Source organism: Phyllostomus discolor, chromosome X (assembly GCF_004126475.2).
Source record: "Phyllostomus discolor isolate MPI-MPIP mPhyDis1 chromosome X, mPhyDis1.pri.v3, whole genome shotgun sequence".
Lineage (NCBI taxonomy): Eukaryota > Metazoa > Chordata > Mammalia > Chiroptera > Phyllostomidae > Phyllostomus > Phyllostomus discolor.
In genome coordinates, this window is record NC_050198.1 from 70,734,625 (window position 1) to 71,021,440 (window position 286,816).

Here is a 286,816-nt window from a genome sequence, read left to right on the forward strand (position 1 = left end):
AAAACAACAACTTCCAATTAGGGTCCCACTTTCCCACCTGCATCCCTTGCACTGGCTCTACCTTGGAAGGGAAAAAGAGAAATAAGTGGCCCTCCCCTCCTTCTGGGATTGCTATGCCTGAGTCCCATGGCTTACACTGTTCCCAAGAGTCCGAGGTCTAACCCTCTATTATCTGAAAGATGACTTGTAGTTATTTAGATATTTGGATATGGGCTTTATACTTTTCTGTATTACAAATATCTTTACCCACTCTGGCTTGCTTTTTCACTCTCTTAATAGTGTTTTTTGATTACCAGAAATTCTTAATTTTAATGTAGTGAAATATATCCATCTTTTCTTTTACATTAGTGCTTTTCTTGTTTTGATGAAAAGGTCTTCAGTGAAAATACTTTGCTATATTATATTTTCTAGAAGTATTATTATTTTACCTTGCACATTTAGATCTATGATTTGCCTGGAATTGAGTTTTGTAGATGATATTAGGTGGTAGTCAAGTTTTCTTTTTGCCATATGGATAGACAATTGTCCTAGAAAAATTCATTTAAAAAAATCCTTTCTCCACTGAAGAGCAGCGGCACCTTTGCTGTATATCTGTTATATCTGTGTGGGTCTGTTTCTGGGCTCTCCATTGTGTTCTATTGGTCTATTGTCAATCGCTGGGCCAATATCACATTGTTTTAATTACTTTCACTGTATAATAAGACAACATCTAACAGGACAAGTCTTCCCACCTAGTTCTTCAAGAGTGCCTTGGCTATTCTTGGACTTTTTCATTTCCGTATAATTTAGTTTGTCAAATCTCCCCCCAATGCACACACACACAACTGTTGGGACTTTGTAATGGGGTCTCATTGAGTCTATAAATCAGTTTGTGGAGAATGGACACCTTAAAGCTACCAAGTCTTCCAATCCATAAACATAGTATATCACTCCATTTATTTAAGTGGTAATTTTTCTCAAGAATCTTTTATAGTTTTCCATGTAAAGGCCTTGAACATGTTTTCTTATATTTATCCTTAGGTATTTTTAGGTTATTGTAGTGACTTAACACTTATTTTGTAAGTTTTCAACTGTTTGTTGCTTATATACAGAAAACAATCAATTTTCAATATTGACCACATGTCCAGGAACCTTTCTAAGTTTCCTTGTTATTTCACATGTTTATCCTTAAATTCTTTTGGGTATTCTACATACACATTTGTGAACATATGTGAACATTTTGTGAACATATTTGCTAATTTTTGTATAACTTCTTTGTGAAGAGTTTGTTGAGATCTTTTTTCTTTATATATATATATTTTATTGGTTATGCTATTACAGTTGTCCCATTTCCCCCCTTCTCTCCCCTCCACCCTGTACCCCCTCTCCCACCCACATTCCCCCCTTTAGTTCATGTCCATGTGTCATACTTATGAGTTCTTTAGCTTCTACATTTCCCATACTATTCTTGCCCTCCCCCTATCTATCTTCAACCTACATTCTATGCTAGTTATTCTCTATACCTTTTCCCCCTCTCTCCTCCTCGCACCCCTCTGCTGCTAACCCTCCATGTGACCTCCATTTCTGTGGTTCTGCTCCTGTTCTAGCTGTTTGCTTAGTTTCTTTTGGTTTTGCTTTAGGTGTGGTTGTTAATAATTGTGAGTTTGCTGTCCTTTTACTATACCTATTTTTTCTTTATCTTCTTTTCTTAGATAAGTCCCTTTAGCATTTCATAAAATAAGAGCTTGGTGATGATGAACTCCTTTAACTTGACCTTATCTGAGAAGCACTTTATCTGCCCTTCCATTCTAAATGAGAGCTTTGCTGGATAGAGCAATCTGGGATGTAGGTCCTTGTCTTTCATGACTTGGAATATTTCTTTCCAGCCCCTTCTTGCCTGTAAGGTCTCTTTGGAGAAATCAGCTGACAGTCTGATGGGAACTCCTTTGTAGGTTACTGTCCCCTTATCTCTTGCTGCTTCTAGGATTCTCTCCTTTGTTTTTACCTTGGCTAATGTAATTATGATGTGCCTTGGTGTGTTTCTTCTTGGGTCCAACTTCTTTGGGGCTCTCTGAGCTTCTTGGATTTCTTGGAAGACTGTTCCCTTTGCCAGAATGGGGAAGTTCTCCTTTATTATTTGTTCAAATATGTGCTCAATTTGTTGCTTTTCCCCTTCCCATTTTAGTACCCCTATAATTCGGATGTTGGAACGTTTAAAGGTGTCCTGGATGCTCTTAAGCTTTTCCTTGATTTTTTGAATTCTTATTTCATCATGCTTTCCTGCTTGGTTGATTCTATCTTCCTTCTGGCCCACTGTATTGTTTTGAGATTCCTTCCTTTCACTATTGGCTCTCCTCCGTATATCTTCCTGCATCTCTTTTATGGTAACCTGCATCCTTTTATCAAAATTGCGCCCCAAATCAACCAATTCCGTGAGCTTTCTGATCACCAGTGTTTTGAACTGCGCATCTGATAGATTGGCTATTTCTTGGTCGCTCAAAAGGATGAGTCCTGGGGGACTGATCTGTTCTGTTGGAAACATATCTTTTCCCGTCTCTCCTTTTTTTTTTTCCCCGTCTGGTCACTCTTGTGATGGTTGGGGGCGGAGCCATAGGTGTTCACCGGGGCTGGGCACCCCAGTCACTAGCTTGTGATGTTATATGTGGGGGCGGGGGCGGGAGCAGGGGTGGGAGGAAACAATGGTGGTAGTTCCGTTCTCCTGGGATCTCAGTCTCTTCTCTGGGATCCTGGGCTGTGAGCTCTGCCCTGGTCTGCAATTGCTGCCTCACTGGGTCCGCCAGCCGCAGCTTGCGTACTCAGGGACCCCCGCTGCGTTCTTGCGCGCCGGATGGCTTTCACGCTGATTTTGCGCCCAGTTTTCCCCGACCTCTGGGCGCCGCCGACCCGAGCCCGCCGACCCGCGCCCGCCCAGCTCGTCGTCCCCTACCAGTCTGGATGTACGGGTCTACTTCAACTTCTTGGCTGTCCGACTTCCATTCAGATAAATCATCTGTCAGTTCTGGATGTTCTTCTGATTGTAAATTGTTGTTGTTCTAATCTTGGTTGTGCGAGGACGTACGCTGCGTCCACCTATTCCTCCATCTTGCTGGGAGTCCAAGTTTGTTGAGAGCTTTTGCCTGTTTTTAACCTTTTCTTTTATTGATGTGTTTTAAGAACTCTTTACTCTGGATATGTCTTTTATCAGATATGTTATATCTGTTATATCTGTGTGTTATATCTGTTATATCTATGTTATATCTTTCTTTAAAAATATTTTATTTAGTTATTTTTAGAGAGTGAGGAAGGGTGGGAGAAGGAGGAGAGAAGCATCATGTGAGAAACATTGATCGGTTTCTTGACCAGGAACTGAATCCGCAGCCCGGGGATGTGTCCTGACTAGGAATCAAACTGGCAATGTTTTGTTTTGCAGGGCAACACCCAACCCACTGAGCCAGGATACAATACTGTTTTGATTGCTATAGCCTTGTAGTATAGTTTGACATCAGATAGCATGATACCTCCAATTTTGTCCTTCTTTCTCAGACCAGAACAATGTAGACATGCCAACTCACCTCACATGCACATCTTTGGGATGAGGGAGGAAACCAGAGTACCCACAGCAAATCCACACCATCCTGGAGAGAATGTGTAAACTCCACAGACAGTAGCCCTGGCTGGGAATCTTTTTTTCTCATCAAAATTATAATCAAATGACATTGAATGAAACAGCATTACTCAAGGACCTGCTGTATCTAGCACATAATAGACACTTAATACATATCAGTTGATTGAATAAAAGGTAGTAGGTTAACTTTGACTGGGAATAGGGTCCACTTCTTCCTCTGAGAGTGGAAAGAGAAAAGGATGGGAGCTGATACAAATAAGCATGCCCCTATGTTCTTGGTGCTTTGGAGAGGAAAGTCGTTCGCTGAGAGAGAGTTTGCAGGCAGAGAGATTTGAAGAAAGTGGTGGGTGGAGGCTCTAAGTTGTTCCTGAGTGAAACAGGAGACGTGCTGACATGTAGTAGAAGGGTTGACTGGCTGTAGGGAGAACCCATCTGATATTGGAACCATAAATTCACAATGTCAAACTCCACTTATTTGCAAGATATGGACACTCATCCATTTGGGTAAAATATCAGAGAAAGGAGATTGTAGGACTGACTCTAAATAGGGAGCTTTATTTTTTCAATTAAGGATGGCTGCTGTAACAGAATCAGGTCGGTGTCAATGAAAATATTTAATAATTAGGAGTCATTGTCCGTGGCTTAAAATATTCAAGCAGAAGATTATTACCCTACATATTTGTATAAATTTTTAAAAAGATTTTTAAAAGATTTAAGATTTGGCCTGTATATACCTCATTCTCATTGCTGTCACTATAACGAAGTGTTGCTGCCTCTCACCCACTTCCCAGACCTGTTGCAATTTCAAACTGGTTTACCTAGAGACCTTTGAATCAAGAAATAACGTATCCCCTTGATACTGCCACAAGTATTTAACATAAAATTTCTTTATGACTTTCTCCCAAAGGTCCTGCAGCCATATCCAGAGTTCTGTCAACTAGAAAGGGGCACTACCCAGATAGTGGCTCTGGAGAGTCAGAATGCTGCTGTGAGACAAGTCAGATGGGGAGCTTAGGGCACGGGGTTGGGAGATCAATGGACTTTCAGCTTGAGTTCATATCAGAATAGGCCCAGTGAGTTTTCAAATACATCATGAGTTTATTTCCTTGTTTAAAAAAGGGGTAAGGTTTACAACAGCAGCAGAAAAAAATGAAGTACTTAGGTATAAATGTAAACAAAATATTTGCAGGATCTGTACACTGAAAACTATAAGATACTGATGAAAGTAATCAAAGGTCTAAATAAATGGGGGTATAGTGTGTTCATGGGTTAGAAGACACAATTTTATTAACATGTTAATTCTCTACAACTTGATCTTTAGATTTTTTTTGTGTGTGTCCACAATCCTGGTTAAAATTCTCTATTTTTCTGATCTTTAGATTTTACACAATTCCAATCAATTCCAGCAAGAATTTTGGAGATACCAATAAGCTGATTCTAAAATTTATATGGCAAATCAAAGGAACTAGAATAAGCAAAATAATTCTTAAAAAGAACAAAATGAACAGACTCATACTACCTCATTTCAAGATTTACTATAGCCCTGACTGGTGTGGCGCACTGGGTTGGGCATTGTCCCTCAAACTGAGAGGTCATTGGTTTGATTCCCACTTGGGACACATGCCTAGGTTCGGGCCAGGTCCCCGGTTGTGGCAGTGTGTTAGATAACTGATCGATGTTTCTCTCTCTTTCTCCCTCCTTTCCCCCTCTCTAAAAGTAAACAAAACCTTTTTTTATAAGACTTACTATAAAGTATAATAATTAAATGAAGATAGTGTGGTATTGGTGCAAAGACAGACAATAGACAGAAGAAAAAGCCCCAAAACACAGTCAACTGATTTTTGACAAAGGTACAAAGGCAACTGAATGGAGAAAAGAAAGTCTTTTTAACAAATACTGCTGGAAAATTGTGGACATCTATATACAAGAAAAGAACCTTTACACATGCCTCACACTTTTTGCAAAAATTAATTTAAAATGAACCATAGACCCAATCATAAAGTATACAACTAATAGAAGAAAATATAGAAGAAAATCTGCATAATCTGGCATTATAAAAGGTATCACACTATTAGGAGAATAAAAAAGACAACCCACAGACTGGGAGATGTTGCAAATCACATATCTGATAAAAGACATATCCAGAGTAAAGAGTTCTTAAAACACATCAATAAAAGAAAAGGTTAAAAACAGGCAAAAGATCTCAACAAACTCTTGACAAAGAAGTTATACAAAAATTAGCAAATATGTTCACAATAAAAAAAATCAAATAACCCAATTAAAAGTGGGTAAAGGATTTGAATAGACATTTCTCCAAAGAAAATATACAAATGGCCAATGAGTATATAAAAAGTTGCCCAGTGTCACTAATTGTTAGAGAAATGTGTGTCAAAACCATAAAATATCAACTCACCCCTATTTGGAAACTATCATAGATCAGAAAAGACTTAAAGAGACATGAAAGCTAAATGTAATTGGGGTCGTGGAACAGAAAGAGGACATAGTGGATAGACTGATGAAATCCAAATGAGGTCTATAGTTTAATGTTATTGTACCAACGTTCATTTCTTACTTTTGACCAGTATAATATGGCTTTTTTCAGGGTGAGGCAAAAGTAGGTTTACAGCTGTGAGTGCACAAAATAGAGTTTATTCTTGTATTATTGTTTATTATTAATTTTCCACATGAACAACTTTAAACCTACTTTTGCCCCACCATATATATATTAGTGTGTGTGTGTGTGTATATATATATATATATATATATATATATATATATATATATATTAGTCTGCTAGAGCTGCTATAACAAAGTACCAAAGATTGGGTGGCTCAAACAATAGACATCTATTTCTCACAGTCTGGATACTGGGGAGTCCAAGATTAAGGTGCTGGCTGATTTGGTGAGAGCTCTCTTCTGAGAGAGAGGGAGAGAGAGAGAAACAGAGGGAGAGGGAGAGAGGGAGAGAGAGAAGCTGACAGAGGCTGAAAGAGACACAGACAGAGAGATACTGACATACAGAGATAGAGACAAACAGAGAAGGAGACAGAGTAAGACACAGACAGTGCTCTCTTATGAAGGCACTTTGAGGGTACCATCCTCATTATCACACCTAAACCTAACAACTCCCAAAGACCCATCTCCAAATATTATTACAGTGGGGGTTATGGCTTCAACATATGCACTATGAAGGGGGTACAATTCAGCCCATAGCACTATATAAGATGTTAATGTTAGGGGAACTGGAGTGAAGAATATACAGGAACTTGCTGTACTATCTTTGGAGCTTTTCTATAAATCTAAAATTATTCAAATATTTTTTAGTGAAAAAAAATCAAGGTAAGAAGACTTAAAGGTGCTGGTGAGGATAATTCAGATCATCAATCACAGGATAAGCCTGGGTTAAAAAGGGGACGGTGATGGAATTGCAATGCTGGGAAAAACAGGGGGATCAAGGTTCTATGAAGTTTAAAAACAGGTTTAGTTCACCATCAGTGATATTTTTTATTTCCCTTGAGGAATACAGAATATTAAAGCTCAAGTGCAATGGAGTGTCCTTCATTAAAACTGAGTAAAGAAGGAGTATTCTGGTGAAGAAGCAGAATAAAATGTCAGAGGAGTAAAAAGGGAAGATTTTTCCTTGAGAAAGGGAGGTGGTCCACAGCTAGTGGTTGACACCAGCTAGTTTTTTTCAAAGCTTCTCAATTTCTCTTAAACAATAAAATTATACTCCCAAATGTCAGTAGAAATATTTTATAACATTTTATTATTTTGTCACAGTCAATCATTTAAAAACCAAAAAAACAGAATAAGACTGAAATTTCAATATGAATCCTTATACTCACATTAAGCACTGTAATTGCTGCCAAAATACAAAATACAAGTAAATAAAGACAACAGAGAAACGACATGATGTTATTTTAATAACGATTTCAATATGAAGGAAGAAAACATAACGAAGAGCACGTTTCCTTGCAATTGTCTTTACATTGCACTTTACTAGGTTTCTCAAAATGAATGGCAATCTGTTCTCAATAATATATTTACATTTTAAATCCCACATGAGAAGTAGTTCGGCATAGTTGCATAGTCAGATTTCTGGCTTTATCACTAACTGGCTATGGGAACTTGGGAAACTCAAACTCTCAGGGCCTCAAAGTACACATTTATAACATTATAATGACGGATAGTACAGTAGCCCTCCCCCTCCCCAGCCTTTATCTGTGGTTTTGCTTTCTGGGGCTTCAGTTACCCACGGTCAACCATGGTCTGAAAATATTAAATGGAAAATTCCAGAAAGAAAGAATTCAAAAGTTTTACATTGCATGCTGTGCTGAGTAGTGCCCAATCTTATGCCTGGGATGTGAAGCAACCCTTTGTCTATCTACACTGTAAATACTCCTCACCTGTCAGTCTCTTAGTAGCTGTCTCTTATCACATCGACTGTCAGGGTATCACAGTGCTTATGTTCAAGTAACCCTTATTTTACTTACTAATGGCCCCAAAACATAAGAGTAGTGATGATGGAAATTTGGATATGGCAATAGAAGCCATAAAGTGTATGTATGCACAGGAAAAAACATTGCGCACGCGCGCGCGCGTGTGTGTGTAGTGCAGGCATACACTGGGGATCTTGGAATGTGTCCCCCACAGATAAGGAGGAGAGCTACTCTACTTAAACCTCTCTCATGAGATTATCTTCATGTTTAAATTAAAGTAATACCTATAAAAGTGCTTTCCATGGCACCTGACACATAGTAAGTACTCAATAAAAAAGTAGCTAGTATTAGTATCATTAGTACTACTATTTTAGGTTATCACTACTAATAAAATAATCAAGATAATTACCCTTCACATCTAAAAACAAAACAACTTTTAGTAGAAGCGGGAGTACCAGAGTAGCAATGATAGGACGTTGTGTGGAAAGAATAGAGCACTGGATTTCAGAGGTGGTTGAGATGACATCCAGCCTCTGGGCATGGCACTTTGTGGCTAAAGTGGTGTGAAGGTCATTATTTGCAGTTGAGGTCAAGGAATTGTGCAGAGGTTACGGTTGGTTATTAGGTACATAATGCCTAATTATCCTTCAGAATGAGGGCAGGAACTGAGGTGAAGACAACAACTCAGTTGCAGAGATCTGACTAGATGCAGGCGATACCTTGTAATACAGGTGAACAGATTAAATCTGGATACAAACACTACATATTGATATCGCTTAAGTGGTGTAATATTAAATATTTATATCTGTAAGACTCTTCCACAAATAGGAAATGTGAAATAAAATACCCAACATATACTGTTTTCAACCTCAGCATCATTTCTTACTCTATAATTTCTCCCTCCCACGTGCCCACACACAGAAGCAGTACTCTTAGCTACTTGACAGGATGGTAGCTCCCTTGGGTTGCTTACTGAGATTCCACTTTCACTCAGATCTCAGCTACCCTAACCCTTCACTGCAATCTGGCTTTTGCTTCTTTAAGTGCAAAGTCTGATAAGGGATGACTCACTTATAGCTTTCATATTTGAAGTAAAGGAAGCTTTATGCAGATTATGGCTTTTCGTGGGTTTTCTGTGACAGAAGAAGAGATTCAAACCATAGCTGATAGCTGCCAAGACCTCAAGGGACCCTCAAGGGATCCTTTAAATCTAATTATGTGCCACTTTTTTCTATGACAACTTATAATATTTTTTTCAAAAATCTTTGAACATTTTATTAAAGACCAGCTACTTTAAAAACTAGAGATAGTTAAGCACTGATCTATTCATAGAGTTCCTGCACAGCTAAAAATGTTTATATCAAATGAACAACAACAAAAAAACAGTACAGAAGAACCATATATAGAAAGATTTTAAAAACCCAACTCTAGAAAGCAGGTCAGATGGACTCAAAGACCTCACTGAACGTAGGAGCAACATAAAGCCTTCTGCTGGGACATAAAGGTAGGGAAGCAGTGCACACAATCAAGAACAAGGTCTTTTGCCGTCTGGTCTAAATGGCCTATAGTCTGGGTTCAGAGAAAGGTCCTGATCATTTGAACTGGTTGTCAATCAAAGTCCCTTTCATTTTTGCCTTCTTGGCTTCCAGTTCAGCCTGGGGAGGAAGAAAAGGTATATGTTGTGATCCATGATAAGAAATTCTTACTTTCCTTCTTTATTCTATCAGTAACTGCCCAAAAACTCTCCCTCCATGCCCATTCAGTATACAAACTAGAATAGTGGTTCTATACTCCTTATGAATCTCTAGCAACTGCTTTCTGACCTTTCTGCTCGTACGGCACACAGAAAATGATGACGCACAAGGCTGTGGTCAACGGTGGTCAGCACAGGCATCCCCCAGCCCCACAACTCCCAAAGGGCCGAGGGAATCAGTTGATATCGTGGTACACCAGTATCTTATTGTCGGCCCAATAAGAAGAAAAACACTGTTCTAGAACAGCGCTTCTTAGAGTTGTGTGGCCCATGATCTGCTTGTTGCTGGTGCGTGCAAGATCCGCACAAACATGGACAGTAAACATTTAGAAACTTTTACAGCCATTTGACAGAGTAATAATAAAATAAAATAATTCAATAAAAACAACTGAGGCAAGTCCATTTCACTGCATTTGATAAATTATAAATCTGCTCTTACAAATTGGAAATTAAAAAAAAATAATGAAGCACTGACCTTCACCTCAGAAAACTTGATAAGCACTGCTCTAAACCACCATAGCAATGTAAAGTGGCTCCCCAGACCTACCACCTCTGTCACTGAAAAATCCTCCACAGTCAATGGGCAGACTGGTAGAGCTTTTAATAAGGCACTAACGAAGCGCTATCTAATTTTAAAGAAGTATCATAAGTAAATTATTATCAAGAAAACAAACGTGTAGACACCATCACCTATGGGTGTGCACACTCTATGAGGAGCCCATGAATAATGCAGGAATGGGTGGTAGAGTTGGGGCCTTAAGGAGCAACAAGCAGCCTCAGTGCTGGGCCTACCCATGGAGCACCATCGTGCGCCATCACACCCTGGGAAAGCATTCATAATCCTTGATCTGTTACTCCTGACCATGGACCACAAGTAGCCAATTAAAATGTCATTCTAGTTAGGGCTGGCTAACAAATACCATAATTAGGGCCTGGATCCTGTGGTAACTATTCCAGAGCAGGGTACACCAAGAGTCACAGCCCAGGGTTAAACACCTGGCAGTCAACTACACTGGTAACCCCTGACAGATGCCCTAAAGATGTCCCTGACTACTGGAGGATCTTTCAGACCAAGAAATCCAAACAGCCTAGCCCAGCACCTTGCCACCACGTGCCACTCACCAGCTCTTGCAGCCGCCTTTTGCTCATGCCTTTGCGCTCCAACTGTTTTTCAATCACTTTGGCATTCTGTGCATACGAGTCAGCAACTTCCCTCTGAGGGGAGAAAAGAAGTCTCCTTAAACCAGCAGTCACACCCACGAGTAGCAACAGAGACCTTAAGTACCAATTTGTACCAATCAAATTATGAAATTATTCCTGAAACGGCAAGGCTGTTCCCTTTCAACTCTGCAGCTTTTCAGTAATCCAAGAGAGGGTAGGTTTCAACTGAAATCATTTAAAAAGTCACAGATAACAGCCCTGGCCAGTGTGCCTCAGTGGATTGAGTGTGCACTGCCACCCAAAGGGTCACCGGTTCTATTCCCAGTTGGTGCACATGCCTGGGTTGCAGGCCAGGTCCCCGGTAGGGGCATGCAAGAGGCAACCACACATTGATGTTTCTCTCTCTCTCTTTTTCCCTCCTTCCCCTTCTCTAAAAATAAATAAATAGAATCTTTAAAAAATGTTTAAAAACTAACAGATAACAGCTCTCTCTGTAAACATTATTATACTGAAGAACCATAAACATAATTGCTGCTACTGCTAAGGGCAGACTCATAAACCATCAGAGCCAGACTGAAAGGGGCCTGAAATCATTGAGCTCAACAGTATTTAAACTGAAGAAGGATAAGGGATTTGCCCCCTAAGGCCTCTCAAAAACACAGTATGACAAAAATAGCACTGATGAAGTGCAACTCCCTGGTTCTCATTTTACAGATGGTCCTGCAATTCAGGGACACAGGAACTAGCCAGTCTCATAGTTTCTTACCGGCAGAGCAAGGTTTACAAGCAGTCCCCAATCATTCTGCTGCCGGGATGCTCTCATTCTAGAGCCTTGTTCCTTTCACACCAACCCCCCATAGTTCAAGTCCCTTGAGAGTAGAAGCACTTACAGCCTCAATCTCCTCTTCCTCTTCATCAATAGTTGACACAGTGACAGAGCTGAACTTGCCCATGTCTTTAGTCCGTTTGGTCATCATCACCTGGAGTTGCAGAAGAGGAATCAGTCTAGACACAGCAAGAGGCTCTGTGAGCCGTGTGTGCATTCGAGCAGGTACTCACATGCCTGAGTGCTGGGAAAGGTAGCTGTTGGGGGTAGACAGTCACCTCTTTGGGATAGGCTGGCCTATCTAAAAGTGCCAATACTTTTATTTGCTTCATGTTGTTCTAACATTTTCCATTAAGGTTTTTAAAGTACATCTAAAAATTAGCCTGATTCATTCCATTTTAAATTGTTTACACTGGAAAAAGAAGAAATTTGAAAGGAAGTAAATGTGAATAAAAACCATACAGTTTTGCCCTGGTGGGTGTGGCTCAGTAGATTGAGTGCTGGCCTGCAAACCAAAGGGTCGCCAGTTCGATTTCCAGTCAGAGCACATGCCCGGGGCTGTGGGCCAGGTCCCCAGTAGTGGGTGCGTGAGAGGCAACCACACATAGATGTTTATTTCCCTTTCTCCCTCCCTTCCCCTCTCTCTAAAAATAAATTAAAAATATAGTTTCTAACTTTACTCATAGGGGAGCTATAGAAAAAAACAACACATTATTACACAAAAATGACATTCTCTTAATAAAGGATGCATTCATTTGTAAAGGACAGTTTCTTGTACACTATAATCTTATTTTAAAATTTAGGGCTACATCTATAGGTATATTAACCAGTCTGTCTCCTTCGATGACAATTACCTTCTTAGGAGGCTCTTGCTTCTGAGTATATATATTCGTTTTTCCAAAACCCTGGCCAAACTTGACTACTGCTCCATCCACAATGAAGGTCACGGGAGCATTCTTCGGCTGGGACTGGTAGAAGAGTGGCAGTCCACACCTGGGAAGCAGCACACTGAGTCACTGGGAAGTCTCAGAAATTAGATCCCCTAAACGGCGATTTATAAAATGTGCTGAGATTCCAGAAATATTTTTGTTTGTGGCATAAACTAATGATGTGTTCTTTCCAGTGTCTCCCCAAACTACTCAGTAAGAATTACTGAGGGTGCTTGTTAAAACTACTGATCAGATGCCTTCCCCCCACCCCCCAGAAGATCCTGATTCAGCAAATCTGGGGAGGAGGCAGGTAGCCTTGGTCTCTGTCATTTTCCTCAGCATCTCAAGTGATTCCTACCATCAGACAGATTCAGTACACGCTGGCTCCTGCTACTGATTGCTTCCTGGTCAAAACTGCTGCCATTCTTCCCAGGGGTCTAGGTGACTAGTTTGTGGGTTTTGTCTCATTTTGTTTTGTTTCCACAGGGCTAAGAGGGAGTGTAAAGGTTCTGCTGCAGTGCTTGGCACACAAATTCCTGTAGTAATCGTCCTACTTTCTTTGGCTGGTCATTCTTATTACACTTTTTCCGCTAAATGAGGGAGACCCATAAGATCAGATAAAACCAATTTAATGAATCCAGTGTGGCTGTGAACTAAAAATATCTTCTTGGCCCTCTCCCTGCTTTACCCCTCCTTCTCTGAGTCTTCTGAGAGCCAAGATGTAACTGTTAATTATTGAAACAAGATTAAACTTACTATTGTTTAATATTCTATTAATCTAAAGCTAGAATATGAATATATATATATATATCACTAAGTAAACTTCCAGGCTTTATAAGTGGGCCTAGATTAAATTACACTATGTTACATTTACCATATGACCCAGTAATCCCACTCCAAGAGAAAACACATGTTCCCATCAAAATTTACACTAGAATGTTCATAGCAGCTCTATTTGTAATAGCCCAAACCATCAACAACTCAACTGCCCTTCAGTGAGTGAATGCTGAATCAACCTGGTGCAGCAGTGTGCTACTCAGCAATAGAGAGGAAGAAATTACTGATACACGTAACACTTGTATGAATCCCAAAAGCATTATGCTAAGTGAAAGAAACCAGATGTAACAGATACAGATTGTACAATATATACTACAGCACATTTTGTAGAATTTACATAAAATTTTAGAAAAGGCAAAACCGCAGTAACAGTAGGCAGATCAGTGATTGCCAGGGGAGGGGGTGAGGCAGGGGAGTAACCGCCGAGGGCACGCGGGGTACTGGGGACGTTCTGTATCACGGTAGTGGTGCTATTACATGACTGCACACTTTTGTCAAGACCCATCAAATGGTACACTAAAGAAGGGCGAATTTAGTTATGTATAAATTACACCTCAACTTTCAAAAATAATACTATATATAAAATGCTATTTTTGTGGCCAGCTGGTCAGAGATGTCATTTTGATATACCTCTTCCAGAAGCATATTGTTATTTGTGTAGAGATTATAAGGATAAAGATACAACAAAGGCCCTGGCTGGTGCGGCTCAGTGGACCGAGCACCACCCTGTGAACCAAAAGGTCGCTGGTTTGATTCCCAGTCAGGGCACATGCCTTTGTTGCAGGCCAGGTCCGCAGTAGGGGGCATGCGAGAGGCAACCGATTGATGTTTCTCTCACACATTGATGTTTCTTTCCCTCTCTTTCTCCCTCTCTTCCCTGCTCTCTAAAAATAAATTAATAAAATCTTTTTAAAAAGATACAACAGAGAATTGTATCCAAATAACTCTGTTCTGTTCCCAACACATTCTTGCCCCTGGTTGCTTACACTCAGAGAAACCCACACTGTTCATACTTACTTTGCACACTTCTTCCTGTACTGTCGTTCAATGCCTTCAGGCCTGCACACAAAACAATGGAAGTTAAAGCAAAAAGATATGAGCAAATCCCATAACCTACTAACATCACTATTTCATTTCTACAAATGCTAAAAGAGTCTTTCGAAATTTGTCATCTCCTAGATCAACTGCTTGTTAATCATGTATTAATTTTAAAGCATCCCTTCCTCTCACAAACACTGACTGAGCCCCTAATAGGGGTCAGGCATCTCCCTGACAGAGGAAGAGGAGGTGCAGTATTATAGTCCTAGCAGCCACCTTAGTTGCAGTAACAATAGTAACAACAACAACAGAGGTAACTGCTTATATAGCTTTTACTACGTGCCAGGAACTGTTCTAAAGTGTACATGTATTAACTCAGTTAACCATTACAACAACACTGTGAGATAGGTCGTATCATTACTCCCATTTTACAGATGAGGGCTCCTAAGCACAGAGCAATTACATGATTTGCCCAAGGTCACACCATCAGGAACTAGGACAGGTTGAATTCAAGCCCAGGCTGTCACATGCAACAGCTCACAGAACACTGCCTTAGATGACCAACTCTTCCACCCATCCAGTTACTTAACAGAAACCTGGGACTTATCCTTGATTCTGCACTTTCCCTTATCTCCCACAGCATGCACAAATCCTGTGGCTTTTATCTCCAAATTAAAAAAAAAAACAATCTTAAACCAATGAGTTCTCCACCTTTCTTCCACCATCTCAGCCCAGACCACCAGTATCTGTGCCCTGGACTATGGTCACAGGTTTCTGACTGGTCTCCTCACTTCCCCCACATGTTTAATTTTTAAAAAATATTTATTTATTTTTAGAGACGGGAGATGGAGAAAGAGAAAGAGAGAAATGATGTGTGACAGAATGGATCAATGTGTGAGACAATGGATCAGTTGCCTCTCGCATGGCCCCCCTAGGGACCTGGCCTGCAGCCCAGGCATAAGCCCTGACTGGGAATTAAACTGATGACCCTTTGGTTTGTAGGCCAGTGCTCAATCTACTGAGTCAGAGAAGCCAGGGCTGTTTAAATTTTTTAATAGGCAATATGTGCACATGGTCTATACAGAGTATAAAATGAGAAGTAGCTCTCCTCCCCACCCATCCTCCACCCATCCAGTTTTATTCCCCAGAAGCAAATACTGTTTCTGGTTTCTTCTGTTGTTCTCAGAGATAGTGGATGATATAAAACAAAGAATCCTCACTGACATACAGAGAAAATAGTACCTTATACTATCCTCTACCTCTTTGTTCAGTTAAAAATGTATCTTGGGCCCTGGCTGGTGTGGCTCAGTGGATTGAGTGCCAGCCTGTGAACCCAAGGGTTGCTGGTTTGATTCCCAGTCACGGCACATGCCTGGGTTGCAAGCTGGGTGCCCAGTAGAGGGTGCGTGAGAGGCAACCACACTGATGTTTCTCTCCCTCTCTTTCTCCCTCCCTTCCCCTCTCTCTAAAAGTAAATAAAATCTTTAAAAATGTATCTTGCCTAAAAAATATGAGATCCTTCCCCATCATCGATAAAGAACTGCTTCATTCTTACAAGGTCTGTACTATATGCCTTTGTATGGATCAACCAAATGTCTTTTAGTTGTTGGATAAATTCCTAGAAGTGTATCCTCTTTAAATTCTGACAGACACTGCCAAATTACTCTCTAGAGAAGCTGAACCATTCACACTCCCATCACCAATGTGAGATTTCCTGTTTCCCCACAGTCAACACAGTATGTTATTAAAGTACACTACTGCCAACCTCGCATATGAAAAATGTGATCTCATAACTTGTAATTCTTTGTTTTAAAAGAATGAAGCTAGGCATCTTTTCATATACTTAATAGGCACTTGTATTTTCTTTTTTGAGGGGCGAACTGTCGGTTCCTACCCTTTGTTTATTGAGTCGTCTTTATTGTATGTTAAGGAGGCCTGCAAATGTTAAGGGGCCTTGCAAACATTTCTTCCCCAGTTTGTATTTGTCTTTGATTTTTTCACCCACATGGACATTTTAGATTTTTGTGTAATCAAAGAAATAGTGTGTGTATGTATGTGTTTGTGTATGTGTGTGTGTGAGAGAGAGTAAGAGAGACAGACAGACAGACAGACAGACTGACAGGCCTTCCCCACTCTAAATACATATCTAAGGTAAAAATTCTGACTGCTTATTCTAGAATCTGCTTCCACTACTGTCTCACTCCAGATCATTCTGTAAATAAAGTCAAGAGTGGCTTCCTTGCCCTGGTCAGGTGGCTCAGTTGGTTGGAGCATGTTCCACACACCAAAAGGTCACAGGTTTGATTCCAGTCAGGGCACGTACCTAGGTTGTGGGCTGGTCGGGGCAGGTGTGGGAGGCAACTGACCAATGTTTCTCTCTCACATTGATGTTTCTGTCTCTCTCCCTTCCCCTCTCTCTAAAATCAAGAAACATATCCTTGGGTGACAATTAAAAAAAACTAAAGAGTGACTTCCCAAGACACCCAGAATAAAATCCAAACTCCTTACCATGGCCTAGCAGACAGCAACTGAGCCCATAATTGGGCCTCTGCCTCATCTCATTCATTCCCCTTCTCTCTCACCATTGCACTAGCCACACGAGTCTTCCTTTTGTTCTTTGAACCAACAAGTGCTTTCCCACATCTGACCTTTCACACACGCCCTTCTCTACATCTGGGGTGTTCTTCTTACCATTCACTCCAGCTGTCCCATTCTTGTTTTTTGGTCTCAGTTCAGATATCACCTACTTATAGAGGCTTTCCCTGATCACCTTTTCTAAGGGATTCTCATGTGATTCTAGGTATGAGCCCTTTGTTTCATTCATATAACCTTTCATAATCATAATTACTTTATCTTTCCACCATCCCATTACGTTGTAAGGTCCGTGAGATAAAGAAATCAGTGGAGACCCTGCCTGTCTGTCTCACTGCTCTATCCCCAGAACAGAACAAAGTACTGGAAACAAAATAGACATGCAGTAAATAATGGTTGAATTAATTATTTTAAGAATTCAGTTTAGTGAGGAAAAATATAATCACGAAATTCTTAAGTAGGGGAATGCATGCAGTTTAATGGGGACACAGAGGTCAGAGCTGCCAATCTGTCCGAGGTAAACATGGAAGGCTTCCCGAGGAGCTGATGTGCAAGCTGCCAGTCCTGATAGAAAATGGTATTTTAGGCAGAGGGAATACTATGTACAAAGGCAAAACAGCACAAAATATTCAGAGAATTACAGTCTGTTACTAGCCCTTAAAAAAGGTGAAATGAGTACTACATACCTCACAGACAAAAAGATTTTAAGATTACAGTATGAACAACTGTACACCAACAAATTAGATAACCCAGGTGAAATGAACAAATCCCAGAAGAACAGGATGACACAAACTACCAAAACTCACTGAGAAAGAAACAGAAAATCTAAATAAAACACAGGCAATCACAGAATAGATAAATGGGACCTGATTAAAATAAAAAAAAACGTTTGTGTTTCCAGGAATACCATGAAGAAAATGAAAAGGCAACCCACAGAATGAGAAAAGATACAGTGGTGCTGCTTGGGGTGTAACTCCAACGCCAGTGATCCCCACCATCTTTAACACTTTGCCCCTCTGCTGACAAGTATTACTTATGTCGAGTGTGCTCCCATTTGCTAACAGCACTGGACTAGGGCACTAGCGATATTTTTCATTTTGTGTACCCCATCTGGTTTCCAATGGCATTCTAAATTCAACCTCAGCCTGAAGGAAAAAGAGTCACCACGCAACTGACTTCTAGAACCCTAAAGGCAGCCAATCTTGTAAGCTGGAGCTTTCAAAGTACAGGAATATCAAAGGGGGCTGTACATTTCCCAGTGAGTTAATCTTCAAATACCTATGACAAATGGAATTTTGTCAAATTCATAAAAATTTATCACCCTGGCTGGTGTAGCTCAGTGGATTGAGTGCAGGCTGTGAACCATGGCATCGCAGGTTTGATTCCCAGTCAGGGCACATGCCTGGGTTGGAGGCCACGGCCCCCAGCAACCGCACATTGATGTTTCTCTCGCTCTCTCTTTCTCCCTCCCTTCCCTCTCTAAAAATAAATAAATAAAATCTTGTAAAAAATTGATCAAGTATAAGGCAGGGTTCTTGCTCTCAAAAAAAATGCACCTTTTTGATATATATTGAGGTTGTAATGTAAATGAGACAAGGCTTTTAAGTGCTCTGATTATTAAAAAGTGATTAATGAGTCAAATATTTGAACTAATTGATCTTGGTTGTCTTTCCTGCCCTTAATCACCAGGAATATATTCGATAGGGAAGACCGAAAACAAAACCAAATGTTCTTCCTGGTTGTGGTAGACAACCTCTAGATTGGCCCCCAGTGACCTTTGCACCCTGGTATTGCTATCCTTGTAGTCTCTTCCCACAATGAACAGGGCTGATGTGTGAACCAATAGGACACTGCAGAAATGATAGTGTCTGAGTTCTGAGTCTTAGACATAAAAGACACTGCAGTTTCTGCCTTGCTCTCACTTAGATTACTCACACTGTGGGAAGCCAGCTGCTGTGTCACAAGGATACTCAAGCTGCCCTCTGGAAGATCCCTGTGGTGAGGAACTGAGGCTTTTCCCCAACAGTTAGTATTTAGCTGCCAATCATGCCAGGGAGCCACCGTGGAAGTGGAAACTCTAGCACCAATGAAAACTTCAAATGACTGCACCCATGGTCAATCTCTCAACCACAGCCTCACGAGAGACCAGTACTACCCACCTAAGCTGCTCTTGAATTCCTGATCCACAGAAGCTATACGAGATGACAAATGTTTTTCAGTTGTTTAAAAAAAAAAATCAAGCGCATACCAGGAAATAAGGACAAAGAGGCAGGCCAAGGCCAAATCATAGAGAGCCTTCAGGCTCAGATTTTATCCTGCTAAACAGGATTTTTTTAAGTTGTGCTCTGCAATGATCCCTAAATGAAATTGGATAGGGGAAGGGAAGGAGTCCGTAATGGGTTGGGCTGAAATCTTCTCCAGTCAGAGTGGCTTCCTACTTATTTACACTTTTGAGTATGAACTTCATTTGAAGAAAGGATTCAATGTCTAAAAATGTTTGAGAGGCACTGCTGCGGGTCATGAAGAGTCATTGGAAGATCTGAAGCAGGAGACTGGCATAATGTGCATTTGAGATCATTCAGGCAGAAAGACAGTAAAACTAAAGACAAAAGACCAGGTAAAAAGGTCCCTTTGATGGCCCAAGCAAGTGATGATGGGAACGGGATGATGGTAATGTAGCGGGACAGGAGGCGGCAGCCACAAGAGATGAGAAGGTAGAACTGACAGTACACGGTGAGTGGGTATGTGCCGGAGATTGCAGCAGTGCAGGGATGGGTGAGAGGAACACGGGACAGACTCCCAGACTTCTGCCTTGGGGTGTCATCACAGGAGGAGGAAACAGAAAGAATTGTGTGGGGCTGATAGTTACAGAGATATGACTACAGTGGCTTCAACACAACAGTTTGTTCTCATGTGAAAGAAGTCTGGTCCTGGCAGCGGTCTAGACCCCAGAATAGCATGGCAAAAGCTCTGCGATTCTTGTGGCCCTTCCTTCCCAGTCCTAAATGGCTGCTGGTGCTCCAATTATCAAGCCCATTTTCCAAAAAGCAGGAAGAAATAAGAAGAGTAAAAAAGGTTTTCCTTGGAAGCCCCATCCAACAACTTCTATTTCCATCCCTTTTATTTGGCAAAAGTTAAATCACATTGAGAATCTTAAGAGTTTTTCTTTGGGGGAGGTGTTGTAGGCTGGAATATGTACCCTAACTTTATAGACACTAGCATATAGGAGGGTATGAGAGAAGATTTGGAGTGGAGCTGAATGAACCAATCTGCAATATTTTCCACTTTAGAGAAGTGATGAGTTTGGTGGATCTTCGTTATGGTGGATCTGAGGTAGAACATCAGGTGAGGAGGTAGAGTAGGCAGTTAGATATACAGTTTTAGGCACAGGAGAAAAACATGGGCAGATCTAGATTTTGTGAGTCATCAGCATGTAAGTGTAACTGATACCATGAAAGGTGGTGAGAATGTCCAAAGACAGTGTAAGGACAGAGAGAAAGACAGAAGAAAAATCAAGGCCAGAGCCCTGGAGAAGACCAACATTTAACAGGCAGGCAGAAAAATCCAGAAGACTGAGAAAGCCAAAGAAGTATAAGGAGAATCACAAGAGCAAGTTCACAGAAATCAAGGAAGGAGAAAGCATCAAGGGAGGGGCATGGGAAACAAAGACACAGACAGAAACTCGCCCACTGATTTGCACCTGGGGGAGTGGTATATGAGGAAAAGAGAGAACTAGGGAACAACAGTGTCAAAGAAGAGGTACTTTTAAAAAAAATTATTTCTTTATTTTAGAGAGAGGGGAAGGGAGGGAGAAAGAGAGGGAGAGAAACATCAGGGTAAGAGAGAAACATTGATTGGCTGCCTCTCGCATGCACCCTGACCCAATCCACAACCCAGATTTGTGCCCTGACCAGGAATCGAACCAGTGACCTTTCCCTGTGCAGAATGATGCCCAACCGAGCCACACTGGCCAAGGCAAAGAAGTGGTACTTTGGAATGGAGAGACATGGCGGTGGAAAGTGATGGGTTCCAGGACCTGTGTCGGGCAGACTGCTATATTTTCAGTAACTGGTGCTCCTACACTCAGCAGGCTACAGAAGAAGGGTAAGGAACAGGCTGAAATTCTACCCTGGCCAGCTGGGGAGCACCCTAGACTGGTCAGGATTAGAGCAGGAACTCTATCAACCAAGGGGGGAATATACCATGCCTTGATGGTAAACTCCAAGAACTCTATGGCTCCACAGAGTCACTTGGCCAGAAGCCTCAGGCCTGGGAAGTACCCAACACTACAGCTGGGTCTGAAGCTGGCTCACTTCCAGGATCAGACTGACTAGATTCCAGGGTTTTTACTTCAGCCTAGGACCACACAATTTTCTGGCCTAGAACTGGGGACATCTGCCTTATAGTGTCATAGGAATCTGTGGCCTAGTTGCATTATAGATTACTTTCTGTACTAACTAAATAATATATATTATTTCAGGATATACAATATATACTACTATTACATAGTAGTATATACCACTATACTATTAGTATATACTACTATAGTAGTATATAGTAGTATATAGTATAGTAGTATAGTAGTATATAGTAGTATATAGTATATACTACTATAGCAGTATATAGTAGTATATAGTATAGTAGTATAGTATAATATACTACTATATTAGTATATAGTAGTATATACTAATAGTACATAGTAGTACATAGTTGTACATACTATTATATTAATAGTATAATGCTGTACTATTACATAGTAGTATATATAATATATAACATATGTAATATGTTATATAAATATATAATAATTTACTGATCCTGAAGATAGTCAGTTAATAATTTTCAAAATTGGAAGCCAAAATAAAGATTAATAGAGGAAGAAAAAGCACAAGAGAAGGAATTAGCTCTAGGTAGGGCATGTCATTTATAAACCTTTATATGTACCACAATGAAGTGTTTCTCTGATATTGCCTGTGAATATCATAAGTTTCATTATAATTTGTGCCCCTGGGTGTATCTGGTATATAACAAAAATCATCTTCAACTGCACAATTCTGGAAGCCCAGTTGTCACACTGGTGTTTGATGCTTGACTTCCTACTGAATGTCACCTAGCAGTGGTTTATAACTTTTTTCATTAGTGTGGGCTGATATCAGTTTGGTTTCTTAAATAAACATCGATAGATCCCAGCCTGTAGTTTTTTCTAATTTGACACTAGAATATAAGCTCCATAAGGGCAGGGTTCTTTGCTTGTTTACTGGTTGTACTGGGTTGGATAGTACCCCTTTAAAAAGGAATGTCCTTCCACAAACCTCAGGATATGGCCCCATTTGAAAAGAGGATTGTTGAAGATGTAATTAGCTAAGATGAGGTCATGCAGATGAGTAGAATGTGCCCTAATCTGATGTGACTGGTGTCCTTAGGAGAAGAGAAGAAACACAGAGGCAGAGACACAGAGGCAAGTCCATATGATGATGCACACAGAGATCAGAGTGATATATCTACACACCAAAAAATGCCAAGGATGGCTAGCAAACACCAGAAGCTAGGAAGGGGCAAAGAAGGATTCTGCCCTAGAACCTTCAGAGAGTGAGCAGGGCTCTGCTGACACCTTAATTTCAGACTTCTAGCCATCAGAACTGTGAAACGATTAATTTCTGTTGTTTTAAGCCACCCAGTTTAGCAAACTAATCTACTAGGATATCCCAGGTTTCTAGGGCAGTACCTGGCACTTGGTAGGTAGGAGATCAATAAATGAAATATTTGATGAATGGATGGATGGATGGATGGACTTTTTAATTCCCTAGAATTGACCTCTCTCTGGCACCTGGCACCTGTTGATGGCCACCCTCTCCCCCACACGCACTTCTTGAAACTCTGTCCTCTCCTGTTTTCCACACCACCAGGTTCTGCTGGTTCTGTTCCAGTTATTTTGTCTGCTTTTTAAATGTGAGCACTTCCCAGGATTATATCTTCTTTTTAAAAATATTTTATTTATTTATTTTTAGAGAGGGAAGGGAGGGAGAAAGAGAGAGAGAGAGAAACATCAATGTGCGGTTGCTGGGGGTCATGGCCTGCAACCCAGGCATGTACCCTGACTGGGAATCGAACCTGCGACGCCTTGGTTCGCAGCCCGAGCTCAATCCACTGAGCTACGCCAGCCAGGGCTCAGGATTATATCTTCAATCCTCTCTTTTGTTTCCCCTCTACAATCTTTCTATGTAATTTTATTCCTTCCCAGGCTTCAATTCTCCACATATACCAAGGACTCCCAAATCTACAAGAGATCTACCCATATCACTCTTCTGCTTTAAAAAAGGAAAAGATATATATATATATATATATATATATATATAAAAGGGAGATGGTTACTGCCTACAGATCCAAACCAGCCCACTTCAGCGTTTTATTGTCCTCACCCTAGGAGCTATGAACCTGTTCCAGTAGGGTGCCCTGGGCTCTAGTAAAAAACAAACAAACAAACAAACAAAACCTACTCAAATTTCCAACGCACATGTATTTGATGCATTTAATGTTTCCATATTCCCTCCATCTGGAATGCTTCTCATTCCCCTCATCTACTTTGTGAAATTCTAGTTCAAGGCCAAACACAAAGCCACCATCTATTTACTTTTCCTGACCCACCATCCAGGCAGGGTGAGCCACTCCTATCTGTTTTCCCATAGCCTTTTGGTCAGCACACCAGTATTTGACCATGTCACTAAAGGTAGCCTGTTCCCTCACTGAGCCACACGCTCTTTAATGGCAAGGATGGTACTTTATTCATCTTCACAGATGCAGTCCCTATATCAGTGCCTGTACACAGCATGCTCCAAGACATTACGGGTTGAATGACCTCATTCTACTTGCAAAAAAAACCCTCCAAATTACAGCTCTAAAATCACAATAGAATCACATCTCAGCACCATTTCAACAATACACAATAAAGATACTACTGCATTAACAGAAGTTAGAGATTTAGCACAAACATCAATGTTTTGGACCCAAATGGATGACCTTTTTGACACTAGAGAGGGTATTTATAGTCTCAGAACTAGGCCCAAACACAATAAGAAAATCCCATACAGAGAACATCGACCTCTTACCTGCGAAGATACGTAGTCTCCTCATCTTCTGTGTTACAGAACTTATGGGCATGTTTGGCAGCATCAATCACCCGGGACCGATCCCGGGGCCTCATGGGCAATTTCTCTAATTGACAGTCTGAAGTAATGGAGAAAGATTTGGTTATTAGAGTCACTGAAAAATACCCTGAGGCAATCAGAAGTTTTGGGGAGTGGGGGGCCTAGCACCATATAAGAATAATAACTATGCTTATTGAAACTTATCATTGAATTTGCCAACTAAAAGTGACTTGGTTTCAGGATACCTGGATTTTAGTCCCAGCTCTGTTACATACACCCTGTAGAATGGTATTTAAAGTTTGGGAATGGTTGAGATCACTTAGGGAGTAAGTACAGATTGAGAACAGGTGAGAGGACTAAATCCTAGGGCCTTGCAAAGCCTAAGTTTGAGACAGAAAAAGGAACCAGACACTGAGAAGGGGCAAAATCGAGGTAGGAGGAAAACCAGGAGAGTGAGGAGTCATGGAAACAAAGGAAAAAAGTGTTTCAAGAAGGTTGGAGTGCTCATCTCTGTCAAATGCTGCTGAGATGGGGACTAAAATGACCACTGACCACTGGAACTTGTAATATGTTCAATTAACCTTGACAAATGTGGTTTAGATGGCGAGGTGGGAAGCAAGGCCTGTATGAAGTGAGGTCAAGTGGGAAGTGAGGATGCAGAAATAACCAATACAGGCAATCCTTTTTAGAAGTTTGCTATTTTTAAAAAAGCAAAGAAATGGGGTTATCGTTGGAGGAGAATGTAGGATCAAGGAAGGATTTTATTTTCATTGACGATAAGAGCTACTACTGTATCTAGAAGCAGAGTGAGAGGAGGGGAAAATAAGGTGTATTGTTTCTGAACGAGAAATTAGTTTAGGGGGGACTGGATATAGAGTTACAAGGTTAACGGATGTGTAGCGAAGATGTTGATGCAGAGGGAAAGCTCACTAATCTTCAAACAGACGTGGCTCCCGGATCACACAGCTTGAGACGAACTGCACTCGAGAACCGGAAGTTGCCCTCCTCGCAGCGCCCCAGGCCGCCCCCAGCTCCCCACTACCTACCCAGCACGAGAACCATCTGGCCGCACAGACAGTAGTAGACGTGGAGGGGCTTCTCGCCGTCGTCATATTCCTCCCGGTCCCGAGTGTCGGAGCAGACAACTGACCGGGACACAACTTTAGGCATGGTTCACAGGTGACACCCAGAAAACGCCAAAACTAGGGGTCGCGCAGAAATGACGTCACAGACACGCGTCGAACCTATCCCCTACCGTAACGGCTAAGCTGCTGTCAGTAGCTGTCACGTGACTTCCGGTCTGTCTTATTAGGCTAATAAGCTTGGGGGCGTCCAGAGCCTCCCAGAACCTCCTTTGCCTTGGCCGTTAACTGTAACAGCTTTACTTGGGACACCTTTAACATTATTTAAATTGCTTATATTTCTTCCCATGTAGGCGTATGTGAATGCCTATATATTTATATATAAAATAAGATAAAATAAAGAACTATATTTACACAATAGGCATAATACAGATTTTAGGTGTGCCTCTGTGATTTTAATGGCTCTATTCAGGATGAGTACCTAATGAAGTTGAGACATCTTTTTAAAGCTGAGATATAATTCATATAACATAAAATATAAAGTGTACAGTTCAGTGGTTTTTTAGTATATTCACAAAGTTGTACAACCATCACTGGTATCTAATTTCAGAATATTTTCATCGTCCCAAAAAGAAATCCCATTTGATTTGCAGTCACTCCCCACCTCTTTCCCAGACCCTGGCAACCCCTCATTTACTTTCGGTCTCTATGGGTTTGCCTCTTGTGGACATTTCATATGAATGAAATAATACAATATGTGGCTGTTGCAGTCTGGTTTCTTTCACTTAATATACTGTAATGTTTTCAGTAAAAAGTAGTAATGAATCAGTAAAATGGAATTTCATTCCTTTTTATAGCTGAATAATATTTTGTTGTATGAATATACCACATTCTGTTTATTCATTTCATCAGTCGATGGACGTTTGCACTGTTGCTAGTTTTTGCATATGATTGACACTACTATGAACATTGGTGTACAAGTTTTGTAAGGACATGTGCTTTTAGTTCTCTTTGGTATATACTGAGGAGTGGAATTGCTGGGTCATATAATAACTTGACGTTTAACCTTTTTGAGGAGCTGCCAAGAGTGTTTTCCAAAGTGGCTTTACTATGCCTGCCAGGAATCTATCTATGGGGGGCTTCTGATTTCTTCACTTCTTCACCAATAATTACTTGTGTCTGTCTTTCTGATCATGGCCATCCTGGTGGGTGTGAAGTGATAGCTCATTGTGGTTTTGATTTCCCTTCCCTTGATGCCTAGGGATGTTAAGTACTTTTTATGTGTATTTATCATTTATATATTTTCTTTGAAGAAATGTCTATTTGAATCCTTTGCCCATTTTAATTGGGTTATTTCTCATTTTATTGTTGAATTGCACAAGTTGTTAGATACTAGAGTATCTAACAAGTATCTTAGATACTAGACCCTAGTCATATAAATGATTTGCAAGCAGACACATCTTAATGATACTGTTTGCCACAAGTATAGGGGAACATCTTCCACCTTTCCTTTCCCCAACCCAGAAACTCTCTCAGAATGCTTTTTATGGAGGACAGAATCCTGGAGCCATCCAGAATAAGGACATTGAGACAGTTTACATTGAATGCCTTCAATAATCCAAGTGATGACACCAAAATAGTGGATTTTTAAGAGAATTTACTGAAGATAGCAGGAGCTTACTACTAGAAAAATTAACTGGTTGGCTGGAAGAAGTTTTGTGTTCAAGATACAGAAGATGTAAATGGATGGGAATTTAAAGTAATCTGCTAGCCCTCAAACAAACATGAATTAAATAAAGTATAAAAGGCATATCAGTGCATGTCTTAAAGAATCACAGTGTTTACTCCTACGTCTTAGTCCAATGTCATCCCTATGATTCTATGTTATTCAGTATTTATTGATCTTCTACTGTAGTCATCAATTACAAATAGTCTCACCCACTCATGTGACTTAGTCTAGTGCATAAGTGGGTAAACTTTTCCTATAAAGGGCTAGAGAATAAATGTTTTAGGCTTTTAGAGCCAAGAGGTAAAATCAAGAACATTAGGTAGGTACTAGTATAACAAGAGAGAAAACAAATTTCCACAAATATTTATTGGTGAAATTCAAAATATAATAATCAAGTATGTATATATGTATATATATATATATATATTTTTTTTTTGTAATACAGGTCTGTTCATGGGAAGAATGTCATTCTTTGATGGAGGGATAACATTTCACTTAACTAAGGTTCAAAGTGAGTGTCCCCTAGCATCAAAATCAGCTACAATCTCAATACACCTTTAAAGGTTTTAAAATTGTTTCATATATTATTAAGTTGACATTTCTAAGAACCTCATTTTTACTTTGTAATAAAATTTTACAACTTGATTTTTTTAAAGTCAAATGCATGTACCTATTAATAAAGGCCTTAAATAATTTTTTTAAAAAGTAAATTGCAGCCCTGGCTGGTATGGCTCAGTGTTTTGAGCACTGGCCTGTGAATGACAGTGTCACTGGTTCGATTCCCAGTCAGGGCACATGCCTGGTTTGCAGGCCAGGTCCCCAGTGGGGGGCGCATGAGAGACAACCACATACTGATGTTTTTTTCCCTCTCTTCCTCCCTCCCTCCTCCTTTGTCTAAATAAATAAATTAAATAAATTGCAAATATTCATCTATTAATGTTTATCTGTAATGAGTTTGTGTATTTCATCTCTAAAAAAAATTAACACAGATAAGTACTGCCAAACACTGATATCAATCCACAAGCAACTGACTTTAATTGAGCATATTCATCTCTTAGAAGGCATTTCGAGAATTCAGTTAGATTCTTCTCTTAATATTTGCCTTTTAGCATTTCATTATGTTGCAGAGTAATCATTTCCAATTAAAATTTAGGTGGAAGTTCCTTAAATGCACAAATTAATGTTGAAATATAGAAATTTCTTTTGCACTTTGCATCAAGGTCCGAAAAATGCCACTCTGACTGTAATTTGAGCTCAGAAAATACACCCACTGCAAATTTGTGTGGGAATGTAAATCCTCATTTTTGTTTTAACTTTTTACAGCACAGGAAGTGATTAAAGTAACTTCATATTACATGTGATTCAAACAATGTTAGTTGTCATTGAAATGAACTTACTGCAGTATAAATTTCACATATAAGTAGAGTTTTGCCCTGTAATTTTAGGTGAAGTGCATTAAGTAACATTATCAAGTCTAGAGTAGAAGCTAATTTCAAAAACCATTCAATGGTCAATAATAGTGGTTGAGGGTGAATCTTCTCATTCAGAAAATTTTCAATCTCAGCCCTGAGCTTTAAAAAAGCTTTTAAAAAGAGCACTGCTAAGCTAATGAACTTCTGTTAGTAGGCCAAGTCAGAATATTCAGCTTCTATGTCTGACAAAAATTCATGAAACTGACAATGGTTTAGTCCATCAGAGTGAGTGAAACACATTGTTGACACTAATGGCTGAATAACACAAGGGAGATTCAAATATTTTCCTGCAAAGTACCTGCTGTTTAATAATGAAATGAACAACCATGGTATTTAAACTTACATTTTCCCAAGCTGTGTATACTTGTCTCTTCTTCTTCATACATATTTGTAATACACGTCAGCAGATTCTACTTCAGGTCGTATTGAACTAGCATTTCTTGACTTCTTTGGAAATATTGCCATCTGCAGTTGTTTCTCACCAACTATTCATACAGGCCAATTCTTCCGTCATTTTAAACTCAGCGTTGACTCTGGGGAAACAACTGAACAGTATTGGTAACATCTGTGAATTCATCAAGACCCAAGGAAAACCACTGGAAATTATTTGCCCTATTTTTAAAAATGACTATTGATGCTGCTTCCAATGTCCTTAACTCTTTGAGTCACTGTTCTTGTTGAAAGGCTAATAGCCTTTGACAAGTTCATTTTCCCTGGACACATTTCTCTGGCTTCTGAAATCAAACACAATTTAACTAACTCACCATCAGTAAATGGCTTGCTTTCCTCCCTTCCTTGGCTAACAAATGAGCCACCCAGAAACTCATTTTGACCACAGTTGCATTTTCTTTCTTTCTTTCTTTCTTTCTTTCTTTCTTTCTTTCTTTCTTTCTTTCTTTCTTTCTTTCTTTCTTTCTTTCTTTCTTTCTTTCTTCCTTCCTTCCTTCCTTCCTTCCTTCCTTCCTTCCTTCCTTCCTTCCTTCCTTTCTTTCTTTCTTCCTTTCTTTTTTTTCTTTTTTGGTGAAGAACTCTGCCATAATAATTATTCCATTCAAAACTTTCTAATTTTTCTAATCATTGCTTTCCTGTGAGCTGGGAACATTGTGATGTGTGGTTAGTTTGGTAATGGCCATGTGCATTGTATTCTTTTAGCAGTGCTAGAGCATCACCGTGTAGTAAACGCAATGCTTTGTTTGACAGCTAATTTGATAACCAAGTAATCTACACTTGAAAGCAGGATATTCAAAATCCACTTTTATTTTCTTGTTTTGACATGACAGGTATGAGCTTTAATTTTTTTAAAATGCCACAATATGGTGACACTGAAAACGCTATTGAATTGTAACTGTATGTCACTGGGATTTGTTGTGAACCAACCAACAGCATGAAGGGATGAGAGCACCACATACAGTCTCTGTCACAGCTACTCAACTCTGCCATCATAGCACAGAAGCAGCCACAGGCAATACACAAATGAAAGAGCATGGCTGTGTCCCAGTGAAACTTTAGGGACACTGAAATTGAAATATCATAGTCTTTATGTGTTGTGAAATATTATTAAATATTATTCTCCTTTGGATTATTTTTCCACCATTTAAAAATATAGAGCTTACAGACCATAGAGGAAAAGACGGCAGGCTTGATTTGGTGAATGTAGCTGGTTTGATTGCATTTTTATACACAACACTATAGCCATGTGTATTACTTTCCTATTACTGCTGTAACAAACTACCTTGTGACTTAAGAAACACACATTTATTATCTTACAGTTTGGAGATTAGAAGTCCAAAATCAATTTCACTTGTCTAAAGTCAAGATGTCAGCAGGGCTGGAGTCCCCAGCAGGGAACCCATTCTTGGCCTCTTCCAGCTTCTAGGGGCTGCCCGCATCCCTTGGCTCCTTGGATGATGGCTCTATCACTCCAATCTCTGATTCTTATGTCACATGCCCTTCTCTCTGAATTCGGACTCCTCCTTCCCTCTTAGGAGGACCCGCATGATTGCATCAGGCCCACCAGTTCAATCCTGGATATAATCTCCCCATCTCAAGATTCTTGAAGTTAACCACATTTGCAAAGTCCCCTTTTTCAATTTAAGGTAATGTATTTACAGGTTCCAGAGATTATTATGAGGTCTTGAGGAGGGGTAGGAGGAGCATTATTCAGCCTGCCGTACCATGCCTTTGTTTCTTGTGATTCAACAATTCAGCTAGTAGGGGAGGGGCGGGGGGAAAAAGGCAGAAAATTGTACTTGAACAACAATTAAAAAATGTCTAAAAAAGAAATCAATGATCTAAAATCAATTAAACATTTTTATAAATAAAAACATAAAATTAAAAAAAACTATTCAGCTAGTCGTAAAATCCTGTTCATGCCCTGATTTCCCTCTTTCACTAAGCTTCAATTTTTCTTTCTCTTCTCCCTCCTCCCCTCCCCTCCCCTTCTCTCTCTCTTCTTTCTCCTCCCTCCCTTTCTCTCCCTATATCCTAGGGGCTTTAGATGAACAGCATAGTACTACTTTTATTGCCAAAGCCACACTGTGACAACTTATTTCATACATGATTCTCTTGACTTGTCTTCTGACATTATTGGGGTCAAGAAAGACCTTTTCACATTATTTGTGGTTTCTTGGTTGCCATTTGTACTGCCACCTGTACATTTTATCAATAGAAGTGAAAACTATGAGAAAATAAAATTCCTTGCCTTCACTGACTAACAGAAATGCAAATGGCCTCATAGGCAGGAAATGATTGTTTATCCAGTGTCTCCTTCCAACTCAAATTAGTTAGGGAAATCACAATTTATTCTGTAATTTGAAAGTTTCATGAATGAAATTCTACAGCCTCCCTAGTCACATACTCTCATATTTCACAGTCCTCCTTTTAGGAAAATTCTCAAATCCTTGCCTACAGATAATTTGGACTTTTAAAAAATCTTCCCTGAAGCTGCATTGCTAACTCACTTTAAACTGAAAAGGACTTGCAGTTTCTTGACCCCTGTTCTTGGATAAGAGGGATGCTTGACTTTGAAGAGGTTATTTCTTTGAGACGCAGTGGTGAGAAGAGGGTGGAAGGATTGCTTGGTCAACTCTGCTATGGTTAGTATATTCTAGCCCGACAATCATCCGTGTGGGAGAACACTCTTCTGTGTTGCTGCTTGCTATGACAGCCCTGCTTCTGCTGAGGAATGTGGTGGTACTATGTTCCTGCAATGCAGTCCCACTGTGCAGTCAGGGTACTTTCCTCATGGCCTGGTGCCATGGGGCTTTCAAACTGCATTGGTTCATGCTCTTGAGTTTTCTTGGTTAGGTACTCCATGGAAGGGAGAGTAAAGGAACTGCAGAAAACAGACAAGCCCACAACAAACTCAAACATATCTCTAGCCTTTGAAAACTTCCAGACATTTACATCCAGTGTCAGGAGATTCCCAGTCTCTCTCCTACTTATCTAGTACATTATATGCCGCTTCTCAGTAGGATGTTTTCAACACATCTCTCTTAGGCTCAAACATATATGAAAGCTCCCTATCACTCCTAAATTCCTCATCCTTGCATTTGGAGGCATTTAATCAACTTCTGTCACCCCTACTTTTCTAAGTGGAGGTCCCCTCATTCTCTGTTCGCCATGTTAATCTGCCCACTAACCCCAGAACATGATTAGCTCCATGTCCTTGTTGGTGCTGTCACCCTCATAGAAACTGATTGAGTTCTCTCCCAAGCCCTGCTTTCATCTCTTTTGAAACAAAGTTGAAACTAGATCCATGCCAGGAAGCTTGTTCCAGCCTCACCAGACAGATGAGTCACCTGCTATACAGTCCCTCATCATCTGTGGATTCACATGCTTCTGCTACGTATCTTGCTGCTGCTGCTCTGGTTGGCAGAATTCTAAAATGCCACCCCCTCCATCAAGATTCCTGACTGTTGATGTACACACACCTTCTTTCAGTTATTCAGTCAGACACTTATGTAGGTTCTGCTGTGAGGGAATTTTGCAGATGTAATTAAAACCCCAAATCAGATGATTTTAAGACAGGACATTATGTGTGGTGAGCCTGACTTAATCAGATAAACCTTTAAAGTAGACTGCGCTCTTCCTGAAGAAAGAGATTCAGAGTATGAGAGAAACTTGATGGGAGAGAAATTCTCTGTTGCTGGCTTTGAAGATGGAATAGGCCACATGGCAGGCAATGTGGGAGACCTCTAGGAGCTCAGAATGGTCCCTGGCTAGCAGCCAGTGAGGAAATGGGGGCCTTAGTCTTACAACCACAAAGAAGTGAACTTGGCCAACAGCTTGTGGTAATTTGTTAAGCAGCAATAGAAAACAAATGGATTAGCTTTTGTAGCTATTGCTTTTGTTGATTTCATATGTGTGTATTAGTCCACATTTCTAAATGAGAGGAAAAGGTTTTTAAAATGGATTTTTGTACCCCTTTCTCACCACAGGTATAATGTGAGACAATTAGGGAGACTTGCCTTAACTGATATTTTGAAATTAATGGGAGTTATAAATCCTTGGCATGAAGGTACCTGTTGTTAAGTAGCAGCTAGAATTACTGCCATTGTTAAGTGTCTCCCACCTCCCATGTTAAAAACAGATTTCTGCACATTTGATATTCTGTGGACATCTTCACATGCATGTCTCACCAGTCCCATGAACTCAGTAAGTCCCCAAATTTCCTTTCACCAAACTGTTCCTCCCCCTCTATTTCCTAGTTCTGTTCACAGCACCTTCAAACCTCCAGTTGCCACCTTAGAACTCCAGCCATTGTTGACCCCTTCCTCTATCTTGTACTCATAATCTCTCTGTTGCCAAATGCTCTGCATTCTTCCCTCCTCTCCATTTTTATCATCCCTGCCTGGTTCAGTGTCTGTCTCATAGAATATGTCAAGAATCTCCTAGCTGCCCTCCTGGGACCAATCTCTGATCAGCACAATTCTAACCACTCTGCTCACCCACCTTCCAAGAAATCCACTGGCTTGGTATTCAAAACTGTCCAAGACCTAACCCAAATCTATTTTTCTCATATTTTCAAAAAAATATTAAATGAATATTTTGCCTGTTTTCTAAGTCATTTGGGATTGACCTTTAAAAAATATTCTTTAAAAATGTTATTGCTTTTGCAGGTCCGAATCCTTCCTGTAATCCACAGCTTTTTCAAGTGCATCTTACCATTATTTTTACTTCAGACCCACTGCTCTTCTCAGACCTTGGATTCTGAACATATAGCAGCGGCTTGGCTCATTGAACTGTCAAGTGGAAAATGTGGTTCCAGAACCAAATTGTGAGTGTGCAGAACTAAAACCTCATTCTTGCCTTAACTGTCATTCCCTCCTCCAGGACACACACCACCATTTTGTGCTTTGGGGTGTCACTGACCTAAATGTTGGGACCTGAATCCCTCACATCCATCCCACAGAAAAGCAACCCACAGTCCCCTTTCATAGTCAAGGCTGATTTACTGTGGATTTTCAGTGATTTTGACTGGTCACACACAGCTTTCTCCAGTCTGCGTGTTCTGGGGTTAGTGTGCATGCACCGCCCCAGTTCCAGCTTTTTGAGAAGCTTCGAGTTTGCCTCTGCTCACTCCCTCCTCTAGTTTAGGCTTTCCACCCTTCACGACCCTCCAACCACAGGGAGCACTTTAAGTGATCTGGGTTTTCAAAAAAAATTTTTTTAACTTATGATTTTAGCCCTGGCTGGTGTGGCTCATTGGATTGAGTGCCAGCCTGAAAACCAAAGGGTGGCTGGTTGGATTCCCAGTCAGGGCACATGCCTGGGTTTTGGGCCAGGTGTTCAGTGGGGAGAGCAGAAGAGGCAACCACACATTGATGTTTCTCTCCCTCTCTGTCTTTCCCTTCCCCCTCTCTAAAAACAAACAAATAAATAAAATATTTAAAAACCACTAAACAGTAAAAAAATCATATTATCTAAAAATGCAAAAATTATATCATCTAGAGCAAGGGTGTCAAACTCATTTTCACCAGGGTTGCCTTCAAAGGGCAGAATGTAGATCTCCTTGCCCCTAGTTAAGGAGTAATTACATTTATACAGTCCTAAAATTACATTCAGCCCTTTGAAAGCAATCGCGAGGCTGACGTGGCCCTCAGTGAAAATGAGTTTGACAGCTTTGATATAGACTAAGCGTAGAAACTATACAAATTATTTAAAAATATTTTTAAATTTTTTAAAACGTATTGGTTTTAGAGAGGGGAAAAGAGAGAGAAAAACACTGATTTGTTGTTCCACCTATTGATGCATCCATTGGTTGCTTTCTGTATGCGCCCTGACTTGGGATCGAACCCCCAACCTTGGGATGAGGGGACAACTCGCTAATCAAAGAAGCTAGTCAGCCAGGGCAAGTGAGCTCGTTTTAAAGCACACACACACATACAACCGAAAGAAAGCTTACCAGGGTCCCTTCTAGATTTTGCAGGTGGGGATGTGGCTCATTCCCCCGCCGAAACTTCGAGAGCTGTAGGTTTTCGTTTGCTCCTCAGACCGCCTCTCAGCCCTCTCGCTGCACTGGCGAGGGTTTTATTACCTAAGCAACTTTGCTTCCCCTCCCCCCGCCCGTCTTGGTACGGCCTGTCCGGCGTTCCATTCTCCCCCCCCTTCCTTCCAGGTTGGTTCAGCCCCTGTCTACTCCGGGGTGGTGCTTAGCCGGCGCCAGACCGACCCTCGACTTCGGAGGGGCAGTGCAGTGCCTCTGGGCGCTTCTTCCCCGTCTTCTTCGGCTTCTTCAGCCTCCTCAGTCCCCTTACCCTCGACTGGGACCCGAGATCTCGGTGTATGCCCCAGCCCTGACCCCGCTCGAGATATGTCTACCCCGGCTCGGCGGCGCCTCATGCGGGACTTCAAGAGGTAACCGACTGGGAACGCGGCGGCCAGGGGCTGGCAACGGGACGCAGGGCGGGTCCCGAGGCGGGCTGGGGGCTGAGGGCGGCCGGGAGCGACGCAGCTGCGGGATCGCAGGGCCCCTGTCTGTTTCCCTAAAGGTTACAGGAGGATCCTCCAGCCGGAGTCAGTGGGGCTCCGTCCGAAAACAACATAATGGTTTGGAACGCGGTCATTTTTGGGTGAGTCTGCGTTCCGGCCATTGGCGAGGGATGGGGGATGTGAGGTGGCTCTGCCAGCTCTCTGGGACCGGCCGCTGTAGAAGGCAGAATGGGAAAGGGACAGTGTTAGTGTTGGGGTCTGGCCGGGCCTAGGCGCCTCCCCGGAGCCTGTGCCTCGATTAGCTCAGTTCCCGCTGCCAGGGGAACCGTTTGGGGTTCTCAGGGGGGCGGGGAGTGGTGGTGGTGGTGGTTAGGCGCGGCGGCCTGCACTCGGTGTCTGAGCCCGAAACATCCATTTGTAGTGTCTTTCCGACCCAGGAACCGGTGTTTTACCGGAGGTGGAGTTGGCAGAGCCTAAAATAGCTATCTCCTAAAATGAACCAGGGAGAAGGGAACCCCTTAAGCGAGAACTGACTTGTTTTTCTCTGTGTTGCAGGCCTGAAGGGACCCCGTTTGAGGATGGTAAGAGAGTTTCTTTAGACACCTTTCAGGAGCCTGATCATCTGGGGAAAGGGTTCCTAGTCAGCCTGGAAGTGCCTCCTACTTAGGAACCTGCTTCTCCCTAGCCTCTGCCTACTAAAGGCTTGAGTGGAATCCAATATGTGGCAGGTTGTTCTGGCTATTGTCTGCTTGATTAGAAGTGTACCTTTTTTCTTGCTTCTTAAAAAAAAATCTGAGTAAGGCAATCACTTTTTTAAAGGAGCATCATAGCACTGATGTTAAGGACTTTCCAGGTCCGGGCTGGGATCTGCAAAATTCAGCCCCCCTTCAAGATACTGAGTTAGAAGTATCCAACCCAAGTACTTGCTGATAGACTGAGAGACCCCAGAGACCATCTGGCTACCATTCTACCACAAGGGCAGGGATTGTGTACAGCAGGTGTTTATATGTTTGTTGGATGTTGAATAGATGCAAGCATCCCTTGCAAACAACTATCTGGTTTCTACAATCTGGCATTAAATGCCTGTCAGCTTTACTGCTCTAAAATGGTTTTTTAGTGGCCAGTTTGAGTATAATATGGTTTCTTTTTTTTAAATGAGTTTTCAGAGAGTTAGACTTGACTTGAAAAACACATTATTTGCTTTTTAAAGATTTTTTAAAACTTTTAATTAGATTCATGTGCAGTTGTAATAAATAATACAGAGAGACTGTATATCCTTCACCCACCTCCTTCTCTGGAAACATCATCAATGACTATATTACACTATCACAACTAGGAAATTGACATTGATATAGCTTTATGTGCACTCAGTTGTGTGTGTGATTTTTGAAAGTTTAATTCATTTAAAAGATGATTAAAAGCATTTGAACTACTGTTTGACATCTTTAATATTTGAGATATTTTTAAAAAGAAAAGGATCTTTCTGTTATTCTTTTCTCAATGACTTCTATTCCTTTGGTCATGTAGCATTTGAGATATATATATATATATATACACACACACATACACATGCACATAACTCAGTTTGAAGATGGAAAAAAATACATTTTTGCAAGCTTCTAAGTACATACTTATGTTATCAAGTTGGATTGTTTTTTTTGTTGCTGCCAGTCCACAAGATGTTGTGAGTTAGGTCAAGAAAAACCAATTCTGTAACTTGTCTCAAATACTCAGATTTCTCTAAAAGCCTGCAGACAGTCACCTGAATACTTTTAGCTTCATGTCTACCTTCACTCCCTGAGTAAATATTATTGCTCTCCAGTGCTGCAATGAAAAGAAATGACAGCAGGAGGAAGGGATCCGAAAGGCACACTACTTTGCTGCAGCGTATCATTTGAACTGATCCATAGCCAGACTTCTGTTCCATGGCAGTGGTGCTGGTTCTTCCTGCCTAAGCTCTATGTGCAGATTAACTGCGTATTTGCTTTAGTTTTAGCAGGCTTTGTTTTCATTGGCTTCCTTTTTTTTCCCCTCCTCATTTTAGACTTCTTTATGCTGGGCACAGCTTTATTAAAAGTACATCACTTTGCTGGGGATTGGCTACTTTAATATTTCAAGGGTGCTTCTCTTGTTCTAAGTGGTATGAATTGAAAAGGTACTCATGGAATCCATTATCTACCTGGACTTTCCCTCTTGACATTACTGCCTCTATTTTTGATAATGTGTATCTCCACCCTGGCATTACTGAAAGGAATTACTCAGGCTAAATGACAGTACTCTTTTTCTGATCCATTCTGTTGAGCAGTCTGCTATCCAAGAATGCTTCCTCAGGTGTCTAGAACACCGACTGCGGATACAGAGAACATTTTCATCATTTGCTAATACCCCTCATTTTTGGTTAGGGGATTTACTGGAAAAGACTGATTCGGGACAAGTGGCCATAATTGATTTTGCTGTTTCCAATGTATTATACAAATTAGCAGTCCCAAAACTATATTTGTTGCTTCCTTGTGAACCGTTTGTTGTGGAAGCTTCTGGAATACCCAGGCCCTAGTTAAAGAGGTGAAATCTTAACAAAAGCAGCTCTGATTTAACTTCACACACTGGAGGTAAGAGGAAAATGTTTCCAAGAGCTCACACTACCAAACAAAGCACAGGGGTGGGAAGGCAATGCTTCCTCATCAAAGTGTTTGGCTGTGTGTGCTGAATGCAAAGGCTATGGAACAAAGCATTCTCTATTACATCATCATCTACAATTATTAATAGACCTAGTAAGATACTAGTATTTGCTTTTCATAATAGATGTATTCTTAAGAATCTGGGTGTAAGATGTTTTTTAAAATTAATCACTTAAAAATCCATTAAGGGTGTTTTTAAGGTAAATAAATCCTGTGATAGAATATTTGAGTGCTATCTTCAAAATCAGAATTTTTAGTTATCAAAAAGAAATGTTTTTAAGTACTGTACTTTGCCTTCATCTCAGGGGTCACAATGTGATGGCCAAATGGCAGAAAATGCCTACAGAGGTCTTTTCTTTGGCCAACCCAGTATTTTAAAAAATTTGAATTTGTGAATGTCTTTAGCAGAATATACACTCTTTAGTTTAACCATATCACTCACTATTGCCATATACCAGCCATTTAACACATTTATATAACTTTCCTGGTTCCTTACAATGTTTTGGCCTCCTCAGGCACTTGAACAAAATCAGTACAGATTGGATACTATGGTAAGGCTTACATTTTAAGTTATTTTACTTATTTATTTATTTTTAGACAGAGGGGAAGGGAGGGAGAGAGGGAGAGAAATATCTATGTGTGGTTGCCTCTCACACGCCCCCTACTGGGGACCTGGCCCACAACCCAAGCGTGTGCCCTGATGGGGAATCAAACCAGCAGTCCTTTAGTTCACAGACTGGTGCTCAATACACTGAGCCACACCAGCCAGGGCAGTTTTCAGTTATTTTAAAACCTAGCTTTCTAAATATTCAGAGGATAAGCTCTAGTCTCAATTGCATAATATTCTAGGATTTTAAATTTAACATTTGTTTGGGATCTCAAAAATTGCATTGAGGGTTATACTAAAGAGGTTCTGATTGTTTAATGTGGCTACAAATAAGAACTACCCCCTTATAAATATGTAATTTGAGTAAGACTTGGGTAAGTTCTAATTTATATTCAAGTAGACATAAGCAGGTTGTTTCACTTCTCAAGATATTAAACAAGCTGGTTTAAAAGATTTGACTCTTCTTTGGTAGCTAGGTAAGCACCTTGCTGAACTTCTGAGCAAGTATTAGGCAGAAAGCTCAACTTAAGGGTTTTGAGAGCCATCAACACAGATACTAAACTTGCATTTAACTGTGTTTGATGTAGGTCAGAAATAAAGTGCTATTTAATATTTGAATACATTAATTGTATATTTCTTATTAAAGTGAAATTTGGTTTGAGGTTTTGCATCCTTCGGCTGAATCTAGAGATGTGAAACTTTAGAATTATGAACATTTATAAAGCATTCATTTTGTGTCACTGTACATATTTCCCTTATTTAAACTTTACAACAATGTTATGTGGTAGGTACTATTATTAACCCCATTTTACAGATGAGGAACTTAAGGTTTAGTCAAGTCAAGTGGCTTCCCCAAGGTTTCACAACTAGTAAATAACAGCAAGGATTTGAGCCCAAGCCTGTGTGCCTTCAAAGTTTCGCTTATGCCTGCCTTATATGTTGTTTTACTGCCTTTAGGTATGATATTTAATGCTGATTGCAATTCAAAGTACCTGAGAGCTCCATGTACTATGAAATCTGCCCAATTTTAGAGCAACTCCTTGATGATGAATCTCTTACCTATAATTTAGTTTAATCAGATTTCAGTGTGGAGCCAAATATGTTTGCACTTGAGATACATAAGGAAGCTCAAAGTTCTGAACTCCAACACTGATTCCCACTTTTTCTTGCATAACATCAATAGTATTAAAAAGGAAGAATATGCTTTCTTCCTCAAAAGGGGAAGATTTATGACCAGGTGGTGGTAAAGGTGAGGTATGTTCTGATGGACTATAGCAGGGGTGTCAGACTCATTTTCACCAGGGGCCACATCATCCTTGCAGTTGCCTTCAAAGGGCCGAATGTAATTTCAACTCCCTAGCAGTTAAGGAGTAGTTACATTTACACAGTCCTAAAATTACATTCGGTTCTTTGAAGGCAACTGCAAGACTGATGTGGCCCCCGGTGAAAATGAGTCTGACACCCCTGGACTACAGCATGTTTTTCTATTCCAAAATATTTTACTCTTTGTCCTAAGGAAATAACAATCATTTGGGTTAGGGTTAGAGACTATGTTTCTGTATGTTGCATTTTAAAGTAGTCTCAAACTTTGTAACATGCTCATACCAATAGCAACTTTGTTACCAAGTTGTTTCCTACCAGCAGGCTGATAGGAAACAAATTTATGGGTATTGTTATGTGTAATGGTAGCAGTAAAGTGATTGTAGTCTTCTCTTTTCTTACTTAAGAGGTAACAAACCTATAAATGGAAGCAAGGAGGAAATAAATTGCCTACTCTGAATGAATCAGTAACAAATTGTACTCTTCTCTGAAGTCTGATCAGTTGTATTAGAATAAGTGATTTATTAAATGTGCCAGAGAAGTACAGAACATGCATCACCTTATACCAGATAGCAACTGATTTCGTAAGTTTACTTGAAGAGCTTTCAGTCAGGAAAAAATAGTTGCCCAACTGTTTTTCTTGAATTTATTAAACCAAATTTAAAATAACATTTTGAAGGAAATCATCTCCCCAACTAACATGATCCTACAATTCCTGAACGAGATCTAGCTTGTCCTTCTAAGTCTATAACCTAGTATGCTGTAGGGCCTCCTGCTACATATTCAAGAAAAATAAATTTATTTTAATAGTAGCATAAACATCATTAGAAAGATCATTTTTTCTGGTGACATGAATGTAATCTAATATGATTTTAAAATTATTTCTGCCATTAATTTCCTCCATTAGTGTGAATAATTGAGTTGGTTTTATAGTGAAGTACCTTGCGAGTCATAGTTAAGGGTTTTGAAAGGGACTATGACGTTTTTTTCTGGCTTACATTCAATTACATTTTCACTACAGAGTTGCCATTACATAAAAAGGAACCAGTGAACACTTTTATACCTATCCCCTTCTATTTGAAAAATAATAATTTGATTATTGATTTGTGTTTCTAGCATCGAGTTTTGGACCTTTGTAATCCCATTCTCTCTAGTCCATTTAAAATCTCTGGAGAGTTTAAAATGTCAGCTGATTCAGACAGGCCTTTAAGGTGTTCTAGTTTTCTAAAGGAAGGCCAAAGTTTGGCTCTGGTTTGTCATTTGAAGGATGTCTTCAACGTGTACAATGGTTAAAAGCCATCCTACAGGTAGTAATTTTGAGTTTAAGATGGCTGTATTTACAATTGGGGGAGAATAATGTCAAAATAAAGATCACCTTTGGGTGGTGGTTCTTACACTATCTGTCCAGATTTAGAGCAATTCTTGGAGCTATATCTCTCACTTGGTCTCCCTATATCTTTGCATTATTTCCCTTAACATTTGAAAAAAGATCACATAGCATTAAGAATACAGTACTACTGAACACACCAATAACTATGTTTTCTTAAACCTGTCTTTTCTAACTACAGGAACATTTAAGCTTATAATAGAATTCACTGAGGAATATCCAAATAAACCACCTACGGTTAGATTTGTCTCTAAGATGTTTCATCCGAATGGCAAGTATAACCCTTTTTTAAAGATTTTATTTACTTTTAGAGAGAGGGGAAGGGAGAGAGGGAGAGAAGCATCAATGTGTGGTTACCTCCCATGTGGCCTCCATTGGGGACCTGGCCCCCAACCCAGGCATGTGCCCTGACTGGGAATCTAACCAGTGACCCTCTGGTTTACAGGCTAGTGTTCAATCCACTGAGCCACACCATCCAGGGTGCAAGTATCACTTTTAATACAGTATTTAAAACTACTACACTGTTTATTAGGGAGGTATTCCACACTTCCTATGGATTTGTCTGTGGTACCTGAGTATTTAGGCATCCTGCTGTTGGCTGAAAACTGAACTTGTTCATGGCACTCTTGCTGTCTAAGCTATAGTACTAGAACTAAAGCCGGGAAGCTACTTTGCTTTTTCTTGGATGCAGATCAGAATTACCAAGGAACATTTTAGAAACACAGGTGCTCTAGACCCAGTCTAGACCTACTGGATGTCAGGCTCAGTGGTTGAGGGCCAGCTATACAATAGTATATTGAAAAAGCACCACTGGTGATTCTAACTTAATATTTTCTTTTTTTTTTCTAGTAGTAAGCCTAGAACAGCTTGTATTTTATTCAGGTTAATAAAGTATTTTCCAGGGTGTCAGATAGTGTCTTCATGCCAACATGACACCTTGTGAAATCTGAGCTATCTTTTGTTAGTTCATACAGCAGATACAGTTAACAAATTTCATGGAATGAATTTCTCACAAGTCTGTGGAGGGCTAGGGACCCTGTTACAAAATGTTGATTTCTGAGACAATGGGGCACTCTTTTCAGAAGAACGAGCACTAAATATCTTACAGTTTTCTCCTGATTACATTTGACATTCTATCATCCTGATTATTTCACTAGTAATGCTTATAACTCTTTTTAGGGAGGTAACTGAGAAGCAGCTCAGGAAATCTTGTTAACCTCAAAGGCAAAGTATTCTTGACTATATTTGCCTTGACTATGCTGTTAAGTTATGCGGTTTCGTTATAGTTAACATACACACTTCTCTGCTCTTAGTCTACGCAGATGGTAGTATATGTCTGGACATACTTCAGAACCGCTGGAGTCCAACTTATGATGTGTCTTCCATTTTAACATCCATACAGGTGAATTTTCCTTCATGTCACTCACTGTGGCCTTTTATATGTTTATATTAGCAGTTGAATTGTTTTTGAAAGTCGTAACTTAAGGGAAAGGGTAGGTCATTAAGACCTAAGCCCCCAGAAAATATATGTATTTGCCTAGCTAGTAGCAGATTAATTCTAGAATAGTATGTTAGCTGTTACTTAGGAAAATTCAATTGAGTGTCTTAAAATATATATATTTTGTGTCAAAGAACTGACCTTTTACAAATTGTCTTTATAGTCTCTATTGGATGAGCCCAATCCCAATAGCCCAGCAAACAGCCAGGCTGCTCAGCTGTACCAGGAGAACAAGCGGGAATATGAAAAACGCGTTTCTGCGATAGTAGAACAGAGCTGGCGTGATTGTTGACTCGAAGTAGAACAGAGCTGGCGTGCTTGCTGACTTGAGTACAACAAAAGAAGAGGCTGGGCATAAGAAAAATACACACTTATGTGTTTGTCACCTTCTTATTCCTCAGTGTCATTACATTTACTTCATTAAAAGCAAAATAGTTATCGTGCTGTTTCCATCTTCCCTTGCCAAACTTTTCCTACCCCATCTTCTCCTTGAACATCAAAAAACACCCTCTATGAGATCAAATGTACTGTACCTGGGTTACGTGCAAAAATGACTAATGCTTAATTCCTTTTCTGTTGTATCTCATCTCCAGCTTTAGGGCAGTGTTTTGTTCCCATACTTTACACTAAGCTTAAATGAATTGCTATACAAGTGGTGCCTCTTCATAGCTGGATGACCAGGATGTTATTTTTAACAAAACGATTGCTGAAGTGTTTCATTCTAGTGGAAACACTTGTGTTGGATTTAGGAGTGAATGGAATATGACCTATAGAAAACAGGGAAATAAATCCATATAAACATCCATTTTGAAAGAGAAAGCTAAAAATGCTGTTTCTGAAATCTAACCAATATGAATTACCAGATGGTTTTTACTGGTAGGAAGGAGAATGTTAAAGGGCTCAGCGAAGGGAGTACAGCAATGGTAGTAACTGACACATCCTCTCCTTGCAGGATATTCATTGGGTGCACCCATGCCGAGTTTCAGACCACAGTCAGCCATCTGTGTTTGCAGGTTCCATATCCACAGATTCAACCAACCACAAATCGAAAATATTCAGGGGCAAACATGCTATATTGTTGCTGATGTGTGCTAGGTAGTTAAGCCTCTGATGGATGTGTCTGTACTGATGGATACCTAAGGACAACTGTACTGGAAGTCTTCTGGGTTTCTGCTTTTTAAAGAGATGTGGGAACAGAGGGATGGAAATAATCATTAGCTTTTAAAGTAGGGAAAGTTGGTGATCCTTCAACCTTTTCAAAGGAGCAGTGCTACCTTAGATGAACAAATTTATAATCTCCCCTCATTTTTCAGAGTTTTAATTAACCCAATAAAAGGAGCATATCTGTGACAAACTTTTCCACTCAAATCCTGATTAATGCTGCATGCTTTAGTTTCTTTTTCCCCTCTCAGTGTTATAAGAACCTTAAGATCAATGTTTGCAACCTCTCTTTGGATATTTATACTTTTCAATAGATAGTATCTTTAAGTAGCAGTGTGGGACAAGGCTTGTAAATGTTTTGTCTAAATGTTCCATTGTCACCTTTTGTGCATTTATCACTCTGCTCAATCTAACTTTGCACAAGTAACCCATGTAAAAAATGTACATTTTCAAAACTTGTAAATAAAAATAATCTTAAAATTTTGTAGTCAAGGTATAATTATATTTTAGCTCAGCATGACCTTTTAGTATTATTGGAATCACATATCCATTCATTCCCCTCCCCTTGAAAGAAACATTACAGTGAAAGCAAAAATACAGATTCTAGGAGAGGGAAAATAATAGATACTGTTGAAGATGGCCTTTTTTCTTTTCAGTCATAAGCCTTTTTAAAAACATTTTAAAAGAATTTAAAATTTAAGTAAAGCAAAGCTACTTCAGCATATATTGTGATCAATCGAAGAAATGAAACTATGGTAAGGAGGGAGAGAATAAACAAACCTGGATATTTTCCAGCACCCTCAGAGACCAACACCTAAATTGTTGATCCCGACATCCACCTCTTAAAAAGCCCTAGCTTAAAAACAAACGGTAATAAATTACTACAAAGTGTTATTTTCAGTCCTGTGTAAAGTCTGGGCATACAAGTGTCATCAAGTTATCTTGCGTAAACAAAACTCTTCTAAGAAGCAACCTATTTCTTTTTAAATAGACAAGGACAGTGACTTTGTGGAAACTTACCTCTTTGGGGGCAAGGACCAATACAATTAAATCCCTACAGTATATGTACCTATTCATCCTTTCAGACTCTGCACTTAACAGAGGCTCAATGTGGGGGAGTTCATTCTACACTGACCACATTAATTGGTTTGTTTCACCTAGGAGCAATATCCTTAAATATGATTACTTTTCCCCCTTAAGTCCATTTCTACTTCCAAGTAGCAACACATTAAACTGGTCTCCACTTGATACATTAGTTTTCCATTATTTTTTTTTAAATCTTTTTGTGGCTAGGTATCTTATTGATACTGTTAATCACACTTTAAAAAATTAAGGTTGAGATCAGGGATGTGTGGATATATTTTTTTTCTTTTGTACACCTCCTGAGAAACACTACTCCCAATCTCTTTCATGGGATCATCCTTTTAAAACCTTACAACAGAGTAGAGCTGACTTCCCAAAGCATCATATCCACAGTAAAAGGTACCAGAAACCATTTGTTTGACATTTCATGCTAATTTGTCCTTTTTTGTTTACAATATATTTTTTAAAAATGCTGCAGGCTGCCTGCATATAATTATGTAAATAATAATTATAAAATAAAAGCAGGTTATGTGAGATCCCTTTTCAAATGACAATCAGATCTGAGCTTGAGTCTTCAATTCTGCACCTGCTGATGTGGGAAAGGGCGTATGATGAAAAACAAAAGTTATAATTAGAGTCCTTTATTTAGGACCCATCTACAGCTTCAGGGGTTACTCATAGCAAAGTGATGCATTGCATACTACTAATAAAGCATCCCAATAGAATGCATGAAATTTACATTTATTTTGCAGTCAAAGGGGAGAGAAAAAAATCTAAGATCTGTGAAACTCAGTGATTGATATATGTTACATATATATATATATATATATATATATACACACACACACACACACACACTGAGAACAGTATCTTAATATAACATATTTAAGTAATTCCAGTAAAATTTGAAACTGCTCATGTACCTGCGCAAGGTTACTGGGTTAAAAAGGACTATTTCAAAGAAAGGGATCCCTGGCTGGTGTAGGTCAGTGGATTGAGCTTGGGCTGTGAACCAAACGGTTGCCGGTTCGATTCCCAGTCAGGGCACATGCCTCAGTTGCGGGCCAGGTCCCCAGTGAGGGATGCATGACAGGCAACCACACACTGATGTTTCTCTTTCTCCCTCCCTTCCCCTCTCTCTAAAAATAAATAAATAAAACCTTTTTAAAAAAGAAAGGAAAGACACAGGAACCAATAGGAGACAAAATAGAATAAGGTTGTCAGTAGCTCATCCATTTCTCAGTATACTTTATTTTCAAATCAGAATCAAGTGACTTCACCCTATTTCTACAATACCACAGCTGATCTAAGAAGTTGGGAAATCTGGACCCTCAAATCCAGAACCAGATATATACTTGATCCAATTACTTGGGAGCCTTAACTATAACTACATTAATATTCTGCTCTGTTGAACTTACCTATATAAACCAGATTTATATGCAACATTTCCCTACCCACTCCACCCCAAAAAATCATGTTGGGAAAAGCATGTAGAAAGAGAAATGAGTTTTTATCCTCTTTAACACCCAAAGCCACTTTTACTCAAGAGATTCGAAGGATGACTTCTCTAATTCACTAACTGAACCACAGCTTCTCAAGGTTGGTATGAGCCTTACAGGTTAAAAAAAAATCCTATAAAATCTATAAACTTTTTAGCTTAGTTACCTTTGCCATTGTTAAAACATCAAGTGCCAAATAAAATGCACATCTTACTTCTCTTCCTACCAACATTAGGAAAGGCCACACACTGTAGGAAGACAGTGGAAAGCAAGTATCACAGTGTGTTAGTCCACTGTAGGTGAATAAAAGAGAGATCCAGGTATAAAAGTTAATTCCTTTACATATTTTTTAAATTGACTGAACTACAATGGACAGTTTCTTCTTCTTTTTTTTTTTTACTTTATTCTATAGATTTTCTTTATTTTTTTAGAGAGGGGAAGGAAGGGAGAAAGGGAGAGAAACATCAATGTGTGATTGCCCCTTGCACGCCCCCTGCTGGACACCTGGCCTGCAAACCAGGCGTGTGCCCTATGCTAGGAATTGAACCAGTGATCCTTTGGCAGGTTGGCACTCAACCACTGAGCCACACCAGCCAGGGCTACAATGGAGAACTTCTTAATGTAAAATATAAAAAAGAGGGGAAATGACATTTCTATTTATTTTGGGCCAATTAAATGACAAATGTGGTGCTAAATGTTTTAAGACACTATATACAATCCAATTGTTCTAAATATTTCATGGGGGGCATTTAACTATCAATATTAATATTCATTTCAGAATATTAATTGTATGAATATTAATACTTGATTGATCAGAGATAGAAAACCAAAATCACATAAAATTAAACAGCCTGCAGTTTGGTTGCAGCGAGCATATTGGTTCACAGGAAAAACATGATGGGTGACGTATTAGCTGTTCCTATGTGCTAAGTCATTATGTTCATTTATGTGTGCTCTGGTGTTGATGGTGTTGAAATACTTTGTGCAAACGCCACTTCCCCTCTTCAAAAACCCAAAGTGTCACTACTAGGCTGTTGCCCAGAAATAAGCACACCACCATTTTGATCAACTTCGGCTCCTTTTTATTCAGGAAGCACACACTAATTCTTTTTATATACTTTCTTTTTACATTCCAGGAATAAGCGAAAATAGCCATTTTAAATATGTTACAAAGTTGGCTTTTGGAGCTTAATAAGCTGTCTGAGAGAAGGACCAGCCAACTGACCTTTTCATCAAAGTACCAATGTATCTTCAGTCTTTTACCGAGCTCTACTGCAGCTCTGGCCACCTTGGATGTGCTGTACATCCAAACCATATGAAAGCTACAACAGGAAGTTGCTGTGAGTCTCTCTGCAAGGCACCAAGAACAAACAGCTCCAGCTTTCTTTCTTCAGATTAAATGAAAGTTTCTGAAACTTTTCAAGTGCTCTCTCAAGTACTGCTCTCTCAGCATGAAGACTTTTTGTTAAAATTGATATATCACAAGGTACAGTAAATCACTTCCAATATTCTGAAAACCACATGGTAGAAGTTATAAATAAGTGAACACTAAAATTACTTTAAGAAAGTTTTACATCATTTAGTCTGTAAGGACATTTACACGTACAGCACAATTTACTGTTAAACAGCTATAACTGGCTTCACAGAAAAATGAAAATAGATAATACAAAATGATCTGACATTGTAAGTCTGGAATTAAGACTGTGATTTTCTTGTAATTAATATCAACCTCACATATTGTTGCAGAGTGCTGTGCTATGCCCTTTAAAATGGGGGTTTCTTTGTCAGGGTGAAATTCCACTTGGATCTGCGTTCTTGCTTTGTACAAATGACTAAAGTCTGGGGGCACAGCAATATCAAAGACACAAACGGTAATTGCACACTATCATCTGCTGGAGTAAGCTAATACAAGTGGACAGAATTTTTCAGGTCCCAATATCTAATAAAGCACTATATGAAATGAACAAGGTGAAACATCTTAAGAATGATTATACTCTGCAACTGGAACACGTAGCATTTCTGTAATTCATAGATATGCCTCATTAGGCATTTACAAAATAAGTTAGTAAGATCTAATTTGCTTGAGGCATCACAAGCTCATAATGCCCCACTTGGCCTTCCTGTTTGAGCTGATCTAGTAGGTCTTCCTTCCGTCTTTTTCTACCTACCACCAGGTACCTATCATGGCCTACCCCATGAGACTTACTCTTAAGACCATACTTCTGGGCAATCTGATGTATTTGCTTCCGCTCATCATTAGTCAGTTCTGTAGAGAAAGTCAAATCTGTGTGGCTCTCAGAGCGGGCATAGTTTCTGATGATCTGTTCAATATCTCTCTTGGCAATTTTATTTACCCTCTCTACATCAAGACCAAGCCCTTCCCGCTTATGCTGCTCTTTGACAGAGATTGGCTCCCGAATGCCCTCGCCAGATTTACCTAAACCACCACCCGTCCAACCCATCTTTCTCAGCAGCTGATTACCTATGTTATCTTCTTTGATTTGTTGTTTGTAAGCCTCCTCTGCTGAGCGGCCCTGAATTTCATTTCTTGAAATCACATCTTCAACAGCTCCTTTCTTTAAGTTGTTAATGACAGTCGGCTGAGTCTTTTTGAGGGTTTTCACAGCTTCTCCAGCAGCTTCATATTTGACAGTTTTCTTCACTCCAATTGCTTCTGCAATTACTTCACTCTCTAGAATCACCTTGCATTTCCATCGGAGGCCTGTCATTCTTTCATAGACATATTCAACTGTCATTCGGTTAAACTGAGCTGTGTCGTTGAGCGTGCACACAGGATTTGAAGAATTCTCATAAACTACAAGATCCTTTATATCTTTCTTCTTGCCAGATCCCCTGGGTGAAGAGCCTGTTTGGCACTGTGAACCTTTGACAGATGGGTAAGTGGGTTGTGTTTTTTGAAGGATTTTCAAGGCCTCATCAGCAGCTGCATGTTTACTTGTTTTTTTGGTTCCATAACCTTCAGCTAAGCAATGATCTTGCAAAAACACTCGACAACGCCATGTGCGATTTGGCATCATCTCGTATTTGTACTCAACTGACATTTTGTTGTATGAGGCAGAATTGTTAAGGATACCAATTGCATCATTTGCATTTTCTGTAAGCACAAAATTGGTCCAATGTTTGGCGGAAGCATTAAAAATCGGCTGCCCAGAGGCATCTTTAGCCAGTACCACCAGCTCTTCTGGTGGTTTCAGAGCTGGAGGAAATTCATATGAAGGCATGCCAATCTGACACACCACAAGGTCCTCTCCAATCGTGTGCTTGAATTTCCGTCGGATAACCCTAACTTCAATACGTTTCTGCAAGAGTTTCACAGCTAGCTCAGTAGCTCGATCCCTGGACCCATTCTTGCTGCCAGCATAACCTGTAGTTAAGTAGATATTTTGGCATCTAACTTCACAAGCGTAACCATCTGTTAGGAGTTTTTTATTTTTGGGGATGTCAGCAGGAGGGATTTCTTTTAAAGGAGCATATATATACTCAGGATTTGTCTTACATGCCTGAATACAACGAGTTAACATGTATGTGTAATTAATTTTATCAGATCCGGAAGTCATCTCTGGATTAGAAAGGTTGTTCCAGATAGTCGCTGTTAATTTTTCAATAAAATATTGCTTCTCGGCTACCACTGACTCAGGAAATGTCTGTGATGGTGAAGGCTCAGGAGGTGACTGAGAGTTTGCCTGCTGTGATGTGCTGCTCGGGGCGGGGTTCCCACTGTCAAAATGCATGTTGGCTGTTACAGGCTGGTCTTTTGTGAAAATAAATCCTGATGAATCACAATACTGAGAATTCCCATCTTGTGTACTGAAAGAGTCTTGAGTATAATCTTGGTAGATGTTTCTCGGCATGCTGGCAAAATGTGTTTGTTCATTTACCTCTTTTGTTTGAGGGCCATAAGGATCTTCCTGTCTTTCATCTTTTGAACTACTAGCTACAAAATGTACAGGCTCAAAACGAGGTCTCACATGGAATTTGGAACCGGCTTGCTTTTTAGGAGGATTTTGACCTATAGAATGAGTGAAATTTACAATTCATTACAAAGGGAATTTTCTTAAAAAAAAAAAAACAAGCAGGAAAATAGTACCAACCATATTATTTGCGAGCTGCATTGTTGGTACAAGATACTTCCCATCACAAAAAACTTAAGGTTATTTAGGTGAAGGGATTCAAATATCAGTGTAAGGTTCCAGCATAAGGAGGGAATGCTTCCTGTCCTTCCATGTGTAAGGGAAGGGACTTGATAGAAAATATGCCATTGAATCAAGTATGCAGGTCACCACCATGCATGAATGGTAGATGCTTTTGCATCTAATGAATGAGTTAAAGCACAGGTGAAGTGTACTAAAAAGTTGTTCCAGTATAATCTCATACCACCTGTGCTGAAAAGCTTTCTTCTTAAGGACTGCAAATGGAACAGATGGCTCTACTGCAACAGAGATGATGGCCAGAGGCATTTACAAAGCTTCTCTCTTTTGTATCAGAGGTGAGTGACTCTGTGATGGTGCTTTACATAGTTGTGACTAAAAATCAAATAAAAATAATTATCACAAGATCCCAAAGGTTTTCAACTTCAAAATCTTAATTCTGACCTATTCTGCACAAAAGAGTGTTTGCTATGTTTTATTTCTAGAACTAGCAATAGCTGGAAACTAATGATTTATGAGGGATATCAAATTTAAAGCTATGGAAGAACTCTGTTGAGGCTATACCAGACACAAGAGCTTCCTCCCTATAACAACTGTTCAGTAGAAAGCTGGTCCATCTCGGACCCATCCAGGAGGATTTAGTTACTTAGATGCTCAAATGATCAGAGTATAAGGTTTTTCTGTTTAGAGGGAGGTTCATGGCATGGGCTTGAGGATAGCATTATAGTGTGACCTCAGTATTCTTAGGCTTCAGTTCTATTTAGCATCCTCAAAAAAAAAAAACTGTACATAACTAAAAGTTAAAATTCTTTTACAGTTGTGTAAGGTCCAAAATTACCAATGTTACTTAAAATCATATACCACACTCATATGTTGTTTTTTTTTTTTTAAAGGCCATGTAGTTTCTTCAAATCCCACCTTCCAGAAACAAGTATACTCACCATCACATGTTGAAAGATGACGTTTTTGACCTTTGGAAGGTTTGGACAGCATCAGATCATATGAAGGCATCTCCCCAATATCAATACCTTCAGCCATTTGAAGAATTTTTTCCATCAAGCGCGGGCTGTACCTATTTAAATTAATATAATCTACCATTAAAACAGATAAGAATATAGTTTCTTTTTTCAAATAACTTCTAATGAGCCAATCTTATCATTGTTCCCACAGGACTTTTTCAACAGACCATCTTGGCTATAAAACTAAAGACTCTTCCCTAAAATACTTACCTATCAAATGAGTAATTATGTTACTGTCATTACAAGACACACGAACATAAAATCAAAAAATTTAAGCTAATGTCATCAATAAATCCACAAACAACAAGTGCTAGTGAGGATGTGGGGGAAAGGGGATCCTAGTGCATTGTTAGTGGGAATGCAGACTGGTGCAGCTACAGCGGAAAGCAGTATGGAGGGTTCTTAAAAAGTTAAAAATGGATCTGGCTTATGACCCAGGAATTCCACCTCTGGGAATATATCTGAAGAAACTCAAAACACTTATACGAAAGAATATGTGTACCTCTATGTTCACTGAAGCATTACGAGGGAGGAAAAAAACAGAATTATACTGCAGAAGATGGGCCCCTTGTAGAACAGGCTTCCCCCCGCTAGGTGAGTATTCTAGGAACCCATCTGTATCAGTGTACCAGCTGGTGTTGTCGTGAGAGGCTATGTTCGGCTTCAGTGAAATTTTTTTGAAGATTCTTTCAACACCTTTGCCCATTTCATGATGGTTGATTTAAGACCGCATCTGCCCACACCATGCTGAGTGTTCAGCAGTTTTTGACCAAAACCAGCATGGCCCCCACACCCCACCCTCCCTGTTCACCCAATCTCATCCCACATGACTTTTTTGTGTTTCCCCAGATGAAAAAAGTACTCAAAGGGAAACATTTTGCCGATGTGGAACAGATGAAACAAAAAAAGGCAGAAGCACTAAAAGGCCTCAAAATCAATGAGTTCAAAGACTGTTTTGAGCAGTGGGAAAAAAGTCTCAATGGGTGCATTGCATCAAATGGAGAGTACTTTGAAGGTGACTGAAGTTTAAACATGTACAAATAAACATACAATTTTTTATAAATAAATTCTGGGTTTTTTGAGGTCCCCCCTCATAATTACAATAGCCAAGATATGTAAACAACCTAACTGTCAAAAAAGTGTGTGTGTGTGTGTGTGTGTGTGTGTAATGGAATATTACTAGGCCATAAAACCTTACCATATGTGACAGCATGGATGGACCTGGAAGGCATTATGCTAAGTGAAATAAGTCAAGGAAAGACAAATACCATATGATTTCACTTATATGTGGAATCTATAGAACAAACAAAATAGAAACGGACTCAGACACAGAGAGGGGGATGTTGATTGCCAAAAGGGAGGGGGATTTAGAGACTGGGTTAAAGAGGCGAAGGGATTAAGCAGTACAAATTGGTAGTTACAAAACAGTCATGGGGCATGGAAAGTACAGTATAGGGAATATAGTCAGTAATATTGTGACAACTGTGTATGGTGCCATTTAGGTACTGGAAATATTGGCAGAACACTTTGTAAAATATTGGGTTGGCCAAAAAGTCCATTTAGTTTTTTCTTTAAAATAAAAGACACATTTTTCATTTTCACCAATAACTTTGTTGATTTGGATATTTTGAGTATGTCGGCTATCTCCCGCTACTGGCTTCCAGTGGATAGAGGCCAGGGGTGCTGCTGAACATCTTCCAGTGTATAAGACAGCCCCACAGCAAAGAATTATTTGGCCAATATGTCAATAGTACTAAGAAACTTAACAAACTACTTTTGACACATTCGATCAGTTACAGCACCTTCACCATACACTGTACAAGTATTTGTATTTCAGTTGCATTTTTATCTTTCTTGAAATAATAAAGTTTAATATGCTAAAAATGTTGTGTATTTTCTTCCATCTTCATATATCAAAATGACTTTATAAAAATTCACCAATTTTGATAAAGTTTTTTAATGCATGATGGTATGACAGCTGTTACAATACGTTCTAACAAAATTGTTTCAAATGAAGTTAAAGACAACTAAGCCCTACTAGAGCCATAATACAGAAAAAAATAAATGAACTTTGTGGCCAACACAATATATGATTATCTATCCACTATGCTGTACACCTGAAACTAAATCAAGATAATACTAAATGTATACTGTAAGTGAAAAATAAAGTGTAAAGTTCTTTAAAAAAAGAAATTTAAGCCCAGTCCTTATCTTTAAGTTTGAATTGAAAGTACCCATATAGCCCTGGCTGGTGTGGTTCAGTGGATTGAGCACAGGCCTGTGAACCAAAGGGTCGCTGGTTTGAGTCCCAGTCGGGGCACATGCCTGGGTTGTAAGCCAGGTCTCCAGTAGGGGGCACGTGAGGGGCAAACACACATTGATGTTTCTCTCCCTCTTTCTCCCTCCCTTCCCCTCTCTAAAGATAAATAAATAAAATCTTTTAAAAAATATATAAAAAAAGAAAGTATCCATATAAACTCCTGGTTTATTTTTTGCTATCATATATGTATATAATATATAAATAATTACATTTATCTATTTTAAAAAGCAGTGAGAATGTTAAGAGCTGCTGGGTTGTTAATGTTCAGATGGAGATCTATATTATTTCCCATGAAAAAGAATCAGGGTCCTTAGAGAAATGGCTGATTCCAAGTGTGGGACATGAAATGTGTAAGATGGACTTAGAAGATATTCTTGTGCCCGAAACAAGGAAGCTGTCAAAGACTTCAGGAATTGTGTCAAATGGACTCAGCTGCCAATTTGAATCACCTCCTACTGGCAAAGTAAGCCAACTTGAGAACCATCTATTAGAACAACGACATCAATGAATTGAAACAAATCAAATATGTTACAAATCCATTAGTTTAAAAAGATACTTACAAACTCATTATTGGTCACTTTTGGAGGATGGTAGAGAAGCAAGTCATTCCAAAAACAGGGAATATTAAGAAGGAAAGCAAGTATTTATCTGGCATTTTTCCATCCCAATTATACCTCAGAGCAACTAAAGAGTTGATGAAGAAAATCTCTTTACAGGAGCAGCCCAGCTAGTAAGTGTAGGAATGATAGACTCCTACCATTTTGCAACCCCAAATGGAATAATAAGTGATCATCAATGGCCACTAAGCCTATTAGGTGAAAAGTTGATGGGGAAAAACCCAGAAACCGACCTGCACAAACATGCTCAACTGATGGCTGACAAAGCTGCAAAAGCAATTGAATGGAGGAAGGGCAGCCTTGTCAACACGTGGTGCTGAAGCGTGGGCATCCATCCACAGGCAGCAACCAAACAAAACCTCAGCCTGCACCTCAACCTTTATACAAAAGTTAATTCAAAATGCACCACAGACCTAAATGTAAAATGTAAACCTATAAAACATGTATTAAAAAAACAGGAGAAAATCTTCAAGATCTAAGGCTTGGCAAACAGTTGTTATACTTGACACCAAAAGTATGATCCATAAAAGGAAAAGCTGATGAAATGCCCTTCAAAATTAAAAACTTTACGGGAGAAAAATCAGGACAACTGTAATAGCATAATCAATAAAACATAATTTCAAAAAATTAAAACCTTTTCCTCTCAAAAGACCCCGTGAAGAGGATGAAAAGACAAGCTACAAACTGGGAGAAATATCTGCAAACCACACACTTGACAAAAACTAGTATCTAATAGAAAGGCCTCTCAAAACTCAACAGTAAAAATATATGTATATATTATATATTTTTTAAAAAGACATGAAAAGCACAACCAGTGTGGCTCAGTTGGTTGGGTGTCATCCTGCAAAGTGAAAGGTCACTGGCTCAATTCCCAGTCAGGGCATATGGCTGGGTTGCAGGTTCAGTTCCCAGTCAGGGCACTTGTGAGAAGCAACCGATGGATGTTTCTCTCCCTCTTTTTCTCCATCCCTTCCCCTCTCTCTAAAAAATAAATAAATAAATAAAATCTTTTAAACAAAGAGTTGTTCTGAAGTTGGCCATTAAGCCAGCTCATCCAACGATATTAAAAAGACATGAACAGAATATTTCACCAAATAGGAGATACAGATTACATATAAGCACATTGAAAAGATGTTCAACATCATTAGCCACCAGAGAAATGCAATTTAAAACCACAATGAGATATCACTACATACCTATCACAAATGGCTAAAATAAAAAATAGTGACAATACCAAATGCTGGCAAGGATGCAGAGGAGCTGGATCACTTACAAATTGCTGGTGGGAATGTAAAATAGTATGGCCGCTCTGGAGAACAACTTGGAAGTTCTTTACAAAATTAAACATGCAATTACCATATAATCTACCAATTACACTCTTGAGCATTCACCTCAGAGAAATGAAAATGTATGTTCATGCAAAAACCTGTATATGAATGTTCACAACAGCTATATTTGTAACAGCCAAAAATTGCCATCAGCACAGATGTCCTTCAACAGGTGAATGGTTAAACTCAGGCATAAACACACCACGGAACCAGCAATAAAAGGGAACTGACACATGCAATATCATGTATGGGTGGGAGGGAAGTGGATAGGGTTATAAAATGTAATGGATCCTTATGGTATTGGAACTGCTCAATACCTTGACTGTGGTAATGAATACACAAACTTACACGTGATAAAAATGTATACAACACACACACACACACACAAGTACTAGTAAGACTGGGGGAATCTGAGTAAAATCAGTGGATTTCAACAATGTCATTATCCTGGTTATGATGTTACACAATAATTTTGCAAAGTATTATCATTGGCAGAGCTGGGTAGAGTAGGGGGTATCTCTTTGTATTATTTTGTACAACTGCTTGTGAGTCTACAATTATTGCAATAAAGATTTCAATTAAAAAGGTGACAGGGAACATTTTAATATCACTAAGAATGGGACAAGTAGATACGTGCCCCCTGATGTCCATATCACAAGACAAAGAACTATCTATAAAGTGTTCTTGCCCACCAAATAATTGACCCTGAACCTACTCAAGCCCCTAACTCCCAGAAACATGTTAAATTCTATGACAAGAACCTAGCCAGCCAAGTCCAGAACGAAGAAAACTCTATATGATAACCCAATTTCTTCATCAAATAAATAACATGAAAAAAAAAAAGGAGCCATGGCTGGTGTGGCTCAGTGGATTGAGTGCTGACCTATGAACTGAAAGGTTGCCAGTTCAATTTCCAGTCAGGGCACATACCTGGGTTGTGGGCCAGATCCAGCTGATTGATGTCTCTCTCACACTTTAATGTTCTCTCCCTCTCTTTCTCCCTCCCTTCCTCGCCCTCTAAAAATAAATAAATAAAATCCTTTTAAAAAAAGAAAAGGAGAGGGGAACTGTTCATACGTTAAAGGAAACAGATCAACCAAGAACCTTGTCTGGATCATGAATCAAGCAAACCAAGTGCAAAAAGACATTTTGGGACAAATGGAAAAAACAGATCATTGGACGATTTTAAGAAATTGTTGTTTAGCTCTGGCCAGTGTGGCTCAATTGGTTAGGTATCATCCGGCAAGACAAAGGTCACTGGTTGGATTTCTGGTTGGGGCACATGCCTGGGTAGTGGGCCTTCCCTGGTTGGGGCATGTGCCAGGGGCAGCCAATTGGTGTTTCTCTTGCACATCAATGTTTCTCTCCCTTACTTTCTCTCTCCCTTCCCCTCTCTCTAAAAATAAATAAATAATTTATATCTGATATAGATACATACTGAAGTTCTCATAGAGGAAATGATGTCAAGATTTTCTATTTAATACACTCCAGACTATCTCCCCTGCCCCCCCCCACACAAAACAACTGGGGGCAAATTAGATGAAAGGAGTAGGAAAGCATAAGAGACTGTCGATAATTGCTCAAGTCAAGTGATGGGAATATGAGTGCTCATTAAACTCTTCTGTATGAGTTTGTATGTGATTTTTCCATAATAAAGAGTTTTAAAACACACAATTTTTAAAAAGGGCTTCTTAAGAAGTAGATTTGCTACTTGGCAGGATATCATTTTACTTCACAGATACAAAAATATGGGCTCAAGTGAAGTTTCTGTTATCATGGGGATCCACTCACCCTTCCTACCTCCAGCCTTTCCCAGCCTAAGACCAAACAAGAGACTCCTGGTGACATTTGGGAAGAAAGTTCTGAAAACAAGTGAACTACCACACTTTTACATGAATAGATTCTGAACTTGAAAGGGGAAACACATTTTCCATTTTCAGCACAGTAGTTTGCACACCCACCAGATGTCTTTCTTTGCAAATCAGAGAAGTCAAAACATGGCGGCCTTCTCTGACAAGATTACCGCAAGCAAGCCCAGTTGTAACCTGTACTTCAAACTGATAATTGCTACAGCTGCTGTTAACACAAGCATTTAAATGCCAAGAGTAACTTTATTTTCATTTACTCTTACCTAAACATCGGAAAGCATAGCCTAAAATGTCATGTTTTATATATCACTTCCATTCAGATTTGGGAGTCCAATTTCCAAGGTACAAGATGAAAACAAGAGATTATGAAAATAAAATAGCAGTCTATAAATCTCAAAGTGGTAATGCCACTTCTGCTACCAAAATTGGTACTACAACCAAGGCACTCACCTTGAATTGCAGTCAAAATTGTCCAGACCTTCAATTATAGCCTGTTTCCAAATAGGGTATAAAACTGTGAATGGCAAGCATGTCATAATCCAGTGTCCATGAATGATGCGTTTGGGGCGCACTCCATTCACATTCACTTTTCTCTCAGGTTTCTTCCGGCATTAGTAATTATTATACCTACTTACTGTTCCCTACTCATTACGCCTGCCACAAAATTCATCATTACCCATAGGCTACAAAAATAAACCTTTGTGTAGGTTGCCAGCACAGTCCACTTCTCAGTCCTTTATTAGGAAGTCCTAATGTTGAAGAAGCCCAAGAAGTTCAAACAATAATGGAAAATACCTTATAGAGCCTAACACTGGACTCTCCTAAGAACAATGCAAATAGCAATCTAGATCAGATTTAGACCTCTAGATAAGGTTTAATAAGACCACTAGGACTGCATCCCCATTTTTTAAATTCTCCAGAGATTAGCTATCCAGATTAGCTAGATAAAGAAGTAGTTCCACCAATTTGAAATAAGTCAAGACAGTAGAGCTTTCATTACTGTTTTCTGTAGCATATTTTTTTGCTAGTGGATTTAAAGTAACACCTTTACTCCAGAAGTTTTAGAGAATCCACCAAGAAAAGCACCTATGAACCCAATTACTGATAACTTCACTAACATTTTGGGGTTTATGTTTTATTCCATTTTCTGGTTTTTTTTATTTTATTTATTTATTTTTAGGGAGGGAAAGGAGGAAGATAGAGAGAGAGAGAGAAACATCAATGTGCAGTTGCTGGGGGCTATGGCCTGCAACCCAGGAATGTACCCTGGCTGGGAATCGAACCTGGGACACTTTGGTTCCCAGCCCGAGCTCAATCCACTGAGCTACGCCAGCCAGGGCTTCCATTTTCTGTTTTCCATGCTACTTCCCCCCTTCTCCTGCCCCCCATCACTATCAGATTATCTATGTTGATTTGCAGTCTGGTAAGGAGTTTTCTTCATTCTTAATTTACTATATTATAAGCTTTTTCTCCATGTCATTACCACATGAGACTTAACAGCTATACAGTATTCTATCTTTGGAGGGATCATGATGAAAAATATCATCAAAGAAAGTCTAATACAGTGATTTGAAGATGCATGCATATTATAAATTTAAGTCTGTTAATATATCCACTTGGTTGTAAATGCTTACAAAAGAAAACAAAAATCTCTAGCAGGTCTTTAGGGTTTTCAAAGGTAGCTTATTATTTACTAAGCTTTTGGAAATCTGGATGCTATTCAATGGTCCCAGCACACCTAGCACATAACAAAAGATGATTTCTAGTGGACAAAGACATCTAAGTTCATGAATCTCACATTCCTTAACAAAAACAGGTACATATACATGCATGCTTATGATATACAATGGCACCTGAAATTTAATAAATATTCAGTAATAGATGCTTTCAAAAATGTTTAAGTGTATTCAATGGGGTCTATTAAGTCCAAGTAAAAAAGCTGAGGTTTGAAAACTCAGCAAAGACAAGGATTACCAAGTATAAAATTATTTATTTAAAGCTATTCATAAGACTCCTAACATAAGTCAATAACATACAACCAGATTATTGATAAATCTTTTGAAAGATTTATCACTCACTCATACTTCATCAGCTGGTGACTGATGCTGTCTACCTACTATGTGCAAAGTTAGTTTCACAGCATGAGCCTACTGGCATAATAAGCCTTCCAAACAGTCTCACATCAATAAGGAAGAGAAGAGACAAGTAATCAAGGTGGCAAAGCTGGTGTCATTTTAAGGTATATTTTCCTGATCAATTAGTATCACATCAAAGACCAATAGGCCAGGATTCTGATTCTAATACTAGTGATGAAGAATGATTGGAAAACTGAATGCTCCAGTTAACCAGTCTGCTTTATTATTTATATATATATATATATATATATATATATTTTTTTTTTTTTTTTTAAGATTTTATTTATTTATTTTTAGGGAGGGAAGGTGGCGGAGGGGACGGGGGGATGGGGAGAGAGAGAGAGAGAGAGAGAGGGAGAGAGAGAGAGAGGGAGAGAGAGAGAGAGGGAGAGAGAGAGAGGGAGAGACAGAGACATCAATGTGCCGTTGCTGGGGGTTCTGGCCTGCAACCCAGGAATGTACCCTGGCTGGGAATCGAACCTGGGACACTTTGGTTCCCAGCCCGCGCTCAATCCACTGAGCTACGCCAGCCAGGCTGCTTTATTATATATATATATTTTAATACATATATACATACATGTATCTATAATGTTTAAGTAAAAATTGCACAGATCCCTAGGCATTCATAGGTGTAGTTGATTAGAAGACTGTACTAACTTTTCATTAGCCACAAGATACATTTTAGATATTGCTTGCAGAAAAAATGCTTGACAGTTTACTTTTATGAAACAGACAAATAAAAAAGTGAAGAGAAATAATTTCAGCTATTTGAGCTTCCTGGTTGCTTGGTTTATGATGGAAAATGATGAAAAAGCATATTGGGAAACACTGCTTTATTTACTGTAACCCTATAAAACAGTGGTTCTCATAGTGTAGTCTCTGGATGGCATCACTTGAGCATCAGCATCACCTGGGAACCTGTTAGAAATGCAAATTCTGAAATTCTGGGATCCCCACCTCAGACCTACTGAATCTGAGACCCCGGGGATGGGGTCCAGCAATCCGTGTTTTAACAAGCCTAACTAATGATTTTGACCCCTGCTTAAGTTTGAGAACCACGGTTACAGAGTTAAGAACATATTCAAACTTGTTCCTCGAAAAGCACTACTATCACCAACAGGAATGAAACATGGTTTGCCCCTCCTGGCTTAATCTTATGATCAAGTTCTCAAAGATATCTTTGACCCAGGAGTTACTTCAGCCCCAGCTGACACAGAACACAGAAAGTCCTGCTAAATAGGGGGGAAAGTGCAATCATTTCCCTTCTTGCTACTATTTACGACCTGTTGCAAAAGTCAAGGGATGGACCTTGAACAAGAAATTAACCATTTAAGTTGAGAACTGGCTGTTTCACCTTGTATTCTACAGTTCCCTTGAGAGAAAAGAGTCTTCTGTCACAAAACAGATCAGAAAACAAGAGCTCTGCCAAATCAACATTAACAAGTACCGGGATATAGATTTCCCCCCTGAAGATGACAGCTAACATAAAGCCCGACTAAAGCGGAAGACTGCAGTTGGTTCCTAGCTTGCAAGATTTTTTATTGCCTCCTCTTTCTCCTATATCCAAGTTACATATAATACAAATATTACTTCTCTGTTATGCTATTTGATAATGTTATAGCAACTTGTATTGACTAAAATGACTTAACTACAATGTCACATGGTGACTATAGTATATATACTATGGACAGATGAGCTTTGGCAAGTGTAAATACACACACAAAATGCCCTGGAAGCTTGACCTTTTAACACTGACTACCACTGGCCTGGTCTGTGCCTTTTAATGCCATACCTATGTATAAGGCTGCTGTTCTTGAAACAAAATCCTGAGGTATAGTAATGATGTGGTTTGTACCAATTACTTGCTTTCACTCCTGGTCCACCCTTTCCAAACACAGCAGCTGTATCTCAGTGGAAAGAGCATCAGAAGACTGTGGGGCCTTGGAAAAGTCACTTAACTTCTTGGCCTCCATTGATTTAGCTGTGAAAAGGAGACACCACCCAATTCCCAAGGTTGTTGTATTAAGTGAGATACATACATTTTTATATATTCTGTACACTATAAAGTTGTAGTCAACCACTCACTACACACAAATTTATTGAGCAGCTGTTATTCAGAAGTCACTTTTCTAGGCGCTGAGGATATAAAGGTGTGAGCAAGAAAGCATAAGCACATTCCCCAAAGGATCTTACATTCTAATGGGTAGGTAAGATTTATTAACACAAAGGATGGTTATTATGCTTCCATGTAAGGATTTTTTGTTAAGAATTCACCTTCCCCATGATTTTCTGTAATATTAAGATCTATGATCAACTGCAAGAACAATATTGTTCAATGAAGGTCAATTAGATTTATGTGACTTAATAGCTGATGCTTCCCCAGTCGTAACCTGTTCCTCCAGTGACATAATCATTATCTCTGGAGGCAGAAATTATACTAACCTAGAGAAAATAGAAAAAACATTAATTTTTGTGATGAGAGCAAAGCAAAGTATCACACTGGAGACCTTGTTCAACAATTAAGGGTAGCAGTGGACGATCCTATTTTTCTGTATCAGTTAGTCATTCCTGGTCTGAATTGGCTGAATTTGATCTGATCACTTTCCAGAATTTTTCATCCTTCCTAATTAAAAATTCATGGTGAAGTAGGAGTGTCAAAAAAATAGAAGCCTCTCAGTCTATCAAAGGAATAATTAGTCTAGTATAAGACTGCCTGGGGGTTCTGAAAGACAGAGGTCCAAGTAGTCTTGTTTTAAAAATTGCGTTGGAACCATACTGCAGTCTCCATCGAATGCAAAGAGCTTTCAAAGAGGCCTATTCAAATGCGCACAAGATTTAAGAAGGGTGGGGGGGTGAGACAAACACACACGTACACCTAAAACCTCACCCGAGGCCAATTGTTAAACCTTTTGATCAAAATTAAGGTAAAGGAAGGCAACCCATTCTTATAGTGACTATATCCATTTCTTTGTTTGCGTCCAGACACCTTATGCGCAAATCTACAAGCAAGGCGGACCCTGTGACTGAGACACCTCATACAAACCACCTCCACAGGAGACAGTAAAACCCAGCGGGGCAATGGGGCGGGGGGGGGGGGGGGGGCGCTGTTGTTTTATTTAATGGGGATAGAAAGACAGTGGTCAGGAGGACACTAGGATTAGAACCGCAGCACCTCCACCCCCTCGAAGCGACTCTAGGATATTCTCTGCGGATACCGCAAGGTCCTACGCAGGTCTGAGGTTCTGCTATTCATCATTTCCCTGGCCCCCCAGAACCATCACCACAATGCCCACCGATAGTCATTATGGTCATGGTTCCTCTTCCAGGCGCAGCTCTATCTCTACCCCTGGTCCTAGAGGGGCCGCTCCAGTGATCCCGGGACCCTTCTGGCTGTTATGTCATCCCCTGTCACCTCACTCCGCCAACCCCCTCCACAGGCCAACAGAGTGTCTTCCAGCATCTTCAAATCTCCAGCCTCTAAGCCCTCACCCATATCCTGTCCCGGTCCCTATCCCAATTTCCATCATCGATCCCCTATCCTGGTCCCTTAACCCAACCCAAAACCCATCACCCATCCCCTACCCCGTCCCTTAATCCGACCCGCACACCTTTCTCACCTGCAGCCCAGGAAAACGTGGTTGGTCCAGGCAGCGGAGAGAGCAAGGAGCTGGTCGAGGGCAGCCCCGGGATAGCTGTGCAGGTGCCGACAGATGAAGCTGCGTCGCAGAGCCCACTGCCAGTCACTTTCGTGGCTATAGCGCCACTGCTCCAGCACTGGCTCGGGCGGGGGTGGCGGGAGGGGCGGCAGCGGCGGCGGCGGGAGGGGGGGCAGCGGTGGAGGCGACAGGAAGTCGCCCCCCAAAAGCAGACGTCCGCCAGCCATCTTCTCCGCCCCCAAGCAGGGCCACCGGGGATGAAGCCAACTACCGACCTGGAGCGAGCGGGCACGGGCCAGTAGGAGGGGCCGGGTAAGGAGGGGCGCGCTGTGGCACGAAGACCAACTCTCAGGGGACTAGGGTGTGTGCATGGAGGGTGACTGTTAAAGAGGAAAAGGCGATCACTTCCCGACGCGGGGGGCACGCTTGCAGCACTCCTCCAACTCGTGGTGGGGCAGGAGGGCACCCGCTGCAGTCACTCCCGTACCAGGAACACTGAGCCAGGCCCTGCGCTCCAAACTTCCAGCCACCCGCAGATCCACGCTCTGCGCGGTCAAAAGTGGGGGGGGGGGGGGGGGCACCAGCACACTCTGCTAGCCCTCCTCTAAGTTCCAGCCTACCTACCCGCGTGCTGTCCGGCGGTTGTAGCCCAGTGCGCATGCGCTGCGGTGGATTTCCCCCTAACTTCCAAATCCCGTCCCCAAATATCGCGCGATGTACATTTTCCCCTTCTATGAAGCCTCTGGGCCTTTGACGCACTGGGGTGACTAGCGGTGGGGGGGGGGACTCCGGGAAGGGAACTTCCAAAGATTCTCAGACGTTCTGGAACATGTTTCTGGTAAGTCCTTAGAAGACGACCTCAAGTGATTATTGGCAGCAATCACTCCTTTGATGCCTTTCCTTGAGTTTCTGAGCAGTACAACAGTGGGACCGTGTTCTTAGGAAGGGACTTAGGTTTGCAATGGATTTTACCTTTTTTTTTTTTTTAAGTGTCAGCTCTCCAAGGCTCCTTTTCTTCACAGAATTGCTTGAAAAGCTATGTACGTTGTACATCATTAGCTTTGTATTCCATTGTGAAAGCATAAGAAAGGTGAAATACTTGCAAAGAAATTCATCCACAGCACTACTTCTCAAGTCAACCACTTCTATCGTACATACTCCATTCCAATTACTGACAAATACAGACACCAGGCTTACAAAGTTGTGATCATGATTACAAGTAATTCTGCACTTTTCATATCAATTTAAAACGTGCAAAATATTACCAAATACAGAAAGCCCCCCCTCCAAAAAAAAGAGGATTAAAAGCTGCACAGCAGCAAAGGGCAAAATTACTCTGTAAGCTTACCATATCACTCCACCACTGCATCCGTCAGTTCATTCAATCCCCGGCTGCCAACCTGTGCCATTAAAGTAGTTCATCAGTGTGTCTGTCAGCTGGAATTTACAGAGCACCTACTGTGTGCTCACTACAGGGTGGGGCAAAAGTAGGTTTACGATTGTTCATATGGAAAAAAATACAATAATTAATAAACAATAGAAGAATTACTCTGGCTGCTGTGGCTCAGTGGTTGAGTGGCCGCCTGCTAATCAAAGGGTTGCTGGTTCGATTCCCATTCAGGGCACCTGCCTGAGTTGTGGTCAAGGTCCCCAGTACGGGGCACACAAGAAGCAACCACACATCGATGTTTCTCCCTCTCTCCCTCCCTTCCCCTCTCTAAAAAATAAATAAAATCTTTTTTAAAAGATTTAAAAAAATAACAATAGCAGAATAAACTCTGTGTTTCATGTACTTACAACTGTAAACTTACTTTTGTGGAAGCAGGTATGATAGAAAAAGGAAAAAGAAACTGGGTTTTCTCTGTTGTCCTAGAACTGATTACAGTCTTGGTGGGGAGAAATAGTCCTGCATAAAACTCAATGTCCTACTGGCAGCAGAACCATTGGATGAGGTGGCTTCTACCCATTTCCCTGTTTAACTTTTTCATGACATATTTTTATTACATGATGCATCTTATGTGTAGGGGTGTATTGGACTGAGAAGAGCAGAAGATAACATCACTTTTGCCCTGGCTCAGTAGGTTGAGCATCGTCCCACAAACTGAAGGATTGCTGGCTTGATGCCAGGTCTCTGGTTGGGAGCGTGCGAGAGGCAACCAATTGATGTTTCTCTCCCTTTCTCCCTCCTTTCTCCTCCTCTCTCTAAAAATAAATAAAATATATTTTTAAAAAACATCACTTTTCACACAGTTTCATAATGATTTATTTCCGTGTCTGTCTTGTCCATTTTGTATTGAGTGTTTTGTCTTTGACTCTATGGTAGGCATTCATGTTGACGGAGGTAATGGCAGTCTTTGAGCTATCATATCAAAACACAATACTAAATAGGAAGCTTGGAGATCGTAAATTCAAGTCCTTGTTGTTATGAATGAGAAAATTCAGGCTGGAGAGGTGAACTGACTTGCTGAAGACTGTAGAGACTGGCAGCAAAGCTGAGATCATAATCTAGGTCACTCGACTCCTCATCCGGTGCTTCTCCAGACATTTGCCATGCATTGCCCTGCTTTTTAACAGGCAATTTTTCTTCACATGTATCACCTTTTGAACTTTTAAAAAATAGTTTGCTCCCCACCCACCCGGGGATCCATAAGAACAAGGAATTCACCTAAGTGTCAGATCCATAAGAACAAGGAATTCACCTATGAATTCCTTGCTTTTAGCACCTATGCCTGGCTACTGTGGGCACTCCAGAGATATTTCATTTTATTTTATGCTTAGAGACAGGGGAAGGGAGGCAGAAAGAGAGGGAGAGAAACATCAATGTGTGAAAGATACATTGATTTGTTGCTTTCACATGCCCTTAACCGGGGAGCTGGCCTGCAACCCAGTCATATGCCTTGACTGAGAATGAAACTGGTGACCTTTTGGTTTGCAAACTGGCACTCAATCCACCGAGCCACACCAGCCAGGACATGTTTCTTGCATTAAGTGAATGACTGACTCAATGAAGGCTCTTCTGATTGTCCCAATCTTGTGAAATTCATTTTCTTGGAGCCTATATCTTAAGCTGATTTGTCATTTTACAGTTGGATTAATTTCAGCCTAAGTGCCAGCCTTCATCAACAACAGCATTGCCATCAATACATATCTTTCCTAGAAAAAGATCTGAGAAAATAAAAGCTACATCCTCTTAGCTTGGATGAAAGCTTGTTCATCAGATAGGAACAAATAATCAAAACCTGACTTTTGAAATTGAATTACAAAATGAAAGGCAATGAAACTGATGTTAGAGACCATTTACTTTGGAACAGCCATAACTGGATTCCATTTGTAATCCCCACTATGGAATACAGTTTCGTCTCTAGAAAGCAAAACAAAAAATTTCCATGACTATCCATGACCTTATTTCCCTAGAAACCCTCCTGATCAAAAAATCTTTCTGCCAACCTATCTCAGCCCAGTCCCTTCTCACAAGTCACAGATGATTTCTCAGTGAGCAGGAATTGCAACCCCTAAACAGAAGTAGATTATCTGAAAAGTGGTTGATGATAGGTATAGGAGGGAACAATGATAAAGGCAATCATCAAGATCCTAAAACAACTCAGAAACTTCCTGTAGTCATTAACCCTCCCCTCCGTCATGTTTCTCTGTTCTGAAACAGGCTCCCACTACTGTCTTTGCACTACACACACACACACACACACACACACACACACTCACAGCTCTGGGCTTCCCTCCCTGCCCTTTCCTATGGGGGACTCAGTGAGTGGCCAAAGGAGGAAAACTTGGAATAAGTAAAACCTTTAAAAAAATAGCGTAACAATGTTAAATTTACTGAAGTTAATATAACTGTCTGTGGTTATATAAGAGTATATCCTTGTTTTTAAGAGATACCCACTGGAATATGAGGGGTAAAGGGCTATGATACATGTAAATTACCTTCAAATGGCTCAGAAAAAAATATAGAGAACAAATGATAAAGCAAATGGGGCGAAATGCTATCAATTGGTGAATCTGGGCCAAGAGTATGTGGGTATACTTTGAACTATTCTTGTAACTTAATTTCAAAATTAAGTGCTAGTGAAGTTCAGTAGTTCCCTATATTTGTGAAGAATCTCAATCTAGCTACATCTTAATTACTTTTTATTGTGTGTCCAGCACTGTACTGGAACCTCAGGAGTGCTATAAATGATGTTCCTACCCTGAGGAAGCTTAACATCTATTGAGGCTCAAACAGGAAGCAGATTATAAAAGTTCAAACAGGAAGTTCAAAAACGAAGATCAGAGTAGGTGGATAGGATCAAGAAAGGCTTCAAGGAGAAAGTAGGGCCTGAGCCTCAAAGGCAGGGTTTAAATCAGTAGAGGATATTTCTGACAAAGTCAACAAATCATTTGGGCAACTCAGGGAGAGGCCTGTGCAGAGACTTAGAGTACTGGAAGGGAGAGTGGGTATTAGGAAATATTGGAAAATAAGGTTGAGTAGTTAAGCTGGGGCCAGTCTCTAAGTTCCTCAAAAACAGTGTCTAATTAGGTCTCATGCAAAATATCCCCAGAGCATAGGGCACTGGACCGAACCCATTCAACATACCCTTACCATTGATGAAGACATCATACTCTGATTAAGCCCAAAACCAAGATGAGGAGTATGTCCCTAATCCTCTACATAACAGATATATACATATGTATTCTTATATAGGTATTGATCCCAGAGCAGGGACTTTCTAAAGCTCAAGCCAAACAAACTAAGTGATAATGGAGGACTTGGTAAGGTAAGTGTAGGTGGCAAAACCCCTGTGAGGTACTACTGTTCAAATGCACAAGTCCTTGAAGGGGTACTCACATTTTAAAAGGATGGCCTTGCAAGAAAGCTGTCCTCTCATTAAGGGATGAACCTCCTGACGTGGGGGCATTTCAGATAGGAGCCATGGTTGTTTGGCCTTTTTGAGGCTATTAGAGGCCCAGTCCTTTCCCTAGTAGTTGGCATTCTCACCTGCTCAGAGCCCCAGGAGCAGGACCTCATCAATACAGTAGGCCCATGCCTCCCATGTATGCTCTATCAAAGCCGTGTGCAAATTTTGGTTAATCAAAGCCACTCCCCACCCACCACAACTTGCATTAAAACTTCAGTCATGTATCTTCATTTCTGATTTCTTTTGACCAGCCAGCAGCTTCTAACGGCTTTAGACTGATGATGCATCAACAAGCACCAAAATGCATTAGAGGTGGGGTAAGCAAACTACGGCCTGCAGACCAACTCTGGCCCCACCACAAGTATTTGCATGACCCTCATGCTGAGAATGGCTTTTACATTGTTTAATGATTGAAAAGAATCAAAATAATAATAATTCAGGACATGTGAAAATGAAATTCGAGTGTGAATGTCAAATTTCAGTGTCTGTAAATGAAGTTTTATTGGTGCCCAACCACGCTCATCCTGTTCCATCCATGTTATGTATTATTGCTTTTGTGCTTTAGTTAACAGTTGAATAGTTGCAGAAACCAGATGGCTTGCAAAGCCTAAAGTATTACCCTGCTGGCCCTTTACAGAAAGTTACCTGACCCCTGACCTAGAGCAACTATTCTCAATATGGAGCTATTTTGCCCTCTAGGAGACATGTGGCATTGTCAAGAGACAGTTTTGGTTGTCGCAAGTGGAGGTGGGATGGAGTGTTACTGACATGTAGTGGGTAGGGATGTTGTTAAACATGCTACAATAGCCAGGTCTCTGCCACAAAGAATCATCTGTCCTCAAATGTCAGTAGTGCTAAGGTTTAGAAATGATGGATTAGAGGAACCTAAGAAACTTCTGGTAGAGGCAACTCCATCCTTAATAAAGAGTACCATTTATGGAACACCCAGGTCTTTTAATTTACATGAGCTTGCATAGCCTTCACAATCACCATGCAAGGGTTATTGATACTCCCCTTTTTCACGGAAGTTTGTAACACAATTTGACCACAACGCACATGGCTAGCAAGGCTGTCAGGCTCCAGAGTCTGTATTTTTCCACACCTCTCCTACCGCTACTCAGTGGTGTCACAGGCTTTCATTCGGCTGCCCCCTAGTGTTCGAGCTATACAGATGCAGGCCAGTGTCCTTTCCTTCAGGCCTGGGTACCATGATAGGACCACTACCCCATCTCCAGCATCTGGCCATTTGGAAAATGAAGCCGGGGGGGAGGGGAACTCTACCTCGACCCCAAGCAAACTTATAAAAACTGACCACTCTCCCTCTTTCATTCAGGATGGGAGGCAAGGACAGGAGCTTCCCTCCTTGGCAGACTTAGGACACAAAATACTTGCTACCTTTAGAATGCCTTTTGACCTCAGTTGGTGTGGCCCAGTAGATTGAGCACCCGCCTGCAAACCAAAAGATCAGCCTGGGTTGCTGGCCAGGTCCCCTCGATGTTTTTTTCCCTCCCTTCCCGTAACAGTAAATAAATAAAACCTTTTTAAAAAGAATGCCTTTTGAGTCATAAAGAACAGTCATAGTCATGAATTCCCAGGATGCTTACATCACAGGATTAAATGGGAGGAGAATCTTGGTTTGTAGGATCTGACACTCCACTTCTTCCACCTATTATCCTAGATGATGAGCTCAACAGATCGGTCAGATCCATGCTAATGAAGGAAAAGTAGAGGACTTCCTGTCCACCTCCATCTCTCGCCCCCATCCATGAGAATTTCAAGCTCAGATGGAGGGAGGGGACAGGACAGTCCACCTAGGAAGGTTGCATACCAGCTAATGGTGCCTCCCCAAGCCCCTCCAATCATCCACTTGGAAGGCAGCCACCCGCTCCTAAAGCAAACCGTGATGGGTCACATCACCTAATGATTTAAGATCAGATCACACAGCCATTGAGCATTTCTTTGAATTTTATTGAAAATTGACATGGACATTAGAAAGGTATCAAGCTAAACAGTGCTGGTTTGGGGATGTTTCTCCTGGCGAATGGAAGCCCCGGAGGGGCAGTGAGTGGTCACACCTTTGAACAAAAAGAAAGAAGAAAGGAAAAACAACACAGATTCTGGAAAACATGCAAAGAGGCTCTCTCAAGAGACACCAGACAGTGGGATGGCGATGGCTGTAGGGATATACGGAAATGAGGACACTCACATGGTATTTTGATGCAAGTTAAACCAATGAATTCAAGGCAGATTTTCAACAGGAAAGCTCTCCAGCCAGATCCCAGGTTGAGCAGAAACCTCTCTCAAAACCCCAACTGGCTTCAAAAGGTTGAATGGATTAATTTTTCTCTCACTAAACTTAACCCCCCCTCCCATCTTTCATTTCCTCACTGAGTGTTAGTGGATCCATTTTTGCCCTTGCTGGGGGTCAGCAGGAGGTCTGTGAATGCTAAAGAAGATACAGATGTTACTTGACTTTCCCTTCCATATTCAGAAATGTTTAGTAGTGGCTGTAGACAGTCAACCCACTGAACCAGAGAACTCGTGTTTAAAAACAAAAACTCAACCGAAAACTTGAGAACAGCACTTCCACACCCACAGCTGAGGTCTCCTGCCCCAGTCACTTACACTTGGGTGAGTTGTCCTGTAGTTGTTTCTGAGGTTACACTTGGTCCATTCTCCAGCTCTGATGGTTCTTTTCCTGCCTTGTTAGGTTAGGACAAGACACTTCCGTTTAAAATACCATGTAAGTCAGGAGAGAGCTTCTTGCCTGGACACAGGGACATATGAACACTTGCTGAGTGTGTAGTGTGTAGTGTGTGTGTGCACACACAGTTTCGGGGAAGAGGGAATTGATTGGTTTCTGGCTTGAAACAATGTGGAACCCTAACTCTTCTATAATGGCAGTCTTCTCCTTTAGATTTAATGCAGCTGCTGAAGACAAGATTAAAAAAAGCTGGAGAGGGAGAGAGAGAAAGAAAACACCGAATTAGCCAAAGAAAAACATTCAAAGTAAGACAGGGCGATGGGAGGGGGCAGTGTGAGGTAGAACAGATTATACTTGCAGAAGACAGGTTAGAAATGGGGTCACTGATGGACCATCACCACTGGGAAATAGGCTGAGAAGGTTTTAAGAACACCACACACCGGGTTTGAAGCTTCTTGTTTTAATTAAAAACAAGCACATATTAACAGCTACATGGGAATGCCAGATGATTAAAAGAAGAAACAAAAACAAAAGTGGTCTGCACTGCAGCTAGGAAAAGCAAACTTCTTGGCTTAAGAGAAACTAGGCACGCGCACATGTGTGTGTGTGTGTGTGTGTGTGTGTGTGTGAGTACACGTGGGGATTTTTCAGGAAAGCTGTTCCATTCCAGTCTGGAAAAATAAAAGCACAGACCATTTCTAATGACTGGTTTTGTTTCACCAGAGGTAAACAGAGTAGTTAGGGTATTTAAAAAAAAATAGCAACAACTGTACTCATTAGAAAGCCTTTTCACCAAAGGGGAGGAATCTTTCTCTCTACAGCGAGAAAACTACCACTAACCAATGTCACCCCAATAATAGATGTAATAAAATAAAAAAGAAAGAAAACTGCTCAATAAAATAACAATTTTAATTATTTTCCATAGTGTGGATCAACTTCCTAAAGGCCTTGTGCTCACTCACAGGTTAGATTTTCGTTTACCAAACTTTCTTGACTATAAGGATCATCTAGGGCATTTGTTAAACAAAAGTGTGCCTGGGCCCCATTCCAGACTTCAGGAAAGCTGACAGCTCACGGTTGCTGGTGACCTCTACCGTCAGCAGAAGCACTCAGTTCAGGAGCTGGTCTGAAGTCTTCTGCTTTGCCGGCCCCTACCCACTCATCCTTGGATATTTTTCTATGGGGAAAAATGTAAGAGGCCTCTAATACTAACTCTTCAGGTTCTCTGAGCATCAGAAGACCTTGTCTCCAGGAACACACAGGAATGAACAGACTGAATCCCTTAATGAGGTGGATGGGGAGTCAGGAGACACTGAGTTTGGCTTGGCTTCTGCCACAAAACAGCCCTGGAACCTCTGGCAAGTCCCTTCACTTCTCCGGGCTTCGATTTTCTTTTACGCCGCACCCAAATTTCTTCCTTAATACAAAATTCCTTTCTTAGTCTCTGAAGGTCTCTCAAAGGCTGCGTGGCTCTAAAAATTTTGAAGTTTTCAGAGCTCGTCAAACCTCAAATACTTAATCCGTAAACATATGTAAATGAGGGGGCCCTGTTTGTGATGCAAATAATTACCCTGGAGGAAGAAGACCAATTGGTTGTTTTTTTGAGTTTGGGTTTCGGTGGAAGCAGCTGTGAAACTGGACCTGGAAACATCAAAACTGCAAACAAGATGCCCTTCCCCAGAAGGCTGGACAGCCCTAATTTAGCATTTCTCTGAGCTACTGGAGGAGTGTCTAAGTTCGTCTTTTAAAACAAACAAACAAAAAAACCCTGCAAGGCATAGGGGTCTGCTAAAATGTTCCACTGAGACTTGCGTTTTTCAAGAAGCTAGCTTAAGCTTTGGCAGCAGGCCCTTCATACTTGCCTGTGGCCACTAACAAGACAGCGACTCACCAAATAACGTATCATAACTGCACTCTTGCTTTACCAACAAGAAAAGATCAAGAGTGTGCATGTGTTTGATGTTCATTTTCTCTACCTTTCACTTCCTATTATTATTATCTATTACTAAAGAGAGAAACTCTTCCCATTTGCAACACTTCAAAAAGCCTGAATATTTGGCATAGCCTTGATAGACAGTGTTTTGAAAGAAATTAACAAAAAAAAAACAAAACCCTTCAAAAATTCAAAAGTTGTTGTTCATGGTCAGTGCCAGTGAGACTGGGAAGCAGAACTCAAAAGAAGGGGGGGTGCGTTGAAGTGGAAGTACATGGCAGGGGCAGGGGGCCCAGCTTCCTGGCACCCTGCAGGAAAGCTGTCAGTTAGAATAAGAACCTTGGTTTAAAAGGCTAAATGGAGTCCAGTCCAGCTGTAGCGGGGGATACTATTCAGTACACAGCCATGGATTACTGCAAAGGAAGGGCAGAGAAAGGGCATGTTAGCCACAGATTATTGCCAGCTCACCTTCAGCTTTCACTTTCACTGGCCAAACACCAAAGGTCACTGTGCCTGACAATGGAGGGCTCTCTACTTCCAAGGATTTCCCAAAGCCATTATCGGATAGCCCCCTTGATCAAAATTAGGACTGGAATATTTATAAACCAAATCCGTAGACTGGAGACAAAGTTAGGGACCAATCAAGGAATAACACTCCTCCTCTCCAGTTGATAATCTCACCTCTTCTTATTGGGAGAAGCCAGTCTGTATGCAAAATACAGATTAAAACTCATCATCGCATTGCCCAAATAAATAGACTGGAAGGTTCATCAAAGCAAAACTGAAAACCCTGATTCTTTGACTGCTCACTGTGGCAGTTTGTGACATGGGGTTATTATACCCGCTACTGACCCTGCCTTTGGGGGATGGTGTGGAGCCCTAAAGGAGATTACAGAGGAGATGCTGAGACACCGCAGAAGAATTCCTTAAACCTATCATTCAAGACACTAGACTGGTAATAACATTCAGGTTTATTTCTCCTTCTGCATCTGTGGGGTACCCAGAATTATAGAGAGAGGGAATTTATGCTATTTTCTTCAGCAGTCATGTTTTCTGGGAGGGGCTTGCTGTAGATAAACTTATTCTGGATTTTATACACAGCTTGAGAACAGTTACTTTGAGTGAATCAAAACCGGAAAGGGCTGGGCGGAGGGCCTAAAGGAAAAGGTGCCAAAGGATCTCCTTCTGGAGCCCTATGAGAAGGAGCTGTGGCTCTGCTGGGAGGCAGCAGGTACTCAGGGAAGCCCAGTGACTAGGCACTAAGGCAGAAAGCCTTGTTGACTGGTGCTTACCCAGCCACAGTGGAGGTAAATACCTCAGGGAAGCGAGCAGCCATCCGAGCGTGAACAAGGAAACTCGTGGTAGAAAGTAGCAGATGGGAGCCCTGAACATGGTACAGTCTGGCAAAGATGGAGATGGGGAGTGGCTGGCGGGAAGCACTGGGAGGGGAAGTGGGATGCATGATGCATCTCTAAGCCACATGGCTGCTCGCTTCCTGACCAGAGGCCAGACACCATCCTCAGACTCTCTGGCTTCTATGAACTTTGGCAGGAAGAGAGTGAGGGGCACTGGTTGTGCACCCCGACTCAGGTTAAGGGGTAATTAAAGAAAGGGAGGCCCAGGTCTGTTGTGCAGGAAAAGGGCGTCTACCGGAAGCGCAAACTGAAAATAAAAAGAGAAGTTGGGTTAATGAATGGATGGATTAATGTACAAAAAAACAAGTTAGAAGAAAACTGTTTCTCATAACGACTAATGGATAAATTAGAATATATAGCTATGTTAGATGATCTTAAGGTCCTATATTGCATTAGCTCCTGGGAACATGCTTTCTCGCTTGTGGCAGCAGTAGTGGTATTAGCTAGCAAAATAATTATCAACAGTCTCAAGAATACATTCTCTCTTCTTAAGTACTAGGTCCTGACTAATGCTCCCCCACCAGGCACGCACCTTGCGCAGGAGTACCTTGAGGAAATCTCCAGGTGGTCTCCGGCCACTGGACAGAGCACCAGACTCTCAGCTACTGACTGCCTTATCCCACAGGGAAAGCACATAAATTTCAGGTTTCACCTCAGGTAGCCTTTGGAACAGTCCCAGTCAGTTAAATAGGTACTCTGGGGCAAGACCAGTCCTAATCAGCTAAGTAGCACCCTGGGGCAATAGCTGTTTGGGAAGTGTCTGTTTCACACTAGTTGCCTGAAAACCTGAACTAGGGAAATCTATTACTGGTTTGTGTTCACCTGGCACTTTGACCTTTCCTTCAGTTAAACTTCCTCCTTGTGACATAAACAGGGCAAGTAGTATCCATCCCCATGTCATATATGAGGAGACTGAGAAACACAGGGAAATTAACTGTCTTGCCCACTCACAAAGAAAAAGACAACCAGAATCAGAACCTGAATCCCTTGGCCATTTAATTATACCATAGTGTCCCTGAGAATGCCTTGGCTGTGGATCTAAGCCCCTATTTTTTACCTGAAGAATACATTTATCTCATTAAATAAAGACTATTAGATATTTGAGGATAGTTAAAAGCATATGCATATGTATGTTTGTATAGTTACTTCCTCAGAGTGAATACATCCATGTACCTACACACACATGAACGGCCATTTATACCAAGAAGACAAGTTCTGCCCTGGCTGGTGTGACTCAGTGGATTCAGCGCTGGCCTGCGAACCAAAGGGTTGCCAGTTCGATTCCCAGTCAGGGCACCGGGCCAAGTCCCCAGCTGAGGGCATGCAAGAGGCAAGCGATCCATCACACATCGATGTTTCTCTCCCTCTCTTTCTCCGTCCCTTCCCCTCTCTCTAAAAATAAATAAAATTGCCCTGGCTGGCGTAGCTCAGTGGATTGAGTGTGGGCTGCGAACCAAAGCATCGCAGGTTTGATTCCCAGTCAGGGCACATGCCTGGGTTGCGGCCCACGTCCCCAGTGGGGGCCACATGAGAGGCAACCACACATTGATGTTTCTCTCTCTTTCTCCCTCCCTTCCCCTCTCTAAAAATAAATAAACAAAATCTAAAAAAAAAATAAGAATAAAAATAAATAAATTATTATTTTTTTTAAGAATAGGAGTTCTACATTCTTGTTCCAGTTCTGCCACTAACTCACTGTGTGATCCTTGGTTGAGTCTCTTAAATTCCTCCTCCAACAATTCACAGGATTGTTGTAAGGCTAAAGCAAGATACCATATGAAAAAAACACTTTGAAAGGTATTAGGATGTTATATGAATGCTCATCTCTCATTTAATTTTTTTGTCTACTTGCCAGAGGAAGGGAAACCTAAACAACACTGCAATAGCCTATGTTCTGGGCTTCACAGGAAGGCTGACATATTTTGACACTTGCACGCTGTTGCATATACCGCACAGCCTCCAAGAATCGAGGGCCAGTAACAACAGAGATATAGTATCTGCAGCTGTGTACAGGTCACAGAAGAATTATTTGTCTCACAGTTTCAGACAACCACAAGTAGTATCTCAAGCAATTTCAAGACCAGTAAGGAACAGTAAGCCTCACTCTCCTTACTGAGAGGTGGCCTTTGTGATCTGCCCCAGGAATGAGGACTTTGGGGAGGAAACAGGCTGCCTTTGCTGCTTTTGGGTCCCACAGAGCCAAGGCCTCTCTCCCCTGTTTGGTTTGGAACTGCTTTTGTGGTCTTCTGGGGAGAAGCCTGCCAGGAAAAAACTCAACCTACTTGGGTTAAGGTTGGCTGTTCCTGCTGTTTGCTAATTGCCTCTCACTTATAAAGTGAGGCTTTAATTATAGTTTTGCCAGAATTCATTTCAGTAATGGCCACTAACAATGATTTTCAGGAAAATGTAAACCAAATTGTGTCAAACAATATTAATTCAGCCTCAGTAAGTGAGATCTAACTTACCAGAATACATCTTTTCTACTCTCCTCATTAAAATGGGGGAACAAAGAGGACACACGTGAACTGAGCTTCTACAGGTGTCAGACACGCTGCAATGCACCGGGCCCACCACAGAGGACAGTCTAGGAAGTGATTGTTTTCCTGAATGGAAATCTGCTGCTCAATTCCAGTCAACTAACAGGGCCTCTAAAGGCTTGCCATTAGGCTAGACAATAAATCGTTCCATTGTTCTTTTAGGGTTGTTTCCTTTGGCCCAATTTCATGGGCCTTATGTTTCAGATGCCTCTGTGGATTTCCTCTCTGGGACTTGCTTGAAAATAGGATGTTTTGCCAGCTGTCTAAAGTCCCCAGTGCAATAGCTGCAGCTCTCAGTTCGGTGATGAACAGCGGGCTCTCCATTTAAATCATAAGCTGCATCGGTGAGTGGGGAGAAGCTCCTAATATTTTATATTCCCCCATCCAAACAAACCACTGTGAAGGCATTTATGAGACAAGTGGAGTATTCTGAACACTGACTAGGAATTTTATGTTAATAAATTGTTAATTTTGTAGGTGGCATTGTGGCTATGTTTTTTTTTAAGATTTTATTTATTTACTTTTAGAGAGGAAGGGAGGGACAAAAAGAGGTAGAGACACATCTATATGAGAGAGAAACATGGATCAGTTGCCTCTTGCAAGCCCTCAACTGGGGACCTGGCCCGAGACCCAGGCATGTGCCCTGACTGGGAATCAAACCAGTGACCTTTAGGTTCACAGCCGGGGCTCAACCTACTGAGCCACACCAGCCAGGGCTGTTTGTTTTAAAGGGTCATTACCTCTTAAAATGTATGCTAATGTATTTACAGATGAAATAATGTGAGTTTTGCTTTATAATAATCCAGCAGGCTTGGGGTAGTAGATGAAACAGGATCAGCCCCACGTTCATAGTTGTTTGGGGCCTGGGTTGAGGGTGACTGGATTGCGCTCTGCTGTCCTCTCTCTCCTTGTGTTCCTGTTTGAAAGTGTCTCTGGTAAAGTTTAAACAATAGTAATAAGCTTAATTGTGTGAAATTAAATGTATTTATGTTCCCTCACTATCTACTACCTGAGTCTCATAGAACAGGTGCTTCGTCATTGCTATAGTCAACCTATAAATGATGTGATGCCAGGAGCTGCTTTATTCCCTTCTGTAGATACAACACATAGCACTAAGGAACCCATCTCACCAAAGGTAGGTGTTCATGAAACTGGTACTTGTAGAATTAAATGTAAGGAATTCTATAATATCTGAGAGCTCTTAGTTTCTTCTACTTTCACAGTTTCATAGTTTTGGGGGGGTACAAAGTCACAAAAATTGGAGAACTTGAACCCTTTGGATAAGAAATTGCCCCCAGAGGGAAACAGAGAAGCAAGTTTCTGTTCGCTCAGAACACTGCCAAACCTGGGGGACAATGCCACTGTGACAACTGCAAAGCAGGGCTGCTAAACCCAACAATTTCCCTCCTCATCGCAGTCTAGTTAATTTTGAAAGTAATGCTTAGGACACTTTAAGAAAGAAATGATGAAACCTGAACCTCAAATATTGATCCACCTTTGCTACCCAGCTGTTCTCTCGGTAGAAGTCTAAAAATATCCCACTTTAATCTGGTAGGGAAACATTCAACATGTACACTTGAGACCACACCAGACTATTTCTTAATATTCTAAGTCACAAGAGGAAACCAGTTAGGATAATGAAGCAGCTTGTTTTATGATTAGATAAGTGTGTTGAGAAGGGGTGGGATTCGGGGAAAGGTGTTCTAGAAGCCACCGCCAGTTCTACTGAGAGTTAATAAAGCTTACCAGGACCCTGGGTCTCATGCAGCATGCAGCAAACAGCAGAGTTAACTGTAAAACAGTAAGAGCTGATGAAGATGGCGTGAACTTGAGGAGAAATCAAATATTATGAGTTCACACAAACAATGAAGAGTTAGAGGTCAAAGGAGGTTAGAAGGAGTAAGAGGGGAGGTGGGGAGGGTGGGCTGGTTAGGATCCCTGAAACACAGGCACTCTTTCTTAACCTCTAAAGGCAGTCAAAGGAAATTTTAAGTATGTGACTCTATTATATCCAACCACCATCTCTCAGTCAGAAATGCCACTATCACCACGTCTACCCTCATACCCCACCACCGCCATCATCATTCTGGGACCACAGTGACACAGGTCTCACAATGGGTATTTCAGAAGTTAGTTAACTGTCTAAGGAATTATATAAGAAGCCCAGGTCTAGGGCCACTTATACAAGTATGAAAGGGGACAGCCTGTTCTGTCAGGTCCTCATTCCTAACATGAGGTGCCACATACTAGCAAGGTTTTCACCTACTCAGAATTGGAAAAGGGTACCATCACCAGCCCCAAACATTCCTGGAGACTGTAGGGAGAGTCTTCTGCCTGGGGTTGGCAGGGGTGGGGGGAATGGGAGGGCATGAAGTAATTTGAGGCAACTGGGGGAAAACCTGGTCTGGGAGAAACTTCAGCTAATAGCAGAATAGAGAATATTTATAGTTTAGTGTCTGTCAGGGGGATCCGAACAAATGAATCTTCTAATTCCTGCAAGCAGTCTGTGAAACTACCCCAGGGATTGACTTAATCAATGCCACAGGGCTATGAAGGCAGCAGGTTACAGCTGGAAGACAAATTTAGACTTTTCTAATCTTTAAAATAGGAATCCATGCCTGCTGGCACAACTAACACGCCATGACAGATCAGTTAATATACAGTGTCCCCAAAGAGGTGTTTTTTCCTGGCTCGTTGAACTTTATCCATCAAATAATACCAAAAAGAGTTAATTAATCAGTGAATTCTACATATATCGTTATGGTTCAGTAACACAAATGTCTAGACTAACTGGTGAAAATGTTCAAATTATACTTTTGAATAAAGAATAATCAGATTGCAAAACTGAGTGCCTTCAAATATAAAATATTTTAATACTGTACAAAAGTCACTATTTTCTTCCTAAGTGATAAGCCAGGCACAGAGGAAAGGAAGATGTTTCTTTCTTTTGCCAAATATCCGATAATTGAGTCAGGAACAAGTGGCTAAAAACAGAGGGCGATGACCATGGACATCTTTCAGATCCCCAAGCCCCTGTACTAAGGACGTTGCCTAACACTCCATCTGAGGGCTTCCCGAGTCACACTGCACAACTACAGAGCGTAAGGGACCAGTGCGTCTTTTCCTGCTGTTGTATAGGTCCCATTAGATATGCTTTTCTCTTCTCTGGTTCTGGGATGTGGAATGAGGTGGGTGAGGATAATTGGCCCCCCTGGTAATCAGGAGCCCATGCTATCTTGCCTCACCCAACACCAGGGGAGAGAGACAGATTGTAAAATCATTCCCCAGGTTGGGGATGGAGCACCCAGAGTATACCAGCATCTGAGGGATCCCCACCAAGTTCTCAGTATTCCAGGCCAGGAACAACTAAACAGTCAAGAGGATGGACAGCAAAGGGGTGAGAAACCGGAACTGGGCTACAGCGATCAACAGCAGCAGTTAAACTGCTGGTTGCAGCTCGTGAGAGCTGAGGCAGAGAGAGGGTGGGCCCACAGGCACAGAGAGGCCAACACCGCAGGCACAGGACGAGAAAGAAGACCTGTAAGCCCAATTGGCTCCGACCTCTCAGGGAGAGCACACCCAAAGGTTTCTGTGAAGACTCTCTCCCACTACCCTCTATCTGCCCATTTTTGTTCATCTCTTTCTTATACCTTTGCGGTGCTCATTTGTTTCCTCCCTTCTTTCTACTCTCTCACTGTCCTTTTGCTTTTCCTCTCCTTTTCCTCCATCTCTTTCTACCTGACTTTGCAGGACTTTCCTAAGCAGGCCAAACAGCGGGCCTGGGCCTCTGTGACTTACTCTTGGTCCCCTTAATTCAGGGAATCTGAAGGTCCTATGGGGACACTGACACCAGTTACAGGTACCCAAACTGGTTGAAGTCCACAGCTCACCTCTGTTCACCATCCTTGAGGCCTCCTCAGCCTCCAGGTCCCACCCTGAGGGGATGAGCAAGAGGAGAAAGAAGCCACCACTCCACAGCAGCCTCCCACTTACTTTTTCTTCTCTTTGTCCCTTTTCAGAGTCTGTGAGCCTCCAGCCTGGGAGCCCTGGGACTGGAGCAGCTCGGCCGCTGTCTTTCTCTGTTTGAAAGCATTCACTTCATCATCCAGGGATTTCTTCTTATCCTCCAGCTTCTTCTTTTCGTCCTGGTGTAGTTTCTTCAGGCGGTCAAACTTCTCATGCAGCTGGCAAGAAAGCACAGGGAGGTTGGGGGAGTCCCCCATGAGCAGCTCCCAGCTGAGCTGAGCCCAGGGTGACTGGGGACTTACAACTCTGTAGGACCTTGGGACCTCAAGAGACACTTCTGCTAGAGACAGCTATGATGGCACCAAAGGTTACTGTGTTCTGGATAGTCTCCTCCTGCCATTTTACCTCCAAGTTTCCACTCCTAAATATAGTCAAAGAACTGTGCATTTTGTTTAATCAAACGTTTTATTTAAAAGATTTACCCCATGGACCCTGGAGGGTATGGCTCAGCTGGTTGGAGCATCACCCTGTAAACTGAAAGATCAAGAAGGGTTCAATTTCCAACCAGGGCACATGCCTGGGTTGTGGGTTCAGTCCCTGGTTGGGGTGCATGGGAAGCAACTGACTGATATTTTGCTCTCACATCAGTGTTTCTCTCCCTCTTTTTCTCCCTCTCTTCCCTCTCTCTAAAAATCAGTAAGAATGTCGTCGAATGAGGATAAAAAAATAAAATGAGTTACCACATGGTTAGTAATATTATTATAATAGTGTAACATTATTGAGTGCTTATTGTAGATCAGGCACTGACTTTTATAAGAACTTTATATGTATTAACTCATTTAATTGTCACAACACTCCTAGGGGGTAGGTTCTTTTGGTATCTGCATTTTGTGAGGAAACAGAAGGTGAAGGAAGTTAAGGAATTTGCCCAACCAAGGTCCATCCATTCTATAGAGTATTGGATAGTGAGATCTCCCAACATGTTAGGGCCCCTGGCGTTTCTCATCCGCTCCAGTCAGAGAGGATCACCATGGATTACAAAGCAAACCTCAGCAATGCCAAAGCCGATCAAAGGAAATACTTGTTCTTAGACATGGAAAGAGATTTTTTTAAAAAAGTTTTACAAAACGGAATGAGTGTGGAAACCTCAGCCTTGACCAAGGGGAGGTTTAATTGGCCCTGAATAGAGCCAGAGACCAGCAAGAATATTCTGTCATGCCATTGTGGTAAGTGGATCATTAGGTACAGGTGATGTCCAGACCGATGTGGCTCAGTTGGTTGGGGGTCATCCCTTAAAGTGAAAGTTCACTCAATTGATTCCCGGTCAGGGCACATGCCTGGGTTGTGTGTTAAGTCCCCTGTTGGGGTACATACAAGAGGCAATTGGTCAATGTTTCTCACTCTCTTTCTCCCTTCCTCCCTGTCTCTCTAACAATGAATAAATAAAATTTCTTTTAACAAGAGGTATAGGCGGTAACAAACTAGAATGAGATAAACTACCTTAAACAGTAAGAGTAGACCAAGCATAATTTCACTTTTTAAAAAAGATTTTATTAGCCCTGGTGGGCATAGCTCAGTGGATTGAGCACAGACTATGAACCAAAGCATCACAGGTTTGATTCCCAGTCAGGGCACATGCCTGGGTTGCAGGCCACGGCCCCCAGCAACTGCACAATGATGTTTTGCTCTCTCTCTTTCTCCCTCCCTTCCCCTCTGTCTAAAAATAAATAAGTAAAACCTTTTTATTTTATTTATTAAATAAATAAATAATTTTATTTGATGGGATAAATTATTATTTATTAATAATAATTAATTAATTAAATAATTCATTAAATAAAATATCTGTTTAATAAATAATTTATTTAATTAAAATAAAGGCTTTATTTTATAATTATTTTTATAAATAAAATTATTTATTTATTTAATAAATACAATCTTTATTAAAAAGATTTTATTTATTTATTTTTAGACAGGGGAAGGGAGGGAGAAACAGAGAGAGCGAAACATCAATGTGTGGTTGGTTTTTGCGTGTCCCCTGCAGGGGACCTGGCCCGAAACCCAGGCATGTGCCCTGACTGGGAATCAAACCAGTGATCCTTTGGCTTGCAGCCTGCGCTCAATCCACTGAGCCTCACCAGCCAGGGCCAATTTTTTTTGAGGATGCAAAAGAGAATTTAGGATTCTGTAGTACTTGCAGTATGCCTTGAAGGAGGTCAGGTCTCCAGATCCTAGAGGTATTTGGGACTATCATTTAGTAAGGGGTGGTGGATGACAGGCTTGCAGCGTAAACAAGCTTTTACTAGTCCCTTGGAGTAGGGTAGTGGAAGCTCTGCTGATCAGTTGCCTTAACGTGGCTTTTGTCCATTGGCTTTTCATTCATCTCTCTTTGAGCTCCCCTTACTTCTTCTCCTTAAAGGCCTAGGTGACATTTGTTTTTGAAAAATGAAACTGAAATAAAATCAATACCCTCATTCTGGGCTTCAGTGATAACCCTAGAGAGTCATAGCAGAATACCAGGAAAGAGACTTGGGAAGTAATTAAGTGCTTCTGTTCATCATGGGTCTCAAAGCCCAGAGAGGGGAAGCAGTTGTTCATGTGACCCAAACTATAGTTGAGGCCACTGCATTGGGCAGCAGTGGGAGGAGTGGTAGGGGGACCTAGGAGGCAAGGCAACAGTTAGAGGACTAACCGTACTCTATTAGGCCTGGCTTGAGTAATGAAAACCCCAGAGGGACCATTAAACTGTAGTTTAAAAATGTGCTAGAGCCACACAGATGTTTCTTTAATGCCACCATGAAATGTAACAGAATATCCAAATGACTAGGGAAGTGCCCCAGCTGTTACTGTTTTAGGTTTTAACAAGGTACCCAGGAATGCCTGGAACCATCTTTCCCCGTGGCCATCAGAGCAGTTGGGATGGGGCAGGGCAGCCAAGAAAGTCATCAATTATCGCTACTGAGCTCCAAAGTCCTGGAAGAGAGAAAAGAAGCAGCTCACACCTGTCCCCAAGAGGCTGCGTGAGGTCTTGACTTTTGAGCAGTGCTGCCCAATAGAACCTTCTGCGACAGTGGAAATGTTCTATATCCGTCCTGTCCAATATGATAGCCACTAGTCACATGAGGATTGAGCATTTGAAATGCAGCTAATGTGACTGAGGAACTGAGTTTTAAATTTTATTTAATTTTACTTAATTTCTATTTCAATAGCCACATGTGGCTAGTGGCTACCAGATGGACTGCACTGCTCTAGAGAATTCAGTAATACAGAATGACTTAACACCCTGGCTTTGGGGAATGAGAAACCAAGGAAACACAGATGTCTTGCAGCTCTCTCTGTGACAGCCAAGGCAGGGCTGCACGTGCTGTGCCCCATTCTTGCGCGGAGGCTGCAAGGCTCTGGCTGGCTGTGCTGTCGGGGCAGAAGCCCCTGCGGTGCCCAAGCTCAGCCTATTTTCCCTTCCCACCTATCACCCAGGCTCACATTTACCTCTTTCTCTGCCTCTTTGAGTTCAGCTTCTTTCTCTTTGACTCTCTGGACAAACATCTGTCTCATCTCTTCTTCCTTTTTCTGGAGCTCTCCTAGGAACTCATTCCTTTTGGCCTCATATGTCTCCTGTAAACTGCAAACATGGTCAGGTTACTTCCCCTGCCTTTGGAATGGCTCCTAGTTGATGAACACTTACCCTAGTGGTCCTCCCTGGGTTCTCCTACCCTCCTTTCCCGATTTCGGGACAGGTGTAAAAACAGTACCACAAAGCTGTGGGCAGCTGGCTTGGCATGTGACAGCAGAATCACAGGGCTGCTTGAACGTAATGGGGTAATCCTGGGGACCTTGAGAGATATTTAGAACTGGCAGTGACTTGGAACATTTGCTTCTATACTCTCATTTTACAGGTGAGCAAACAGGCCCAGAGAGGTAGGTGACTTGCTCTCAAGACCACACAGCTACTCAGAGTCAGAAGTGGGACCAGAAACTGGGCCTTTTGTCTTTTACTGTGGATCTGCCCACTCCACTCCGCTGCCAGGTCCTGGCTCTGAAACTGACCACATTAATGAACTCTTGTAATAAACACTTGGTGAGACTCCACCATGTGCTAGACACAAGACCGAGTGACAGTAATGCTAGTCACTCAACATCTACAGCAACAGCCATTATGCCTGCTATCAAGGAACTCACAGTTTGGTGGGAGATGCCTAGGCTAAATCTCCCTGCCCCAGGCCTGGACTTGGTTTTAAATAGGCATTAACCTGGTGAAAAAGAGTAAGAATTGTGCTCCGAGGAGAGCAGCATGTGGAAAAGCACATGTGGAGAGAGACTGGCATACTGGGGGGGGCACGCACAGTCCAACATGGCTGGAGTAAGCTGTGGAGCAGTGGGATATGAAGTTCCTCAGTCTGGCAAGAGAAAGCAGATGCTGGATGCCATACAAGACTTGGACATTTATCCATGGTAAGGTTTTAAGCAGGAGGACTGACTCGATCCACTTTGAAAATGAGAAAGGCTACTCTGGCTATTGCATAAAGGACAGACTTCCCAACAATCCAAGTAAGAAATGACAGGATCTTAATGTTAAGAACTGGCAAGGAATGGGGGATCTGAAGTACCTAGAGGAATAGTAAGGGGACAGAACTCCCAGGACTTAGGACTCAAAGATTATTCTGGGTTTTTTGTTGTTGTTGTTGTTTGGTTTTTTTTGGCTTGGGCAAGCAGGTGAATGAATGGTGGTGCCATGAGCTGCGACACAGAACACTGGAGAAGTATGGTTAAGAGGGAAGAAGGTGACTTAAATTTTAGACAACCTGAGTTTCAAGAGCGTTACCTATGGAATGTCTGAGTGAAAACATCCAGGGTATAGTTAGATCAATGGGTTTAAGAGGTGAAACATTAGATTTTAGCCTGGGATTCACCTATTTCTAGGCAGTAGTTAGGGCTGTGAGAAGAGAAATACCCAGCTGCAAAGAGAATAGAGAGTAAAAGAACCAAAGACCCTAGGAAAAGAATCCTGGAGCACAACATTTAAAGAAGCAAGCTGAGGAAAATGAGCCTGCCAATGAAGCTGAGAAGGAGTAGCAAGAGACAGAGGACTGAAACCAGCCAAACCAGTGGTAGAAAGCCAAAGGCAGAGAGAACTTCAGGAAGGAGGCAACAAGGAGGAGTATCAAACACTGAGATTTAAAAAAAAAAAAAAAAAAAAAAGACGAGGCTTAGAGGCCACAGTGTAACTGGCCATGAGCGTGTGGTTGCTGACCTTGGAGGGAGGCATTTCAGTGACATGGTGGGGTCAGAAGTAAATAAATACAGAGCAACTCTTTCTCTTTCCTGTAAGAGCAGAATTTCTTGACAGGACAGAGGCTGGTGAGGAGGAGCAGTTAAGGGTGAGTTTCTTTAGGATGATAATATTTGCACGCAACATGAGCCAGCAGAGGAGTGCAGAGGGTGAAGACACAGGTAACAGGTATGCAGGATGGAGCAAAGGAAGAGGGGAGGGGGCTAGAAGAACAGCTAGAGGCACACCTTCCACAGATGCAGATTAAAGCTGATGGAGAGGAAGGATAGAGAAAACTAAGGAAGCACCCAATGGAGAGACAGGCACACCTTCCTCCAACCCTGGAAGCTCCAGTGGCCTCTGTCCATGAAGGGGACTACCTGCCCCTCCAGAATGAGGCAACCCTGAAGGACTGGCTATGCTTTACCCCCAGGCCGGGTTTCCACTGTGAGCAGGTACTGTGGATCTCAAAGGCCATGTGACAGCCTTCTTAGCCCAAAGCCTCCCCATCACTTGCTTATCAAGTCCTGACATTTCGTGAAAGGAGACCAAGCTCTGGTAAATAGCAACACACAGTCATTTAAAATGTGGGACTTATATCAGGTATCAAGATCAGACACTTGTACTTCACACATTGCTCCTATTAACAGAGTAAACTGCTTTCAAAACCATTCTTCTCTGGAAGCATCTTAGATTCTGATTTAAGAAATATGAAAAAAAGCAGTATGTCAATAATTATTAACATCCTCTAGTCAAAACAAAACTTGTACTTGACAGTGACTAAAGAGCCTAAAGCTCATCGATACATGTAACAATGACTACTACTTGATCCCATCTGGATTTGGTAATGGGCTGGAGGGTAAAGAACACACTGGATACTGGACAGAGCAGCAGGAGCTTGATGAAGAAAGTGGGGTGTAGGCCAGGCATGAGCTGCCGTACTGGGGAAGAAGGCCCCAGCTTAGGGTCCCCCCTTCAGTAGACCTGGCTGCAGCTGCTGTGTGTACACATTTGTAGCAGTGAGATCATTGACCTTGCTAGGCCTATGGGTCTCCTCCCTGACCCACTGTTCACCAAGCCCACCTGGCCACAGCTCCGCCGGGAAGGCAGAGAGGGACTGGCAGGTAAAATTGGCAAGTGACTGAGTTATACTGCTCTTGGTCTCAGCACCTGTGTGCTAATCCCCTGTGGATGCTCTAGGGTGAAGCTTCCCCATACCCTGGGCTGGCTGGGCTAAGCTGGGCTGAAGTGGTGTGAGAGATACCTGAAGGGTTTGCTGTCGGGATCAGTGTCTTTGAAGCCCATCTCCTCCAGCTTGCAGCGGCGGTACAGCTCATAGTGCCGGCTGTGGGTCTGCTCCCGGAGGTCCTCCATGTTGACCCGAATTAGCATCTCCCGCAGCTTCACAAAGTCACAGTGGGCCTCGTTTTCAACTGCATAGCAGGGGTTGGGAGATTAATAATATATTGATAGGAAGGCCAGAAGAAGCAGAAATGGTGAGATGAGAGGCAGAATGTCTTACAGCGATATCACCTTTCAATCTGTGTGCAGATCTTGCAAATTTGACTGCCTCCTGATTTACTTTTCTACTGCTAAGGCAAATGAAAACTTACAAACAAGAATGATGGTAATGGAAAACTGCAAAACCATAAAAAAAATCTCCCCAGACATTCAGGAGCACCTCAACCGCAATTCACCAATCAGACACAGGAGTGCTTGCCCTGCACCACTTTTAGGACAATGGCACATGCACATTCAGCCACTTGTCCAATAAATACTTGTGGAATCTTTGTTCCCAGTACTGCATGAGGCATTGGGAATTCAGAAACAAAGTCATGGAGTCTTGTCCTCAGCAGTTTAGTGGAAGAACAGACGCAAACAGACAAATTCAATACAATACAAAAATTATAAAAACAAAGGTAGACAGCCCGGGTGCAATAAAATCCCAGAAGAGGAGTGGACCTAAGAGCTCATGGGAGAGTGAAGGGTTCAAACAGAGAGGCAACCACTATGATGACTCTCGAAGGAAGAATAGAAATTTATCAGGCAGAGAAGGGAACAGGTTTTACAAGGTCTCGATGAGATTAGGCAAGGTTACAAAGTTATTAAATTGCAGGGTTAGGATTCCAGTCCAGGTCATATAAAGCAGGGGGAAAGGCCATAACCAGGTGTCAAAGTCCCCAAAAACTATGGGGAAAGAACTAAGAAATCAATAGTTGACAGTGACAAGGAGGGGTATGGCCCATCTGGATGGGAGAAGCTTCAAAGGAGGTGTTTCTTAGAGGGTGGATAATGGCCTGACAGCAGCAGTAGTGACTAGGATGGATTGGACCCCACTTTGTAGCCTGAATGGACAAAGCCCATCCTCAAAAGGGTGTAGCAAAGGTCTGCATTTGGGGCAGTAGCTAATAAGGACAGAGATGTGGACCAAATCATAGCAATGTGGACTTCTGGTGGGAACATACGGTTGTAAGCAGTGCTCTGGCACGTGTCTCCAAATATGGCTCCACTGTGTCCGAGTGGGAGCGTCTAGCCTGACCATGTGGGGATGGAGAGGTCCGAGATGATGAACAGGCCCACTCACCCCAGATTCTGTTTTTCAGGTTGTGGGAGAAGGTAGTGGGGGCAGGGAGGGGTCCAGGATGACCGAGTGATCACAGTCACAAGTCAGCAATCTTCCAAAGCCCAAATTAGCTTACAGAACCCCTCTGGTTAAGGCCCGTTGCCTTTGGGATAAAACCTCTCATGTCAGAGAACAGAAGCTAATATCAACAATTGCTTCAGTCAGGCAACTTTTCAGGACCATCTCTTCTTCCATCTCTGGACAGTGATCCCTGCTGGTCAGTCAGGAGTGACTCTAACGCCCCCACAGGCTACCCAAATACACAGCTTCTTCCTCACCCAAATACAACAGTGAACCCTGACTTACAAGAAAAAAAGTTCAAAAACTGCTTTCTTCATTAGGTGTGTGGTGGTCTAAGTTGGAGGAAGTCACTGGAAGAACCATGCCTGCTGGCTTCTCCTCATGTCACCTCAGGTTCTTGTCTTTTAGATCACAAATTCATCTCCTGTGTTGGACTGTTGCTTCAGCAACCATTTGCAAATGTTCCCAGTGGAGCATACCCAGCCCCAAATAGCAGAGAAGTCCAAAACCTAGCACAACTCTGACAACCAGTCTGCTTTTACCCATGGAAAATTCCAGTAGTGCTATAGGGTAGCTGGTGTGCCCTAAAGCACGCCAGCCTTTGGATAAGATGTGGATAACTTCCCATCTGCTTTCACTTGTTTGCTCAGTGTCAGGGATGAGTCTGCAGTGAACCAGCCTCCCTGTCATACACGATGCCCCAGCAATCCCAGGTCTAGCTTACAGCTGCAGACTCGGAGGGCCAGGCACCCCTTCCAGCCATGGCAGAGTCTTCAGCTTTGTTTTATCCACTGAATGGACTAATCTGAGTGGAATTTAATACACACCAGGCAGACCACAGAAGGAACATTCTTGGTTATATATACAATTAAGTTTGTTTTATTTATTTTTTAAAATTTTATTTTAATTGTTGTTGCAGTACAATTTTCTATCTTTTACTCCCATCCCAGCCCACCCACCCAGCCCTCCCCTCCTCCTGCCCATTTCCACCCGTCCCCAGTTTTTACCCATGTGTCCTTTATATTTGTTCCTATAAACCCTTCCCCTTTTCCCCTGAAATTCCCTCTCCTCTCCCCCTGAACACTACTGCACTGTTGGTGGGATTGCAGACTGGTACAATTAAGTTTGTTTTAAAATTACAAAATAATCATGCATACAAAAGAGTGAATGAAATGTGTAATTTAAATAATTTTAATAAATGAACAGACAAAGACAGAAAACCAATAGAATAATAAGCAGATACACAGATTAGCTAGCTCCTCAGTATTCACAGTTGCTGAGGGGAAGAGCCTTTGAAAGGTGGCTGAGTGAGATGAGAGGGGCTACGTGTGGTTCAAGAGGCAGCATATCCACAAGTCCAGTGAAACATTACCAGCACCTTAGAAGAGTTTCATATTTATCATTCATTTCTTTGTTCTTCTTTATAGTTTTAACAATTACATATCAATTCCTAAAGATATGTATAAAGATGTTTGTTCCATAAAGATGTCTTATTAAGACACACACACACACATATATATATCTTATTTAGTTCTGTCTACTTTTGAAATTCATGTAAATGGGAATCATACAACATGTACTCCTCTATCACTTATTTGGCTCAGCCCTTCTGAGGTGTATTCATATAGATGTAACTATAACCCATTCATTTTCTTCTTTTAATTTTTTAAGTATATTCTATTGATTATGCTATTACACTTGTCCCATTCCCCTCCACCCTGCACACCCTCTCCCACCCATTCCCCCGCTTTAGTTCATGTCCTTGTGTCATAAGTTCTTTAGCTTCTACATTTCTCATGCTATTCTTGCCCTCCCCTGTCTATTTTCTACCTACCATCTATGCTACTTATTCTCTGTACCTTTTCCCCCTCTCTCCTCCCACTCCCCTGTTGCTAACCCTCCATGTGCCCTCCATTTCTGTGCTTTGGGTCCTGTTCTAGTTGTTTGCTTAGTTTCTTTTTGTTTTTGTTTTAGGTGTGGTTGTTAATAATTGTGAGTTTGCTGTCATTTCACTATACATGTTTTGTATCTTCTTTTTCTTAGATAAGTCCCTTTAACATTTCATAAAATAAGGGCTTGGTGATGGTGAACTCCTTTAACTTGATCTTATCTGAGAAGCACTTTATCTGCCCTTCCATTCTAAACGAAAGCTTTGCTGGATAGAGCAATCTGGGATGCGGGTCCTTGTCTTTCATGACTTGGAACACTTCTTTCCAGCCCCTTCTTGCCTGTAAGGTCTCTTTCGAGAAATCAGCTGACAATCCGATGGGAACTCCTTTGCAGGTAACTGTCTCCTTTTCTCTTGCTGCTTCTACGATTCTCTCCTTCATTTTAATCTTGGCTAATGTAAAGATGATGTGCCTTGGTGTGTTCCTCCTTGGGTCCAACTTCTTTGGGACTCTCTGAGCTTCCTGGACTTCCTGGTAGTCTATTTGCTTTGCCAGATTGGGGAAGTTCTCCTTTATTCTTTGTTCAAATAACTTTTCCACTTGTTGCTTTTCCACTTGTTCCCCTTCCCCTTCTGGTACCCCTATGATTCGGATGTTGGCATATTTATAGATGTCCTGGAGATTCCTAAGCCTCTCCTCATTTTTTTTTTAATTCTTATTTCTCCATTCTTTTCTGTTTGGTTATTTCTTTCTTCCTTCTGGTCCACTCCATTGATTTAAGCCCCAGTTTCCTTCCTGTCACTGTTGGTTCCCTGTGCATTTTCCTTCATTTCTTTTAGTGTAGCCTTCATTTGTTCATCTAATTTGTGACCAAAATCAACCAATTCTGTGAGCATCCTGATCACCAGTGTTTTGAGCTATACATCTGATAGGCTGGCTATCTGTTCATCACTTAGTTTTATTTGCTGTGGAGCTTTCATCTGTTCTTTCATTTGGACCTTTTTTTTTTTTTTTTGGTCTTGTTGTGCCTGTTACATATGAGGGGAAGAGCCTTGGGTGCTCACCAGGACAGGGCAACCCAGTTGCTGGGTTGTGACACACAGTATATGGGGCAGGGGTCCAAAAGAAAAATGGTGCTTGCTCCACTCCCTGTTGGATTTCAGTCCCTTCCACTGCTTCCCCCAAGCACACTGGGCCCTTCTGGTGCTGATTCACCAGTGGTTGGGTTTGTGTACATTCCTAGGACCCTGTGGGTCTCTCCAACAAACTCTCCTGTGAGGCTGGGAGTCTTTCTGGGCACCTCAACTCCCACAGGTATTTTCAGTTGGTGGTTTGAGGCTTTATTTCCCGGCACTCAGACCCTGGGTTGTGCAGTCTGTCTGGCTCCCCAGTTTCTCTTGGTTTATCTCCTGGTCAGCCAGCCGCCTTGCACGCAGTACCTCGCTTCACGATTGCCGCCTCTCTGGGTCTGCCCATTGCCACCCCGCGCCCAGGGTCCACCCGCTATGTCTTGCACGTCCTGGGTTTGTCAGCTGCTGCCTTGTGCACGCCCGGTGCCACTGCTTTTTTTGCCATGACCCCTCTCCGCCCCTCATACCAGTCTGGATAAATGTGTCTATTTTAGCTCCTTGGTTGTCAGACTTCCATACAGTTCAATTTTCTGTCAGTTCTGGTTGTTATTTTTGTTTCTAAATTGTTGTTGTCCTTACCTTGGTTGTGCGAGGAGGCACAGTGTGTCTACCTATGCCTCCATCTAGGCCAGAAGTTCCCATTCATTTTCATTGCAGTGTAGTATCTCATTACATGAACATCTCATAATTCATCCATTTATTTTTAATGGATATCTGAGTTGTTTCTAATTATTCACTATTAGGAGCAACACTGCTTTGAACACTGTTGTCAGCCTCCTGGTGCACTCAAGCAAGTACACATGGTCTCTTGCACTCCTTCCCACCTTGCTCCAGGTACATTTGTTTTGGTTTTAGGAATGCTTTTTCCATGGGAGACAAAGACAGCCTACTCATGGCAGAGAATCTGGGAACCAGTTTGCCTTCTGGTGACTCCTATGGCTGTTTGAGGCTCAAGCCAAAAGAGTAAGAGACGGGAGACAAGTTTGGAACTGGTCCCCCAGTGGCTGGGGTCAAGCAATGCAATAGACAGAAAGGGCTCCCTGTGTCTTGGAAATTCACTCACCCTGCACAGTGCCCCAAGGATACTGCCGAGCCTTCATCATCTTGTTGCCTATCTTCAGTTCTTCTGTGCTGCCAATGACAGCAAAAGGCAGGTGGGCCTGAAATAGAAAGCAAACAAAAGCTCAGAACTCAAGGAGAAAGGCACAGCTCCTACAATGCAACTGCTGCTCACCTCCTGGGCCTCAGGCCCTCAGCACTACAGTGTCCCTCACTGTTGTCAACATCAAGAGGTATTTCTCTCCTGAGCTGTCTGGGGATAAGAGGTCTAGTCCAGGCTTCTGCTGTTCAGAGACTCACAATAAAAGGTAACAATGACATGGTTGAATACATAGGGAACAGACAAAGACAGAAAATCAATAGAATAATAAGCAGATGCACAGATTAGCTAGCTCTTCAGTATTCACAGTTGCTGAGGGAAAGAGCCTTTGAAAGGTGGCTGAGTGGGATGAGAGGGGCTATGTGTGACTCAAGAGGTTAAAGGAGAACAAGAGTACAGGGAGTGCTGGCCCTCCCCCTTCCCCAGAGTGTGAGCCCTGAGAATAGGTATATGCTGAAACCACACTGCTGACTGAACTGTGTGCTCCTTGTTCTCTTCCTTCCCTGGAGCAAGAGCTTACACTGAACTCTTAAGCCTAGAAGTCCATAAGTATTCATCCACATGCCCATGACCGTGCTGGGTTCTGTTTTAGGTGCTGTAAAGGAGACAAAAGAAGTAGGAGATATACTCCCTCACCCTCTGGGAGCTTACAATCCTGCTGGGGATGCTAGATTTACATATCCCAAAATATATAAGACAGAATATGACCAAGGGCTTAAATGCATGCTCTGGTGCCCTGCACACACTAGGCGCTTCATAAAATACTCCTTGAATGGCAGTGGCAAAGCCATGGAAATAGTGGAGAAGAAAGACCAAGTACAAACAGGGGTCTGAGCTTGGTGCTCGCAGGGCCTGATGAGGAGGGAGGCCTGGCTAATGAAGGCTTCATGCATCAGAGCAGAGGCAGCTGTCCCCACTTGGCAATGTGGGGCCTGGGAAAGCAGCCCTTCTGCAAGGAGCAAGCAGCCCAGATTATAAGTGCTGAGTGACCACTGGCCAAATGGAACCACTGAATAACTACTGTTTATAAACCAGGTGATTCTGGGCAGGGCTTTACCTGAAAGGACTTTGCAAGTGGACAAGTAAAAAATCCACTGGAACTTTCTTAGCCTGCTTGGAGAAACAGGCCTCGGTTTGTAGGCTCATTTTTCCATTCTATAAATATTTACTCAGCTCGCGCTATGTACTAGGCATTAAAAAAATACAACATTGAAAAAGTTCAGAGCCTGCCCATGGAGAGTGCACAGTCTGGTAGGGGACAGACATGCCAACAATAATACTAAACTAAGGTCCAGATTATAAACAGAGGCTCAAGGGCTGGAGGAACATGGAGGAGGGAGCAGCTAGCTTAATGGGAAGTCAAAGCAGGCTGCACAGAGTAGGCTGTAGCAATTGTACTAATATTATTGTAGCTAAAGAACTGATATTGGAAGCAGCAATTCACTCAACTCCAGGTACTCCATACCAGGTGCTCTACATTACATTACCACATTGAATCTTTACAACAATGCTTGAAATAGATGTTTTTATTATCCCATTTTATAGAAGAAGAAACTGAGGTCCAGAAGGGCTAAGTGACTTGTCAGCAAGCACACAGTAGTAAGGGGCAGAGTAAGGGGTGGTCTCTCTGACGTGAAGGGCCTGCAGGTCTGCCACACACCCTTTTAGAGGTTGGAACAGCAGAGGAGGTGAGCGCTCCAAACCCTAGGGTGAATTGGTTGTGCAAGGTCAGATTATACGTGGCAATTCAATTCTAGGAAACCTGAAGCAAATATTTTTTGTTTATTTAATCTGTGCACTGATCTCACAGCCAATCCTTCCTCTCTATTCTCTTCTAGCTCCGTATGCCAAGAATGTTTTTAGGAGTGGAAAACACAGGACTTAATCAGGAGCTCAGTTCCAGGACATCCGCTTATCCCTCGAGGTACTTGGCCATGCAGATGAAGTGGCTCTTCCTCATCCTCTCTCAGCTTCTCTCAATGTGTCATAGGTTTGTCCCTTCCTACCCCACTGACCATCCCCGAAATGGGGACATAGGAATAGGGAAAGAGGAGGCCATGGATACGGAAGGTGGGCAAAGGGTGAAGGTGGGAAATGTTTCATCAGCCCTAGTAGGGCAATTAATCATCAAGAGGGTCATTGCGCATGTGACACAAAGGGGTATTAGGGGCGTACTGAAATCTCAAAATCCTACCCAAGGACCAGTGATCTCTGACTTCTGCCAGCCCCAGGGTGTCATTTGGGCACAATTCATTCCCACTCAGGGACCCAAGACATGTCGGGAGCCCCAAAAGCACCCTGAAACCTTATCCAGGAAAATATTGTCTTTCCTACAGAGATCCCAAAGCTTTGGGCACGTGACACAAGGGGCATCGGTGGCAGAGGGCTAGACCGAGGGAAGAGGTGAGAAAGAGAAACCACATTGTATCCTCCTCACACATTGTGGGCTCTCGACTGAAAGTGATGGAGGAGGAGGCTGTGTGGAGTAGAAGGTATTTCTCTGGGCTCAAGAGAAAAGGGGAGGGGGAACAAAAAGAGGATAAGGGAATAAAAATATCAGTATTCTCTTGGGCCTGTTACTGTCTCCAAGAGACATTGTTAGAATGACAGGGTTGCTTGCTTCCCCTCTTCCTTAAACTGCTATCATTTTGCCCCTCCCCATTCTAAAAGGCACAGCTCCCACCCAGGCAGCTTCCGAGGGGTACAGAGACCTCCCACGACACACTCTTTTACAGCTGGCATCGAGTTCTATTCTGATAAGTCTATGCAAGGATATCATTTCCCAGTGCTCCCAGGCAGATATCATTTGATTATCACAACAGCTTTACAGGGTGGTAATGATCAACCCCATTTGTGATTTTGGGGGATTGGCATACAGAAAGATTAAATGAGAGTTAGGTCCCTAACTCTCATGCCCAAATCTTCCCAGGAAGTAGTGAGGACACCGCACTTTATTTTCTTAAAATGTCTTTTTTTAAAATATTTTATTTATTTATTTTTAGACAGAGGAGAAGGGAAGGAGAAAGAGAAATACCAATGTGTAGTTGCCTCTTGTGTGTCCCCTACAGGGGGAGCCCCAATCTGGCCTGCAACCCAGGCATGTACCCTGACTGGGAATCAAACCCACGACCCTTTGGTTTGCAGGCTGGTGCTCAATCCACTGAGCCACATCAGCCAGAGCAGGACACCACACTTTAGATGCCAGCCTCCCCCAGTCATTCAGGGTGGCCTGTGTTCTGCCTTCTAGCTAAAGGCATTTGCTAGAAATCATCTAACTGTGAAGGGTGGGAAATCATGGGACCAGGCTCTGGCCCTCGTTCTGCTGCTCTTGAAAGACTGATGGCTATGACAACCAAAATGGAGTCAAGAAGAGCAGAGAGAAGGTATCCCCCATCATACTCCCAAGGGTGACACTTGATATATGTGGAGCCAGAGCAGAGACTCTGACAGATGCAAGATAGTGCTGCTGCTGAAACAGTGACAGACTCCTATGGGGAGTCTGTGGAACACTCTCACCCAGAAGGCCTCTGATGAGATGCTCCTAGGGGTGAGATGCCTCAGTCTCAGAAAACTTCAACAAGAGCCCTGGCAGGTGTGGCTCACTGAATTGAGCACCTGCCTGAGAACCAAAAGGTTGCCTATTTGATTTCTGGTCAGGGCAAAAGCCTGGGTTGCAGGCAGGTCCCCAGTTGGGGGCATGTGAGAGGCAACTGATCGATGTATCTCTCACACATCAACGTTTCTCTTCATCTCTGTCTCCCTCCCTTCCCTTGTCTTTGAAAATAAATAAAATCTTAAGAAAAAACACAACCTCAACAAGAGATGGCCTCAAGCTTTATCTTATGAGTCTAGTCTCAGATGCACTACCTTTCCTGCCTCATGTCTACCTAAAATTCTTCTTGGCACATTTTAAAATGTCTGATGATCCAATTGACATGAATTATTCTATTCTGTTTCCACTACATCCATTATACTTTGGGAGGGCACATGATCGTTCCCCTCAGCCCAGTAAAATAGACCGCCAAGGCCCTTTCCTCCGCGTCTGACAATATCCCTATTGGGCATGGCTCCCTCCCAGAGTGGACAGGATTTCCCAGTCATGCTGCTGGCTATGCTCACCCCCATTTCAGGCCCCTACTGGTAACTGAGCAAAAGCATGCCTGATTCTCTCTCAAGTCGACCCTTGGTGATTCCCACAAAGGTGTGTACAAACAACAGAAATGGCACTGCTGCCTGAAAAGAAGGGGCAGGCTTGTGTCTGTGGGTCTCCATGTGACCCTACAGGTCACCCATGTGACCAAATACTTTATGGGGGTCAAACCCAAGACCTCACAGATGGCCAATCAAGTGAGCCAAGTAGAATAATTGAGCTAGTTGCCTGGTCCCTGGCCATGGTTTGAGCTACTCAAAGGACAACATTTGATTTGAACAACACAGCAATTTTTAATATTAAAGTCTACAAACTTGAGAGTTATTAGAGCATGGGTTGAAAGTAGAATGCCACAAGATCTCTCACAACCTTGTCTTGCAAATCCGTCAATCTGAAATCAGGATTTCCAGAGCCACCCATAAGTCAAGGGGGAGGCTGAGACTTCATTGCTTTCATTTCCTGCCATAGAAATCCTTAGTAGTGAATGGCAAGATGGCTGTACGGTCTTCTGCACTTAGGCAAGAGGCTGGGGGGCTAGAGTCAAATCCAGAATTGAAAAGCCAGCACCCATTCCTCCTACCACCCAAGCGCAGATCCCTGATGATGCAGCTTTGTATGCCACAGCTGATCCAAAGACCCTGGGGACTTTCGACACCATTTAATGGTGGTAGGCAGGCTGAGCAATCCTCTGTATGTATTTTTGGCAACAACCCCCATCCTGTCGCGCATCACAACACACATAACACATAGCATTCCCATGCATGCCCCCTTCCCACGACCATGCCCAATCCCAGGCACACTAGCTGGAGGCCTGCCCTGTCTTTCCCACTCAGAAAAGCATGGTGAAATGCCAGGGAATGCATGCTGAGCAATGTTTTTATAGGGATAACCCTAAATTCACTAAACTTTCAGTTATAAAATAATGAGTCATAAGGATATAACATACAGCATAAGAAAAATAATCAATATTATTATAATAACTTTGCATAGTGACAGATGGTTACTAGATTTATCGAGGTGATCACATCATGAGGAATATAAATGTTGAATCATTATGTATGTTATACACCTGAAACTAATATAAAATGGCATGTCAACTTTCATTTTAAAAAAGTAAAAATATTTCTTTTTTCAAAGTGAAATACTAGCAAACTTTGGACTACTGACTCCAACATCCTGACTTCTTGAGAGAATAAGCACCAATCTTTTTTTTTTTTTCTCTCATGCTCACGACTGGTCAGAGCATGAGAGGTATAATTCTACCTACCACAGGATGCACAGCCTTCCTCTTGGGCCAGACTTGTCAAAGATGAGGAGGGATTTCTAAGAACAGGTCTCAAGTGTACTGATAAGTGGAAAGTCAGGCAAGACAATGACTTGCTGCCCTGCTATGCACATTTGTTGGCCAATTCATAAGAGGTGGCCGCTGATGCTAGAATGGTAACTTGCTGGGCAGCGGCAGCAGGAAGTTTCTAAAAATGGCTTTTATTACCAGGCTTTCCTGAGTTGGGCTATACCCAGGCATTATGTCATTAGGAAAAACTGATGCCTCTCAGTAGAAAAAAAGAAATCTGTTCCCAAAGCAGAGGCTTTCTGAAAGCTATTAGCTGTCTCCTTGAAATCATAACATTGAAGATTTCACAGCAACAGCATCAACACATTGTAAAGAAGCATGAGGAGATGTTTGACTCTCTGCCTTCTTCATTACTCATTCCTATAGTGGGGGAGGAGTGAGGGAGGACAGGCAAGATGGCAAGTTGCTTTTTCAAAAAGTCATTCACACTTAATAAACCAAAGCACAACCCTGAAACATAAAAAAATAACATTTCCCTAGTCACCAGAAAAATTGTAGGCCATATATCATTTTTCCTCACAGGGGCAGAAAGCTTGATTATCTGAGTACAGATTATCCTTGAGTCTCCAAAGCCAGCCAATTTTTTTTAGCCTTTCCTTCATTCACCGAAATCAATTGTCATAGTCCTTCATTTCAGTTACAAACAAAGAATGTTTGCCCATCCAGTGGTCCCCTGGGGGCTGCCTGGCCTAGACCAGAGCAGCATCAAAGAGGGGCGTGGAGGGAGAGGTTTGAATCCCCCTATTCCAGAGTCTTCCTGGACTTAGCCTTTTCCTCCTTCAACCTCTACTCTGCTTTGAAGCAGCCCCAGGATAGAGCTGTTTCATTCTGCATTCTCTCTCACAAATACCTGAGACTCAGATAACCAAGAATTGACTACAGTAAAATGGATGGTGAACATATCTGACAGCTATTGGGTGAAATAGAATAAAGAACAAACGGTCAGCACATTGAACCCCTGTGCTCCCACTCACGTTCATAGTTCCATTGATCTCTGCCACCGACTCGTCATCTGTAGGAAACTGGTAGATCTGGACACCGTTGCTGACAAGCTCACTGGTTATTTTGATTTTGAACTTTGTTAGCTCACTCTTAGAAATGGCATCCGACTTGGCAATGATGGGGATTATGTTCACCTACGGGAGAAAGGAGCCAAGTGGGAACGTTGTTGATAATCTGCAACCAACAGCAGCACGGCTTAGGATTTCTGACTGGCTGACAGAGGGCGCAGCTCAACCCAGTGGTTTAGGACTGGCCACCGCTGTAACCAAATAATATAATCAATCACAATTGAGTGCTTATGAGGAAGTAAGTGCTTTACAGAAATTAACACAATCCTGATAACAACCCTCCCAGGAGGTATCATTACCACTATTTTACCAATGAGAAACTGAGGCATAGAGTAGTTAAATAACTTGTCCAAGCCCACAGAGCAGGTCAGTAGCAGAACTGGGATCAAAATCCAAGTTTAGCCTTATTCCTCGGTCTGCAGTCTTAACCATGAGCTATCTACCAGCTCAGATCCAAATTGATGAGTTGTGTGATATTTTCATATCAAGGTCACTGCTCCAGTGATTTGAATGAGAAGATGGCAGTTGGAAATCTGTGGTTGACAAGGGGAAAGATAGGCACTCCTTGCTAATAATAAACTGTGCCAACCCATCCAGCGCATGCTCACCCCAGCCAGCGGAACGGGGACCTACATGAGGGAATGGCAGGAAGTGGGAGCAGTGGGGAGCTCAGTGACAATGCACACGTGGCGCTCTTTTTGGCAGTAAACACTGATGAACCAACCCAGTTAAGTGAAGACCTTCTCAGTTACCAATTTGATCTGAGACATATTCAAAGAGTTATATTGCCTGAATCTCGTGGTTCATTTCTGCATAAAGAAAGCAAGCATAAATGCCCAATTTCAAACAGCAGGAAAAAGGATTACTGCTGCCCCCAAATCAAGCCACCTGAACCCCTGACCTGATCCTTGATATTCCTCCAAGAAGGGACAACGCTTTTACTGCCAGAAGGTTAAGAAACTCAAAATGCACATGGCTTAGTGAGACAAAGCGCCCTCAAGCTCAGGTGCACATGGAGAGCGCAGTCACTCCTGCCAGCAGCCTCCAACGGGATGCATGGATGGTGCTGGGGCACTGAAATGAATGTGAAAGGGGATCTGAGAACTTTGGACTTGGAAGACAAACTTTGCCCCCCTTGCACTTTGCCTCAGCAGCACCTCTGAGGTTGGACCTTGGAGGCACCTCCCTTGAAGTCTTTATTTTGGGAGGGCTGGGGGCCAAAGCCCTTGCTGAGGGGGAACAGCAGGAAGAGCCAATTTTCCTCTTTGCTCTTCACCGTGTCTCCATCCACACACTCTAAACATATGGCAAAGGCTGCTTACTTAACCTGCCCACTCACCAGGCCACCAGCCGTGTGGCTCTCTGCTGTCCTAGGCCATGCAGGGTGTGGCGACATTTCCAGTGCAGCTTGTTACTCATGAGTGGTGAGCTCATAGCTGCGAAAAATGAAAAATTGCTTCTATTCTGATTATACCTGAAATTCTGTTTTTATAATGGACATGCTACTAAATAAATGCATATCTGTTAGATTTTTGTAAAAAACAACAACAAAAACCTTGGAGTTGGGGAGAGTTCAGTTTGAATCCCAGACCCGTGACAAGTTGTCTAACACTAAGGAAGATCTTTGATTCTCTGTGCCTCTGTTTCCTCATGTGCAATATGGGAATAATATTATCCACCACACTGAATAACTAGAAAGCTGAAATAAAATAATGCATATAAAATGCTCATCACAGTACCAGACACCTATAAAATATTAGGGGAAAATGTACTAATTATTATTTTTTTTCTAAAGAATTCTGTGGTCAATTCTTTTGTACAGCAAATAATATCTTTTTTTTTTAGATTTTATTTATTTATTTATGTATGTATTTATTTATTTTTAGAAAGAGGAGAAGGGAGGGAGAAAGGGAGGAAGAGAAACATCAATCTGTGGGTGTCTCTCATGCACCACCCCCCACCAGGGACCCAGCCTGCAACCCAGGCATGCACCCTGACTGGGAACCAAACTGGCAACCCCCAGGTACACAGGCACACACTCAATCCACTGAGCCACACCAGTCAGGGCCAGCAAATAATCTTTTAACATGAAGAATCACTGTCTAATTTATATCTGGAGTGGGATTTGCAGGTTTCATTTTCTCTTAAAGCAGGACATGCCTGATTCCCACAGACATCTGTCTCTGGGAGACAACAGAACTTGGTGCTACAGATCTGAATTCGAATCTAGACTCTGCCAATAGTCAGGTACATGACAATGGGCAAGTCACTTAACCTCTCAGAGCCTCGGTTTTCTCCCCTGTAAAACAGGGGATAAGAACTGTTTGCTTCATAGGGTTGTTATGAGGATTCAATGAGATGCTCCATGACGTACTTAGCACAATGGTGGTGGTGCATGAGAGTTTAACAAATGTTAGCTGCAATTATAAAAGTAAGTATTGATAACAATAATAACTTTCAAAGCCCAGTTTGAATGTTTGATTTTAGTACAGGCCAATTAACATGGGAACAAAAAAAAAAAAAAACACCTTGCCAAAGCCTGAGCCCCTAGACTGGGACAGCCATCTTGCTTGCATCTTGCTTCGGCACCCTTATGCCCAAGAGGGATCAGGGCAGAAAGACAACTCAGGGCAAACCTGTGCCCTGTGTGGGGAAAACAAAGTATTTGGCACAAAATTTGGATCAATAGCACCATCTTTATGGAGTAAGAGGGAATAAAAGAGAGGATGAAGAAACCTTAAGACCTCTCCTGGAATGTGGCCTCTACTTTGTACAAGAGACCAGTAAGAATGACCCAGCTTACCCAGCCGCCCCTGCTTCCATACCTTACTATCCAGCTTCTTCATTGTCACTAGGTCCAGAGACTTCAGGGAATGACCTGTAGGGGCGATGAAGTACAAGCAGGCGTGGATGCGAGAGTCGTGGTAGGTGTGCAGTACCCTGCGTATCTTCAGTTCCTCCTGCAGGTAGGCTTCGAACTGGGCATCGATGAATTCCACGATGGGCTTGTAGCTAAAGAGGATAGTAAGAAAATGGCCCAGACACTTCAGAATGGTCACCTCCTTGGTCCCCACACGAGCCAACTTAGGCCCATCTGCGCACCTTCATTCTGGAATGCCCATTTCTCTCTTCTCATCCCAGTCCTGCCCTTTTAGACTTCATGGCACAGCTGAATGTCCACCTCGCCCATACAGCCTTCGCCAGTTATGCCAGAAATCCCTTCTCTGCTGGGTACTCAGTGGAGGCCAGGACCTTGCTGCTAGGGAATCCTGTCAGAACGCACTGGGTTCTGCTCAGCCTTGCAAGATTTGATGGCATTCCCCACTTGGCTCTTCTAAGGTCCAGATATTTTCCCAGTTCTTATTTCCTCTAAGACTGTGACTTTAAAATCTAAGTACTTGAGCAAAATTTCATAAAGATACTACCCTCACCACAGCCTTCACAGATGTACACATACACCCACGCTCACAGTCTCCACACACAGCCACCCTTTGCGGACCTCAGGTCTTTACCAGGACTTCTTTTTCTTTTTTAACTTTTTTAAAAAGACTGTACTTCTTTATTTCTAGAGAGAGGGGAAGGGAGGGAGAATCAGCGGGAATTGAACTGGCAACCCCTGGTTCTGTAGTAAGATGCCCAATCAACTGAGCCATACCAGTCAGAGATTTACTGGAACTTCTTAAACAATAGTCACTCCTCAGCTTCTCCCTGTCCTGGGAAACTTCTCACTCCCACCCCATTTCAGCAGCCCCTGCAGCCTCGCCTCTTTCTGAACTTCCTAGGTCAGCTTCACTACAGCCCTACCTCTGTTCTCATCTCCCCATCATCTGCTGCCTCTCCTTCTGGGGCTCCCTCCCTTCAGGCTAGAAGAGGTCCAGGACAGTGAGTTCGCAGATACCACTGCCAGAAGAGAACATGATCAAAGGAGAAGCGGGGCCCAGACAGTGCCTCCTACCTGCAGTAGCCCCCAACCTGAGGCTTTTTGAAAGATTCCCCTTTTAGGGAAGGTAAAAATAGATTAAAAAAACAATCACAGAACCCTAGATTCTGGGAGCCACATACAGAGGACAGATCCAGGGGGAGGGTACCTCTGCAGCCCTAGACAAAAATCTATAAACACAGTCCTTTCTTTGATCCCTCTGAACCATTGTTCTGAAGGGTATTCACATCTAAGAATCTCTTGGTTGCAGAGATCCTCAGAAAGATCCTGAAGAATTAGGAGTGAGGGTAGGGAATGCACCCCTTAGACATGTCTAATTAATTTCTGGATAATTGGCTGGTTTGAATTATCTAATCATGGCACTGCTTCATTTTTTCTCCATTACATAACTTTTATACTTCAGTATCTTGCTCTACAAAAGGGATCAAAAGAGGAAAGAAAAATGCGTGTTTTTCCTTCCCCCCCACCTGAATATCTAATGATACCCTGGGCCCATCTGTCTGCTGCTCACCCTAGCTCTTAGGGTCTGTGAAGAGGTGTATGAATCAGACCAGCCAAACTAGCCAATACCAACAAAATTTGGTTCTGTTTAATCCTAAATCAGTGATTCATTTTCGTCTCCTCAGTGTCCAGCATGTGATCAGGAATGTAGTAAGGGTTCCACTCCCATTCCCAATGGCTCCTCTTCCCCTGATGGTCCTCTCTCCCTCTCCACTCTGTTGTGCTCACTGGATCCCAGTCCCTGGTAAATTCTGTACTCCCATAGGCAACCTCTTCACAAAATCTTCCTTCCTCTAAACGATACCCATCTCCTCTTCAAAGAAGTTCCTTCTATCATATTCTTCTCAACTGGAAATTACTACTACTTTCACACCCAAGTTCCATGGGTGTGAGGGCTAGAGAGGGGACTTTCTCCTAGCTAGTTATTCCCTGGCTTACTATAATCTCTTCCAATTCCAACATACTCTACCCCTCCTCATGACTACTGTTTATCTTTTACTTTTTAGGGTAGGAGTTCTTTTTCTAAAAGATACTTATTTTTAGAGAGAGAAGAAGGGAGGGAGAAAAAAAGGGAGAGAAACATTGATGTGTGACATACATCCGTCGTTTGCCTCTCGCACACCCCCAACTGGGCACATGGTCCACAACCCAGGCATGTGCCCTGACCCCGGGAGTTGAGGCGGTGACCTTTCAGTGTGTGGGATGATGCCCAACCCACTGAGCTACACCAGTGAGGGCAAGGGTAGGAGCTCTTAAACTGCAGTCCACAGACCTCTAAGGTCTGTCGATAGACTTCATAGCATCCATGAGTTGGGACAAAAATACATATTTTTCACTAAGCTGTAATCAAGTTTAGCATTTTCTTCAGGTATAAACATAGGTAACAATCTAGAGTAATTTTAACAGTACCTGAGACTTCATAACCTACAGAAATCATGGATATTTTTCTTTTATTTTATAGTGTAACAAATACCTCAAAATAGCATTTATACTCATCAAACTTCTAAATTATGGTAGTTATTAGACTTGCCTACAAATATTGTTATGTCAGGAATTCATACAGAAGTACATGAATTATTCAATCACAATTTTAAAATATTTCCGTATTAACTGCATTTAGCATAATGGTGTATTTTAGGCATTTAAAAACCATATGATTTCACTCATATGTGGAATCCAAGACAGATTCATGGATGGAGAGCAGGATGACAGCTGGGGGAGTAAGGAAGTAGAGGGATTGAGCAAACAGGAAAAAGGACTCATGGACATGGACAAAAGTGCAGTGAGTGTGGAGGGGTGTAAGGGGACTAAATGGTGATGGAAGCAATACAATAAAGATTAAATAAAAAAATAAATAAAAACATTATTCTGAATGGGCTCATAGGTCTCACTAGATTGCTACAGAGCCCAAAGGCACAAACAGCATCTGCTCTAGACCCTACTTCTTATTCATTTCAGCTAGTGACACATACTATGAAGACATTAAAATGGGATGATGGGATAAAACATAACTCAGGGTTCAGCTACTTCAAATATAGTGATCAGGGAAGGCTTCTCTGAGGATGTGACATTTGAGCCACAAAGATGAGAATGACAGAACCATGGAGAATCTGGGAGAAGAGTATTTCAGGCAGAGGAATAACAAACGTAATGGTTCTGAGGCAAGTTGGAGCAATAGGAAGAGTGCAAGGCAGCTGGGAGTGAGTGAACAGAGAAAGAACAATAAACTATTCACAATAGCCAAAATGTGAAAACAACCCAAATGTCCATCAGCTGATGACTGGAAAAAAACAAAATGTGGAATATCTATACAATGGACTATTACTCGGTCATTTAAAAGAAGAAAGTTCTGATACATGTTGCCATATGAACGAAGCTTGAAAACACCATGGTAAGTCAAAGAAGCCAGTCACAAAAGGACAAATACTGTATGATTCCACTTATCTGAGGTCCTAGAATATACAAATTCATAGGGACAAAAAAACAGAATAATGGCTACCAGTGGCTGAGGGGAAGGGAAAATAAGGAGTTGTTAATGGATTTCCTTTTAGGGTGATGAGAATATTTTGGAATTAGATAGAGGTTGGTGGTTGCACAACCTAGTGAATGTATCAAATGCTACTTAATTGTTCACTTTAAAATATTTAACTTTATGCTATGTGAATTTCACCTCAATAAAAACAAGAATAAGAAAAGATGAAGCAAGTAAGCAGCATGGGACAGATCACATAAGGTCTTGTGGAAAGGATATAGTAAAGGTTATATTTTTTGTTGTCAGTGGGGTCTTCTGCATAATGTTTCTAATTGGTTACTGTTAGTTGATAAAAAGTCTATGCCTTTCTGCATGTTTATTTTGAAATTGGCTTCCTTACTGAACAAATCGTTCATTAGAATTGTTTTTCAGTTGATTAGCCTGGGTTTGCTAAACAGACACATTATAGAAAAATAGTAATTTTATCTCTCAGTGAACACTTAATTATCCTTTAAAATTTTTTTCTCACTTTAAAAAAATTGTCCATCATCACTTATCACCCCCATACCCTCTTCCACCTCCACCCAACCCCTCCTGGCCTCTGCAATTACCACTTTGTTGTCCATGTCCATGAGTTTCATTTTTAGGGATAATGTTGACCAGTCCCTTCTTGAAATACTGTCCTCTGTCTTCACTGCCACCATTATATCCTACCTCTGTAACTCTCTCAACTCACCCTACCTAAACTCTTGGCCTATTTCTAAGGTTCCATCCTGGACCACCTTCTGTTGTCCTACACATTCCATGCATATTATCCCTGGGTGGTCTCGCTTACTCCCACGGCCTCACTTATCACCGCCTTCCTATCACACTTCCTGGACACCTGGAAGTCATCCTAGTCTCTTTCTTCCTCCGTGTGCCAGTCCATGTGCCAACATAGCCATCAGAGGCTCCCTGCTGGAAACCTGTAAGATCAGATCACAGACGCTGTATTTGAATACCACCGCCTCAGGCACCAAAGCCAAGATGCCACAAGGTCAGGCCTACAGGAATAAAAGTGACAACAGCTAATTCGCTCCATCACCATGCTTCTAGTTACCTCTTCTTCCTTCTACACACATCCCTATTCTGCTCTGTCCACCATGGACTTGTCCTGCTGCAGCTCTCTTCCTTCAAAAATATTCCCACTATGCCCTCTGAAAGCCCTGTACCATGATAAACAAAACTGTCTCCATCTTTGCCACTCAGGAGCTCAAGAGTGTGGTCTTGGACCAGTAGAACTAGTGTTACCAGTATCACCTGAGAGCTTGTTAGAAATGCAAAATCCTCCGTTTCCAACCCAGACCTACAGGATCAGAATCTGCATTTTATTAAGAGCCTCCAAGGCTTGGATGCAACATTAAAGCTTGAGAAGTGCTGGCCTATATCATCCTCCTTTTTACACAACTCGCCTACCTCCTTTTCTTAATGGTAACTTCATTTTTCCTTGGGGACACCACAATCCTGAAGACATCAATACCTGGAATACAGTGCAGGCATCTCATTTTCCTACAGCTGGTGTACCTTGGGGTCAGTGGGGTGGGCACTCACATAGATCCTCAGAGGCACTTTTAGACTGTTACTACCCTACGTCAGTATAAAGCCTTTTACTCATTTGAGACCTCTTCCATCCTCTTCTGGTGGCACCTGACCCACAATCTTTCTCCCCATTCTGGGTGATTGCAATGTGCTTTGGACAACCCATTGACCTTCAGCCTCTTTCTTCCTTGATTGCCTCAACTTCACAACCTTTAGCTCCTTCTGCTTCAGCCACCTCCACACCTTGCCACTAGCCAGACCAGTTTCACCCAAGACATCCTCTCTCTAACACCTCACTACCTAACCATAATCTCACATTTTTCCAGCTCTCTCTTGCCTTCAGTCCTCCTAAACCTGACATTTCATCCCATCGAGTCCTCTGCTACCTTTACCTCTCCTTTACCTCACAGTGTATCAGCCTCTTCCTGGCCTCATCTCCTTCTCAGCCCAGGCTCAACTCCATAATTGATTATCGGAACCACTTTCTTACCAACACCCTCATTCCCATTGCACCCTTGCCTTCTACCCCAATCACTTAGCAAAACTGCTGTGCTGAATAAATTTCAGGATGTGCTCTCTGCTCCTACACCACTACTGCTGAAGTGGGCTAGAAGCAATCACAAAATTATGGGTGTTGGCACCCAGTTTGCTTTTAGAGTTTTCTACCATCACCAGCACCCTAATTAACACATTCATTGGATACTTTAGGTTTTGAGTGATGAAAATTTAGAGGTATGCTCTTTAGTGTTTCATTTTTCCCATCAATGTATATATCATGCATTTGTTTGCTAATTAACAATATATACCGAATACTCACTATATGCCAGTTGACTACCTTACATTCATCCTACAAAACTTCAGGACTTAGTTCAGCCATTCCTGATCACCTCCTCTCAACTCTGAGCAACCTCCACACTACACTGCCACCATCAGGCTTGACCAATTGCTACTCTTCCTATTCCTACAGCCTCCTTATACATGTCTCTGTTATTATACTTACCACATTCTATAGAATTTGTATATGTACTTATCCCCTCTTCTAAACTGCAAACTCCTTAACTAAAGACTGTGCCTCATTTCTTAGTATCCCTGACACTTGACATTGTACCTGGCACACAGTTTGCATTTAGAGTCTTTCTCTCACACTAGGCATGTGCCCTGACTGGGAATCAAACCTGAGACCCCTTGGTTCACAGGGCCACGCTCAATCCACTGAGCCACACCAGCCAGGGCATCTTTTATTTTTAATTATGTGAACAATACATGTACTTATTTGCTGCTCCTCGGAGGTAACTACTATTTTCAGTTTGTTGACTATCCTTGCATACCTTTTTTATGCACACACACACACATATGGAGAGACAGAGAGAGAGAAAGAAATGTTTGTTGTTGTATTGGGAAGGGGCAGATTTACACAAACGGTATCATGATCATATCATCCTGCAACTTCTTTTTTCATTTAACAATATGTTTACATGAATACACATAGATCTACCTGATTATTTTAAACTGCCAGATGTAATTCTATGGTATGGTTTTACCATAGCTCATTTAGTTGTTCTACTGGTAGAAATTTAGACTGTTTAATTTTTTAAAATCCCATAACAAATGTTACAGTAAACATCTTTTCTATATGCTTTTCATGAACACGTGCAATTGTTTCTCTAGGCTGTTCACCTAAAAGTGGAACTGCGGGATCATAAGGTATTCTCATTTTATATTTCAATGGATACTGCCAAATTAGCCCTAAAAAAATCTGCATCAGCCCTGGCTAATGTGGCTCAGTGGGATGAGCGCTGGCCTGCGAACCAAAGGGTCACAGGTTCGATTCCCAGTAGGGCACATGCCTGGGTTGCAGGCCAGGTTCCTGGTAGGGGACACACAGGAGGCAACCACACACTGATGTTTCTCTCCCTATTTCCCTCCCCTTCCCCTCTCTAAAAATAAATAAAATAAAATATTTTTTTAAAAATCTGCATCAATTTACACTCACAGCAAAATGAATGAAAATATCTGGTGTCAATGGCTATATTTTTATCTTTAATTTTTGCAAATCTAATGGATAAAAAAAATTGGTGTTTCATTGTGCATTTCCCTATTCATTGATGAAGTCGAATGAGAGCATTATTTCATGTTGATTGGCCATTTATAGTTCCCTTCTGGCAATGACCAGTTAATTTCTCATTGAATTGTAAAAACATTTTTACATTTTAGAAAAAATCCTTTGTCTGTGATATAGGTTGCAAATGTTTTGTCCCCATCTGTAGTTTGTTTTTAGTTTTATGTCATCTTTCAATATACAAAGGGGTTTTGTTTGTTTTAATGAATTTGAATTTGTCAGTCTTTTCTTCTACGACTTGGATTTTGTGCTACAATTAGAAAAGCCTTCTAAACTCCCAAAGTTAAAAAAAAATCCCCTATATTTTTCCTTATATTTTTAGAAGTTGTTTTTAATCCAACTGGAATCTATTTTTGTGAATGGTATTTGTGTGGGAGGGTCCGTCTTATTTTTTCCTAACGGATGGCCTACTTTCCCAGCACATTTTCTTCAATAGTCAACTCTTTCCCTTTTGATTTATTTATGCTAAATTCTCATAGAATCATGACTTTGATCTTGGGTTCACTTTTCTCTTTGTTATTTGGGTGCCTTCACTTCCTTACCTCCCATTCACTTGAGGCAGTCTAGCTTCTACCAACAATTTCTCTGGAATTATTATTCCTAAATATGTTAATGACCTTCTGTTGCCACACCCAATGGCTATTTTTCAATCTCTAACATCCCAAACACCATTTATCATTTCTTCCCATACACTACATGATCCAACTCTCCATTGATTCTTCTACCAATAAAAGTCATGATCATAACAATATGTTCAGTTCATTAGTTACTCTGTGCCAGGCACTGTTTAAGCTTTTCTTGTTTAAAAAAAATTATTGTTATTCTATTACAGTTGTCCCAATTTTTCCCCCTTTGCCCTCCTCCACCCACCCCAGCCCACGCCCGGGCTCCCACAGTCAATTGCCACACTGTTGTTCATGTAAGCTTTTCTTTTTTTACAAGATCTTATTTATTTATTTTTAGAGGTAGGGGAAGGGAGAAAAAGAGGAAGAGAAACATCCCCTGACAGAACCAGCAACCTTTCATTTTGTGGGATAAGGCCCAACCAACTGAGCCATAGGGGTAAGACCTGTTTAAGCGTTTCATAAATCATGCATATCAACTGTGCCTCACCACAACCTTCTAGGGTAGCTGGTAGTATTATCATCACCTCCAGTTTACAGATGTGAAAACTGAAACAAGAGAATTTGTATTATTGTGATGTAAGCCTGACTGTTCCATTTTATCTTTCTTGTAAATTAAGTGCCTGACTTAAGCTCCTATTGCCAAAGTATCCACTTCAAAGAGGCATCCACTTGAAAGTCGGCTGTCTGAATAAAGCACATCGCCAGCTATTTAAAGAATCAGAATCCCCCTCACCCCCACCCCAAGCTCCTTTGTTTTAAGGGATCTTGGCTGATTTCCATAACTGAACTTTTGGACCACTAGATTTTTCCCTTCCCCCACTTCAAATTCTTGCCTTTGTGTTTTAAATTCACCAATAAAGAGTGAGCCCACAAAACCTTAGCCCTGCAGCTTCAACCTAATCCAAGCAGAACTCCAGGCCCACGTGCTATCTCTCTCTGCTGTACCTGCGAGCTCACTGTGTCATGTGCTTTCCAGGATCTGTGAATAATAAACCTTTCCCCCACCAAAGTTTCCTGGTGGTTAGAGCTCAGGGTGTCTTTCAATCGTAAGAACCACAAGGGACAATCCAGCAGCACTGGTGCTAAAATTGGAACAAAAACACTTTTCCAAATTCCCTGGGCTCATAGAGGCAAAATGGGATTTTAAACAGATCTGTCTGAGACCAAAGCCTAAGTTCGTGAGTATGCCCCTTTCCTGCCAGTCCTTCTGTATCCCTCTTGGAATCCTTTTGCTCTAACATCCTTTCAGTGGTGGCCTTCTCCAGGATATGTCCTTCATCACTGCTCTTCTACCCTCAGTATCTCACTACCCTGAGGAAAGCAGGTATTCTAATGCCCTGTTTCCATGTAGCTGCACTGGCATTGTTTTATGCCCAAATGGCCCTGTCAGTATGGAGGAAAATCTTGTGGGTTTTTTGGTTTGTTTGTTTTTGTTTTTGTTTTGTTTTGTTTTTTTACAAATCCCTGAAGCTTACTCCACCTCTGCTCCCCAGCCCAGTTTCAGGGAGGCACTCCATTTCTACTTCTTTAAGTTTTTATTACAGTAGTTCTCCCTTATCCACAGGGAATACATTCCAAAACCCCAGCGGATGCATAAAACCACAGATAATACCGAACCTTACACAGACTATGTGTTTTCCTATACGTACATACCTGTGATAAAGTTTAATTTATAAATTAAGCACAGTAAAAGATTAAGTTAAGAATAAAATGAAACAATTATATTATAGTACAATAAAAAGTCATGCGAATATGATGTCTCTCTCTCAAAATATGTTCCAGTACTGTATATTATACTGTACTCATGTTTTCACTTATAAACACTTTACAAAGCTTCTCTTTGGCATATCCAAATTGCCAGCATCCCTATTCTTGTGTTTTGGGGTCATTATTAAGTAAAATAAGGATTACTTGAACATAAGCATGGCGATACTGTGATACGCAATTTCATCACCAAGACAGCTACCAAGTGACAAATGGGAGGATAACATGTACAGCATAGATACCCTGGACAAAGGGATGATGTAATCCAGGCAGCATAGAGTGGAGTAATGCAAGATTCTATCATGGTACTGAGAACAGTGTGCAATGTCAAAATGTGAATTGCACCCTGTCTGGTATAGCTAAGTGGATTGAGTACTGGCCTATGAACTAAAAAGTTGTCAGTTCGAGTCCAGTTAGGGCACATGCCTGGGTTGCAGGCCAGGTCCAAGATGTTTTTCTCCCTCTCTTTCTCCCTCCCTTCCTCTCTCTGAAAATAAATAAAATCTTAAAAAAACTTATGAGTTGATTATTTCTGGAATTTTCTATTTAATATTTTCAGACCATGGTTGACTGCAGGCAACTGAAACCATGGAAAGCAAAACAATAGATAAGGGGGACTTATTTTATTTTGTATGAATATATATCATATTTATAATGAGAAAAAACAAGGATGTTACCAATGTAATGGGAGTAAATTAGCCTCTAAGAGGCTGTATAAATTCAGTCCCAAACCACCATCAAGTTTTCCACGGTGGAAAACACCACCGTGTTTTCCAATTTTATATATGCTGAATGTATGTAACTGAGAACTGAGAGAAATTTAACCGAGGAGATCCTGAGCAACATGTAACTCAGACTAGGCACTCATATTGTGTCCCAAATATCCCCTTCCCTAAGGGTCTAACTCATTCTCAACCAAGATTAGAACAAAAAAAAACAAGCACCAGGAGGGGAGGGGTGGGGAGAAAAGGCAGAAAACTGTATTTGAACAACAATAAAATTCAAAAGTATTTTTTTTAAAAAACCAGCACAGATAGAACTGGAAAGCATTATGCTAAGCGAAATAAGCCAGGTGGTGAAAGACAAATACCATATGACCTCACCTTTAACAGGAACCTAATCAACAAAACAAACAAGTGAGCAAAATAGAACCAGAGACATGGAAATGAAGAACAAACTGACAGTGACCAGAGGGGAGGAGGGAGGGGGGAAAGGGTGGAAACGGGGAAGGGACTAGTGAAAGAACATGTATGAATGACCCACGGACACGGACAACATGGTGGGGACTGACTATGGGAGCAGAGAAGGGGTGGGCTGAGAGGACGAGGGCAAAGAGGGCAAAATGGGGACAACGGTAATAGAATAACAATAAGATAGTTTAAAAAACAAGCTCATAAAAAGCAGAGGTGTCCTTTGTTTAGAATTTCAAATGGATAACAGAAATAAGTTCAACTTTTAAGAAGCTAAATATATTCACTATAAGGAAATGAGTACGGCTATTGTAACTTTAAGGGACAAATAAGATAATTTGGGATAGAGTTCATCTAAGAAGCAGGAGAATCCTCCGAGAATTGAGTAGATACTTCGCTCAAAATGATGAATGGCTTTTCCTGGATGAGCACGTGTGGTAACCACGTGACTTCCAGTTTAAATGCAGATGGAGCCTGACCCTCAACCCCATCCCTGGCCCCAGCCCACATCACATCCTAATCCCTGAGCTCTCTTCACCCATCGTTCACACACCATTCTGAAACACTTTGGACCCCCTCCTACCTCTCTGCTTACTCCTGTTCTCTCTTTAGCATGTCTTTTCCTCCTATTGCTGACCTAGCATCACAAGGTTTTTGTCTTTTGCCTGGTGTTCACCTCGCTCAACTCTGATCTCTAGGTGATCTTACATGTGTCCACGGTTGGGACTTATCACCCACACCTTAACACAAATCCCTATTTCCCTCCCAGACCCTTTCCTGACCTGTAACCCTGTATATTCAGTTGCATCTCTCTGAAGGTCATCGTGTCTCTGTATGGTCCATTGACAACTCAAACTCAACATGTTCAAAACAGAGCAGATTCCTGTCAAAGCTGGTTTTCTTATCCTCTCTTCCTGAATGCTACCACCATTTGTCTATTCTCCGAAGCTGAAAATATGGGCCTCATTGCAGATTTTTCTGAGCTTTCATAACCTTACTCCAAAGTCTTGTTGATTCTACCTACTTAATATTTATCAAATCTGTCCCCTCACCCTTACCTCAGCACCGGATTTACCTGTGGCCTAGTCCAACTGGTCCAATAGTCTCCTAGCTGATCTTCATACTCCCCAGTCTATCTCAAAGTACCTTCTTCAAAAGCCAATCAGATATCATTCTATTCTCAAAACCTTTCAGTGGCTCCACACTTGCACATTCTATAAATCCCTCCAGGAGTTGGCTCTTGCTATCTTTTCGGGCTCATCTCCCTCACTTTTCCCTGAGCTAGTACTTGTGTAAGTTTACTCCAAGCACTAGCCCAGGGGCAGACCCAAGTTTTGTGGAGTGTTAGGCTTACACAATTTGAAGGACCCTCCAAGAAAGATAATATAGCATTATGACTAAAAATTAGTTACAGGGCCTAGAAAGAGGCCTGTGAAAGTGAGAGCACTAGGGCTTAAGTTTCGTTAGATTCACAGTAATTCTGCTCCTGGTCTGGCCAAACGGAGCAACCTTCCATTCCCTAGAACATGCCATAGTCTTCCACATCTCCTTGCCTTTGTACAACCAGTTACCTTTGCCTGGAATGCCCTTCCCTCCCTGCCGTTCAAGGGCTAGCTCAGTGGACACCTCCTCTGTGAAGGCTTCCCTGACCTCCCCACATGGAATCAAGTGTCCTCTCCTTTATGGTCTCATTGTAATCTGTCCTTTACCTCTTTGTATCCTGCCCTTTACAGAGCGTATCACTCTCAATGGAACTGCTTTGTTTGAAACCAGTATTTCCTGTGTGCATGTGAAGGGCAGAGACAAAGTCATTCCTTTTCAGATCGTCAGAGCACAGCAGCACCTGACACAAGGCAGGAGCTCAATAAATGTCTGCTGAATGCAACGGAGACATCACGGGTGTATACTAGAAAGATATGCCTGCTTTTGGCAAAACATGTACAGTAGAGCAGTTGCTTTAGATAGGGACCCTGGGCGGAGGTGGCATTTATAAGGGATCTACTGTCTGCCCTCACCCTCTTGAGAGAAGGTCTAGGCAGGACCTTGACATCTACGGTCTCTCCAAGATCGTTGTGGTGAGCTATTGCCCGTGGCCTCCCACCAGCCTCCCCACCCTACCACCTTCCTTACCTGTCCTCCTTGTTGATCTGGTCCCCAAAGCCCACTGTGCTTACGATTGTGAGCTTTAGCCCCACATTGCTCTCTTGGAGGTCATAGGTATTAGACCGAAGCTGGACACCTGGCTGTGTGTGGGTGGCTGGCTCCCCCTCGAACTTGGTGTTGAACAGGGTGTCCATGAGGGTGGACTTGCCCAAACCTGTCTCTCCTGAAAAGCAAAAGGATAAATTATGGTCCATTCACACAGTGACCGTGAAACCATTCACATCATGTTTTAGATGCATATTCATTGATGTGGGAAAATGTACATGATAAGACACTGAGTGCAGAGCATATAGAAGTATGGACTGTGTGATCTCAGTTAAATGAAAAAAAAAAAAAAAAACTGAAAGGAATTGCACCAACATATTAGCAATAATCATCCCAGGATAGTGGAATTGGGGTAATTGTCCTATTATTCCTCTTGTTATTTGAAAATTTAGTATGCACTGGGGTTTTTGCAATTTTTATTTAATCTGTATTGTATTTTTTCCATTACCTTTTAGTCCCCTTATACCCCACTCCCCGCCAGCAATCACCACACTGTTGCCCATGTCCATGAGTCCTTTTTCCTCTTGCATTGCTTTTATAGTTAGAAAAAGAACTGTTACAGACAATGATGGAGAGGTAGAGTTATGCCTAGAAAAGGCCTGGGAGGAAAACAATATAGTCCTACTAACCGTTGTGTCAGAGTGGTGGGGTTATATGTACTTTTCATTTCTTTCTTTGTGCTTTTGTGTATTTTCCAAATTTTCTATGAGGAACATGAATAGCTTTTGTAATGAAAATTAAAGGTTTATTTAAAATTTTAAAGGTGGGGGACAGCAGTCTGTCATCAAATAAATATCCCCTCAGTCCCTATGTCACCTCGATGCCAGGACCAGACAGGGCTCTGCAGACGCCTGAATGCTGTCCCAGCGGGGAGCCGATGTGGCTCTCAGCTTGTCCTCCCAGGGGCCTGAGCAGCCAGTGAGACCATTTGTAGCTAATAAGGAGGGAAAATAGCAGGCCACAAATTATTCTTCCCCTTAAATTTCAAACAAACCAGTCATTTGTTTGTTTAACTGACAGGCTGTAGGGTACCAATAAGTTAAACCATTGGAATTTCAAAAGTCTTAACTTTCACACCACGGAGACAAGTGGAGGAAGGGCTGTGGAGGACTGGTGCCAGTCTGGGGAGGTTATTTCTGAAAGATCTAAGGGATGCCAAGCCACTGCCATAAGCCAAGGAGTGTTCACGGAATGAAGAGGCTGGAGGGAAGCTGGTGGCGCTGGACTCAGCTACCAGATGTGAGGCCACAAGTTGAGCTGGGCACTATAGCCACTTACAATGGCTATAGTGCTTACAATTTCCTTGGATACAGACTATATCTAGGTCCCCATCCCACCCCAAGGGATTCAGGAATACAAGGTTCAGCAGTGAATTACTTTGAATTGCCCTTTGAGTAACTAGACTACCCTGCCATTCTTCTATTATCACCTCTCTTCTCCCCTCCCCCTCCCAACCCTTCAGATGTAAGTGTCAACTGTCTTTACATTCAAGAGTGGGTTTGCACTGGGCAAATCCTGAGCTGGCAGATCCCCCTGTGACTGACAACACACATTCGCAACTTAGGCCTAGGGCTAGAGCTTCACAACCAATAACTGCGATTGATCCGTCTGCTCTCCACCCTCTGGGTGTGTCTAGCTTTGGATGGTCCATGCCTCTTTTCTCTCAAAAAATGAGCTATGAATGCAGGAGGTGCTTTTAAAAATATCTGTTGATGATGAGAGCGCCTGTGTGTGGAGAGACTGCCGAGAGAGAACAAGAACATTCAATTCCGCCAGCTGCCTGGCCCCCCAGCCCAAGTGCACAGCCAGGTTTGACTAATGGGGTTGATTGTCAAGGTGCAGGAATATGGTTCCTCTCACAGATCATGTTTCCAGCCAGGGTCTGTTATACCTATCAGCAGCAAAGATTCTCCCAGAAGAGGCCCCTTAGTTCCTCCCTAAAGAACAGGAAGCATTTGGGTCCCAAGAAAAATTTGGTGAGGTGAGGCCTTTGCAATGGGAGGTGACAGACTTGGCCAAGCAATGGAATGTATCACCCCCTCCTCGCCCAAGGTGGGGGTGCAGCTAACTGCAAAGGAGGCCAACATCTCTAAGGTGGAAACACAAGGGTAACTCCCTCACCCTGACCTGCCTTCCCTCTGGGCACTGAAGTTCAAGCTACATTTCAGCCTGTCTTTGAAGACACCAAATGAATTTTCCTTGTGCATTCCTGAATGCCCTGCAGCAACTAGAGAGTGGCAGGCCCTGCCTCCCCAGCACCCAGACCTGGCTCTCTGATCCTAAGGATTCTCCGACAACAGGGGAGGGGACAGCTTCCCGTACTCCAGAGAGTGCCCAGGACAAGCTCACACAGGCCTCAGGAGCAGGACTGCAGGGCGAAGGGCCCACCCTGTTTGCACAGCTGAAGAACTAGTGGCCCGCCTACAGGGCAGGGCAGTAAGGAAAATGACCATCCAAATGCCTGCCAGCACAAAAGGGCTGTGGAAACTAAATGTCCAATGACAAATATCTGGAAGCAAAGAACCTGCGGGTATCTAGGGAATCATGATAAACAAAATGTGAGAAGAGGGCAGAAAATCAAGTGAGCTCATCCAATGAATGGCTACTGAGTGCTGCCATTCCAGCTTCCCATGTATGTGGAGCCTAAGGGGTGGGCGCTGTAAGGTGGGCACTCTCTCACAATGGCTGGCACAGGCCCAGCCTGAGCCTAGGATGCTGTCCCCCGCCCATGCTGCCCTGAGCTGAGCATTGAGTGGGAGGGTGGGCCTAATTCAGATCAGGTCAGCAGATTCCACATGCCTGCAGGAAGGTGGGGACTTGGTAATTAGATTCCAGCAGGAAACCTGAGGAGTCCCTAGGGGTCAATTTCTCTCCTCCTGCCTCCTCACAATGGAGCAGGGTTCCTTAACCCTTTTTAAGTCATCACCACCATCCAGGAGGATTTCAACTCACTGTGCTTAGTGCAGACAGCATTCTGGAAACATCAGATTACTTAAAATAATAATTTCATTTTAAAACATGTACTATGAAATATGCCTTTCCAAACTATACTCCCTGGGATAGTCCAGTGTTGACCTCTGTCCCTGAGTTAAAAATCACTATAACAGCCCTGGCTGGTGTGGCTCAGTGGATTGAGCTCTGGCCTGCGAACCAAAAGGTCACCAGTTTGATTTGCAATCAGGGCACATGCCTGGGTTGCTGGACAGGTCCCCAGTAGGGGGCAGATGAGAGGCAACCACACTTTGATGCAGTCTGTCCCTTTCTTTCTCCCTTCCCCTCTCTCTAAAAGTAAATAAATAATTTATTTTTTAAATTATTTTATTGTTGTTCAATTACAGTTGTCTGTCTTTTCTCCCCACCACTCCCCCCCACCCCAGCCATCCCCACCTCCTTCCCTTGCTCCCACTCTCCTCCTTGGTTCTGTTCATGTGTTCTTTATAGTTGTTCCTGAAAATCCTTTCCCCAGTTATCCCCTCCCTGCTCCCCTCTGGTTACTGTCAGATTGTTCTTAATTTCAATGTCTCTGGTTATATTTTGCTTGCTTTTTTTCTTCTGTTGAGTAGGATCCTGTTAAAAGTGAGATAAATAAAATCTTTTTAAAAAATCACTATAACAAAGAAAAGCTTAGCCCTCTTCCTCACCTGCTGTTAATATTTGTGTTCTCTGGCTCCTTGTGCAATGAAGTCCTTGCAGTGATGAAATGTAGAGTGCCAGTCAGGTTGTCACTAAATGACTGTGTGACATGAGCAGAGCCCTTTCCCCTCTCTGGGCTCCAGTCTCCTTGGCCATAAAATGAGCAAGTTAGAATAACAATAATAATAGCTATCATTTATGGAGCACTCACTAGGTGCCAGGCACTACTGTAAATACTTCATATTTCCTTATCTAACTCCCCAAATAAGCCTAAGAGGTAGATACCATGATTCGTTCTTAATTTACAGACAGGTTAACCAAGCCACTTCCTAGCTGTGTGCATTTGTTCCCATTCTCAACCTCTCTGTGCCTTACCTTCCTCATCTATATAATGTAAACAAAGTAACTGGTCAAGTAGTAAGTGGCAGAATCAGCATGTGAATCAAAGCAGTTTGACAATGGAGCCCATGTTTATAATCAATATGCTCTAGAGCATCCCACAGACATAATATGTTCGTTCATTTGGTCATTCAGCAAATATTTACAAAGCCTCTAAAAAGAGCCGAGCACAGTTTTAGGGGTTAGGGATACAGCAGTGAACAAGACAGCCCCAATCCCTGTTCACATGGTATAGTTCACAGTCACATGGAGCTAAAGTCTCTTCCAGCTCCAAATGGTGCTTGGGAATAAACCCAAGAGAAACGTTTCTCAATTCAAAAGGGAGGTGTCCAAAAGGAAACTCGCCAGGAACTCCAGTTGGCCAAGGGAACCTATGGACAGGGACAAGGTTGTACCTGGCTCGGTGACCTTGCCTTCTCTTTCCTGATCTTGCAGAGACCTGGCAACTGCTATGCTGAAGCGGGCTCGCCCAGCTTCCTGCAGCTCTTCCCAAGCCCATGTGCAGTGACATCAGGTTGGCAGCAAAAACCCAGCTATGGTGGAAGTAATGACACTACGGATATCAGCAAATTGCAAACCATGGCAATTTTTTTCCCCGAGAGCAGATTGTGAGACACTGACCAGCACACCAGCACTGCTGGCAGCCTGTCTTAGGTGAGCAGATGCCTTTCCCAATCGACCCCTGACCTTGATAGAATGTTTAGCTGCCCTTCCTGTCCTCATTTAGTGAACCTCAATCCTGCTTCTCTTGTATGTTTTTTTCCAAGTTCAACAGAGCCCAGTTGCGCCTGGAATCCTGAGCAGCTTCAAAGTAAATATTATCATTATGACCCTTTGTGTTCCTCACAGGAATCGCTGTTGCTGGCACATTTGGAGAGCTGAGGCTCTTTGGGGCTCTTCTGCAGCAGAGCATTTGTGCTGCTAGCTCTGGTGGCTCCTCTGAGGCCTCCTGCACTGTATCTAGGCTCATGAGATCCTAACCATTTCCAAAGCTAAGTAACTAGTAAATACTTTACTTTTATGGGGGCAGGTGAACCTCACCCTACTCAGTAATTATCATCAACCCTAGAGAATCTAGGGTATTGAAGAGGAGTCATAATATGCTCACACCCATGTGCCTAGCCCTCTAAAAACAATCATTGTGGGTGCCATTTATTGGTACCCTGACGTATCAATGCAGCTCTGTATTGGTAAAAATTCCCTCTCCCAATCCTAACATGCACACGTGCACACATGTACATATACATGCCAGGTACCCGGTGTGCTGGGCTTGAGCCTAATGCTCAGCAGTCCAGCACCAGGATAAATAATACTGTGCCAAAAATAGCCTAGGTCTCTTAATAATGGAAGCTAGTGCTACCATAATTTTACACTTAAAATGCCCTATTAGAAAAGAAAAGAAAATTCCTTCAGGGAACATATTCTATGCCCAAACAGTCATTAAAGGAGTAAACCTGACAGTTATGCACAGGCGGTAGACCGGCATGAAATCACGGTCACTGAAAATCCTGGGAGAGCAAAGATCACCTTCAGCAGCCAAGCTACAAACCCTTCGCCAAGTCAGCAGCAGGACCGAGCCTATGGCTACGCCAAGATTGCAGCCTTAGAGCCACTCTAAACTGCTTGTGACCTTGGCCCAAATTGTGGGCTCTCTGAGCAATGACAGGGTTGCAAGCACAGACATAGAGTAGTAGAATGCATGAGTTGTAGGCTTTTTTGGATCAGGGATGAAGAATGAAATTAAACCAGTTCAGGCTACTGCATTGAATGGTTGTACTTACAGGGCTAAGAGGGGAGCTACCAGGGCAGCCACTTTCTGAAACTTGACATGACAGGAAAGAAAGAGACAGGGTGACAGGGGATGAGTCTCCTTCCTACCACTCCCCTCTCGGGGGGTCTGTCCCAGGCAGCTGAGTAAGACTATCCCAGCAGGTGCACACTGGAGCAGTCGTGGCTGTACAATGCCTGGGCAGGAACTCAAGGACAGGGCTTTACTATTCCTCCCACTTGCTTTGCCATGAGCTTGGCTGCCCCTTTCTCTGGTCCAGACGGGAGCCTGTGACTGGCATGTCCAACTACCCTACATGCCTGCCTTCAGAGAGCTATTCTAATTTCCATGGCCTCCCTCCTAACGCTTTACTGGCCCACGTAATTGGTTGAAAGGTTGCTTGGTGTGAGTGTGTCATTTCACTTCTCATTTTCTTAACTCCAGTATAGGTAGGTCATAGAGAGCTCTGGGAGGAATGCCAACAGAATCCAATATGTTTGTGTGGAAATTTTCAGTAATCAAATGTTATGTAAACTAAGTTGGCCACCAGCCAAAGATTGGAGAGATTTGGCAGTGCTAATATTAGATGTAATAGCATTTAATCTTGATGTCAATCACCAGGACTTCTATGTATTTTGTATCCTTCTCCTAATGGCAACTAACCATAATCATCAGAGGATTTCTAGCATTTGATGAATTAACAACCTAGATCTGGACTCTAAGTCCCATGATATAAAATTCCGTGAAGCACATATTGGGTTGGCCAAAAAGTTCGTTTGTTTGTTTTTTTTTCTGGAGGATGGCTGTACTAGCGCTTAGTAGTCTTTAACTTCATTTGAAACAACTTCATTAGACTGTAGTATTATGACAGTTGTCATATCAGTATGCATGCACTTTTAAAAAACATCAAAATTGGTGAGTTTCTGTGTAGTTATTTTAATACTGAGGATGGAAGAAAATAAGCCCCATTTTTGGCATATTGTGCTTTATTATTTCAAGAAAGGTAGAAACACATAAAAAAAGATTTGTGCAGTGTAAGGAGAAGGAGCTGTGACTGGATCAAACGTACCAGAAATGCTTTGCAAATTTTCCTGCTAGAGATTTCTCGATGGTCAATGCTCCACAGTCAGGCAGATCAGTTGAAGTTGATAGCGATCAAATGGAGACATTAATTGAGGACAATCATGATATACCACGTGGGAAATGGCCAACATACTCAAAATATCCAAATCAATAATGCTATTGGTGAAAATGAAAAATGCTTCTTTCATTTTATGGGGAAAAAAACTGAATGGACTCTTTGGCCAACCCAATATTTTCATTTCATAGGTTCCAAAGCTAGTGTGTGGAAGTGAGTCACTCAACTAGTGAGTGAGCCTAGCTGACTGCCTGCCATCCATGTTTGGAAGCGACTTTGTTGTGCTCTACCTGCCCTTAAGTGCGCAGTTATTCTCCTACAGAAAATGATGTGGAAGTGCTAGAGATGGAGAAGAGAAAATAGAGTCCAAGAAAAGGAATGACATCAGTTAGAAAACAGAACTTTAGACTACATTAAAGAGTAAAATATCCCATTCAGGAGTGGCTCAGATCCTCAACATGAATGATTTTCCCATATGTGTTATACAAAAATAAGATGAAAAAATTAGCAGAAGTGGTCCAATCAGCGTGAAAATTGGCTTTATTATGGTATTATACAATTATTAAGGTTTGGAAGTAGATCAATGAAAATATGCAGGTATGCTTTACAGTGCTGTGTAGTGAAAATTATATGTTATGATTGTGTTTGTAAATTTGGGATTTTTTAAGGTCTAAGGAGAGATTCTTAAAGAATGGGAAGGAACTTTTGCTCCTCGTATTCAGTTGGTGCTTGAGTTTCCAAAATGCTTTTGTGTTCTCAAGACATGTTGCTAGCGGCAGTTAGAGAAGCAGAGGGATGGACAAAGGGTTAGCCAGACCTGGGTCCTTCTCATGGTTCTGCTACTTATTCTGTGTTGCCTCAGATAAGTCCCTTATCCTCTCTAAGTTTCTGGGTCTCCATCATTTCAATGAGGATATAAATGCTATTCACTCTGCTCACTTTGCAAAGCCCTAGTAAGGACCCAAATTGCTAATATGGAAAAGTGTTTGAGAAGCATAAGTGGTTCATGTGGGCATGTATTTTGCCATGTATAATGCACACTGATTTGCCCATATTTTTTAGAGAAAATTAAGTATGTGCATTGTACATGGGTATAATGGTTATTACCATGGGAATAATAACGGTCATAATAATCCTGCGTATAACACGCACCAAAACATGGGCACGCATTATACACAGCAAAATATGGTAACTTATTCATTCCTTTCACAAGCATCATTGAACTCTCTTTGTGCTATGATTAGTATATCAGAGGTGACTAAGATGTGGTTCCTACATTTGAGACTAAAGTCCAGAGATACACGTAAAGGGAATAAAAGAACTTGGCACAGAGCTGTGTGATCCTTGCACTTGATCTTGAACTGTACCAAACATAGCGGGGCTGCAGAGGAAACTGACAGAACCAATTCACTGCCCACAGCTGGTAGGCAGGAGCCTTTCCGCAGCCATTACCTTCCTCCCAGTTCTGCTGTGGCTCCTGTTCTCTGCAGTCAAAATGAACCTGACAGCAATAGCTGAGCCAGCCAGCTCGCTTGCAAAATTTCCACTGGGTAACACACAGCTCAGTTTCCCCCAAGGTATGACCATATATTCTTGTCTGACCAGGGAAAATATCACTACAGCCAGCTGTTTACAAAAACAAGCAGAAGGATAAAAGAAGAAAGAGGGGGGAAACACTCTTACAAGTAGATCAGAATGACATGCTATTTAACCTAATTACCTGCAAAGCCACATCCAGCCATTAAGGATCCATTTTCTGTAATAGAATTTTCTGCTATGGAAATACTCACCCACACACAGGATGTTAAAGCAGAAGCCCTGGCTGACTGACTTATTCACCAGCTGGTCAGGCAAGCTGTCAAACCCCACATGTCCAGCCAGGGGGACAGTTCGGCAACCTTCACCCTAATTTGGAAGAGGAAGGGGGAGAGAAAATAAAAATGTGCTTACAAGCAATCTGGGCCTCACTTCTCCCTCCAAATAATCTCCACACTAGGAAGTAACACCCACCCAGGCTCCATAATGAATGTCACCATAGTTCCAGACAAGGCAGACTACAGAGGGGCTTATAAAGAGCAGAAGGGAAGGGTCATGGGGTGAGACTGCTGGTGCCGGAGGTCCACAGACTTGGGTTAACTCTCAACTCAAATCATTTAAAAGCTGGGTAACCTCTCGGAGACTCTGTTCCCTTCTCCGTCTATCATATGAGATAATATTACTTATCTTACAGGTCATTGGAAGACTTAAATGTGCTCATATGTATAACAAACTTAGAACAATGCCTGTTACATGCATACGTGTTCAGTAAATATTACAAAGGGACCTCAATTACCCTTCTCTCTAGGGCATTTTGGGGATCTACAATGGTGGCCCTGTGTAGATGTTAAGAGACTAGGCTTTGACAAGATGGGCAGCTCAAGTGCCCATCAGTACATAAATGGATAAAAATGCTGTGGTACATTCACACAATGGCACACTACTCAGCCATAAGAAAAGAAGGAAATCATACTTTTTGAGACAGCATGGATGGACATAGAGGTTATTATGCGAAAGGAAATAAGCCGGTCAGGGAAAGACAAATACTCTATGATTTCACTTATATGTGAAACCTAATGAAATAAACTAACAAACAAAACAGAAATAGATTCACAGGTACAGAGAACAGACAGTTGTCAGAGAGGAGGGTGGTTGGGGCTGGGTGAAAAAGGTGAAGGCATTAAACAGTACAGTTTGGTAGTTACAGAAGAGTCACTGAGATGTAGGTTACGGCATAGGGAACATAGTCAAAAATATCGTGATAACTGTGTGGGGCCAGGAGGGTATTTGAAGCAGTGGGAGGACCATTCTGTGAGGTACATGATTTTCCAACCACTATGCTGTACATCTGAAACTAAAACAGATAATACTGAATGTAAATTGTAATTGAAAAAAAGTGTAAAAAAAAGAGATTAAACTTGGAAATCAGGTAGGTCTGAATTACAGTGCCACATCCTCTACCTTCTGACCTTGAACAAGTTGCTTAACTTCTCAAAGTGTCCCCATCTGTAAAATCAGGAACCAGTTTTACTACCTCACAGGACCATGTGAGGGTTAGGTAGGGTAATACTCCTCAAGCACTGAGCATGTGGTGAGCATCCCATCAACAGTAGCTGCTGTTCTTATTACACGGGGAGGTTATCCTTGCACTCAGACTCCCCCAATAACATGTGACGCCATGGCAAACTTGCAGCCACGCCACACTTGCTTCCTCTGGTCCCCTTGTCACCATTGGGGTCAGTCAAGTCATTCACAACCCTGGAAGGCAGGAGGCCTTTGCTTCGCATGCAATTCCCAAAGCTTCTTCTTGCTAATGGTTTTATAAAACAGGGAGAACCTCAAACTGGAGCAGGCTTTCAAGGATCCAGGGTGGAGGACAAAAGGGGGCTGAATGTACTCAAAAAGTGCGTTAACTGCCAATAGCAGCAAGAGAGGGGGAAAGGGAAGAGAAGGAAAGCTGGAGACAGCCAAGCTAGACAAGAGGGGTGGGCTAGGTAAACAGTCAGTTTCTGTTGGGTAGGGCTACACCAAGATTTCCATAACCAGAAAGGTGCCAAGAGTTATCCAAGAAGGACATGGTTAGTGCCAAGAGGCCTGTGCCAACATCCCAGGCTGTTAGCCTGCTTTTAGACTGGGTCCATAAAGGCATACTTTCACACTGAGAGGGATGGGCTACATTGGTGGGGAACCTCACAGCAGCTGACAGTGTTGGCACTGATTTCCCAGATAGCCACTTCACCCAGTTTGAGATCCTACTTCCATTGGTTTCATCGGCTACTCCAAGAATGAGACACAGGGCTACGTGCCAGTGACTGCCTTCTGGTAAGTTCATTACCCTCACACATCTCACCCCCCACACACGCCCAGTGGAGTATTCTTGAAACACGACCATCTGCCATCCTGCAGTCCAGGTTGGAGTTCTCTAGGCCTCAGTGGGGCATCTGAAGACAGCTGGGTTTCATGAGTGGCCCACGTCATGCAGAGTTTGTTCTACATTCATCCTTTTTCACATCCCCTCACCCCTTTCTCCTTATTCTTTTTATTAAAGCAAGCGAAAAAGATATGAGTTTCCCACTGTTCATTCTTGGTCCTCAACACAGCAGGGAGACAAGACTTATGAGCCAATCTACTTTCTCGATGGAGCCTCCTACATAGCAGGCATCGGAAATTGGGAGGGACTCAGAGCTGAGGTTTCCTGAACCATATTTTATCGCCCCTGGATGCCTCCTCCTGTCTCCAACTGCAGCACCATGAAACCTCAAGTGCTCCTAGGTCTCTGGTCCAAGCGCCAAAAAGCGAGGAAAGGGAATTTTCAGTTTTCAAACTGAAAACAGTGGAGGGCAATGGGAGTACACCATACCTTATCCTTAAAGATTTACTTCATTGTCAAAGGCTTACAAAGCACCTCCCATGTGCCCACCTACTACCTCCCACTTAGCACAGTGCTGAAAAGAGCTCTACACAGCAAAAAGAAAAAGGGATGGGGGTATTTTAAGTGTTCTGAGCAGGGAGGGCCATACAAGTAGCGTTTTCAAAAGATCATGCCAGAAGCAGGTTGCTGAAGTGACTGAAGGAGAGAAAGGGCAGTAAGACACATTAGCAGATGACTCCAGTAACGCTGAAGTGGCAGAGTGGCATGCAGGCACTATAACAATATATGCTGTGAAGTGAACTGATTTGACTTGAGACTCAGGAGGGAGAAACAAATTTGAGAGACATCCTATCAAAGGGAGGAGACTTAATGAGTGATTGGGCAGAGGGAGCGAGGGAGAAATCAAATCTCTAAGGCTGCAATGGTCTAAGCCTGGGAGCTTGGATTGACGGCACCACGGCCAGAAAGAGAGAAGCCAAGAAAAGGGGCTCCTTTAGTGGGGATGTCAAGGAGTCTGGTTTTAAATAAGCTACTAAAAGAAAATACACTTGTAGGCCTGGCTGGCGTAGCTGAGTGGATTGAGCGCAGGCTTCGAACCAAAGCATCACAGGTTTGATTCCCAGTCAGGGCACATGCCTGGGTTGCAGGCCACAGCCCCCAGCAACCGCACATTGATGTTTCTCTCTCTCTCTCTTTCTCCTTCCCTTCCCTCTCTAAGAATAAATAAATAAAATATTTTTAAAAAGGAACCTCATTTAAAAAGAAGAAAATACACTTGTCAGTTTTTTGTGGGTTTTTTTTTTTGCAAAAGTAATCAATGTTCACCATAGATATTTTAGAACATGGAAAACTGTAAAGGAGAAAATCACAATGACCCATAATATCACTCTCTGAAAATAAACACTGTTAATATTTACATGTATTTCCCTCCAGTCTGTATATCTTCTTTCTGACAAAAAAGGGATCATTCTGTATATTTCTTTTCGTAAATTGACTTAATAATCTGACACTCAATATAGCATGGATGTCTTCTTGAGTAATTAAGTATATTTCTTTTTAATTTTATTTTTCAATTACAGTTGACATTCAACATTATTTTACATTAGTTTCAGGTGTACAGTATAGTATTATTAAGTACATTTAATATAAGTACCTAACATTAAATACACTTCCAAAACATTACTTTTATCGGCACCCAGTGTTCCATTGCAGTTTACCAAATTCTCTTACCCAGTCTTCCACTGCTGGACATGTGTGTGCTTCCATGTTTTCAACAACACAAATGATAACTCTTGTTCTTATAGATTAGCAAATCTCTGATTATTTCCTTAAGTGAAATTCCTACAATTGAAGCCCACTGGGCCCAAGGGCACACACATTTGAAAGATTTTGGTACACACTAAGAATCAGTCAACAGAGAATAATACAAATATCTGTTCCCACCACCAATATACAGGAGTGTGTGTTTCCCCATACACAGACCAACACTGAGTTTCTGAGGCTTTTTAGCTATTGTGAACTGAATCACTGAAAAATGTCATCATGTCATTTCATTCACATTTTATTATTATTTTTACATTTGATATATGTATATATATTTTAAATATTTTATTTATTTATTTTTTAGAGAGGGAAGGGGGAGAGAGAGAGAGAGGGAGAGAGAGAGAGAAGAGAGAGAGAGAAGAGAGAGAAACATCAATGTGCGGTTGCTGGGGGTCATGGCCTGCAACCCAGGCATGTACCCTGACTGGGAATCGAACCTGTGACACTTTGGTTCACAGCCCACGCTCAATCCACTGAGCTACACCAGCCAGGGCCCGATATATGTATATTGTTATGCATACCTATATGTGAGTTGTCTGTACATGTCTTTGCTCATTTTTTAAATAGATGTTTGTCTTTCTCTTCTGAATTTGTAAAAGATTTTATATATTCATGAAAATAGGATAGCTTTGATCTTATGTGAGATGTCCAGGAAAAGAAATTCAGCAAGTACTGAGTAACATGGGATTATAGGCTCCAAGAGAATTCAGGACTGGGGTATAAACTTAGGAGTCAGAAGCATGAAACCAGGCATGTTCTCCAAGGGGTAGTATGGGGAGAAAAGAGCTGAAGATGGAATATAGGAAATACCCACAAGTAAGGAATAGAAAGATGAAGAGGATTTTTTTCAAAAGGAGGAAATGATTAGGTAAGTAAGAGATGACCCAATAGATTTCTATTCCTGGAGGCCAAGGTTAAAGCCAGGAAGAATTACAGAGAAAAAAACCATTGATCTGGATTTGGTAAAGGTCACTAGTGATGTTTAGAATCCTTATTTCTTCTGTATTTTGTACTCAGTGTCCAATATACCTAAATTAACTGGAAAGGTCAGGGACTAGGGAACATGGAATCTAGTTAATGTGGGGGTTTGTTTGTTTTTGAGCAGCAAACTTGTTTCAATGCTTGCTGAGAAGGCTTCGGAAATGTAGTATTTGTATATATAGTTCCTGCTTTAGGAAATCCTGTCTAGTGAGTACCATTCACTCTCACTTTGATGAATCTTATAAAACATAAAGGTCATCTTTATGAATATCAGTCCTCATTGTTCAGAGCTAAATATGTAGAAGTAAAAAGGACAGGACACTGACCTGAACATATACTGGTCCCAGAACAGACCCTGGAAGTTTCTTCCCCTCTCCCTCACTAAACCTCTGATATCTTATCTCTTTCTTCTTTCTGCATAAGGTGGCCTGATTAATTGAGGTCCTCATTACTTTCACTGCAATTAATTGAATGTTCCCTGGATTACAACGTTCACAAGAGGAGGTGGAACTAGCAACTCAGCCCAGCATGCCCGACACCAAAACCTCGTCATCATTTTGAGTAGCAGGCGGTACCGTGTTCAAGGCTTGAACCAAGATGCTAGAAAGGCCACTGTAACCAATAAATAGGTTCAATGACCCACCTCTGGGAGCCCTGAAACTTCCCCTCAGAATTTAGTTTACAGAAACTCATATGTCTGTACAAAGATCCATGTACTACAAAGAAATTGATTATGACATTTTTTATAATACTGAAAAACTAGGAAAAAACATAAACGTCCAACAATAGGAAAATATTTAACTAAATTATGGTACATGCCTATTCTGGAATGTTCTGTAGCAGTTAGGAAGAATGCAGTAGGTCTATAGGTACTGATGTGAATATCTCCAAGATGTATTATAATGTAGATAAAATAAGTTCTAGAACAATAAGCACAGTATGAGTCCATATATGCAAAGAAAACCCTAAATATGTGCATTTGCACATAAACATATGTGAGTGCCTAGAAAGGAGGCTGAAAAGACACCTCCAAACCAAGAGCTGTGGCTACTTCAGGGGAGGGGACTGGAAACAGGAGCTTTCTCAGGGGGGTAGTCAGTATGCTTCCATATGGTTTGATTCTTTTACAGCATGAATGTATTCACACATTACCTATGTAATTTTAAAACATTTTTAATACAAAGAAGGAGAGGTCTCACTCAGCTTTGCAGCAGGGGCAATTAAGAGGCACAGTCTGAGACGAGCTAAACGGAAGGCGAAATGAAAGAGCGCTCCTGAGAACTGGGAGCGCTGCGCTCCCCTCCCCAATTACATTTCCTGTTTTTTCTTCATCTGCAGTCACTTGTGGTTTTGAAATCCGTTACACCACATTTCATATCATAGGCAGAAACACCACTCTCTTTCTCTTCCTCCTCCTCCCCCTGAGGACACACCAATTTCATTTTTTAATTGAGTAGTCAAAGGCTCTTGTTATGAAGAATGAGTTATGGTAGTTCCAGCTGTGCACCTTTCTCTCATTACAGTTATTCTGAAAACAGAGTCCCTTAAGCACCCGAGTAGGCAGACCCTGTGCCCCTCAACCTCCCGCCCCTCTTCAACCTTTGTGGTCTAGTAAGCACGCAGTATCTGAGGCTTGCGGGAACTGAGCGTTCATCTGTGTCAACGGAGAATTGCCTGCCTCCCTTTAAAACTGAGGTGGCCAAGTTAGTAGCTGTCATTCAGAAGGATCAGACCAAAGCAAAAAGTTTGCAGCTCATTGCTGATGACTGGGCTTTCCCTAAACTTTCTCCTCTAGTCTTTGCATATAGATAGATGTTAGGGAAGGATAGAAACACTTAAGGTTTTGCCCATGTGTCACCCTCCACTGGGGACCTGGCCTGCAACACAGGCATGTGCCCTGACTGGGAGGCGAACTGGCAACACCAGCTCCCACTCCCCGCTCCCCACTCCCACCCCTGGCCATTTGCAGGATGGCACTCAATCCACTGAGTAACTCCAGCCAGGGCCATATTTTACTTTTATAATTCAAATACAAATGTTTTGTAAAAAAGTTCTATGATGATTCTTTCCTAGGGGGAAAAGTGCCCTCAGGTATTACAGCAAAATCTTCAGCTACAACAAAAAAGGTGCTTTAAATACAAATAATCAGAAAATTCAGGTGAGTATTCAGCTTTCAGGCAGTATTACTGTAATATAAAATATTTATTTTACTAATTATATAATAAAACCCTACTATTATCCTTATTATAACATTATATATAACATCATCATACAGCATAACTTATTATCATAAATATTCATGTGCATATTAATAATAAGTAAAATCACATATCCTGAAACATGTGCCAAAAAGTCTTGAAACACTGAGGTGGGTGACAGCCCTATCTGCTGCCTCCACTGCTGTCAAGGCCGTGGAGGCCACTGTTATAATCAGCCGTAAGAGCCATGAAAACACTGATAAGTTCCCAGAGGTTAAAAAAAAAAAACCTCCAGTGTGCCTCACACATCAAGTGTCAGGATTTCCCTTGTGCTGATTAAGCCAAGCTAAGAGGAAATGGACAGTAGTTGCAATGCCCTGAACTGGAAGAGAGCAATTTGGGGGCTTTGCCAAGGAGAAATAAAGCCTGCAGAAGCTGGCAGCAACCCTTTAGGGGCCCCAGAAATGCAGTTCAGTGGGGGAGCAGTTTAGGGGACCCTGGCGACGCACAAAGAAGACTATCCTCACCATACAGGCAGAAGGCCCATTTTTGGCAAATCCAGTAGATGAAACTCTAGGTTTTAACTCACCAGATCAATTCCAGAGTGGCTTTTCATTCTATTAAAGGATTCACAGCAGGATTCCATTAAATAGCCAGCTCTCCTTGTGCATTTAAAATGGGACTCAACAGACAAAACTTCAGCTGCCCTGTACCTTTATAAGAAGACAAAGGCTTTATACACCTACAGGAACAGACAATGTCTGAAGGGTTGTTTCTAGTCCACTCAGAGACCCTGGTGAGCTAAAAGTCCAGACTTGCCTTCTCTCCAACTCTCTCCCCACCCAACTCAAGGAGTCTAAGCAAGGAAGGGGAGGAGTAACATTCTGCCACCTCATTCAGAAGCAGAAGCAGGCAAAGAACTAAACAAAATTAGGCTGGAAAACCAGGAAACGTAAGAACCATACAATATTTGAGCTGCTAACGCCCTTAAAGATCACCTAGTCCAATCCGCTCATTTTACAAAAGGGGAAACAGAGACTCAAAGACAGGAAATGACTTGTCCCGAGTCAGAGTGATTTAGTGGCAGAGAGTGGTGCTAGGATCCAGGGCCCTGCCAAGCAGACTGCCACTGTCAAATGGAAAAGCTGCCTCAAATGGGAGATATAGATTTTTATGCTGCTAAAATTCTGGGACATTGGGTTTGCAGCTTGATGCTTAGTTGGAGGCAAAAGGGCCATGGAACATGACCTGGAAGCCTATGGGCTCACCAAGGTGGCTGTGGCCCATATGGAAGGCAACTGTCGCAGGGGATATCATGGAGGGGTTTTGCCCCTATTCTGCATCCTCTCAGCCATTTCCCTCTCTTCTGACTCCAATCTAAGCCTGAGCCTGGCCAATAGCCTAGCTCTGCTCAAGAACCCCAGGGCTACCTAACCCAACAAGCCAAATTCTTAAGCAAAATTATCTCCTCCTCAGTCCAGGGGCGACCCCTTGTTAGGGGTGGGTCAACATTCCCACAAAAGCCAGACAGGTTCCCTTCAAGCTAAGCTATTTAAGCAGAGTTTTCTAGGTGTTCTGGACATTGTAATCTCCAATCTGTTAAAAAAAAAAAGTTTACTCATAGGCCTCTGGAAGAATGCCCAACTGTCCTCTGGGGAGCCTGAATTTGCCTCTGCCTCCATCTGGTCTCATTTAAAGGGGATCTGAAAAAATCTAGTTCCTGCCTCAGCGCCAGTGCTCAGAGCTAGGGGCCTCTGCTGTGAAAGGAAACCCAAGGCTACCTCACACTTCATCAAAGGCTGAAAGCAGAGTCCTGGCCCTGTTACCCCAGGGCCTTCATTAGGGATCACGGAGGGCCGTGGTGTCGGAAACCTGAGCCCTGTGTCCTGTCCCTGAGAAGACCTGCAAATCTGTTCCCCAGTCACCTTTGAGTGGAACGGATGACCCAACTCTGGGGCCAGCTAAGAGCACACTGCATAATTCAGCAGATGGCTGCTTCTAATGAGAAGACACTGAAGGAGAGGATAACATTATGTCTAACCCTCCTGAACATGTGGCCTCCTTCCTCTGTGCAAGCAACAGAGAAACCCACGGTTTCAAATCCCACATCGCAGCAGCAGAAGCCTCCTCCTGCCAAACCGAGGACGAAGGGTCTGTGTTTCTAATTTATTCTGCCCCCTTCCCGTTGTTACTTAAAATAATCCATCATTACATGGCTGGTGGCTCCAGGAATTTTATTTAAAGCAATATGGAGAAAAAAATAAAGAAAAACTCATGACTGCTATCTGGATTTAAGTTGAGAATGTTTTTAACATCAAGAGTCTTCGAAGCACTCAAGTGTATGCTCCTCTGACCCCCATGAGTGTGCCGTGAGGGGGGGCATGCAGTGAAAGAGGGAGAAGAGAGGACATGGCAGTATTTTTATTTCTCGGAAACATGAAAAGACCACAAGTGTTTTTTTTAAATGAATCTGTGTCATCTGGTAGGTGTGTTGTTGTTTTATCCACTGACCAGCAATAACACTTTGGACCAATTCAATTTAAAGAGGGCAATAATACTTGCCCAGGAAGCTGTTGGAGAAAATGAAATCATACAGATGGAAGCATTTTGAGATCATTGAAAGAAACATGTTGCACTTATCCATGGTATTCATTTTCTTTTCTCCCTCTTTCTTTCTTGAATGTGGTTTTAATGTTCATGCAATAGAAGCCCTTCTCGATTGTACATGTTGACACAAAACCCCAACTCTGATAGTCCAGGAGCCCACGCAAGTCCAGAAATCAGTCCTGTTTCACTCCAGAATACCTTTTTCCAGGGGAATTAGCCATCTAATTAGATTTGCTCCCCCTAATACACCTGGTTTGCTCCCTTCAGCACACAAAGGGAGGGGCCATGCTGAGTAACAAAGCCAGCAATTAATAGAAAATTTACAGCAGAGACTCCACAAAGTAAATGCTGTGCATGTGACTGCAGATCAAAAATCTCATTATACTATACAGACAAATCACTCAGCTGTAATGCAGTTATGGACTAAGAACACCACTAACATATTTCTGGGATTTAGGATATGGAAAGGAAACAGGGCTTATTTCTGTCTCGAGTCTGGAAGCTCTGAGAGGGCAGCATCCTATTTGCCTTGACGACACTAGATCTCCAGCACCTGGAATAGGGCCTGGCAGAGTCACTGCCCAATAAACACACATTGAAGAAATGAATGAAAATAAATGTGTGTGAATTAACAAAGGAAATGTTCCCAGCCCAGAAGCAGAAGTGAGATCTCACCCATCTTCACACCTACCCTTTTCCTAGTTGAAGCCTTCAGGAAGCCTGTCTCCTCACACACCACCTCCATCCACTGCTGGATTAGGGCTTCTCATAATGAATTTGCATAGCAGGCAGTAGCTCTCCTGTGCAGCACTTACCACATGGTAATTATATAGCTATTGGTGTCTGCCTCTGCTGCCAGAATGTGAACTCCCTGAGGGAAAGGGTCCTGGGGGTGTGCATTGTAATTTCCCCCTCAACTGTTTATTTTGAAGCCTCAAACACAGAAAAGAGTTGGGAAATAATACAATGATCATCCGTATACACTTAACCTTAGATTCAAGAAGTTTGAATATTTGGAGCCATGTAAATTCTTCAGTGCTATATCCCCAGTATAGGTATGGGTGAATATTGGGGTTTGTTCTCCCTGTTTAAGATAAAATATTACTTTTAGTGTGAGATAGTGGAGATGGCTGAGGCAGGGAGCGTCAAGGCGAATTAAGGACAGCAAGCCCAGAGCACAGCCCTCTGCAGGCAGTTGCCCTAACACAGTCACCCCAAGGCTAACCCTAGTTAAGGCAAACTTAGCCCCTGCAAGCTGTTCATTAGTGAGAAAAACTACTGGAAGAAAACATCATTGCTTCTGTTTTTTAAAGATTTTATTTATTTATAGACAGAGGGGAAGGGAGGGAGAAAAAGGGAAGAAAATGTGTGGTTGTTTCTCACGTGCCCCCTACTGGGAATCTGGCCTGCAACTCAGGCATGTGCCCTGACTGGGAATCAAACCTGTGATCCTTTGGTTCCCAGGCTGGTGCTCAATCCACTGAGCCACACCAGCCAGGGCTCAAGAGTCTATAACTCAAAATGTAACACAAACAGCTCATGTGGGGGGGGAGAAAAGGAAGGAAGGAAGGGAGGGAGGAAGGAAGGAAGGAAGGAAGGAAGGAAGGAAGGAAGGAAGGAAGGAAGGAAGGAAGGAAGGAAGGAAATAGAGAGAAAATAAACAGCTTATTGCAAGAGCCAGGAATGCAGCCTCTGGGACCTGCACTGTGCCTGGCCTGGTTACCTTGGCCAGGTCATGTCTTCCTTCACAGTATGTACATATTACTAGCAGCCAAGCCACCTCACAAACAGGGGTTGGAGGGGCAAACATCCCAAGAATCTGCTGTAGTTCTCTAATTATTGTGTCCACAATTTGTCTTCCCAACTAGACTGTAAGCTTAAAAGCCAGGAACTATGGCTACTATTTTTTTTGTAGGGTTGACCAGGGCTAGCCATCATGCTACACACTTAGCAGTCAATCAAATAAACACTGTGGTCACAATAGATAAATCCTTTTGTTATGCAGAATCAGCGTTCATTCAAATGGGATGGAATTGTATTATGCAGAGGAGAACTGAACTTGCAAGTTGCATGCATGCCCAAATAAGGGCCTTACCCAACATCTCTAGGGCCTGTTTTAGTCTAGCCAGAGTGACCCTCAATTGACTCTGAAAAGAGGACACACACACACATGCTGGGACTACTGCATGACACCACATCTCAGAGCTCACTAAACAGAACTTTTAAGCCAGGCACACTTAGGTTTATTCTCCAGTCTTCTCTTCCCAACCCCTGGATACATGGTCCCTGGAAGAAACAAGCTGCAACCAGATGTCCAAGGTCTCCTGAGTTAATTCCATCTTTCCCTGGTGAATTACAACTTCTTGCAGACACAAAGGACGGCAGAAAGACAAATGACACATTAAACAACAGCCTCACTGGCTGGGGGAGGGGGACATGGAGAGTGACGTCAGTTTTCCCAGAAACCCATTTATCACGATAACAAGGTCTCAAGTGCTCAGTCTGCTCTTTGAGCTTCAGAATCTGGCTTGCAATTATGCTCTTCATCCTACAGTGTGGCAAGGCCAGCCAGAGCAAACTGGAACTAGGCAAGGCAAACCAGGTGGCCCTAGCCAACCCCCATCCCCCCACACCCCACACCAATCTACAGAACAAAGGGGATCTCTGGGTTGCCAGAGTTGTTCTGAGGTGAAACACAATCTTCTAGAAGGTATCTCTTTGCAACATCTGCCCTGCAATCCTAACCCAGGCAAGGGAACTGGTGCGAGAGTATAGACAAAATGCAAAATAATTAGCCAACCAGAAAAATCATTAGCATCCTTTTTGGTCATGAAGGATGGGGATGTGTAATCCAGGAGATTAATTCTTCTACTTAAGCCATGCCTTCTCAAACTGCGGGTAACGAGAAGAAAAGCACTCTGGAAACCCTCAAAACTCTAAAGTAATAAATATTAGTGTCAATCTTGGGGAGAAGAGAATTCTCTCAAATTCCATTGTGCCAGTGCATCCTACCTACTCTGAGTCTTTCCACATGGTGAATACCTGAAGCTCTGGGGTCTGCAAGAGTTAGGGGGAGGTTCCAAAGAAATCATCTGCCCTTCCCAACGGGGACAAGAGGGTGGAATAAATTCATACATATCCTGTAGAGAAAACACTTGGATTCTAGATTGAGATTTTGAAAACAAATCAATTTCAATTATAACAAATACCTAGAGGCTTTTTTTCCCCACCGGAATTGCACTGCACAGACTCCTTCCCTTAATAAGTAAACCACAAGGTTTTCAAACGTGTCTTGAGATTTTCATCGAGTAGTATTTGGTGTCATGGGATTTGACCTACCTCTCCTTCACTCTCCTTCCTGGCCTCTGGGTGCTGTTAATTGTGGACTTTTGAAAATTCCAGAAACCCAAAGATAAATAGAAAGGCTAGGTTGTCCCCCCAAACGGAATCATCCCTTCCCTTTGCAACCAAACTTCTTCTCTAAAAAAACAAACATGGAGCCTCAGGTCACTTCAACATGATTTCTCAGGCTGGAAAACTTCAGTTCTTTAAATGAAGATTTTTTTTTTCCAGAGTCTGTTGCCAATAAAGAGAGGCGGCATCGCTTTTGCAAACCTCACAATTATTTTCCTGAGTCCCCACAGAAAGAAGCCAGCTCCACAAGTTTTGGCACACGAGCCCAGGTACACTGACCACGCACCATTACAGACCCCCGAAGGCCCGCACAACCTTGGTCAGGTGCTCAGAAACCTGCCAAAATACGCAGCGGAGCGCCTACAGGCCAGTGGACTGCACCCCACACAGACACACAAATGGGACCCAGAGGTACGCAGCACAAGCGGAGAGGCGTCTGCACACACCCTGGAGGTGAGCACACTCAGAAACTGGCAGACTCATCTAGGGTCAGACAGCAGCCGGGCGCCGCCACCCGCTCAGGAGGCACGAGTGCGCGCGCGTGCACTCAGCCGCACACAGAGCTACACACTCGCAGACGCAGTCACATATGTAATGCATATGGAGAACCCCTCCCCCCGCCAGTTACCTCCCTGTCCCCCTCACCATTCATGGCCTCCTGCCACCGGCTGACCCTAGCCCCGCACCCCTCTTTCTAAGGGGACCGGGTCGCGACGGGCAGCTGCGCTAAGGGGCGCGGCCCGGAGGTCTAGGAAGCCAGACCAGGGTGCCAGAGACTCGGAGGGCTTGGTGACTTGTGCGGCCATTCATTCGGCAACGCCCCAGCGGCGGGAACGAGGCTGCAAGGAGGGAAGCGTCGGCACTTACTGCAGATCTTGGGCAATGCAAGTTCAGCCGCCGGCCCACAGCCTTGGCCAAGCCCCCCAACTGCCCTCCACCGCCCCGGTTCTCAGGGACAGGCTGCGGGACTGAGCCGCTGATCCCAGGAGCAGGAGTCCCACTGCGCCTTGGCTCCTGAATGTTGCCCACCGCCCTTTTTGTGGTGGCGGTGGCAGCGGCCAGGTCTCCTCCGCCCTGGGCAGGCCCTTGGAGCGGGTGCTGGCACCGAAGCCCCGTACTCACCACCTGGCGAGCTATGTCGGTTGCTGCCATCGCTCCTGCGTCCGCCAGGGCTGCCACGGGCGCCGCCGCAACGGGAGCTCCGGCACAGGAAACAGTGGAGCTCCTCCGACAAAGAGAAAGTGTTACACTTCGGGCGCGACCAAGTCCAGTGGGGGGAGGTGCAAGGGAGGAGCCCCCCTCGCCGCTTCTCCAACCCCAACCTCCCCTCTATCGCCCACCCCCTCGAAAGTGGGATCTGAGAAGGGGGTGGATTTAACGCGCCGCTTCCCCCCACCAGCCGGGTTCCAGTTCTCCCCACAACCTCTGTCTCTGGCCTTTGAGAAGAGGGGCGGGGGCTCCCCTCGGTGACCACGTCCTGCCCCCCCCCCCGCCACTGGGCTCCGTGGTACGTCCCGACCTCTGCTGAATTGTCACACCCCCTGTTCTCTCCTTACATCCCTTAGTCCCCAGACCCCGGAGGCTAGAGGGGAGCCCCCGCCCCTCCCCCTCCTGCGCACAGCTAGGAGGCCGAGCTCTGCAGTCTTAGTTTCCCTCCTCCAGTCCCTAGACCACCTCCTCGTCTCCACCGAGATAGCAGGGAGCTAGGGTTCGAGCCCCTGCCGCGAGAGTCTCGTTGTTCCACCACATCTGCCCCCCCACCTCCGTGGCCTGGGAGTGCTGCTGAGGCCGGGGCGGGAGGGGGGGGGGGGCGGTGAGGGAAGGAGCAGCCGCCGCACCTGCCGCTCCACCGCGGAGTTTAGAAAGGGGGCAGTGAGGGGAGCCGCACTGCGGCCCCAAAACTGAGCTGTGCCATGCGGAGTCTGAGGCCAGCAGTCCTAAAACGAAGCGCCCCTTCTGTCCTAGGGTTTCTAAGCCTCTAGTGCCTTGGACTGTAATTTCGTAGAGCTGACCCACCACCGTTTGGGTGCTTAACCCTCCTCTCCCCACCTAGCCCTAGATGGTCAGCTTGGGAGCCGAGATTCAGTCCGCCCACCCTCTCTCTTGCCTGAACCGCAGGGGAGTCAGAGGAGGGACTTGGGGTGAAGACCCCTCAGCTCCGTGGAATGGGATAATGGGGAGTGACCGGGGAGCTGCCGCCGGTAGCTCTGTCCCGCACCCTGTTTGCTCCTTAACCTTGGATGAGCTCCGGGCTAGGCGGCAGGCAGTGCACTGAGGGGAGAGCCTCCTATGGCAGAGGCTCTGACTGTCTAATTTCCTTTTCCTCCTGGCGAGCTGCCGCCGCGGGTGCCCTCCTTTGCTTTCGGCACCTCTCCACCTCTGCAGCCCCGATGTCCCCGCCCTCCTCCCCCGGGAGTACTTTTTGCAAGTTCCCTGGGACTGGCGAACCCTGGAAGATTTGTAGTACCTGAGGCCCGAGAGAGCGGGACACCACTCCTCAAAAGGGCAGGCGCCCTAGTCTCAAAAGGGGACCTAGACCTTAAAGTGGCACCCGAGACCGCGTCGGGAAGGCAGGTCTTTGAGCGAAAAACAGGTCCGCAGGGTGTCCAGGGTGGGGCTGGGAGAAATTGACGTAGCAGCTGCCCAAGGCAAGCGAAGGCGGGGGCGGGGGGGGGGAGCGCGGAGGGTGCTGAGGGGGAGGCCAAAAGGAGAAAAGCAGAAAAATAGGAACAAGTGAGAGAGAGGGAGAAGGGACCTGACTGAGTGTCCCGAGCCTGGGGAAAAGGAAGGAAGGCAGAGAAATGGGGTGGCCACATGAAGCTCTTTTCTGCCACTGGATTTTACCTGCCAGGACAGTCCTTCTTATCCCTGTCTCAGGGAGCTCCTTATGTGCACCTGGAGAACAAGAATTCGCACAAAGCATCCCCAGTGCGTAGCTTGGGGCCTGGCACTCAAGAAGGGACCAATTAAGCGTGTCCTGAACAGGAGGGCAGAGGATTTGGATGTGTGTGTGTTGGGGAAGAGAGGGATAGTACAGAAGAAAGAGGAGACGCAACGAGGCTGTAAGGCTAGACCGAGACTGGATAGGGGCAGGGAGTCAGAGCACCCGCCGCTTCCACAGTGGGAGACTGGGAAGAAAACAGGTCTTTCCTGGAAAAGCCTGGGCGTGGTAGACGGGGAAGGGACCAGGTTACTGCCTCTGTTCTGGATGTGGGCCTTGGATGGTGGCGGGAAGAGAAGCATGCATTTGAAAGCCAGAGCTGAAAGCTGATACCTAGAGCTGGCAGGCGGGGTGAGGATGCTCGGCTCCAGGGAACCCTGCCTGCTTCCAGGTGTAGTACCCTCCCGCCTTAGTGCTCCGCACTAACCAAAGCTCTGGACATTTCGGCCCAGCGCCTTAGCGCCAAATCCTTGGTAGCCGGCTAGTGTGCTCCACTCTGCCCACCTGTCCCTAGGGACCCTCAGAACCTTGGGGGGGTCCTCCTCCTCCAAAACACTGGATTTCTCAGGCTGGAACCAAGTGTGTAATTCAAGTGTTCTTCAACCCTTCCGTCCTAGACCTGCCTCCTGCATCTGCAAGCCTCCCTGGGGACTGGGCCTCCCAGTTGCTGTGAGGTGTGGGTTGGTGTTGATGTGTGAGTCGGTGTGCCTGTCTGCTGTGTGTCTGATTCAGTATGTATCTATGTGTGTGTATTAGCATGTGTTTACTCCTATGTTTATATTTGTTGGTGTATGTCAGCCAGTGTGTGTGTGTGTTTCGGTGTGTCTGTGTTGATGTGTATGTCAGTGTGTATTCTCAGTGTGTGCCAATATTTATGTAAAGGTGTGCACCCCAGTGTTGTGTGTTGATGTGCATCAGTATGTATGTGTTAATGTGTGTTGGTATATGTGTTATTGTGTGTCTCAGTGCGTTATGTCAGTGTGGATGGGGTATGTATAGAGAGGTTTTAGCTCACTATGTTCTGGGCTTCATATACCTTATCTCGCTCAATGCAGTGGGCCAAAAACTGACAGGTGTGGATTATAATGGTTATTTCAACAAAGAGGTTTGGAAACTCACTGGATTTGTGCCTCCTGGTTTTCCATGCTGGGCAGACAGGAAGGCTCCTATGAGTGGCTGGTTTCTTTCTTCAATGTCTGTCCCCTCTTGGTAAGTGGGCCCAAACTATCCCCCTCATACAGGAATTGTGGACCCTCAGACACAGTCATGAACATTTGTACATGATCCGTGTATCCTGGCAGAGTCCCTTGGGCCCAACACACTGTCTGGTAGGTGCTCAATCAAGGTTTGTTGAGTGAATAAATGAACAAAAGCACGTAAATGTGGTGTTTTCAGTGTTTCCACTGTCCTTAAGGAAGCTGGAGCAAGCAGCAGACTTCCCAGAGCTAGCAAGTGACTGTCATTAGCATGCTGATGTTGTTTGTGGAACCAGACTCCCCAGGGAGGGGAAATGGTACCCCTGCTAGATGGAAGTGAGCCCTGAATGGAGCCAAGCTTTAAGAAGCTCATTCTGACTCCTGGGGTAAGAGGTACTAAGACTGGATGGAGGTAGCAGGGAGGGGGAGGAGGACAATGAAACAGAACTAAGAGCTCAGGAAAGGGCTTTGTCCTGAAACTGTGACTTTATGAAAGGAGAAAGAGAAGGATAGTCGAGTTGGTCTGAAGTGAAGAAACTCAGACCAATCTGAAAAGCAAGATCAAAAAGTGGGAGGAGGAGAACAAAGTGAAGTAGAGGGAAAATGATCTGGGATTAACCGAATCCAGACAGTGCTGATAGAATCTGCAATGCACTCAAGGGGCTAAATCAAGATGAATCAAGGATTCCTTTGTGCTCTATCTATTACCTGCTGCTCTTGCTTTCACGTTTGTTTATTCCGGTGGTTCTCAAAATGTGCTCTCTGGGTCTGCAGCAGTGGCATCGATTGGGAAGTTATTTATTACAAGTGCAAATTCTCAGCCCCCCTCACACCAACCTACTGAATCAAAACCTCCACGACTGGGACCCAGCAATCTGTGTTTGAACAAGTCCTCTAGGGGATTCTAATTTATGTTAAGGTTTGAGAAGCACTGGTTTATCTGAAATCTAGTTGCAGAGGGATGAGACACAGGACTGGTAAGGTTTGGTAGGATATCGAGGGGAAAGTTGGAAGCCTCGGCTCTAGCAATAATGAATGGCCCTGGTGGACTTCTACAGTGGGTCACATGAGGGTACAGAGTGCCTAGGGCTGGGGAAGGGGTACAAAAAAGAGGGAGAGGGGACCCTTGTGGGGAGTTGTGGAGTTCTAAAGGTAAACTTTGCCTCCGTTGCAATTTTACTCATTTATTTCACAAATATGCACTGAGTCCTTACTGCACATCAGCCACTGTGCTAAGTGTCAGAGAACTCAAGAAAAAAAATGGGTGACAAGAACCCCTACCATGATCTGACAGAGCTCCCAGGCCAGTTGCCAGATAGCTCCACAAAGAACCAGTTATGTGATAAGTGATATAACCAGGCAGGTACAAGACCTTGGGGAGGTAGGAACCCAGAGAGGTGAGGGAAGGCACCTTGAAAATCAATCAGTTGGTTTGAGTCTTGAAGTGTGAGTGGAGTTTATCTGGCCAGCAAGAAGGTTGTGGATGGGGGATTGTAGAAGACCACCATGCATAAAATCACAGAAAAAAAAAAGACAGAAAACAGTTAGGGAATTCCAAGTCTTGGCCGGCCAGAGAGAGTGGTAGCGGGGAGGACAGTGGCTGTAAATGAGGCTGGAAGACAAGATGGGGCCATCTGAAAGGATCTCATTGGTCACGCCACAAGAGCTTAGATTTTCTGTCCCAGAACAGGGGCTCTCAGGCCGTGCTCTCCAGGGACAATGCCTGCCCAGTCTGGAACCATGCCCAGTGCAAATGGGATGGATGCCCACAGTGAAAAAAAAAATCAGTTAATGGACAGAAATTTCTCTATTTTAACATTTAACCATAAATTGTTCCTAAATCTTTGACAGATGCTCCTGCTTATCTGCTAGCAAGCAACAAAACGAATGAACGAGTAGCAAATGAATTTTAAACAGACAATCCCAGTACTGATCATGCTTAATTCAACAGTTTATTTTTTCATGGACATCTGTGCTTATGGCTATGACTTTATATTGCACACACACATGATACAGACATATTTTCTGCTAGCAGAGTGTCCTTTTGAAAAGTGTTTTATTTCATATGGCATGATTTAATAAGTCAATTCTTTCATGGCATTCTGGAAAGAACACCATGACATCCAGATGCTGTACCACCTGAACTAGTTGCAGAAACTAACTGTCCCTTAGATGGTGAGGAAGCACTGAAAGGTTTTGATCAGGGAAGTGATGGGAACATATTTGCAAATTTGAAAGGTCACTTTGGCTCCAGCTTGGGGAAAAGATTGGCCCAGAGGGCAATTAAAAGCAGTTAGAACTTGGGAGTCAGAACAATGTTGTACCTAATCAGGCTAGAAATGATGGTGACAGTGACATGGGAGTGGAGTGGCATAGAGGAAACAGGTTCAGCATTAAAAGGGGCTACCATGAAGGAGGAGATTGCATGCCATGCTAAAGATGCTGAAGTTTCAACCTTTAGGGAATAAAGATCCTTTGTGTCTGTGTTTCTTAATGCATGGTACCTGAACCAACTGCAAGAGAATCACCCATAGTGCTTCTTATACAAGCAAAGGCCTCGACCCCACCTCGGAACTGCTGAACCAGAATCTTTTGTATGGGAGAAGTATGGGTTTGTAACAAGCTTTCCAGGTGGCTCTGAGGCAAGTCACAGCTGGAGAACCCGTGCATGAATGGTTTTTGAGCGGTGCAATGACACAGCAAGATCCATGTTTACGCAAATGACTCAAGTCATCACATGAAAAACTGATTGATGAGAGCAAACTAGAGAAAGGAAATCAGTTAGGAGGCTACTGAGATAACCCTAGGCTGGCTTTATACATTGGGCAAGAGCCAAAACTCAGAGGATATTGGGCTTACCGCCCACATTATGATATACTAGTTATCCTTATCCCCTGATTTACACACACCGATTTAGACAAATGATATAATTTTGTGTTTTCTCAAACAATTCTTATTTGCCAAAATGAGTCTTCAGAGGTCTTTCCAGAGTCACAGAGTTAATCTAAGATATATAATTATGTAAAACGCATTGTATACCAACTATACCTAGGGCACAGCACCAGGCACTGCGGAAGATACGAGGAAATAATATAGCATGGCTTCTATCCTCAAGGTCCTTACAGTTTAAGTGGGGAGACTAGATATACGTGCACAAAAAGTCAAGTAGTTAATACCAGGTGTGTCATAAGGCAGTGTCCAGCATACTGTAAAGACAATAAATACCAGTGCTTGCTTTCTTTTTTTTAAGACTTTATTCATTTTTAGAGAGAGGGGAAGGGTGAGAGGGAGAGAAACATCAACATGTGGTTGCCCCTCATGCTCACCCTACTGGGAACCTGGCCTGCAACCCAGGCATGTGCCCTGACTGGGAATCGAACTAGCGACTCTTTGCTTCGCAGTCTGGCACTCAATCCACTGAGCCACACCAGCCAGGGCAATGCTTGCTTTCTTTACTGGGTGGTGGCCACATGGGTATTTGCTTTATAAGTATTGATCTTTGCTGTCTTCTTATGCTTTAGGAATTCTTCTGGATGTGTTACATTTCACAAGATAAAGTAAGGTTAAAAAAACTCTTAAGTTCTGTAAGTTGAAGGACATCAACTAACAGCCCACAGACTTGGTGCAGAATCTAGAGAAACAAGGTCTCTACTTTGCCATCCTCTACAGATGAACCACAAGTCCTGTGAAAGGACTGAAATAAGACACAGGGAGATAAAATATGGTAATAACACCTTGGTGAGATACTGACTTCGCCATCATCACCATTAGTCATTGATTAAAATAAAATCTTCATTTGTATCAATCTCTCCACACTCTGCATTTAGATATTGATTTATCTTTGTATTCATACACACATGCATATGAACATGAGGGCTTACACACATACACACATCTATACACACACTCACCCAGCATCTTATTCCAAAACAGATTTTATGTTTCAGTATAGTAGGAATAGAATATCAGGATCAAAAGAGAATTCAAATAATGCTATTTCTAGTGGGTTAACATAATTGCTGTGATTAAGCTTTTCTAAAGGATTATTTAATGATTTTATTTATTTTTAGAGAGCAGAAAAAGGAGGGAGAAAGAATTGACATGCCAGAGAAACATCGATCTCCAATCAGGGACCCAGCTTGCAACCCAGACATGTGATCCAACTAGGAATTGAATCTGCAACACTTCCATCTGCAGGATGACACTCAACCCACTGAGCCATACCAGCCAGGGCTGTGATTAAGGTTTAAATATGATTCTTGGCTTCCTGGTAGCCATAACAAAAGGATAAATAGTAGTTGGTTTACTTTTATGTATTTCCTATACACGAGGATCACTGAGTGATTTATTAATCCCACAAATATTGAGTAGCTATTGTGTGCTAAGTCTTAGACTAGGTTTGAGGATCAATGTTGAGCAAGAACAGACATGGCCCTTGCCTTCATGGAGCTTATGGTCTAGTAGGAATGACAGACAATAATCAAATAATCATACACATAAATGCAAAAATATAACTGCAATAAGAGCAACTAGGGAGATATTTATTGTGCCCTGAGAACCTATAATGGCGGGGCGGGGGGGGTGGTGAAGATTTGACTCAATCTAGCATGTCAATATAGGAGGCTTCATGGAGAAAGTGATGTATGAAGTGAGATCTGAAGATTGAATAAGACTGTAATCAAGCTTATGTGTAACTATTGGAAATTTAAGTTTTCTTTTGCGTCATTCAGTGTAAAACTAATTTGAAAAAACTTAGGTTATGAAAAATAAAGATTTAGGCACTGTTTTAAAATGATTAAACAGGAGTCAGCAAGGGGAACAGAGGATGGAGTGGGAAGAGCCTTGCGAAGGTTCTGTTCAAGAAATAGTAAGAGGCCCTGGCTGGTGTGGCTCAGTGGATTGAGTGCTGGCCTGTGAACCAAAAGGTTGCAAGTTCAATTCCTAGTCAGGGCACATGCCTGGGTTGCAGCCCAGGTTCCCAGCTGAGGGCATGAAAGAGGCAGTCAATTAATGTAACTCTCACAGATTGCTGTTTCTCTTCCCCTCCTTTTATTTCCCTCCCCCTCTCTCTAAAAGGTAAATAAATAAAAACTTTTTAAAAAGGAAACAGTAAGAAAGCTGGTGTGGCAGGAGTACAGAGGGACTGGAGTGGTGTAAAATGAAGCTGAATACATGGGCATAAAGCCACATAATTTAGGGCCCTAGGCATTGTTAGAAGGTGGGTCTTTCCTAAGCAATAGGGAGCCACAGAGGGGTTTAAGAGAGAGGAGTGTGATGTGGCAAGACTCATGTTTTGAAAAGTTCCCATGGCTTTAGTGTAGAGAATGTATTGAAGGGGAAAAAATGCAGGCAAGACGACTAGTTAGGAGGCTGTTGCAGTAATCCAACTGAAAGATCATGGACTAGCTTGCAGTAGGGTGGTGGAAGTGGAGATGGAGAGAAGATAACTTATATGTGAGGAATTTAGAAGGTAAAGATGACCCAGACTTGGTGATGTGAGAGATGAGGAGGACAGAGATGCCAGTTTGAGTCGTAAGTTTCTGGCTTCCATGGTAATGCATTTTATTGAGATGAGGAACACTGGAGAACCTGTGGTTTGAGGAAAGAAAAGAGTCTTTGGCTCCAGTTTGGGAAATGTTGAATTTGAGATGCTTTTGAGACATTGATGAGGAAGATGTCAAGTAGTCAACTGGAGCTCAAAGGATAGGCCAGGGTTGGTGAGCCAAATCTAAAAGTCATTGGTGTATAAGTAATGTTTAAAGCCATAGAGATGAATGAAATTAGCTAGGGAGGGAGTAGAGAATAGGAGGACTCAAGACTAATCCCTGAAAAATGTCAACATTTACAGGTGGGAAATGGGAAGAAGAAGGGAACTGAAAAGGAGAAGCCAGGGCAGTTGCAGGAAAACCAACATCATGAAGCCCAAGGCAAGAGGAGTTCAAGAAGGTAATGATAAACAGAATAGAATATTGTCGAGAGGCCAAGGAAAGTAAGGAAAAACTGTCCAAAGAATTAGGATTTACAGAAGTTATTGACCTCAGCCACTGCTGTTTCAAGGGAGTGGTGGTGGCAAAAAAAATGGCTTAAGTGTGTTGAAGGATGATTGGGAAATGAGTAAATGAATTCAGCAAGTATAATTAATTCGTTGAAGAAGTTGGCTGTGAAAGAAAACAAATAATATGGTAGCTGGAGAAGGATGTAGGGGTTGGAGTTTCTTTAAAGATGACAAAGAAGACTTGAGAATGTTTCATTGTTTAAAAATATTTTATTTATTTATTTTCAGAGAGGAGAAGTGAGGGAGGAAGAGAGGGAGAAAAACATCAATGTGTGGTTCCCTCTGTTACACCCCACACTGGGGACCTGGGCCACAACCCAGAAATGTACCCTGACTGGCAATTGAACCAGCAACTCTTTGGTTCGCAAGCCAGCACTCAATCCATTGAGCCACATCAGCCAGGACTGTGCCATTGCAGTTGGGAAGGATCCAAGTGAGAGAGCTTGTGTGCTGGTAAAGTATTAACAACTGGCTTTCCAAGAAGAAAAAAGAAAAGTGTTATGCAGCACCTGTTGATTTCTGTGGTGTAAATATTCTCACCATGACAGATTTCAAAGCTATCAATATGACATCTCAAGTAGGTTCTGGCATACCACCGACAGGAGAAAGGATTGAAATGTTCAGTTTTCAGCCAACTATTTTTTCTTTTATAAATTTCCTGTACATGTCCTTTGACCACTTTTATACTGAAATATTTGTCTTCTTCTTGCTAATTCATATGAGCTCTTTATAGAATATGGACATTAACCCTTTATCATTAACTTTATGATGGATTTGTATGTAAAGAAGTTTAAAATATTTATGCAGTCAAAATTCATCAATATTTGTCCTCATGAAATTTTTCCTTCATGTTCTACAATTCTTTGTGAATTAGTAAATTGGCAGTCTGCTTTGATTAATGTGAATTTTGCTATAATGAATTAGCTTTATTGAGGCTGAGGTGTTTTAAATTGCAAAGGTGAAGAACAGACTGTGGATCTTAGTAAATTCACCAAAGTACTATCATCTTGTGAGTTCTCTTGGTGGCCAGGTAACATTTCTAACCTCATCTTCTCAACTAATTATTTCAAACATAATAGTAGGAAAAAGATGCTTGCCAACAGTCTTCCCTCTCTTTTTAAATTTCTATTCCAATAATTTGAATCTGCATTTCAATCTCCTGAACAGATAATTCCCTTACCATGGGGAATAAACATCAGGGACACTTAGTAAACTGCTTGACATGATTCTATCATCATCTGCCAAGAAGGACCTCAAAAGAAACCTGTCCTAGTATTTTGTCACACTCCCATCAGAAGTGTGAACCCTGAAAAGAAAAATATCTCCCAAGAAAGACTTCTTGTGGTTAACTTGGCCCAAATTCATAACCAGTGACTAGCAGCCATTGCTGGCAGAAGCATCTCATGCACTCTGTATGTCAGAGAAAAAGACAGACTGAGCTTTCAATTCCCTGTACCGTACTCCTGTCAGTCTATAATAATGGAGCTCCTGGTTTTGTCTTTCAACCAATGGACTGAGACCTGCCCCATGCAATCAGAATTGCACAATGATATCTTCATTTGTATCTAAATTAACCAGTCAGAACTGCCATATAGCAACCAATCAGCCCTGGCTGGTGTGGCTCATTGGATTGAGAGCCAGAGCCAGCCTGAGAACCAAAGGGTTGTTGTTCAATTCTCAGTCAGGGCACATGCCTGGATCACAGGCCAGGTTTCTAGTAGGGAGTGTGTGAGAGGCAACCACATGTGGATGTTTCTCTCCCTCTCCTTTGCCCTCCCTTCCCCTTTCTCTAAAAATAAATAAATAAAAATCTTTAATTAAAAAAATTGACTTTAACAACCAATCAGAACACACAATACTAACCAGTCAAACCTGCATGATTTGGACCAATCAGAACTGTACAAATTTGTTCACAAAACTAGAACAAATAATCCAAAAATTTATATGGAACCACAAAAGACCCCAAATAGCATTAGCAATATTAAGAAAGAAGAACAGAAGGAATGCGGCAGGCAGAAAACTTGGAAAGAAAAGAGCTGTGATCCCTTCCACCGAGAACGTTCTAAGGAACCGCAGTTGTGTGGATGCAGGTAGATTTTTACACTGGGACAAGTTACTCCAGCATTTTTACCTGCATGTTCCAAGCCAGTCGGGCACATCAGTCCTTTCAGCAGAACCTGCCTTAAGCACTTAACCTTTCGTGGCTCAGGTGTGCCAAGGCAAAAAAAAAATGGCCCAAATGGAAAACCAGATCAAAGCTCCAGAACAAATACAACTAAGCAATAAAGAGATAGCCAACCTATCAGGTGCACAGTTCAAAACACTGGTAATCAGGATGCTCACAGAATTGGTTGATTTTGGGTGCAAATTAGATGAAAAAATGAAGGCTACACTAAGTAAAATGAAGGAAAATGTACAGGGATCCAACAGTGATGGGAAGGAAACTGGAACTCAGATCAATGGTGTGGACCAGAAGGAAGAAAGAAATATCCAACCAGGAAAGAATGAAGAAGCAAGAATTCAAAAAAATGAGGAGAGGCTTAGGAACCTCCAGGACATCTTTAAACATATCAACATCTGAACTATAGGGGTACCAGAGGGAGAAGAGGAAGAGCAAGAAATCGAAAACTTACTTGAACAAATAATGAAAGAGAACTTCCCCAATCTGGCAAAGGAAAGAGACCTCCAGGAAGTCTAGGAAGCTCAGAGTCCCAAAGAAGTTGGACCCGAGAAGAAACACACCAAGGCACATCATGATTACATTAGCCAAGATGAAAGATAAGGAGAGAACCTTAAAAGCAGCAAGAGATAAGGAGACAGTTACCTACAAAGGAGTTCCCATAAGACTGTCAGCTGATTTCTCCCAAGAGACCTTATAGGCAAGAAGGGGCTGGAAAGAAGTGTTCCAAGTCATGAAAGACAAGGACCTATATCCCAGATTACTCTATCCAGCAAATCTTTCATTTAGAATGGAAGGGCAGATAAAGTGCTTCTCAGATAAGGTCAAGTTAAAGGAGTTCATCATCACCAAGCCCTTATTTTATGAAATGTTAAAGGGACTTATCTAAGAAAAGAAGATTTAAAAAAACATGTATAGTAAAATGAGAGCAAACTCACAATTATTAACAACCACACCTAAAGCAAAACCAAAAGAAACTAAGCAAACAACTAGAACAGGAACAGAACCACAGAAATGGAGATCACATGGAGGGTTAGCAACAGGGGAGTGGGAGGAGGAGAAAGGAGTAAAAGGTACAGAGAATAAGTAGCATAAACAGTAGGTAGAAAATAGACAGGGGGAGGTTAAGAATAGTATAGGAAATGTAGAAGCCAAAGAACTTATATGTATGACCCATGGACATGAACTAAATGGGGGGGATGTGAGTGGGAGGGGGTGTGCACGGCAGAGGGGAGTAAAGGGGGGGAATGGGACAACTATAATGGCATAATCAGTAAAATATATTATTAAAAAAAAGAAAGAAGAACAAAATTGGAAGTATCATGCTACCCAATATAAAACTATATTACAAGGCTATAATAATCAAAACAGCATGACACTAGCATAAAAAAAAGACACATATCAATGCAACAAAGTAAGGAACCCAAAAATAACCCCACATCTACATGGTCAATTAATATTTGTCAAAGGAGACAAGAACATACAATGGAACAAATGGTATTGGAAAAATTGGACAGATGCATGCAAAAAATGAAACTAGACTACCTTCTTACACCATATAGAAAAATAAACACTAAATGGAATAAAGACTTAATTATAAGACTCAAAACCATTAAAGTTGTAGAAGAAAACACAGGCAGTAAACTCTCTTACATTCCTCTTAGCAACATTTTCTTCCTGATAATCCTCTTGGACAAGGGAAACAAAAGAAAATATAAACAACTAAGACTCCACCAAACTAAATGCTTTTGCACAACAAAGGAAACCATCAACAAAATGAAAAGACAACCTACTGAATGGGAGAAGATATTTGCCAATGATACACCCAATAAGGGGTTAATATCCAAAATTTATAAAGAACTAATACAATGGAATACAACAAAATTTTTATTAAGAAATGGGCAGAGGACCTGAATAGATACTTCTTCAAAGAGTACATACATATGACCAATAGGCTTATGAAAAGATGCTCACTTAAGAAAGAATGTGACAGACCTATATACTGAAAACTGTAAAGCATTATTAAAAGAGTTTAAAAAAACACAATGAAATTGAAAGATATTCTGTGTTCATGGACTGAAAGAATCAACACAGTTAAAATGACCATATTACCCAAAGCAATATGCAGATTTAATGCAATCTCCGTCAAAATCCCAACATCACCCTGGCTGGTACAGCTCAGTGAATTGAGTTCTGGCCTGCGAACCAAAGGGTTGCTAGTTCGATTCCCAGTCAGGGCACATGCCTGGGTTGCAGATCAGATCACCAGTAGGGGGGTGTGTGAAAGGCAACCACACATTGATTTTCTGTCCCTCTCTTTCTGCCCCCCTTCCCCTCTCTCCAAAAAAAAATTATTTAAATCATAAAAAAGAGAAATACAGCCAAAAAATAATCATATTTGTATAGAACCACAAAACACTCCAAATAGCCCAAGCGATTCTGAGAAACAAGAACGAAGCTGGAGGTATCACACTACCTGACCTTAAATTATACTACACAGCTATGGTAATCAAAAGAGCACGGTATTGGCAGAAAAAAACAGACACATAGACCAATGGAACAGAACTGACAGCACAGAAGGAAAACCACATATTTATGGGCAAATAATTTTTATTTTTTAAAATATTTTATTGATTATGCTATTATAGCTGTCCCATTGCCCCCTCCATCCCCTTCCACCCTGCACACCCTCCCCCATACATTCCCCCCGTCTAGTTCATGTCCATGTGTCATAAGTTCTTTAGCTTCTACATTTCCCATACTATTCTTGGGCAAATAATTTTTAACAAAGGAGCCAAAAATACACAGTGGAGAAAAGAAAGCCTCTTCAAAATGGTGCTGGGAAAATTGGAAAACCATATGCAAAAGAATAAGACTAGATTACAGTTTGTTTCCATGTAAAAAAATTAATTCTGCCCTGGCTGGTGCAGCTCAATGGATTGAGTGCCAACCTGTAAACCAAAATGTCACTGGTTGAATTCCCAGTCAGGGCATATGCTTGGGTTGCAGACCAGGTCCTCAGATGGGGATATGGGAGAGGCAACTGATCATGTATCTGTCACACATTGATGATTCTTTCCCTCTCTTTCTCCCTCCCTTCCCCCCTCTCCAAAAATAAACAAATAAAATCTCTTTTTTAAAAAAAAATCCCTTCCCAGCCTTTTAGCAAAGATCAAGTGTAAAAAATGGGGAAAAAAGAATGTACACCTGAAAACTATATAATCTTATTAACCAATATCACCCCAATAAATGTAATTTAAAAGATGCTCAGCATCACTAATCATCAGAGAAATGTAAATTAAAACCACAATCAGCCCTGACTGGTGTAGCTTAGTGGTTGAGTGCCAATCTGTAAACCAAAGGGTCATTGGTTCGATTCCCAGTCAGGGTACATGCCTGGGTTGTGGGCCAGGTCCCCAGTTGGGGGAACATGAGATGCAACCACACATTGATATTTCTTTCCCTCTCTTTATCTCTCCCTTCCACTTTCTTTAAAAAGAAATAAATAAAATCTTTTTAAAAATATAAAAAAAAATAAAATAAAACCACAGTGAGATACCATCTCATACCTGCCAGAATGGCTATCATCAATACATCAACAAACAACAAGTGCTGGTGAGGATGGAGAAAGGGGAACCTTTTTGCACTGTTGGTGGGAATGCAGACTGGGGCAGCCACTGTGGAAAACAGTATGGAGATACATCAAAAAATTAAAAATGTAACTGCCTTATGATTCAGTGGTCCCATTTCTGGGTATATATCCAAAGAAACACTAAACAGTAATTTGAGAAGATATATGCACCCAAGAGCCCATCAATAGATGAGTGGATACAAAAGCAGTGATACATATATACAATGGAATGTCACTTGGCCATAAAAAAGAATGAAATCTTACCATTTGCAACAGTATGGATTGACCTAAAGGGTATTATGCTAAGTGAAATAAGTCAGAGTAAGACAGATACTACATGCTTTCACTTAAAAGTGGAATCTAAAAAGCAAAATAAATAAACAAAATTGAAACAGACTCAGATACAGAGACTGATGGTTGCCAGAAGGGAGGAGGTTTCATGGACTGGGTAAAAAAGGTTAAGGGATAAAGAAGTATAAGTTGGTAGTTACAGAGCAGTCATGGGGATGTAAAGTGCAGCATAGGGAATATAGTCAACAATATTGTAATAACTATGTATGGTGCCAGGTGGGTACTGGAAATATCAGGAGAACACTTTGTAAAGTATATGATTGTCTAACCACTATGCTGTGCACCTGAAACTGATACAAAATAACACTGAGCCCTGATCAGTGTGGCTCTAATGGTGGCTCATTGAGCCCTGATCAGGTTGGGCATCGTTCCACAAAGTGAAAGGTCTCCAGTTTGATTCCCAGTCAGGGCACATGCCTGGCTTGTGGGCCAGGTTCCTGGTTGGGGGCATGGGAAGGGAAACTGATTGATGTTTCTTTCCCACATCGATATTTCCCTCCCTCTCTTTCTGTCTTCCTTCCCTTCTCTCTTAAAATAAATAAATAAAATCTTTGAAAATAATATTGAATGTAAAATACAATTGAAAAATGATAACATTATCTGTAACATTAAATAAGAACCAAGTTAGAAGACAAGTTCTAACATTAATTCATAATGAATATTTATGGGTTTTTTTCAGATAATCTATACTTGTTTGCTTCCCTATTTAAAAAAAGAACTGTACAAATTTGAAAACTTCATTTGTATGACATTAGACCAATTGGAAACCTGAGCAAGAATTTTTTTTAGAAAAGGCAGCCTCTCCTTTGTGTCGGTGGAACACACCTTGTTTCCACCCATGCTGTTTTCCCAGTTTGCAGACTGTTCACCTGAATAAAGTTTCTCCCTCTCCTCACCTCTTTGGGAATTTTTGTTGACCAAAGTGATTAAGATAAAATTGTAACCATTGACCTTAGCACATATTTTCTGTACTCAATTGGTCAATATTAAATAACTTTATAAAGTAGGTTTAGTCACCTGGAGGCATATTGACTTGCAGCTAATTCAACCAAGCCAACTCATGGGGAAGTCATGGTACTAAAAATGAGGCATTCCATAGTGTCAGTCTCCAGCTGAGGGAATCAAGGAAAGGATACAGCCGGGATTTCAAAGGATGGGCAAACCAGTGGAATGAGTTCAATTATTTGTTTATTCACTAAAGGTTTGTGGAGCACTGTTGGGCACTGTACGTAACACTGGGTATGAGGAAGTGAACAAGTGCTACTATGGAATTCACATTCTAGGTGGGAATGGTAGGAGAGAAAGATATACAGGCTATTATTCTAGAGTTATGAAGTGAACAATGGGATGCTCCAGGGCCCTCGGAGGGAATGGGTACCTAATTCAGACTCAGGTAATTAAGTAAGACTCTCCAGAGGTGGTGATAACTAAGCTGAGACCTAAATGGTAGTCAGAGTTGGATGGGTGACCAAGACAAAAGAAATTATCTTACTAGGATGAGACCTGATAATAAAACACTAGTAATGAGAAATGAATTGAGAAATGCCAGATGGTCAACAATGGCTCAGGGGTGGATTCCAATGATGTGAGTCCATGATGTTGAACTGAAGTCAAAAACTGAGAGTGAGCATGGATGGATGTGTATATGGGCATAGGGGTAGCTTCCAGAATGAAAAGCCTTGGTACATGAAGTACCAAGGACAAGGACTTTGAAGAGATCTCTGAAGTAAGCAAAGCCAAAACAACCATGCTTCAAGTGCAAATGGGATCTTATCAGAAAGGGGGGTTAACACCTTTTATTGAAGCTTGCTTTCATATGGTGTTCCCCAGTGCGACTCCTTGAAGGGGGGCCTGTAAAGCCTATGTGGCCTTTACTAAGCTGCAATTATACTGAGGAGGTTTTTTTTTTCTTATGACCATGGCAGGTTATTGATTAATGCCATATTGTGGATCTCAGGGACTCAACAGAGTGCAATTTGACATGTTGGCAAACAGTCAAAACTGCTTCCTGAGGAAGACACTATAAGTAGTTCCGTGGCCCATCTTCAGAGGTACTATGATCTTCCATTCATGTGACACCAGAGGTCAAGCTTCTCAATTTTCATAACAAAATACCTAGCAACCACAACCTCTGTTGGTTTCCAAAATAAATAGATTAGCCCTCAATAAACAATAGAGATATAATACCAGCTCTTTAAGTCCTTATCACAGATTCCAGGTTTAAATGACCTTCCAGCCCTGGCTGGTGTGGCTCAGTGGATTGAGCACTGGCCTGCGAACCAAAGGGTCACTGGTTCCATTCCCAGTCGGGGCACATGTCTGGGTTGTGGGCCATGCCAGGTCCCCAGTAGGGGGCACTTGAGAGGCCACCACACATTGATGTTTCTCTCCCTCTCTTTCTCCCTCCCTTCCCCTCTGTCTGAAAATGAATAAATAAAATATTTTTAAAAATAAAAGAAAGTAGCCCTGGCTGGCATAGCTCAGTGGATTGAGCGCGGGCTGGGAACCAAAGTGTCCCAGGTTCAATTCCCAGCCAGGGTACATTCCTGGGTTGCAGGCCAGAACCCCCAGCAACCGCACATTGATGTCTGTCTGTCTGTCTGTCTGTCTGTCTCTCTTTCTCCCCCCCTTCCCTCTCTAAAAATAAATAAATAAAATCTTAAAAAAAAAGAAAGTAAAGGACCTTACATATTGTTCTGATCACAAATCTAAACAAGAAAACTGAAATTTGAGGAAAGTTTGTTTAAGGTAAAGAATGCACATTTTTCCCATTGTAGGCCACATAATAAAAGATGTAGGTATGTACAGACCACATAAATTGATAGTAATGGTGAAATATGGCTTGTTGGCTATTTATCAATATGGATTGCAGAAACAACAATACAAAAGCATCCAAAAAGTTTTCACTATATTTACTCAAAAGTGCATACTTATAGGCCTATTGTTGGTCATTGGTCAATTTTGATTGATTCAATGAGAGTAGAACATGGGTATTTAACAAAATGAACTACAACAGTGGGAGCTATTCAGTCTGGGTGGGTCTCATGCTGACTCCAGAGACACACTCCTAATGGAACTTCATTTTTGGCAAATTTAAAAAAGAGAACACACTTTCAGCTGCATCAGGGAGACTTTAACCTTGTCTAGAGCTTGGCCATCCTGTCCCAGAGGTTGGGATAATGTTTACCCGAAAAATTCTTGGTGGATCCAGTTAACACAATAGTAGTGGCTCTGATAATTTTGTCCTAGGCAGAGTATAAGTAAATCAATGACAGCCTAATATTTGTATTCCCAAGGCATCCATAAAATGTCCTTTAAATTACATTTTGTGTATTTATGAAAATAAAGGACTGTTTGTACTCATCAAAACCTGTGAACCAGCCCTGGCTGGTGTGGCTCAGTGGATTGAGCGCTGGCCTGAGAACCAAAGGGTCGCTGGTTTGATTCCCAGTCAGGGCACAGGCCTAGGTTAGGGTCAGGTCCCCAGTACTTTTTTCAAAGATCACTACAATGTGTCATGTGACAAGCTCTTCTGCTGACTATTTTAAAATGTTTTTGAAGGGGGCGTGTGAGAAACAGCCACACATTTATGTTTCCCTCTCTCCCTCCTTTCTCCTCTCTCTAAAAATAATTAAATTTCCACACAATACTAAAAAACCCCTGCGAACCACATGCACTTTGTGACATGTAAGTTATATCTCAATAAAACTGTTGTATTAGGAAAAAAAATAAACTATCAACCTGACCATTCCATCACTGTATCTTAAACTCAGTTGAGCCCTCTGCATGCTAAGATGGGTGCTACATATGCAGGACAATCAACGATGCCTGGCACCTAACAAGCATGGCTCAGGTCTGGAAGCTGCCTCTGCCCCTGTTGTTATAGCTCTGGTTTTTGGTTTACAGAGTCCTGGCTCTGCATGTCTAGCTTAAGGTAAGAGACTCCATCCTCCAGTCCTGGGCTCCTGGGATCCTGTTATCTGAGCTCTCCTCTGCACCCCTTCCCCCACATGCAGGGAAGGGGATCCTTGCACAACTGTAACTTATTTTCCACCAAACGTAGTGCAGCACTCTTCAAAATCTATGAGTGCATCAAGGTCAAGACAGCCCTGCAATGGAAAATGAGCACTTTCCTGTCACCATCTGCCCAATCCACATATCCAGGTGGAGTCTGCATTTCCTGAAACAAATCAGCGGAGCTTTTGTTTGTCCCTTGCAGTTTCAAGTTCGGTATGTTCAGATGTCTTGTCACATCCTTAAAAAAATATAATCCTGTGAATCACTGGAGGTTTAACAAACTGGATTTGGGGACTCTTTTATTCCAAGAAGTCATTGATTGGAGATGGCAGCTCAGTAAATCTCCATACTTGGGATCAGTCTCTTCTAAATAGCTCATAAACTGCTCATGATTAAAGACATAAGCACAGAGAAAATTCATTGCTTTATCCATCACATCATGTGGTGAATTGAACTTGCAAAATTCATGGCATGAGGCATGAGGCAATGACAGCTGGGCCCACCAAATTTCTCTTGGCTTGAATACATTATTTAAATCTTGTTTGCCTTTCAAAGAAGATGCTCCATATATAGCAAGTGAACTTTTCCATGTTGAACTTTTTTAAGTCCTTACTTTGATATGGTCAGAAGCTCCTAATTCATGTGGGCTGGCATTAAAAAAGCACAGGCTCTGGAGCCATGCCTTTTAGGCTTTAAATCTCAGTATGCCTCTTGCTAGTTATGTGATCTTAGGCAAAATGCTTAACCTCTTTGTGTCCCGGATTCTTCTTACCATGTAAGATTTAGATAATGATATTAAGAGCACCTAGATTATGGTGTTGTTATAAAGATTAAATATGTTTAATTTGTAAAATGCTTAGAACAGGACTGGCATATGAACAGTACTTGCAGTGAGTGCTGCAAGTATTAGTTGTTAAGTAAATTAGGTTAGTTATTTTTGCTAAAAAAAAAAAAAAATCTCAGGCAGGCTCAGGCACTTCCTCTCCCTTTTCCAGGCCATGTTTGGGTTTGCAGGCTTCATGTTAGACACCCTGGATAAGGCATATGCATGCCGTACCCTCTCCTAGGTACTCTAAGTTCTATTCTTCCGACAAATTACACCACTTGAAACCTGTATATTTGGTAGACTTTTCAGGATCACCTTCCCTGAGTTTTAATTCAAATGTTATGCCTTCAACTTTTTTCAAAGATCACTACAATGTGTCATGTGACAAGCTCTTCTGCTGACTATTCTAAAATGTTTTTGAAGATTATATCCAATACAGCACATATTTGTACCCCTGGGCCAAAGCCCTTCTCTGAGCTCCAGCCTCATGTATCCAACCGCCCATCTGGCATCTCCATTTGAATATTTCAAAAGAAACAAACTTGACACCTCTAAGAAAAAACACATCATCTTCTCCCCACTCTTGACCTGCACCCTGATTTTCATCCAGTGTTCCACCTCTCAGAGGACGGCACCACCATCTATCCTGCCCAGATCTCAGAACCACAGGAGTCATCCTTGATCCATTCCTAGATATGCACCCAAGAGAAAGGAAAAGATATGCCCACCCAAAGACTTGTACATGACTGCTCATAGTAGTATTAATCATAATAGCCAACAAGTGGAAACAACCCACATGTTCATCAATGGATGAGTGAATAAAATGTGGTATGTCTATACAATGAAATATTATTCAGCAATAAAAAGCAATGAAGTTCTGATACATGCTACAATATGAATGAACCTTGAAAACATGATGCTAAGGGGAAGAAGCAAGTCACCAGAGACCATATATTGTATGATTCTAACTTTAGGAAATGTCCAGAACAAGGTGATCTATAAAAAGAGTAGATTAGTATTTGTGTAGAGCGGAGCAGGTTGGAAGGGAATGAGGAGTGACTGCCAAAGGCTACAGGGTTTCTTTTTGAAGTGATGAAAATGCTCTAAAATTAGAGTGATGATGGATGCACATAGCCACCAAATGCTAGAAGCCACTGAATTGTACCTTCTAAAAAGGTAAATTGTAAGGTATTGAAATATATCTCAATAAAGCTGGTATTAAGAAAACTTTCTGTGGTAATAGGTGTAGAAAAGAAACTGGAGGCAGTAAGACTGGAGACCACAGAAGTGACTGGTGCATGGTCCGGGTAGAGAGGACGAAGCCTGAGCTGGAACAGGGTTTATGGAATACATTCAAAAGAGATTCTGAATGGAGATATACCAGGACTTGGTGATGGTTCATTTTTGCTTGATTCTTGGTTCCAAGTGTTTACCTGATACTACCAGCATTTGTATCCATGCATTGCTCTCCACCTAAAAAACTACCTCACTGCTTCAAGCTGCTACTGCCATTACTCATCTCAACTACTGCTCTCTTGGATAATCTACCAGCATCCACTCATGTCCCCTGTCAATCTGTTCTCTACAGGGGAACCACAGTGATCTTTTAACCCCTCAATAATTTCCCTTTGCATTTAAGATTAAGACCAAATGCCTTAACCTACTTGACCAGCCTGACTGTACTGGCCCCTGCCTATCCCTTTGACCTGTCACTCACTCTTTCTGCTCGGAGTCCACTGGACTGCTTTCACGTGCTTCACCATGCTCCCTCCTACCACCAGGTCTTTGCACATGCTGTTCCCTTTATGAAATGCTTCCTTCCGTGCTTCACCTGGTGACTCCAACTCTCCCTTCAGTTACCAGCTTAATCATCACTTCTTCAAGAAAGCCTTCCCTGGTGGCTCAAGTCCCCTATTTTATGCTCTCAGAGCTCTTTGTACATCTCCTTCATGATTTTTATCACAGTTGCAGTTTTATTCTTTCAATGGTGTCATTTGATTAATGTCTGTCTCTTTCATTATATTGTAAGCTCCATAAGATCAACAGTCATTTTTGTTCACTGTTATATCTCTGGTGCCTCATACGGTGTCTGGCACATAGGAAGTCTTGAATTATATTTGTTAAATAAATTATTAAGCCTCAAGAACAATTTTAAATGCCAATTAAAGCAACAATTATCTACCCTATTGTGCCCATAGATTGGCAAAGGCTAAAAAGATTTCAAATCCTCAGCATGGGCCAGGGTTGAAAAAATGAGCATTCTCATACTCTGGACAATGGGTGTGTAGATTGCTATGTCTTTCATGGATGGCAATTGGACCTTCAGATGTTCACACTGTTGGACCCCACAATTCTACCTTAAAAATATATTCCAAGAAAATGATCATTCATGTGCAGAATGGCATGCACAAGAGGTTGTTTATTGAAGCACTGTTTGTAATAGGAGAGGGTTGCAAACTAGCTAAGTGTTCAACAATAAGGTACTAATTAAATAAATCATGAAGCAAATGATCATGTAAATTGTGTTTATTAACATGAGTAAGATGTTTATGATAGAATCTTTAGTAAAAAATAAGAAGTTACTAAAAAGTGTGGTGGAAAGATCTTAGGTTTTCTATTTTAATTAGTATATACTATAGATATCTAAATTCATAGAAAAAGAACTGCAAAGATAAATGCAAAGCTATTTACTATGAGTTGCTTCTGGGGCCTTTGACATTGAACCCTATATAATTCTATATTGTGTTAAAATCTTTTATGAAACGTACTCATGTATCAGTTGAAGAAGTTTCAAATAAAAGAGAAAAATAAAAGATTCATTCTTTTTTATTTTTTAATTTTGTTTATGTATATTTTTAGAGAAGGGAAGGGAAGGAGAAAGAGAAGGAAACATCAAAGTGTGGTTGCCTCTTGCGCGCCCCCTACTGGGGACCTGGCCTGCAACACAGGCCTGTGCTCTGACTGGGAATCGAACCAGTGATCCTTTCATTCGCAGGATGGCACTCAATCCACTGAGCCACACAAGCCAGGGCAAAAGATTCATTCTTATTCCTTCATTCTACAACTATTTATCAAGAAGCTGCTATGTACTCAGCAGTGTGGTAGGAACTGGGGACAGAGGTGAGAGAAGGACTGACACCATCCAGCCCTCATGGAACTCACACTCTAGTAGAAGTCAACAATTAAGAACCACATACAGACATGTAAAATTACCACCAAAATCAGGTCTAGAAAGGAGAAATAGCTGAGGATGTATAATAGGAGGAATGTTCAGGTCTTTTCTAAGTCTATGATCATTGAGCTGAAATTGAAGAGATAAATAGTGTCAACTAGGCCAAGAGCAGAGGAAAGACTCCTTTCAAGAAAAGGGATAATATGTGTAAAGGTCCTGTGGTGGGAGGCTTCTGGACATCCACAAAGCATGTCAGTGAAATCACACTCCTGAGAGCAAGGGGACCAAAGGGTGATGACACGAGAGAGGAAGCAGAGCCAGACCTCATAGGGCCCAGAAGCCATACCAAGCACAGTGATCTCTATTTTAAGAGGAAGGGAAACTATTGAAGTATTTTAGACAGGGGTCAGAGAAAATAGGGAACCAATTAGACAACCATCCAGGATTCCAATCTGAAAGATGAAGATAGTGCTGACAGTGGGGATGGAGGGAAGTGGACAAACTTTGGAGACATGAAGAACATCCATAGCCACAGAACTCGGTGGTGGGTTACACAGATGGGACGAAAGAAGGCAGTGGATATGTGGAATACTGGAAGAGAAGAAGGCCAGGAGGTCTGGAAGGGAGCTCATGTCGAGTTGGAGAGTCCTTTGAAACATTCAGGTTGAGATGTCCAAGATGCAGCTAGATACATGGACTGGAGTTCAGAGGCATGTTTGGGCTAGCCATATAAATTTGGGAGTCATTGGCACGTAGGTGGTATTGACACTGGGAACAGTACGGAGAAAGAGTAAACACAGAAGAGTACAGAGAGAAGAAAAGATGCTCAGGAGCAAGGTGTTAGGCACACCTACATTTAATGGTCAGGCAGAGAACACTGAGTCTGCAAAGGAGACTGAAGAGGAGCAGAGAGATAGGATGTGTTATTACAGAAGCCAAGGATGTCGGCAGTGTCCAAATCTGAAAATTCGGAAGCGGGCTGACAAAATAACATTTGGGCACAGTGATATGGAGATCGTTTGTGACCTTGCTTGATCACTGTTTCTGTGGCATGGCAGTGGCAGGAGCCAGGTTGGCATTGGTGGAGGGAGACGTGAGAGGGAAAGAAATGGAGGTAGTGAGTAACTCTTCAACCTATAATGGGGTTGTGGCCTGATAAATCCATCGTAAATTAAGAATGTCATAAAATATAAAAGAAAATATCGTATGTTGAAAATTCAGTCCTGGCTGGTGTGGCTCAGTGGATTGAGTGCTGGCCTGAGAGTCATGGGCTCGATTCCCAGTCAGGACACATGACTGGGTTGTTGGCCAGGTCCCCCAGTAGGGGGCGAGTGAGAGGCCACCACACATTGATGTTTCTCTTCCTCTCTTTCTTCCTCCCTTCCCCTTTGTCTAAAATAAATGAATAAATCAATAAAATCTTTAAAGAATGCAATAGAAGGGAGGAGGGAAGGGCTGGGTGGGTGGGTTGGGATGGGAGTAAAAGATAGAAAATTGTACTGCAACAACAATTTAAATAAAATTAAAAAATATTCAATTAAAAATGCATTTAATATACCTAACCTATCGAACATCATGGCTTAGCTTAGCCTACTTTAACCTTGCTCAGAGCACTTACCTTAGTCTACTATGGTTGGACAAAATTATCTATCACAAATATCTCATGTAATTTATTATGCGTATTGCTTTTTCACCATCATAAAGTCCAAAAATCATAGGTTGAACTATCATAACTTGGGGACTCTCTGGATAGACAACCTAAGAAATGTAGTTATAATGGGGAAAAGGGAAAAATGGCAGTGGCTCTGGAAAGGGCTGAAGTGGGGTCAAAGCAGGGATTGTTTTGTTTTTCATGAGAATTTTGAGCAGGGTGTGATGCAAGCTAGCTTGGACGGTGGAAAAAGCTTGGGCTGACTTAAATCCCATGGAATGAAAGTTAGAGCTAAGGCTCAGGAGCTAGATTGCCTGAGCTGTAACCCCAGCACCTCACTTAGACTTCATGGCGGGAATTTGGGCCAGTTACTTGTTGTGCCTCAGTTTCCTTTTCTGTCAAATGAGCATAATAATAGTACCCACTCCATAGGATTGCCGTAAGAAATGGCATAATTCATAGGAAGCACTTAGAACAGTGCTTGGTACATACTTAGTGCTTGCTACACGTTAGCTGCTATTATTGTTGTTAGCCTTATCCATGTCATTTAATGTCTCGTCTGTCACTCAACCTCTTCTTTAACTTCTCATAATTCCTGTCTTGATTGCTCTAAGGATTCAAAGTGCCTGGCACATAATAAGTATTCAATAACAGTCAGTTTTCTTGATTGTTTTTATACTAATACCAATATTTAACATATAAACACTATATGCTGAGCATTTTACCTATTACTTTAATTATCTCACTTAATTATCAAGACAACCATATGAGGAAGGTGTGATATTGGGAAGTGGGTATCCTTAGTTTACAGATAAATAACTCGAAGGGGTCAAATACATTGCAACAAGCTCAGGGGCATATACTAAGTTGCTAAGCTGAGGTTACTCTTTTTTTTTTTTTAATATTGACACTGGAATGGGTGGTGGCCAGTCGTTTGTGGATTCAGTGGTTGTCCTTTATTGCTGTATGATTTAAGACTGATTCCCCTTACTATCTGGTGATGACAGAGGTTCCTGCCTTGCTGTAGGAGTAGGAACACTTTGCTGCCCCCTTGTGACCCACCAAGTTCTTACCTCCAGGATCCACTTTATTGGGGAAAAAAGAAACCTAAACACCTTTTTCATTACAATAATTTTGCTCTAGGAAAGGTGTTGCCTTAGAGAGGCAACAAAAACAGATGACTGGGGTTAATGGGGTTGTTGGGGTTTTTTTTGCCTTCTTTAATATAAAGAAGAAAATACGATTGTCTCATAACACCAATCAAGATGGGGTCCCAGCGGTATCTTCCCCCCAGGAGAAAAGCAACACAGCAGCTAATCTTGTTGGAGGGAGTGTTCTGACAGTCCATTCAGGCTGGGTTTCTCCAGGCAAGATTCCCATTTTCAATCCCTCTGGAAATGTCTTCTCCCTCTCTCCCTATGTCCCAGCTCCCGGGAAAGCTGATACTAGTGCCCCATCTGCTTCTGACCCTCACAAGAAGCATCTGGGGTCAGGTCGGAGGGCTGCCCCAGATCCTGATTCTGCCCACAGTTGCTTTATTTATCCATGGGGGACCCTGGCCCGCCAAGCACACTTGTACCTGTGAATGGGGACAGCATGTCGGGGGGTGCTAGGCAGAGCCAGGTCCTCCAGTCTGGTGTGGACACACAACTGTCAGCCATTCATGGAATTAAGACAGTGGGCAGACATCTGCTACAATATGAAGAAGCCACTGGGATGAAATGGAAGGAACAGAATGATTTAATTCATGTCTTTTACATATGCACTCACAGGTATATATTGTTTCCTATACACACATACACATGTACTGATAACTGCATACATACCAGAGTAAATTATGTCAAAACATTAACAATGTTTAGCATCTAGGATGTAGGATCCTGGATGGGTTTTCTCTGCATTTGCCTATATAGTATCTTCTAAATATCCTCTAGTAAATATACTTGTATATTCTTGGTCACATTCACCCTAACAGAAACCTAGGCAGCCATAGGCCCTACATGTGATATATTTCAAAAATTCAGTCTTGTTATGTCTAAAACACATAATAAAACTAGTCAGTCTGTTGTTACTAATTTTGGAGTTTAGAAACTGAGGTCATCATGGCCAAAAAGTTAGCACCTGTTTCTAGAAAGCTTGGGCAAGGAGGCAAGGTGTTGACATGAGTCTGGAGAACAGGGGGACTTGGACAGTGAGGTGCACCCTGAGGACATCTGCAGGAAAAGAGATAGTTCTTTCTTTCCCTCCTTGCTACTTACTTCCCTCATATGTTGGCTCATTTATTCATTCAGTTGGCAATTCTTTACCAAATATTTACTTTAGGCTGTGCAAGGACTGGACCAGGCCTTAGGGAAACAGGATGAGAGGACATGGTATCTGTCCCCAGGAAGATCACAGTTTACTGGAGAAGACAGACAGAAAAATCACACGAGAGTCAAGCATTAACGGAGGCGCATACAGGATGCTGCAGGGTCACCAAGGGACAACTGGCTAAGTCTACCTGGGGGTGTGGGGCTCACAAAGGTGGTGACAGTTGGGTCAGGCCTTGAAGGATGAGCAAGAGTTTTCCAGGCAGACTAGGAGGAGCAAGAGCCTTCCAAGCAGAGGGAAGAGCATGGGCAAAGGCACGGAGATGTGAGGGAGCATGGTAGGATGTTCAGCTGCGAGAGCAGCATGATCAGATGGAGTCCTTCCCTGACTTGACATGTGTGTGCTGTGCACTACACTGGGTGGTGGGGTGACGGCAGTGAAGAAACCAAGTCCCTTAACTCATGGAGCTTGCATTCTGGTTGCAGACATCCACACAGAGCGAAGGGATACAAATAAAGTGGGGCATGGTAACAGAGAGGGAGCAGAGGGTGGTTTTAGACAAGGGTGGCCAGAGAAGACCTTCCTGCCCAGGTGACATTTGAGCAGACTGAAGCGAGGGAGCAGGCCTTGCTAATGAATGGGGAAAGGTCACACCAGGCAGCGGGAACTGCAGGTGCAAAGGCCCTGAGGTGGGAACGTGTTTGGTGTGACATCGGAACATGCAGGTGGGATTGGGAAGTACTGGAGCAGCACGAGGGGGTCGAGTGGGGGGCGAAGTTGGTAGGGGATGGGGTGGGTGAGGTACAGGAAGACCCCATCAAGGAGGGCCATGTGGACCACAGCAAGGGGTAGAGATCTCATTGTGGATGGGATGGGGAGTGTTTGCTGAGACTGCATGTTGCGGTATGAGAGGAAAGTGAGGTGTTAGGATGACGTGAGGGTTTTCACCCAAGCAACTAGAAGGATAGAGATGCCATTAAGTGAGATGGAAGAGATGGGGGGGGGGAGATGAAGAGGACCTCAGTTTGGACGTGCTGTGTGAGAGACCCATTAGATGTCTCAAACTGGAGCTCTGAGAAAGCAGCTGGATCTGTCTGCATGGAACCTGAGCAGGGGCCAGGGCAGCAGTGCTGGTGCATAGGGGGCATTTAAAGACCTGAGGCAGGATGTGATCCTGGAGGGAGGGAGTGCACAGACAGAAGCAGTCCAAGGCCCAAACCCTGTGGCTCTCTAGCCTCCAGACTCTAGAGCACAGGTGGCAAACACAAGGCCCACAGGCTGAATCTGGCCCTCCACTTTGTTTTATCTGGCCTGGCACCTTGTTTCTACCCAGCAGCAACACCGAGCCCCTTACCCCTAGTTAAGGAGTAGTTACATTTATACAGTCCTAGAATCACATTCGGCCCTTTGAAGGCAACCTCGAGGCTGATGTGGCCCCTGGTGAAAACGAGTTGGACACCCCTGCACTAGAGGATAAAGAGAGCAGGAGCCAGCAGAAGGTACTGACTGATTGTGTAGTGAGATTAAAGGAAAACCAGTAGAACCTGGAGTTCCAGAAGCCAAGGGAAGAAAGAGTTATAAGGTGATCGATTATGTGAAGTGCTACCTATAGGTCCAGTAAGGTAAGGTCTCACCATGGGTTTGACAGAATGAAGGGAGGAAATGGATGACCTTGGCACACTCCCACTGTATGGGCATGCAGCCTGTGCAGTCCAACAGGGCCCCGGTTTCAGCAGGGTCCTGCGCTGACTTAATGCTCTTCTGTGACCATCTGAAAATTCTTTAAAAAAAAAAACCAAAACGATTTTATTTATTTATTTTCAGAGAGAGGGGAAGAGAGACAGAAAGAGAAAGAGAGAAACATCGATGTGTGATGCCTCTCACATGCCCCCATCTGGGGACCTGACTACACAGGCATGTGCTGTGACAGGGAATTGAACCGGCGACCTTTCGGTTCACAGGTCAGCACTCACTGAATCACACCAGCCATGGCTTAAAATTCTTAAATAACTTTTTATAGTAGGTTGAATGATGACCTGTCTCCCAAAGATATAGCCACTTAAAATGTGACCGTATTTGTAAAAGGGGTCTTTGAAGATGTAATCAAGGTAAAGATCAATGACAGGTGTGCTAATGAAGGAAGAGTACAAAAAGACACAAAGAGAAGGTGGTGTGAAGATGGAGGCAGGGAAAAGAGTGATGTGAGGGGAGCAGAATTTTGCCACCCCAAATATGCTTTTTGGGGATATTGGTTTTTTTCAGCTGGTTATTTTTAAGAAACAGAAGACTCAGAAAAAAACCCTTATTATATGAAATGTTAAAGGGACTTATCAAAGAAATTGAAGATCAAAAACTATGAACAGTAAAATGACAAGAAACTCACAACTATCAACAAATGAATCTGAAAGAAAAGAAAAAGAACAAAAGCAAAAACTAAGCAAACAACTAGAACAGGAACAGAATGAGAGAAATGGACATCACACAGGGTTTTCAGTGGGGAGGGGGAAGGGAGGAATTGGGGGGAAAAGGTACAGGGAATAAAAAGCAAAATTGGTAGGCATAAAATAGATGGGGAGAGGTCAAAATGGTATAGGGAACAGAGAACTCAAAGAACTTATATGTACAACCCATGAACATGAACTAAGGGGTGGGGGGAATGCTGGAAGGTTGGGGTGTGCAGCACAGAGGGGGGATAAAGGAGAAAAAAATGGGAAAACTGTAATAGCATAATCAATAAAATATACTTTAAAAAACAAAGACTCAGAAAAAAAAAAACCTTTGACTTTCCCCTAACTACATAAAAGAACCTACTCCAGGAAGAAAGCTGTCTTCATAAATAGCTAGTTTAATATGAGCTAATGTGTGATAGGCAGGGAGGAACCTAGCAAAGCTGGTGTGATTAAAATCCCTTCTGTGTCCTGTTGTCAAAAATAGCCCAGCAAACATTTATTTACCAATCCTGCATGTGAATTGTCTTCCTGACCTTTGAAGTCCCAAACCACTACCCCTCCCTTTCTCCCTAGCTCAAGATGGCATGTAAGACCTAACTACCCAATTTTTTCCAGGATCTCATATTCTTATGGAGCCCTGTATATACATGTACATATGGAATAAATTTTGCAAATTTCTCCTGTTAATCTGTCTCATGTCACTTTGATTATTAGAGCAGCCAGAAGAACTTAGAAAGGTAGAAGCAAATTTAATTTTCCTCCATCACAGATGCATCTACAAGCCAAAGAACACCAAGAATTGCCTGTAGCTAATCAGAAGTTAGGAGAGTCATGGAATAGGTTCTCTTTCAAATCCTCCAGAAGGAACACGCTGTGATAACACCATGATTTTAGACTTCCAGCCTCCAGAACTGGGACAGAATCAATTTCTGTGGTTTCTTTTTAATTGATTTAATTTTATTTTTTAATATTTTTTAAAGATTTTATTTATTTTTAGAGAGGGAAGGGAGAGAGAGAGAGAGAGACATCAATGTGCAGTTGCTGGGGGCCATGGCCTGCAACCTAGGCATGGCCTGCAACCTAGGCATGCCCTGACTGGGAATCGAACCTGGGATGCCTGGTTCACAGCCCGCTCTCAATCCACTGAGCTATGCCAGCCAGGGCAATTTCTGTTGTTTTGAATCCACTCATTTTGTGGCCATTTGTTACAATAACTCTAGGAAACAAATATACTTTTGAAAAAGGGGCTCCACATTTTCACTTTGCACTGGACCCTGCAAATGATGTAGTCTGTCATGCCTTGGCAAGTGTGGATTCTGAGGCATAGTGTGGTGTGAACTTTATTGGAATGTGTTCGAGACACCATGGGAGGTGAGGAAGTAGAGACTGCCAGAAAAGACAAGTTGAGTCCCAGGGAGTCTTGCTGCCAAGGGGAGCACAGAAATGGGGTGGTGGGCAGTTGGGAATATTAGGTCAAGAAGGTTGTAGTCTGTTTAAAGAGAGGAAACATTACAGTATGCTTGGATACAGATGGCAATGCTCTGTTGGCGGGGAGAGGTGTTGGTGACGCAGGAACGGGAGGGGACACTTGTTCGAGCAAAGTCCTTCTGAGGGGAATAAATGGAAAATTTTATCTCCCCCCCCAAATCCTCATTTTTCATCTTAGTTGAAATGCTGTACCCACATCACACACAGCAAGTAGCAACAGTGGCATCTCTTTTCACCAATATGTTTACCAAGAGTGTTTGCATCCATGACCTCATTTGATCCTAACAGAAGGCCTGCGAGGTAATAAAGTAATTCCTTTCATGTCCATTTTTCAGATAAAAATAGAGACTCAGAGAGGTCATAATGGGTCAAGGCTACAGCTGCTGGCGACTGGCAGACCTAGGGCTCCAACCACAGTAAGGTCTTTCCCTCTCTTTTTGGCTTACCGTTGAAGCCAGGTTTCAAAGTGCGAGTGAAGGTAGCAAATTTGTGAGGCATGTCCACTCACAAGTGTTGAAACCAATATCTCTATGGGGGGTGTTGGCTGCTTCTCTCACAACAGTGATGCAGGCCAGCCCTTGGCAGGAGTCCCTCATCAGAGTCAGCCTCAGAGTGGGCCAGCTGTCAAGGAGCCAAGCTCATGAAGAGCTTCTACTTGGAGCCAAGAGCCCTGTGAAGGGCACTACAGGGACATGAGATCCAACAAGCTTAGGCTGTGCACTTCTGCCCCAGAGAAGACAAGGGTGCTGAGGGGGGACAGAGGCTGCAGTCAAGAGCTGCCACGAGAACCACGGGAATCCTCCATGTGGCTGCTGAGCTCGGATGGGCCAATGGGCACAGATTGAAGGGTGTCCAGGGGCAGTGGCTGTTGAATTGTGCTTGGATTAGGATGGCAGTTTAAGGTGCTGGTTGCAGGAGGGAAGTGGCAGGAGTGGGTGGGAGGGCAGTCCAGGCTCTGGAGAAAACAGCGGATGGACTCTTCTTTGTGAGACTACACTGAGCAGAGCACTTGCAGACCTGGAAATGGGCAGGGAGGCACAACAGTGATTCTTGTTGCGGCCTCCTGCTCACCTCAGAGCTGAGGCTGTGGGGCACGGCAGGTGGGCTTGTGCCATCTCAACAACATAGTGACAAACAGACCCAGCATTCAGTGTTTACTCACCAATGTCAAGACCAGGAGTCCCAAGTCTCATTCCCAGTGGAGCTGAGTGATGCTAAAAGGGGGACCAGAGGGTGGACAGGGCCAGCACGTGTCCTGCGGGGCACCCACCACAGCCTATGAGGCAGGAGCCAAGGGAAGTAAAGAAGCTGATGAGTGGCTGTATTTGCATGGGGGGGGGAGTGGGTGCTGGATGCTGCTCTCAGAATGACAGCTAAAGAAAACAAGCCCCAGGGAGAGGACAAAGAAGCCCCAGGGCAGCCAGGGAGGCAACAGCCTAATCAGGATCAGAAAACAAAACCAAATCCAGCTCATTCCCTGAGGCTTGCCATCTGCCAGGTATTGTGCTGTCTTTGGAAGAGGTACTTCAATTCTTCGGACACTACTGGGGGGCAGGTGTAATTAATATCACCCCTGTTTCCTAGATGAGGAAGCTGAGGCACAGAGCAATGCAGTGCCTTACAAAGGTCATATACTTTAGTCTCAGGATTCAAACCAGGTCTGTCTGACTCCAAAGTCCATTCTGTTAAGTCTCCCCTGCTGGGCTGTTATAACCATTAAGTGGAATAACATATCAATAAGACTACTATGTGTCAGGCATTGTTCCAAGAGGTTTTACAAGCAATAAAGGACCATCTATTTGTCACTACAACCTCAATAGCAGACATTATCATTGCTATCATCCTCCTCTACACATGAAGAAACTCATTTGCCTACAAAGAGGCAGAGGGCCCAGGTTTTGCAGAGTGCCCAAGGGCTTCCAGATGCAAACTGCTCACCGGAAAGACCAAGCCATGATTAGAAACTGGGAATTTTCAGCCTCACTCTTCATTCTCCAGACAGAAGAGAGGGGCTGGAAATTGAATTAATAAATGACCATTCCTATGTGAAGAAGCCTCCACAAAAATCCCAATGGTAGGGGGTTTGGCGAGCTTCCAGACTGGTGAGCACATCCACACCAGGTGACCCACCCAATTCCACAGAGACAGAAGCTCCCTCACTCAGGACCTTCCCAGACCTCACCCTAGGTATCTCTTTATCTGGCTGTTCATCTTTACCCTTTATTATGTGCTTTCTCAAACTGGCAAACCTAGATAAGTATTTCCTTGAGTTCTGTGAGCTGCTCTAGGAAATTAATCAAACCTAAGGAGGGGATCGTTGTGAAACCCGAAAAAATACCTGCATTCAAGCCGCCTGTCACATACTAAAGCCAATAAGCAGAGCCAGGGATTTAATCTTTATGGGCGCTTTATTCAGATGGCGGGTGATCTGAAAAGAGGGTGGGTTCGCAACCTACAAAGAACCCATTCAACATTTTCTTTCTAAGCCAGTCTTTTATAACAGAATAAACAAGGTGTGGTGAGGGGTTTTGAAATTCAAGGAAAATTAGGTGAAATAAACTGCAGCATTCTCGCCCTGGGCAATTAGCTATTCCCAGGGGCGGTCGTCTGTCCCTTCCTAGAACACAAAGGCCCGGATGCCTCCACTTGCCCCCAGGCAGTGGTCTTTAGCAGTGCCCCAGGAGGTTGGCTGTCTCTCCCAGGAGCCAGGATGGGTCTTATCTGTAGTTTTTGAAACAATAGCTTTAACACATGCATTACTTACTATACTTAAAACTATTTACCTTAAACTAAAATTTTCCAACTCTTGAGTCCCCTATCAGTTGGAACCTCTGAGCTACAGCCAGTTGGTCAGAAGCACAGGTGACAATCTGGGCTTGCGGCTGTGTCTGAAATGGCGGGGGCGGGGGGACAGCCTTGTAGGATTGCTAGTGTCTAAGAATTGCTTGTTGGTGTGGCAGAGAACCTCCACACATTTGGCAACCAGAGTGTCAGAAGCAAAGCTTCTGTCAAGGTAAAGGAGACACGCAGGGAAGACACACGCAGTAGGAAAGAACTGGGTTCTTCCCTACATAGGAAGGGAAAAAAATGAGGATTTTCTCTACATCAACAACTTACATGCTGCCAAATCCAAGAATCAATTTTTTCCCTCCTCCTCTGACCTATGCCATCTGCACACCTGATAAAGTTGACCTCTCCCTTCTATCCCAGAATACCACACTCTCCTGGCTCTTCTCCTACTTCACTGATTCTCATTCTTCTTGGCGGTTTTCTCCTCACCTCCTGACTTCTAAGTGGTGGAATGCCCCAGGGCTGTGTCTGCAGATCTCTTTTCTTTCCTAGTGTTTCTTGGTCTTATCCAGACCCATGGCTTTAAATACCACACTGGGCATGGTCCTTGCCTGTATATATTGGACAATTCCCACATTCATATCTCCAGCCAGCACCTCTATCTTGACCCCCACATGTGTATAACCTATGGCCTCCTTGACATCACCACCTGGATGTCTAATTACCATGTCATATTTAATAGGCTCAACACCAAATTCTTGTTGCCTTCCCCCCAAACCTGTTCCACCCACAATCTTCCTCATTTCAGAAATGGTGACTGCATGCTTTTAATCACTCAAGCCAAAAACTTGGGGTCATCTCACACCCCACATCAGCAAATCCTGTCAGCTCTATCTTCAGCATACAAGGGGGTACCCCTCCAAAACAGAATGTATTTATTAAAAAGTGCATATTTATTCATACATGTTTAAACTCAGTCACCTTCAAAGTACTCTCCATTTGATGCGATACACCTATCAAGATGTTTTTTCACTGTTCAAAAGTTTTTGAACTCGTCCATTTTGATGCCTTTTAGTGCTTTAGCTGTACTTTGTTTCCCTTCTCCCGCACCAGCAAAATGTTTCCCTTTGAGGTCTTTTTTCATCTGGAGAAACAAACAAAAAAAAAGTTGCTCAGGGCAAGAACAGGTGAACAAGGAGGGTGGGGCATGGGGTCATGCTGTTTTTTTGTCAGAAACTGCTGAACATTCAGTGTGGTGTAGGCAAGTGAGCTAATAAGTCACCCATCATGCAATGGGCAAATGCATTAAAAGAGTCTTCAAAAAAAAATATTCTGCCCTGGCTGGCATAGCTCAGTGGATTGAGCTCAGGCTGCAAACCAAAGCATCGCAGGTTCGGTTCCCAGTCAGGGCACATGCCTGGGTTGCAGGCCATGGCCCCCAGCAACTGCACATTGATGTTTCTCCTTCTCTCTCTCTCTCTCTCCCCCTCCCTCCCTTCCCTCTCTAAAAATAAGTAAATAAAATCTTTAAAAAATATATTCACTGAAGTTCAACACAGCCTCTCACAAAAACGCCAGCTGGTGCACTGATACAGATGGGTTCCTAGAACACTCACCTTGTGGGGGAAGCCTGTACTACAAGGGGCCTGCCTGTCAGAAGATAATTCCAGGGTTTTTGAGTCCCCCCTCATATATCCAGAATCCAGCCACTTCTCACTTCTTGGTAAAACATAAGTCAGATGATGTCACTTCCCTGCTCAGAACTGCACAATGGCTCCATCTTATCCAGAGCAAGAGCCGAAGTCCTCATCTCCAATTATTTGCCCCATCACTCACCTGCCATGGAAATCAGCTGACCTCCTTGCTATTCCTCCAATATACCAGTCAAGCTCCTGGCTTGGGATGCTGTTTTCCCAGATATGTGGTTGGCCTTCTCGCTCACCTCCTTCAGTTGGTGAGGCCTGTAGGGGTTCAGAACAAGCCTCCCCAAAATGTGCCACTTAGGCATCTGAATTCTTTTGAGATGAAGGCAACCAAGACCCCATGGACTTGAACTGGGGGCCTTGCCCATAAGAAATGTTACCAGAAATAACTCTCTATGACCTTTCTATAGGGCAGGGGAAACTTCTGATTACTGACCACCTGCTCATTCTGTACCCTTTCTGTTGCATGTCAGTTTCATATAATTTCAATCTATTTGTTATGACAAAAATTTAACTTGTTTTGAAGAGTGAAGTTGTTTTGATCTAAGAATGAAGTTATTATAAGTAAAGTTATTTCAAAACATATTTTTCAATTACATTTGACATACTGTACTATATTACTTTCAGGTGTACAACATAGTGATTAGCCATATATGTACCTTACGAAGGTGAAGTTTCCCTATAAGAGTGAGGTAAACTGTATTAGGATGTCATCATCTCAGCTGTTGTCATTGATAAGCACTCAGTAGCTCAGATGCAGAGGGGCACAGCTGGGGCTTATTGAAAAGAACATAACGAAGAGACAGCTATGGCAAGCGAGCATTTCCAGGGTTGTCCAAACTTTTGGCATCTCTGGGCCACACTGGAAGAAGAAGAGTTGTCTTGAGCCACACATTCAATATACTGGGGCACGTAATCACAAAAAATCTCATAATGTTTAAGTAAATTTACAATTTTGTGTTGGGCCACATTAATAGCCATCCTGAGCTGCATGCAGCCTGCAGGCCACAGGTTGGATGCCCCTGATAGGATACCAATACCCAGAGTTTGTGAGGACTCTCTGAGAATGTCTGGTCTGGCCAAGGCTGCTCTTTGCTGATGTAAGCAGCTCTCTGAAGACTTTTGGGACATTAGCTCCCACCGTGATAACAGCAATTCTGTTACCAGCAACATCAAAAGCCTTGTGAAGGACAACACCTCGCCCATCATCAACACAGTGCCATCATTCCATAGTAGTGTGCTTTAGCAACTAGGGATACGTGTGCTTGCAGCTGGACTTCGTCTCTCAGTGAGCCAAGCTATCCCTCCCAAGTATAAGGGTCCACTTCAACTAAATTTGAACTTTATTCCTTTCATCTTCTTTTAACTAGAATAATAGTGGGGTTAATCTATCATTAGTTTGGATTATGTTATTTCTTTATTCGCTTATTAAGAGACATTACTCTGTATGCTATTAGCTTGTGAAATTACTATAATTCCTGTAGTATTAAATAAAATGCTAGAAAAACAAACTCAGTCTCTGAGCATAATCTTGCCCCCCACAACAAAACACCTTCAATACTACATGCTTTACTCACTTATTTTGTTTATTACTGACTGTCTCCCCCATGAGGGCAGGGATTTTTGTGTTATACACTGAAGTCTCTCTAGCTTTTAGAATGGCGCCTGGCACAATGTGTTTGATAAATGCTTATTAATCTCCCAGATGGACTGGTAAGTGACAAATACAAGTTGCAGAACAAGAATTAGTGTGAGCTAATTTGTGTAAGAGAACAACCACAAAGCACCACTCTATATCTGTACATATATATGTATATGGTTATAATCACAAGCAGTAGCCTCTGGAAAGATCACACTAAAGATAACAGTGGTTATAGCTAGGGCTATAACCCAGGGGCCTTGGAATGGGGAAAGGATATCAAAGGAGACTTTAGTCATATCTGAAAAGTTTTCCTTTTATCCCCTGAGGAAAATGTATTCCTGTATTACTTTTGTGAGATTTAAAATAAATAAAAATGAACCTTGACCAAGTTTCTCAGTTGGTTGGAGCATCGTCCTGTACACCAAAAGGTTGCGGGTTCAATTCCTGGTCAGGGCACATACCTATGTTGTGGGCTCAACCACTGGGGTGCTCATGGGGTGCAACTGATCAACGTTTCTCTCACATGGATCTCTCTCTCTCTGATACATACATACATACATACATACATACATAAAATGATAGGTTGCAACAGTTTCAATAAAGTGAACAGAAAGTTTGAGGGACTCTGTAAATGCTATAAGCCATTCTTAGGGCAGGGGTCAGCTGATAATCTCCAGGACTACATTCCCTCTACATTTCCCCCAACTCCTCTCCTTTATTCCCCACACTCCAGGGACATGGTGCAAGATGCTTACATAGCTCCTACCTTAGTCTAAGAGCTGGGGATAGATAGACAAAGAGAGCCCTTTTCCCCACAGAGTTGACTTTCTGATGGGGGAGCCAGAGCCCCCAGCTGCTCAACCAGGTCTCTGTGAGTTGAAGGTCTGAATTATGCAACTGCAGAATCCAAAACACTTCATTTCTGGTCAAATGTGTGGACATTTTTTCTTACATCAAACAATTTTCTGCCACAGCAGCTGAGTGTCCTGAAATTTCACTCCATGTAGACATCATCTTCCTGGAGATAGCATCGGATCTCACAGGTAATGAGCTCAGTCCCACAAGACTGCCCCCTCATTTCAGACACAGTCGCAAGCCCACATTATCACCTGTGTTTCTGACCAACTGGCTGTAGCTCAGAAGTTACAACGATCCCCTCCTTAGGTTTGATTAATTTCCTAGAGCGGCTCACAGAACTCAGGGAAATACTTATCTAGGTTTGCCAGTTTATGAAGGCACATAATAAAGGGTAAAGATGAACAGCCAGATAAAGAGATACCTAGGGTGAGGTCTGGGAAGGTCCTGAGTGAGGGAGCTTCTGTCTCTGTGGAGTTGGTTGGGTCACCTGGTGTGGATGTGCTCACCAGCCTGGAAGCTCGCCAAACCCCATACCATTGGGATTTTATGAAGGCTGCTTCACAGGAGCAATTTTTTAAAATATATTTTATTGATTATGCTATTACAGTTGTCCCAAATATTCCCCCTTAGCCTCCCTCTACCCAGTAACCCCCTTCCCTCCAGCATTCCCCTCCCTTAGTTCATGTCCACAGATCATGCATATAAGTTCTTCAGCTTCTCCATTTCCTATACTGTTCTTAACACCCCCCTGTCTATTTTGTACCTACCAATTTGCACTTCTTAATATCTGCACCTTTTCCCTCATTCTCCCCCTTCCCCCTCCCAGCTGATAACTCTCCAAATGATCTCCATATCTATGTTTCTGTCTCTGTTCTTGTTAGCTTAGTTTGTATTTTAGTTTCAGTTGTGAATCTGTTGCCATTTTAATGTGCATAGTTTTGATCTTCTTCTTTTTCTTATATAATTCCCTTTAATGTTTCATATAATAATGGCTTGGTAATGATGAATTCCTTTAGCTTTGCCTTGTCTCAGAAGCACTTTATCTGCCCTTCCATTCTAAATGATAGCTTTGCTGGATAGAGTAACCTAAGTCGTAGGTCCTTGCTTTCCATCATTTTGACTACTTCCTGCCAGTCCCTTCTAGCTTGCAAAGTTTCTTTTCAGAAATCAGCTGACAGTCTTATGGGAACTCCTTTGTAGGTAACTCTCTGCTTTTCTCTTGCTGCTTTTGTGATTCTCTCTTTATGTTCAACTGTTGGCATTTTAATTATGATGTGCCTTGGAGTGGTCCTCTTTGTGTTTCATCTTGTTTGGGACTCTCTGGACTTGTATGTCTATTTCCTTCACCAAATTAGAAGAATTTTCTTTCCTTATTTTTTCATATAAGTTTTTAATTTCTTGCTCTTCCTCTTCTCCTTCTGGCACCCCTATGATTCAGATATTAGTATGTTTGAAGATGTCCCAGAGGCTTCTTAGCCTATCCTCGGGGTGGGGGTGGGGTCATTAAATTCTTTTTTCTTCTTGCTGTTCTGACTAAATTTTTTTCTCCCATATGTTCCAAATTGTTTATTTGATTCTTGGCTTTATACCCTCCACTGTTGGTTCCCTGTAGATTTTTCTTTATTTCACTTAATATAAACTTTATTTCTGCCTGAATCTTTTTTATGCTCTTGAAGTACCAAAGAGTTCCTTGAGTATACTAATAACCAGTGTTTTGAACCCTACATCTGATAGGTTGCTTATCTCCATATCATTTAGTTCTTTTTCTGGAGTTTTGATCTGTTCTTTCATTTGGGCCATATTTCTTTGTCTCCTCATTTTGGCAGCCTCCCTATGTTTGTTTCTGTGTATTAGGTGGAGCTGTTTTGACTCCTTGTCTTAGTAGTATGGCCTATTATAGAACAGTGCACAGGTAAGTTGTATGGGGTGGAGCCTTAGGTGCTCACCAGGGCAGGGCAACCCGTATCACTGCTCAGTGGGTCTGTGTTGGGGAGGGCTCGGAGAGAGGACAATGCTGCTGCCTGGCTTCTGGAATTTTGCCAGAGAAGAAGCTGTGTCCTGGCACTCACCCTGTTGCCAGTCACTTCAGTTTCTCCCCATATGCCCTGGTGCTGAATCCCAGAAGGGGTGAGTCTGCATAAGTCCTAAGTCTACTGCAGACCCTTTAAGAGAAGTCTCCTGAGAATCCTTCTGTTTCTTCCTCTGCCCCAACCCCTACTGGTTTTTATAGCCAGAAGTTATGGGGATTTACCTTTCTGGTGCTCAAACCTGGGCTGGATGGTCTGGTCTGGGTCTGGGATCCCTCGATCCTGAGGTATCCCTCCCAATTTTTATCTACCACCCATGGATATGGGACCACTCATTCCACAACTCCACACTTCTGCATGCCTCTCCACCTCTCTGAGCTTCTCCACTGTCTCTGCATTTCCACCTCCTCCCCCGCCCCCACCCCCTGTGTGGCTTCTTTAAATCCTTGGTTGTCAGACTTCCATACAGCTCAATTTTCTGACAAATCTAGGTGATATTTGTTGTATAGTCTAGTTGTAATTTTCACAGTAGTTGTGCGAGGAGGTGAGACGTATTTACCTATGCCTCTGTCTTGAGCAGAAGTTCCACATGAACAATTATTCATTTCATTTCAAGCCCCTCTCCCCTCTCTGTAGGATAAAGGGTGAGGCTGAAAATTCCCAGTTTCTAATCATGGCCTTCTGATGAGCAGTTTACATACAGGAGCCCACTAAGAACAATAGTCACCTCAATAGAACAAAAGATGTGCTCAAGAACTCTTATCGCTTAGGAATTTACAAGGGTTTTAACTCTGTTCCAGGAACAGGGTCAAAGACAAATAGGAATGTATAAGGGCTTTAGGAGCTCTGTGCCAGGGACCAGGGGAAGAAACCAATATGTATTTTCTATTATCTTACAATGATCTTAAGAATAATTTTGGTGGGGTAGTGGGAATAAAAGCCAGATTAGAGAATGTAAAAGAGAAGGATAGAGGACAAAGATGAGGCGGCAAATACAGATGGCTCTTTTGAACAACTCAGACAAAAGAACAGAAATGGGGCAATAGCTAGAGGAAATAATTTTTCTTTTTCTTCAATTACAGAATAAACAGCATATTTGTATGCTAATACAAAAAGATGCAGTGGAGAGAGAAAAAATGATGATACAGGAGAGGAGGCAACTGCTAGAGCAGGGTCTTGTAGTACCTGAGAGGGGAATGGGGTCAACTGCAGAAGTGGAGCGTGGATGGTTCATTATAGTACTTAGGACTTTGCAGAGATTCAGTATAAAATGTTCAACCCTGGAGGTTGGAAAGACCTTAGAAGTGATGTGCTTCAACTTTCTTCCATATGGAAGACTTGCCCCAGGCAATTGCCCTACATGGCCTCCCAGAAAATGCTGGTCCAGCCTCCACTTGAACATCTCCAATGATGATGAACTGGTTAATTCCCAAAGTGGCTATTTGCATTTTGCGTCCCCTATAATGGTGAGGTAGCTCTTCTTAATTATACTGCATCAAAACCTGTTTCTCTGTATTTCACCCACAGGACCAGGCTCTGTGCTCCAGGACCACAGACACTCACAGTAATATAAATTACTGAGCATTTTTCAGATTTCAAGAACTCTCTCATAGACACCCCCCTCACTGAATCCTCACAACAGTGCAATGAGGAAGGTATTATCCTCTCCATTGCACCAATGAAGAAACTGAGGGTCAGGGAGATTAAATGACTTACCAAAGACAGCAGGCCAAATAAATTGCAGAGCTATGAATTCAGCTGGAAGTTCCTGAGTCCTAAACTCACACTTTCCACTCCTCCCTGCTACGTTGAGTCCCATCCCTCTCTCCCACAAACCAGCTCTTAAGTTTTTTAAAAGCAGCTGTCATGTTCCCTGTGAATCTTCTCCTCCTCCAGTTACCCATTCCCAATTCTTTCAACCATTTCTTGTCAGGAGTCCCTTCACTCCTGGTCAATCCTACAGATGGGCTCCAAAATCTAAGAACAATAGTCCAGGTTTGGTCTAGCCTGTGCCATCATACAGAGCAGGCTTCTTGTGCCACCCAGACAGGAATCAAATTCTTGTTTTGGAAATGAAGCCTCACCAATCTGTTGCCTTACTCATTTTTTACTTATAAATATGAATAATTTGCATGTGTGTTTGGTCTGCTTTGTTCCTTTACAAAATCTTGAGTCCCCAAGAGCCCTGAGGGAACAAATGTTATATGAACACAGGAGATGTGTGAGGCAGACTTGACATTTAATTATAGTTTAAAAACGGTGGAGAAGTGTGAAGCCTATCCTACTGGCTAGATTAGGCATGTGGACCCTATCTGTCTTTGGAAGGAGTGTGTCCTCCCTTTGGATCTTGATGAATGAAACTGTGTTGACTTATTGCATCCGCGTGGATTCCCTGCAGCTCTGAGCGTCTGGCAGACAGGAAACAAATCAAGTGACTATCCTTCCCAGCCCACTCTTGCCAAACTGGCTGCCAGGGGACCCAAGAACAGAACTTCTGATGATTCCAGCTTGCCAACTGGAATGTTTGCCCAAACCAGGCCAGATTTTTCCCTGTGCCTAAAGGGAGCAGCCAAACTTCCAAAAGCATGGGAACCATCCTGTGCTATGTAATACTGAGCTATAGACTTCAGGGGCCTAGGACACCCAGAAGGCAGTTGACCCTGATCTTTTCACTGTCTTGGCAGGGACAGGCAGGATTATTTTTCTTTAAGGCATCAGCACCCTGTAGCAGGATGCCAAAGATGGCACACGAAACCATTAGCGGCGGCAGTGGGACCAGTTGCAATGCTCTTTCCCTCTCTCTTTCCCTGCTGTTTGTGGGCACTGCTAGCCACCCACAGGAAGAGCTAACCCAGGGACAGTGTATTCTCTTGGGAGCCTGTGCCCAACTTGAGTTCCCCTTGTTCCCTCTACCAACCTGGACATCAAAGGGATCATGCTCTTTAGAATACCAATTGTGAGTGACTGCCCACATCTGCACTAACTGACAGGTGAAAGCAGAGAAAGAAGGTGGTTTTCCCAAGGCCACAGAATGTGCAAATGATAACAGACTCAGTGCCAATAAAGTCACAGGCCCTATTTTTTGATCTCCAGAAACAGAACAAATGACAATGAGGTGCAATACCAAATACAACCAAAAGTGCTTCAAGTGGAGATTTCGCCAGGTTCTGCTCATTCGAGTTGGAAAAATGTTCAGGTGAACTCAATACATACAAGGGCCACTAAAACATCGAAGCCAAGGCTTGGAGGCCTTGCATAATTTACAAAGATGCCACAAGCACAAGCAGGGGACTATCTTCTCTCATTTACTTCATACAAGTGGCAAGAATGGTTGGTCTCACAGAGGAGCCACCAGGAAATGCAGGATTCAGACAGCAGAGTTGAGTGTGCTTCCAAGAAAGATCTCCAAGACCAGAATTCTCTCCCCTTTCATGCTCCACCATGTCTGAGATCTCCACCATTACAGCCACTCCCTCTCTCTCTTAAGGATTTAAGCCCCCATTACAAGGCAAATACAGGGTTGGGCAAAAGTAGGTTTACAGTTGTGCATACATAAAACACAGTTTATTCTTATATTATTACATATTAATTATTGCATTATCTTCCATATGAACAACTGCATACCTACTTTTACCCACCCTGTATTTTAGACTATAGGACACTGGTTAAACATCTGCCCCTTTGAGTCACACTGCCTGGGTTTGAATCCCAACTCCACCATATAATAGCTGTGCAATCTTGAGTGAGTCACAGGTTCATAACTGCTCTGTGCCTCAGTTTTCTCATCTATAAAATGAGGGTAATATTGGAACTCATAAGGTTAGTTTGATGATTCAATGAGTTAATACACGTAAACTTGGAGTAGTGTCTGGCACATAAAAAGTCTTCACCAGATGTTAACTGTTAGCCTTATGATGGGGTCAGATTATGAAGGGCTTTGGATTCCAGGTGAAGGAACAATGTGGGCTCAGGTCCTGCCTGGTTCCCAGACTATACTCCTCACCCTTCCATGACCGGAGCCACTTTCTGAAAATCGACCAATCCTTTGCTACAAGCTCAGCCTTGTCCCAGGCTCTAGGCCAAAAGGATATGAGCAGCTCTAGCTCAACACTTTGGGACTCTACCTGGGGACACCATTGATGTCTCAGTTCTGGCTGCTAAATCCTTGCCTTTTCCCCTGTATTTGTTTTGGGGACTTTTAACCTAGATGGGAAATTGACACATAGTCATCTGAGAGCCATTCAGGACACCATATGATAAAGTGTTGTGTTAGGTGTTACAGACTACAAGGACTCTGTGAAGGAGGAAATGATTAGCTTTAGAGCAGTCAAGCAGAGCTGACTAGAGGAAGCAGATCTGGGATAATAATAGCATTTGCCCTGGCAGAAAGTGGAAGGGAAAAACTAGAGTCTGGTCACCTGCCTAGAGCTTTAGCTTAGCCCTCTAAAACTCACTTTATAATCTAGTTGCACTTCCCACTCCTCACCATCTGTCCTGTCCCACAGCAGTTAATTGGGTCTTTTCCAGCTGTATCTGGAAAGAAAGCAATGCCCACTGAAACTGAGGACAGCAGTGGTATCTTTGGATGAAGAGGACAGCACATTGATGCACTCTGTTGATGGCCGGTTGGTTGGAAGCCCTTGAAATAAAGCTGATGCTGGGTCTTGAAAGCCAGCATCATTATCATTTAAAGCCAACTTCATTCTTCTTGGAGACTTCCCAAAAGGAATAAGATCAGGCCTTTATTGTCTTTCACAAACCCTCAGCATCAGGTTCAGCTTGGCGTGAATCAAGTCATTCCTATAATCCTTTGGAAACCAGCTCCCCACTCCTCTGGTTTGGAGTTGACCCCTCCTGCCCTCAAAATGACACGTCATGGGCATGGAGAGTAGATAGGATTTGTCTATACCAATGCTTCTCAAAGTCTCTGTGGTAAATAATGGGTTATTTCTTTTTTTTTTTTTTACAGTGAAAAATTTTTATATCTAGAATTAGCCAGCTGGGTTCAGTTTAGATGATCCCAATTTTGTTGGCAACATCCAAAGCATCCTAGTTGGGAGCCAGTGAAACATATGCCTTCTCTTCTCCATCAAGGCCTGAGTACATTGACATTGGCCACATCAATATCATACAGTTTCTTCACAGCCTGTTTGATCTGGTGCTTGTTGGCCTTGACCTCCACAATTAACACAAGTGTGTTGCTGCCTTCTATGTTCTTCATGGCTGACTCAGTGGTCAGGGGGAACTTGATGATGGCACACTAGTCAAGTTTGTTTCTCCTGGGGTACTCTTCTGAGGTATTTAGGCTACCTTTGGAGTCCAGTGTCTATGGCCTTTGGAATGTGGGAGATGTGAGCATCTTCTTTTTTATTTGTTTTGTTTTTTAAAGGTTAAGTTATCCATTTTTAGAGAGACAGAAAGGGAGGGAGAAAGAGAGAGTAACATCAATGTATGGGTGCCTGTCATGCAGCCTCCACTGGGGACCTGGCCTGCAACCCAGGCATGTGCCCTGACTGGGAATCAAACCGGCGACCCTTTGGTTTGCAGCCTGCGCTCAATTCACTGAGCTACACCAGCCAAGGCGGATCTTCAATTTTTATGGCTGTGGTCACCTTTCAGCACCATTTTCTTTGCCTTCAAAGCGTTTATTTTGGCTTCAGCTTTGGGAGGAGCAGGGGTTTCCTTCTTCAGTTTCAGCACCATCATCATGAAAAGGAGGTTATTTCTTTTTTAAATTTCCAATCTGTCATGAACACAGACATTTGTAAAATAACAAAAATTAATCACTCACTTGGATGCTGCAGCAATATCAAATTTTCATGAACATTTCTAAACATTCCATTTTTTTCTTACCTTGTTGGACTGGCAGCAGTCCACAGGCTGACAGCAGTCCAGGCCTCTCTGGACTGCATCTGCTCAGGAAGGGGATGCTGACAGCATGGATAGTGGACTCCTTAAGAGAGTCTGGCTCTGCTGACATTCTGTCCATCTCCTACCCAAAGCAATGATGGAAGAGATACCATACTGGTGGATGATCTGCCGCTTGCTAGCAGCCAGGTGACCTTGACCTCTCTGAGCCTCAGTTTCTGCATCTATAAAATGAGGATAATGCCCTGACTGGTGTGGCTCAGTGGATTGAGCGCCAGACTGTGAATTCAAGTGTTGCTGGTTCGATTCCCAGTCCAGGGCACATGCCTGGGTTGCGGGCCAGGTCCCCAGTGGGGGCCATGTGAGAGGCAACCACACATTGATGTTTCTCTCCCTCTCTCTCCCCCTTCTCCTCTCTCTAAAAATAAATAAATAAAATCTTTAAAAAATGAGGATAACATCTAATCCAGTAGCCCCCCCACCTTATTCAATAGGGATATGTTCCAAGACCCTCTGTGGATGCCTAAAACTGTACATAGTATTGAACCCTATATATTCTATGTTTTCTTCCTATACATACATACCTATGATAAAGTTTAACTTATCATTAAGGACAGTGAGAGATCAAAAATAATAATTAACAATAAAATAAAACAATTATAACAACAATATACTGTAATAAATTATGTGACTATTTTCTCTCCCTCTCTCTGATAACCAAGAGGGCCACTAAGTGACTAGGTGTTGGGTAGTGCATGCAATGTGAGGACACTGAATAAATGATTCACATTCTGTGTGGGACAGAGTAGGATGGCAAGAATTTCATCACACTACTTAGAATGGTACATAATTTAAAACAAATGAATTGTTTATTTCTGGAATTACCCATGTAATATTTTTGGACCACAATTGACTGTGAGTAGCTGAAATCATGGAAGGTGAAACCACGAATAAAGTACTGTAATACCTTTCTTGTGAGGCTGTTGTGAGAATTAAATGATATAATACATGGAGAGCAGTTGGTACAGTGCCTGGCACACAGCTAACCCTTACTGTGTGCTGACTGTAACAATATTGTGTATGAGGCACATGGGCTAGAGGCAATACAATGCATTCCAGATTTAGGAGTCATTCTAAATGGCAGCGCGGCCACCTGCTCCATTTCATCATCTGTAAAATGGAAATAACACTCACCTACCTCAAAAGGCTGTGGGGAGGATCCAGTCTTCAGCTCCATGTCTGTCTTGTACATACATAGTAAGTGCCCAATGACTGGTAGTTAGATTCCAATTATGTCCATGTGCTCCCTCTAGTCCTAAGTCCTACTCTGCTGTACACCATTTGGAGAGAAACATGCTCTCAGCTGGGAGAATAAGATTCAGCAGTCTCCCCTCATTTTGCTATCTGAAACCAGAAACTGTTTGTCTCTGAATCAGTGAGAAGCTTTTGGTCATAATAAAAGGAGCATGGACACTGGAGTCAAACAGACCTGTTTCAATACTGTCTCCATCACATACTACCTATGCATCCTTGAGTAAGTCTCTTCACCTGTTATTACCTCAGTTGTCTCATTTGTAAAATGCAACCAATGCAATGAATCAATTGTCTCCAAAGTGGAGTGGTCAAGATGGTTCATTGAGGTATGGGAAACAAATATTAGAATTTCTAGCCCTAGCTGGCGTAGCTCAGTGGATTGAACTCGGGCTGCAAACCAGGCGTCGCAGGTTCGATTCCCAGTCAGGACACATGCCTAGGTTGCAGGCCATGACCCCCAGCAACCGCACATTGATGTCTCTCTCTCTCTCTCTTCCCCCCTCTTCCCTCTCTAAAAATAAATAAATAAAATATTTTAAAAAATGTAATTAAAAAATAATTTCTATTTAAATTTATTTTGTGACAAAAAAGATAGAAGAACTTAAACTGTAATGTATACAAGACATGGGGTGACACTAGCACCCTCATTTCATCTATTTGTCAGATGGTCACTGATGGACATCCTGAAGGAGGAGTGGGAATTGCACAGCACAGAAGGGTTGATAGTGTGACCCATCTTCTCTCATTTTATTTTTAGTCCATTCCAAAATGATGTGATTTCTGTGTTGGGTTGCAAATTTACAGATTATAACATCTGGTTTTAACTAAACCAGTCCTCCCCAAATGGAAAAGTGGCTTGAAAAGTTTCCTACAAATAAACCACAGCCTGAGTGAAGATAATATGAAGAATACAAGGACAAGTGGCCAATAGGAAAATGGCAGGACTGACTAATCTCCCATTGCTGGTATAAGCTTTTTATCAGCCCCATGACAAAGTAAAAGCAACAGCGAACAAACTGCTGATAACAAATAAACTACAGCCCTGGCTGGTGTGGCTCAGTGGATTGAGAGCTGGACTGCAGACTGACAGGCTGCCAGTTCGACTCTCAGTTAGGGCACATGCCTGGGTTTCGAGCCAGGTGCCCCATTGAAGGTGTGAGAGGCAAGCAATCGCTGTTTCTCTCATACATTATGTTTCTCTCTCACTCTTTCTCTCTCCTTTTTTCTCTCTCTAAAAGTAAATAAATAAAATCTTTTTTTTAAAAAAAGAAAGAAGCTACAAAAAAGTAAAAAAATATCAAAAAACTACTTAAACTATGATTCACATCCACTTGTTAATAACACACTCACTTTAAGTGTGCACTTTAAATTAGTTAGTAATAATATGAAACAATCGTGATTAACAAGATCTTTAAAATGTAACCATCCTCAAAATGGATGTTTAATGATATATGGTGGTAATTAAGATAGTGGTTACTTTTTGTGGCAATTTTGAAACAAGTCTGGAAATTCTTTGATACTCTTCCTATTTAAAAAATTCGATTTTATTTTTTAAATATATTTTATTGATTATGCTATTACAATTGTCCAATTTTTTTCTCCCCTTTATTCCCCTCTGCCCTGTAGCCCCCACCATTATTCCCTCCCTTAGTTCATGTCCATGGGTTGTACATATAAGATCTTTGCCTTCTCCATTTCCCCTACTATTGTTAACTTCCCCCTGTCTATTTTGTGCCTACCATTTATGCTTCTTATTCCCTGTACCTTTTCCCCCCATTCTCCCCACTTCCCAGCCCCCTGCTGATAACTCTCCATGTGATCTCTATTTCTCTGATACTTTTTCTGTTCTAGTTATTTGCTTCGGTTGTTTTTGGTTTGGGTTTAGGTTCAGTTGTTGATCGTTGTGAGTTGGTTGTCATTTTACTGTGCACAGTTTTGATCATCTGCTTTTTCCTAGATGAGTCCCTTTGACATTTCGTATAACAAGGCCTTGGTGATGATGAACTCCTTTAACTTGGCCTTATCTGTGAAGCACTTTATCTGTCCTTCCATTCTAAAGGAAAGCTTTGCTGGATAGAGCAATCTTGGATGCAGGTCCTTGTCTTTCATGACTTGGAATACTTTCTAAGCCTTTCCTCCCTGCAAGGTTTCTTTTGAGAATCAGCTGCTAGACTTATGGGCATGTCTTTGTAGGTAACTGTCTACTTTTCTGTTGCTGAGAATCTTTCAAGATTCTCTTGTAATTTTTAATCTTGGCTAATGTAACTATGATGTGCCTTGGTGTGTGCTTCCTTGGATCCATCTTCTTTGGGATTCTCTGAGCTGCCTGAACTTCCTGGAAGTCTATTTCCTTTGTCAGATTAGGAATGTTCTCCTTCATTATTTTTTCAAATAAGTTTTCAATTTCTTGCTCCTCTGTTCCTTCTGGCACCCCTATGATTTGGATGTTGGAACATTTAAAGTTGTTCCAGAGGTTCCTAAGCCTCTCCTCATTTTTTTTGAATTCTTGTTTCTTCATTCTGTTCTGGTTGAAAGTTTATTTCTTCCTTCTGCTCCAAATCTTCAATTTGAGTGCTAATTTCCTTCCCTTCACTGTTGGTTCCCTGTATATTTTTTCTTTATTTCACTTTGCATAGGCTTCATTTTTTCCTCCATTTCATGACCATACTCAATCATTTCTGTGAGCATCCTGATTACCAGTGTCTTGAAGTTTGCATGTGATAGGTTGGCTATCTCTTCATCACTCAGTTCTATTTTTGGAGCTCTGATCTGTTCTTTCATTTGAGCCATATGTTTCTGTCTCAGGAACCTGTTACATTTTAAGGAGCAGAGCCTTAGGTATTCTCCAGGGTAGACCAACCCATGTGGGCACTGTCTGTGGGGGTGAGGCCAGAGAGGGAACAATGCTGCTTGATCAGCTCTCAGCTGGCTTTCACTCACTTCCCCTGCTACCCACAAGGAAATTGGGCCCCTCTGGTGCTGATTCCTAGGTGGGCGGGTTTGTGTACATTCTAGGACCCTATGAGTCTCTCCAATGAACTCTCCTGTGAGGCTGGGAGTTTCTCCCGCCACTGCAACCTTACACAGGTTTTTAACAGCCAGAGTTTTTGAGGCTTGATTTCCCCATGCTGGAACCCTGGGTTGTGTGGTCTGTCTCACTCTCCAGTTGTTCCTCCCAGTTTATGTAGGAACACAAATGTGGGAACACCCAGTCCACCAGCCAGTGCCTTACCTGCCCGGTCTGCCAGCCACCACCTTGCCAAGCATCCTCTCTGCCCTGGTTGCCCTCTCTGTCCCTGCTGCCCATCTCTGCCCCTCTGACCAGTCTGGATGAGTGTTTCTTCTTTAACTCCTTGGTTGTTGGACTTCCATACAGTTCGATTTTCTGGCAGTTCTGGTTATTTTTTGTTTTTAAATTTGTTGGTGTCCTTCTTTTGGTTCTGTGAGGAGGCAACATGTATCTACCAATGCCTCCAACTTGGCTAGAAGTCCCTGTATATATATTATAATTTTAAAAAATATTTTTATTTATTTTTAGAGAGATGGGAAGGGAGGGAGAAAGAGAAGGAGAGAAACATCAATGTGTGGTTGCCTCTCATGTGGCCCCCCTGGGGACCTGTCCCACAACCCAGGCATGTGCCCTGACTGGGAATCAAACTAGCAACCCTTTGGTTTGCAGCCTGCACTCAATCCACTGAGCTATACCAGCCAGGGCTATATCATAATTTTCTATGTTTACATTAAAAACTAAGCATGGAGAACATAAAGATAAATATTTACTATTTTTCAGTAATATTTAACATCATGATATTTTCAATGCAGTACTTTATTAAATCTCACTAAACGTCCAGATGCATGTTTAAAGGTTCGTCTGAAGTTTCTTACTAAATAAATAAAAACAAAATTTCACAGATCCTTTTGGGAAAATACTTACTTTTCTTATCATGGTAAAAATGGTCATAATAAATCCACGTGAAACAGTATGGTGATAAATTAAAATCCATTTCTTTTGCAGCAAATACTACCGGAAGGCATCTACAAAATATTGCTGAAGAATTGAACAAACAGTATTGGAATAAATGATATAATGTGGGAAGTTTGATGTACAGCTGGATAAAATGTTTCTAACATTTTCATCTTTTGTATTTGCTAGATTCCATTCTAACAATAATATCCACAAAGAACTACTTTCTTAGGGGCTACTAAAGGAATGATGTAAAGGAGAACATATAGTGTGAACAAAATGATTGGTTTAATTTTTTTAATTGTCTTACAGAAAAAATAGGAAACACTACAAAGTAGTGCTTTGAAAGCAATTTTTCAAAAGATGGGAGTGGATTTCAAGGTAAACTTACTGAGAAAGTTGGCAAGCTATTACAGAAAAGATAGTGAAGCCTGATAGATGCAAAGTGCAATAGGATTCATCAATATGGTATAGACATTAGACTTCTGATATACAGTAAAACCTTAACAGTATTTTGTAACAAGGCAGGGAGTGACACTTCCTTTGTCACTTTGGTACCACACAGAAGTTAGCTGGCTATTTTGTGGCAAAATCCTTAAAAGAGTTTCAAATGAGGCCCTGGCCAGGTGGCTCAGTTGATTAGAGCATCATCCTGCTATGCCAGTGTGGTGGGTTCGATCCCCAGTCGGGGCACATATAAGAAGCAACCAGTGAATGCATTAAGTGGAACAACCTTCCTCTCTCTCTAAAAAAAAATCAACCAATAAATTTAAGAACTTTTTAAAAGACTTTCAAACTAAAAGATGCACTTTTACAGACCATAAAGAAAAGTGCCCATTAGCAGTCACTCTCCATTAGCCCTTTCCTTCTCCACCCCACCTCCCAGCCTAGGCAACCACTAATCTACTTCCTGTCTCTAATGTATTTCCCTCTTCTGGACATTTCATATAAATTGAATGAGATAATATGCAGCCTTTTGTGTCTGGCTTTCAAGATTCATCCACGTGGAAGCATATATCATTATTTAATTCATTTTTATGACTAAATAATTTTCCATTGCATGGATATACCACATTTTGTTTATTCATTCATTTGTTGATAAACATTGGGTTTCTTTCTACCTTTTGTCTATTGTGAGTACAGCTACTATGAACTTCCATGTCTGATAATGCATGTTTAATGATTGCCACAGGGCCTGGCAGACAATACCAGCAGGTAGCTGTTATCCTTATTATTAGGGAGTGTTACATTGGGCAATTTGTGTCACAGGCTATCTGGATATCAGAAACGAAAAGCAGAAGGCACCAAGGACAACAAGTACGTATTGCAGTGTTGCTGAGAGTTGTCTCTGAACATCATACCCAAATGAGGAAGGCAGCATGGCACAGAGCAGTGAGTTTCAACCTTTTTCATCTCATGGCACACATAAACTAATTACTGAAATTCTGTGGCACACCAAAAAATATATATTTTGCAGATCTGAGCAAAAATAGGTATAGTTTTGATTCATTAACACCAAATGGCTATTGTTGTGCTGGTTGTTGTCATTTTTCTATTTGACAATCTAAGGGAAAAAAGGTCAGTGCCCCTGACTAAATAGTCAGGTAGTGCAGATTTTTAAAAATCTTGCAACACACTGGCTAAAAATTACTGACATAGAGGCACAAACACAAACTCTACCACTTTGGAGCTGTGTGCCTCTAGGCAAGTCCCTTAACCTCTCTTAGCCATCTGTGTGAATCAGATATATTGTCTTTTCTATTCACTTCACATGCTTGCTACCTGGATCAAAGAGATAATTTAAAAATATAAAAGCACTTTGAAAAACCATAATAAATTATTATTCCAAGTCTGACATGTTACAGACACCAACTCCTCTTGACTAAAGTGGAAACACATCCTTCTTCTCACCATCCTCCTCTCTCCAGATTGTTCACATCCTCTTCAAGATGACACCCTGGCCTCCTCACCACAGCCCCTGATGCTAGTACCTCCTTCCTTGCATCTACTTAAGGGCCAATGGTGAGCAGCCCCATCCTGGTTAAAAATTTAAATTCACATCAACGAAGGGTTTGCAAGAGCTTTTCTCCAAAGCTGAAATCTGCGCTAACTCTCTGGTTTTCTCAATCTCTAGTTGCCTAGAGCGCCCTCGTGTGTCCCCATGTGGTAATACTTTAGTTTTTTTTTTTCCAGGACGTGACATTCTTTCATCGAAGTCTCAATAAAATGTGTAATCGAAACTTTTTTTCTCGTCACACTTCAGGGCCCATGCTTCACACTTGGACTCTAGCTAAGCCATTGCATCCGGGTCTTTTACAGGTCAGGCCTGAAGATTTCTTTCTGCTCCCTGTAGACCCCTTTCTCCTTAGTCATTTTTAGAAATCCTGGTGTCTTGGTTCACAGATGTCATCTTGGTCCTGCCACCTCTATTATTGCAATCTTACTTAGCTCCCAAAGTAAGATCAAAACTTTTTTTCCTAAAAAGTACATCACAGTTTACTGAAGTACTGGGGGAAACGGTAATTCCAAGGTATTAGGAAAGAATTTTTTAAGTGTTTATTAAACATGAAAGATATTCACAACGGTAAACTTTTCACAGGAGTCTTTCCATGTAAAGCCTTGGCACTTGGAAAGGAGAATAGGACAACTACATACAGTGACATCTGGCAGTGTGTGTGTGCATACACACACACTCAAACATATACTATCACACACACACTTACAGACTCATAACTACACACTCTGTTGCTCAGTGGGAATGGAACCTTCTCTCTTGTGGCCTGCTCTCTGACCAAGAATCATGTGATGCTGTCAGCACAGGTCTTTGGAAGAAGGAAAATTTATCTTTTATATCTGGAACTTCAAGAATGTTCCCTGTTCCCTCCAGCAGTGCAGGTTATATTGAAAGCCTGAAACTCATTACTTCCCATATTCTGCCCTTGTCTGTTTGCATCCCCGATTTTTCAGGATCCATAAGCCTCATTGGCAAACTCCACTGAAAGCCAAAGACATTTGTGCCTTTGGTTTTCCCCACAGGACCATGTTCCTGAAAAGCTGCATGTAAATTAATTTTTTGCAGAACAATTATGATTCCCCACTGACTTCCAATAAGATTTCTGAGCTGCTTTCTCCTCATCAAGATTGATTTTCAGCCCTGGCTGGTGTGGCTCAGTGGATTGTGCACTGGCCTGTGAACCAAAGGGTCACTGGTTCAATTCCAGTCAGGGCACATGCCTGGGTTGCAGGTGGGTCCCCAGTGTGTGTGGGGGGCGGGCGGTGCATAAGAGGCAACCACATATTGATGTTTCTCTCCCTCTCTTTATCCTTCCCTTTCCCTCTGTCTAAAAATAAAGAAATACAATCTTTAGTAAAAAAGATTGATTTTCAATGTACACCCAACACTTCAGCTTTAAGTTCCTCTGCTTCCTGCTACCCTCTCTGACAGTTACTTAAACCTCATCTGGAAAATGAAGAACTAACCAATGGAGCATTAAGATTTCTTCCAGTTCAAACAGTCCAGGGTCTGAAAACAAACATCTAAATACCTTGGGGATGCTGCCATTTGGAAAAGACACCAGGCATCACCATTTCAAATGCAAATACCCTATATCTACCCCACTCCCAGGTATCGGATTCCAGATACCCTCTCTACTGAAACAGAGATGGGTGCCAGGATTCTGGGGAACTCTGTATGCAGCTGGTAGCCTAGGGTAGGAAGCACTTGCCAAGAAAAGATGAAATCAGTTACTAGGGAGGCATTGTGGCTTTGGCCTCTGGCAACAGAGTTAAGGAAGGGCATGTGTGTCGTGGGTCTGTGGTACTGGTCAAGCAACTGCCTTTGCAGTCTATGAACCAGAGACATTATTAAGTGCTGATAGGGAAGGGCAATGCCTACTTACTGGTGAGGAAAATTAATAGCCCAAGCATTCTTCCATGTTGGCATTTTTATTTAAAAATATTGCTGCAGCTGTTTGCATATTCTGGAAGTGTGTGTGCATGCGTGTGGTTTGGTGTTTACAGATTTGGGGTTGTGGAGGGGAGTTTCCAGAGCAACGGAAGTAACTGCTTGTCAGTCATGGTTCATTTTGAAAATGAAAGCCTGAAAGCTTGGGGCCCACTCTGGGCCTGGGCCTAGTCTCTGAGGAGTCAGCAAAGGCCAAGAGGTGGCTTTGGCTAGTAAGCTCAGCGAATAAACTACAGATCACTATTAGTTTTTTAATGAATTGACCAAATCTATGACTTGTTTTTGGTGTCCTACAGATTCAGCCCAAGGCAGGAATGTGGGGGTAGGCATAAAGGTTCTGGCTGCAGATGCACCTCACCAAACACACACACACAATGCTCCCCACCACACATACACACAGTCACATTTTCTCAGGCTGCCAAACCAGAACAAGGTAACGAATTTTTCTTGCACATCTACTAGGTGCACAAGGATACTGCGACATAGTCATCAAAGAGTTTAGAGTTTAATTGGCATGTCAGAGCAAGGGGAGAGAAATACAACATAAGGCAGTCTGTGCCAGATGCCAAGGCTGTAATACAAACAGATGATTGTGAGAGGGAGAAGGATCACTCTGGGCTGGGGTCATCAGAAGTACCTTACTGGAGAAAGTGGAAACCGAGGCCAACCTCAAGGGCAGGAAGAAGAAATTCACTAGACAGAAGCTGTGAGGGAGGACATTCTAGGGGAGGGGAGGGAAAGTTTAAGATGTACTCAGTTTAGGACAAGTCCATCCGTTTGGCTGAAACTTGGGGTTTGTGTGAGTGATTTGCAGCCAATAAGCCGGGCTTGAATATCAGTACCTCAGTGCCAGAACAAAGACTCTGGTGTCACACAGACCTGCTCTGCCACTTCCTGCTGGGTGACCTTGGGCAAGTGGCCTAACCTCTGAAAACTGAGGATGATAATGATATGCAGCTCTTGAGGTCACTGGGAAGATTAGAAGTGTTGCATTTACCACAGTGTCTGGCACATAGTAAATGTTCAAAACTGGATTACAAATGAATAGACTGTCATGAAGGAAAGCTCAAGATATTTAGGGATGATCCCAAATATTTGAGGGCCAAGGCAGAAAAGCCTCTGATATCTTCTATCACTGTTGGGCCCAGTAGAGTGGGCTGACTTAGCCTGAGCCTCCATCCCCTCTGGCCTGCACTGTTGGAACATCCTCCTGGCTTCCTGACTCTGCTTCTCCCATAATCATTTTCCTAAATACCACCTTACTCATAGCTGTGTCCCCCTCTGCCTCAAGAACCTTCTATGGCTCCCAGTTGCTCTCTGACTGAACTTCCTAACACGGGAATGGGACCAGCAGGAGGCGAGAGGTATCATTTATTGAGGGAAGGAAAGAGCAAAGAGGAAGCCAGTGTTAGGAGTATAAAGAGATAAAATATCCTCCTCTTTTAAAAGTCCTTAAGCTCTGAATTCGCAGAAATCAGCAGGTCCCTGAGGGAGAAAGCAGAACACATCTCTGAAGAGGGCAAGGCATTCCTTGGCCACTGACTCATTAACCTGCACCTGCTTCTTCAAGCCAACGTGGGAGAGGTTAAAAAGGATAGAAGAGGTTGGAGCAGGGACCTGCGAGGAGACAAGGGAATACCCCTTCTTGGTTCCTTGGAAAGGGTCTGCCTGGGTTTCTGTCTTGGATTTCTCTGCAGGAATCCCGTGTTGCTCCCAGCTCGGGGCGCTGCGGGAAGGGTCTAGGCTGCACAAAGGGCAGAGCAGGCGAGCTGGCGTCACCTAGGGCAGTCAGGCCGCCTCCGTGAAAGCTAGGCGCGGGACAAAGGCTGCTCCGGGACAAAGTACAGGGAGACTCCTAAGAAGATAAGAGGGACGGGCGAAGGAAGGCGGTGGGGAGCGAGTGGCCCAGGGACCTCGGTTGGCAGCCAAGCCCAGGCCGCTGGGGAAGGGGCGCCCAGGAGCTTCTTTATCTCTGCAGCTGCTGGGATGCGGAGAACTTCTGCTGGACTGCTCCCGGCAGCCTAGGGGGCCGGTTGCAGCCTTTCCCTGCGCCCGCGGGACTGCTGCCCTTGCCAGCCGGGAGGCGGGGCGGCCCAGCTCACCTGGCCAACTGGGGCGGGGCTGCCCAATACCTAAGTGGAGGAGGCGGCGGCGGTACCCGGTGTGCGGGAGACAAGCTCGTCCTGGGAGTCAGCGAGAGCTCCCACCCCTTCACACCCCCCCACGCCAGCGCCGGCCCTCCCTCCGCTCCTTCGCTTTCTCCCTCCCTCCCCTCTCCTCCCCTCACTTGCTCCCTCCCTCGGAGCCCAATTGCTCAAGCCGCTTCCTTCCCCAGCGCCAGTTCCTCTCCTAGTGGGGCCCGGGAAGGGCCTTCAAAGCTAGAAACGCGGACCGCGGCGGTGGAGCTGCAGGACCATGGCCGAGCCCCGAGTGGCAGCGATCTCTGCTCCCAGGGCCTCTCCGGCACCGAGCGCTCAAAGTCTGCGGAGCGTCCGGCAGCCCCGCCCCTCGAGTGTGGACTACCGCAGCCTCACCAGGTACCGCGGCAGCGCCGCCTTCTCCCGGGAGCTCCCCTTCCACGGCTCGCTGACGTGCTCTGGAGCGGGCTCCGGACGCCGGCGGGGCGCTCTGCGGGAGCTGCTGGGGCTGCAGGGGGGAACTCCCACCGGGTGGCAGTCAGAGGAGCGCACGGAGGAGCGGTCCCCGGGCGGGCCGAATGCAGCGGGCAACAGCAGGCTGTGCCTGGAGCCCCGGGAGCACGCGTGGATACTGGCTGCCGCTGAAGGCCGTTTTGAGGTGCTGCAGGAGCTCCTGGAAGCTGATCCTGGACTGCTCCTACGGGGCGATCCGATCACCGGCTACTCGTTGCTGCACTGGCTGGCCAAGCACGGGCGCCACGAGGAACTCATCCTGGTGCACGACTTTGCCCAGCGCCGGGGGCTGCGACTCGACGTGAGCGCCCCGGGTAGCGGCGGCCTCACGCCCCTTCACCTGGCGGCCCTGCAGGGCCACTACATGGTCATCAAAGTGCTGGTGGGCGCCTTGGGAGCTGATCCCACACGCCGAGACCACAGCGGCCACCGGGCCTGTCATTACCTGGGGCCCGACGCACCCTGGACCCTGAGGGAGTTATCGGGGGCCGAGCAATGGGAGATAGAGCAAGGCAGTGAGAGGAGCAACGCCAACAACAACAGCAGCGGCGCCACTGCCGCGTGGACGCCTCGAAGGACTCCGAACGCAGTGGGTGCGACGGCTGTGGAGACAACGGCGAGAGAAACGGCGTTACACCGCAAGGAGAAGGACTCCACAGGCAATCGAGTGGCGCAAATTCAAGGCTTTTTTCGCCAGATGTTCCCCTTCTTCCAGGACCGTTGAGGACGACTTAGACATGAGCGCAGGTCCGCAACACCGCAACAAGGCCTCGGTCCTGGGCTGTCCAAGGTTCCACTGAGGCAGTGGTGCCTCAGATGCGGCTGAGTGCGCCGGATCTGCAAAGAGCGGACAACCTCGGGTCTGTCTCAAGTAGCTGTCACAGGTCTTCTGCAGCCAAAGACCAGGACACCCGGGGACCAGCCCCCGACCCAACTGAGGCAGAGCAAAGACCAACCTGTCCTGGCTCCCAGTCCCCAGAGGAGTTGGAGTTAGGAGCAGGAGCTTGGTCCTGCGTGGGAGAGGGAGAGTTAAACTTCCAGTAGCCATTTACCTGGCAGAAGTTCTGGCTTCTTAGGAAACATTTGCTAGAAAAATGAGCTAAGACTGTAAACCACTGATGCAGAGGAAGCGCCTAACTGCAGGCTTGACTTAGCTGTTAATGGGTCATTTAGTGCTGCCAGAGTCAGCGACCCTGGCTCCCTGTTCCTGAGACAACCAGGCCTCACTGGTACCTTTTCAAATGTATCACTGATGACTTCTTAAGCACATTAAAGTGGAATTCTGTTTTCGTTTCACATGACAAAGCTGTCCTTTGAGCTTTTTTTTTTTTTTTCATTAACCGCCAAGGGGGAAGTTTCCTACATTTGCAGGGAAGAGGTCTCTCACCCATGGCTGGGAGCTAGTGATCCAGGACAGGCTGTGGACATCATTCTCAGAGCAAATGGCTGAGCTGTGCACTGAAGGAGCTACTTACATCTTGAAGCTCAGACTCACAATTTGTCTATTGGGCTCTTAAGCATCTAGGTCTGGTCCAGTTCTCCTAGAAGAGCTGTGCATAGGGGGGAAGAATGGTGTAAAAGGGGAAAGCCTCCAAATGCACAGTTCTGATATTTTGTTGGTGAGTCATGTCATTTACCCAGACTCCTGCCCTCCAGTGAGACACCCTCACTGGCATTTTTTTTTTTGAGATAGGGCTTTAATCATCAGCATTTGTGTGGTGTTTTTTTTTAAAATTATACTTAATATGTAAGTTGTAGTTTGGAAAATTGTTCCCATTTAGAAGTAATATGAATGGAGTAGAATACAGGGTGGGTGATTTGAACTGAAAGGTGGGGAAAGCAGTTGGAGGCTAGGACTCCAGGCTGCCTTAGAGAACAGTGTATTTTAGAAATAGTGCCGTACCCCTGGAGGCCTGGGCAGTCCTTGCGTCCCCGGCCCTCCTCGAACACCAGGGAGAAATCGAGTCATCACACAGTACAGAAACACCACCTTGAGCCTATCCATACAGCTTTCCATCTCTGTCTGGTGGGCCTATTTGCCTTCTTTTACTACCCGCTCTGTGCCCGGAAACAGTCCCACCTTCCCTTAATAACCCATTAGATTCTTCTCATCCATGAAATTATCCAAACCCTTCCTATTGATGTTTTCAGCCTGTCTCATGCCTCTAGGAATACACCTTAAAATATTTATACAATGTAATATAGCTTTTCCTTTCTCTTGTTAATGAACACCAGTGTTTGAAGTGGAGAGGGTGAGCTATTCCTAGCTTTCTGGCATTTGGCAACAGCAGCTGGCATAACCCCTCTGAACTTTTTCTGCCCATTTTATAGGTGGAAATCAGCTAACTGATGCAAGACTGAGGTTTCTGCTCTACAACCTCCCCCTTGACAGCTGCCAAGGTGGGTTGGGATTGGCGAAGGATGCCAGAGCAGGGCCTAGGGCCTTCCTGCCACATGGCTGAGTCTGCAGGTTCCTGGCTTAAAGACAAGATTGGCATGCGCCTTTGCCCAACATTCAAATGGCACTTACGACACTATTCCCATCTTCATAGGCAAAGTTTGAACCTAAGCGTCTTAACTATTAGCAGATTTGGGGACCTGAGACCAGCATGCGCCTTACTCTTTCCAAAATGAAAACCAAGTCAGCTAGAAGATTTGAAAGCAGCTTTCTATAGTTTTTTTTTCCTGTAGTCAGCTATTCTTCCCCACAGATTTTTCTCATCATGTGATATTGCCTAGCCTACCTCCTCCATGTAAGATTGAGGTTTGGCTGCAGGGGATGAACTCCCAGGCTGAAAACTCTCCATGCCTAACTTCAAGCCATTGGCATTTCTGGTATGCTTTTCGAGGCAAGGCTGGTATGCTTACCCCAAGAGAAAGAACAAATTCCCTGAGAAACTTTCCAGGGGAGCAAAGCAGAGTTAAGCAGACGATGACAATCTGCATTCTAGTGGGGCATGCAGACAAGAAAAGGAGACAGACTGCTGCCTGATTTGGCTCAGCTGGTTGGGCGTCATCCCAAAAGCAAAAGGTTTCGAGTTCAATTCCCACTCAGAACACATGCCTGGGTTGCGGGTTTGGTCCCGTTGGGGGGCATGCAACAGGCAACTGATCGATGTTTCTCTCACATCAGTGTTTCTCTCCCTCCCCCTATGTCTAAAAATAAACAAAATCTTTTTAAAAAATAATAAAAGGAGCCCTGACTGGTGTAGGCCAGTGGATTGAGTGCCAACATGCAAACCAAAGGGTCACCGGTTCAGTTCCCAGTCAGGGCACATGCCTGGGTTTTGGGCCAGGTCCCCCGTGGAGGGGGGTGTATGAGGGGCAACCACACACTGATGTTTCTCTCTCCCTCCCTTTCCCCTCTCTCTGAAAATAAATAAATAAATAAAATGGAAAAAAAAAACCCTCTCATTCCTTCAAAAAGTAAAAATAAAAAAAAAATAAAAGGAAACAGAAGCAGGGCTGTGACATGTAAACATGAGGAGTGGGGTGCTGCTCAGAGGGTGGGGCCTGACCGAGGCTGAAAGGTGCTGGAAATGCTTTCAGGGGGTAAGGTAATTCCTGATCTGAGGCAAGGGTGAGTGGGAGATAGTCAGTTGAGAAGGGGGAGGGGCCCCTGGAAGAGCCACTGGAGTGTGTATGGGTGGGTACAACACATATCAGGAAATGTAAGTCAGCCTGTTTGGCCAGAAGGTGGGAGGTAGGGAGTAATTAAATGGCAAAGCTGGAGAAGTCAGTGCAGGTCCACATCAAGAAGGGTCCTAGGTCATGCTAAAAGAGGAACATGGATTTTCACCTAAAGGTAGCTGAGAGCCATAGGTTTCCAAGAGGAGTAACATGAGATTTTAGAAAAAGCACTCTGCCAGTCTAGCAGAGGATGGATGTGCCAGGGGAGACAACATGGGGGAAACACATCACACAAGCAGTGTTTCTGGGGGGGGAGGGAACCTTCCAGAAAAGTCATACTTCAGCTGAGAAGTTCCAAGACCTATGGAGGTCAGCAGCTTTCAAATTTTTTTCTTCTCCATAGCCTTTGCTCTAATAAAGCTTGCCTGACCTTGAAGCTGCATGTATAAAATTGACAAATGTAGAGCTGCTCAGATTGAAATTGGGTCTCAGGCTCTGCACCCTCTGCCTCTGCCTTAGACAGACAGTCCACACAGTGACCCCAGAAGCAAAATTCAAACCCACTGGTGTGGTGGGAAGCTCTCAGCCTAATCTGGGTTCCATCCTGACTACCGACTAGTGAATGGCCTTGAGCAAATGACTCTGAGTTGCAATTATCTTATCGGCAAAATGGGAACAATACAATCTTGCTTGAGGTTTGTCCTGAAGATTGGAGATAAGGGCAACACCTAGCACTGCCTCAGGACACACAGGATATAGGGAATGACAGCTATTGTTTGGAAGAATTGAAAGGTGCTCAGCAGGCTGTTGTGGTGAAGCTATTTTACCTGCTAGCCTAGTGCAGGAAGAATCTAGTGATCACTGTATTATCCTGTCTCTAAAATGTGTCCACAATGATTGCAAGTTATTTTCTCTCTGAGCCAGATGAGTGGCTATTCCTCACAGGAGATGTTGGTTCTTTTGCTGATTGGTGTTCTTCACAAGCTACATTGTTTTACTTTAAACGTAATTGTAACAAGCTGCATTTCCTTATTCTCAGCCCACAGAAGTAAAAGCAGCAACTTAATAAGTGCATATCAAATATTAATAGGTTAGATATTGTTCCCAGACAAAGTCATAAACTGGAGTCAGAGCTAAACCTGAAATCCTCTGAAGAGAATAAAAGCATACAAGTCCTTTGTCTCCTGATCCTATTACCTGTGGAAAGGTCTTCCTCCCATTCCAGCCGACAAACCCTATATTCCACATCCAGCCTCCTTGTCTTCCCTCTTTCCAGTTCATTTTAATGAAGGAGCACGCCTGGCTCCTTTCAAGATATAACTCATGCTCTCAGTCTCATCTCCTCTTTCCCGTATCTTCAAGCTCACCCTCGGTTTAGTTCAGTGCAATAACATTTATTGAGTGCCTATTAGGAGGCAGGCTCTTTGGGTGACAAACAGGCCAACTCTTTAAATTTTGTTTTTTATTGATTTTAGAGAGAGGAAGGGAGAGAGGAAACATCAATTTTATTTGCTTATTTTTAGAGAGGGGAAGGGAAGAAGAGAGAGAGAGAGAGAGAGAAACATGGATGTGTGAGAGAAACAGCAATTGGTTGCTTCTTTCAAGTCCCCAACCAGGGACCTGGCCTGTCACAACCCAGGCATGTGCCCTGAAAGGGAATTGGGAATTGACCTGGCAACATTTTAGTTTGTAGGATGACACCCAACCCACTCAGCCACACGGGTCAGGATGAAACATCAATTTGTTGTTCCACTTATTAATGCATTCATTGGTTGATTACTGTATGAGCTCTGACCAGGCATCAGACCTGCAACCTTGGCACACTAGTAGGATACTCTAACCAATTGAGCTACCAGCCAGGGCTTTCCTCACCTCTTTTTTTAAAAGACTTTATTCATTTATTTTTAGAGAGAGGGGAAAGGAAGGAGAAAGAGAGGGAGAAACATCAATGTGTGGTTGCCTCTGATGTGCCCCTTACTGGGGACCTGGCCTGCAACCCAGGCATGTGCCCTAGACTGGGAATCAAACTGACAACCCCTTGGTTCACAGGCCCATCCGTGCTCAATCCACTGAGCTATGCCAGCCAGGGAGCTTTCCTCACTTCTTAATCACCTCTCAACTCTATGTGTGCATTCTGGTTTCTGCCTCCATCATCCCAGTGCAATTGATTCCTCCTCGAAGGTCTCCCATGCTGACCTCCCATCTGCCAAATGCAAGTCCTTATGTTTACTTCTTGGCCTCACTGACCAATATTGGCTACTTTTTCCTCCTTGAAACTCTCTTCTTTAGTCTTCCATGAGCTCCTACAGTTTTAATTCCTGGTGTTTATCAGGCTGAATTCCCAGAAACTTTTCTCTTCACTCTATGTTCTCTCCCTGAGTTATTTCATCCCTTCCCTGCTTACCCTTCCTCACTCTGCTCCAGCTGAAACTGGAAAAGCCCAAATTCGTGCTGTCACATACCAAACCCAATAAGCACAGACAGAGATTGAATCTTTATGGGTGCTTTATTCAGATGGCCAGTGACCTGAGACGACTGTGGGTTTATACCCTGTGGGTTCATACCGTAATGACGGTCTTAAATTCCATTTTAAAATATCCCTTTTTATAAGGAGAAGTAAATGTAGGTAAGGGGTTTGGAATTCACAGAGAAGTTAATTGGATTAAAAAACTGCAGTATTCTTGCCCTGGGCAGTGGTCTTTAGCTGTGTCTCTGGTGGTTGTCTGTTCCTCTGTGGAACACAATGGCTTGGATATCTCCACTTGTTCCCCAGGTGGTGGTCTTTAGCCATGTCCCAGGAGGTTGGCTGTCTCTCCCAGGAGTGGTGGGCCTTATCTGCAGTTCCTGAAACAATAACTTAACATATGCATTACCTATTTATAGCTATTTACCTTAAACTAAAATTTTCCAACTCTTGAGTCCCCTATCACAGCCACATAATCCTCCTTGCATTCCTTGAAAGAGCCATGTTCTTCTAAACTTTGGGATTCTTACATGGTGTTCCTTCTTTAGAAACACTCTTCCCTCTATTCCTTGACCCCCTTCACCTGGCTCACTACCACTTATCCTTCAGATGTTAATTTAAATGTCACCTCCTTAGGGAAGTCTTCCCTGCCCCTCAAACTAGGTTAGCACCTCACCCGTTCTGTTCTCCATAGTTCTTAACACACTTGAGAAATTATTCAAACAATTAGTAGATTAATATCTTACCTGCCCCAGTTAGACTTAAATTCCATGAGGACAGAGACCAAGTCTGTCTTATTGACCATAGTAACCATAGTTCCTGACAGATGGGAGGTGCTCAATAAATAGGTATTGCTTGGCAATGGAACCATAGATCTGACCTCAAAGCACAAAGAACAAAAGATATATCAGCTTGGCTAGGCTACAGTCCCACCTGTGGACTACCCATGCCTGTGGAGTCGAGTATGCCCTTCCTGAAAGCCCACCCTATGAACTCCTAATTTGCCTAGTCTGGCTTCACCTTCACAGAAGTCAATTCCTTGCCACATGTCTCTTAATGTTTATCTCCTACTGGCCCTGTTTTTCTGATTGAACCCTGACTCATACAAAAAGCAACCATGGCCTTGGCTAGTGTGGCTCAGTGGATTGAGCGGTGTCCTGCAATCCCAAATGTCTCGGGTTAGATTCCCAGTCAGGGCACAGGCCTGGGTTGGGGGCCAGGTCCCCAGTGGGGTGTGTGTGTGAGGGACTACTGATCAATGTGTCTGTCACACATCAGCAATGTATCTGTTGCACATCGGTGTTTCTCTCCCTCTCTTTCAACCTTCCTTCCCTTCTCTCTAAAAAGAAATAAAAATTTTGCCCTGGCTGGTTCTGGTGTAGCTCAGTGGATTGAGTGTGGGTTGCAAACCAAAGCATTGCAGGTTCAATTCCCAGTCAGGGCACATGCCTCGGTTGCAGGCCATGGCCCCCAGCAACCACACACTGATGTTTCTCCCTCTCCCTCTCCCTCTCTCTCTCTCTCTCTCTCCCCCCGTTCCCTCTCTAAAAATGAATAAATAAAATATTTTTAAAAAAGAAATAAAAATTTTAAAAATCATAAAGAAAAGAAAATACATGTGCAGTATTTATTGAAAAAAGTCTGCTGTCCAATGGTCAACTGCATATCCAAAACGGAAACCTTGATCCCTCTGCCCTCTCACCAGAAAACTATTCTTATGGTCTTTCCTTCTCAGGAAATGATTCCAGTATCCATCCTGTTGCTCGAGCCAGAACCTTGGGTATCATCTTTTTGAACTCCCTTTCTCCTCCCTTACACTTAGCCAACAGCGAGTCTTGTTGATTTTACTAAATCTTATCTGTCCATTTCTCCCTGTCCCCACTGCCTCTACCCTAGTTCCGGTCATCATGATTTCTCATCTGGCCTACAAAGCACAGCCTCTTACCAGTTTCTACTTCTACCATACCCCACCCCACCCCCAACCAGCCCAATCTCAGCAGTCCACCGCTAACCTCGGTGATTTCTTACACCCAAACTGGAGAGGCCACAGTCCAATTCCCAACTCTTCGATGTCTCTCTATGTCTCAGGGTAGAATCCAAGCTCCCTCTCAAGGCTGAGAGGCACCCCATGATCTGGCCCGGCTTCTCTCTCCAGCCTCACCCTCTCCACCCTTCTCACTAATTTCCTCTGAGTATCTTCTCCCATCCGCCCCCCAGTACATTCCCTTCCTGCACTGCCAGCACATAGAGTGATTTTCAGTTCCCTAAATCTCCCAACTTTCTCTTGACTGGGCTTTTTTGCAGTCCATTTCCCTCAGCATAGGATATGACATAAGCTCTACTCCACCCCCACCACCCCCAGACCTAACTTCTTTTCAGCCCTCAGGGCTCAGCTTGCTATTCTTCAGTCTCCCCTTACATACTCAGGGCCAGTTCCCAAGGACCTATGTCTTCCTTACCACAGCACTCAACACTAGGAGTGCAACTGTCTGCATGCTCGCCTGCTCACTATAGCCTATGGCCCGTGAAGATAAGGGCCTGTTTACATGGCCCCCTGCTGCAGCCCCACACTGGACTAGCAGCATTCAGCACTGTGCATCAGCCCTGTAGTCGGTACTGGATGTTTATGGAATGAACAAATGGGAATCGGAGGAAGCTGACCTTGAATTTATGTTCACAGGAAAGGCTTTCTGATTAAAATAATAGTTGCTGTTTTGTAGCTCATTCACCTTCTGTTTCATGCCCTCCTCCCATTGGTGAGCCCTGAGAAACACTTCTAATGAATACCATATCAGATACACATTCAGAGAGTTACAAATGTAGCATTAGAAGTTCATGATTTTAGGAGCAACCTCCTCATTTCAAATGGAAGAAAAGTGAAATCCTAAAAGCTGAAGTGGTTTGTTAGTAGCAGACTCACTCTATCTAGAGATATGTGAGTTCAGAAAACTTCCCTCGAGCCCTATGAATACTTCTCTCTCACTGTGCTTATACCATATGATAATACTCAGTGTGCTATATGTAAAACTGGGACTCAGCCTTAGATTTCTTGATTCCAGTACTCTTCTCTCTCTAGAGGGATTAAAGATGACCACAAGTTCTTTGATAATCTTTTCAATGACAGGTGGGATCTATATCCCCTTCTCTTCAATCCAGGTGGGATCTGTGACTGCTTAGATCACTGAATTACAGTAAAAGAGATATATACTTAGCAGCCCAAGCTGAAAAGGTGAGATCTGTCCTAAAAATTTATTTTATTTTTATTTAAAAATGTTTATGTATTGATTTTAGAGAGAGAAAGGAAGAGAGAGAGAAACATTGATTAGTTGTTCCACCTATTGATGCATTCATTAGTTGCTTCCTGTATGGGCCCTGACTGGGGATCAAACCTGCACCCTTGGTGTATTGGGACAGTGCTCTAACTAACTGAGCTGCCTGGCCAGAGCACCTCAAAAATTTTACTAAGAATTTCAAGATGGTAGTGCTTGCTTCAGCAGCACATGTACTATAATTAAAACAATACAGAGAAGATTAGCACAGTCCCAGCACAAAGATGATGTACAAATTTGTGAAGTGTTCCATATGTTGAAGCCATGCAGATGTAGTGTACAGCACAGAGAACATAGTCTATAATATTGATAACTTTGTACAATGACAGATAGTTACTAGACTTAGCATGGTGATCACATCATAAGATATGTAAATGTCAAATCACTGTTTTGTACACCTGCAACTGATATACTATTATATGCCAGCTATACTGTTAATAAATGCTTTTAAAGATTTTATTTATTTACTTTTAGGGAGAGAGGAAGAGAAGGAGAAAGAGAGGGAGAGAAACATCAGTGTGTGGTTGCCTCTCATGCGCCCCCTACTGGGGACCTGGCCTGCAACCCAGGCATATGCCCTGACTAGGAATTGAATCAAGGACCGTTTGGTTCTCAGGCTGGTGCTCAATCCACTGAGCCACACCAGTCAGGGCTGTTAAAAAGTGTTGTATAAGATTTTATTTATTTGTAGAGAAAGGGGAAGGGAGAAGAAAGAAAGGAAGTGAAACATTAATGTGAGAGCGAAACATCGCTCAGTTGCCTCTCCTATGTGCCCCCACTGGGGACCAAACCACAATCCAGGCATGTGCACTGACTGGGAATGAACCAGTGACATTTTGCTTTGGGGGACGATGCCCAAGCCACTGAGCCACAGAAGTCAGGGCTGTTAATTTTTTTAAACTGTCGGGATGGTAAAATCAGGGCATCAAAGTAAGCACAGGGCCCTGTGTGACTTCACAGGTCAGATACACCCATGAAGCTGGTCCTGGTGCCAGTTTCAGGGCCTAGATTTTAAGAAACTGGCAGCAGTGCCCTGGCTGGTGTAGCTCAATGGATTGAGCGTGGGCCTATGAACCAAAGGGTTGCCGGTTTGATTCCCAGTCAGGGCACATTCCTGGGTTGCAGGCCAGGTCCCCAGTAGGGGCACTTGAGAGGCAACCACACATTGATGCTTCTCTCCCTCAAGAAGAAAGAAAAAAGAAAAAGAAAGAAACTGGTAGCTTTCAGTTCCTGGCTCTTGGGACATGCAGTCAAGCCAGCTGCTAAGTAAGCAGTTGACTACCCCAAGAGCACCACATGGTGAGAAGCCCAAGCAAGCCACATGGAGAGGCCCTGGAGGGATGAGGTGCCATGTGGAGAGAGGCTAGAAAGCACCAAGTTGCCCAGCACATGGGTGAAGAAGCCATTTTGGGAATGGGTCCTCCAGTCCCTGTAACCTACCCAAGGCTTGCCCAAATTCCTGACCCACAAAAATGTGATGGAAACAAAATGTGTTTTAAGCTGCTAAGTTTTAGGATAGTTTGCTACTCAGTAAGAGATGATGGAAAAATATACTGTCTCTAGTGTTCTTCAAAATGTCAGTTACTAAGTCCTGACAACAGACCAAGCACCTTTAATGCACAGTCTCATTTAATTGTCACAGCCAGTCAGTAGCACAATGTTATTAATCCCCATTTCACACATACTCAGGAATTCCAGTTAAGTAACTCCCCTAAAGCTGCCCAGCCAGTAAGTGAAAAGCATGCAGTGAGCTTTCCGTGTCACTCTGCTGCCCCCATGCAATTCACCGAAACACCTACAGAGGGTTGTGTTAAGATCAAACAACCTAGCCCTGGCTGGTGTAGCTCAGTGGATTGAGCATGGGCCTGTGAACCCAAGCGTTGCCATTTCACTTGCCAGCTGGGTCACATGCCTGGATTGCAGGGCCGGGTCCCCAGTTTGGGGCACATGAGAGGCAACCACACAGTGATGTTTCTCCCCCACTCTTTCTTCTCCTTCCTTTCCCTTCTCTCTAAAAATAAATAAATAAAATCGTAAAAAAATAAATGAAGTGGTCTTATATCTAATTCAAGAGCAATTTCAAAAAAAAATCAAACAACCTAGAAATAGTACATTTCTCTGTCAACCTCCGAGGAACCAACCTATGTAGAAACACCTTAAGGTCAGTTTTTAAAATGTAAACATCACAGGCAGAGCTCAACAGCTTTTGGTGATTTGTAAACACAACATACCAAGAACTCACTCTCCCATGAGCATGCCTCCTTGAGCACCACACTTGAAAGTACATACATTGCCCTGGCTGGTATGGCTCAGTGGATTGATCACTGACCTACAAATCAAAGGGTTGGCAGTTTGATTCCTAGTCAGGGCACATGCCTGGGTTGTGTGCCAGGTCCCCAGTAGGAGGAGCATGAGAAGCAAGTAAACACTGATGTTTCTCTCCTTCTCTTTCTCCTTCCCTTATCCTCTCTCTAAAAATAAATAAAAATAAAAAAAAAACAGACAAATAGATCAATGGATCAGAATACAGAGCCCACTAAGAAACTCACGACTATATAGTCAATTAATCTATGAAAAAGGAGACAAGAATATACAATGGGGTAAAGACAGTCTCTTGAATAAATGGTGTTGGAAAAACTGTACAGATATATGCAAAAAATGAAAGTAGATCACTTTCTTACCCCATATACAAGAATAAACTCAAAATGGGATAAAGACTTAAATGTAAGACCCAAAACCCTAAAACCCCTAGAAGAAAACAGGCAGTAAACTCTCTGACATTGTTCTTAGTTATATTTTCTTGGATATGTCTCCTTGGGCAAGGGAAACAAAAGAAAAAAATCAAATGGAACTACATAAAAGTAAAAAGTTTGTTTTTTTTTTAAGATTTTACCCATTTATTTTTAGAGAGGGAAGGGAGGGAGAGAGAGAGAGAGAGAGAAACATCAATGTGTGGTTGCTGGGGGCCATGGCCTGCAACCCAGGCATGTGCCCCGACTGGGAATCGAATCTGCAACACTTTGGTTCGCAGCCCACGCTCAATTCACTGAGTTACGCCAGCCAGGGTCAAACTAAAAAGTTTTTTCAGCCCTGGCTGGTGTGGTTCAGTTGGTTGGGTGTCATCCCACAAACAGAAAGTTTGCAGGTTTGATTTCTAGTCAGGGTACATTCCCTGTTTGGGCATGTGCAAGAGGCAACCAACAGGTGTCTTTCTCACATTGATGTTTCTCCTCTTCCTCGCCCTTTTCCCTTTTCTCTGGAATCACTAAAAGAAAAAAAAATAAAGTGTTTGCACAGCAAAGGAAACCATCAATGAAATGAAAAGAGCCTACTGAATGGGAGAATATATTCACCAATGATATACACAATGAGGTATTAATATCCAAAATACATACAGAGCTCATAAAACTTAACATCAAAACAAAAACAAAATTAAATCCTATTGAAACATGGGCAGAGGACCTGAGTAGATATTTCTGCATTGAGGACATACCGATGGCCAATACACACATGAAAAGATGCTCAACATTACTAATCATCAGAGAAAAGCAAATCAAAACCACAATGAGATATCATCTCACACCCATCAGAATAGCTTTTAGCAATAAATTAACAAGCAACAAGTATTGGAGAGGATGTGGAGAAAGGAGAACGGGAACCCTCATGCACTGTTAGTGGGAATACAGACTAATGCAGCCACTGTGGAAAAAAGTATGGAGATACCTCTAAAAATTAAAAATGCAACTGCCTCATGACCCAGCAATTCCACTTCTGGGAATATATCTGAAGAAAATCAAAACACTGATTAGAAAGAATATATACACCCCTATGTTCATTGCAGAGTTATTTATAGTAGCCAAGATATGGACAAAAGTGAAGTGTCCATTGATAGACAATTGGATAAAGAAGAGGTGGTACATATATACAATAGAATATTACTCAGCCATAAAAATGAATGAAATCTTACCATTTGCAACAACATGGATGGACCTAGAAGGTATTATGCTAAGTAAAATAGGTCAGACAAAGTGGCAAATACTGTATGATTTCACTTATATGCAGAACCACAACAAACAAACAAAACAGAAACAAATTCATAGATACAGAGAACAAACTGATCGTTGCCACATGAAAGGAGATTTGGGGGGCTGAGTGCAAAAAGTGAAGGGATTAAGAAGTACAAATTAGTAGTTACAAAACAGTCACAGGGATGCTAAGTACAGCATAAGAAATAGAGTGAATAATATTGTAATAACTATGTATGGTGCCAGGTAGGTCCTATAACTATACGTGGTGTCAGGTGAATACTACATTTATTGGGGGGATCATTTTGTAAGTTATATCAATGTCTAACCACTATGTTGTATACCTGAAACTAATATAATATTGAATGTCAACTATAATTTAAAAATTTAAAAAAAGAAAATGTATATGTAATCAATTTCACCCTTAGGCTTAGGTATTTGGTAGGTTATTTTTTTTAAGATTTTATTTATTTAGTTTTAAAATATTTTATTTTTAGACAGAGGGGAAGGGAGGGAGAAAGAGAGGGAGAGAAACATCAACATGTGGTTGCTCTCACATGCCCCACACCAGGGAACCTGGCCTGCAATCCAGGCATGTGTCCTTACCAGGAACTGAACCAGCAACCCTTTGTTTCACAGGCTGGTGCTCAATGCACTGAGCCATACCAGCCAGGGCTATTTTGTTTTATTTTTTAGGTAAACATTTCATTTTAGATTTACAGAAAAGTTGCATGAATATTAGAGAGTTCCTCTATAACCTGTACTCAGTTTCCCCTATGGTCATTTTATTTTTTAAATGTTTTTAAGGACAACCACAATAATGAATAGATGACAATAGAATAAGTTGTCTCTGCCTTGTGTTATTTGGAACTGAACAAAATACACACCTCAGAGAATACTCACAGAGACAGGTGCTGGGCCATGGTGTGTAAGGAAGTTACAAGGGCTCCCTCCAGAAGGAGAGGCTCCAGAAAAGAATATGGGAGTTGTCCCTGAGTTTCTGGAGAGAGGGAACATTTGAGTCTAGTTTGGACTCCTGTATTTGCAGTCCAAACCCAAGAATTTGGTTTTAGGTCAAAAGCGTATGTAGTTTTTTCAAATTCCACGGCTCATAGGCCTGATTTGTTTCAGGATTCTCTCATTTATTTGACATGCTGTCTTTCCAATGTCTCAGTATTCTTGGAAGCCTCTGAAAATACCCAAAGAAAAGAAAACATAAACAAAAACCAACATAAAGGCCTGTCTGTAAAAAACACTGGGTGACACTAGCAACCAGAAGAGGATAAAGGCCCAGAGACTAATCCTCAGGCCTTGTTTCTAGCTCAGAGCTCCACTGCACTTCTGAGAATGTCTGCTCAGCCCAAATTGCTTTCTGTGGGTGCCACAGAGCCCACCCAAAAGGCAGTCATGATTATACAGGATGCTGCCCCCTCAGCCATAGCTGATTAGACTCTTGACTGGGCCATTCAGGCTCACCCTCTCAGGATCATGCTATTAGGATTCAGAGATTCTTACCCATTTCCTCTGGTCACCTAACCTAACCTGAGACAGAGGAGGCCATGTTTGGCCTTGTGCTAAGAGAAACAGAGGAAGCAGGTCTGCCAAGAGGGACAAGAGTAAAGTGGACATGCAGAAAGAAGCTGGAAAAATGATCCTAACAGAGACAGAGAGCAGCCTGCCTGGCTTCTCAATGGCTTCCAAAGCCCTGCTTCTCCTTCTCCTTGAAGCCTGGCAGCCCACTGCCCTGAAACATCTTTGAAGGCTTGTATTAGATACCCTTTTGTTTTTAATAAAGAAAGCAACTGCTCTGGCTGGTGTGGCTCAGTTAGTTGAGCACAAACCTGTGAACTCAAAGGTTGCTGGTTCAATTCCTTGTCAGGGCACATGCCTGGGTTGGGGGTGTGAGAGAGGCAGCCAATCAATGTATCTCTCACACATTGATGTTCTCTCCCTTTCTTTCTCCCTCCCTTCCCCTCTCTAAAAGTAAATAAAATCTTTAAAAAAAGAAGGCAACATATCTGAGTGGCTCTTTTCTAACCCTGAAAGTTGTTTAATTTTCCTGTTCTTTTTAAATCGTCACCTGAGGATATGTTTATTCATTTTTAAAAGAGATTTTATTTATTTTTAGAGATAGGGGAAGAGAGGAAGAGATACATCAATGTATGAGACATATATTAATCTCAATAAAAATCAATGTTTATTAATTTTATTTTAATTTTTTTAAAGATTTTATTTTTTGTTAGAGAGGGGAAGGGAGAGAAACATCAATCAGTTGGCTCTCACACACACACCAGTGGGAACCTTGCCTGCAACCCAAGCATGTGCCCTGACTGGGAATTGAACCAACGACCTTTCAGTTCACAGGCTGGCACTCAATCCACTGAGCAACACTAGCTAGGGCTTTTGCCCAGAATTTTTTAGGAATAAGGATGTGCATTATACATAGGTATAATTATATACCATGGGCATAATAATCCCATGTATAACGTGCACAAAATTGTGGGAGCACATTATACATGGCAAAATACAGTATATATAAAGATGTTCACAGCAGCACTGGTCGTAAAGGCCTCAACCTGGAAAACTTATAAATGCCTACCAACTGGAAAATGGGGAAATAAATTATGGTATATTCACAGTGGAATACTATGCGGCAAAGAAAAATCACACGACACAGAAACTTGGGTCAATCTGATGTGATTGTAAGCAAAAACAAGACACAAAAGTACACAGTTTACTATTCCATTTATATAAAATGCAAACACAGGCAAGACTAGTTTATGTTGTTAGATATTAGGACAGTTATACTTGAGGGTGATGGTGACTGGAAGGCGGGGCCCAAGGAGGGATTTCTGGGATAATGATTGTGTTCTGTCCCTTGATCTGGGTGGTAGTGACGCAACTGGATTTACCCTGTGAAAATTTCTCATGCTATACACTTGTAAGTGAACTTTTCTCTATGTATGTTATTTTAAAAGTTTTTAATTCCGGTATTGACAGTAGCGAGTTTGGATTTTTTTCCCTTTACCAGAGGATATCTTCTTATTGCTTTTAGAGAGAAACATTGATCACCTGTCTTCTGTCTGTACCCCAACCAGGGATCAAACCTGCAACCTAGGTATGTGCCCTGACTGGGAAATGAACCCATAACCTTCAGGTACATGGGATGACACTCCAACCAACTGAGCCACACCAGCAAGGGCTAGTAGTGAGGTTTGTTTGTTTGTTTTTGTTTTTTTTTTTTTACAGGAGAAGGGTGTTAACTTTTAAATTTTACTTTTTTCTTTGCTTCTTCTAGAAAATTACTCTGGCCTGCCTATTCTGCTTGTGTTTGTTTTTTGGTGTTTCTCTGCCATTTCTCTCATTACTATTACATGCATCTGTCTTCATAAAACACCTCCAAAACATCTGTATTATCAGCTCTTCTGGAATCTAAATTATTCAAATTGATCAAGAGAACAGTTTCATTTAGTGTCAGGCTAAGAGTCGAGTCATCCTGTCCTGCTGTCCCTGCCACAGTCCCCATCAACAGCTTCAGACAAGCAGCCCCAATTAGCCTGACTGGGAGTATGATCTTCCACCTGACTTCTCCCACTACAAGTCACCTCCCCACTATCTTTGGTCCCTGTGTGTTATTTTAGCTCTATCTAGTATATAGTACATGTCTGCTGGGGAGTTATCCACGCCAAAACTTTCATCCTGCTCACTCCCCATTCCTCTTCTTTTCCTAGTCAGGGACTGAATTAAGTGCTTTAGTGCATTATTACACTTCATGCTCACAGCCCTGAGGGAGGTCCCACTGGCCCCATGTTACAGATAGCAGAGATTTACAGCTGGTCAATGATAAAAGACAGATTTGAATCTGCCAACTCTTGACCACCACTCTGCTGCTGCCTGCTTCTAAATAGGCCACCAAGGAAAATCACCACAAAGTTGACTAGTATCTTGCAAAAGCTGACACCTTATACTGCACTTCTTATGGGTAAATATAAATCTGAAGTTCCCATCCCTCCCTTCAGGAAACACGGATCTAGACCATCACAGATGAGGAAACAACTACTAGCAATTGTACAAGCTAGAAGGGCCACTGGGACCAGAACCTGTTGTCCAACCCCCAGGCTCAAAAGAAACCCCTTATTCACAGCCAACCAACACTGGTACCCATGTCACTTTCTCTTTCAATTTTCATCTTACCTATTCAAGGTGTGTGTGACCTCAGCCTGGTCCCAACCTACTCTGAACAGTGAGGCTGAAGTATTTGTTTAAATGTTAATAGGCTTCCTATTCAAGATGGCAGAGTAGGTAAGGCTGTACTCACCTCCTCCCACAACCACATCAAAATAACTAAACTTAAGTCTAACTGAACATAAATGCTAATAAACTAAGGATATAAAGCCACGTGGAGACTGGTGGGAGGGGCAGAGATGCAAAATGGGCTGGTCCCACACCCATGTGTGGTGGTTAAAAATTGGGGATGTATCAGCTTCAGAGGCACCCCCCCCACCGAGGAGCAAGGGGTCCCAGCCCAGGGTTCCAGTACTGGGAACATAAGTCCCCATAACTTTTGGCTGTGAAAAGCAGGAGGGACTGTGGCTGAGAGGTTATGGAGTCCCAGGCATTCCTCCTAAAAGGCCTGCACACACTTACCAGGACTCACTAGCTCTGAACTCCAGCAGAAGCCATTCTTAGTTTTGTTTTGCTTTTCAATTTATTTATTTATTTTTAAAAGATTTTATTTATTTTAGAGAGATGAGGAAGAGAGGGAGTGAAACATCAATGTATGGTTGCCTCCAGCACACACCACACTGGGGATATGGCCTGCAACCCAGGCATGTGGCCTCACTGGGAATCAAACCAGTGATGCTTTTTTTAAAATTAAAAACATATTTTTTTTGAGAGAGAGAGAGGGGAAGAGAAAGTGTGAGAGATGTCAATTGGTTGCCTCTCACATGCCCCCAACTGGGGACCTGGCCTGCAACCCAGGCATGTGCCCTGACTGGGAATCGAACCAGTGACCTTTTGGTTTGCAGGCTGGTGCTTAATCCACTGAACCACACCAGCCAGGGCTTCTAAAAAAATTTTATGTATTTATTTTTACAGATGGGGGGAAAGGAAGAGAGGGAGAGAAACATCAGTATGTTTGCCTCTCACACACCCTCTACTGGGGACCTGGCCCCACAACCCAGCCATACAGGCCCATGCTCAATCCACTGAGCCACACCAGCGAGGGCCAGAGGCCATTGTTCCTTTAGAGAGCCCTCCCCTACAGCCCACAGTCAGGTGCCATATATGAGTCTCCATCAACCTGGTTAACACTGCTCACCCTGCCCTGGGGATCCTGATACCCTGCCCCACCCAAATGATGGAAACTTCCTTTACTTGGTGAAGGAAATAGGCATACAATCCCAGGAAGCACATGAAGTCCCAAACAAGAGGAACCCAAAGAGGCAACAGAACCCTGTTACTAACCTACAAGGGACCTCCCATAAGACTGTCAGCTGATTTCTTAAAAGAAACTTTGCAGGCATGTATTCCAAGTGATGAAAAGCAAGGACCTACAATCAAGATTACTGTACCCAACAAAGCTATCATGAAGGATAGATAAAGGCTTTCCCAAACAAGTAAAGCTAAAGGAGTTTATCACCATCAAACCACTATTATATGAAATGTTAACAGGTCTTCTTTAAGTACAAAAAAAAGGGTCTTTCTCTATTTTTTTCCTTTCCTCTATTTAAAATCAATAAACATACTCTTGGGTGAGGATTAAAATAATAAAATTTTAAAAAGATATAGGGTGGTTGAATGGATTGGAAAACAAGACCCTCACATATGCTGTCCACAAGAGACTCCAGATGCAGAAACACACAGATTGAAAGTAAAGGGATGGAAAGAGGTATTTCATGAAAATGAAAACAGCCCTGGTTGGTGTAGTTCAGTGGATTGAGCACAGGCTGCAAACCAAAGTATTGCTGGTTCGATTCCCAGTCAGAGCACATGCCTGGGTTGCAGGCCAGGTCCCCAGTACGAGAGGCAACCACACATTGATACTTCTTTCTCTTCCGCTATAAAAATGAATAAAATCTTTAAAAATAAAATAAAGTGTGAGAAACAATGATGAAACTTATATCTGTACAGATATAAACATTTATATCTGTAACCAGCTTTCGAGGACCCCAAACACAGTATGTACTCATTATAGAAAAAAAAAAAAAGGAAACAAAAATAAGCTGGGGTAGCAATACTTATACCAGACAAAATAAACTTTAAAACAAAGGTTGTAGCCCTGGCTGGCGTAGCTCAGTGGATTGAGCACAGGCTGGGAACCAAAGTGTCCCAGGTTCGATTCCCAGCCAGGGTACATGCCTGGGTTGCAGGCCATAACGCCCAGCAACCACACATTGATGTTTCTCTCTCTCTCTCTCTTGGTCTCTCTCTCCCTCCCTCCCTTCCCTCTCTAAAAAAATAAATAAATAAAATCTTTAAAAAAAAAGGTAGTTTAAAAAAAACAAAAACAAACAAACAAAAAAACAAAGGTTGTAACAAGATACAAAGAACCAGCAATACCATTTCTGGGTATTTAAAGAAATCCAAAATACTAATTTCAAGAGGCATATACACCCATATGTTCATTGCAGCACTATTAACAGTAGTCAAGACATGAGCACATCCTGAGTGTCCATCAATGGATGAATGGGTAAAGAAGTGGTGGTGCATACATACAATGAAGTATGACTCAGCCATAAGAATGTAATATTGCCATCTGCACCAACATGGACAGACCTAGAGGGTAATGTGCTGAATAAAATAAGTCAGAGAGAGACAAGTGCCATGATTTCAATTATACGTGGAATCTAAAAAGTAAATGAAAATGGAAACAATCTCATAGATAGAGAACATTTTGATAATGGCTGGATGGGATGGGAGTGTTGGGTAAAAAGGTTGAAGAGATTAAGTACAAATTGATAGTTACAAAATAGTCACAGGAAGCGCTGGCTGGGGTAGCTCAGTGGATTAAGCAGCAGCCTGTGAACTACAAGGTTGCTGTTTCAACTTCCTGTCAGGGCACATGCCTGGTTGTGGGCCAGGTTCCCATTTCAGGGCAAACAAGAGGCAGCCAATCGATGCTCCATCCTCTCTCCTTTCTCCTAAAAGGAATAAACAAAATCTTTAAAAAAAAAGTCCCAACCCTGCCTGGTGTGGCTCAGTGGATTGAGCGTGGGCCTGTGAACCAAGGGGTCATAGTTCGATTCCCAGTCAGGGCACATGCTTCGGTTGCAGGCCAGGTCCCCAAACGTGGGGTGTACAAGAGGCAACCACACATTGATGTTTCTCCCTCTCTCTAAAAATAAATAACTAAACTCTTAAAAAAATAAAATAAATTTAAAAAATAATAAAAAGTCCCTTCAAAATAGTCACAGGGATATAAAGTGCCACATAGGGAATATAGTCAATAATATTGTAATAACTATGGATGGTGTCAGGTGGGTACTAGATTTATCAAGGTGATCACTTGGTAAATTATATAAATGTATAATCACTGTTGTACAGCTGAAACTAATATTGTATGTCAACTGCAATTGAAAAATCAAAAAAAAACAATTTTGCTTTAAGAAAACAGGATAATTTAAGAATCAAGCCTTCAAATTTTTTCTATATATCACTGTTGAAAAACAAAAACATGTAACAAAAAATTTAAGAAGTTAATGAGAAGAGTGGTGCTTGCAGATTATCTTTCTTAACAGCAGATAACTAAATTCTTACCTAATCCTGCAGTCTGTTGTGATGTCATATAGCCTTAAAACCACTTAGATGTTATTACATACCACGTAAATCAAGTTCAAATTAGGAGAAACCAGAGGTCAATAATTTAAACAAAGAAAACTTAATAAAAGCACCTACTACGTTACCTCTGGACCTGAGGGCATAATGAACGAATCATTCTCTGAGCTGAGATTCAGACCTAAAGAACTCCTTTCTCTTGCTGCAGTTTCACCCTAATTCCAGGGGTAATGAGGACATTTGTTGCTTTCCACCTTTTCCAGACATTTGCTATGGCTTGCATAATGGCCTATTATTAACCTAACATACGATGTATTTGTCTACCAACAGATTAATTCCAAGAATTTAGAAGTGTCCAGCACATAAATATCCAGTCAACTTTAAGCATCAAAATATTCTTTTGCTTTTTTCAACCATTTAAAAATGCACAAATTTAGCTCACAGGCTGTACAATAACAGGCAGCAGTAGTTTGTCAACCTCTGGTTCAGATGATTCCTACTCATATTGAGGAAGAGCATATAAAGATGCTATTTATTTTAAAACAATGTGCTACCCTCAAGCACCAGGATGACACATGCACTTCCCGTAACAGAAGGCATAAAAGCCACTAGCCACCTGGAGGTATGTAACTACAATTAAATAAAATTTAAAAAATCAGTTCCTGCAGCTTTCACCAAAGACAAGTCTAGCCAAGCCGAGAGCCTGCTGTGTGCATCTCTGTGCCACAGCTGGCCTCAACTCACTGAAGGTGGTGGGGCAGCAGATGGACGAGGTGGAGGACTGTGCGCAGGGCCTAGTGAAAACTGGACAGCAGCAGGAACAGGACAAAAAAGCTGAAGGGGATGTGGCAGCTTTCAATCAACACATGCACCTTGTTGAGGAGTTGGACAGGGCTCATGAACCACTTGCCCACAGCCCTGCAAAAGCTAGAGGAAAGCAGAAAAGGCTGCTGATGGGAGAGAGAGAAACAAAGGTAATAGAAAACTGGGCCATGAAAAATGAGAGAAGTTGGAGATCCAGGAGCTGCAGCTCAAGGAGGCCAAGCACATTGCAGAAGAGGCTGACTGCAAATAATGAAGAGGTAGCTCATAAATTGGTCATCCTAGAGGGCGAGCTGGAGAGGGCAGAGGAGCATGCTGAGGTGTCAGCACTAAAATGGTTACCTGGAGGAAGAACTCAAGAATGTCACTAACAACCCTCAAGTCGCTGGAGGCTGCCTCTGAAAATATTCTGAAAAGGAAAATAAGTATGAAGAAATTAAACTTCTGTCTGGCAAACTCAGAGGCTGAGACCTGTGCTCAACTTGCAAAGAACAGTTGCCAAACTGGAAAAGACAATCGATGACTTAGAAGAAAAACATGCCAAGAACAAAGACAACGTGTGCTCACATCAGACACTGAATTAGTCACTAAATGAACTCAATGGTATATAACAAAAACCAGAAGAATCTTGCTCCAACAGAAGCTCCAGACCTCCATGTCCTTCTCTTCTAAGAAGTTTCTTTTGTTACTGCATCTGTGCAAATTATGAATACCTAACCAAATATTTAGTATTAGAGCAGCTTTGAGCACCAGTTTCATCTAATTTCCTCCCTTATTTTCTCAAATGACATATTTTTTCAGCTCTATTTTTTAAAGATTTATTTTTAGAGAGGGAAAGGGAAGGAGGGAGGTAAACAGTGTGGTTGCCTCTGGCACACCCCCTACTAGGGACCTGCCCCACAACCCAGGCATGTGCCCCGACTGGGAATCAAACCAGTGACCCTTTGGTTTGCAGGTGGCAACCACACCAGCCAAGGCTCAGCACTCTTTTTATTCTTAAATTTCACTTATATCTAACCTAGGCAGGCTGTTTCTTACTTAACATTACTAAGACTGAAGGCATTTGGTTCCTGGGAGCTTAGACAAACCCACACTTTCAAAGCAAACTTTTAACACGTAGTCACCAGTCAATTTAAAAAGTTGAGGGACATGCTGGTGTGGCTCAGTGGATTGAGCACTGGACAGCAAATCAAAGGCTCTCTAGTCAATTCCCAGCCTGGGCACATGCCTGGGCTGCAGGCCAACCCCACCATCACCACTAGGGGGCGCTCAAGAGGCAATCACACATTGATTTCTCTCCCCCTTTCTCCCTCCCTTGCCCTCTCTAAATCTTTAAAAAAATAGATTATCCTTTAAAAAAAAAAAACCTTTTTTTAAACTAAAAGGTTTAAGAACAGAATTTGTGGGCCACTGCTGCACATACTACAGGCAGCAAGACCATCATAAGATGGGTGATTTTCCATCCAGAGCAGAAAAAGGGAGGTTAGGCTATTGTGGGAAGCCATAAACCACAGATACACTAACCTAAGCATTCCCTTTTCTGCACTCTACCATGTAGAACATTCTCTGAACAAGTCAGCATGAAAATGCTTTAGAAAGTTAGTCTTATGAGACCATCCACTCAGCAGGAATGAGCATAATAGAATTCAGTACTGCTTAGGAAACCACTAAAAACTACTATCAGTAATTGAGCAAGAGCATTTTTCTATGAATTATAAGGGGCCTGCCTCTCTGGCAGCAGCAATAAAGTGACTGGCCTACCTTCATCTCCTCTGTACTTTAGGGAATGGTAAATCGAAGAGTTATTTTTCTAGGACTTTCAATGCCTTTGTCAGGACCAAGTTAATAAAAGAGCAGGAAATTCTTGATTCAACTGGATACGGAGTATTCTAGACAGGGCCGCACATTTGGCATTATATTGTGCGCATTTCAGTTGACATATTCCACATTCCCCAGCAATGTGGGAGGCAACTCAAGTTTAGTTGACTAAAAATCACCCTGCTTCTAGCTTACCTGCCCCTCACCCCTATTTTGTTGGGCCTCACACTACTCAGGAGATAGTGTAAACTGGAATGGAATAAAACCCACACCTTTCATTTAAATTGCAATGGTATCATATGTAATAGTATCACTTTATACATATTATAATCAAATAAATGTTTACATAAACTTAAAAAATATATGTATCAGTCCTGGCTGGTGTGGCTCAGTGGATCGAGTGCCTGGCCTGCAAACCAAAGGATCGCTGGTCTGATTCCCAGTCTAGGGCACATGCTTGGGCTGTGGGCCGGGTCCCCAGTGGGGAGGGTGTGCAAGAAGCAACCACACATTGATGTTTAATCTTTCGGGGGGGGGGAGGGGGGAAGTTCCTTACTCACACTAGTCATACTGAGGTATTAGTAGCCAGAGAACATTTGTATCATTGAACACTCACAAATCAGAATACAACAGAAGTTTAAGTGGCCTCACATTTATTAATGAACCAACCTACAACCCAAGGAAAAATGTCAAGAAAAAAATAATCCAGCTTCCAATAAAATGCCAAACTGTCCCCACAGCGGTGGTCTTTTCTGTGACTTCAAGAGGCAGACAACACGAATAGAGAGCGTAAATATGAGACATCTCTGATGTGCCCTTCCTTATAGACCCAGTTTGGTTCTTCTCCAATGTCTCCTCTTGGAGTTGTACCTACACAGAAGAAAACTGCAAGTTAAAAAGACAGTCTGACTGCAATTTAGTTGCTCTCATTCAGCATTAACTTTGCCCTTTAAGCACCATAAAAGCCTCGAAAGGCAAAGGGTCCCACTTTTTCCTTCCTTCAACAAGTTTGGAGCTCTTTTTGGAGAGTAAAAAATGATTTGCTAGATGTTTAAGAACTAGTCAAATCAAATTTTTACCTCTCAAAATGATTCCACAGTAGGAAAACACTGGTTCTTAGTTGGTGTGGGAGCGGTGGGGAAGCTCTCCCTTCCCAGAGTGTACACTCACTCACCTGTGATTCAGCAGATGTAGGGCAGACCCAGGCAGAGACATGTATATCTTGAATCCCTCTACTTTCTAAACTACATCAAAAGGTCATTTCTACATAATGGGTCACACATACATATAAAAGTTCCTATAATTTTTATAATACATTAACATTCGCAGTCACTTCAACACCAAAAGTGATTTGCAGAGATAAGGCCATCTCAGAATTGTCCATGTCAGTCTGTCATGACTTTACCCTCATGAAGGCAAAATCAAAAATGATCAACACAAGATTTTCTTTCAGCAGGATAATGGCAGTACTTCCACAAAATGAAGCACTGTAATTGCAACCTGCTTTCAATCCATTTTTAAAAGATTTATTTTTAGAGGGAGAGGGAGAAAAACATCTATGTGTGAGATACATCGATTGGTTACCTCTTACACACCCCCTACTGGGGACCTGGCCTGCAACCCAGGAAGGTGCCCTGACTGGGAATCAAACCAGAACCTTTTAGTTCACAGGCTGGCTGGCACTCAGTCCACTGAGCCACACCAACCAGGGCTCAATACATTTTTTATCCTCACCTGAGGATATGTTTATCAGTTTTTAAAGAGCAGAGGAGAGACAAACACTGATCAGTTACCTCCTGTACAGGACCCCACCAGGGATCAAACGATCAAACCCACAACCTCTTTGGTGTATGGGATGATGCTCCAATCAACTGAGCCACCTGGCCAGGGCTGTTTTCAATACATTTTAAAAGTTGGAAGACAGCTTAGACAATAGAAAAATCACTGTATCATGCCAATTCTCTCAGCCAAGAGTGTGTAATGCTAAATACAAAGTCCACAGAGCAAGAGGCTAATATTGATCATTGTAGGCACCCTTCCATTGAAATAGGCACTGCACTTCACTTACATTTCTTTCATTACTTAAAACAACCTATAACATAAAGGCACGCCCCACCATCACTGGATAGAGAAACTCATGTTCATGTTGTTATATTAGAAAAGGGGAAGGGGGAGGGGCTATGGATGTCTGATGCTCCCAACAGAAATCCATCAAACTTGTAGCAGGGCTGAGCTGCCAAACAAAGCACTTCACCAACTGACTCAATGCTTTTTTCCTCAGCATCGTATGATGGTCAGCACCATGTGCTTTAAATTCTAACTGCAGCCCTGACCAGGATGGCTCAGCTGGTTAGGCGTTGTGCCACAAAGTGAAAGCTCACCAGTTCTATTCTTGGTTTGGGCACATGCCTAAGTTGCAGGTTTGGTCCTGCTCGGGCTGTATGACAGGCAACCAAATGATGTTTCTCTCCCTCTTTTTCCCCTCCCTTCCCCTTTCTGTAAGAAATAAATATTTAAATTCTAGCTGCCCCAACAACAAAGAGACATCCCCTACACATTAATATGCATAAATAACAAAGGCTAATATCTAGTACCCAATAAACCAAGGTAGCAAACAACTGGCATATAGTGGGCAGCAATTTTCACGTCGCTGTTTAACACACCAAGGCTGTCACTGGCTGTGAGCCCTTGGAGTTGGCCTAGATGACTTGGATTGGCGGTCCTTTGTAGCAAAGTCTTTCTTCCAAAGCCATCAATTCAACTATTTCTGCAGTGGAGAACAATATTCCAATCTTTAAAAAGATAAACATTTCAAAGATGGATTAGGTAAGCATCATGGTCTTCCCCGCTGGGATGTGTAATGAGATAGCCTTTAATCTTATGCTCTGGCCCACACCAAAGACAACCCAGAACTTTGCTATCTAGAAAACCAGAGGATACACATTTCAAGAATTTCAGAATGGTAGTTCAGGAGAAATTGGATTGCATATAACTTCTAATTGTATACTTAGGCCCCCAAAGCAATCTTAAATTAAAACAACAACAACAACAGGAGGATGGTGTGCTTACCTGATTTTATTACCAGTTTTCATCCGAATCCATTGAGGAATGGGCCGATTCTGCTTTTGTTTCTTGGCCAGGAACCTCTTGATCCTGAAAGTCTTGTGAGAAGACTGGAAAGGATATGCAATCAATTTACACAATAATACCAGAAATTGCTAAAAATATTCAAATGCAAGAATTCCCTCAATCCAACAAACATCTGAATGCTTAATATATACTAAAAACAACCCTCTAAGTTCCAAATCCCATCCACCTTTTGTTCCTTGTAATGGCTCGAGGGAGATACCATAATTCCTATTGTTCAAATAAAAAAATAAATAAGTAAGCCAGGGTCAGGGAGATATGTAACCTAACCCCAAAGTAAAAGTATTACTGTGCAGAGCTCAGATTCAAACCCAGATCCTCTGTGCTCTGAGGTTAGGGCACCTTCCTGTCTTCCCTAGGCCACATGGGGGATGGTGAGAGCTGGGGAACTTGGGCTTTGAAGAACACAGCATTTAGTAAACCAAATAATGTATAACATGCAACTCAAGTCTCAATGACCTTTGTAAAACAGGAGTAACCACATTCCAAGGTCACTGAGAAAGTAATTAAGATTTACACAACGTTCCCTACATTCAGTAGATCTGTTCTAACCTGCTGATCATTTTGATAGTAATTCTAATGCTATCTTTAAAAAACATTTTACTTATTTTTAGAGAGAGGGGAAGGGAGGGAGACAATCACCAACGTGTGGTTGCCTCTCACGCGCCCCCCACTGGGGACCTAGCCTACAACCCAGGCATGTGCCGACCGGAACCGAACCGGTGAACTTTAGGCTCACAGGCTGGTGCTCAATCCACTAAGCCACACCAGTGAGGGCCTAATGCTATTTAAAATGGCATTTTCCAAGGCTGACTTTCCCCATTTCCTTTTGCATCTATTGGCTTTCATGAAAAACTCTGCTCATGTACATCCAACCACAACCATCCCATGCCCGTTTGCAGTGCAATCTGGAGAAATAGCAACAAATGCACGTCTATAGTCTGGCCAACGCGACCCAACACACCCTTGCACGACAGCAGCCATTGTAAAAGACTACACCCCTCTCTCCCAGCATTTGTGAATTAAATTTCCTGTCAACTATTAAAACTATAAAGCACCAAAAATACTGATCCTCTCCATGTCTAGAAACCTACAAAGAAGTTTAACTTCTCAGGGAACCATCGCAGGAAAAACCCACAAGAGTAACTGTAGGCAGTTGGCATTTTACGAAGAATGCCGAAACGGCGTAAGTTCACATCACAGCACTCCTTTTTTTCAGGCGCTTCCATGGGGTGAAGCTCAAGTTTCCGAACAAAAAAAAGTCCCGGAAACTCATAATGGGGTGGGGTCCTGGCCGCCAAGTTAAAAAAACTTTACGAAAATCAGTACCCCACATTCTATTGTTGGTGCCAGGGACTTGTCGCAGGCTGCCCACAGTCAGGCCATGATTTCTGGAGTGCGCCCCCCCCCCCCACCGCCGCCAACGACTTTTCCGTCTGCCTGAAAATTACAGTTCGCTCTCGGAAAAGGGCGAAGGGAAGCGGAGCTCAGACCACCTGGGCAGCGGCCTGGAATATAGTGCACCCCTTTCAGACCTCGTGGCGGCAGCGCGGCCCGCTCCTTCCCAGGTGCTTCGTGGCTCACTAGCTTCCCGCCAGGCCCGCCGACTAGAGCGGTGACCAAACTCGACCTTCCCCGCAAAAACCCTCTAAAAGGGCCCCGCACCCATGCTCAACCCATGGCGCAGGCGAGCTCGCGTGAGACCTCAGACCTCGGGAAGCCACCCTCGGGCCGATGGAAAAGGATGGACTTACCATGGCGAAGAAGAACAAACCTCACGAACCACAATGGCGGAGAAAGAGAAAGGAGGAAGCGGAAAGACGCGTTTACACCCTGCACTACGGGGGGCGGTTTGAGGGCGGGGTTGGGGAAATGACGCAACGCGCTCACCACCTCCTCCCGACAGGCCCCTCCCGTCACGCACTCCCGTGGACTTGTGGGAAATAGGCTTATTCCTGTGAAATGGAATTTGCTTTGTATGTTTTCTGTAAGTGGGTTCCTTGGAGTCTGTCATTGTGCCAGGAGCACCCGCTTCGTGGGTGAGGACAACGGCCATTATAAATGCCAACGCAGAAGCCCTTCGGAAGGCGGATGGAGCGGAGTGGGCGGGTGTAACTCCAAAGGAAGGGGGAGGGACATCAAGTCTGAGCACGACACACGTTTCCGCCTGCGTTTGGGCTGGTGCGCGTGAGAGACAGGCCTGGGAACACCTTTTCTCGATGGCTTGAAATAAAGTTGACCCTAGAACAATATGTTTTTGAACTGTGTGTGCCCACTTATACGTGGGTTTTTTTCAAAGTGTTGAGGAAAAGGGGCCATATACTAACCTGACTATCTCAGGGGAGGCCAGCGTGGCTGCCTGGAACGCAGAGACCTAAAGTAACCGCAAAGGATGGTCTGAAAGAAAAACTTGGGGGGAAGGGGGGAGGGTTGGGTGGAGGGGCTGAAACGGGAGTAGGGGGCAGAAAACTGTACTTGAACAATGATTGAAATAAAAAAAAAAAGACTGTGAGAACAAAAAAAAAAAAAAAAAAGAAAAACTTATTGCCCTGATTGGTGTGGCTCAGTGGGTTGGGTGGTGTCCAGCAAACCAAAAGTTCCCGGGATTGAGTCTTGATCTGGGCACAGGTGTGGGTTGCCGGCCAGATCCCTGGTTGGGGGGCCCCTGGTTGGACGAGCGAGAGGCAGTGGATAGATGTTTTTGTGGCAAATCCACAGGCGCCACACCAAGTGCAGACCACAACTCCTCTCATGGTTACTATTGTGCTAATTTTTGACTTAACTATTTTATACCCACCTTTGTAAAAGTGTCTATCATTTTACTTTTTGTCCTAATCCCAAAGGTTCCCACCCCAACGCCCCTCCTCCTTGCTTTCTCCAGCCTCCCTAATCCATCACCAATGGATTTCATGTAAACTACTTATGTCTTCTCTTTTGATTGTAACATATGAAGTATGGTGCAAAACTACCATTTTCCAGAGCATTTTCTCAATCTGTCGAGATTTTCTTTCCTGGCAATTGTTGTCAGTTTGGCTCTAATAAACTCACAAAAATTCTCTACAGGTTTGGGTGTTTCTTACATTGACAGAACAACATACAGTCAGTGTTTTGTGTCCCCGGATTTCACATCCATGCGTTCAACCTAAACAGTATTTTCTTTTTTTTTTTCCACTAGACAATCAATTAAGCAAACTTTTATTGAAGCTTAAAGTGTGGTACATAAATACATTTCAACTGATTTAAGTCCAACACCACCAAAGAGAAATTAAGGCAACAAAAATTTCCCTCCTCTATACATACTAAAATCAATTTAAATTACTATTTAATCTACAGTTTTCATTCTTCTAGGTTTTGTTTCATACAAATTTGCTTAGTTTTTCAACATTAGATAGAAATCTTAAATCTATTAGAAAAAAATTAGACCTCAAGCCAACACGTCATCAAATCTACTGGGACACTGTTCAAGAACAAAATCCACTTTGAGCATTGGTCCTCAAAACAGCACCAAAACATCAGGTACTGTGTGCTAGTTAAGAATCAAACTGATCCATTGATTGAAAGCTTCTTCAATGAAACTTTGCATCAAGAACGTGCATAAAATAAAAGTCAGAAGTGTTCCAACCACTTGATTTCAAACCAAGTAGATTTTATGTTTAGAAACACTAAAAAAAATGTGTTTCATTTATAAGTACGGAAGGAACAAAAACATCACTGCATCACGCCACAAAGAAAAAAAAATTTGAGGACAAGAATACAAAATTTAGTCAACTTTGCTGTTTTCTAGGCCGCTTAAATCTCAAAGTATTTGGAAATGTAGCCAAAAATGCCAACTCTTGAAAGCCTGTATTTCTAGTCATTTCCCATTGACCACTTTGGAAATTCTTGTATCTCATGGATAATTCTGCTTCACTGTGTATGTCTGAATAACCTGAAGAGTTCTCATTCTGGTCATTCACTCGATCCTCTGGAAACATGGTGAAAGAACCACCACCAGGAAGAGGAGCACATGGAGAGTCAGAACATTATCACATGTATTACAAAGTCGCAGAACTTCAAGTCACAAGACGGCAAAGACACTGATGCTGCTTTGAACTAAAGTTTATGGTACATTATTAATGGAAATTGGTGGAAATGGCTGCTAAACTAAAAATTAAGGTGAGTGATCTGATTTGACTTACTGAATCCAGTACAACCTTTATCTGAAATCTCCTTGCTAATCAAAGTAGTAATAACATTTTTTATATTACTACTTACCAAGTTAGTAAAGACATGGTACGCATGAGAAGCTAATCTTATTTGCTGGAGAACACAGAATGGCATACAGTTCCCATACAAGTTCTGCCAGTATTTCCTAATGTTAATTTATGTGTCTTCCTTGCTAATCAACACTGTAAGTTTATTTCTGTCACGATCTTCCAGAAGAGCCAATGCCAATAAAAAAGCCAAACTCCCTTGACCTTAAAAACAATTAATCCTAGGGTCCATCCTCCTTGTCCTTCCCTCTGGGGTATAAGATTGGTATAACCCATAGTGTAACAGTTTATTGCTTTATTGGGGCAGGGTTGGAAGGGGAGACACCACGGTGAGGAATGAAATCAAAGGAATACAAGCACTGGAAGCAATGTTAAAATAGTCATACATAAAATGGATAATGGCAATCATTTTCTTAGAGGACTGTACTCATGGAAGAAAAAACTTTACTTGCTGTTGCAAAAAACATCTGTATAAAGTAGAAATTGGTTTCAATAACATTAGTAGAAAATATGTTCTAGAAATTGGAGGTAACTGGATGTAATTATTCTGGCAGCAATTTTAGAACAGTCCTGGATGGTTTGGCTGAGGCCAACACCTAAGGAGGATGAAAGCCTTGTCTGTGGGGAATTTTGGATGATACCTGGAGAAATATTACACTGTGCATAAACCGAATTGAATTTTTGTCACAAGTGTTGTAAAGTTTCACATAGTAAAAGTTTTTTTCTACATGCACTTCAATTTCACAGCAAGAGTGGCATAGGATACCTAAACACAGAAGAGAGCATTCATGCAAGATATCCAACTCCTTGATATAATAATGCATACAATTCAAAATGATTACACTATCATTACGTCTAGGGCCTTCTGCAACTACTAGGTGGTGGTTATGGAAAGCACAGCCCCCGGTATCAATATCTAAAGAGCAGCCACCACCTTCTTCTATGTGTGTTCTCTTTTTGCGTTTTTTCTTCATTTTTCTTAATCAACTCTGCTGTTGTTGCTGCTTCTTAGCAAAACTGGTAAAAACAAAGTTGTAATCATTGAACATAGCACTCTGGCAATCAAGACGTTTAAAACCTTCAATCTTCTGGGGTGAAGAAAGCACTGTGCAACATTTAGAACTCTGGTTTACAAACAAGGTGGTCACAAACTTTCCTGGCTTGAAGACTTCCACAACTTTCCTGATCAGGTCATCATAGGAGGTCTGACTTAAGTTTGTTTCAAAGCTAACATAAGAAAATTCTGGTTCTGGAGTGATGTGAATAGTCCAATAAGTTCCAACCGATTTCATGCCATTCATTGAATACCCACAAGGATTGAACATTGTGGCATCAATGACAGAACCTGGTATCAGGTCACGAATTCCACTCTCACGAGTGACATCCTTTGCAGTAACACCATCTTTCATGTAGAACTGGTCCATAACTGCTGGGTCAAGCTCACTCATCAGAATTTCCAGGGTTTGATCTGGCTGACTGATTACCCTACTCTCTGGGAAATCCAAAGTATACAAGTACTAACAGTCAGAATTCATACGTCCCATACAATATGCTGCGCCATTTGGGAAAATTGCATTAAGAAACTCTATTTCTTCCTGGAAATTCCTGTGTGGGTACCCTTGGTGAGAAGGCTTCATGAAATTCTTACGAGAATAAAAGAAGCTTTGAATTGAGTCAAACCCACTGTAATCCCTAGCAAGTTTCAACAGGGGAACCAGTGCTTTCAGCAAGAGGGTGGTACCACATGTCTTCAAAATGAAACGTCTCTTGGAGACAAACATGCTACTCTCACTGAGTACATAAGCTTCCTGCTTGTCAGTTTTTGTCACACTTATGATTGAACATTGCACATCCTTCAAAAGTATGTCCCACTCGGATCTTGGGATGGTGCGAAGATCCCCAGATCCTTGATTTGCGTCAGGTTGCTGCCTGGAGAACCAAACCTCCAGTAGCTTCTCCGTCCCTTTGAAAAAATGTGCAGCTTCCATCACTGTGAGACTAGCGAACAACCAACAACCACAGAAAATCAACTAAATTAAATCTCTTCTCCCGCCGCTGCTGTGGATTGTTTCAGCTGTTACTAAAGTTCAGGTTCCTTTTTTTTTTTTGCTATAATTTTATATTAACTTTTTTTAAAAAAAGGATTAATAAAATTTCCCCGGCTTTTTTGTGAGCTAAAGTTGAACGTGAGTCTGTTGGATATAGAGGCAGATACAGTTCAGTCTCTTGCAGTCCGCGGTTTCCCCGTTAGAGAGAGCAGAGCGAGCGCTAGCTAATGTCGCCAGCCATACTGTGGAAGCCTAAACAGCATTTTCAATCCACAGTTTGCAGTCCTGGGATGCAGATGTGGAGGGCCAACCGTATGCATTGTTCTACAACTGTATGCATTGTTTTATGCCATTTTATATAAAACAGACTTGAGCATCTGTGATTTTGGTATGGGGGCAGGGGTCCTGGAACCAATCGCCTGGTGGATAGCAAAGGAAGACTGAGCTTTTAAGGAGTCAAAAGTTATGTGGGTTTTTGACTCAGGGGCTGGACCAGATGAGACTAGACTGTAAGACTAGAGACTGCCATAGAGCTGTCTAGGCAAGAGGTTGCTGATCAAGGTTTTAAGCTGAGAAAATTCTGGAAAGAATCATTTCCTTGGCTGCCCGGAAGCCCAGATTGACTTTGTAATCCACCTTTGGCAAAATCTATAGGAATTAATGGCAATGTTTTGGATGTTAATGTTTCCATTTTCATCTTTTTCTTCCCAATTAAAAACAGAACTCTTTAGCCCTGACTGGTGTGGCTCAGTGGGTTGGGCACCAGGCTGCAAAGAGAAAGGTTGCAGGTCTGATTCCCAGTCAGGGCACATGCCTTGGTTGCAGGCCAGGTCCCTGGTTGGGGGCGTGTGAGAGGCAATGGACCAATGTTTGCCTTCCTCTCTTTCTTCCTCCCTTCCCCTTTTTCTAAAAATAAAAAATACAGTGTTAAAACAGAACTCTTTATGTATCTTTGCAGTCATCTCGAGCATTTTTGCAATAATAGATTAACGTGAGGGTTTTTAGCCGGGGTTCCACAAGGGTCCAGAAGAATTCACAGGGTACATGAACTTGGATGATTCACTTAATTTTCATTAAACTCTGAAATGTAGTGCTTTCTTTATTTACAAATGTAGGCAACAAATTGCAGTGGCATTAGCAGTACCTATGTCTTGGTCACCAATAGAAATCTAAGATCATTTCATATCATATTGAATTTGATGCTGTGTGGGTAGAAAAATAATTTTCCTCCCATCTTTCTAAATTCTCCTGGCTGGACTAATCAAATTAACATGGGATATTAATAGGAGGCAAATGACCAAATGTATTGCATCAGTATCTACAGGGGTTCCATAAGAATACAAGATCCAATGACTTATTGGGCAATTGAGGCTTATATGTCATTTCCAGACTAAGGAGAGGGAGACAGGTCTGGGACTTCAAAGGGAAAGTAGGCAACTCACAGGTAGATGAGAAAGAGCAGACATTTGGTAAATAAAATTTTGCCTGGTCACCCAGAAACAATGGGGAATCTAACAGACTTTGCAGGTTCCTCCCTGTCTGCCACACTTAGATATTATTATGCTAAGGTGACAGCCTCCTTCTGTTAGGCAGGTTTTTATACCTGAATTCCTTTAGTCAAGTAAAGGGAAAGGTAAAAAAAAAATTATTCTTGAGTTTGTTGCACTTGCACTGTTTTCAGCTTGAAATAATCTGCATGCCTACAGTGCAGATGTCTTGAAATATCACATATATACTCATCATTTGTTTGAAGTTACAGTAGTTATTAAAATCATAAGTAGAACTGTTAAGAAGCCCATGTGTTGCCATAGCACTCAATTCTTCCAGAAAATATTTTGATAGCTATGTTGTAGTGTAATTGGTTTTCTTCATAATCCTATGTACTTTGTTTTTTAATCCTCACTGAGGGTATGTTTTTTGGTTTTAGAGAGAGAGAGTAAGGGAGGGGAGCAGGAAAGGGAGAGAGAGAGAGAGAGAGAGAGAGAGAGAGAGAGATCAATGTGAGAGAGAAACATATTGGTTACCTCCTATATGTGCCCTAACTGGGAATCAAACCCACAACCTTTTGGTGTTCAGGACGACACTCCAAACAATTGAAACACCCATCCAGGGCCTATGTACTTTGTTTTTAAAACATTCTGAAAATAGTTCTATAAACTTCATCAGACTGCCATAAGTTTCCATGGCACAAAAATGGTTACAAATCCAGACTAAAATATAGTGACAGATGGTAGAACAAACAAACTAGGTAGGAAGCTTTGGAAATATTCTGGGGAAGAAAGGATGATGGCCCTAAGTGAGATAATCCCAATGATATTGAATAAGAAGAAATAAAATCAAAGAATGACTGTGAAATAAAATTAGTAGGATATGGTCTCACATTTCTGTCTTGGGCAACCGAATGCTAGTGTCTTAGGTTTAGAGAGGAAATACAGAAGCCATAAGAAGCTTGAGCCCAATTTCATAATTACTGTTGTTTAACAGAAGTTTCATTACATTAATCCCATCCAGATAATTTTACATTTAATTGAAGTGAGAGACCTCAGGCTTTGTAACCTGAATTCTATCTATCATTGATCTATCTTTCTATCATCTACTCATTCATTTATTTGCTTATGAACCAGTCTTTTCTTTTTGGTGGCTAAAGGAACAGCAAATAAACCCTTAGTTGATGAAATTGCCATCATCGTCTTCATCATAGAACTCTAAGATCATTTCATATCAAATTGAAGTTGACACTGTGGGGGTAGAAAAATAATTTTAGGGTCTTTACTGAGGTGATTAAGGTTAAGTTAAGATACTATGCAACATACTAGCTATGTGACTTTAGATACATAAATTAGCCCATCTGTGCCTCAGTCCTCTCTTCTGTAAAATTGGGATAAATAATATTTCTTAACTCATAGTCTTGTGGCAAGGATAGAGTCACTGGCAAAATATAATAAGCACGTCGTTAACTATGAGTTAATATATACCCAACACATAATAGCCACCAAGCTCAGTAAACAAGCAGCCCTGATTACTTTCACTCCCTTGTATTGCAACCAGGCTGATAGTGCTAGGAACCATAAAAAACGTACAAACAATTACAAGAATGGGGAATTTTGGCCAAGATGGAGGTGTGGGTAGATATGATTTGCTTCCTTACACAAGCAAAAGAAGGACAATAACAAATTTAAAGACAAAAAACAACTGTAACTGACAGAAAACTGTATGGAAGTCTGATAACCAAGGAGTCAAAGAAGAAACACTCATCCAGACTGGTAGGAGGGGCAGAGATGGGCAGCCAGGGTGGAGGGGACTCGCAGCAAGGGAGTCGACTGTGGGCAGGTGAGGCAGCCACTGGTAGACTAGGCAGTCCCACATTCACATGCAGAAAACTGGGAGGAACAACTGGGAAACAAGACAGGCCGCACAACCCACGGTTCCAGCACTGGGAAACTAAAGGCTGAAAACCTCTGGTGGTAAAAACATGTGGGTGTTGTGCCAGCAGGAGAAACTCCCGGTCTCACAGGAGAATTCATTGGAGAGACCAACAGGGCCCTAGAACTTTCACAAACCCGTCCACCCAGGAATCAGCACAGAGGGCCCAATTTGCTTGTGGGCAGCAGGGAAAGTGACTGAAAGCCTGCTGAGAGCTGAGCAAGTGGCATTGTTCCCTCTTGGACCCCTCCCCCCAGACAGAGCCATAACGCAGCAAGGTGGGTTGCCCTGCCTTGGGGAATACATAAGGCTCTGCCCCTTACTATATAACAGGTGCACCAAGACAAAGAAATATTGCTCAAATGAAAGAACAGATCAAAGCTCCAGAAAAAGAAGTAAGCAACAAGGAGATAGCCTATCTATAACCTATCAGATGTGGAGTTCAAAACATTGGTAATCAGGATGATAACAGAAGTGACTGAATATGACCCTGGCTGGTGTAGCTTAGTGGACTGAGCATGGGCCTGTGAACCAAAGGGTCACTGGTTCAATTCCTACTCAGGGCACATGGCTGGGTTGCAAGCCAGCTCCCCAGTATGGGGCATGCAAGAGGCAACCACACATTGATGTTTCTCTTTCTTTCTCCCTTCCCCTCTCTCTAAAAAAATAAATAAATAATTTTTTTTAAAAAAGAAATGATCGACTACAGATGCAAAATAGAAGAAGCAAAGGCTATGCAAAGTGAAATAAAGAAAAACATACAGAGAACCAACAGTGAAGGAAAGGAAACCAGGACTCAAATCGACAATTTGGAACAGAAATAAGAAACAAACATTCAACCAGAAAAGAATGAAGAAACAAGAATTAAAAAAAAAAAAATAAGGAGAAGCTGAGAAACCTCCAGGACAACTTTAAACATTCCAACATCTGAATTGTAGGGGTGCCAGAAGGAGAAGAGGAAGAGCAAGAAATTGAAAACTAATTTGAAAAAATAATGAAGGAGAACTTCCTGGAAAAGAAATAGACTTCTAGAAAGTCCAGGAAGCTCAGTGAGTTCCAAGGAAATTGGACCCAAGGAAGTACATACCAAGGCACATCATAATTAAGTTACCCAAGATTAAAGATAAGGAGAGAATCTTAAAAGCAGGAAGAGAAAAGGAGACAGTTAACTACAAAGGAGTTCCCAGAAGACTATCAGCTGATTTCTCAAAAGAAATCCTGCAGGCAAGAAGGGGCTGGAAAGAAATATTTGAAGTCATGAAAGGCAAGGACCTCCATCCAAAGCTATCATTTAGAATGGAAGGACAGACAAAGTGCTTCCCAGATAAGGTCAAGTTAAAGGAGTTCATCATCACCAAGCCCTTATTATATAAAATGTTAAAAGTATAAGGGGATGCAGCCAGGGGGCCCCCAAAAGAAGGATTAGTAATGGGGTCCAGAACTCAGGGTGTCCAGGAAATATTAAAAATATGGGATGTCCTCACCCCCACAAGTCTGAGCTGGGGGATGGGACACATGGAGCAGGGCCATTGAGAGCTGTTTTGCATAGCAACAGTTTTGTAGATAACCTCTAGAACAGTCATTTAACATATCTATAACCTTTAACTGGTTTCATAGATATGTTAAATACCTGTGGCTATACTTTGAGCCTGGGAGATGGGAGTGACTTCTACCCAGGATATAACTGGGAGGCAGGTCCCCCTGGTTACAGCGCCTGTGTAAGAGCTTGGAGATGATCGGCCCCACATCACAGGGCCATGCCTGCCCAGACTTACTAAGGGGGCCCAGAAAAGCTGAAAAACTATGGGAATACTGGCAAGTGTAGCCAATTGTGGGAGGAGTCAGAAATGGGACTGCAGAGGAAGATTGGTGCTGGGGTGTAGACCCAGGCACTTAAACCCAGGCGTGGCAGCCATGACAAGAATCACCATGTGGCTCTGGCAGAGAAGAACCACGTGGTTTTAGCAGGGGAGAACCATGCAGCTTTGGGTCTCCCTTTGACACGCAGTTTAGGAAGCCAGAAAGCAAGATGTAGCAGCAATGCAGAGCTCTCTCTTAGAAGTTCAGAAGAATACAGGATGCATTGGGAAGGAAAGGGGTGGAAGGACTCTTGCTGGTGGGCCATGAGGAGGTGTCATGTGGCTTTGGATTAAGAACTGGAGATCCTGGTGACACAGCTGATGATGCCAGGAACCGAGGGAGGCCTACCAGCCGAGCACAGAGTACTGGGAAGAGCTGGGAGCTACCTGAGCCACAGACTTCTATTTCTTTTCCTGAGATACGGTACCCCAGGCTGGGCAAACGGGGGAAGGAAGGACTGTGTGTGTTTGTGGGTGTTTTAAGGGACTTTGGGATTTTAATGAAGACATTAAGTCATTAGTCTTAAATCTGTATAACTTTTGAATAAATAATTCCTTTCTTTTTTGCTAATCTCTGACATGGAGAGCTATAATTTCCTGGTGGCGGGCAAGGCAAACCTAGTATAGGGGGACCCCAGGGGAAGGGGGGTGTCCATTCAGTAACATTGTGAGACCCCTTCTCTGGTGGTCAATCAGGGAAAAATCATGGGAGACCACATGTGCAGTAACTCTAAAGCAATACAACTACTTATACATGTGCAATAAAAGCCCACCAAAACTAACCAGGAATGATCTGCCCTATAAGAACAGAGTTCCTCTAGCCCATGAGGTTAATCTTTGCTTGGAGTTGGCCTGCTCCCATGTTCTCTGCTATAAACTCTGGGTCTTCAGTTCAATTCTTTGTCCCAATCACCAAGAACCTGGTTACCTGTGCCCACCTGTGACAAAGGGACTTATCTAAGAAATAGAAGATGATAAAAAATATGAACAGTAAAATGAAACAAAATCACAGCTATCAGCAACTGAATCTAAAAAAACCAAACTAAGCAAACAACTAGAACAGGCAGAGAATCACAGAAATGGAGATCACATGGAGGGTTATCAGCAGGGAGGTGAGGGAGAATGGGGGGGAAGGTACAAGGAATAAGAAGCATAAATGGTAGGCACAAAATTGACAGGGGGAGGTTACGAATAGCATAGAAAATGGAGAACCCAAAGATCTTATATGTGGGACCCATGAACATGAACTAAGGAGAGGGAATGCTGGTTGGAGGGGGATAAAGGGGAGAAAAATGGGATAACTAATAGCATAAGCAATAAAATATACTTAAAAAACTATTACAAGAATGTTGAATGGGTGGTGATTGACAATTAAGGGGAGGAGGTAGCATTTGAGTTCAGCCTTACATGGTGAGTGGTGGTGTTAGGGGTTGAATTGTGTTTGCCCAAAATCCATATGTTGAAGCTCTAATTCCCAGGACCTGGGAATGTGACCTTACTTGGAAATAGAGCCTTTACTGAGATGATTAAGATGAGGCTTGTTAGTGTGGGCCTTCCTCCAATCTGAATGGACTCCTTATCAGAAGACATTAGGACACACAAGGAGATAACAGGGATGCATGCATATGCAGAAAGGTCGAGTGAGGACACAGTGAAAAGGTGGCTGGCCATCTGCAAGTGAAAGACACCAGTCTCAGGAGAAACCAGATCTGCTGACCCCTTGATCTCAGATTTCTAGCTTCCAGAATGGTGAGAAATTTATGTTGTGTAAACTCCCCAGTCTAGTATCTTGTATGGCAGCTCTAGCAGACTAGTACAGGTGGGATCAGTACATGGGGAGATAAGGGGGAGGGTATTCCTGGTAGAAGGAATAGCATGCCCCCAATCTCAAGGGTTAATGTGCAGTACATTCTGATTGGCTGGAGCCAAGGGAGGTCAGTTTCAGCCACGGGAATTCAAAAGAGCTGGGTATCACAGAGGTCAGAAAAGACAAAAGCTATGAAGAAGCTCCAGGATTTGAAATAAGGTGTTTCTTGGTACCTGTGAAAATTGGGCAGTATAGAAGGGAGGTGGGGAAAGTGGCAAGAAGAAGAGTGGGTGGTGAGGTTGGGCAGGGCTTGAAGGGGGATATTTGTATGTTTGGGTGTGAAGAAGAGACAAAAGGAGGGCAGTGAGAGAGAATGGTGAGCTCAAGACTTGGTCATTGCTGGTAGATCATGGAGAAGAAGATAGGAAGGAGAGACAATAAAGATGTAAGAAAGCCTAGGAATAATGTATAACGTGTGGGTCTTGGAGGACATGGGGAAGGCTGAAGAGCATCAGGAGAGGAGTTTGCCTTGAAAAGGGGAATAGTTGTTTCCCACACCGGGAGGGAAAGGAAAAGGCTGAAGAGAAATTTTTTGTGTGAATTTAATTTTGTTTTTTTTTTAAAGGTTTTATTTATTGTTAGAGAGAGGAGAAGGGAGGGAGAAAGAAAGGGAGAGAAACATCAATGTGTGGTTGCCTCTCATGTGGCCCCTACTGGGGACCTTGCTCACAACCCAGGCATGTGCTGTGACTGGGAATTGAACCAGTGACCCCTTGTTTCACAGTCCACACTCAATCCACTGAGCTATACCAGCCAGGGCTTAACTTTGTTTTTTAATTCTGAACATATTTTACATGGTTCCATTCACATCCTATATGACCCTTCATTTGCTCTCCAGGTGTTTCCCCAACAGAAATATGAACAAATGTGCATCACTGCCATGGCTGGGTAGCTCAGTTGGTTAGAGCATCATCTCAATATGCCAAGGTTGTAGGTTGGATCCCTAGTCAGGGCACATACAAGAACCAACCAATCAATGCATCAATAAGTGGAGCAACAAATCAATCTCTCTCTCTCTCCTTCCTCACTCTCAAATCAATTCAATTTCTCACAAAAGGTATGTACTAAATTGCTATAGCAGATTTCTTACAGCACCAAACTGGAAATTGTCCTAATCTATCATCAGGTGAATGGATAAATTGTGGTTATTTACCAAGGGCTGATACACAGCGGCAGGTCTCAAAGTGTCATCCAGGGAACTCTGGTGGGTCCTCAAGACCCTTTCAGAAGGGTGTGAGGTCAAAGTTATTTTTATAATAATACAAAGAAGTCACTTGCTTCTTTCACTCTCATCTTCTTGTGAGTGTACTATGGAGTTTTCAAGAGTTTTCATTTGTAATGACTGGTAATGACTTTGTTGTTCTGATAGACAATAGAATGTGTCCTTGTGTGTTCTTGGGTTTTAAATATTTCTCAGTTTTAATTTCTAATACCATGAATATTGATAGATGTAATCTACACAAAACAGAGGCTCTTTGAGGTCCTCGATAATTTTGAAGTGTAAACGGGCACTACGAATAAAGTGTTTGCAAACCACTCCTATATAGCAATGAAAATGGACAAATTCCAGCTACCCATAATGGCACAGGTAGATCTCACAAACATTCACAAAAACATGGCACAAAGAAAGCCAGACACAAAAGTATGCATACTGTATGATTCTATTTATGTAAAGACTAAAACCAGGCAAAACGAAGCTGTGCCATTACAAGTCAGGATAGTGGTTATCCTTGTCTGGAGGGGGCGCTGGTCATATTCCGTTTCTTTTTCTTTTTCTTTTTTTTTAATGTCTACAAACACTGGGTTTTATTTATTTATTAAGATTTTATTTATTTATTTTTAGAAAGAAGGGAAGGGAGGGAGAAAGAAACAGATAGAAACATCCATTGGCTGCCTCTCACACTCCCCCATCTGGGGACCTGGCCCACAACCCAGGCAAGAGCCCTGACTAGGAATCAAACTGGCAACCTTTTGGTTCACAGGCCAGTGCTCAATCCACTGAGCCACACTACCTAGGGCTCATATTCTGTTTCTTTTTGTTTTTTCAAGATTCATTTATTTATTTATTTTTAGAGAGAGAGGAAGGGAGGGAGAAAGAGAGGAAGAGAAACATCAATGTGTGGTTGCCTCTTGCACATCCCCTACTGGGGACCTGGCCTGAAACCCAGGCATGTGCCCTGACTGGGAATCAAACCTGAAACCCTTTGGTTTGCAGGCTAGCACTAAATCCACTGAGCCATACCAGCCAGGGCTATATTCTGTTTCTTGATCTAGGTGCTGGGTCTATGAGTGTGTTCCCTTTGTGAAAATTCACCTAATTGTACACTTTGAATTTGTGCACTTTTCTGTATGGATGTTACGTTCCAATATAAAGTTAAAAACACATTTATATGGGTCTACAGACAAAACCAGAGATGAAACATTTACAGAGGTCTAGTTGCTATCCCAGTCTCTCTCCCTTTCTCCCTCCCCCGTATGCTATTTTTCCTCTTAGATAATTTTTATTTTTTATTTTTATTTTATTAACATGTGGTTGCCTCTCACACGCCCCTCATTCCAACCCAGGGTTGCAGGCATGTGCCCTGACTGGGAATCAAACTGGCGACCCTTTGCTTTGCAGGCCTGAGCTCAATCCACTGAGTAACACCATCCAGGGCCCCCATAGATAATTTTTAATAGTTGCTGATTTCTCCTTCCATTGTTTCTTTTTGAAAAATATCTGAATCTTTTAATTTTTATTTAATTTTAAATATTCATATATTTTTTACAATACCCCTCCATGCTCCTAACAAAAACAGTATATATGAGAAAGAACTTGGGAGGTGGAGAGAAGGAAAACCAAAATGGCACAGAGTAGTTGGCTTAGAGCAATAGGTAGTTAGGAGGCTGAGCAGCCTTCTGCAGAGAATAAAGGTATTCGGAGAAAGAGGATTTGGAATAGCTACATGCATCCACTTGAGAAGGTGAATACCCTTATTATGTGGAATTAGTGGGATAGATTGGGCAGTAGAGGGTTGGGGAGAAAAGGTCTTCAGAGAAGGGCATACTTGAGGGAAATCCTGACAGACAAATGAGAGAGGGAAGAGAAGGGGAGAGAGGGATGGCTTTCCAAGAAGAGGAAACCAAATTTGCAAAAATGTAGAGGTCTAGAGCACATATCCAGGGCCTTCCAGGGTAGGCCCAGGAGTCTGAGCTTTATCCTGCAGGCAAACAATTTGCAACTTCTTTACCAGAATAATGTTTTTTGTTTTAAAGCCATTTTATATAGATATGTACCCTTGACTCCTCTTTGTCTTACACCCCTATTTCAATCTTATACCCTCTAGCAGCGATTTTCAACCTTTTTCATTTCATGGCACACATAAACTAATTACTAAACTTCTGTGGCACACCAAAAATATATATTTTGCTGATCTGACAAAAGAAATAGGTATAATTTTGACTCATTCATACTGGATGGCTGCTGTTGTCATGTTTTTATTTATTTATTTTTTAGATTTTATTTATTTATTTTTAGAGAGAAGGGAAGGGGCAGAGAAAGAGAGGGAGAGAAACATCAACGTGTGGTTGCCTCTCACATGCCCCCCACCAGGGACCTGGTCTGCAACCCAGGCACGTACCCTGACTGGGAATCGAACCATTGACACTGTGGCTCATGGACCCGCACTCAATCCACTGAGCTGCACCAGCCGGGGCTATGTTTTTAAATAAAAGAATGTTTATGTGTTAATATCTGGCTTTATACATTTTTTAAAAAATATTTATTTCTAGAGAGATGGGAAGGGAGGGAAAAGGAGAGGGAGAGAAACATTGACATGTGAGAAATGCATTGATCATTGCCTCTTGTACATCCCCAACTGGGGTCCTGGCCTGTGCCCCAGTGGGGAATCAAACCGGTGAATCAAACTGGTGACCCCTCAGTTTACAGCCCGGTGCTCAATCCATTGAGCCACAGTATCCAGGGTGGCTGTTGTCATTTTTCAATTTGACAATCTACAGGAAAAGAGGTCAGTGCCCATGAGTAAATAGTCAGATACTACATGTTTTTTTTTTAAAGATTTTATTTATTTATTTTTAGAGAGGGAAGGGAGGGAGAAAGAGAGAGAGAGAGAAACATCAATGTGCGGTTGCTGGGGGTCATGGCCTGCAACCCAGGCATGTGCCCTGACTGGGAATCGAACTTGCGACACTTTGGTTCGCAGCCCGCGCTCAATCCACTGAGCTACACCAGCCAGGGCTAAATACTGCATGTTTTAAAAATTCTTGTGGCACACCAGTGTGCCTCTTGCCCGACCAATTGAAAATTGCTGCCCTACAACAAATCCTGTTAGCTGTCTCTTCAAAATGTATCTAGAATCCAGAGGTTCCTCACTGCCCTTACTCTGGCTCAAGACTCCACCATCACTCTCTTGGATTTTTACAAAGCCTCCTAACTCTTCTCTTTTCTTGTGACTTTTCCCCCACGGTGTCTTCTAAACACAGCAGCCAGAATGATCCTGTTAAAACCAGTCCAATTGTGTCACTCACCTGCTTGATCATTATCTCTCAGTAAAAACGCGAGTCCCTACAATGGCCTAAGGACAAACGCCATCAGACCCTTCCACCCCCACCTCTCTGGCCTCATTTCCAACTGCTTACATCTTCAATTTACTCTGCTTCAGTTACACTGACCACTTACGTTTCCATCTCAGGGCCTTTGCACTTGCTGCTTCCTCTAGCTCACAGGTGGAAAACACAAGGCCTGTGAGCCAAATCTAGCCCTCTGCCTTGTTTTGTCTGGCCTGGCACCTTGTTTCTACCCGGTGGCAGCGCTGAGCTCCTTGCCTCTAGTTAAGGAGTAGTTAAATTTACACAGTCCTAAAGTTACATTCAGCCCTTTGAAGGCAACCTTGAGGCTGATGTGGCCCCCAGTGAAAATGAGTTTGACACCCCTGCTGGCTGGAAGCCATCAGTCTCTTCAGGTCTTTGTTCACATGTCATCTTCTCAGTGAGGCTTTCCGTAATCACCTTATCTATCTAAAATTGCAGCTTCTGCCTTCCACTCAGCATTCCTTAACCACACTCCAGTTTTATTTTTTGCTATAGAACTCATCTGACATAATATATATTTTTTCTTTATCTTTGACCCCCTCCTTACAGTGTAAACTCCATGAGGGCCTGGATTGTGTGTTTTGTTCACTGCTGTATTCCCTGAGCCTAGAATAGTGCCTCACACATAGTAGGTGCTCAAGAAATATTTGATGAGTGAACGAACAAACTCTAATACATGAAATAGACAAACTAGAAGAACGGGACAGTTTCCAGCTTCACTGTTTGGCCTGAACACTTCTTGTTTTAGAAACCCCTGAAGCATTTCTGTTCAGCCAAGAGGGTTCCTCAGAGTATAGCCTGAAAATGACTGCTAAAGGCAAATGGGAGCTGTTGAAAGCATTTGGAGTGCGAGTGGCAATGATATAAATATTTCAGAAAGGTCCTGTGCAGAAGGAAAGGAGAGCAGAAGGGGAGGAGGGAAGAGTGGAAACAGGGAGACCCATGGGGGCTGTTGGCTATAGTCCCAATACCACAACACTCTTCCTCCTTGTAGTTGCCTGCCTGTCCCAGAGTCAGTCTCTCTCTCTCACTCCTTGCAGATTTAGCTCCTGGCTCTCCATCAGTCTCTCAAACACTACCCAGTGAATTCAATATCCATACAGACGTCCAGCCTCTTAGCCTCCTCTCTTCCAGTGATCTTGTCCTCCGCCACAGTGTAGCCACTCCCTTGCTCCCTTTGCCTTTGGCATTATTCCATTTTCTGATTCCTTGCTGCGCACTCCCTCTAGTACCCCAATTAGAACAACCTTTTCACCTCACTGGGACCATCAATCCGTTGAACCTGTCACCTTTTCCCTTTTCTCTCCACCATCCTTCCACATCTCCTCTTCCCTCCTTACTTAGCTTAAATTATACCAACCACTCACTCATATACATCTTACCCTTTTCTTGTATTTGCTTGGTGAAATCATAACCCTGGTAAATCCAGTTCTTCACCTATTCACCAGCTTGCCCCTCTGGCAGCTGAGTGAGGTGGAAGGAAACCAACCGGCCTCACTTCAGGTTCATGACCACTAATTTCAAGTGGGCCTTCATGCTCCCTCAAAGCCCGACATTTCTGGAGTCCAGCCACACTCTGTTCTAGAGCAATGCTTCTCAAGCTTTAACGTACATACGAATTACCTGGGGAATCTTGCTAGAATACAGATTCCGGTTCTGCATATATGACAACTTCCCAGGTGTGCACCTGCTGCTGGAGCGTGGACCCACACTTGGAGCAGCAAGGGCCTACCTAGACCAGGGGCCCAAACACTTTCCCTGATAGCAAGTATTTCAGGCATTACAGGCCACATACAGTATCTGTTGCAACTGTTCAACTGCCTTTGCAGCTAGACAATACATGAATGAATAGGTGTGGCTCGGCTTCCATAAAATTTTACTTATGGATAGTAAAATTTGGAATTTCATAGAATTTGCATGTGTCTCAAAATACTCTCCTTTCATTTCTTTCAACCATTAAAAACTACAAAACCATCCTCAGCTTGCAGTGGCAGGGTTTGCTCCAGGTTTCAAACCTCTCCTCTTTCCTCACATTTGCAACCTTTCCTCCTCCATTCTCACTCAGTTTGTGGCCTTGCTTCCTGATCATTGAGAAAATAAATATAAGCCATCACAGAATTTCCACAATTCACCTACCACATCCCAGCTAAGTAGCACCTGCGCTTAAACCCTCTGCTTCCCTCCTGTTCCCATAGATGAAGTACATGAGCTACAGCCAGCCTTTCTGCTTGCTTGTGCCCTTGGTCTTAACCTCCTATTCAGGAACTATGCTCTTGCAAGCCATTCTTTTCTATCCCTGCTTTTCACTGGATTGTTCCCATCAACATACAAATAAATAGTTGATCATCTCTCTCATCTTTTATTTTTAAAAATATTTATTTATTTATTTTTAGAGAGAGGGGAAGGGAAGCAGAGAGGGAGAGAAACATCAATGTGTGGTTGCCTCTCGCGTGCCCCTTGGTGGGGACCTGGCCTACAACCCAGGCATGTGTCCTGACTGGGAATCGAACCAGCAACCCTTTGGTTCACAGGCCCATACTCAGTCCACCGAGCTATAACAGCTAGGGCAATCAGCTCTCTCATCTTAAAAACCTGTTTTTATCTCAGCTTCCTTTCCAACTGCTGTTCTCTTTTATCCTTCCTTTTACAACAAAATTCTGAAAGATCTGTCTATATTTATTTACAATTTCTCTCCTATTCTTTTTTTAGGTATAATTTACATACCATAAAAGTTGTCATTTAAAAGTATACAATTCAGCTCTGACTGGTGTGGCTTTGTGAGTTGGGCATCATCCTGCAAACTGAAAGTTCACCAGTTTGATTCCCAGTCAAGGCACATGCCTGGGTTTGGGCCATGTCCCAGGTTAGGGGTGTGAAAGAGGCAGCTGATCAATGTTTATCTGACACTTTGATGTTTCTCTCCCTTTCTCCTTCTCTTCCCCTCTCTCTAAAAAAAAAAAAAAAGAAATAAAGAAAGAAAAAGGACTCATGGACATGAACAACAGTGTGGTGTTTGCTGGGGGGAGGGAGTATAAGCAGACTAAAAAATACAATACAGATTAAATTTTAAAAGATCTTTCAGAAAAAATATATAATTCAGTGGTCTTTAGTATGTGACCATGCTGCCATCTAATTCCAAAACACTCTTACTACCTCAGAAAGAAAAAACTGTAGCCATTAGCAGTCACTCTCCATTCTCCTCCTCTCCCCAGCTTTAGGCAACCAATCTGTTTCTATGGATTTGCATAATCTGGACATTTCATGTAAATGGAATCATATATTGTCATTTGTGTCTGGCTTTTTCACATAGCATCTTTTCAGGGTTTCTTCATGTTGTAGCATGTGCCAGTATTTCATACCTTTTCATGGCTGAATAATATTCTGCTGTGTGAACGTATTTTCTTTATCCACTTACCAGTTGATGGACGCTGTGGTTGCTTCCACTTCTTGGCAGCAGTGAATACTATAACCACTAGTGTGCTTAACTTCTTGCTGTCCTTTCCTGCTTTAGTCTGTTTTCAATACAGCAGCCAGAGTCATCAAAGAGGGAGAGCAACATCCATGTAAGAAACATCAATAGGTTGCCTCTCATATGCTCCTGCACTGGGGACCAAACCTGCAACCCAGGCACGTGCCCTGACCAGGAATGGAACTGGTGACCTTTCACTTTGCAGGATGATGCCCAAGCAACTGAGCCACAGTGATCAGGGACATTGTATTTTAAAATATTGTCAGATTATGTAACACCTCTGCTCACAACTTTGCAGTGGTTCCTGTATCACTTGGAATAAACGCTCAAGTCTTAACAATGACTTGTGGGATCCTGTCCATTAGCTCTGTGACTTTATTCAATCCCTTTAGACTACTCTCCCCCTTGCTCACTCTACTCCAGCCATAATGGCCTCTTTGCCATTCCTGAACAGGCCAGGCACATTCCTAACCTAGGGCCTTTTCACATACTTTTCCCTTTGTAGTCAGAGTTTAATATTTGTGAATGAATAAATGAGCTCTGTGAGATTTCTAAGGATGGCTAATCCTGTGTATGTAGCTATCAATATATACTTTCCAAGAATTCACCAAGTGTGAGTCTATCTTTGCTACCTTGCTTTCTTTGATGATATACATGATCATAATAATTTTGTGGTGTAGAGGACAGACCCAGAGCCAGTAAATTCTGGGAAGCCCCCACAAAAACATATAGCCTATAGAGCTTCTATATACCAACAAAAAGCTATAAAACTCTTTTCTCCTGTGCAATTAAAGATAAAATCTGTGACTACCATAAAGTTAGATCTTAGTTTGCCTCTTGAATTTTTCCTGCCTACATCCCTTAGTACCACTTCTTTCACCAGAACAGCAAACTTGCACAGCTGTGAGAATCATGGGGGCAGGGACTGTGTTCACTACCGTAGTCTTTGAGCCAACACACAGGAGGTGCTCAACCAATGTCTAGATATCCAGGCCTGAGCTCTCTCCATCCCGTCTTTATTTCCAGAGAAATCAAACCCCGTGTCTGAAGAAAAGTGAGCAAAAAGAGAAATGAATGATAACTTTGCTGTTGTTTACAGCATAGTTTTTTTTTTTTTTTTTGTATTAAGGGCATGAAATTAAGAGAAAGTGGCCCTATCCCCCACCCCCAACACAAGAAATAGAACAAGGAAGCAAACTAGAGAAAGAAAGGTGGCGCTGTGGAAAAATAAGTCAATGGACTTTAAAAACTACTTAGTGGGAGGGAGGGCCCTCCTGTAGTCTCACCAGTTGATCCGGTTTAGAGATCTTCTCCAGCAACACTTGGCAGCTTAGGGGCAGGAGACCGCCCCCCCCACCAGGCCATGCCACCACTGCTCTTCTCACACAGTGCCTTGTGCTCGTTATTTCTCTGGTCTCTTGCCACCACTGGGCCATGATTCCGGACAAGGACTTTGTGAGTCCTTACCCACCCCAGGGCCTGGCACTAGAGATTAGTGAATGTTTGCTAAATGAATACATACATGAGAAGAATTTAAGGGAAGTGGGGAGTATAGTTTACCAAGTCGGACTGGCAAAGCAACTAGAGCAAACAGAAAGGCCCTGATGTGAAAACAGCCTTGAGAGGGCCAGCAACAGGTCAAAGGCTGGGTAAGGAGGCAAGTGATGGCAACTCTCGAATGATGGGTTCCAGAGTGTTGTTTCTCCTAAGACCAACTCCTCCAACCTCTGCCAACAGGGTATGTATTTCACTAATGACCTCAATGCTTCCAGCTACAATGAACACTTCAGATGTCTTATCTTTCTTAACCAGCCATTCTTAAAAATTTTCCCTTCCCTTTAATACGCTCTCACCCAATTGAGGACCGTTCTCTTTCTATCATCTTCAATGGCTTTTCCTCTTTACCTGCCTCTTGGAATACTGATTTCCATGAGCTAAGGAAAACAAAAAGCAGTGACTTATTAAGTAAAGGCAGACTGACATAACATTAGGAGGAGCTGTCAGGATGAAATTAATCAACAGCTCAAGGATATTGTCCAAACATTTTGTTTTGTTTTGTTTTTTATTTATTTTTAGAGAGAGGGGAAGGGAGGGAGAAAAGGAAACATCAATGTGTGGTTACCTCTCAAGATTATTTTACTTTTAGACAGAGGGGAACGGAAGGAGAAAGAGAGGGAGAGAAACATCAATGTGGGGTTGCCTCTTGTGTACCCCCTATTGGGGACCTGGCCTGCAACCGGGGCATGTACCCTGATTGGGAATCGAACTAGCGACCCCTTAGTTCGCAGCCTGTGCTCCCTCCCCTGAGCTACACCAGTCAGGGCCAGTGACTTGATCTTCTTGGTGAGCAAAATAAAGGCAGACCTTAGTGAAAGCACAAATGAATATCATCCCACTCCTTTTCAAAATTCCCAAGAGGTTAATTCAGTATCAAAATTTAATTCTTCAAAACTAATAGCTATTTAGTCCTGGCTGGTGTGGCTCAGTGGACTGAGTGCCAACCTGGAAACCAAAAGGTTGTCGGTTCAATTCTTGGTCAGGGCATATGCCTGGGTTGCGGGCCTGGTCCCCAGTTGGGGGTGTACAAGAGGTAACTGATCGATGTATCTCTCACACATTGATATTTCTCGCCCTTCCTTCCTCCCTCCCTCCCTTCCCCTACCTCTAAAAATAAATAAATAAAATCTAAAAAAAACCCTAGTAGCCATTTAAAAAGGACTCATGGACATGGACAATGGTGTGACAATTGCAGGGTGGGGAGGGGTGAAGGTGGAAGTGTGTAAGGGGGATAAATGGTAATAAAAAATTACAAAAAACCCTAATAGCTATTTAATAAAGTTAATAAACACACTTAGCTTCATACTTGAGTGATGTTGATATTTATTGACACCAATGCAAAACAAACTAAGACTGAAAATTGCTACTTAAACAGGAACAAATATTGGTGCAGTTTCCTTCCCGGACAGGTCATGCACTCAGATCATGAGACCTAAGATAAAACAAAGACTGGATTGTCAAGAAGCAAGCAAGGGTTAAATTGTACTTATTAATGTAAAAACTGCTAAAGGGAAAGGGAGACATTTAAAAATATTCTCTATGCTAAGCTCACATACGCAAGCAGAAATCTAAAACTACTCCTGAATTTTTAGGACGCAGGATATAGACATGACATGACTATTTAAATTTTGCACCAGAGAACCTTTGTTATATCCTTCACTGTAGCTGTACTACAATTACATGCTTGTTGCTCCTACGCTACACAAAGTCAACAGGTAACACCAACAATGAACATAACTAGATCTCAACAAGATTTAAAAGTGACTCTGCTCCACTAAATTAAAAAAAATCAATCCAGGATTAACAAAACCTTTTGATTTTAGAGCCGGCTCTCTTTTCTTCTTCTCATGTCATACCTAATCAAGTCCCTACTTGACATTTCCCACCTGCAAATTGCAATGCATGTCCTTGCTCTCATTTTGTCTGACACTTTAATTTGTAGGAACTGCAAAAAAAATGAAATTGTACTTCCAGTCTGCACCTGCAATCAGGTTCCTGCTTTGACGCAAAACATACTCCTCTGCAGTGTACCCCACCAGCACAGCCACCCACTTTCTCTCTCTATTCCTTTGCCCTGAGGCACTTCTGAATTAACACATGCTCTTTGGCTGCCTACACAGTCAGGAGGACACCCATGGCCATTTGGACTCATCACTCCTCTCCTCCTTCTTTTCTATGGCTAATACCACTTTCCTGCTTTTTTTCTATTGTTGAGTCACCAGTCTTGGTGCTGTCATCAGCGGGACAAAGTCGATTTCGGCTTCGAGCTCCTGGTTGGTAAAGCTGCATTGCTGGGCGATCCTAAAGTAAAATGAGATGTTAATGTTACAACATTGATACTCAGTGTTTACAGGGGATTTTCAGAGTCATAAGTTATGTTATGATATACACCAAAAACATCTTATACAAGACCAAAACTGTGGAGACTTCTGGCAAGATGGAGGCATAGGTGGATGTACCATACTTCCACGCACAACCAAGATTAGAACAACAACAATTTAGAGGCAAAATAATACCCAGAACTGACAGAGAATTTATCTGAATGGAAGTCGGACAGCCAAGAAGTTGAAGTAGACCCATTCATCCAGACAGATAGGAGGGGCGGAGAGAAGCAGCCAGGCATGGGCCGCGGTGCATGGAAAACAGGGAGAACTGGGCGCATAAGGCAACCGGGAGGGAGTGGGTAAGGCATCTGGGGCGCACAAGATTGCAGCGGGTGGACCGAGTATGCAAGCGGTAGCTGGAAGAACCAGCGAGGTGGCGATTGTGAGCAGGGCAGAGCACGCAAGTAAGGATCCCAGAGAAGGGACTGAGGTCCCAGGAGAACGGAGCTACCGCCATTGTTCCCTCCCGCCCCTGCCCCCACATACAACATCACAATCTAGCGACTGGGGTGCCTAGCCCTGGTGAACACCTAAGGCTCCGCCCCTCACCATAACAGGAACGACCAGACCCCCCCCCAAAAGGGGGGGGGAGGGGGAGAGAGAGAGAGAGAGAGAGAGAGGGGCATGTCTCCAACAGAAGAACAGATCAGTCCCCCAGGACTCATCCCTTTGAGCGACCAAGAAATAGCCAATCAACCAGATGCACAGTTCAAAACACTGGTGATCACGAAGCTCACAGAATTGGTTGATTTTGGGTGCCAATTAGATGAAAAAATGCAGGTTACCATAAAAGAGATGAAGGAAGATCCACGGAGAACCAATAGTGAAGGGAAGGAAACTGGGACTCAAAACAATAGAGTGGACCAGAAGGAAGAAAAAAAAAAAACAACCAAACAGGAAAGAATGGAGAAATAAGAATTCAAAAAAAAAAATGAGGAGAAGCTTAGGAACCTCCAGGACATTTTTAAACATTCCAACATCAGAATTATAGGGGTACCAGAAGGGGAAGAGGAAAAGCAACAGATTGAACACATATTTGAACAAATAATAAAGGAGAACTTCCCCATTCTGGAAAAGGAAATAGACTTCCAGGAAGTCCAGGAAGCTCAGAGAGCCCCAAAGAAGTTGAACCCAAGAAGAAACACACCAAGGTACATCATCATTATATTAGCCAAGGTAAAAATGAAGGAGAGAATCCTAGAAGCAGAAAGAGATAAGGGGACAGTCACCTACAAGGAGTTCCCATCAGACTGTCAGCTGGCTTCTCAAAAGAGACCTTACAGGCAAGAAGGGGCTGGAAAGAAGTCTTCCAAGTCATGAAAGACAAGGACCTATATCCCAGATTACTCTATCCAGCAAAGCTTTCATTTAGAATGGAAGGGCAGATAAAGTGCTTCTCAGATAAGGTCAAGTTAAAGGAGTTCATCATCACCAAACCCTTATTTTATGAAATGGTAAAGGGACTTATCTAAGAAAAGAAGATAAAGAGAAAACATGTATAGCAAAAGGACAGCAAACTCACAATTATTAACAACCACACCTAAAGCAAAACCAAAAGAAACTAAGCAAACAACTAGAACAGAAACAGAACCACAGAAATGGAGATCACATGGAGGGTTAGCAACAGGGGAGTGGGAGGAGGAGAGAGGGGGAGAAGGTACAGAGAATAAGTAGCATAGATTATAGGTTGAAAATAGATAGAGGGAGGGTAAGAATAGTATGAGAAATGTAGAAGCTAAACAACTTATAAGTATGACACATGGACATGACTAAAGGGGGGGATATGGGTGGGAGAGGGGGTACAGGGTGGAGAGGAGTGAAGGGGGAAAATGGGACAACTGTAATAGCATAATCAATAAAATATATTAAAAAAAAAAGACCAAAACTGTCATGTACCATGACAGTAAGTGTTGATGGTTAATTCACTTCTAACAACCTGCTTCCTTTCCCCTATCTCCAAAGAATAGCAACTATTTATTAAGTATTATTTTATATGCCTAAGGTAAATTTTTGATAAACCTACTGCCTAATTTTCTTAACCATCTCACTCAAGAGGAACTGATTAAGCATTTTTTTTTTTTTACTCAGAAACCATAGCCATTACCTATCACTCCTGCCCATCAGGAAATTGACTTTTAAATGCACAACCAGGCCCTGGCTGGTGTGGCTCAGTAGACTGAGTGCCGGCCTGCAAACCAAAAGGTCTCTAGTTCGATTCCCAGTCAGGGCACATGCCTGGGTTGCAGGCTTGGTCTCCTATATGGGGTGCGCAAGAGGCAACCACACACTGATGTTTCTCTCTTTCTCTTCTTCCCTTCTCTCTAAAGATAAATAAGTAAAATCTTAAAAACAAGAACAAATGCACCACCATATAAGAAAATCTTAGAAGTAAAAACAATGGCAACAAAGAATGCAGCCACAAGTGGAAACCTCTCTGAACCTATGAGCTCAGACACCAAATAACTCACCACAACATGATTGTTTAATTCAGGTGTAACAACATAACACCCCTGCTTGAGATTCTATCTGACACTCAAGATCCCAGATTCCTAAATAAGCCTCAATAAAGTCATCATGTAGCTAGCTCTCAGTCCAAGTAATATGGTTGCTTTAATGACAGTATGATCCTGGAAAATTGAAATGTATACGCCTTTTTTAGAATTCACAAAGAATGACATGAGTCTTCCTTATCCTTTCTCCCTGATGTATGAAAGTTAGCCTTAAAGCATTATTCTCAACTGACTAAATTCCAGCAAAATTTTTACAAGATGAAAGGTCAAAACAGATGAGACTCCTACATAGTATTTAAAGAATGGATGATGGGGTCCCATTGTGCAAAGATAGAACGATTTAATCATCAACAAAGACAATAACTGGTAATAACAAGTTGGAATACACCAAGTATTTCTGAATCCATGAGTTCTTAAAGACTAAACAACTCAATAAGCCCTAGAATTTGCTGAGACATCAACTCATTACTCTGAATACTGCTAAGTAAAAGGAAAGAATCAAGTGTTTATCCTGCCTTTCCCATGTAAACTGAATTTCAGACTAACACAACAGCTGGTAAGGGAAATTCTTTATAGAGGAACATCAGATAATAAATACAATAGGAAAGGCAGAATTCTACATCACCATTTTCCACTACCACCATTCTCTTGTCCCCATGAAATAATTAATCTAAGCAAAATCATTAAGAGAAATGCTGATAAATATTTTTTTTAAATATTTTATTTACTTATTTTTAGAGAGAGAAGGGAGGGAGATAGATAGATAGAGAGAGAGAGAGAGAGAGAGAGAGAGAGAGAGAGAGAAACATCAATGTGCGGTTGCTGGGGGTTATGGCCTGCAACCCAGGCATGTACCCTGGCTGGGAATCGAACCTGGGACACTTTGGTTCCCAGCCGGTGCTCAATCCACTGAGCTACGCCAGCCAGGGGAGAAATGCTGATAAATATTTTTAAAAAATCTTACTTTTAGAGAGGGGAAGGGAGGGAGAAAGAGACAGAGAGAAACATCAGTGTGTGGTTGCCTTTCACATGCCCCCTATTGGACACTTCGCCTGCAACCTAGGCATGTGCCCTGGCTGGGAATTGAAGCTGCCATCCTTTGGTTCACAGGCTGGCTATCAGTCCACTGAGACACACTAACCAGAGCTGATAAAAAACTGTATAACAGATGGATCAGGCCTATAATACTTTAAACTATTGATCAGACTTAGAGCCAAGATGGAGGCATAGGTAGATACTTTGTGAGTCCTTGCACAACCAAAAGAAGGACAACAACAAATTTAAAAACAAAAAACTATCAGAATTGCCAGAAAATTGAACTGTATGAAAGTCTGACAACCAAGGAGTTAAAAAAGAAACATTCATCGAGACCAGTAGGAGGGGTGAAGACAGGCAACCAGGGTAGAGAGTAGCAAGGCGGTGGCTGGAGGACTGGGGCGGGCCGTGGCTGGCAGAGTGGGAGGTCCCACACTTGCATGCTGATAAACCAGGAGGAACAACTGGGGAGTGAGACCACGCAAACCAGGGTTCCAGCACATGGAAATGAAGCCTCAAAACCTCTGGCTGAAAAAACCTATGGGTGTTGCAGTGGTGGAAAAAACTCTTCAGCCTCACAGGAGTTTGTTCAAGAGACCCACAGGGCCCTAGAATGTACACAAAACTACCCACCCAGGAATCAGCACTAGAGGGGCTCAGTTTGCTTGTGGGTAGTGGAGGAAGTGACTGAAAGCCAGCAGAGAGCTGAGCAAACAGCACTGTTCCCTCTCAGAACCCTCCCCACAGAGAGTGCCACAATGCAGCAAGGTGGGTTCCCCTGCCCTGGTGAATACCTAAGGCTCCACCCCTTACTACATAACAGGTGCACCAAGACAAAGAAATATGGCCCAAATGAAAGAACAAAGCTCTACAAAAATATGACTAAGTGATGAAGAGATAGCCAACCTATCAGATGCAGAGTTCAAAACACCGGTAATCAGGATGGTCACAGAAATTATTGAGCATGGTCACAAAATAGAGGAAAAAGTGAAGGTTTTGAAAAGTGAAATAAAGGAAAATGCACAGGGAACCAACAGTGAAGGGAAGGAAACTGGGACTCAACAGTTTGGACCAGAAGGAAGAAATAAACATTCAACTGGAACAGAATGAAGAAACAATACAAAAAAGGAGAGGTTTAGGAACCTCCAGGACAATTTAAAAGTTCCAATATCTGAATCATAGGGGTGCCAGAAGGAGAATAGGAAGAGCAAGAAATTAAAAACTTATTTGAAAAAATAATGGAGGAGAACTTCCCTAATCTGGCAAAGGAAATAGGCTTCTAAGAAGTCCAGGGAGCTCAGAGAGTCGCCAAGAAATTGGACCCAAGGAAGTACACAGCAAGGCACATAATTTAGTTACCCAAGATTAAATATAAGGAGAGAATCTTAAAAGCAGCAAGAGAAAAGGAGATGGTTACCTACAAATTAAGTTCCCATAAGACCAGTAGCTGATTTCTCAAAAGAAACCTTGCAGGTAAGAAGGGGCTGGAAAGAAGTATTCAAAGTCATGAAAGGCAAGGACCTCCATCCAAGATGACTCTATCCAGCAAAGCTATCATTTAGAATGAAAGGACAGATACAGTGCTTCCCAGATAAGGTCAAGTTAAAGGAGGCCATAATCACCAAGTATTTATATGAAATGTTAAAGGGACTTATGTAAGAAAAAGAAGATGATCAAAACTATGAACAGTAAAATGACAACAAACTCACAGCTGTCAGTAACTGAACCTAAAAAACCCCCAAAACAACAAACTAAGCAAACTAGATCAGGAACAGAATCACAGAAATGGAGATCACATGGAGGGTCATCAGCGGGGAGATGGAGTGGGGAGAACTGGGGAAAATCTGCAGGGGATAAGAAGCATAAATGGTAGGTAGAAAATAGACAGGGGGAGGTTAAGAACAGTATAGGAAATGGAGAAACTAAAGAACTTATATGTATGTCCCATGGACATGATCTAAGGGGGGAGTGCAGGTGGGAGGGAGGTAATGGCAAAGGGGATTAAGGGGAGGAAAATGGGACAACTGTAATAGCATAATCAATAAAATATATTTAAAAAAAAGAAATATAAATTGGTCATGGGGTCTTAAAGTGCAGCATAGTGAATATAGACAATAATAACCTAATTATGTATGGTACCAGATGGCTGGGAGATCTATCAGGATGATCACTTAGTAAATCATGTAATGTCTAATCGCTAGGTTGTACACCTGAAACTAATATACTATGTATGTCAACAACAAAACAAACAAAAAACTATGGATCATTTTTTTTCAACTTTTTATCTTGAAAATTTTTTTAATCTATAGAAATGTTGTAAAATGTAAACAATGAATACCTAATACCTTTCTTCTAGATTCACAATTTTAACACTTTGGCATGTGTGCTTTTCCAGTCTCTAGTATTTGGACACACACACACATATATATCCACACTACTATTTTGCAGAACCACTTGAGAGTAAGTTACAGACATCATAACCCTTCTATTCCTAAATATTTAAGCCGCATATCTTAATAAGAAGGACATCCTGTTATGCAACCACAACACAACTGCCATTGCTCGATCACAGCATCACATTAAAAGGACACCCAAGGCATTAATATGCTTCCTGATATGATGGATGAGAAGTACACGACACTATCTATGAAGTGTTTTTGCCAAAAATGGAGCCTGATATACTCAGGCCTCTAGGCTGGGGGCTGCTTGTTTTTGTGAGTAAAATCTGATTGGCACACAGCCACACCCATTGTTTTACATATGTCTATGCCTACAGAGGTTAGTGGCTGTGACAGAGACCGTATGGCCCACAAAGCCTAAAATATTTCCTTACCATCTGGCTTTTTATAGAAAAAATTTGCTGGCCCCTGCCCTAGATATAACCATCAGCTTTTAAGGAAACAAAGAAGGTAAAGGAACATGATAGATGATAGCACAGGAATGTAATTAGCCAATCTAGAGTGTTAGAAGCTGCATAGAACAAATTGGTTTCTGCAGCAAATAGTTGGAGGAAAACAAAAGGGGGGGATGTTTAGATGAGAAGAGATTTAAGGAGAGATATCAAGCAAATATAAATTTGTGGACCTTGTTTGGAGCCTATGGAAAAGATATAAATGAGACAGGTGGGAAAATCTGAACAATGAGTTGGCAGGATATTAAGGAATTATTGTTAGTTTTTTTTTATGTGAAAGTGCAGTCTTGATCTGTAATATTGATATGTTTAGAGAAGAAATTATATGTCCAGGATTTGTTCAAAAATAATCCAGTAGGGGGTAGGGATGGGGTGGAGGAGAAGAAGATTGGCCACCAGCTGATAGTTTTTGAAGCTGAGTGATGGGGACATTGTATTGTTCTGTTTTACTTTTGTGTATGTTTGAAATTTCTACAATCTAATAAAAGGACCCAAGCAATACAAAAGTTGCAGAGAGTTAAAGTTCCTGTGATAAAATTTTCTATAATAGAATTTCCTTTAAGAACTGTATAATAAAAAATGAACTAGCCCCTTCCTTTACACTTGCATGAAAAGAAAAAAAATCCTCATGATAATAAACAACTTTAACAAAAAGCAGCACCTTGTTTCTAATGCGGTCCCTTTTAACCACTTCTTCTTTCTTTTCAGTTTTTTCTGAGCTGCCTACTGATTCTGTACTTTCATTCTTCTTTCCTTTATCCCGCAGTGCTTCTTTCTCTTTTTTCATTTCTTCTTCCTTTCTTTTAAATGCCTTCTCCTTCTCATAGCGCTCCCTCTGCCTCCGGCGCTCTTCTTCTTGCCGCTTCAGTCTCTCTCGTTCCCGAAGTATGCGCTCTTGATCTCGTTCATAATCCCGTTCCCTCTCCCGGTAGTCTCTGACACTTTCATCTTCAGGTCTGCATGAAAAACAAATCTGAGAATCTACCCTCAAAGATCTTCTAACCGTAAATGCAGAAACACTCTGATTCTGACTTGGCCACTGCAATGAGGCTGCACTTTTTGAGCAGAGTTAAAATCTTTTGAAAAACAGTAACAAAAATCAAAAGTCATCCACCCAGATTAAGATATTAGAATATTTGAAACCTTTCCTCCTCATGCCACTACCCCTGGTAAAATGGCTTATCCTTATTCTGGTACAAATCCAGGATGCAGCAGTAAAACGAGCATCTAGAAACGTGCTGAAAACAAATGTACCACGGAGCCTTGCCTACTGACCTCTTAGGCTTCTCATCTTTAAATTCACTATCAGAACGTTTGGGCAATGTGCAACTTTGCCCACTGCCTCTTTCATCATTCAGATTCTCTTTGTCCAATTTCTTGGCTTTTTCTCTTTTGTCCAATTCTTTTTCATCTTTTTCTGGCTTCTTGAGCAGCTTTAAAGAAAACAAATTTGTTTTTATTTTGAAGGGGGGGACACTGTCTTCTGAGTCTATCAAAAAAACAATATATTAATATCTTTATTTTTGACTTTAGAAGGCCCTGTTTTCTGCAGGTACTCAGACTCTCAGGTGAACAGTTAGTGCACAAGAGCAGTAATTTACTAAAAGGCTGTTATTAATGTGAAGTGTCATCCACTCAAATGAATGGTTTAATCACTTTGTGGCAATAGAATCAAGACTCCTTTGGTTTTACCTGGGTCAACTTTTTTTTAGATTTATTTATTTTTAGAGAGAGGGGAAGGGAGGGAGAAACAGAGGGAGAGAAATAGCAATGTGTAGTTGCCTCTTAGGTGGCCCCCAATGGGGACCCAGCCCCCAACCCAGGCATGTGTCCTGACTGGGAATCAAACCAGCGACCCTTTGGTTTGCAGATGGTGCTCAATCCACTGAGCTACACCAGCCAGGGCTAGGTCAACTTTTAAGTGAACTGATTCACACTTCCAAGTATGCCTTTTATAGCACACTAGCATGCCAGTACAACTTGATGGGGAAATAAGCCACAAATTTAAAATGCTAGGTAGATCATTACTACTGGAGAGTTTTTATGAGGTACTTGGAAAGACAAATAACGTGGTCACCAAAGGAGTGATCTATTGTGAGAATAATTTTGCCTTGAGCCTGAGAGTAACATACTTGTATGATGGTACAATCATATTCTCATTAAAGATGAATAGTAAGAATTATTTGGCATGGGATTTAAAAGTCCAAATACCTCATACAACAGAACAGTGAAGTTCCACCTCTACTGGAATTTTGTAGTCATACACATGATGGAAAGCAATTCTAAAATGAAAGTGGTTTATAAAGGCCAGATTTCTAACAAAAGTTTCTTTTTTATACCACTGCTACAAATCTCTCTAGAATACTCCCCTCATGTTGGATATTCAGAGAGATTGATTCCTAGGCAAAATAGAAGAATTTCAAATCTCAGAGTGAAGGCATCATACAAAGGTTCATCTCAGGGTGAAGGCATCATAGAGCAAAAGGCCAAGCAAAATGCCAGGCACCAAAAGATTTAAGCATGAACTATTTCAGCACACAGACAGCCACTGCAAATGGTGAGTTCAAACTGGACACTAAGAAGGCACCAGTGTAAAGTGAGGATACCATATACAGGTTTCATTGGAAGTGTTCTTATTTCTCTAATGAACATCTTTGTCAGAAGCCAAGATGTTCATTACTCTAATAAGAACATTAATGGGTGTCTCTAGCATTGATGGCTCTATCTTCTGCCTTGCTGGTAATTAGGAATAGCAAGTCAGGTCACTGTGGTGTGGCAGACAGATAGATTGCTCGAAAGGATTAAGATGGGAATTTTCCCACACCATGGCCAAGCCCCTCAATCAACAATAATGAGCCTCGGAGAGTCTTGGGCAAACATATAAACTGCCACATTTTTGGTTCACAGGCCGGTGCTCAACCTGCTGAGCCACACCAGCCAGGGCTTAAATTGCCGAATTTTTGAGGAGGTAAACGGAGAGGCTGCCACCATCTCTGTGAGATTTTCTCTGACTTTCTCTGAAGTCCTAGTACTTCCCCAAGAAGTTCATTGGAACAAGGCCCAAGCCATGCCCTCAGAAGAGGAGCAGCAAGGCTGGGCTTTCTCCACAGGTTTTCCTCTTCCTGTGTTCAATGCATTAATCAGAATCTGCTGCTCACCGATTCCCAGGTAGATACAAGAAGGTGGCGTGGGAATCATGTGAGAGGGGAAAGCACATAATGCAAGATATTATCTCTAGTATTTGTACAAGGCAGTCATGAAAGGCAGGTATAAAAGAGAAAGCTATTTAGGCATGGTTATCCTCTCGCCGTATATTGCTGAAGCTTCTGAGTATACAGCACAGCGTCAGGAAGTTATCTGGACTTCCTTTTAAAGTAGGAATTTAAAATAGCTTGCTTTTAAGACTCAAGTCACTCTGAAGGGGTTTTCTACAGGCAACACTACCACCACCACCAAAAGGACTTATTAACTAAGACCTGTGTGTGACATGATACTAGGTGTTCAGTATCATGTACTTGGTCCTTACATTTTTCTGATTCACAGCTTGTAACAGAAACCTGTGTACCTGAGGACAGTGGAAAACAAACAGATGAGGCAACTTCATGTATCAGATATGAAAGAAAAGCTGAATAAAAAACACAATTCATGCCAGCCAGCCCTAAGCCCTTATTTACGAAGAACTGAGAGAATAATCATCCAAAACTTGAACATTTTCAATGATAAAAATAACATAGATTTGCACTGAAGAAATATGTAAACTACTTAGTCCTTTTAAATTATCTTAAAAATTTAAAATCATACTATTATAGAAAGATTTCTAGTGGCTTACCCCCCCCTCCAAAAAGGACAAAAACAAAACTGAAAAACTATATTTACACCACACAAGATGCATGCATTTTTATAAAGAAGCAGATACATGCAATTTTCAGCAACATGGGGTCAGTTTAAGTTATTTTCATACCTTAATCTTTGGTTCTTCCTTTAATTTGTCCCTTTCTGGAACTCTTTCTATCTTCTTTAGCTTTTCTATATCTTTCCTTTTTCGTTTCTCTTCTTCTTTCCATTTCCTCCTCTCTTCTTCTCTTTGTCTTTTTCTTTCTATTTCTCGTCTCCGTCTTTCTTCTCTTTTTTCTTCTCTCATTCTCTAGAAAGAAACATCAACATACACCTTCGAACAAGATAATCATCACCAAAAACGTAAATCAATCCCAAAGGCATGGTGGGCACCCACTAACCTGGATCATCTTTTCTTCCTACTTTCTACCTCCTTAACCCCCTCCCCACCCCGTTCAGAACATGAGAATAAAGACCAGGGCCTGCTACTGTCAGTCTCCCACTGCTGCCTTACTGAATTTCCAGAGGCTTTCAGAATGTCAAGAGAGTATCCCTGGAACAAGCTAAGGACTCTCTGGTTTGCAGAGTGATTCCTTGGTCCAAACACCACAGAGAAGGACAAGGCCAATGAGCCAAATCTTTAAAAGAATAATGGTAAGAAAAAGCAGCTATTTCTCCTATGGGATCCCAATGCTCTTAAAATGTTTAACAGAATGTGAACCATTGAAATAAAAGTATTGAGAGAACTATAAAAACAAAGGTTTACCTGCTTGTTTTTCAGGAAGCTCAATAGTGGGGTTGTCTTTTTAGCTACATAAATGTAAACAGATTATTAATAATACTTATCAACCCCTAGGAAGGATTCCATTTTCTGACATTCCCTGCCAACCACCCAAGGTGGGAAAAACTATACCCTTTAAACAGAGAGTTCACAACTATATTACTGGAAAGAAATTTTTACAGCATTTCAATTCTGCAAATTTAAAATACCTTTTTAAAATTGAGGAAATAAAAAAGAAAATACACTTAAAGCGTAATTCCTAGCGTTGGTGAGAATTAAATGCAAAGGACATTCTTTTATTTTACAGATGAGAGTACAAATTTGTCCTACTGGGAAGAAATTGGGGGAAGGGGCTAAAAATATCCTTTTGACCCCATAATTTCACTTCTGGGAATTTATTTTAAGGGAATGATCAGAGATAGGCTTATACTGTGTCCATAAATAAAACCCAACTTTTAGGAGAGTATTTAATTCATTTTTCAATATTCCAAACAATGTTATTTAGCCTTGTAGCTAGCTTTGGAAGACATACTTCCTTTGGATAAATTCCTAGGAGTGGACATCCTGCGTCAGAGTCTAGAGCTGATCCAGTAATGAGAGCTTACTATTAGAACCAACATCCAAGCTAGAATTTCTTGAGGTTTTCAGTTTTGCAGCAACTAAATACGTTTTTTGGTATTTTAGGTCAAATTTCTTTTTAGGGATATTAGCTTATTACTAAAACACACCAATTGATCTTCAAATGCTTACCAACATCTAAAGATGCCATGAGTCTTCAAATGTTTTATACATGTGTCACATTTGTGTGGCACTAAATAGGTCACAGAGAATTTTCCCCATCTAACCAACGCATTCTCATAATCCTGAAACACAGGTTATTATCATCTGCATATTACAGTAGAAGAAACAGAGTCTCAGAGAAGTTAGTCCTTTTCCCCACGATCACACAGCTATCAAGTGACAGAAGTGGGAGTCAGACAGGTCTTCCGATGAAACAGCTGTTGCCCTTAATTCCTTTTGTCCACTTACCTATTAGTTCTCTATTTTTAGCTTCTATTTCCTCTAGCAGTGTCTCCGGAGTAGATGTCATTTTCTCATTATCTGCAGCATAACTTTCCAAAAATTTTCTATATTCTGGATCTAAATAATTGTTTAAGTAAACAGAAAATATAGCAGACTTTAAACAAGTAGGAAATTATTGTCTAGGATATTTATCAAAGAAGATAACTTCCTACTTCATGGAAGACTGAAAATAAACCTGTATCAAGCCCTGGCTGTGTAGCTCAAGTGGTTAGAGCACTGCCCCCCATACCAAGGTTGTGGGTTCAATCCCAGTCAGGGAAAAATCAACTAATGAATGCATAAATAAGTGGAACAAATTGATCTCTCTCTCTTCCCCTTCCCCTCTCTCAAATCAATAAATTAAAGAATTTGGAAAATAAACCTATACCCACAAGATAGAATATTTAGAGCCTTCTTTATTGGTTACTCTCAGAATTCCTGTTAGAGATACCCACAAAGGGAGTCTGGAGTAACATGGGGTCAGGGAAAATGAGATACCACACATCATAACAGAACCTCCAGGGATAACACATAGTTTGCTTTTTAAAGTCACTGCTTCATGGCTGGTGTGGCTCAGTGGATCCAGCACCTGCCCATGAAGCAAAGCATCACCGGTTTGATTACCAGTCAGGGCACATGCCTGGCTTGAGGGCCAGATCCTCATGTAGGGGGCGCATGAGAGGCAACCACACATTGATATGCCTCTCCCCCCCTTTCCTTCTCTAAAAATAAATAAAATCTTTAAAAAAAGTCACTGCTCCTACTAGAGTCACACTTGTAGGAAAACTGCTACGTGTGCATAATTACGTATAGTTATAGTATATATTTATTATGTATGCAGAATGTAAGCAATACTTGTATGGGTACACCTCACTTTAAATAAACTCAATATATGAAAATCAGATGTTCCAAAAAGATAAGTAAGGGGGATATCCTAGATGTGGCACTGGAGGTGACTGTAATTCCTGGAGTCCTTTCCTAGATGTCTCTGACATCAGACAGGGTAACACATCTGAGTCACTGTACTTCTCGTATTTGGAGTTTCTATGCAGTGTGGAACATGCCACTTGATCCAGCCTTCTAGGCATGAATCTATGAGATACTCAATAAGGAGCTGTGTATTGAGTCTTTTCTGTGTTCTTTATAAAATAATGGAAATCAAACAACATGATTCTAAAATATCAATCTGATAGAAACTATTGCAGGTAAGCCCTTATCTTACATATGTCACAGAGATTTCAAAATATGGATCCAGTTTAGCTTAAGTGGCAATTATTCCAGTTTTTTAGTTCCTGTCTTTCGGCTTAATGTAATGACTAAGCATTTAGTTAACTGTATATTCAAAGTTTAGAAAACAGAACTGGCTACTTCAGTTACTTTATATTAAGTTACTTCACTATATAATATTTCCCAGTATAGCTCTGAATTATAAATCTTCTTTATAAAAATGGAAACCAAAAGCCAAATAATCATAACAATGGTAAGAGGCCTCAAGTAGCTGTTGTGCTTTGAAAGACTGGATTTTTCCATGGTCTTAGAATCAACAAACCTAAAGTAATTTACTACTCAATAGTCAACAATGTATTGCTTAATGGTGGAGGAATGAAATGCCACTAGCCAAAGGGAGTGAAAACTCTATAGGAAACCCACCTCCATTCTAACAGTTACACAAATCTTTCATCAATGAATTATATTTTGTATTAGCTGTATCACATATTTAAAAGACTGGAGTCCAATTAATTCCCACAAAGGATGTTTTTAAAAACCCCGTGGCAGCCCTGAGTGGTGTGGCTCAATGGGTTGGGTGTCACCCTTGGACAGAAATGTCGAGGGTTCGATTCCTGGTCAGGGCACATGCCTGAGTTGCAGAACCAGGTCCCTGGTTGGGGCATGCAGGAGGCGGCTGATTGATGTTTCTCTTGCATATCATGTTTTCCTCCTTCTCTTTCTCCCTCCCTTCCCCTCTCTCTAAAATAAAGAAATAAAACCTTTTTAAAAAGCCCATGGCAATAGCATTACACAACTAGAGCTATACTATACCATCATCGATAGTCCCAACTTTGGTATCCCTTTTCTTAGTCTTCTTTTTTGCAGCTTTTTGAAAAGGTGCAAATTCTACTATTGCAGGGTATTCCTGACCTGTTTAGAAAAAAATATCACACTTGTTATAACAAAGAAAATGTCAAATAGATACAAGAGAGTCAACCCACTGCTCCCTAGGCTTCCTCCAATGGCAGTCATCTGAGAAGTGTCTCCAAACAGGTGTCAATCACACTGGCCTAACTAAAATCAATGTGCTGTCAAAGGAGTCCCTGCTGAAAACATATGGCAGGGAAATAAAACATTCACTTGTATTCCACTTCTAGAGTGTGATATTTTGATATGCAGGGGGATGTATAAACTAATTTTCATTTAAAAATACATTAGAAATCTCTAAAATAAGCAAATCTACAGAGAAAAATGAAGTTAGTGGTGGTTTAGAGCTGGGGGTAGTGGTGGGGAGAACAGGGAGTGACACTAATGGGTATGGGTTTCTCTCTCTCTTTTTTAAAGATTTTATTTATTTATTTTTAGAGAGGCAAGGGGGGAAAGGGAGAGAGAGAGAGAGAGGAGAGAGAGAGAGAGAGAGAGAGGGAGGGAGGGAGGGAGAGAGAGAGAGAGGGAGGGAGGGAGGGAGAGAGAGAGAGAGAGAGGGGAGGGAGAGAGAGAGAGAGAAAACATCAATGTGTGGTTGCTGGGGGTTCTGGCCCACAACCCAGGAATGTACCCTGGCTGAGTATCGAACCTGGGACACTTTGGTTCCCAGCCCGCGCTCAATCCACTGAGCTATGCCAGCCAGGGCTTGGGTTTCTCTTTACAATGCTGAATGTGTTGTACAATCAGATTGTGGTGAGGGGCACAACTCTGTGAATGCACCAAAAAACATGTTTCAAGGGTGAATTTCTTGGTATGTGAATTACATATAAAGATCACTGACATGTCAACATAAGCTAGAATAAAATAACTAGAATTAACAACAAGGTCTTATAAAGCAGTCATGGAAGAAACGTGATTTTGGAAATCCTGGTGAATGCAGAGCCAGATTAGCTTCAGAACTGATATGTTTGAAAAGGGAATAAACTGAAGCAGAAGATAACAGGAAGATAAGCTGAAAAAAACAGAAGTGAGGCCAGACTATGGAGGACCTTGACTACAAGGCTAGGAAGTTTGGGCTTTCCCACAACTATTATCTTAAAACATTATTTTTAAAAAGATTAATTTCATGGCAAGATAACAGACATAATTATATAGAGATGGAAAAAATGGAAAACCCTATCAGTCTAGAGACATAGTTGTCTTAGTATTAGGTGACAAGGGCATAAAGTATGACTAAATGAATAAGATGTTAAAAAATAAATTTAGAAGATTCATCACTGTTTATATATGTAAGGTCTAAAAGAGAGAGAGGAAAAGGTCAAATACAACTCAGATTTCCAGGCAAAGTCACTAGAAAATCACTGCTATCCATTGGAATACAGTTGGAGTGAAGAAGTAGGTAGTTTGTGGGGATCAATAAAAACAGTGGCACCCTGGCTGGTGTACCCAGTAGATTGAGCACCAGCCTGCGAACCAAAGGGTCACCAGTTCAATTCCCAGTTGGGGCACATGCCTGGGTTGCGGGCCAGGTCCCTGGATGGGGGTGCTCGAGAGGCAACTATACATTGATGTTTCTCTCCCTCTCTTTCTCTTTCCCTTCCCTTCTCTCTAAAAATAAGTGAATAAGTAAATCTTAAAAAAAAAAGAAAAAAAAAACAGTGGCAATCCTTCTACTTTTGTGGGCATATTCCCTGGCAATTTCACTAACTTTGAAATAATACTGAAAAAGAAAAAAAAAAAAAACCCTCAACAAACGACATCATTTGATATGATTGCAAAGCCAATGAAAAATGGTAAACAGCAGCTCTGACATTCTCTGGGTAAATGTTGCAAGCAGGAGAAAACAGAAAGAGAGTTAAAGCAGAAGTTTGTTTTCCTGCCCTGATGGGTGGCTTAGTTGGTTGGGCATTGTTCAGCAAAGTGAAAGGTTGCCAGTTTGATTCCTGGTCAGGGCATGTGCCTGGATTGTGGGTTTGGTCCCTGGTTGGGGTGCATATGAGAGATTGATGTTTCCCTCTCTCTAAAAATAAATAAATAAAATCTTTTAAAAAATTTTTCTTCCTTATAAATTCCTGGATTCAAAGTGGACAGAAACCTATATCATGAAGTTTGATGTTTTAATTGCATACAACTTAGAATGTTAAACAGTATTCCAACAAATTAACTCTTTGTTTGAAGGATTTGAACTAAATAAATGTTGGTCCTTGAAACAAGATGAGAGGTAAACATTTAAAACTTGTCATACAAGTTTAAAGAATCATTTATGCATATTACTGCTGAAACTAGTAAATAGTCAAAACAACGGATTTTCTAATCCAGGCCAAAAAATTTATCACAGGAGGAGATAATAGGAAGTTTCATTCAGTTGATTGAACTACAGAAATAACAGGTTAATAAAAATACCCAATGGCTGAGAAAAGTCACAAACTTTGTATAAGATTGTAACAGGCCACCCGACCAGGTAGCTAGCTCATTTGGTTGGAGCATCATCCCAGTAAGTCAAGGTTGCGGGTTCAAGCCCTAGTCAGGGCACATACAAGAAGCTCCCAATGAATGCATAAATAAGTGGAAAAATAAATTGATGTCTCTCTTTCTCTCTCAAGTCAACAAATAACTAAAACAAAGATTGTAATAGGCTTATCAAATGTGTAAAACTTTAAATGTTGCACATTTTATCACCCAGGATTTTAGAAAAGCTATCAAGGCATTGAGAAGACACTGTGATACACACATTATCTTAAACAAATGACAAAGAAACCTCCTGTTACTAGGACTCACCTTTATTGTCAAGGAATACATAACCATCAAAGCGATCCCTGAACAAAATAATGTCCTCTTGGTTTTTAAAGTTGATGTATGCTCTTGCATACATATGAGGATACAAACTGCAGAGAGGAAAGCAATTATGTAAATGTGCTTGCAGGCAGGTATCTGGCTGAATTATAAGAATGCATATATTAAAGAGACAGGCTCAAAAGTCAAATGAGAAACATTGCTAGGATGGAATGGAAGAAACATTTTTCATTTACCCCCTCCCTCTTTTAATTATTTTACCTAGTATCATTAGAAAAAAACTCAAAATAATCATGCTCAGGCATAGGCTGAAGATGTTCCTGAAGCTGCTCCTTGGTCAAAGTGGGAGGTAATCTCCGAATTACCACCTTCAGAAATGAATAAATAAAATAAAATTAGTACAAATCAATTTTCTGTCATATCTGAAGGAAAAACCATCCCTGAAGAAAGCTGGTCTTTACAAGAGGAGATTGTTTATAAAATCCCTTATATTACTTTTAAAAAATTAGAGGAGAAAATAGTCCTCTAATGCTTAAAATTAATCAAACAATAGTAATGTTTTTTTTTTTTTAAAGCTCTTAGAAATGAGAACTGTCTGGAGCAAGGAAAATCTCAGGTTCTGTTAACCCAAAGCCCCATAGCTTAATAGTTTTTTATATCATTTTCTGTCACCCATTTTTCAATAGGTGTAGTGGTAAGAAACTAATAGGCCAACTCTGGTCTTTTGTGGGTGCCACAAACTCTTGATTTACTAATATTTCCCTACAATATCAAACACATTTTAAAACACAACCCTTTCTCATTCAGCATGAAAAATTCAAAACTCTAAGGAATACCGGAAATTCCCTAATTGTCCCCCAAGTAGAATGAACCCGATGTGGTATCTAGGCCATTAATCTCAACACTCCTTCAACTCGCCTCCATTAATAGGTCCATCACAAACTACTCCCACCTTTGATAGCCCTTTCACAATTTAATAATTCTTCCCAATTAATATTTTAAAAGGGGAGCCTGGGACAGGAAGAGGGCAGCCCGATTCCCAGCCATCCTCCATGGGTGGCGGCCGCCTCCCGCCCTCTCACGAGCCAAGGGGTGGCCAGGCACCTTGCTCAGGGCCTCTTTCTTCTCCTTGTTCCGATCCTGCTTATCTTCCCCTTTGGCGCTGTCCCCTGAAGCCCCTCCGCCGCTGCCTGTGGCCCCCGGGGGAGTCAAAAGGGTTACTCGCTTCTCCTTAGGCCTGTGCTCCTTCTCTTCCTTCATGGCCACGGCTCTCCGCACAGTCGAAGCTCCGCCCAAACGGCCCCACAGCGCACCTTAGATTGCCGGCCCACTCCGTTACAGTTCCGCCTCCAACAAACACCCCTTAGTGATAGGGACAGCCCCGCGTTCCGTTGGGCTCCGTCTGGATCTCGCGAGACTTCAAGGCTCCTAGCTTGCTTCCGTGAAGAGGAGTTAACACCTAGTCTTAGGTTCCGGCCTACCGAATCCCCGCGCCACCCAATCCCCTCTGGATCCAGACTCTCTGGGGGCCGCGCTCTACATGGTATTGGCACAGGAGTCCCCAGTCCTGTGGGCTGCCGACCCTTATCGGCCGTTGGCCGGTTGAGAACCCGGCCGCGAGCAAAGCTCGCCTGAGCTCCGCCTCCTGTCTCCGCCCCCTGTCTCCGCCCCGTCCACCTCCAGAGCAGGAGATGAGCTGGGAAGCTCAAAGCTTGCCTGACCTCCCTGCCCCCCACACCCCCCCCAGCGCCCCCGTCTCAAGAAACCAGTACCTGGTGCCAAAAAAGGTTGGGAGCCAGTGTACTAACAAGTCCGCCATTGTAACTAGACTGACTCTTTGGCCTACCACAAATTCTGGCATACAAAGCGGTTATCCGCTTCTGGCCAGGAGTTCTAGTACATAAAGTAATCCTCTCATTTTGGAAGTTTAGTATTTGCCGATCAAAACAGGTTCCGCGGGCTGTACTTGCCTACCTGTTCCTCGGATAAACCTGATGTTATCTAAAGGTTGCCTCACTAGGGAACTTGTATTTTCTATCTTTGATTCTGAGGGGAAACGTTGCCACCGCAAAATAAGTCTTTTGTGATATTGATTATTTTAAGCTGATTATCAAGAAAAGATTCAGGAATAACTTTTCACCATACCCTGAACTGCCTGAAAGGATTTAGAGAGGGAACTTGCTCCAACAAGGGAGCTGTCAACATACTATGAACTAGTGTGTGAGACAGGGTGTACCTAGCAAAGCCCTCCCTGTGTCGCATTGTTAAAGATGGCCCAGCAAAAAGTTTTTTAACAATTTCATCTGCATGTAAGTTGCCTTCCTGACCTTTGAAATGATGTTTATGTTATATATATATTTTTAATTTTTATTTATTGATTTTTAGAGAGGGAAGGGGAGCAGAGAAAGGAAAAAAAACCATCAATCTCATGTTCCACTTACTGATGCATTCATTGGTTGATTCTTGCATGCCGCGCCCTGACGGGATCAACAGCAAACTTGGTGTATCCGGATGGCGCTCTAACCACCATGGCATTGTTTATCTTAAATTATAAAAATATGAAGAGATTTCATGTCAAATATTAGTATAGTAACACATTTTATAGATATAGAAGTAAAGGAAGGCAATTAGAGGAATAATGAATTTACAGAAATTCAGGTTTGAGGACTTCGGAACTATAAAAACCCCAAATGAAAAAAATCAAAGGATATATAAGAAAAAGAGTTAATATCAGAAATGTTTCTTTATGTATGGTCAACAACTACTAAGACTGAAGGAGAAAATGGTTCATCATGAGTATGTTCTTATTTTCAAGTAGTGCAGTGTCCCAAAGATTTTTAAAAGTATTTGACGTTAACACATCTCCTAGTTCACATTTTCTCTTTATGGATTTTAGAGATCTTTGCCTTTTGACGGTTTCAAATAGCTTAAACCATTGTTGACATAATTATATGAATAATGAACAATGGTGAGTTTTAAAATGAAATTGTCATCAGCTAAGAACAGGGTATTCAAAATAGAAAAGCTTTATCTCGATGATGTTAAGATGAATAATTTTAAATCAGCAATTCTACAATTTTAAGAAGCTATTTGGATTTTTTCATAAATCTTAAACTCAAAACTAAAGGTTGTTTGCCTAATTAATTTACAAAATTCTACTGTACTCAGTTTTGCACAGAAACAAAGGAGAGTTATCTATTGAATTTTATTTAAGATGAGCATTGCATTCTCATATCCACCACCTCCCTAAAATACACACCTGTGTGGGCACACAAGTTGAATCAGAAAATGTATAAGAGGGGAAATATAGAACACAAGTATTTGAATATTCTGTTCACTCTCAATTAAAAGAAAAAAATGGACAATTATTGGACAAGGAGAAAACAATTTTGGGGACCTAAAATAAAATATTTGGTTCACTTACACACTATGCTATAAATTTCTTCTAATATAAATAGTAATAAAATGAATTTTATTTAAATTTTTATAATGATTTATTAATTTAAAAATACTAATAAAAAAGCTGGAGACCCTGTTGCCTAGATAAAAAAACCATGTTACCTGACTAATCATCTTTTGTTTTAATTAAATTTATTGGGATGACTAATCATTTGGAAGGCATTTCCAAGTAAGAGTAAATTTGACTATATTTTGCTCTTTATTGTAAGCAATGAGTGTCTGCTTTATTGTGCCTCCCTGACATTCAGTATAAGGAGATAACAGCTCTTGTCATATTTTACTAAAGAACCTGTCTTTACCCATCCTGTGTTAAGGTATGCATTAGCTCCAATAGCTTGTAAAACATGCTGTGGAGCCCTGAATAGGCAGCTCAGTTGGAACTTCTTCCCATACACCAAAAGGTTGCAAGTTCGATTTCTAGTTAGGGCATATAACCTAGGTTACTGGTTCTATCCATGGCTGAGGCATATAGGAGAGGCAGCTAATCAATGTTTCTTGTTCACATCGCTGTTTCACTCTCTCTCTTTAAAATCAATTAAAAATAAACATGTTTTGGAGAATTTTATGATATCATAAACATGTCCATTGTAGAAAATAGTTCCAGCTCACAAATGATGTTACTAATTTATACAAGTCATGGCAGACTGGCAAACCACAAGTAAATAATAGTAATACTTCTAAAGAGATTTATTCACGATGGAAAGTCTTGTTCTTGCATATACTTATTATCCCAATGTTATATCTATTTTTAATATTTTATTTATTTATTTAGACAAAAGAAGGAGGGAGAAAGAGAGGGAGAGAAACATCAATGTGTCGTTGCGTCTCTCACGGCTCCCACTGGGGACTTGATCTGGCCTATGATCCAGGCATGTGCCCTGACCGGGAATCAAACTGGCAGTCCTTTGGTTCACAGGCCAGCACTCAATCCACTGAGCCACACCAGCCAGGGATGCAATGTTGTTACAGAACAAACAAGGGGGGCCTGGGATGATATACTATTATTGAAAGAAGGCCCCAGGTCTGTTATGTCCGCCGTCCTAGGAAAGACATCTCTCAATGCCAGAGATTTGTGAAAAGGGAAGGAAATGTTTATTTAATGCTATACAAACTTCAAGTAGTGACTTAATGTCTTTATCAAAAATCTTAAAGTCCTTAAAAACACCTACAAACACACAGTCTTTCCTTCCTTCCCCCTTTGCTTAGTCTAGAGTACTGTATCTCAGGAAAGGAAATAGAAGTCTATGGCTCAGGCAGTCCTCTGGTTCTTCCCAGTTAGTCTTCCATCTCGACTGGGAGACCTCTCTGGGTTCCCGGCACCCCCAGCTGAGTTGCCGGGATCTCTGCTAAAACCAGGTGGTGGTTCTCCTTCTAAAGCTGTTGGGGTCCTTACTCTGTCCAGGCCAAGTGGTTCTCCCTCTCAGGGCTGTGGGAGTCTCCACTCTGTCCAGGCTGCGTGGTTCTCCCCCAATGGCTGCTGTGTCTGGGGTTTTAATCTTCTGCAGCCCCATTTCCGACTCCTCCTACACTTGGGCACACTTGCCCTCAATCTGTTGTCTCCTCCAGCTTTTCTGGTCGCCATCGTGGGTCTGGGCAGGTGTCACTCCATGTCATGGAGCCAGTCTTCTCCCAGCTCCCACGCAGGTGCTGTAACTCAGGGGACCTGCCCCCCAGTCACATCTTGTGGGGAGATCCCTTTCCATCCCCCTGGCCTTGAGCATGGCCATAGCTATTTAGCATATCTAAGTGACCAGCCAAAGGCTATAGGTATGCTAAATGACCATGCCATAGATTAGCTGCAAAGCTGCCCTGCATGTTCTTGCTCTGTGTGCCCTTTCCCCCAACTCACACCTGTGGGGGAAGGGGTGAAGACACCTTAAAATCTCCTAGACACCTTGAGTTCTAGACCCCATTTCAAATGCCTATTTGGGATCCCCCCTCTTGGCTGCACCCTGTAACAATGTTATATTTTTATTAAGTCATTAGTGTTACCATTATTATACCTATATAAATGTTGTTCATAGTTGAGACAATAGTGTAATATTATGCTTCTTTCATATATGACACTTTGTTTTTCCTGGAGTTAATGATTATTTTGGTTATTTTGTTTGATTGATTTCTTTCCTTGTACCTATTACTAATTTATTTTTATCTTTATTGATTTTAGAGAGAGGAAAAGAAAGAGAAAAAACATAGGTACATTGTTCCACTTATTTATGCATTCATTGATTGATTCTTGTATGTATCTTGATGGAGGATTGAATCTGCAATCCTCCATCACTTTGGCACAGCGGGACAATGCTCTAACCAAAGCTACCCTGCCAGGGCTCCCGTTACTAATTTTTTGGCCAATCCCTTCAGAGTTGTAAAATTCTACTCCTTAAACTCAAATGAATCAGGTAGTCTATTAGGTTTTTTGTTTGTTCCTCCTGCCATTTACCCTTCTACTCTTACAAGGACTGAGTGATTTTTAGGCCTGCTACACAGATGTTGTCCTGGAACTTCATTTTGCGTTTCTTGGACTCTCCAGTTTGCTAGATGCCACTGCACTGTTTTTGACCATTTGGGTTGTTTCCAGTTTTTGCCTATTATAATGTTGCCTTGTACATTGTTGTCTATGTTTGTGCATTCAAATATTTCTGTTGGATATTGACCTCAGAGTGGAATTGCTGGGTTATACTTTGTGCATGTATGAAATTGTGAGCTTGGATGGAAAAACTACATCTTTATTTTCACTAACCATTAAATGAAATTTAGCATTTCCCTCAATTAGGAATGTAAGCAATAAACCATAGCAATATTAGCCGTGATTTTGACCAATAGAAATCATATATCTTTTCCTAGCACATTACAGTTGTTGCACATAATGTGAAATACTATTTACACGGATGCCTTCAGTTCTTGAACTTTTCTGAGTTTCTACACCAAAAATTGGCTTATTGCCTGTTGGCTTCCTTCATGAGTGTACTTTCATAAGTCCTCCATTCAGCTAAGCAAGTTTTCTGACCTTGTGGGTCCATCTCTTTTATAATTACCTATTATAATTTTGATGGATTTCAGTGTGCAGATGAAAACATGTTCATTATCCATGTTTCTAAAGTGTCCTGTATGGCTTTAATCTGTAGTTGTGTCTTTTCTTTGATATTACTTATATATTGGGTTGGCCAAAAAGTCCATAAAATAAAAGACACATTTTTCATTTTCACCAATAACTTTATTGATTTGGATATTTTGAGAGTGTTGGCCATCTCCCACGTGGTATAATGTTGATTGTTCTCAGTTAATGTCTCAATTTGATCATTATTAACTTCAGCTGGTCTACTGAACAGTGGAGCATCGTCCAAAGAGAAATCTCCAGCACAAAACTTCCCAAACCACTTTTGACATATTCAGTCAGTCACAGCACTTTCTCCATACACTGAAGAAACTTCTTTTGTGTTTCAGTTGCATTTTTACCTTTCTTGAAATAATAAAGCACAATATGCCTAAAATGTTGCATATTTTCTTCTACCTTCAATATTAAAATAGCTACACAAAAATTCACCAATTTTGATAAGTTTTTAAAAAATGAGCCCTGGCTGGCGTAGCTCAGTGGATTGAGCGTGGACTGGGAACCAAAGTGTCCAGGTTCGATTCCCAGCCAGGGTACATGCCTGGGTTGCAGGCCATCACCCCCAGCAACTGCATATTGATGTTTCTCTCTCTCTCTGTCTATCTCCCTCCCTTCCCCTCTAAAAATAAACAAATAAAATAAAAAAAATGTATGCTGATATGACAGCTATGACAATACAATCTAACTAAATTGTTTCAAATGAAGTTAAGCACAACTAAGCGCTACTAGAGCCATCTTACGGAAAAAAATTAACTTTTTGGCCAACCCAATATATCTTTCATCTTTTTAAATAGCTTAATCTTGATAAAGGTATGTCTATTATATTAGTCTTTTTAAAGAACCAGCTTTTAGTTTTATTGATCACTTCCATTTTTTGTGTGTTTGTTTTGTTTTTATTAATTTTTGCTCTTCTCTATTATTTTTTCTCTCTGTTAGGCTTCTTCTGCACTCCCCCAGCTTCACAAATTGAATTTGCAATGCATTATTTTGGAATGTTTTTTAAAGTGCATTTTACACTATAAAGTTACTCATTTTTCCATTTTAGATGCAACTCACATTTTTATATGTATTTTATTGTGATCAGTTTTAACCTTTTCATGATTCTTGTTTAGATTTTCTTATTAACTTATTAGCTATTTAGGGTTGTGTTTTTAGTCTTTTTTAATTTTTATTTACTGAATCTAGAGAGAGAGAGAGGAAGGGAGAGAGAGAAAGAGAAACATTAATTGACTCTTCCACCCATCCATGCATTCATTGGTTGATCCCTGTATGAGCTGTGACCAGCGATTGAACTCACAACCCTGGCACATCAGGATGGAGCTGCAACCAAACTACACGGCCAGGCCATGTTTTCAGTTTTTTGGTGTATGTTTTGTTTGTTTTTCCTATCTTTTTAGTGTTAATTTAAAATTTCAACATGTGGTGTCAGGGGAGGAAGGGCAGGAGAAGTGGTTCTCTAACTCCTGAGATTTTCCTCCCTGCCCTCTTCTGATGTTGTGTTCTTGTCCACAGGGATACCCAACCACCACCTCAGGATCTACAGCATCCATAGTGGAAATGTCACCTGGTACTCTGCCAATTCCATTGTTGTCATTGGTGGCCACACAGTCTGCAGAGTTGGGGTGCTGGAGGACTCCGTAACCCTCCTGGGCATCTTCTTGGCCATCCTTTTGTCCCTTTTGGGATTCTTCTGCTGTTTCGCCTTGAGGAAGCTAAGATGTCCCAACTGTGGAGCAAACTTTACCTATAGGGAACAGCACCCCTGGTTTTCCTGCATCCAGCTATATTTTTCTAATGTAAATGTTGTGTACAGTAGCTTTATTTGATTAAGCTTCAGGACTGTTCTGTGAAGGGAGGTAGGATAGGTTTGGCACATGTGAGTTGGGTTCATAGGTGGCAATACTGTTCCCATGGTTAATAACAACTCGATAAAGCACTGCTTTTATTTTTTGCAGTCTTCAGTTTGATAAAGGTGAGAAATATTGTTTTAAATAAATGAGATTTATGCCATTTAAGCATTTTTTCAACATGCACCTCTATTTTTTTTCAATTAGCAATAATTGCACCTCAGATAAACCTCATTGGCTACCATATTGCCTCAGTTCAAAGCTCAACATGCATGTGTAATTTTAGTAAGTTTAGAGTTAGTAATTAACTACATTATTCTTTTAAATAGTATGTGGAATTTTCAGTGCTTTAACTCCAGTATTAACTCCTATCACAACATCCACTTTTTTATGTTATGGTTATAAGGTAATTTGGGTTTCATTTTTTTAATCTCCTATTTATATAAAGAGTACAAATTTAGGTTTTTAAAAAATCTTCACTAGAGGATATGTTTATTGATTTTAGAGAGAAAGGAAGGGAGACAGAGAAACATCGATTGGTTTCCTCCTGTATGTACCCCAAACAGTGATTGAACCCACAACCTAGATATTTGCCCTGACCTGGAATTGAACTCATAGCATTTTGGTGACTGGTTGACACTCCAACTAACTGAACCACCCACACAGGGTAACATTTATGTTTTGCAAAGTCTTCTACTCACAATTTCTTTTTTTCTCCTTTCTCGATGCAATTTCCTTACACTTTTTTAAATGAAAGTTTAAAAAAAAAGTATTTCTTTTTAGAGAGAGGGGAAGGGAGGGAGAAAGAGAAAGCAAGAAACATCAATGTGTGGTTGCCTCTCCTGTGCCTCCTACTAGGGGACCTGGCCCACAATCCAGGCGTGTGCCCTGACTCAGAATCGAACCGGCAACCCTTTGGTTCGCAGTCCAGTGCTCAATCCACTGAGCCACACCAGCCAGGGCTAATAACTTGCTTTTTAAAAAATTGATTTTAGAAGCCCTGGCTGGCATAGCTCAGTGGATTGATCACAGGCTGCAAACCAAAGCATCGCAGGTTCGATTCCAGGTCAGGGCACATGCCTGGGTTGCAGGCCACGACCCCCAGCAACCACACATTGATGTCTCTCTCTCTCTTTCTCCCTCCCTTCTCTCTCTAAAAATAAATAAATAAAATCTTAAAAAAAACCTATTACCTTCCAAAAAATTGATTTTAGATAAAGAGAAGAAGGGAAAGAGAAACATTGATTTGTTGTGCCACTTACTTATGCATTCACTGGTTGGTTTTTCTGTGTGCCCTAATCATGTATGGAACCTTGGCAAATCCAGACGACACTCTAACCAACTGAGCTACCCAGCCAGGGCTGCTTTAATAACTTTCAACCCATTTCCTTTCCCAGTATCTCAATCCCTTTACCTGTTTTTACCTATTATATAATTCCGCTCTTTGTTTATTGTTTGTTTCCTTTATCTCTCCACTATAGTGTCATTTCCATGAGGGCATAGATTTCTGTCAGTTTCATTCACTGTGTATCCCAAGCATTTAGAAAAATACCTAGCACATAGTAAGTATTGAGTTTTGTTTTGTTTTCTTTTTAAGATTTTATTTATTTATTTTTTAGAGAGGGGAAGGGAGTGAGAAAGAGAGGGAGAGAAACATCAATGTGTGGTTGCCCCTCACACGCCTCCAACTGGGGGCCTGGCCTGCAACCCAGGCGTGTGCCCTGACTAGGAATTAAACCAGTGACTCTTGGTTTGAAGGCTGGCACTTAGTCCACTGAGCCACACCAGCCAGGGCAGTACTGAGTTTTAAAACAATAAATTTATTACACTTTCTGAGTTTGATGAGTGAGTATAGGATTCTTGATTGACTTTTGTTTCTCTTAACACATATCTCAGGTATTTTTTTTTTGAGGTCTGTAGTTATTCTTTTTTTTTTTAGAGTTTATGTATTTATTTTAGACAGAAGGGAAGTGAGAGAGAAAGAGAGGGAGAGAAACATCATTGTGTGGTTGTCTTTCACATGCTTCCAACTGGGAATGCGGCCTGCAACCCAGGCATGTGCCCTGACTGGGAATTAAACTGGTGACCTTTGGGTTTGCAGGCCAGCACTCAGTCCACTGAGCCACACCAGCCAGGGCTGTAGTTATTTATTGTTACTTTATAAGTTGTTTTTCTATCTTGTCTCTTAAGTTTTTTTTTCCTTTTTATTCTCTACAGTTTTATTACAATGTCTGGGTCTGGATTTGTTTTCATTTGTCTTGCTAGGTACATGGGGTTGTTCCTCTGGCTTGAAGGCTTGCCTTATTTTTTTATTTTAAAGTTTTTATTTATTTTTAGAGAGAGGGGAAGGAAGGGAGAAAGAGATGGAGAGAAACATTGATGTGCAAGAGAAATATAGACTGGTTGCCTCTCACACAGCCCCAATTGTGGACCTGGCCCACAACGTAGGCATGTGCCCTAGCTGGGAGTCGAACCAGTGACCCTTCAGTTCCCAGGCTGGCACTCAATCCACTGAGCCATACCTTCAGGGCAAGACTTGCTTTATTTCTAACAAACTGTGAGCTACCTGGCCAGGGTTTGGGATTGGAGTTCATCAATGAGGTTAGTTTATTGGATTAAAGTATTTCATATGAGGAAACTAGTGAGCTTGAATGATTATTGGCATTCGAGGAAAACCTTATTTCCTGGCAGAGAAAATGTGTTATCTGGAAGCTTAATTCTGTTGTTGGCATTCATATCCCTAAATTTTAAAATATATTTTATTGATTATGCTATTACAATTGTCCCATTTCCCCCCTTTATTTCCCTCTACCCTGCACACCCTCTCCCACCCACATTCCCCCTTTAGTTCATGTCCTTGTGTCATAAGTTCTTTAGCTTCTACATTTCCCATACTATTCTTGCCCTCCCCTGTCTATTTTCTACCTACCATCTATGCTACTTATTCTCTGTACCTTTTCCCCCTCTCTCCTCCTCCCACTCCCCTGTTGCTAACCCTCCATGTGATCTCCATTTCTGTGGTTCTGTTCTGTTCTAGTTGTTTGGTTAGTTTGTTTTAGTTTTTGTTTTAGGTGTGGTTGTTAATAATTGTGAGTTTGCTGTCATTTTACTATACATGTTTTGTATTTTCTTTTTCTTAGATAAGTCCCTTTAACATTTCTATAATAAGGGCTTGGTGATGATGAACTCCTTTAACTTGGCTTTATCTGAGAAGCACTTTATCTGCCTTTCCGTTCTAAATGAAAGCTTTGCTGGATAGAGCAATCTTGGATGTAGGTCCTTGCCTTTCATGACTTGGAAGACTTCTTTCCAGCCCCTTCTTGTCTGTAAGGTCTCTTTTGAGAAATTAGCTGACAGTCTGATGGGAACTCCTTTGTAGGTTACTGTCCCCTTATCTCTTGCTGCTTCTAGGATTCTCTCCTTCATTTTTACCTTGGCTAATGTAATTATGATGTGCCTTGGTGTGTTTCTCCTTTGGTCCAACTTCTTTGGAACTCTCTGAGCTTTCCTGGACCTCCTAGAAGTCTATTTCCTTTGCCTGACTGGGGAAGTTCTTCTTTATTATTTGTTCAAATAAGTTTTCCACTGGTTGCTCTTCCTCTTCTCCTTCTGGTACTCCTATAATTCAGATGTTGGGTCATTTAAAGATGTCCTGGAGGTTCCTAAGCCCCTCCTCATTTTTTAAAATTCTTATTTCTTCATTCTTTTCTGGTTGTTGTTGTTGTTTTTTTCCTTCTGGTCCACTCCATTGATGTGAGACCCAGCTTTCATTCCATCACTATTGGTTCCCTGTGCATTTTTCTTCCTTTCACTTATTATACCCTTCATTTGTTCATCTAATTTGTGACCAAAATCAACCAATTCTCTGAGCATCCTGAATCACCAGTGCTTTGAACTGTGTATCTGATGGTTGGCTATCTCTTGGTTGCTTAAGAAAACTGGATATGGGGCTTTCACTTCTGTTTGAGCCATCTTTTTTTTCCCCCTTTGGTCTGGTCACGCCTGTTACGTATGAGAGGCGGAACCTCAGGTGTTCACCAGGGAGGGGCACCTCAGTTGCTGAGTTGTGATGTTGTATGTGGAGCGTGGTCTGAGAGGGAACAATGGCGCTTGCTTTGCTCTCTGTGGGACCTCAGTCCATTCCGCTGCTTCCCCCAAGCAAACTGGGTCCCTCTGGTGCCAATTCCTGTGTGGGTGGGCTTGTGCACACTGTGGGACCCTCCAAGGACCTCTTCTGTGAGGCTGGGAGTTCCTCCCTGTGCCTCAATCCCCACAGGTGTCCTCAATCAGTGCCCCAAGGCTCTATTTCCCAGCACTGTGATCCTGGGTTGTGTGCAATGCCTTACTTCACCATCGCCACCTTGCTGGGTCTGCCATTTGCCACCCCTTGGCTGGGGTCTGCCAGCTGCCCCTTGCGCACTCAGGGTCCACACACTGCGGTCTTGCGCTCCCCGGATGCCTCACGCCCCCAGTCCCAATGCTCTCTGCTCTCCTCGAGGCTGCCCGACTCCGCCCCTCCTACCTGTCTGGAAGAACGTGTCTATTTTCTTGGTTGTCTGACTTCCATTCAAATCAATTTTCTGTCAGTTTTGGTTGTTATTCTGTTTCTAAATTGTTGTCATCTCTATCTTGGTTGTGCGAGGAGACACAGTGTGTCTACCTATGCCTCCATCTTGGCTGGAAGTCCCCATATCCCTACATTTTTTAAAAATTAAAAAAAAATATTTCATTGTGGTAAGAACACTAACATGAGGGGCATTTGAGTTCTTACTCCTGAGATGTCTGCTGTCAGTTTGACTCAAATAAACTCTTAAAAAAGAATACTTAACAGGAGATGTTGTGTCAACATCTTAACAGATTTTTGAGTGTACAATACAGTAGCATTTACTGTTGGCATAATCTTGTGCAGCAGATTTCTATTCATCTTACATTATTGAAACTTGATAACCATAGATTAGCAAGTCCTCATTTTCCCCTACCCCTAGCCCTTTATAACCACCATTCTGTTCTGTGCTTCTATGAGTTTGACTATTTAGATACTTCATCTAACAGGAATCATATAGTATTTGTCCTTTTGTGACTGGCCTATTTCACATATCATGATGTCCTAAAGGTTCACTCATGTTGTCACATATGGCAGAATTTCCTTCCTTTTTTAAGGCTGAATAATATTGCATTGACTTTACATACCATGTTTTCTTTATCCATCTGTGGATGGAGATATAGGTTGTTTCCACATCTTGGCTGTCGTGCATAGTGCTACAATGAACATAGGATTTCAAATACCTCTTGGAGAGCCAGATTTCAATTCTCTTGGCTCAATACCCAGACTGCTACATCATATGGTAATTCCATTAAAAATTTTAAACTGTATTTTATTGATTATGCTATTACAGTTGTTCCATTCTTTTTTTCTTCCCTTTATGCCCCTCCATGCTGCACCACACGAACTGTCCATGGGTCGTACATATAAATCCTTTGGGCTTCCCATTTCTTATACTATTCTGAACCTCCCCCTGTCTATTTTCTACCTACTAATTATGCTTCTTATTCTCTGTACCTTTTCCCTCATTCTCTCCCCTTCCCACTGATAACCCTCCATGTGATCTCTATTTCTGTGACTCTGTTCCTGTTCTAGTTGTTTCCTTAGTTTGTTTTTGTTTTTCTTTAGGTTCAGTTGTTGATAGTTGTGTTTGTTGTCATTTTAGTGTTCATATTTTTATCTTCTTTTTCTTAGATTACTTGACTTTATCTGGGAAGCACTTTATCTGCCCTTCCATTCTAAATGATAGCTTTGCTGGATAGAGTCATCTTGGATGTGGGTCCTTGCCCTTCATGACTTTGAATATTTCTTTCCTGCCTCTTCTTGCCTGCAAGATTTCTTTGGAGAAGCCAGCTGACAGTCTTCTGGAAACTCCTTTGTAGGTAACTGTCTCTTCTTCTCTTGCTGATTTTAAGATTTTCTCCTTATCTTGAGTCTTGGGTCATATAATTATGATGTGACTTGGTATGTGCTTCCTTGGGTCCAACCTCTTTGAGATTCTCTGAGCTTCCTGGAAGCCTATTTCCTTTGCAAGATTGGGGAAGTTCTCTTTCATTATTTTTTTCAAATAAGTGTTCAGTTTCTTGCTCTTCCTTTTGTCCTTTCTGGCACCTCTGTGATTCAGATGTTGGAACATTTAAAGTGGTCCCGGATTTTCCTAAGCCTCTCCTCATTTTTTTGAATTCTTGTTTCTTCATTCTTTTCTGGTTGAATATTTATTTCTTCCTTCTTCTCCAAATCATTGATTTGAGTTCTGGTTTTCTTTCCTTCACTGTTGGCTTCCTGCATATGTTTCTTTATCACTTTGCATTGCCTTCATTTCTTCCTCTAGTTTGCAACCATACTCAACCATTTCTGTGAGCATTCTGATTACCAGTGTTTTGAATTTTGCATCTAATAGCTTGACTATCTCCTTGTTGCTTAGTTCTTTCTCTGGAGTTTTGGTCTGTTCTTTCATTTGATCCTATTTCTTTGTTTCTGCGCACCTGTTATGTTGTAAGGGGCAGAGCCTTAGGTATTGGCCAGGGTGGGGCAACCCAGGTTGCTGTGTTGTGGTGCTGTCTGTGGGAGAGGGGTCAGAGAGGGAACAGTGTCACTTCCTCAGCTCTCACCTTGCTTTCAGTAACTTCCCCCAGTACCCACAAGCAAATTGTGCCTTTCTGGTGCTGATTCCCAGGTGGGTGGGCTTGTGTATGTTCTAGGACCCCATGGGCCCCTCCAATGAACTCTCTTGTGAGGCTTGGAGTTTCTCCTGCCACCGCAGATCCCACAGGTTTTTATATCCTGAGGTTCTGAGGCTTTATTTCCCTGTGCTGGACCCCTGGGTTCTTCTGTGTGTCTCACTCCCTAGTTGTTCCTCCCAGTTCACCTGCATGTGAATATGGGACCACTGGGTCTGCCAGCCACTGACTTGACATGTGTCCTCTCTGCCCCAGCTGCCTGTCTCTGCCCCTCCTACTGATGGGGGACTCAAATGTTGGAAAAATTTTAGTTTCAGGTAATAGCTAATAAGCTTAGAAATCAATGCAGATAAAAGCTATTGTTTCAGGAACTGAAGGTATGCCCCACCTTGACTCCAGGAGATGGTAAACAGTTCCACCCGTTGTGCCTCAGGAGGACAGCAAGCAGTCACGATGGCATCTGAGTCATTGTGCTCCAGGGATAGATGCCCACTGCCCAGGGCACAGACGAAAGAATGCTGCAGCTTTTTATCTGATCAACTTTTTCCCAGAATTCCAATCCCCTTACCCACACTTTTCTACTCCATATAAAAAGGATCAGTTTAAAATGGAATTTAAGATGGTCTATTAGCGTACAAACCCTCCATCTTCTCAGATAGTTGGGCACCTGAATGAAGTGCCCATAAAGATTCATTCTCTGTCCCTGCTTATTGGGTCTAGTAGGTGACAGGCAGCATGAACACTGGCTTTTCAGGTTTCACTTTAACCCAGAAAGTGAGTATTTCTTCTTTAATTCCTTGGTGGTCAGACTTCCATTCAGTTAGATTTTCTGGCAGTTCTGGTTTGTTTTTTGTTTTTATACTGGTTGTTGTCCTTTTTGTTGTGCAAAGGGGTGAAGCATATCTACCTACATCTTGGCCAGAAGTCTCATTTTTACTTTTTTGAGGCACCTCCATACTGTTTTCCTTAGAAGCTGCACCAACAGTATACAGTGGTTCCAATTTCTCCACATCCTCACCAACAATTCTTGTCTTTTGTTCTTATTGTTATATTTGTTGCTGTTGTTAATAGGTATCTAACAGGTTTGAGGTGATATCATGGTTTTGATTTGCACTTACCTGATGATTAGTGACATTGAGTATCTTTTCCTATATCTGTCAACCACTTGTATATGTCTGAGAAATGTCTAATCAAATCTTTAGCCCATTTTTTAACTGGGTTGTTAGTTTTTATTTTTTTTTTTACTGAGGAGTTATAGGAATTCTTTACATACTTTGGAGACAATTCCCATATCAGATATATAGTTTGCAAATATTTTCTCCCATTCTATAGATTGCATTTTTACTCTGTTAATTGTTTCTTTTGCTGAAGCCTTTTAGGTTGATGTAGTTCTATTTGTTGATTTGTGCTTTTGGTGTCATTTCCATGAAATCACTGTCAAGACCAATGTCATAAAGATTTTCTCAGCCCTGGCTGGCATAGCTCAGTGGATTGAGCACGGGCTGCGAACCAAAGTGTCACAGGTTCGATTCCCAGTCAGGGTACATGCCTGGGTTGCAGGCCATGACTCCCAGCAACCACACATTGATGTTTCTCTCTCTCTATCTCTCTCCCTTCCCTCTCTAAAAATAAATAAATAAAATCTTTTAAAAAATCACTTGTTAAAAAAAAGATTTTCTCTTATGTTTCTTCTAGAAACTTTACACTTTCAAGTCTTATGTTTGAGTCTTTATTTTTAGTTGATTTTTGTGATAGTGTAAGATAAGGATTCAATTTATTTTATTTTTTTTGCATGTGGATATTTAGTTTTCTGTGTCCTACCTTCCTGATGTCCAATCCAGTGGTGAGCATTACTAGGCCTCTTGGCAGCATTTTTAGGCAGGAGAAAGTCAGGAAGGAGGGTACCCCAGAGGTGCCCCAGGGCTAAGACAAAGGACATCAATACAGGATTAGAGACCCTGTTCCAAGACCAGTTGTTCCCACTTTTTGGAAAAGCACTGAATCATGGTGAATCAAGAATGCACCTATGCAGAAGATGCTACATGACCCCTGCTTCAGTATAATAGCATTATAATGAATTAACATCGTATCACCCCCTCCCCCAGTGGACAATCAAAGAAAACCATGGGAGACCACATGTGCAGTAGCTTTAAAGTAATACAACTACTTGTACATGCACAATAAAACCCTGCCAAAACTAGCCAGGAAATATATGCCCTTAAGAATAGAATCCCTCCAGCTCCGAGGTCAATCTCTGCTCAGAGCTGGCCCGCTCCCATGTTCTGTGGAGTGTATTATCGCTTAACAAATCTGCTCTCCCTCTTTCTGCTATAAACTCTCTATGTGTTCAGTTCGATTCTTTGCCCATGATCACCAAGAACCTGGTTACCTATGCCCACCTGTCATAATTCGATATAGTTATCATCATGTTCTCCTTGTAACTCTTTCTTCCCTTGGCTTCTGGGACTCCAGGCTCTATTGGTTTTCCTTTAATCTCACCAAACAATCAGTCAGTGCCTTCTGCTGGCTCCTGCTCACTTTATCCTCTAGAGTCTGGAGGCTGGAGAGCCACAGGGTTTGGGCCTTGGACCACTTCTGTCTGTGCACTCCCTCCCTCCAGGATCACATCCTGCCTCAGGTCTTTAAATGCCCCCTATGCACCAGCACTGCTGCCCTGGCCCCTGCTCAGGTTCCATGCAGACAGATCCAGCTGCTTTCTCAGAGCTCCAGTTTGAGACATCTAATGGGTCTCTCACACAGCACGTCCAAACTGAGGTCCTCTTCATCTCCCCCCCCCCATCTCTTCCATCTCACTTAATGGCATCTCTATCCTTCTAGTTGCTTGGGTGAAAACCCTCACGTCATCCTAACACCTCACTTTCCTCTCATACCGCAACATGCAGTCTCAGCAAACACTCCCCATCCCATCCACAATGAGATCTCTACCCCTTGCTGTGGTCCACATGGCCCTCCTTGATGGGGTCTTCCTGTACCTCACCCACCCCATCCCCTACCAACTTCGCCCCCCACTCGACCCCCTCGTGCTGCTCCAGTACTTCCCAATCCCACCTGCATGTTCCGATGTCACACCAAACACGTTCCCACCTCAGGGCCTTTGCACCTGCAGTTCCCGCTGCCTGGTGTGACCTTTCCCCATTCATTAGCAAGGCCTGCTCCCTCGCTTCAGTCTGCTCAAATGTCACCTGGGCAGGAAGGTCTTCTCTGGCCACCCTTGTCTAAAACCACCCTCTGCTCCCTCTCTGTTACCATGCCCCACTTTATTTGTATCCCTTCGCTCTGTGTGGATGTCTGCAACCAGAATGCAAGCTCCGTGAGTTAAGGGACTTGGTTTCTTCACTGCCGTCACCCCACCACCCAGTGTAGTGCACAGCACACACATGTCAAGTCAGGGAAGGACTCCATCTGATCATGCTGCTCTCGAAGCTGAACATCCTACCATGCTCCCTCACATCTCCGTGCCTTTGCCCATGCTCTTCCCTCTGCTTGGAAGGCTCTTGCTCCTCCTAGTCTGCCTGGAAAACTCTTGCTCATCCTTCAAGGCCTGACCCAACTGTCACCACCTTTGTGAGCCCCACACCCCCAGGTAGACTTAGCCAGTTGTCCCTTGGTGACCCTGCAGCATCCTGTATGCGCCTCCGTTAATGCTTGACTCTCGTGTGATTTTTCTGTCTGTCTTCTCCAGTAAACTGTGATCTTCCTGGGGACAGATACCATGTCCTCTCATCCTGTTTCCCTAAGGCCTGGTCCAGTCCTTGCACAGCCTAAAGTAAATATTTGGTAAAGGGTTGCTGACTGAATGAATACATGAACTGTGGACAAAAAGGGGGCTACTTAATAAACCGGAGAAGTTCATGGGAGGCCTGTGTGGTGGTGTTACAAACTCTGAGACCGAAGTAACCACATAGGATGGTCTGAAATTAAATTTTTCTAATAACTAAAGGTGGTTCATGGCAGGTAGTCACGTCCCAGGGCAGTATTTTTCCTTAAGGTTGGTCAATCTTCACCTTAACTGATGCTGTCATTTTTTTGCATCTAAGATAACATACCTTTGGGGTATCAAAGTAATTTCCTCTCATCCTACTCCTCAAAGCACAACCACCATGGATCCCCTCATTGTAATTATTATGTTAATTGTTGACTGTACCCACAAATGTAGTATAAATATGTGTCTACATAACCAAACAAAAAATGGAAGTCAGCTGCCTATCATCACAATAACCAGACTTGTGAGGCAGATGGTGGTGTAAAAAAATAAAGTTTTTTCCCTGGCTGGCACAGCTCAGTGGATTTAGCTCAGGCTGTGAACCAAAGCATCGCAGGTTCGATTCCCAGCCAGGACATATGCCTGGGTTGCAGGCCATGGCCCCCAGCAACTGCACATTGATGTTTCTCTCTTTCTCCCTCCCTTCCCTCTCTAAAAATAAATAAATAAATCTTTAAAAAAAAGTAAAGAAGTTTTTAAAAAACTGTAAAGATTTTATTTATTTATTTTTTAGAGAGGGGAAGGTAGGGAGACAGAGGGAGATAAACATCAATGTGTGGTTGCCTCTCACACCCATCCCTACTGGGGACCTGGCTTGCAACCCTGGCATGAGCTCTGACTGGGAATTGAACTGGTGACTCTTTGGTTTGTAGGCTGGCGCTCAATCCACTGAGCCACACCAGTCAGGGCAAAAAATAAAGAGGTTTTATTCAGGTGCTGTGTGATCTGGAGAATGGCAGACTCCTGTCTCAAAGCTCATCCCCTCTGGAAGACCAAGACAAAAGCCAGTATCAAAAGATACAGCTCCAATTTAAAGTATAGTACTTTGGAGCCTGCAGGTGGCTGCTAAGCAGTCATAGTCCACATTCAGGTAGCGTAGCTTAGTATATCTGGCTGTTGTTCATTTCACAGTCCCTCCTGGTTCCTGCGTGTAGAGCTCATGCAGCCAAGGGCTTGCAGCCAATAGGGTCACAAGGCTGTGTGCTCCTGGACGAAAGCATGCAAATGCACCTGCAGATGCATCACCAGGTGGCCAAGAGTACAAGAGTGGCTCCCTGCAGGAAGCCACGGACCAAGTAGCTGCTAAAAACATAGGGTCCATGGAGAAGATGGGCCAGTGCACTGTGCCAGTGTAGGTCATGAGCCAGTGAGCCCCAAGCAAGAAGCCTCTTTGTTCCCCTGGGATTATATTAGCTTGGGTGTGGGATGGACCAGGCATTTTCTCACAATGATGAATCAACTTCTCAAACTTTTGCATCCTTCCGGTGGTGGTAGTGGTGGGGGTCTACCTCCCAACTAATCCCTTCTTTCTCCAGGCT

General features: G+C 42.4%; 8 protein-coding genes, 1 long non-coding RNA gene, 2 other non-coding genes and 3 pseudogenes across 22 annotated transcripts; 4 read left to right on the forward strand and 10 right to left on the reverse strand.

Moving 5' to 3' along the window:
* Window positions 1-7,343: 7,343 nt before the first annotated feature.
* CXHXorf56 (chromosome X CXorf56 homolog) lies at window positions 7,344-25,559 on the reverse strand. Of its 2 annotated transcripts, XM_028523224.2 has the most exons (8): window positions 25,371-25,559; window positions 24,286-24,403; window positions 14,567-14,608; window positions 12,638-12,776; window positions 11,848-11,937; window positions 10,919-11,011; window positions 9,634-9,698; window positions 7,344-9,584 (listed from the first exon to the last, which is right to left on the reverse strand). In XM_028523224.2, exons 1-7 carry the CDS (start codon window positions 25,492-25,494, stop codon window positions 9,636-9,638), a joined length of 669 nt encoding a protein of 222 aa, XP_028379025.1. In that variant the 5' UTR covers window positions 25,495-25,559; the 3' UTR covers window positions 7,344-9,584; window positions 9,634-9,635. The 2 variants fall into 2 exon arrangements, with proteins under 2 accessions (XP_028379025.1, XP_028379024.1); XM_028523223.2 differs by having other exon boundaries at window positions 7,344-9,698; window positions 25,371-25,558.
* A 9,701-nt stretch (window positions 25,560-35,260) lies between these two features.
* On the forward strand, window positions 35,261-43,517 carry UBE2A (ubiquitin conjugating enzyme E2 A). The gene is made up of 7 exons (XM_036017112.1): window positions 35,261-35,465; window positions 35,600-35,680; window positions 36,096-36,121; window positions 41,714-41,803; window positions 42,846-42,934; window positions 43,194-43,328; window positions 43,362-43,517. The coding sequence occupies exons 1-6, from the start codon at window positions 35,422-35,424 to the stop codon at window positions 43,320-43,322; spliced, it is 459 nt and encodes a 152-aa protein (XP_035873005.1). The 5' UTR covers window positions 35,261-35,421; the 3' UTR covers window positions 43,323-43,328; window positions 43,362-43,517.
* A 4,315-nt stretch (window positions 43,518-47,832) lies between these two features.
* Window positions 47,833-65,395, reverse strand: NKRF (NFKB repressing factor). 2 transcript variants are annotated; one of them, XM_036016262.1, is made up of 4 exons: window positions 63,847-63,958; window positions 62,085-62,210; window positions 51,884-52,014; window positions 47,833-50,803 (listed from the first exon to the last, which is right to left on the reverse strand). In XM_036016262.1, the coding sequence occupies exons 3-4, from the start codon at window positions 51,996-51,998 to the stop codon at window positions 48,846-48,848; spliced, it is 2,073 nt and encodes a 690-aa protein (XP_035872155.1). In that variant the 5' UTR covers window positions 51,999-52,014; window positions 62,085-62,210; window positions 63,847-63,958; the 3' UTR covers window positions 47,833-48,845. The 2 variants fall into 2 exon arrangements, with proteins under 2 accessions (XP_035872155.1, XP_028378240.1); XM_028522439.2 differs by lacking the exon at window positions 62,085-62,210 and having other exon boundaries at window positions 63,847-65,395.
* Window positions 65,396-70,742: 5,347 nt separating this feature from the next.
* Window positions 70,743-139,212, reverse strand: SEPTIN6 (septin 6). 8 transcript variants are annotated; one of them, XM_036016843.1, is made up of 11 exons: window positions 133,381-133,455; window positions 124,639-124,753; window positions 115,833-116,028; window positions 102,838-103,024; window positions 99,917-100,078; window positions 93,343-93,439; window positions 87,881-88,049; window positions 84,837-84,969; window positions 81,378-81,568; window positions 79,131-79,175; window positions 70,743-71,748 (listed from the first exon to the last, which is right to left on the reverse strand). In XM_036016843.1, exons 1-10 carry the CDS (start codon window positions 133,438-133,440, stop codon window positions 79,172-79,174), a joined length of 1,314 nt encoding a protein of 437 aa, XP_035872736.1. In that variant the 5' UTR covers window positions 133,441-133,455; the 3' UTR covers window positions 70,743-71,748; window positions 79,131-79,171. The 8 variants fall into 8 exon arrangements, with proteins under 8 accessions (XP_035872736.1, XP_028378063.1, XP_028378067.1 ...); XM_036016842.1 differs by lacking the exon at window positions 70,743-71,748 and adding an exon at window positions 72,164-73,845; XM_028522264.2 differs by lacking the exon at window positions 70,743-71,748 and adding an exon at window positions 74,386-75,094.
* A 44,797-nt stretch (window positions 139,213-184,009) lies between these two features.
* On the reverse strand, window positions 184,010-184,796 carry LOC114504557 (annotated as a pseudogene).
* A 10,208-nt stretch (window positions 184,797-195,004) lies between these two features.
* SOWAHD (sosondowah ankyrin repeat domain family member D) lies at window positions 195,005-198,935 on the forward strand. The gene has a single exon (XM_036016551.1). It carries the CDS (start codon window positions 196,592-196,594, stop codon window positions 197,549-197,551), a length of 960 nt encoding a protein of 319 aa, XP_035872444.1. The 5' UTR covers window positions 195,005-196,591; the 3' UTR covers window positions 197,552-198,935.
* Window positions 198,936-206,402: 7,467 nt separating this feature from the next.
* Window positions 206,403-206,509, forward strand: LOC114505820. Its single transcript, XR_003685289.1, has one exon. It is a non-coding gene; the product is annotated as a U6 spliceosomal RNA (small nuclear RNA).
* A 12,113-nt stretch (window positions 206,510-218,622) lies between these two features.
* LOC114505520 lies at window positions 218,623-219,684 on the forward strand (annotated as a pseudogene).
* A 1,794-nt stretch (window positions 219,685-221,478) lies between these two features.
* On the reverse strand, window positions 221,479-225,748 carry RPL39 (ribosomal protein L39). The gene is made up of 3 exons (XM_028522714.2): window positions 225,596-225,748; window positions 223,764-223,867; window positions 221,479-221,564 (listed from the first exon to the last, which is right to left on the reverse strand). The coding sequence occupies exons 1-3, from the start codon at window positions 225,596-225,598 to the stop codon at window positions 221,516-221,518; spliced, it is 156 nt and encodes a 51-aa protein (XP_028378515.1). The 5' UTR covers window positions 225,599-225,748; the 3' UTR covers window positions 221,479-221,515.
* Window positions 222,069-222,201, reverse strand: LOC114505848. The gene has a single exon (XR_003685310.1). It is a non-coding gene; the product is annotated as a small nucleolar RNA SNORA69 (small nucleolar RNA).
* Window positions 225,749-227,020: 1,272 nt separating the features above from the next.
* On the reverse strand, window positions 227,021-230,351 carry LOC114505150 (S-adenosylmethionine decarboxylase proenzyme-like). Its single transcript, XM_036017087.1, is given in 1 exon segment — window positions 227,021-230,351. A coding segment is annotated over 1 exon segment (1,005 nt). The 5' UTR covers window positions 230,083-230,351; the 3' UTR covers window positions 227,021-229,077.
* Window positions 230,352-248,206: 17,855 nt separating this feature from the next.
* On the reverse strand, window positions 248,207-267,915 carry UPF3B (UPF3B regulator of nonsense mediated mRNA decay). Of its 3 annotated transcripts, XM_036016279.1 has the most exons (12): window positions 267,458-267,915; window positions 266,615-266,721; window positions 266,339-266,445; window positions 263,465-263,563; window positions 261,392-261,502; window positions 260,348-260,391; window positions 259,709-259,891; window positions 259,274-259,312; window positions 257,023-257,180; window positions 256,409-256,703; window positions 249,101-249,208; window positions 248,207-248,339 (listed from the first exon to the last, which is right to left on the reverse strand). In XM_036016279.1, exons 1-12 carry the CDS (start codon window positions 267,611-267,613, stop codon window positions 248,331-248,333), a joined length of 1,416 nt encoding a protein of 471 aa, XP_035872172.1. In that variant the 5' UTR covers window positions 267,614-267,915; the 3' UTR covers window positions 248,207-248,330. The 3 variants fall into 3 exon arrangements, with proteins under 3 accessions (XP_035872172.1, XP_028378652.1, XP_028378653.1); XM_028522851.2 differs by having other exon boundaries at window positions 248,207-249,208; window positions 267,458-267,914; XM_028522852.2 differs by lacking the exon at window positions 259,274-259,312 and having other exon boundaries at window positions 248,207-249,208; window positions 267,458-267,914.
* On the reverse strand, window positions 249,215-251,497 carry LOC118498370. The gene is made up of 2 exons (XR_004900868.1): window positions 251,178-251,497; window positions 249,215-249,333 (listed from the first exon to the last, which is right to left on the reverse strand). It is a non-coding gene; the product is annotated as an uncharacterized LOC118498370 (long non-coding RNA).
* A 6,965-nt stretch (window positions 267,916-274,880) lies between the features above and the next one.
* On the reverse strand, window positions 274,881-275,035 carry LOC114505771 (annotated as a pseudogene).
* Window positions 275,036-286,816: the final 11,781 nt, after the last annotated feature.

What these genes read in the sequence shown, in the direction of transcription:
- CXHXorf56 (XM_028523224.2), bottom strand. Translation starts at nt 25,494, where the DNA reads ATGCCTAAAGTTGTGTCCCGGTCAGTTGTCTGCTCCGACACTCGGGAC. An exon ending in AGCAAGAGCCTCCTAAGAAG is followed by an intron (nt 11,938 to 12,637) that starts GTAATTGTCATC and finishes CTGCAACTCCAG; the next exon opens with GTGATGATGACCAAACGGAC. An exon ending in AAAGGCGGCTGCAAGAGCTG is followed by an intron (nt 9,699 to 10,918) that starts GTGAGTGGCACG and finishes CTTCCTCCCCAG; the next exon opens with GCTGAACTGGAAGCCAAGAA.
- NKRF (XM_028522439.2), bottom strand. Translation starts at nt 64,112, where the DNA reads ATGGCTGGCGGACGTCTGCTTTTGGGGGGCGACTTCCTGTCGCCTCCA. An exon ending in CACGTTTTCCTGGGCTGCAG is followed by an intron (nt 52,015 to 63,846) that starts GTGAGAAAGGTG and finishes TAATTTAAATAG; the next exon opens with GTACAGCCCGCGCTTGATGG. An exon ending in TCATCTTTCAACATGTGATG is followed by an intron (nt 50,804 to 51,883) that starts GTGAGTATACTT and finishes CTCATTCTATAG; the next exon opens with GTCAAAATCCTCCTAAAAAG.
- SOWAHD (XM_036016551.1), top strand. Translation starts at nt 196,592, where the DNA reads ATGGCCGAGCCCCGAGTGGCAGCGATCTCTGCTCCCAGGGCCTCTCCG.
- UPF3B (XM_028522851.2), bottom strand. Translation starts at nt 267,613, where the DNA reads ATGAAGGAAGAGAAGGAGCACAGGCCTAAGGAGAAGCGAGTAACCCTT. An exon ending in AGAAAGAGGCCCTGAGCAAG is followed by an intron (nt 266,722 to 267,457) that starts GTGCCTGGCCAC and finishes TCATTTCTGAAG; the next exon opens with GTGGTAATTCGGAGATTACC. An exon ending in GCTTCCTGAAAAACAAGCAG is followed by an intron (nt 259,892 to 260,347) that starts GTAAACCTTTGT and finishes GTTTCTTTCTAG; the next exon opens with AGAATGAGAGAAGAAAAAAG.
- RPL39 (XM_028522714.2), bottom strand. An exon ending in AAAACTGGTAATAAAATCAG is followed by an intron (nt 221,565 to 223,763) that starts GTAAGCACACCA and finishes TCTTCTGTGTAG; the next exon opens with GTACAACTCCAAGAGGAGAC.
- UBE2A (XM_036017112.1), top strand. Translation starts at nt 35,422, where the DNA reads ATGTCTACCCCGGCTCGGCGGCGCCTCATGCGGGACTTCAAGAG. An exon ending in CTCATGCGGGACTTCAAGAG is followed by an intron (nt 35,466 to 35,599) that starts GTAACCGACTGG and finishes GTTTCCCTAAAG; the next exon opens with GTTACAGGAGGATCCTCCAG. An exon ending in TAAGATGTTTCATCCGAATG is followed by an intron (nt 41,804 to 42,845) that starts GCAAGTATAACC and finishes CTCTGCTCTTAG; the next exon opens with TCTACGCAGATGGTAGTATA.
- SEPTIN6 (XM_028522260.2), bottom strand. Translation starts at nt 133,440, where the DNA reads ATGGAGGCAGAGGCAAATTCAGGCTCCCCAGAGGACAGTTGGGCATTC. An exon ending in AGATCAATGGAACTATGAAC is followed by an intron (nt 93,440 to 99,916) that starts GTGAGTGGGAGC and finishes TTTCTATTTCAG; the next exon opens with GCCCACCTGCCTTTTGCTGT. An exon ending in CCCGACAGCAAACCCTTCAG is followed by an intron (nt 84,970 to 87,880) that starts GTATCTCTCACA and finishes CCATGTTTGCAG; the next exon opens with TTTACAGGAGACATATGAGG.